This window comes from Gorilla gorilla, chromosome 13, assembly GCF_029281585.2.
Source record: "Gorilla gorilla gorilla isolate KB3781 chromosome 13, NHGRI_mGorGor1-v2.1_pri, whole genome shotgun sequence".
Taxonomy (NCBI): domain Eukaryota; kingdom Metazoa; phylum Chordata; class Mammalia; order Primates; family Hominidae; genus Gorilla; species Gorilla gorilla.
This window is the reverse complement of record NC_073237.2, coordinates 130,604,353-130,844,667: the sequence shown is the minus strand read 5'-3', so window position 1 is coordinate 130,844,667 and position 240,315 is coordinate 130,604,353. Positions and strand designations below refer to the sequence as shown.

The following is a 240,315-nucleotide window of genomic DNA, read 5'->3' as shown; positions in this document are numbered from 1 at the left end:
GGTCTCAGCAAAGGCAGCTGTGGCTGACGCTGCCCGTTCCCCGGCACTCCCTGACCTGCAGCCTCTAATTTAGAGTTTCTCTGGTCTCCGTCTGTGGCGAGGGACAGGAGTGGGGAGAAATGCCCCAGCTTCCTCTCCCTCAGACAGAACACTCAGGGGGGTTCACCACTGTCATCCAGAGGTCCCCTGGGGACTGCACCCAAATTTCTCACAGTGGCCAGCTTGATCACGTACCTCACTTCCGTATCAGAGCTTCTTGGGATCACCCCCACAAATAAACTACTCACACTCAAGTATCTTCTCAGAGGCTGCTTCCAAGGGACCCTGACCTAAGGCAGCCATGCCAGACACAGAAAGCCTTCTCCTAAAGCACCAGGTAGTCAGTGTTTTAAGCCATATGCGCCACGGGGCAAATTGAAACTATGATGCAGGCATGTAGGTGCCCAGTGGAAAGGTACACCTTGAAAGATGCAAGACCTTAGGGCCGCACGAAGCAGGCAGCAGGCCACATGTGGCCTGGGTCACAGTTTGCTGACTCCTGCTGTCACATATGGATCCCAGATCTCAGTGGTTTAAGGAAATAAAGGCCAGGCACAGTGCTTCACGCCTATAATTCCAGCACTTTGGGAGGCTGAGGCGGGTGGATCATTTGATCCCAGGAGTTCGAGACCAGCCTGGGCAATGTGGCAAAATCCTATCTCTACAAAAAACAGAAAAATTAGCCAGGCATGATGGCATATGCCTGTAGTCCTGAATACTCAGCAGACTGAGGCAGGAGGATTACCTGAGCCTGCGGAGGTCCAAGCTGCAGTGACCTGTGATCCCACCACTGCAATCAAGCCTGGGTGACAGAGTCATATGCTGTCTCAAGAAAGAATAGAAAAGAAAAGAAGAAAAGAAAAGAGGAAAGAGAGAGAAGGAAGGAAAAAAGAAAGAAAAGAAAGAGAGAAAGAAATAAGAAGAAAGAGAAAGAACATAGAGGGGAGGAAGCTGGCTGGGCTCAGTAGCTCACACCTGTAATCCCAGCACTTTGGGAGGCCAAGGTGAGTGGATCACCTCAGGTCAGGAGTTCGAGACCAGCCTGGCCAACATGGTGAAACCCTGTCTCTACTAAAAATCCAAAAATTAGCCGGGCTTGGTGGTGCACGCCTGTAATCCCAGCTACTCAGGAGGCCGAGGCAGGAGAATCACTTGAACCCAGGAGGTGGAGGTTGCAGTAAGCTGAGATCGCACCAGTGCACTCCAGCTTGGGCGACAGAGTGAGACTCTGTTTCAAAAAAAAAAAAAAAAAGTAGGACAACTCCCTTGCTGTGAAGACAAGCAAGGGAGTTGTTAGCACACAGCCAAGTGGGGAGGTGGTGCCAACTGCCAGTCTGTGTCCTGACTACCAACACCCTTGCCCCTGGGTAGGATGGTAAAGGTGGAAGGCGTCCCTCCGGCACCGACCACCCGTGAGATTGTGATGTCTCTCTTGCTGAGGACCGCCTGGCTGGATTTGCTGCCACACACAGCCAAGCTGGGGTGGCCTGCGGCACTGGACTGAGGACAGCCTCCAGCTAATACCCAGCTAGGAGCTGAGATGACCTCCGGCCAACAGCCTGCAAGAGATGGAGGCCCTCAGCCCCACAACCACAAGGAAGCAGATTCTGCCAATGACCACGAGCACTGGGGAGGGATCCCTCCCAGACAGGTCTGCAGATGAGACCGAAGATGCAGCCGACACCCCTGATGGCTGCCTCTGAGACCCTGAAGATGAAGACCCTGCTAAGCTGTGCCTGACCCCAGAAAACTGAGATAATAAACGTGTGTTCTTTTAAGCCAATCACTTTGCGGTAATGTTGTCATACGGCACTAAGTAACTTATAGGTAATTTAGTACCTGGAAGTTGGGGGCTGCCATAAGGAATACCTAGAAGTGTTGGGGCAGCTTTGGAACTGGACAGGGGCAGAAGGTGATTTGGGAGACTGTGGTAGAGAAAGCCTAATTTGCTTTGAGCAAACTGTTGTTGGAAATCTGAGCTTTCAGATGACTGCCAGAGGCCGGGCATAGTGGCTCACAGCTGTAATCCCAGTATTTTGGGAGGCCGAGGCAGGCGAATCACCTGAGGTGGGGAGTTCAAGACTAGCCTGGACGACATGGCGAAACCGCTACTAAAAATACAAAAATTAGCCAGGCGTGGTGGTGCACACCTGTAATCCCAGCTGACGGGGAGGCTGAGGCAGAAGAATCACTTGAACCCAGGAGGCAGCCAGGCGTGGTGGCGCACACCTGTAATCCCAGCTGATGGGGAGGCTGAGGCAGGAGAATCACTTGAACCCAGGAGGCAGCCAGGCGTGGTGGCGCACACCTGTAATCCCAGCTGACGGGGAGGCTGAGGCAGGAGAATCACTTGAACCCAGGAGGCAGCCAGGCATGGTGGCACACACCTGTAATCCCAGCTGACAGGGAGGCTGAGGCAGGAGAATCACTTGAACCCAGGAGGCAGAGGTTGCAGTGAGCTGAGATCACGCCACTGCACTCCAGCCGGGGCAACAGAATGAGACTTCATCTCAAAAATAATAATAATAATAATTTTGAAAAAGATCACTGCCAGAGAGGACTCGGAAGCAAGCAAGGACAACGTCACTGAAAACCGGAGGAAGGAAGATGCTTGCAAAGTCGTTAAGAGCAAGTTCAGCAAAATCGTCACCTGCAGGTATGCGGCAAGGAGGATGGGTTGAGACTGGGCTGGGTTACTGAGCTAAAGAGGCTTCCCTGAAAAGTATGGGAGGTACTGTTTGGTTTCTTTTTGCTGCTTACAGTACAAAGCAAGAAGAAAGAGATATATTGAGGACAGAACTGTTAAAAAAAAAAAAAAAGGAACAAGGACTTGATGATTTTGAAAATTCTCAGCCCCTCTCAGTGGTAAATGGTGCTGAAATTAAGAAATGCAGAAGCACAGGTGGGGCCACGGGGTGTCTGCTGCGCTCCTGGCTCCTTCTGCCAGTGCTCCTGGCTCTGCCGCCACACACAGTGGCTCCTCCACTCTCCTGGGCTTCCCCCTTTCCTGCTTTCTCATGGGCATGCCCCAGACTGTTCCGGGCCACACTTTTTTCTCTGCTTACATGTTAATGACCAAGGGATGACCTTCAAATTCATGGTATCTAATACTGTCAGCTTCAGGTAGCAATACACACCTAAACAAAATCTCATGGTCACAATCACTAGTTTATTTTTCTTACCCAGCAGTCCTGAGATAAGTGGCTGCTGGTGATGATTCTCACCTCGGTGTCACCGCAGCTGCGTGTCTGTGACTCTGGTGGTCTTTTGTCCCTGCTTGTTACCCACACTTACGAGTTGGCTGCTGAGTTCCCAGCCATGACATCCACATTCAAGATGGGGAAGAGCAGGGGAGACAGAGAAATGTCTTCTGAGCAGCCAGGAAGGTATGGCCTGGTGGAAAAGCTGAGATTGTGACTGCAGAAACTTCTGCTAAAATTCAGAAAAACCAGATGCTAAAAGTACCAGGTCACACAAACAGTCCTGTAAGGAGATAAAGACTGGCCTCATGGATGCTCTCAATGGAACCAAAGAACCTCTAGGGAGCTTGAAGGCATGCTAGGAGACACTCTCGCTCATGGGCTGTGATGAAGACAGTGCCATGAGGGAGAGGCCTAGGGGCAGCCTTCAGCCTCCAGCCAGCAAGAAACTGGAGCCCTCGGTGTGACAGCCCACAAGGACCTCAGACCTCCTGACAGCCACGGGAGCTTGAAAGCAGACTCTTCCCCAGCTGAGCCTCCAGATGAGACCCCGGCTGTGGCCAACACCTTGGCTGCAGCCTTGCAGAGGCCCCAGTCAAGTCATGCCCAGGCTCTTGCCCCACAGAAACTATGGGGTAATAACTGTGTGTTGCTCTCAGCTGCTCAGTTTGGGCCACAGTCATGCAGCACTAGGTACTAGACCCACTGCAGGGCGGCCACGCACTTGGTAGCAATAGTGGAGAGATGATTTATATACTGAAGCATTTTAGATAAAATAATTTCTGCAATTTAAAGGACTGCACTGTAAAGTACAAAACACTAGTCAAATATTGGAGAGCACCATGGCTCCCAAGACCCATTAGCAAGAGAGAGGGGCCCAAACCCCAAAACACACTCAGGCCCCCGGATTTCTGAGCCATTTGTGATTTGGGAACCTACCTTGGCTCAAGTGGGATACGTTGCCCCTTTCTTTTTCCAAGTTTCCAGACCACCAAAAGATTCTTAAGCTCAGCTCTCCAATGGCTATGAGTCAATGGGGCCGTTACATTTGCTTAGCCAGGGTCACGAATCAGAAAGCTTTAGCATCGTTCCTGGCTCTCTGAAACCATTTGGTAGAGACCTAGTTAGAGAAGCATTAAGGCATTTGGACCTGTCTTCTTCTGCTCAGGTGCTCATAACAAATACCACAGACTGGAGGGCTTAAGCAACAGACATCTATTCCTAGGAAGTACAAGATCAGGGTAGGGTGCTGGCCAATTGGTTTCCGATGAGGGCCCTCTCCCTGCCTCATGTCCACACATAGTGGGGAGAGAGAGAAAGAAGAGGGAGTCCTCTCATCTCTTCCTATAAGGACATTGATCCTATAGGATCAGGGCCCCATCCTTATGCCCTCTTTTAATCACCTCCAGAAAGCCCTCATCTCCAAGCACAGTGACACCAGGAGCTGGGACTTCAACATATGAAGGCGAGGGGAGTACACAGTTCAGTCCGTAACAGACCCCCTGGCCATCTGCAGAGGAGGTTAGAGGCCTCTCCCTCGGCCACAGACAAACATATGGGTCCTGGGCTTTCTCTTATTTCCCTCAACTATAGAGAGAGTGGCCAAAACACTGCCCAGAATGTTTTCCATCACACACGAGCATACACACAAGAGCAATGGATATTTGAGAACAAAGGAGTCCACCAGGAAACAGATTCGGAGTAACTGGGTCCAAGGAAGAAGGACAGGTCTCCCCAGGGATGGACCACGTGAGCGTCGTGTCCTAGAGAGGCCACCAGACTCAGCCAGGACAGACCTCATTGGACAGACGGGGTGAGGATGGTGCCTCCAGCCCAGACACCACGTGGCCGCTCATCCTTCTCAGTCCAGCCACTGCACTGCTCGGTCATGCCGTTGCCAAGGTGAGTCAGAGCCTAGCAAGGAGGCCCACCTAGCCCGGCAGACAGATCTCCCCCATGGGAGCCCCGTGCAGGTCGGCGCGGGTGTCTCCCACCCAGTAGTTCCTCCCGAAATCACATTTTATTGCTGCTTTATACAATGACTAAAAGGTCACTACTCCTGCCAACCCATGAGCAAACTAAAACAAGAAGCTTTTCCTTCCTTCACATGTCTGAAAGGGCATCCAAGGTCTCGTCAGCTGTGCCCGGCTCCCTCCGGGTCTCAGCATTGCAAGCAGCCCTGCACATGGGCACACCCGAAGAAGGACCTTCCACCCCACCTCACACCGCCAGGGACAGCAGGACCTCGCAGAGGGGTGGTTCTGCTCATCCATCTGCCCCTCAGCAGCTCATCTGGCAAGCCCTGGCCTCTGGAGGCTTAGAGAATCCCAGCTGGAGTTCCTGTGGGTGCAGGAGCCTGCGGAAGGCACCGGCTGCAAGCGCCAGGTGTTTCCTTGGTGGCAGAGCTGGCAGGAGCTTGGTGAGAATGACCAGGCTGTGCATGCATCCAGCCCCCCTCTGGGAAAATCATCAGCCTGGCACACAGTTGGTGCTCAAAATAGAAACGGCTAAGCCATTCCCAGACATGGCTACAGTGGCAAACAAAACAGACGTCACAACCTGCTGCATTGAGCAGCTGCCCATGGGAGGACAGACCAGAAACAGTGCTCCAGCCCCACTGAGTTCCATCCCCTTCCACCACATGGCTGCTGGCCGGTCCCTGGAAAAGCCCCTTTCACATCGTCTGACCTCAGTTTCAATACCTATAAAATGAGAGTGTGGGGTCTGCCTTCCCAAGAGTGATCGGGCCGGCCTCTCCATAGGACCTGCTGTGGTTGGCACAGGGACCACTGCCCTGGTTTCCCTTCAGGAGGGACCTGCTACCCAGCCCCGGGGAGTGGTTAGCACACAGCCTCCAGCTGGCAGCTCCTCCGCACCCTAGGTCATGCCCCTTCCCACGCTCTGTAGGTGAGCCACGGCCGTGTGCTGCAGGACACCAACAGGCAGGGCGCAGTGAGGTGCAGGACGCTTTTCTGGGGATCCCCAGAGGGCTGGACTAGGCCTTATGAGGCCTGCACCACTATGCAGCCACCTTTTCCACCCCGTCTGGCTTCTTCCTTCCCTTCTGTCTTAGTCCATTTGAGCCACGATAAAAGAAAACTACCCCCAGACCGGGCAATTTATAAAGAACAGAAATGTATTTATCACCATCTGGAGGCTGGGAGGGCTGAGCTCAAGGCTCCATGAAGTCCCCTGGCCAGCAGTCTCTAGAACACCCTTGGTGCCTGGTGAGGACTGCACTCTGCCTCTGGGATGGCGTCGTGGCACTGCGTCCCCACCCGGCAGAGGCCAAGAGGGGCCCAGGGGCGAGTTTCCTCCAGCCATCTCGCGAGGCCCGAATTGTTCATGAGTGTGGCAACCTCACGGCTCAGTAACTCCCCAAAAGGCCCCACCTCTGAATGCCACCACAAAGGGGGGGAGGTTTCAACAGGAATTTGGGTGGGGACACACTCAGACCCCAACACCTTCACCGTGTGGACATGATAATCCCTCACACACACGCAGCTTCCTGAGCTCACCTCAGCATCTGCTTCCAGAGCTCGGAGCCTGAGACCGTGGGCCCAAGAGGCCCGGGAGGTCCACCGGGCCTTTGGGAGCCACTCACAGCCCCATCACTGCTGGGGTGTGAGGCGTAAACGGCCCCCGCGGAAGCTGGGAGTCCAGCTGTGACAGCTTTGGCTGGGGAAGAACTGGAGCGCGTACCCCGGGAGGGACAAGGGCAAATCTGGGTGGGTAAGGGGGCGGGCCGGCAGTGGGCAGCACATCCATGCACCACAGGAAAGCCAGGAGCCCAAGGGCCTGGAGCAGGAGGCAGGACCCAGGTGTGGGGGGTGGCAGGAAGGGCCAGGAGCCCAAGGGCCTGGAGCAGGGGGCAGGACCCAGGTGTGGGGGCCAGGAGCCCAAGGGCCTGGAGCAGGAGGTGGGGTTGGGGGTAGGGGGTGGCAGGAAGGGCCAGGAGCCAAAGGGACTGGAGCAGGAAGCGGGACCCAGGTGTGGGGGGGCCAGGGAGCCTGCAGGGCTGGGGGATCCAGGAGGACCAAGCCCAAGACTCAGCGGCCACAGCGGCCGGACGTCAAAGACAATCGATCGTCCCACAAGACGGATCTGGTCAGGAAACCTTGGAGCCACACACACGGGCTGGAGACGTGTGAAAAGCTTGGCTCCCCAGTCCCCTGGGAGGCCGTGGAGCCTGTAGACGTGGCCGCCCATCGCTGTAAGAGGCAGACCATCAGGGCCCCCAGTCCCACTGCAGAGGCTTCTCCCAGACAAAGAACATGGGCCCTGCGGTCCCCGCCTATAACTAGGGTTAAGTCACAACACAGCCTCAGCAGGGAAAAGGTGACTGCGCCTCAGAGCACTGGGGAACCCAGGTGGCAGACAGACCAGGCGCAGCTGGGGGCACATGTGGGATTCGGCTCCCAGGTGCTGGAGCAAGGGGCCGGCTCATAAAATCAGACAGGGACCAGTTCCACCTGGCACACTTGCCCAGAAGCAGAATTTGTCCCCTGGCTAGGAAGACACACAGGAACCCGTGGGAGAGATACAGTGAGGAGACCTCCCCCAAGGTCCCGGGGCCCTCTTCAGGGGAGGGGTGCAGTCCTCCGGGGAAGCAGCCTGGCAAAGACTGCAGACCAGGTTACGGGACCCCAGACCTCCTCATCACGGACTCAGGCGTGCCCGGCACCCAGCCTTTCTAAGAGGCAGCAAGCCTTCTCAGATCCCACGTGGGCAGGGCCAGAGGACACGAGCAAATTGCAGGTGCCCGGCCCCCAGCCCCCTCCACGGTGGACAACACCCACCCTCGGCTCCCTCCCTGGGCCATACAGGGGGTCCCACACCCGAGCTGGGTGCCAAGTGGGTTGGCTCAGTTTGTGGGTACAGGTGAAGCTGGAATAGCACACTCACTGCAGCCTCACCGAGGCAGGCCTTGGACCACAGTGTGCAAGACCCTCCCATCCCCTCCACACCCGGAGCCCCTGTGGAGGCTGATCTCACCCCCCGAAATGGCTCCTTCCTTTTAGTAAGAAAAAAAAGCTCCCTGACAGCCACATCCTTGGGACCTGCCTTGAATTTTCCTCAAATACTGAGCACACACACAAAAATATATACTTCCATTTCCTTTGAAAGGAGTATCAAAAACTGCATCCGAAAGCATTTTTTAATACATGCTGCAACTGTTGCAAAACCTAAAAGCTAATTTTGTCTACCTGGCTTCTGTATTTCCTAAATAAAACTTCACAAAGACCTAGAATTTTTTCCCATTCCAAAGTGTGCTCTGGCACATTTATAAGGGCAGCCCGAGTGGTCCGTGCCAGGGTGTGAAGAGGAGAGGAAGGGAGGGAGATGGAGAACTCTGGGAGGCAGGAACAGTCCGCGACTCTAATCCCAGTCCACGAGCTTTGCCTGCCTCAGGTTCCTGGCTCCAGCCCAGGCTCCATCAGGAGTGGGGCACGTCGGTCCTTCCAGACGTGGACTGGGGAAATTAGCTCAGCCCTGCCATCCCCCATCCTCCTGAACTCCCAGGCTCCCTGTGAGTTGAGTCAGTTGGTGGGGGAGGCGAATGGTGGCGTCCAGGCCACAGCTCAATCTAGACTGCTGATGGCAGGGCTGGAGAGCACAGGCTGTCTCCAGGTTGACACCCGAGAAGCTGGGGCATGGAGGCGGCGGGATGTGGCTGGAAGACATCCCTGTCCTTCCCTCCTCCTCCCAGGGGCTCGGGGCTCTAGCCCACAGAGCAGGAGCTCACAGGTTCATGCTGGCACCAGCTCCAGTGGAGGGGCCAAGGCCACTGGAGTCCCCACGAAGTCCCCTGGCCAGCAGTCTCTAGAACACCCCAGAGAAGGCAACTCGGGAGCTCTGAGTGGGCGAAGTGGCTACAGCAGCCCTTCCCAGTGGTGCCAGGCTCCGTGTGGCCTCTCATCCACCTATTGATAGGCAGGGAAACAGGCTCAGGCTGACTTGGCCACACTGGAACCCAGACCCTCAGCCGTCCAACACTAAAGCCTGTATCTTAACCCACACAGCTTGTGGATACCCGTCTCAGGGCCACCTTGCTCTTCACGAAGATGGGCAAACTGAGGCCTAGAGTGATGAACTGAGCCTTAGAGCGAGGAACTGGGGCCTAGAGCGAGGAACTGGGGCCTAGAGAGAGGAACTGGGACCTAGAGCGAGGAACTGGGGCCTAGAGCGAGGAACTGGGGCCTAGAGCGAGGAACTGGGGCCTAGAGCGAGGAGCTGGCGCCTAGAGCGAGGAGCTGGGACCTAGAGCGAGGAGCTGGGGCCTAGAGCGAGGAGCTGGGGCCTAGAGCGAGGAGCTGGGACCTAGAGCGAGGAGCTGGGACCTAGAGCGAGGAGCTGGGGCCTAGAGCGAGGAGCTGGGGCCTAGAGCGAGGAGCTGGGACCTAGAGAGAGGAACTGGGGCCTAGAGCGAGGAGCTGGGACCTAGAGCGAGGAACTGGGGCCTAGAGCGAGGAACTGGCGCCTAGAGCGAGGAACTGGGGCCTAGAGCGAGGAACTGGGGCCTAGAGCGAGGAACTGGCGCCTAGAGCGAGGAACTGGGGCCTAGAGCGAGGAACTGGGGCCTAGAGCGAGGAACTGGCGCCTAGAGCGAGGAGCTGGGGCCTAGAGCGAGGAGCTGGGGCCTAGAGCGAGGAGCTGGGGCCTAGAGCGAGGAACTGGCGCCTAGAGCGAGGAACTGGGGCCTAGAGTGAGGAACTGGCGCCTAGAGCGAGGAGCTGGGGCCTAGAGCGAGGAGCTGGGGCCTAGAGCGAGGAACTGGCGCCTAGAGCGAGGAACTGGGACCTAGAGTGAGGAACTGGCGCCTAGAGCGAGGAGCTGGGGCCTAGAGCGAGGAGCTGGGGCCTAGAGCGAGGAACTGGGGCCTAGAGTGAGGATGCGACAAGCAAGCCCTGGTGCCAGTCGCGGGTCCGGGGCCTCCAGCTCTGAGGGCAGAATGCACTAATGCTCAGTGTCAGAGAAGCTCTGGGGGCTCTAGGGATTTCCAGGGAACCCTCTTGGAATGTGTCGAGGCTGGAATGGTGGCTGTCCTGGCTGCAGCCCCAAACCCAGGCTCTCTGCAAACCCACACAGGCTCTGGGCTTTGGGACGAGCAGAGTGGGGAGCGGCTTGTGCAGGCTGAAGTTGGAGCCAAGCAGAGAGGACAGTGGGAGTGGGACCGCACCAGGGCCCCAGCACAGCCCCCACCCCATCCTGGCTGGGGGCTCACTGAGGAGCGACTGCCAGGCCAGAGCTGCCTTCCCTCCTAAAGCCTGGGACCCCGCCTCCCGGGACACGGCCCAGAAAAGGAGGAGGAAAAGTTCATTTCCTGAACACGCCTGGAGAAAGAAGTGTGCAGCCTGTCCACGTGGCAGAGTTTGCAGATGTCACCGGCCTCCCGCAGGCTCAGGGTGGAGAGACATCCTGCGTGGAGTGCAGCACCCCTCCTCGTCCGGGCCCCTCCTCCTTCCCCGGGGATCTGCTCCTTCCCCGAGCCCCTCCTGCTTCCCCGGGAATCTGCTCCTCGTTCTCTCAAGACAGCAGGGCAGCGGGGTCCTGAGGTGCCGAACAGAGTCAGGGGATGCCCACCAGGCCTCTCCAGGCAGCAGGAACCCACCCAGCCCCCTGAGGCCCAGGCAAGGCTTTCTGGCGGCAGTCAAACCCACACCTTGTCAGCTTCCTCCACCTGCTCAGTGAGCCCAGGCCCCAGGGAAACAGCTGAGAACAAAATACATAACGTCTCTGCAAAGGGACATCCCCCAGCACCCGGAGGAAGGATGCAGCGAGCAGAAGCCAGATCGGTGTAGAGCCATGGGTGGACACCATCCCCTCGAGCCCTCTGAGAAGGACCTGGCCAGAGGCGGGTGCAAGGGCAAAGCCAAGTGCCACGAGGCCCAGGCAGTTGCACCTGGACAGAGGGGCTCCTGGGGTGTGGGAGGGAGTGAGGCAGGGGCTAGGGATGGAGCAGGGGCTGGCTTGGGGCCTCCTCTTATCCCGTTGGTGGCAAGACACACTCCACGGCTCCGCCTCGGGGACACCTGACTGCTGCGGGGAGAGCGGGCATGCCATCCACTCAGCAAACACACACTGAGCCCCAGCTGTGCACCTCACCCTGGGGCTGGGGGCTCATCTTCAGCAGGCCCAGGTCTCAGCGGGGGCAAGTACATCAGCCAACAGCCCCCTCCAGGGAGGTTCCATCGGGGCCAGGGCCAGGTCCTGGAGGGTCACCAAGCTCATTCTCGAAGAGTCTCAGAGAGAGAGTGGCAGACAAGCCCTCTGCCTCCAGGTTCCGCTGTCAGGACACAGGAAGATGCTCATGGGCCAGCATGGCCTCAGATGCCAGCTCTGCACAGCACGGGCGTTTTTCTGCCCCATTTTGGCCTTCATTCAGCAAGTGCCCTCCTCGCCCCCAAACGTAAGGCACTCTCTGGGGAAGCCCACCACAATGGAGCACCCAGGAGGCTGCTCTCGGAAGATTCCGGGGCAACCCCAGAGCCCCCACATCCCGTGGGATCCGCAAGCCTGCACGGTTTGGGCTGCTCCAGCCAGGGGAGGCTATGGGAATCAAGCCTTTTGGAGGAGTCATGGGACTCCACAGGGGTCAGCAGAGGAGCTAGACTTCACCCTAGGGACAGTGAGGGAGGCCTGGTGGCCATGCTCAGGACACACTATCTTACAGGAAGAGGCAAGTCCTCACCCGGCCCTTTCTGCTCTCTGCCCTCCCAGCCCACTCTGCTGCAGTCACCCTGGCCCCCCTGGTGATTGTCCAAAATAAATACAAAAGTCCTAACAGCTGCGTTGACCGGGGCTGGCTCACACACCCGTGCACCGTGTGTGTGACTCACATCAACCCAAAGTGGGGAGATAGCCACCCCTACAAGCCCCCCAAGTCACCAGCTCCAGGGGCCCCCCAGGCGCCAGCCCAGGTCAGCTGACGGCAGGGCGAGCCTCCAGCCTCCACACCACACTCCAGCACACAGACTGGGCCACCCGGAGCCTAATGTTTTCAGGATGAACGCAAGTCAGCCAGAGGACCTGAGCTTCTCTGCAAAAGCCAGAGAGGTTCCAGCATGGAACGACCTCACCAGAACAGGCACGGAGACGTCGGAGACTCCGGATGGAGGGCAGTCCAGGCAGGCTTCCTGGAACAGGTGTGGGACAGGCCTGTGGGCTGGGAAGAGGAGGTGGAAGTGAGAAAGGAAAGGAGGCAGAGCCATCCACATCAGCAGGAGCACCTCCCAGCCTGCCTTGCCTCCGAACCTCCAGGCCAGGACTTCTTCCAGCACACGTGAGGCTGCCCATCCAGCGGCTTCTCCCGTCAGGGCAGTGGCAGGGGTAGCCCGAGGGCCAAGCCAGGTGAGGGAGCCCACAGCCCTGTGCTAGGGCGGTTCCAAGAAGCCAAAGTGAGTGATCACGGTCTCTGCAGCCAGCGCCACTGAGGCTCGTCTGTGCAGGATTCCCAGAGAACATCATTCAATTCCAGACTTAATTGGCATTAGATTGGACATTCTAGTAGAATAGGTTGAGTTCCAAATCGTCATTATGCAAAACATCCACTGCAGCTGATGGGACCGTATGAGCCAACAGAAGTCCATTTGAATAAGAAGACAGCAACTTAGGGCTGGGCATCTTCCGGGGGGGGGGGACTGGGCCTCCCAGGGGACACGGAAAATGGGACACTGTGCACCTTGGCCGGGGCTGTGGCGCTGTGAGGGTCAGCTTCCTCCGTAGGCCCCCTCTGAACCTCTGGTTGGAAGCTGGAGCCCTAGCTCTGTGTCCCTCCTGCCTGGGGAGGGGTGTACTTATCCACTCGCCAGCCCCCTGGAGATGGGGGTGAAGTCGAGAGTCCAAGCCGGAGTCCCACCGTGCTGTGACCCGGGGTGTGAGACTCAACACTGGGGCCTCACCTGGGAGAGGGTGGACCTGCCACCTCCTCCACGCCCAAGGGAGAAGGAGCCAGGAGCCCAGGGCCATGCATACACAGGAGGCACTCAGGGAACGTGGAAGTGGCATCTGTAGTGAGCCCGGCCCTGGCTATGATCAGGGACTCTTCGGACCCTCAAAGGGGGAAGGCCAGGCCTCAGACCACCCAGGCTTTCCTTGGGAAAAACTGAGAGTGGAGGGGCCCTGGGAGTGGGGTGGGCCAGGGCCCCCAGGGCTCCAAATTGCCAGCAGGGAACTGGGGCTCCCAGAGGCACAGAGCGACCTGCCCCGGGCGAGTAGCTCCAAAGGGGCAGGGCCAGGCCACCCCTGCCCCACCAAGGCAGGCACTGAGACTCAGATGGCTCCTCCAAGCCCAAGGCCTGCAACACCACCAAGGAAGGCGTCTCCGCCCCAGCCAGCCTCCCGCCTCTGACTGACCTCTGGGGCTGCAGGGGCCAGGTCCCCGCCCAGAAAGCCTCTCCTGCCCACTACTATCAGCAACTCCAGGGCTGGGGCAGCCACCCACAGGGCTCATGCCCAGCCTGGCTCCCACCCCTCAGGGGCAGCCAGGCAGGAGGCTAGAGGATTCTGCCAAAGCTCCCTGCAGCCAGCCGGAGGGCCAAGCACAGCCAAGACCTCTGCACCGCCCCACCACTAATGAAGAGCGGGTCTGAGCAGTCATCGGGGTGAGCAAGGCTACAGACCAACAGGCTGTGTCCCCACTGTCCCAAAGAGACCACACTCAGGAGGGGCTGAGCTCAACAAGACCTGAATCACAGAAGGACAAGTTCAGGAGGACCCAGGCTCAGGAGGACCCCAACTTCAGGAGGAGCCAGGCTCAGGAAGGTCCCAGGCTCAGGAGGACCAAGGCTCAGGAGCACCCCAGCTCAGGAGGACCTTGACTCAGAAGGACCCAGGCTCAGGAGGACCCTGACTCAGGAGGACCCCAGGCTCAGGAGGACTCAGGCTCAGGAGGACCCAGACTCAGGAGGGCCCCAGGCTCAGGAGGACCCCAGGCTCAGGAGGACCCCAGGCTCAGGAGTTACCAGGCTCAGGACGACCCAGGTTTAGGAGTTCCCAGGTTCAGGAGGACCCAGGGTCAGGAGGACCCCAGCTCAGGAGGACCCTGATTCAGGAGGGCCCAGCTTCAGGAGGACCCAGGCTCAGGAGGACCGAGTTCAGGAGGACCCTGACACAGAAGGACCCAGGCTCAGGAGGACCCAGGCTCAGGAGGACCCAGGCTCAGGAGTATCCCAGGCTCAGGAGAACCCAGGCTCAGGAGGATCCAGGCTCAGGAGGACCCTGACTTAGGAGGGCCCCAGGCTCAGGAGGACCTAGGCTCAGGAGGATCCCAGGCTTAGGAGGACCCAGGCTCAGGAGGACCCCGGCTCTTGAGCACCCAGGCTCAGGAGGGTCTTGTGGTTGGTTTAATGCTTTGTTGTTGCCCTCTTAAAATTCTTAGTTATTTCCATCTGGAATGTGGGACCTCTATTTTCTCTTTGCAGAGGCTCTACACATCTGTAGCCGATCCAGCTCCCAGCCCCAACAATGGGTGGGTCAGAATCCTCATTTCCTACCCCAGCACTGTGGCTGCCCATCTGTGAAATGGGTTTAGTGCCCACTTCCCAGGGTGGTCTGGGGTGGCGAGAGAAACAGAGACAGAGTTTTGACTTCCTGGGGTGGGTGGTGAGGGGTGGGGGACAGGGAGAGAAGAGACAGGGACGGCAGGCAGGGCAGGGACAGGCCCCTGCCTCAGTCTAAAGTCCCTCACTCTTTTTCATGTGGCCGCCCTCTTCACTCCCTCCTGGCCAGTCCTCAACCCTCCCCAACAAGCCAGGAAGACTCGGCATGAATCCCGTGGAAAAGAAGTGGCTGCACATTTTCCGAGATGTTTTAAACATTGTTTTGGCAAGACGGCGGCTCCTCCACGGCCCAAGTCACCCTGACATAAAACAAGCCTGACCAAAGCCAGGGCCCCAGCCTGCCGGCCTCCTCCAGCCAGCCAAGGTCTGGCTGCCATGCACTCATCACCTTCCCAGCCCTGCCCCTCCCAGATGCCGGGCACACTGGGGCGGGGAGGCCGGCCTGCCTCTTCAAACGGCCTCTTTTTAAAGCCAAGGAATGCCTCTTGATGAGTTTGTTTCTGTGGTTGCTAACCAGCAGCATCGCATGGTCTGGGAGGCCAGCAGGACACCTGGGTCACTGGTTTCATGCTCTGCACAAACTCTGTGGGCCAAGAAGGGGCTCCAGTCAACTAGCGTAGCCCCCCATGGTGCAGGGGGAGAAACTGAGGCCCAGAGATGGGGGAGGAGGTTGCCAGGGTCCCAGATCAAGTGGCCATACTATGGGTGCATTCTGGGTCTTGCCTCTGAGAGGCAGGTCCCCATGCTAGCCTGGCAAGGCTGCACAGGCATCGGATTCCTGAGGGAGCATGCGTGTTGGGGGGAACGCAGGCAGCCTGTCTCCCCCACCTTATTTCTTGCCCCTTTGCATCAACCCTGTGCAGCGAGGGATAACATTGCCTCTACTTCACAGACACAAAACCAAGGCTTGGAGAGGTGAGGTGACCTGCTCATCACAGGCTGCCCCAGGTGGAACTGGGATTCCATGGGGTTGGTGTCTGGAGCTGGATCAGGCCCAGCCTCGTGGGCAGTCCCACCCTGCAAATGGACAGGCCTTTGAGGTGGGTGCAGAGGTCCCAGCCTCTGCCTGCAGGGCCCTAGGGTCCTGGGGTGGATGTATAGCAGCCTGGCCTCATATCCTGCTGGGGCACTCGGGGGGAAGTCACGCCATCCCTCTAAACCCTCAGCTCCCCCACCTGTGAAGGAGGGCATGGGGCCATAAACATTAAGGACCTCATTGCTCCTAAACTACCTGGCCCAGGACCTGATTCAGGAAGAGCAACAAAAGGCAACAGCCCCTTCTGGAAAGGAGGTAATACCTGCAAAGGGCTCGGACGTGGGAATAGGAGTCGATCATGCTGGCCAGGCTGAGACAGGACCCAGGCTGCCTGATGTGCATGGAGACAGGTCAGCCCAGTCCCACCCTGACATAAGCAGACCTCCCTCCTCCCCAAGTCTCAGGTCCCCGCAAGGGGCCAGGGGCTCCAAGAGCAGTTCCCATGGGGTGAAAGAGCTCTGCCATCTCTGATGATGCCACTGTGTCCTGCAAATTAAACTGACAAGAGGAAGATTAGGAAGAGGAAAAAAATGTTTTCATGTAGAAATGTACATGGGAGACCACAGGAAAATGGGATTCAGAGGAGTGGTTAGAATCTGGGGCTTACGTATCCTCTTAGGGGTACACAAAAATCAGGGGAGAAGGAGAAGGGCACACACAGGAAAATGAATGCCTTTTTGGAAAGGTAAATGGGCCCTGAGGTGGACAGATGGGGGGTAGCGTGGCTCTGGGACCACGCCTGTATCCGTGTGCTATGGAGGTTTCTCGTCACTGATTATGATAAGAGTCCATCTTCCCTGGCCACTCCAGGGAGGGATGTACAGCAATTGAGTTCTTTCTAGTTCTTTTGGGGGACTCTGCTTTTATGCAGATAAGGGGTTTCTGAAACTCAAATGCCTTCTGCACAAAATAATTTTATGCCCCAGCGGCGTGTTCTGAAGTCCCTCCCCCTCCCCCAGACCTTCCATCTGGCAGGTAAGCATCTCTGCTTTGTACCTAAAGAAACAAGGGCTCAGAAAGATTCAGACCTGCTCAGAGTCCCTGAGGGGGCACCATCAGCCACCCAAAGTCACCTTGCCCCGAGGCTGCACGCCCCAGAGTTTGGGAGCACGGCTGCTTGGTGCTGATAGGACAGTGCCCCAGGGGCCTTCAGGATGGCAGAGCCACCTGGGAGCTGCTCAGGGACAGGGTCCTTCTCTGCTGATGCACCCTGGAGCGTCTGGTTGTCCCAGTGTAACTCCAGGCTGCTGGTACTGGAGTCTTCTCACTTTCCTCCCTCCCTTCTCACGGGTCCCCTCTGGGCTCTCGGCTCATGTCCCTGCATGCAGGTGGGTGTAGCAGGGTGGAGGGGTCCCTGGAATGGGGCTGGGGGAAGTAGAAAATCAAAGGCCACCCCGGAGCTCTGCTTTGCTTCCCGCCTCCCCAAGCTGGACACTTCTGCAGGGCCCAGGTCATCGGCACACTTCAGAGGCCCAGCACCAGGTGACCCCATCTCACAAGTGCAGACCTGGAGTGGACAAGGGATCCGAGGCCAGTATGCCCATTGGAACTGAAGCAAGGGACATGGGCAGTGGCACATGTGGCAGAGAGTGGGCTCTAATGGGGGGCGGCTGGGTGAGCGGCGCACAGGCGCGTGTGGTGCAGAGTGGGCACTAATGGGGGGGCAGCTGGGTGAGCAGGGCAGAGGCACGTGTGGTGCAGAGTGGGCACTAACGAGGGGGGTGGCTGGGTGAGCGGGGCAGAGGTGTGGGGAAGAGCTGAGGCATGACACCGGGGCCTCCAGGAGAGGCAGAGGCTGCCGGCTCTACCCCCAAGAGGCCGGCGGGACTCCCTTCCTATCCAGGAAGCCCCATGATGTCCCATCAGAGCTCATGACACCGATGTCATCCACAAGAGCTGACCCCGGTGAGTGTCAGGTCCTCACAAGTGAGAGACATGGCCAGGACCCCCACAATGCCTCAGCTCCTACCCCATGTGCTCACCAGCCCTGGCGTCCCCTTGCCCAGGAGGGGCACAGAGCATCATAAACCATCCTCTGTCTCCCCACTGTGTCCTCCACAAAGGACTCAAATTTCCAGCACAGAACAGGAGCTCTGCCTACAGTGGGGTCTCCAGGAGCCGAGGCTGCAAACCCAGAACTAACTGGCCACCTAGGTCCCAGACTGGCTTCCCCAAGGCCCAGGAAGGAGCCCACCTATTGGTGTTGACTCTGGAATTGGGGCCACAACTGAGGACAAGGGCCTTGTGTATTTTCTGTGGCCATGGGGCTGTCAGCTTGTGTGCTCACGGGGGTTCCTCCTCCCTGGCCCCAACACCACCATCACAATCTCCAAAAATGCATCTAAGCTGTCATCATGGCGTCCACCCTGATGCCCACTGGACATCTACACTGGGCCAAGCCCTGGGAACAGGGAGGGGAGGCCGGGGCCCTCAGGGACATCACAGCCCAGTGAGGAAAGTGGACACCTGCATTGCAGCTCCAAGGGGGCAGGGGGATGGGGGGCGTGCAGAGGGGCCCGCGACCCAGCCAGGGTCTCTGGGGTCTCAGCCCTGCTCTGAGGGATGAGGAAGAGAGGACCAGGTGGAAGGGAGTCAGGAAAGGTTTGAATTGGAAACTCTGGGGACAAAACACACAAAGGGGAGGCGGCCCTGCTGAGGCGGGCATCCAGGGACAGAGGAGTGGCCCGGCTTGCCCAGGGCTGGAAGGCAGGCTTTAGGCCCCAACTCTGTGCTTCACCTGGAGGGTTTCCAGCTGAGGAGTGACTGGGTCAGACTGGCAACCCGCTGTGGGGGGAAGGGCAGATCTCAGAGGGAACCTGGGAAGAAGTGGGCAGACCAGGGACACTGCAGCAGCTGCAGGCTTCCAGGGCATTGATGGCCTCATAGGAAGGTGGCCGGGGGACAGGCAGGAGGCAGAGGCAGCCCCCCGACCCCACTTCTTCATAGCCAGCAGAGACCTCCGAGCACTGGTGCCCTCTAAAGCCGAGGTCAGGGGCCAATGGACCTAAAGTGGGAATCCCCCTTTCTCCTTTTCAAACTTTTTATTCTTTTCTACTTAAAAGGAATTTTGAGTGACAGGGAATGAAAACCATTACCGTGGAGACGTTGGGGACAGACTCTAGACCTGCAACCTACACAGATGTGGAATCTTCCAGAGGTGGGGCAGGGCCGGGCAACCCACCCACGGACTGATGCCAGGTGGCCCAGCTGACCAGAGGCCCCCATCCCACCACAACAGCAGCCCGTTTCCCACAGTGCAAACCTCCTGCCTGTCTGGGCTTTTATGGTTGAGTAGTTGTAAAGGATTATGTTTTCCCTTCTTCCAGCATGATTGTCACCTTTGCTCTTCAAGCTGTCCTCTGTCTTCAGGCAGAAAAAAAAGGCACCAAGGGGCTCGATAACTGACATGTCCGTAAGAGGAGGAGGCAGAGTTCAGCTGCGACAAAGAGACAGAAAACGCATCGGAAACCAACCAGCCCACAAGGACTCCCGTGTGCCCCCCAACCACGAAGCCTGGGGCACGAGGTGCTGGCGGGAGTCCCAGGTGGGGCTGAAGCCCTCGCCCTACCCTCCTACCTCCGAGCGGACGCCACCCCATGCTCTCCCACCCCCACATCTCTGCACTGGCTTCGCTCCACAGCCAAGCAGATTGCGTGGCCTGAGCCTCATGACAATGGGCCTACCTCCTGGATTTTCCTGTCACAGCCACTGACCACAGCCTACAGTTGGGAGGTGCGTGCCCTCCCCCACCTCTGTCCTCCCTCTCGGTCCTCTCCAGCTCCTCCCACAGCCAGCATGGCGGACACACCTCTCCCATGGTGGGGGTCAGGGCACAGACAGGCCACACAGCCGGCTGTTGGTGTGGTTATGACAGCCCCCATTGCCACGGCTTCAGCCCCGCCCAGCTGCTGTGCTTCAACCTCCAGGAGAAAGTTCCATCAATATTCTCATTTTACAGATGAGGAAACCAAGGGCGGGGAGCTTTGTGATGAGTGCGAGGCCACACGGTGGGAATTAGAACGCATGTCCTTCTCACTGTGCACTCCGCCCAAGCTACAAAATGGCCCACGCAGGCCCTTCAGAGTTCAATGAGCTCTGTAACCCTGAGTCGAAGGCAAGCTGGGAGGCCTGGGGGCTCAGTTCAACTCAAGCACTGACCAAACTCCTCCTGCAAATCAGCCTCAGGGGTCCCATTGAGAGGAGCCAGGCATGTGAGAAAATGGGCCATAGGGCAGTGCTGCAAGAGCCATCTTGGAGAAGGGCCACATTGGGACCTGGCTGGGCCACAGCTGGCAATCTGAGGGGTCAGGTGACCACAAGAACACTGTGGACATAACAATGCATGACTCTCAAGTCTGGCTCCTTAATGGCATGGCAGCTTCTGCCTTGGCCTGCTGGATCACTTGCACTGGGGGAAGCCAGCCTCCATGTTGAGAGGATGCTCAAGCAGCACTGTGGAGGCAAGCAGCGTGCCAGCCTTGTGGTGTGCCACCTTGGAAGTGGCTCCTCCAGCCCTGGCCGACATTCAGATGACGCAGCTCTGGCCAACATCTGGCCGCAGCCTCATGGGAAACCCCAAGGCAGAACCACCCATTGACTAAGCCATTTCCAAAGTCCTGATCCACAGAAACTGTGAGTGATGATGAATGATTACTGCTATTTTAAGCCACTAAGTTGTGGGGTGGTTTGTTACATAGTAACAGAGAACTAAGAGGCAGACCCTGCACAGCCCTTCCTGGCCTAAAGAAAGAAGGTGGAAGATTTTCACCAGGACGCAAACCTCGGGCATGTGTGGCACCTTTCACTCATGTGTCTTTTCCCATTCAGCCCCCCATGGGCACATGGCTGGAGCCCCCTCCCAATGTGGGGCTCTTGGAGTAAGAGTGGGGTCTTGCTGTCCTCTCAGGAACTCCGAGGACCCTGTGACAGGATGATGTACACAAAGGATGAAGTAGCAGGTCCACAGCCCTCTAGAGAGGCTCAGAGCAGCCAGGTCAGGAGACAGCACCAGCAGAGGGAGGGGGAGAAGGCCCCCAACCATGGAGCCACAGGCCTTCCTTACCGCCCTGCCCAGCCCACAGCACCCCACCTCCCCACAGGGAGAGGGATAGGCAATGAAGTGTGGGCAGACTGTCTCATAAAAGTCACCTACCTGCTGACAGCCACACCCATCCAGGACTAGGCTGAACAGCCCTCTAACGAGCAGGACAGGGCTTCTCTGAGCTCAGGGAGCTGCTCTGTCCAGCTAAGGAGTTCCAGAGCCTGTGTTCCCGTCTCCTGCAACCACCCGTCATGCCCTGGTCACCTATTGTCTCAGCTTCTCCAGGGAGGGCCTGAGGCAGTCGTTTGTTTGGCAAAAGTGCCTGACACCTTCCAGAAGGGGGCAGAGACCCCAACACAGCTCCCCACATAGGTGACTCCTGCTGAGTGAAGGCTTCCAACAGGCCCCAGGGTGCCCTTCACACTTCCTCTTCAGAGAACCAAAGCCCCACTGAGGTCCCATAGAATTTTAGAATGTAAAAGGGGCACGCCCCTTGGACCCAGCACTGTCGCTTCTGAACTCCATCCAGGAGAGCACCTGCCGAATGCTGGACAGAAGTGTTCATGACAGCACCAGCTGGTGACAGCCCCACAGGGAAAACAAGCAAAATGCCCAGCAAAGCGGCATCCAGCAGGGCCCAGGAGCACCATTAGAAAGAACAGCAGCTCCATGCACAGCCTCCAGGAAGGAGGGCCCGATGCTTGCACGTGAAGGAGAGCCATGGGCAGAAGCGCATACTGGAGTGTTGGAAACCGAGTGTATCGTGGGAGGGGTAGGTGCTGGAACATTCCAGAAGAATGAGCCCCAACAGCAGAAAGGCCAGCTGAGCGAGGGCATCATCAGCTTTAACCGAGCCCTCCTCCGGAAGTTTCCTTCTCGTGCACACGCTTCTCAGTGCAGATACCAAGAACAGAGTTCATCCTGGCTGATAATCAGGGCGCTGGGTTTGAGTCTGGACTCTGCCCCAACCTGCTGCATGACCCTCAGCTGACATCTTCCCTTTTCTGAGCCTCAGTGTCCCATCTGTCACCCAGAAAGTCTCCTGGAGACAGGACCCCAGAGGATTCAGTGAGCATCACGCTCCATCCTAGGGAGTGGGTGGTGGAGTCCCTTCCGAGGCACTCACGCCTGCGTGGAGGCCACACAGGAGGGGCAGAGAGGCATGTGGCATCGGGCCTCCCCATCCCCAAGGGCCGCAGTTAGGCCACAGCTTCAGACTCAGGCTCGATTTTGGTCACAGGGGCCTAGAGGTCAAGCATCCTCCAGCATCTGGGAAATGTCCTCCGTGGGTAACGGCAGAGGTGCACAGGGGCTGACCCCGAATGACCACCAGGGCCAGTGAAGTGCTGTGAGAGCCCCGCTAGGCCCACGGTGCACACAGGGCAGAGCCTCGAGGGGCAAGGCCTCCAGTGATGAGGGCCACAGAGCCAGCAGGAGGGAGGCCCAGGCACGACAGGCCCAAGAGATAAGACTTGTGTTCCCTGAAAGCCTAGAGGACATGGCAGTCAGGTGTGGACGACAGGCAGGATCCACAGAGGTAGGAGCTCAGACTGGCAGGGCTGGCTCAGACGGGCTTCCTGGAGGAGGGGTTGGGGTTGGGATGGTCACAAAGCCGCCCCTGTGAGTCCCCAGGTCCCTTTCATAAAGCTCTCTTGGAGAAAATTCACCTTGGGTCCTTCCTAGCTGCACCCATACCCAGCCTCATGACTCATGACCCATGAGGTTGTCCTATCTGCCATTCTCCCTGACCTCACCCTGCTCCTGCCGCATGCTGCAGGGAGAAGAGGGAAGGGAGGTCCCCAGCTTGGCCGCAGACTTCTGCTTTCCCAGTTGACACTGACCCACGTTTGACCATGGCAGATCCTGCCCCACAGCCCAGGCCCACCTCCAGTGCACGGCCTTGAGCTCCAGAGCCGCCATCCTGGTCTCCCATGGGGAGGGATGAGGCCTTCGAGGGGTTCAGGGCAGGCTTCTGACTGACCTGTTTATGGCCAGTGTCACCCAGCGAAGAACTAGCTGGGGGTCACACAGGCCAGGTGGGTGCCTCCCCCACCAGCTGTTGGGTCAGAGACCAGGGCAACCCCTGGAGGAATTTTTCAGGGTGGCTGCTCCTAAATTCAGCAGCACCTGCAAATTCCCAAAAGATCTGCCAATTTCGCCTCGATTTCTGCAGGCTCCAGGAGGATGATGCGCGCCACTCCCTCCATATCCCGCCCCACCTTTCCCTTAAAGAGTTAACAGAGACCTGGAGCCCAGCGTCCCATCACAGCCCAGTCCTTGCCATTCAGCGTCTAGCCTCACCCAGAGCCCTCACCCTGGCAGAAGGCAAAACTCAGGCTCAGAGGACAGGCACTTGCAGGCTGGGACTGGGTCCAGAGTCTGGCTGTCCGGTCCCTGCCTGGAGCTCTCGGCCCATCCAGGCCAGTGGAAAGTCCAGCAAAGAAGTGAAGCAGCCCCCACCAAACCCTCAGCAGGCAGTGGGAGGGGACAGAGAGCTCCCCGGTAAGCAGAGAGCCAGCAGCTACTTTCCATGGAAAAAATGTCTTAAGGTCCCCCCAGAGGCCAGGAGGCCCCAGCCATGACTCAAGTCTCTGCTGCTGAAGAATCGCTCCCGACCAGACAGCCCCTCGGCCCAGGCAGGCTCCACCCCACCCCCAGCTCCCATCACACCAAGGCCCCATTCCAGGCAGGGCCCCAATGTCAAACCCCAGGGCCTCACTGCAGGCTCCATGGCCCTCTGCATCTCACCCTGGCCATGGCGGGAGCCATGGGGCCTCGACAAGCACAGGCCCTGCTGCTCAGGCCCGTCTGCAGAGGCCTCAGCGGCCCACCTGCAGAGTGGGAAGGGGGTCTGTTGGGGGGTTCCCCGTGGGCCTTAAAAGTCCACCAGAGGCTTGACCAAGGCGAGCCCAGAGGGAGGGTGCAGGCCTTGGCCCCGGTAGACTGAGTGCCAGAGGGCAGGGCCTGGGTCTCAGGGCACAGCACCAGTCAGCTGTCAATAAACATTGGTGGATGCGACTCGGAGGCCTCCGGCAGACACGCTCGTCCACACCATGGAACTGGGCTTCCCCTTCAGGCTTCATTTCAAGGCGTTTCTGAGACTACACCTGGAGATGACAGGACACTACACCACAGTCCAGAGACCCTGTCTGTGACGGCCTCAAGGCAGAAGTACTTGCCACATGGCAGGCAAACCCTTCCTGCCCTGGGGGTCCCCTGGCTCTAAAAAGCCTCAGGGGTCTGGGGCAGGTCTGGGAGAGGCTGTGTCCTTCGCCCAGAGGCCTGGGCTCCATCAGGGTGCGGCACTGTCCCTGGGAAGCCCTTGGACTCTTGGGCAGAGAAGCAGCAAAGAGAACCACCCCAGCTCCTGAGATTTCAGGGCAGGCAGGACCCAGCTCAGGATGACCCCAGGGCAGGAGGGACAGAGATAGTGACCAGAAGCTGGGAACACTGTGAGAGACATAGACCCCAGCCCACCCCACAGGACACAGAGGGACACAGACCCCAGCCCCACCTGACAGGACACAGGGGGACACAGACCCCGGCCCCACCACACAGGACACAGAGGGACACAGACCCCAGCCATACCCCACAGGACACAGGGGGACACAGACCCCAGCCCCACCCAACAGGACACAGGGGGACACAGACCCCAGCCCCACCACACAGGACACAGAGGGACACAGACCCCTGCCCCACCACACAGGACACAGAGGGACACAGACCCCAGCCCCAGCCAACAGGACACAGGGGGACACAGACCACGGCCCCACCCCACAGGACACAGGGGGACACAGACACTGGCCCCACCACACAGGACACAGAGGGACACAGACCCCAGCTCCACCCTACAGGACACAGGGGGACACAGACCCTGGCCCCACCACATAGGACAAAGAGGGACACAGACCCCAGCCCCAGCCAACAGGACACAGGGGGACACAGACCACGGCCCCACCCCACAAGACACAGGGGGACACAGACACTGGCCCCACCACACAGGACACAGAGGGACACAGACCCCAGCTCCACCCTACAGGACACAGGGGGACACAGACCCTGGTCCCACCCCACAGGACACAGGGGGACACAGACCCCGGCCCCACCACACAGGACAAAGAGGGACACAGACCCCAGCCCCAGCCAACAGGACACAGGGGGACACAGACCACGGCCCCACCCCACAGGACATAGAGGGACACAGACCCCAGCTCCACCTGACAGGACTCAGAGGTACTCAGACCCCAGCCATACCCTACAGGACACAGGGGGACACAGACCCGGGGTCCACCCCATGGGACATAGAGGGACACAGACCCTCAGCCCACCCCACAGGATGCTGGGACAATGGAGACACCCAGCCGCATGCTACAGGACAGTGTGGAAACCGCTGATCCTGGGGCCATTGGAAAGCAGGGAGCCCTGAGGGCCTGGCCATGGCCCCCCTGCCAGCCCAGACCCCCATAGCTCTGCCTTGGAGTGGAAGCTTAGCTCTAGGCAAGGCGGGGCCATTTCTGTCCAGGAGCCTGTGGGGTCAGATGGGGTAGATGCAGGCTGAGCAGGAGAAGGCACAGCTGGAGCTCGGAGGGTGATTGGGGACAACCCAGCATGTCCAAAGTGAGGGACCCCCTCTCCCAGCTAAAGCTTCCCTCCTTCTGGGAGAGAGACCCCTGTTGGTGGGCTGTCAGGCTGGAGCATGGCCGGCAGCTGGCCCGAGCTGTGTTTCGTGAGGTGTGTGTCACCACGCAGTCCGCGAGCTTCATAGTTTCCCACTGACGTCACCGCATGGCTAGAATGTGAAGTGACTGCGAACCCTCAGAGGCATAATTGCAGTTGTCTTTGCAAAGTGAAATCAGATGGCTTTTCCAAACCTCCCCCAGCCCTGCCTTCTCCCCGCGGCTCTCCCTTTTTTTTTTATTATGTTCCTTGGGCCACATCCAGATGTTTCCTGCAACTACAACCCTCCAAAAGTTACACAAAGAGAGCGAGAGCGTGCAGCTTCCTGCCTGCAGGGTGGAAGTGGCGACGTGGCAGGGTGGGGGCGGCCACGTCTACAGGGTGGGCGGGGGCGACCACGTCAGCAGCTGGGGCAGCAGGCTCCAGGCAGGTCCCAGCCCCCTGCCTCCTTGTGCCTGGGGTCTGGGTGCTGAGAGACAAGGCCGGAGGGCCACGGTGCATGAGGGACAGCCCCTTCCGGCCGCTGCAGCCCTGGCCCAGCTGTGGGCCGAGTGGAGACCATGGCCGGGAAGGAGCAGGGCACCGCGGTCAAGATCAGCCTTTGGGTTCAGGCTGCTCCGGGCACCACTCCCAGCTGCGCTACTTACACGTGTGGCCTGGGAGCCACGTCTCCACCAGAACCTCTGTTTCCACGGCGATAGGGGTGGTTGCTGGGAGCTTTAATTAAAACCAGCCTCTGTCCACTGCTGGTAGCAGGGAGCGCCTCACCTGGACCCAGGCACCTAGGACAGGTGTGGTCTCGGAAGACACAGCAGAGCCCGACACAGCACAGCACAGCAGGCTTACAGGGGAAGGGCCTTGAAGGAGGCCCAGGGTTTCCTGAGGCACAGGCAGGGAAGGGGGGCTGAAGCGAGGAAGCGGCTTTATCAGAGGCCTGGCAGCTGGGCACAAACGCCGTGGGGGCCCAAGGCATCCCTGAGAGAGACGCACGTGAGGGTCTCTGGAGAAGGAGGTCCACCATTTCCAGGGAAAGGGGGCACCTGTAGGTTTCCCCTGCGGCATCCCTCTGTCCTGTCTGCCTCCCTCGCCCAGAGGATTCCCAACTGTAGGGGGCGGGCAGGGCTGGCTCACGCCTGACCTCAGTCCACAGCCTGTCCCTCTCTGACCTAGGCCAGCCCTGGGTTTAGGCATAGTCCCTGGTGGGCAGACCTGGGAACGTGGACAGGTGGAGACAGGTGTCAAGGCCAGGCAAAGGCTCAGCAAAATGTCTAGAGGGGGTAAAATGGCCCCCGAACCTTCCAAGGGCTGTTTCAGAAATAGGACTTGAAAGTTCGTAGTCAACCCAGGCTGACACCTCCTCATCACTTGCCTTCAGAACCCATCAATGGAAATGCTGACGCTGCAGTTCAGGGTCCCCAAACCACCCTCAGGCTCAGGGACGTGCTGGACTGGCTCACAGAACTCAGCCGGGCAGCGATACCCGAGGTCAGGGTTTTGCGCCGTGAAAGGACATAGCCTCGAACCAGCAAACTGGGCATCTCTAGAGGGCAGGGTTTAGGGGAGACCAGACTCCAGCACCCAGGGGTCCTCTCTCAGTAGAGTCGGGCAGACGATGCTCAATTCTCCCAGAATGGTGTGCACCAGCCAGGGGGGCCCAGCCACGCCTCGGGGCTCAGGGTTCCTACTGGGGGTCCATCGCAAAGACATGCCTCACTGCCCGTGTGCTTGGCCTTGGTCTCATCCCCAGGATGATGAGCTGATACAGCACAGCCCAAGGTCCCACTGTAAATGACATCATTAGCGTGGTCGCTAGGGTGGCCCAAGACCCCCAAGAAAACACAGACACTTATCACGCAGTATATTCCAAGTGGCTAGAGGTCAGAGGTCACCTCCCAGGAGCTAGGCCAGAGCCAGACCTTTCTTTGGAATGTGCAGGGTGTGGACAACTCAGGCCTGCTGAGTTAACCCTTTCCTGCACAGTGACCAGAACCCACCAGCACCCCACTGGGAGGTGATCAGCTTGAATGAGTCCCGACTGAGGCAGGAGAGGGCAGGAGGCGGAGAAAACCACAGACAAAATTACAGTCCAGTGGGAGCCAGGGCAGCTGGCGTCACCTCCATTTTACAGGTGATGGGATGGAGGCAGGAAGAGGGGTTATGACGTGACCAGGTCACAGAGCCAGCCTGGGATGGTGCCAGAACCCCACCCTGATCTCATGCAGCTTGCTCCTGTCACCCCTGGCTCCGCCTCTTCAGCAGTGGAGAAGCCAAATGGGGCCTGGCCCATGCCTTGACGGGGGCCCTAGAACTGGGGGCCTGGCGGTGGCTGCCTCCTGGGAAGTATTGGCGTCTCTCTTGAACTAAGGGGGAGCTTGGGTTTTGAGAGCAAGCGCTCTTTGCAGTGGCCACGCGCCGGGCCCTGCTCAAACCTCTTCGGACTCCCAGAAAGAATGAGGTCGGGCCCTTTCCACCCTGAAATGTGCAGCAAGCATCTGAGAAAGGGGAGGGCGGTGCTAAACCCTCAGGACGGAGCCCAGCGGCTGTGATCCCGGGCAGCAGGGAGGCAGTGTTACAGGAGGGGGAGGCCTCCTTGCTGCCCCCACCAAATCACACGGACCATAGGGTGTGGATTCCAGAACAACTCCCTCTTTCCACAAAAGGGAAAGCCGAGACCTCGAGTGAGCAGAAAGGATGAACCTGTGGTCACACGGAGCTTGTCCCAGGCCGGCCGCTCCCATGCTGCTGCTCCCATGCCGCCGCTCCCAGGCTGCTCATCCAGCTAAGGATGTCCCTGACACGGGTTCCTTTGGATTCTTCATAGGAACATTTTGGAAGATTCATGTCTAAGGGTTTTAATGAAAATGGCAGCTTTCCAGGCTGGTCTTGGATAGCAATCGTGAGCAGCCCTGCCGGCCAGTGCTCACCTGGGGCCCCAACCACTCAGGAGGGGGAGGGGACGGGGGCATGTTGAGTCAGCAGCAAGAGAGATTGCAGTTAGACCTAAGAAATACCACCCAAGTGAGAGCCAGATGGCCGTGCCTAGTTATAGACAAGCTTCAGGAGCCCCTCCACAGCCCCCCACCCCAGCACTTCCTCCTATAACATGCAGGTACAGGGCCTGGAAGTTCACAGGCACACACACAGTAGCCTAAAAGCCTCAGTGATCTCAGGAAGTCCTCATAAACAGTGGTTGGACCAGGTGATACCGTCCAATGGTCTGGCCAGCATAGCTCAACGTTTATGGACTCTTCGGCAGGCAGGCACCATTCTGCCCTCCCAGGCCGATAACCAGAAAGGCAGGCCATGATTCTTCCAATTAGCTTAATTGGGAAATTGGTTCCATGTGGTCTCAAGGGCCACCATCTATGGGAGAAGGCAGGTCAGTGGGACAGCGAGTCTCCCAGCACCAACCCACAGAGCCCGCACCCAGAGGGAGCTTACGGGCTCAGAGCAAGGAGCTTTATTCCACACCTCCTCCTCTCCTTGTACTTCCAACCCCACCATCTGGGGTGGAGCTCTAGCTCATGGTAGATGCTCTGAAAACCGTGGCTGTAAGCAGCTGGACCTCCAGGCCCCAGTGTTTGTCACTACAAGATGGGGAAATGTCAACACTGGCCCAGGGGGCAGGAATAAGATGATTTGAACCATGGGTCTATAAGGAGCACCTGGTGGGGAGGTCATTAAAGGCCCTTGGTTTCTTCAAGCTGACCTAGACCTTCATGAGCCCTACTTGGGGCACCAGGGAATTGGGAGATTTTCTTTTCCCTATTTTGCACCTGTAGAACTCCTGTTCATCCGTCAGTGCCCTGCTCCAGTGCTGCCTCCTCTGGGAAGCCATTCAGCCTCCTCCACCCATGGTTGCCCCTCCTCCATATTCCCATAGCACCTTGATTATGGCCTCCTCATGGCACAGATCAGCCCACATTTGCTGCCCACATGCAACACCATGAGAATATTCTAGACCTGCACTGTCCAATGCACAAGCCACTTGACACATGTGGTTTCGAGAGCCTGAAATGTGACCTGTACAAATTGAGATGTGCTGTAAGGCTAAGATAAACATCAAATCTCAAAGACTTGCCACCAAAATATGAATGTAAAATATCTCAATAATTGTTATATTGATTGCATGTGGAAATTATAATATTGTTTATGTGTCGGGTTAAATAAAATATTACACTTATTTCACCTGGTTTTAGTGTGGCTACTAGGAAATTTTAAATTAATTACATATATGGCTCACATTGGATTTCTGTTGAACAGACTCTGCAAACTCTGCTCTCTCCTGGAGCCAAGTACAGGACCTAATCCATGCAATTTCCAGCCTGTATTTGCTGAATGAATAGGTGGATGGATGAATTCTGGGTGGGTGGGTGGATGAGTGGATGGATGGGAGGGTGGATGGATGGATGAATAGATGGGTGGGTTGGCTGGGTGGAAGATAGGTGACTGGGTGAATGGATAAGTAGACGGATGGGTGACTGGGTGGGTGGGTGGATGGATGGATGGATGGATGGATGGATGACTGGGTGAGTGAATGGGTGGTTGGGTGGATTGATGGGTGTGTGGATGGATGGATGGATGGACGACTGGGTGAGTGAATGGGTGGATGGGTGGATGGGGGTATGTGGATGGATGGACGGATGGATGGATGGATGGATGGATGGATGGACGGATGGATGGGTGGATGGATTGGTGGGTGGGTAGGTGGATGGGTGGGTGGACGGATGGATGGGTGGATGGGTGGATGGGTAGATGGATGGGTGGGTAGATGGAAGAGTGGATGGATGGATGGATGGATGGATTGGTGGGTGGGTAGATGGATGGATGGGTGGATGGATGGGTGGATGGGTGAATAGATGGGTAGATGGACGGATGGATGAATGGATGGATGGATGAATTGGTAAGCGGGTAGATGGATGGATGGATGGATGAATGGATGGGTGGGTGGGTAGGTAGATGGGTAGGTGGACGGATGGATGGGTGGATGGGTGAATAGATGGGTAGGTAGATGGAGGGGTGTATGCACAGGGCTAAACACCATGAGCCTTGCCTTGGAGCCTCTGATTCATCATGGTACACCTGTGCACTTGTGAAATGCAGACAACTTGTGAAATTTACAAAACCACAGTTCCCACCTCTTGGAACTACACCCAATTTATTCATGTGATCAGCCCCAATGGGTGCCTGCCTTGGAGTCTCAGGGGACCTGGTTAAGAAGATGGGAAGCTCTAGCCAGCAAGGGGTGAAGAGGTTTGCAAACACACTCTTGACCAAGCCTAAAGACTAAATCCAGACTGTGCTCAGGCTGGATTGGGCCTGAGGGAGGGGAAGACGGGAAGACTGGGAGCTGGCCTTCTTCTCAGGGAGGAGTCTATAAGGCAGAGGACGGGATGGAGGGAGAGAGGGAAGGGAAGGAGGGGGCAAAGACACAGGCCAGGCAAGCCTCCTGAGCAGGAGGAAACGTTTGTGAAAGGTGAAAGAGGCATTCGAAGGGGGATTGAGAAGAAGCACTGGAATTGCTGGATGTCTGGGCGATACATCCAGCAATTCCAGCACATGTCTGCCTGGGCAACATGGAGAACCCTCAGCCCCAGTGGTCCCCATCTCATCACCAGCCTCTCTCCCCATGTGTCTCTGTGTTACTCTTTGCACACCTCAGTTGTCTCCTGCCTCTGAGCCTTCGTATATGCTGTTCCCCCAGCCTGGGATGCCTTTCCCTGTATTGCTGTGTAGTTGTGCTATAGACAGAATATCTGTGTCTCAACAAAAGTCATGCATTGAAATCCTAACCTCCAAGATGATGATGTTGGGAGGTGGGACCTCTGGGAGGCTCTGCCCTCATGAGTGGGATGAGCGCTCTTATAAAAGAAGTCTCTGAGAACTGCCTTGCTCACTTCTGCCATGTGAGGATGCAGACAGAAGCAGCCATCTCTGAACCAGCAATGGGCCCTTGCCAGATACCAAATCCGCAGGTGCCTTGATCTTGGACTTCCAGCCTCCAGGACCATGAGCAATAAGCTGCTGTCTGTGAGCCGCCCAGCCCAAGTGGACTAGGACAGGTCGGCTTCCTGTGGAGGCCCCACCTGCCATGCTGTCCAAATCGGCACCCCCACCACCACCTCCCACACTCACTGCCTTCCCATGACTTGATTCCTCACATGCTTATCTGGGACCAAGGGCTCCAGCTCCAGATGCAGGCATCCACCAGCCTCAAGGCCAGGCACCACAAGCAGGCCCCAGGCATGCCACTTTCTCCCCTCTGTCTTCCTTTGACCTCAGAAGGCACCCTCCTGAGGCTTCCTGCAGTCTCTGGGGACAACTTAGTTGTGTCCCAGTGGGGTTCAAGTCATTAGAATTCATAGTCGCTTTGTAGTTGACAAGGTCTGCTCCAGAAGGACCACCACAAATCTCCCCTGGGACTAATCAGGGCAGATGTCCCAGGCACCACACTTCCATGCTTCTGAACCACAGTGTTCTGCATCCCCTCCCTCCCCTCAGCAGCAGGCAGGGGCAGGGCGCTCTCCCCAGCCCATGAGATGGGCAGCAGGCAGGGAGGGGTGCAGGGGCTCTGCCTGGGGAATTGCAGAAGCATCACACAGTTCTCTGCCTTCACTCCTGGCCCTGAAAGCCCCTTCTCTGTATTTTGCTCTTCATTGCCAGAGCAGGATGTGGGAAACACAAGCACTGGAGGAAAAGGAGGACCCTTCAGCTAAGACGGAATCAGGGATGTTCATATGCGGGTCCGTCCCTGCTTCTACAGCCCGCCACGGTCCATTCTGGGGGAGCATCTTGGCCCCTAAGCATGGGGACAGAGGGCAAAAAGGCAGCATCTGCAAATCAAACTAAGCAGCATGTTCCAGGGCTGGGCAAATGGGAGAGGGAGGAGCCGGGAGGTGGTTGCCAGGGAAACATCAGAGCTTAGCCAGTCAGCAGGGGCCACCAGTTTGGTTGCCGGGTGCACTCTGCAGGGTGACACTGCCCTCAGGTGGTGGATAGGGATGCTGACAGCCACAGCACCAGGGACCGCTATGTGCTGAGCCGATGGAGGCACCTTAGGATGTTTTCCCCTCGCTCTGTGGATACTAAAGATACCCAAGTAGGGCTGACCCTGCATACAGCTCCCATGGCCTCTCTGGGGGAGCAAGCTGAGGATCTTCCGTTGTGATGAGGCTTCATAAACAACCTGACCTCTGGGGAAGTTGCTTTTGCCACAGTTCCCATCAAGTGTTGCCCTGCATGCCAAGGAAACAGAGCCCCTTGCAGGGAAGACAAAGGGTCCATGAAATGCCTCCTTCCTTGAACATGACAAAATTCAGTGCTGTCATCTACAGAATTCAGTGGCAAAGATAGGTTTTACTGAATTTCTTCAATAAGGTATTTTGGTTTTCTAAATCCTAAAACTTGGAATAATTAGAGGGTGCCACCCAGTGGGGACTCAGAAAATTGCAACCCAGCTTTATCAGCTGTTGTAACTCTCCAAACAAAACCAAGGTCTCTGCCTATGTGTCGGGGGTGGGGTGGGGCGGGGTGGGGTGGGGCAGGGTGGGTGTTCAGGGACTGGTGGAGTTTCTAGAGCCCCAAGAGGGGTGACATGTCCAACAGAAAGAAACCACCAAATTCCAAATTCAGGAGGACAGTGGAACAAAGTCTGCTGGCCTTGGACCTTTAAGCTGTCTGCCTTCCCACACCCTCGCTTTCCAACTCACCCAATGAAGAACACAGCTGCACAGTGACAGTCCCATCAAGCCTGTGTCTGCTGCACCCAGACAAAGCCTCAGAGTCCTTCTCATCACAGTGCTGTGGGCAGCCCCTGCTACCAACTAGAATGGTCAAATGGCTGTATGGCCCCCTCAATCCATGTTCCATTTGCTCCTAGTTCACTTGGGGTTTTTTGGCAAATTGTTTGCTTTTCTCTAAAGTATATTGTTTGTAACTCAAGTAGCTTGTTTGTTGCACCCAAAGTTCACTAGGTTTGTACTTACTGGAAAATTCCTGGGTCCTGCCCTTTTGACGTGTCCCCACCCAGGGCCCCCTGCCACCTCATGCCCTCCAGTGACACTGACACCTTGGCCCTCTATGCCCTGGACAGTCTGCAGTTTGCCGGCCCCAGGCACCTGCAGTCCAGGTGACCCCACCTTCCACTCTCACTACCAGCCCTGTGACATTCTGCCCCACAGCTGGGTTAGACTCCCTGAGCACATGCACCTCCGGTTCTCCCAGGCCCTTCACTGCAGCTGGGTCCTCAGTAGACCCACACACTTGTCATGGCTTCTGTGCAAACCACCCACCTCTCTGGGCACCCAGAGAAAGGACCTTAGTAGAAAAGGCCAATGAGGCTGCAAAGCCCAGCACCTGGAAGGTCTCTCGCTCTCAGTCTCGCCCAGCTGCCCCTCACTGAGCGTTGAAGTGATGCCAGAGGGGAGCCACTGCAGGTCTTGGCTCAGGCAGCACCACAAGCAAGGTGCTAGGATTAGCCCCATTCCACAGGGGCAGAAACTGAGGCTCTGGGTGAGCGAGCAGGGCGCTGACGTGAGTGACTCCAGAGCCCACGCTTACATCTCGCAGGGGCAGAGCAGAAGAGACCGAGGACTGGATTCCAGGCCAGCACCACCAGCAGGGCCCTTGGCTCCTGGCCACTACCTGAGATACAGAGGGTCTGCAGAACCCATGTCCTCCTGCTCCCCTCCCCCACCCCATCCAACCCCCAACAAAGGAAAAATCTTCCCTAAACCCTGCCTGTCTGTTAGGAAAGCTCCCCCACTTCAGTCCCCTGGCCCTGGGGCCACTAACCCAGGTCTTACTGACCAAGAATTTAGGGGATTTTTATGCAAGAGCAAGAGTCTGAACCAGAGAAGGATGAGATACTCCCCGGGTGTCAAGCTGAGGCCCCGGTCCAACCACAACTCCTGGCGTGTTCACTGGCACTGGGCCTGGAAGCCAGGCCATGGCTTCTCCAGGTGGGCAGTGTCTGGGAGCTGGGACCCCGCTTCTGCTTCCCCCTACCCCAATGAACACACGCTGCTCCCAAACAGGCTGAGCCTGGGAGACCTTTCAGACTGAAATGCAAGAGCTGAACTGTGGAGGCAGACTTGCCACAAGCAGCCCTGTGATGGTTTCATGCCCATCCCACAGACAGTGGGCACACCAAACAGGGGAAACCGAGTCACAGGCACACGCAACAGTGATCACCAGCTCAGCAGGTCCAGGGCCAGGACTCCAGAGAAACCCCTGCCCACTGCCACCCCACTCAGCCTGGAGGAAGCCCCACAGCTGGGCCCAAGCACGGTGGTGCCCCACCAGCTGCATCCTCCTCCCTCTGGGTGATAGGGCACTGAGTCTCCGCACCTGAGTCCCTCAGGATGCTACTCCAGATTCTACGTGTTCCTGCTCCTCCCAGGTGAGAGCAGCACTCCTGATCACTGCTGGTCATGCACCAGCCTCAACTTCCCCGGCTGTGACAGCTACCAGGGAACAGGCCTGCGGTGGCAAATGTGCCATGTGTGCTGGAAGGTGGACATGCTGCTTCCGACAGCTGCACCCCAGTGAGTGCCGGGCGAGAGGAGCCCAGCGAGAAGCTTCCCAAAAGCGCCTCCCTCCTTCCAGGACTGGCAGCAGGAGAGCAGGGAAGTGCTGCAGGCCCACCTGGCTTCCCTTTGAAGTCCTTAAGGAAAGCCCCTCTCTGATCACTCTGTGGGAACAAGGCCACCGCTGACCAGCAAAGACAACCTTCCTGAGAGTCCTGACACTGTTGTGTGGGTTGTGAGACCCGTCTCTCTCCAGCCCGCAGTTTCCTTTGTGAACCTGGGCTTGTCACCCCTGCCCCTCCTCCTTCACGGAGCTGCTGGGAGGACAACATGAAGCCCCTGGAGATTAAGGACGTTGCTACACCGGTAAGGGCCAGGCAGATGTGAGAAGGGCATGAGGGCCGCGTTCAGCAGCCGTGCAGTGGTGCAAAGAAGATGCTGCTGGGCAGGTGGGTGTTGGGCCTGCTCAGGTGGAATCCAGCAGCCCCCCAGCCCCCCAGGAAGAACCTGGGCTACGGTTCTTCCACAGTTACCTGCCATGAGCCAGCACTGTGGGAAGCAGCGTCCCCCTCCACACCTGGGCCAGGATCCTCAAGTGACTCTCACCCCAGCCTTAGAAGTATAGGAGGGGGCGAGGGGGAAGGAGTTGGGGGGCAGTCAGCCTCAAAAGTCACTTCACTGGGCCGGGCGTGGTGGCTCACGCCTGTAATCCCAGCACTTTGGGAGGCCAAGTCTGGCAGATCATTTGAGGTCAGGAGTTCAAGACCAGCCTAACCAACATGGTGAAATCCTGTCTATATTAACAATACAAAAAAAAAAAAAAAAAGCTGGGCATGGTGGCATGTGCCTGTAATCCCAGCTACTCAGGAGACTGAGACAGGAGAATCACTTGAACCCTGGAAGTGGAGGTTACAGTAAGCCAAGATCGTGCCACTGCACTCCAGCCTGGGTGGCAGAGCAAAACTCTTGTTTAAAAAAAAAAAAAAGTCACCCCATTGGCCTCCTCCCATCACCAACCCCGTTCCCTCATTCTGTGTCTCCTCCACTAGCCCATCTGACTGTGGGCATTAGCAAAGGCGTGGAATCGCTCTGGAAAAGCTAGGTCCTTATTTCCAACTGCTGGAATGTCTCACGATAGGTCTTCAGTAAGCAGGTTGGTTTCCATAAGGACTTAGGCAACAGTCTGTGACTTTTTTATTTTTGAGACAGTGTCTTGCTCTGTTGCCCAGGCTGGAGTACATCAGGGCGACCACAGCTCACTGCTGCCTTGACCTCCCAGGCTCAAGTGATCTTCCTGTCTCAGCCTTGAGTAGCTGGGACTACAGGCATGTTCCACTGTGCCCCCACTAATTTTTGTGGGGGTTTTTGGTGGAGATGGGGTTTCTCCGTGGAGACGGGGTTTCTCCACATTGCCCAGGCTGATCTCAAACTCCTGGGCTCAAGCAATCTGCCCACCTCGGCTTCTCAAAGTGCAGGGATTACAGGCACCTCAGCCAACTTTTTCATATATATAAATGCTGCTTTCAGTTTTTAAAATTAGCTTTTTAAATTTTAGAATAGCTTTTAGATGTACTGAAGAGTCGCAAAGATACTACAGTTCCCATATGCCCCACGCCTAGCTCTGCTCACATTAACATCTCACGTTAGTCTAGCACCTTTGTTGCAATCATGAGCCAGCACTGATACACCTTTATCTATGTCCCGACACGACATTCAGTCATCGTGTCTCCTGAGGCTCCTTTTGGCTGTCACAGTTTCTCAGACTTTCCTTGTCTTTGATGACCTTGACTGTCCTAAGGGCTGATCAGGTGCTGTTTCAGTCCGTTCTCACTCTGCTACAAAGAACAGTCTGAGACTGGGTAATTTATAAAGAAAAGAGGTTTAACTGGCTCACGGTTCTGCAGGCTGTCCAGGAGGCATGGCTGGGGAGGCCTCAGGAAACTTAGAATCGTGGTGGAAGACGAAGGGAAAGCAGGCACGTCCTACATGGCAGCAGGAGAGAGAGAGAGTGAACAGCCAGATCTCGTGAGAACTCACTCACTATCACGAGAACAGCAAGGGGCAAGTCACTCCCATGATCCAGTCCCCTCCCATCAGGCCCCTCCTCCAACATTGAAGATCATAATTCAACATGAGTTTTGGGTGGGGACACAGAGCCAAACCCTGGCCCCTCCCAAATTTCATGTCCTTCTCACATTTTTGTTTGTTTGTTTGTGGTTTTTGTTTTTGTTTTGTTTTGTTTTGTTTTTTGAGATGGAGTGTCACTCTGTCTCCCTGGCTAGAGTGCAGTGGCAAGATCTTGGCTCACTGCAACCTCTGCTTCCCAGGTTCAAGAGATTCTCGTGCCTCAGCCTCCTGAGTAGCTAGAATTACAGGCACCTGCCACCAGAGGGAAGGAGGGAGAAAGGAGGGAGGGAGGGGGAAGGAGAGAGGGGGGAAGGAAGGAGAAAAGAAGGAGGGAGGTAGGAAAGAAGGAAGGAGAAGGGGGAAGGAAGGAGGGAGGGGAAGGAGGGAGCAAGTAGGTAGAGAGGAGGGAAGGAAGGAGGTAGGGAGGAAAGGAAAGAGAAGGGGGAAGGAAGGAGGGAGGGGGGAAGGAGGGAGGGGGAAAGGGTGGAGGGGGGAAGGAGGAAGGGAGGGGGAAGGAAGGAGGGGGAAGGAGGCAGGGACGGGGAAGGAGGGAAGGAGGGGGAAGGAAGGAGAGAGGAAGAGGGAAAGAGGGAGGGAGGGGAAGGAAGGAGGGGGGAAGGAAGGAGAAAGGAGGGAAGGAGGAGGGGAAAGAAGGAGGAAGGAGGGAAGGAGGGAGGAAGGAGGAGGGAGGGGAAGGAAGGAGGGAGGGGGAAGGGAGGAGGGAGGGGGAAGGAGGGAGAGGGAAGGAAGGAGGGAGAAGGAAGGAGGGAGGGGGAAGGAGGGAGAGGGAAGGAAGGAGTGAGGGGGAAGGAGGGAGAGGGAAGAAAGGAGGGAGGGGGAAAGCAGGAGGGAAGGGGAAGGAGGGAGGGAGGGGGGAAGGAGTGAGAAAGAAGGAAGACCACTGGGCCTCCTCTCTGTGCTTCCCAAATGCCCCCACTGACCCACACAGGGGTCTCTGCCCTGCCCTTGGACCTCAAAGGCTCCGTTGCTCACCTTGGAGGGCACCATGGTACCTGACCTTCCCCATCCCCCATAATGGGCAAAAGCCATGATGCCACCTCCTGGATCCCAGGCCCTGGAACCTGGGCCTACAGTCCTGTGCTTGTCCAGAGGTGGACCCCGGGTCAAATCTCCAAGGATTCCTGCTCACCACCCTTTGCTCAGGGAGCAAAGTCGGCCTGGCCTCCTCCACCCATGCCCTGCATTACAGCCTCTTCACACCAAAAGAAAGGAGGAAGTGGCTGCTTCCTCCTAAAGCATTTTCTGGGTGACCAAGGCCCTGGTCACAACAGCCCTGGAAAGTGGGGAGTTTGTCCTCACTTTGGAGGTGGGGAGATGGGGAAACTGAGGCTCAGAGAGGGCAGGACCCGCCCCCCTCCCTCCTTGGCGCTCTGTCCTCACCTTCCCTGACCCTGCTCCTGCTGCAGGCCAAGCCCACCTGGTACCCAGTAGGGCTGTGTGCCCAGCTTCCCGAACAGCTGACTGCTGAGGCATCTTGGTGAAACTGGGATGAAGCCAGCTCCTGACTGGACCGCTTGCTGCAGTGAGCAGGGATATGGCTGGGTGGCGGAGCGCCCAGGTGATTCTGATTCACAGCAATCAACCCCACTGCCAGAAGCCACTGTGGCACCCACAGGCCTGGAGGAGCAAGAAGGGACTGGAGGACCCGCGCTGTCCCAGCGTCGCCAGCAGGGGGCAGGGCTGCTTCACGCCGCAGCGGGCGCCGGGGCATCTGTCCTTGGGGACACTTGGGTTCCTAATCAGCTCCATAACCGAGGTGGTGGGATGGGACCTGGTCCTGCCTTGGCCTCCCTTTGGGCAAACTCCTTCCTCTCAGGGCCTCTGCGAAGTGTGGGGACACAGCTCTGCAGGGGCTGCGGGTTCCCTCCGGGCATCTTTGCAGAGGGGGCTCGCTGCAGAAAGGCAGGTAGAAAATGCCAGACTCAATGGCCTGCCCGCCCCGATGCTGTCTGAGTCCCTGCCAGGGGGCGGCTGTGCTCATCTGAGAATCCAGGGGACTGGGCTGAAGGCTCTATGTGGCCCTTCCTGATGTCTCCACGCCCCAGCCCCTTCCTCCTGAGGCCCCTGAGACTTCCCTGGCCTCCTCTGGTCACCCAGGTGCAGCTGTCCTTGGGCACAGCGATGACCCCTCCTCCACCCTGAGTGTGCACTGCCTGCACAAAGTGCAGGGGCTGCCCCGTTCTCTCAGGATGTGCTCTTAGGATGCGCCCCATTCCCCACGTGTGCCCTTCCTCCCATCACGCTGTCTGCTGGCTGATGGCAGGGACAGAAGCACAGGGAGCTCAGCGGTGTCCATCCAGGAGCCATGTGTCCCTGCCCCCACCGCAGGTGCCTGAGCCCCTGCCCCCTCCCTTGCCTCTCAGTTCACAAACCTCCAGCCCACGCTGGCTGTCGTTGCCTGAGAGTGATGGTGAAGAACTTATCAAGCCCAGCATCTCTGGTCCAGAGGGACTGCCCTGGGCAGGAGTCACCGTGGCAACCAAATGCCAAAGGGAGGCCCAAAGCTGGGTTGTCCTGCGATGCCACGCCAGCCAGCAGCCTGGAGTTTCTGCCTGGCTGGTGGGAGCACGGGGTGGTGTTCGTGTCCCTGGAGGGGCACCAAACTCCCCCCACGCTCACCCCAGGAAGTCCCATAGTAACACCCTGCCCCATTATTAAAACAAGCACCAAGGCCCTGGGAACCTATGGGAAGCTTCCCCTTCCTGGGCTTCTCCCAGAGCCCCGAGGGGTCCGTGTCCTGCAACCACAGACCTCAGCTTTCCCCTTTTGCCCCTGCGCTCTGGCCTGAGAACTCCGAGGGCTCACTCTCACCCCAAGGACGGGTGTCTGTGGAGGCTGTGCCCAGAGTCCAGGGGGCCACCAAGGCACAGAGCCAGCTTCCAACCGCTGGTGTCTCACACAGCAGCACTCAGCCATGTGCGCACATGTGCAGCAGGATGGGAGGCCTCTCAGCAGGGAGGCCACATCCCAGCTCCCGAAGCCCCAGGGCCGACCCCTTTTCCAGACCACGGAAGGGGCCCACGTGCTTCATGTGTGCAAGATTATATGCAGAGAACATGGGTGGGCCAGACTCAGCAAGCCAGGTCAGCAGAGGGCTGTGCCGACACAGAGGAAGCGGGTGGCCACTTCAAGGACTCTGCCCTCCCTCAGGGTCCATTCACACTTGGACCCCTCTGGAGAAGCCCAGGTTGGTCTCGGTGGGCAGAGCCAAGGCCCTGGCAGGGGAGGGTGTGAAGCCCAGGGAGGATCCTTTGGATGTGCAGCTGGGACCCAGGGGGGCTCCTAAGATGGCAAAGTGAGTCGAGACTCCTGTGGCACCCACCATTCGGCTATGGTTGGGGGCCCAGGGAGTGGCCCAGAGTTTCAGAGCACAGCCACACAGCCGCCGTTCCCAGGAAGAGGGAGAATGTTGGTGTGGGGTCCTGACTCCACCAAGGGAGGCTGGCTCAGCCCCGCACCCACGACCCCCACTGTTCTGTCGATCCTTCCAGGGCTGAGTCCAAGTGTGTATGTTCATGAGTGTGTGTGTGCATGGGAGCATGTATGGGTGTGTGTGCATGGGAGTGTGTATGGGTGTGTGTGCATGGGAATATGGATGTATGTGCATATGAAAGCGTGTATGGGTGTGTGCACGGGAGCGTGTATGGGTGTGCAGCTGAGCCTGTATGGGTGTGTGTGCATGGGAGCATGTATGGGTGTGTGCAAGGGCAGCGATGGGTGTGTGCATGGGAGCAGTTCTGCATGGGTGTGCATGCCAAAGCATCTGTGTGAGCACGTGGTGTGTGCATGCGTATGAATGGGTGTGAGGGTCCATGTGAGCGTGTCCGTGCCTGTGTTTGACTATGCACGTGTGTGAATGTGTGTGTGCTCATGAGGGGAGTGCCATCAGGAAGCCCCTGCCTTTCAGGTGGCAGGCTGTTCCATTTTAAGTCTCACCCGGGAGCCACCCTAGCTCTGGGCACAGACCACACTGTCCTCTGCCCACCACCACAGGGCAGGACCTGGACCTTCAGAGCCCCACTCCCCATCTTCAGTGTGTCTGCTGCCTCTCGGGGAGGGTGCCTGGCTGGACACAGGTGCATGAGAGGGCTCCGGGTACCAAGACCAAACTTCAGGCCGGGAGCAGCACAGCCCCAGACAGCATGGAGACAGAGGGCGTTTATCACAGGAGACAATGCAGATGGGGCATCATTAACTTGTTGTTATTGGGGCAGCTGGGTGACATCGTGTGTTCCTTGGCCCTCTGGGTGCACCTCCTGCCCACCTGGGCCAGCGTGGCTGCAGAGGCGTGGATGCTTAGGCAGCCTGGGGAGGGACAGGTGGGAACACTCGTGCTCCGCAGGCGCCCACAGGCCCAGTGCCCACGGCTGCTGAGAGGCGCCCTCGTGGAGGCCCCAGCCCCCTGCCCCTTGGAGAAGCAGCAGAGCCCAGTGGACAGGGAGAGAACTCTCAAGAGTATGGCCCACAGAGGATGCCAGCCTCGCCACACAGGACCGGCAGGTAGGGTGGAGAGGAGGGCAGGCTGGTGGGGGCTGATCGCAGGCCCTCCCACTCCAAACAAAAAAGTCCCCAGACGGAACAAACGAACTGAATGGCGATGTATTTTAAACGCTCATATTTTGTTTCTCCTCTCACACTTCTCCCTTTGCATGTTCCTTTTCCACAATTCTAATGCTACTGTCCATCAAACCCTGGCACCTGCGGCCACGATGTTTCAGAGACAATCGTACGGAGAAGCCACTTCACGGTCAGTCACAGGAAGGCCAGAGCCGGCAACAGGACACAACAGAGCAAGGCTTTAAAAATTACTCGAAAGGGGAAGAAAACCCTTGAAAGCCTCAGGCCCACCCTCCTGCCCCGAGGGAAGACACCCCCATTGCGGCGGTTTCCTCCCAAGCCTCGCCGCCATCACAGGAGCCCTCTCCTCTGCCATCGTCTGTCCTGGCGTTTCTCGGACGAAGCTTTCACCTCAATCTCTAGAAGCAGAAACGAAACAGTCCCAGCCCTCCCCCCGCCATATCCAAGTATACATGAGGGATAAAATTACATTTGTACAAAAATAGATTTTTTTTTTACCTTTCCAGATGCTTTAGACATTTTCTCTTATCTTTACTCTCTTTATGGATCTGTCATCCTCTCTAAAGTATTAGCTATGCGTCCCAGCTAAGGCATTGCTAAGGATTGGGAACGGCTAAAGCTGTCTGCTCCAAAGCATCTTAAAATAGATGCATCTCCTGCCTTGAGATATTCATTCGAACCCGGATTTCACCAAAGGAGGGTCCTTATGTACTTGCTTACACGAAGCAAATTTATAGGAAAACGGGAAATGTCTCGATTAAAAATAAACACAAAACACTGGTAACCGCTCCGCCTCTCCTGCGTGGCGCTGGTGTGCGGCTCTCTCCACACGCGTCTCTCTGTACAGCACATACATGTTTACACCACACACCTGCGTGGACAAGCACCAGATCACGCACCCCAGCGCCACGACAGGGACACCAGCCGACTACCCACAGGCTGCACATTCCGGCAGGGCCCTCCTGGGTGCCCCACGGGGAGGGGCTCGGGGTCATCTCCAGCACTGCCACCAGGCCGCCAGCCCAGAATTCTTGGGAAACACCCTGCTCGGAAAACCGAAGGTCAGGGCTGTCCTTCCCAGAGGCCGTGTGCTTCCAGGGTGCGGAGGGCCGGCGGCTGACACAGGCCCCAGGGTGGAAGGTCCTGGCAGGCCAGCTTCCAAGCATGCCCGACGCAGCCTAGGGGAGCCCGGCTCTGTGGCATCTTCACTCCTGAGCCTCAGGAGCCCCATCTGAACGGCAAAGCCGGGAGGTGACCAGCTGAGGAGCGTGCCTGAAGGTGCCGGGGTGCCCTGGGTCCCCAGGAAGCAGCCACTGGGAAGGGGGGGCCCTGCGGGGAAGCCGCTTCATCCAGCCGGGCCAAGGCGGGGACAGGCACAGGTGGCTAATGAGCTGATGTTAGTGCTATCTTTAGAAAATTAAAGATTGTCCCACCAAAATAATAATAATTACAAAAAATCACCTTAATTGAACTGGATTGGTAATACTACTACAGGTCTGGTTAAATAGAAATTCTACCTCTCTACTCAGTGATGAGCTGCACTCCCCACACATCACCTTTTCAAACCAACAGCACTGTACAACTACAAGGCCGATGAGAAAGGGACGGGAAGGCTGCAGGAAGTGCCCGGGACACGTGGAGCGGTGGGTAAGGCTGCTGTGGCCAGGGAGGCCAGGTTCTGCTTTCAGGGGTTGGCGGCCCGGGGGGCTTCAGTGCTTTACAGCCAGCCAGCCAGCCAGCGCCGGAAACGACAAAGTTCCCAAGAAGCAGCCGACCCCCGCAACGGAGGCCCCGTCCCTGGGCTTTTTCCTCTGGAGCCACGGGCATTCCCAAGGGTCCGGGCACGGATGGGCGGGCGCTGGCTGCAAAAGGCACCAGGTGTTGGCGTTGGGTCTTTCGCACTCCCACCGCTGGGGCCCCAAGAGTACCTGCACCCTCCTGCCATTTCCACCACACCCCCCAGGGGCAGCTGGGGCTTCCTGGCAGTGCCTGGGAGGGGCCCAGCTGGCCGGAGACCTGGTACAGGTGTGAGGCTCAACACTCTGCCTCAGGACGGGGGATAGGGCAGGGCGCCACCTCTAGGGATCCACAACGCTGAAAGGCAGGGGTGGAGGGGGGCGGGAAGGAGAGGCTTCTGGAATCTCTGACTGCCTGTCTCGGGCACAGACTCAGCTGCAGGCTCCACTCGGGTGCCTAAGCTCAGCTCTGGCTGGGAGCTCCAGGAAGGCAAAGAATGGACACTTTCTTCCCCACCAAGGCTGGAAAGCTGCCTCTCCAAGCCACTGCCTCCCGGTCCAACCTGTAGGCAGCTCCCCTCGCCACTGAGGAAGCCCCTGCTCCAGGTGGGGAAAGACTATGGAGAAGGCGCCCACTCCCCCGCATCATTCCTAGACTGCGGCTGGGAAGACAAGACCCCCTCCTGTATCCCCCCCATCCATCCTCTGTTCAGACACCTGCCACTGACAAAGGCTGGGTCCACGGGACTGAGGTGCGAACAGGAAAAGTACTCAGGCCAAAGGGAGGGCCTTCCAGTGCAAAAGAGGCGAGTTCAACCTGAGAGGGCCCCGCACCACCGGAGCCCGGGGGCAGAGCCTGCAGGAGGAGCGCCGGGCCGCACTGGGCTGAGCCAGGGAGGCTCCAAGCCCCCCCCGCCCCCACCTTCAACCAGAGCAGGCGTTCAGTGAGGCTCCCAAGTAAGGCTCTGGGTGAACAACGCTGTCCGTGGACAATACCAGGCTGGGTGGTCCCACCAGGGCCTGCGTGTGGCCCAGGCCCGAGGGCGCTGAGACTCCGGGTTCTCAGATTCCAAGAGTCTTTTAGACACAACTGGCAGCCAGAGAGAAGGCCTGAGCAGGGGTCCCACCAATGCCCCCGCAGAGCCACTCCAGGCCGCGGAGCATCTGCCCCACCCAGGAGGCTCCCAGTTCCTGAGCCCTCTCTCTCCAGGCCGCCTGCCCCCTCTGAGGGAAATCAACAGGCCACCCTCCTCCCCTCCCATCCCCGCGGGCCTCACAGATGGCTGCAGGTCCACAGAGCCCTGTGCCTCCAGCAAGGCCAGTGAGGTGGTGACGCCCCACCCTGCCCGAGCCAGGGCCAGCCCTGCAGGAACCAAGGACAAGCCTCAGCCCATCCCGCAGAGCAAGGAGAAGACTCAGGCTGGGGAGGGGCCGGGGCACTCTGGTCTGAACGGGGAGTCAGGAGTCTGAAACCAGAACACCAAGGCAGAGAGAAAACTGAGGGGGGTGAGTGACCCGCCCCTGCAGCCTGGAGGTGGCCCCGAAACCTTGCACAGAGGGCAGCTCATGTTCTCATTGGCTCGAGGGCAAAACTGTGAGTTATCTTTGGAAAAAGGGGCTACTTTCCCCCTCACTCAGAGCACAGGGCAGCCTGCTTGCCCCACGAGTCCCCTCTCATCCCCGAGGCGGCTGAGGTCTTTGCTGATGACACACCAGCTTGCGCCCCCAGCTGTCCCCTCCTCCTGATTAGGGGGAAGCTGTCACGGGCTGGCTGGGCACCAGTATTCAGAGCAGATGAAGATGTCACTCCAGACAGGAGGGCCACACAGGAATTCTGAAAACCAGCATCGATAAACAGCAACGGAAACAAAAGCCCCGTTCCCAACTCCTGCAGCTCCAGGGCTGGGGCCCGAAGACCCTGTAGTCGCCCAAGCCCCGTGGGGTGTGGCAGGGTGTCCTGAGAGCCCGGTGGGGAGGCGCCTGGCTGGGCTCACGCTAGTTCTTGCCACGAAGGCTGCTGCCTCAGGAAAGCCACTGCCCTGGGCCACAGACAAGTAGTAACAGAAATAAGGAGGGTGACAACACATCTCTTAGGCAGAGCAGTGACAGGCTGTGCCCTAAAGTCCAAACAGGCCAGGCAGAGAAGGGCAGGGACAGGGCTCAGGCTGAGAAGAACAGCTGGCGTCCAGGCAGGGTGGCCAGAACGGGTGGGCACAAAGGATGGGCCCGCAGGCCTAAGTCATTTGGTGCGGCGCCTCCAGCATCTCCATGAGGAAGGTGTCAATGGGTGTGTCCCCGATGAGCTTGAAGAAGAAGAGATGTTCCAGGCATTTGAGCCCGATGGAGCGCAGAGCCGGCAGGCGGAGCAAGAGCTTGGCGAACCTGCAGGGAACGGGTCTGGTGAGGGCCGGGCAAGGGGCATGGGCAGTTCTGCCCTGGCACTGGAGGCCTCCCTGGGGATAGGGCTGTGTCTGATACCCCAAACCCTCTGAGGCTGGTCTGTAGCCCTGAATCTGCCTGTGCCAAGCCTCCAGAAGGAAGGAGGGGAGGCTAGAAGGAAACAGAGGCAGTGGCAACCCAGAGCCAGGAGAGAGTGAAGGGAGATCCCTGGGTCTGAGGACGGAGATGAAGGGCCAGGGGCCAGACAGCAGCTGGCTAGGGCAGACTGAATAGCTCTTTGTGAAGAAGTTAAAAATTGCAGGCAGTTGGGCATGATGGCTCACACTTGTAATCTCAGCACTGAGAGGCCAAGGTGGGAGGATGGCTTGAGGCCAGGAGTTCGAGACCAGCCTGGGCAACGCAGTGAGACCCTGTCTCTACAAAAGAAAAAGAGAAAAACAGTAGCAAGGCGTGGTGGTGCATGCCTGCAGGGAGGACCGCTTGAGCCCGGGAGGTTGAGGCTGCAGTGAGCTACGATCGCAGCACTGCACTCCAGCCTGGGCAACACAGCCAGACTGTCTCTTAAAAAATGAAAAAATGTGGGCCATGACAGCCGGGAGCGGGTGTGAGTATCAGTAATGCATCTGGCTGCAGCAGCCATCACAGCAAGAGACTGCGGGGCTTGTAAGGGAAAGGGCTGCTGAGCACACTGGTGAGTCGCAGGGAACAGGCCCGGCACATGGTGGGCAACCAAGAAGTCAAAGGGCATCAGGCGGGGGAGGGGGAGTCAGGCTGCACCCCCACTGCAGGTGGAGCCAGGCCTGACTTGGGAGCTGTGTACCGGGGCAAGACCCTTTCCATAAAGCATCACCACCCCATGAGTGCCTCCCACGGCACCTTGTGCAGGGCTGTGGGCCCCAGACCAGGGCCACCCCTTCCTCAGAAATAGCTCTGCTGGCGTTGGGCACAGCATGGTCAGAGAAGGCTGGCCGGGGAGGGAGGGAGCACGGGTTGGTCCTCAGGGCCTGGCCCAGCCCTGGGGAGTTTCCTGGGGCAGGGGCCAGTAGGGGGGCAGGAGGGAGGGGGGAAGTCTGGGGCTCTGGGAAGAGGGATGGCAGGGCCGGGCATGAGGGCAGCAGCTGCCGCTGAGGACAGGGTGTTATGGGGACGGGACCAGGTGTCCCTTCCGGCTGGCCGTGTCTGCCCAGGGCCCCTGTGCACGGCCTGAGTCTCTCCACACGGCCCCTCCAGGGACTGCAGGACCTCATTAATTATTAACGAAGTCTTTCTTTCAGGGAAAAGCTCTGTGGTTGGCTGCCTCACAGGCCTTGTTTTAAAGGCAAAAACAGCGCAGAGGCTGGAGTTGGGCCAGAGAACAAGCTGTTTTCTGCTGAGCTGGCGAGATGGGCCAGGGCAGAAAGCCAGGAAAAACAAGCTGCCTGCCACCCCCTCCTGTCCTCGTCCTCCGGGAAGTTTCACTTTAAACCAAGCCAGATGAGGGCTGGGCAGGCAGCGGGGACACGGTTAACTGTGTATGTGCTGGTGGCGGGAGGGCCTGGGTGTCCTATGAGGTCTGCTGGGCCCCACCTCCGCCGACCCCCCCCCCCCCCCCCCCCACAGTCTGAGGATCAAGAGGCCAGGAGATGCCCCTTTAGAGAGAAGAGGCAGAATCTGGAGCGCTGACTTTGAATCCCAGGCAGGGATCCACAAACGTTTCTCTTCCTGGACACCTACTGTGCACCCAGCACTGTGGACTCAGAAAAGAGAGAACCCCAGCCCTTCCAGGGCCCACAGCCGGGCAGGGGAGAAACATGAGCTCTGCGCTCAGGCCGTGGCCGCCTATTCTGTACACACTTGTAGAGAGTGTTTAGTATGTGTGGGCATCTGGCCATCCATTCTACACAGGCTTGTGAAGTACCTACTATGTGCTGGTGTCGCCTGGCCTCTGGTGGTTCTGCTTGGCAGGGGAGCGCAGTGGGGGGTGAAGCACAGCCTTCATCTATCTACTGAACAAAGAGAAGCACCTACTATGCGCCAGGTGCAAGGTAATCCTTCTGGTGGGGATACGGCGTGGGCCTGTGGGGTGTGCCCGCCACAGCCCACTGGCCTGGAGGACCTCCTGCTGCCTGCTCAGGACCTGCTGGCATAGGCTGGACCTGGGGAGGGTGCCACCTTCTCATTCACATAAAATGGCCTTGCAGGGGGTGGGGGCTCTGGAGACAAGAGCCCAGGTCTGGGGTGTGTGTGGGACGGGGCGGGACCCACCTTCCCGGCTGCTCTGGGTACTTGTGCTTGCAGTAGGCCTCCAGGGACGCATAGACCTTCTCCCTCAGCGTCTCCACCTCGGCCGGGTTCGAGAGCCCCTTGGAGTCTGAAAGGAAGAGGCCACAGGTCAGAACCCTCAGCTGGGGCGTGTCTCGGGCACCTGCCCCCAGGACCCAGGCCTGTGTGGGGTCTCCCAGGCTGCCCCACCATGGGCAGAGCAGGTGGTGGAGGGATGCCGCTGGACACGCCTCCGCCCGCTCCCCCAGAGCCTGGTGACAGAGGGACGACTGTGGAACCCACGGCCAGGCCAGGCTGCTCTGGGTCCAGGCTCGGCTCTGCCACTTGCCAGCCATGTGACCTTGGGTCAACTATTTGACCTCCAGAGACTCGGTTTCCCCATCGATAAAGTGTCAGGGATCTGCTGCCTTCCTTCCAGCTGCCCTGGGAACTGGGAGAGACAATGGATGCTGCTGCTGCCCTTGGGTCCCAGCCCCATAACATGGATGGGAGCTACCGCCACTGCTCCCAGGAGCACCCAGACCCTGTGGAGACCCATCCTCGGTGTGCTTGCGGAGTACTGAGCTCAGGACCCGGGCTCAAGAGCCTAGAGTGGACAGAGAGGCTAAGATTGCAGCCACCAAAACCTCCAAGGCCCAGGGACCCCCTGTGAATGCCACCTTGGCCCCCAAGGCCCAGGGACCCCTGTGAATGCCACCTTGGCCCCCAAGGCCCAGGGACCCCTGTGAATGCCACCTTGGCCCCCAAGGCCCAGGGACCCCCTGTGAATGCCACCTTGGCCCCCAAGGCCCAGGGACCCCTGTGAATGCCACCTTGACCGTGTCCTGGGGCTCCCTGGCAACGTGTCTGGCTCACCCAGCTGCCTCCGCTCCAGCCAGTCTCCTCGCCCTCCCTGCATGCCTGTGCCCTGGTCTCTTCGCTTTCCCTGCAAGCCTGTGCCTGGACCCTGCTTGTGCCAGACAATCTCACCCTCCCTGCAAGCCGGTGCCCAGGTCCCGCGGGTGCCCCAGCTCTAGCAACCAGACCACACAGGACCTGAATGGGGATTCCTCGGGCCGGGCCGGGCCGTGGCATGACTCAGCCTCCGAGCTGGCAGGATTACGGCCCGGATGCACAGCCTGGGTGATAAAATGTCCCTGGAAACAAGATCTCCCCACAAGAAGATGCCCATCTCCATCCCGGCCCGGTCCCTCAGAGCCAGGTCTGACAAAGGGCAAGGTCAGAAGGTCAGGGCCAGGAGTCGAGAGGGCTCCACCCGCTCCAAGGTCAGGGCCAGGAGCCGAGAGGGCTCCACTCCCTCCACCATAGCCCAGGTGAGCTCCCCACGGCAGCCCCAAACCTCTCCCTCCACACCCCAGCCACCCGCCCCGATCACGCAGTGAGCTGAGTTTCCAAACACAGAAACCCATAGCTGCCTCCCGGCTGGAACCCCTCAGGACTTGGCTCCCTGTGGCCCCAAGAAAAAACCCAAACTTAGCAAGACTTTCAAGGCCCTGCCTGGGCTGCCTCCACCAGCCCACCCCACCTCCGTGCCTCCCACTCCCCTGGCCCCTAACTTGCAGCTCCCGGAGGAAGTGGCCCGCACCCTCGACCAACCGTGCTCCTGCCCTCACGTGCCAGGGGTGCCTGCTGGTGGGCGTGACCCTCTAAACCCCAAGCTCTAGGCAGGCAAGCCCTATCCAGCAGCTTGAAGGGGCCCTCCCATGCCAGCAGGGCGCCGAGCAAACAGGCACATGTCAGCACTTGTTGGGCGAAGGAGTAGCACCTAGGAGGCTTTTCAAGCCGAGAACCCAGAGGCTGGAGAAGGACCGCACTGTCGGCCAGGAGGCCTGTGCCCAGCCCCAGCCCCACAGCCCCAAGCCCTGCTCTCCTCAACCACAGGGGCCCAGCCCCAGAAACACCCCGGACCCGAGGCTTGGGGATGAGGTTGGTCCCCTCTGGAACACCCGGCAGGCCTGACCCATCCCCAGCCTGCAGGGCTCGGGACTCCTGAACTTCAGCACCGGAAGTTCACAACCACAGCCGGCCACTTTCGGAGTCTGGATTCCGACGCACAATGGTGAACGCTGTGAACCGCGGAGCCCAGACGGCATCACCAAGCCCCTCATGACAACTGCCTTGCTGGGTCCCCCTGTGCCCAGGGACTATTCCCCCTTGGCTGGCCCTCAAGGTGAGCAGAAGGCAGCATGGCCAAACTTTCACTGGGAGGGGAGCACACTGAGCTCAAGGAGGGTGGGAGTTGGCCCCACACGTAGCCAGAGGCAAGAAGTACAGCCAGGCGGAGGCCCAGGCACCTCTGCCCCACCAGAGAATGGGGCCAGGAGCCTCAAGGCAGGAAGGCCATACCAGGGTTAAAGAGGACGATGGCGCGCAGGCAGCCCAGCTCCGTCTTGTCCATCTGCATGTCCCGCATCTTGGACACAAGCTCCGTCAGCACCCTGCAGAGGAGGGCAGACACCCCATCCCAGTTAGGTCGCAGCCCTCACCAGGGCCACACCCCAGATACCCAAGGCCTCTGGAGAGCCCGGCGTGGCCCGCGGGCCGCTGAGATGGGCCAAGCCAAGGCAAGGACTCCCAGACACCCCGAGAGGGAGTGGGCTGGAACCTGGGCCCAGGTGCCGCCCCTGCCAGGCCTGCCTGGCCCTGCCCAGAGGGTAGGCTCCTCTCCTCTCCCTCTAGGGTCTGCCTGTGGGGCTTTATTCTGGGAACCTAGGTGCTAAGAAGGGGCCTCGTGACAGCTAAACCGAGGTGAGCCGGAGCTGCACAGAGGGCACAGAGTCCACCCCTCCCGAACCCAGTGAGACACACCACTGTCCCTCCTCAGCTGTGGACCCAGCACCACCTGAGGCAAAGCCCCTTCCCATGCCACAGCCCCAGCCGTTTCCTTCAGTCCAGGAAGATACCTTTCCCCAGGGCCTGGTATCCCTGGGTGGGGGCTGCCAGAGGGAGGCATGTCTACTTGTCACCAGAGAAAAAAAATCCACCAGCCTCAACACGGGGAAAGCCCGCCAGCTCCCTCCATGGAGACGCTGGGGGCGTTCTTGGATTCAGACTCAGCTGCCCCAGCCCTGCAGCTGGATTCTGAATCACACCGGCCTCTGCAGTGTACTGGGCCCCCTAGCCTCAGCAGCCTGCCCACCAACCCCAAAGCTCAACTGCTGTGTCCAGGAAGTGAGGGTGGGCCACAGCGGGGGAAAGGAGGTGACCAGGTGGGGATGGTTGCCTAAGGAGCCTGGGCTCTCCCCTGTGGGCCAAGGGCTGCCCTGAGGGTCTGCAGAATGAGGAGTGCCCTGGTTGATTCCTGGAAGAAGATCTGAAGGAGGCTGGAGAACAGGGTGGGACAGAACAGGAGCTGGGAGGGACCCCCGATGTCTGCTCTGAGGCAGGAGCACACAGCTGCAGAGGGATGGGGCAGCGGGCATGGAAAAGGCCTGGGCCACTGAGGGCAGACTTTGCATTCCACTCGCAAAAAAGGCGAGTAAACGCCGGGGCCTCTGTAGTCACTGCTGCGGGACCCCAGAGAATGTAACCCTGAAACCTCTGTCATCGCCATCTCTCTACCAGCCAGACAAAGGATCTGTCAGCTGGGCAAGTGGCGGGGCTTCGCTTCCCAAAGCCATATCCCCCAGTACCCCTCTAAAGAAGCTTCTGTGGGCAATACACACTGCACACTGCACCCTGCAGCCCCCGTGGGGACCCTCCTATACACTAACTTCTTAAAGGCCCTGACAAGTCCTGCAGCAAAGACCCTCAAGGACACTGTTTGAACTAGCGTTTGCCCACCATCTGCGGCCACAAACCCTTTTGCACTTGGCACATCCCATGGAGGTCAAGTTCCAGGATCACCCTTGGGACTCTGGGACCTGAACCACCCCCTGGGGCATTGCTGCTGGGGCATTAATCCCCCTGTAAGTGCCGGTGCATGGCCTCTACTCACCTCTAACGTTAGGGCTCTCGTGTTCAGGGGCCACCTTCTCCAGGTGGCCTGCTCCTCCCCACCCACGGCTCCTGTGTTGCAGACCCCTGCCCAAGGGACCCTGCAGTGCCCCTCCCCAGCCTTCCTGCTCCAGCTGAAGCTGACATCCGGTCCCCAGAAGGCCCAGTCTGGTGTGTGTGGGCTCTCTGGACTCGTGGAGAAAGACTGTGCAGAGAGGCCGGGCACAGTGGCTCACACCTGTAATCCCAGCACTTTGGGAGGCCGAGGCGGGCGGATCACGAGGTCAGGAGATCGAGACCATCCTGGCTAACACAGTGAAACCCCATCTCTACTAAAAATACAAAAAAATAGCCAGGCGTGGTGGTGGGTGCCTGTAGTTCCAGCTACTCGGGAGGCTGAGGCAGGAGAATGGTGTGAACCTGGGAGGCGGAGGTTGCAGTGAGCGAAGATTGCACCACTGCAATCTAGCCTGGGCAACAGAGCGAGACTCCATCTCAAAAAAAAAAGGCTGTGCAGAGACAGGGACAAGGAAGCTACTGTCCGCCTCGCCTGGCAGAGCGGAGTTGGCCAGCACTCCAGGAGGGCAACATGAACGGACACGGACCACCCACGCCCGGACGAGGGTGGGCCCTCCAGCCAGTGCTGCTCCTCCAGTGTGTCCCCTGAGAAGCGGCTGAGGTGCAGCCCTTTGCTCCACTGGGAGGTGTGAAGCACTGCGGTCCCGACACCCCTGCCTGCACGGGGACAGGCGTTAGGCCGCACCACGCCCCAGGCCACCACGGCATTACCGTGCCAGCCTCAAACAGCCTGTGACATGCCAACTGGAATTGACACTTTTACAAAACTGCATCTACGGTATAATCACTTTAAAAAGAAATGAAGCTTTCCTTCCCATGGATAAATACACGGGATCGTGAAAAAAGAAGAGATGGAGGGAGATAGGCCAAGTGCTCCCTGTGGTTACAGATGCCCCAGAGGCAGGGCTGGCACAGGGCTCTGAGTCTCCTCCTCATGCTTTTCTCTTTTTCCATGTGTGTACCCTTCATGCACTGAAATAATACTAGGCAGGACGTGCACGGGGGCCAAGGTGGCTGAACTCAGCTGGCCTGGCGGTGGAGGTGACGGAAGCGCCCTTGCCCCTCCCAGGACCACCCCCACCTGTCAAAGATGGCGCCCACCCCTGCGCTGTGGGCGCTGTTCCGGTGGACGTGCAGCCCGGTGGCCAGGAGGATCCCGTCCTTCACGGCGATGGAGCGGTGGGAGAAGGAGGCGATGAGCAGCTCATTCCAGCCTGGGGAGGAGGCACACGGTCACTCAGCTGTCTCCAGGCCCCAGGGGGCTCACCCTTTCCCCAGCCCCTGGTGGGACCCTACAGAGGCAGCATGTCACAGACCCATCCTGACAGGCTCTGGAACCCCAATCCCATGAAGTGTTCCACAGAAAAGAGGTTCCTGAGAACGCCCCTTCTACAGTACACACCGGCACACGAAAGGCCCCGAGAAGTCCCACACAAAATCCCTTGAGCTTTGTGGAACCCAGGAGCTCACAAACTCATGTGCCCCAGAAGCTTCCTCCCGCATGTGCAGGACACTCCTGCCACGGAGCACACAGGAGAGCACCCAGGGATGTTCCCAGGGTGGCCCCAGAACCACTGCTGCCAGCAGGGTCCCAGGAGCAAACTCTCGGGGATCTGTGTGCCCTTCGTGGAATGCCACCAAACAGCAGGTTATCCAACTGAAGGCAGGTGCGTGAGAGCCGCAGCCTCTTTCAGGGGGGTTCCCAGGGGGGAAGGTTAGAAAACAGCAGCCCCTCAAGATAGCGGGGGTTCCCTGGGGGGCAGGTGGTTAGGTAACAGCAGCCCCTCAACATAGTGGGGGTTCCCTGGGGGGCGGGTGGTTAGGTAACAGCAGCCCCTCAACATCGGGGGGTTCCCTGGGGTGGGTGGTTAGGTAACAGCAGCCCCTCAACATAATGGGGGTTCCCTGGGGGTCAGGTGGTTAGGTAACAGCAGCCCCTCAACATAATGGGGGTTCCCTGGGGGTCAGGTGGTTAGGTAACAGCAGCCCCTCAACATAGTGGGGGTTCCCTGGGGCGGGTGGTTAGGTAACAGCAGCCACTCAACATAATGGGGGTTCCCTGGGGGGCAGGTGGTTAGGTAACAGCAGCCCCTCAACACAATGGGGGTTCCCTGGGGGGCAGGTGGTTAGGTAACAGCAGCCCCTCAACATAGTGGGGGTTCCCTGGGGCGGGTGGGTAACAGCAGCCCCTCAACATAGTGGGGATTCCCTGGGGCGGGTGGTTAGGTAACAGCAGCCTCTCAACATAGTGGGGGTTCCCTGGGGGGCAGACAGTTAGGTAACAGCAGCCCCTCAACATCAGGGGGTTCCCTGGGGGACAGACAGTTAGGTAACAGCATCCCCTCAACATTAGGGGGTTCCCTGGGGGACAGACAGTTAGGTAACAGCAGCCCCTCAACATGAGGTTCCAGTGCAGATGAAGCAGAGCAGGCATCGGGGAGGAAGAAACAGGGACCCTCGCGTGCACACGCACTGCTGTTTTAAGGGCTCCTGGAGACCGGGTGACGTGGAATCACCTGCAGTCACACAGCCAGGGACCCTCGCGCACACACGCACTGCTGTTTTAACAGTTCTTATAGACAGGGTGACGTGGAGTCACCTGCAGTCACACAGTCACCTTCAGCACCTTCCACACTCCCCGAGCGCTCTAGAGGCTCCAGCCTCTATGGCCGACACTGTCATTAATTTCCCACTTAATCCCAACTGTAATCCTGGAAAACTGGCACTAACCTTGTTTTACAGAGGGGGAAACTGAGGCATGAGGCAGTAAGTGATCAGCAAGAAGTTGGTGGGGACCACCGTGCCAGCTCCGGCTCGGCCCTCCACACCCTCCCAGCACATACCCACCCTGTCATGGGGACCCCGGGGGCAGGTGTCACCGTCCCCATTCTCCCCATTTCACAACTGAGTAATCCCAGGGCCCCAGGAGGGAGTTCCCACCCCCGAGGCCGCCCCGCCCAGGTGTGCTGACAGACCAGGCAGGGATGGCACCCAACTGGCCCCAGGCTGTGCAACCAAAATGAGGGAGGAACGGTGGGGTCTGTGCCCCATCACCGTGGGAGCATGCAGACGGCACCACGGGCGGTCTGATGGAAAAGCCAGGGCTGGAAATACCATCACAGACGCGGGACTGGCACCTCCCCGCCTGTCACGCATCCCCTCTCCCTGCCAGGTGGCAGCAGGCAGCCCGTTGCGATGGGGAGTAAGAAGAGTGGGGTCCCCTGGGGCGGGGGTTTAGGAAACACAACCAAGGCCGCAGCTTGCAGTGGCGTCCCAGGGCTCAGCCGAGCCAGCCGCGAAAACAGCTTCCACGCTGCCCAGCCAGATTTTCTCTGACCACAGAACTTTTTTTTTTTTTTTTTTTTTTGCCCAGTGAAACATCTGTAGCATCACATTTGGGAGAAGTCTAATCTAGAAGAGCCCCCCTCAATCTGACATGTGGGTAATCTGTGGCCCAGGGAGGGGAAGGGTTTGCCCCAAATCACACAGAGACTTGGACAGGAGCCCCGGGCCCACTCCCACTCCTGCCCCTCCTACGGCTCAGCCCGTCAGGTTTTCCCAGGCTGAGAGGTACTGGGTCTGACATCCAGTGAGAGTAAATGCTCTCCCTCCCTTCCCACACCAGGCCCAGTGTGGACAGACTTCCTGTGGCCAAGGGCAGGGACCCAGGGGGCCGAGGACAAGATCTGGGCTGGGGCACAACTGGCCCCAAACCCACCATCCCTGGCCAGTCCTGGCCTCTCGGGCCTGCCTCTCTCCCTCACATCCTGCAGGCCTGGGGGTTTACCTGAGCGGTGGCCACCTCCCCTCCCACTGCCCCGAGAGCCCCTGAGGCCACCCAGCAGGCACCAGGGTAGAATCGCCTCTGAAACTCTGGTGTGCCCAGCAGAGGGGCCTGGTGCACGGCTGGGGTCAGAAGGCGCTGCTAAGCCGAGGTGCGGCCCTCAGCACGGGATACAGGTCAGGACCCCAGACACACGGACAGAACAGTGTGGAGTCTCTCTCTGCACCCTCCGGCACGCCGGCTGCATCTCAGCTCCCCTGTCCCCAGTCCCTCCACCCCGATGTCCTCACTCGGTTATTTCTCCTCTCCTGCCCCACACACCTTTGTAAGCTGCCCTCCTCCTTCTCGGATGTAAGAGAAAAATGGGAGAGGAACCCACTTTACAGTAACCTTTGGGGTGTCTTCACCTTCCTAAGTGCTCCATCGCTGCAGGAAGGAGGGCTCCTGGCCCTGTGATGTGGGGGCCCGGCACGGACACAGCTTTAAACGGCTCAGGGTGCGCTGGCCTTTCAGAAGGAGGACCTCAGTGATGCAGGGTATACCAGGTCTTACTCCAGGCTCCAAGCGCAGGACAAAGAGTCTTGCCTGGGGCTGCTCCCCCGGTCACTATGTCCTCCAACTCAAGAGGCTGGCCCTTCCCAAGGAACTTACTCCTGCAGATCCCTCGTGGCCCTGCCCAAACGCTCAGGGCCTCTGCTGGGGTTGCAGGACCCCTGGACAGCACTTCCGGAAGGAACAGCACAGAGTCAAGGGTCAGGTGGGGAAGCCGGGGCCTCGGGCTCCAACCTGGCTCAGCCACGTTCCTGTCTCACCTCTGAGCCACCACTTCCGCAGCACAAGGGACAGTAATAACACCGACTCCTGGTGGTCTGGAGAGTTAAATGAGTTCACACTCACGAGGCAGGACAGGGCCCCCCCAGAGTCACGGCTGCTGTCCCCATGGGGCTTGTGATGGGGATCCCGTCCCAGGGCCGCAGTGACAAGAGCCCAGCCTGGCTTACCCTGTGTTCTGGGGCCGGAGATGTGGGCAGGATTAACAAGACCAGGGGAGTAAAGTGGTGTGCTGTCCCCACAGGGGGACCTCGGGCCTGCTACCTAAGCCTGGCCCCTCCCTCCCTCCCTCACAGCCCAGCAAGGCCCGCCCACTTCCATCCCCCCCTTCCGCCCCCCACCGCCACCACGCAGGAGGTGCCTGTGCAACCCAGGCCCTCAGACGACCCCGCTGGAGCAGCTAACGCGGCCTCGGAACGCAACAGCCTGGGATGAAGGGGGCAGGTGGGAAGGAGGTTGGACGGAGAAACCTGAAAGCTGTGAGCGACCCGGCCCTGTCTCAGTTTACTCATCTGACAAACACAAGGGTCAGGGTGTGACCCAGAGCTTCCATGGAACAAGCCAAAACTCTTCATTTTAATGCTTTATTTCTGAAGGCCTCCTGGACGGGTGGGGCAGCAGCCCACCCCAAGGAAGGGGCCCTACCCCACAGGAGTAGACACGTGTGACATCAACCTCCCACAGCCTGGCTGGAATCCTCCACCAGTTTCTGGGCCCCTGCAGGGCTGTGGCCACTGCACCCCCACTCAGTGTCACTGCGAGCCACAGGTGGACACTCCCCAGGGTGAGCAGAGACCTTGGGCCTTGAACCTGCATGGCCAATGGCTCTCACAATGGTGGGAATCGCAGGTCTGGGCACCCATTCCCATCGTTGCTGTCGCCCAGCGGAAGTGACTTCCCCCACCAGCACTGGGAACACAGTGGGAGGGCCTAGCACAGGGACATAATGGGGGAGCACTCAGTGCCCCCCGCACCTGCCGGGGCTGGGCGGGGCCTCACCTCCACCACTGCCTCCTGACAGAAGAAAACCCAGCAGGATCACCCCTGGTCCCCAGTCAGGCTACAGCCACGGATCCTGACCTGAGCCCCCTGGAGGGGGACAGAGTCCTTCAGCCAGCACCAGTCAGGCACAGTGTATCCTTGGGGTTAACCCAGGTCCTCTGCAGCCACTTGGCCAGTGCAGGCTTCAAACTCCAGTGTTCCACATCTGAATTGGACGTGTGCTTCAGTGGACCTTACTGGGGCTTGGGGAGACCACCTGATGGGTGAGCTGCTGGCCCCGGCAGACAGAACACACAAGGACACTGAGGCACAGAGAGTAAGTGACTCAGCCAAGGTCAGCCGCTCGTGGGCAGTGGGGCTGGGACTCATGCCGGAAATGCAGCTTCAGACCTCACCATGCGGCCCTTGAAGCCAGCAGCATGCATGAGCAGGGCCCACTGGAGACAGGGCAGCAAGGACCTCAGTGGGGGCCCAGGGGGAGGTCAGGCTGGGGGTCCCACTCAGAGACATGCAGCAGCAGAGATCTCCCGGAAAGAGCCGCTGGGCAGGAGCAGAGGCCACCCTCGCAGAGATGCCACGGGACGGCTTTCCAGGCATCCTAGAAGGGACTGGGGACTCACGGCACCAGGGCTCTGGGCTAAGAGAAGGGCCTTGCGGGGAGCCCCCACCCCAGCTGCAGGGAGACCACAGGCAGGTGCCCACCTAAGAGGGACAGCCACAGAAGCCCTCTAACCTCAGCACCGCACTCCGCCACGAACACCCCATGCAGGCCCTCAGCACCGCACTCCGCCACGACCACCCCACGCAGGCCCTCAGCACCGCACTCCGCCACGATCACCCCACGCAGGCCCTCAGCACCGCACTCCGCCACGACCACCCCACACAGGCTGAGGCTGGAGCCAGAAGCTGCCAGAACATGGGACCGCAGGGCCAGGCACCACACAAACATGGCGACGGACACAACCATCCAACCCGACTCGGACCTCCGCCAGGCCCCCAGTGTACAACCATCTGGGGTCCCCAGGAAAAGAGCTGCGTGCGGCCGGCTGTTCTCTGGATCAGCCTGGTGGGTTGGGGCGGGGTGGGGGCACCGTCCTCTCTCAGCAAAAGCCTTGGCTATCTCTCCAAGGACCACTGGGGTCAGGCAGGCCTGCAGCTGGCAAAGCCAGGGGCTCTGAACCGAGGGTTCTGGGGGAGCCCCTGCAAACAAGGGCAGGGTTCCCTTGGCAGGCGGAATACTCACCACACCCTGAAAGAAGTCTGAGCCCGCAACGGCAGACGGCCACATGCCTCAGGCCCAGAGGGGCAAGGACCCACCAGACACGAGGCCAGCGGGATTAAGTCAAGGACTTTGAGATGGGAGATTATCCTGGCTCCTCCGGCGGGGCCCAGTATGGCCAGAAGAGTCCTTCCAGGAGGGTGGCGACGGCACCAGGCCCTATACACACAGCCTGTGTGGTCACAGCCCTGACCCAAGCAACTTCCAGAACATTCCCTGCTTCACAGGGAGCCCGTCTCTGTTTGGCTGTGTCTTCTCCACTTGTCACTTACGAGCCGCCTTGTATGGGCTGAGGCTCCCCAGTCGGGCTGAGGCGGCGGAGCCCACAGTGCGGTAGCGGGCCACTAGGCAGCTGGGACACCCGGCCCTAAGGGAGCTTGGCTTCTTGGGCCCAGGGGGACATGGGACAGTGACCAGCACCATCGTCGGGCAGTGAGGGCAGACCTGGGCACCCAACGTGTTGCTTCACCAGCAGGAAACTCCACTAACAGCCTGGCCTCACAGCTACCCCGGCTGACTCGGCAAGAACCAGCCCCAGTCAGCACGCCCCTCACACCCCCTTTCCAGGTGGGGGACCAGCTTTGGGGGGGCCTGCCCCATCCAGGCTTCCACTGCCAACCTGACCCCAAAACCCCAAAGCTGAGCTCCCAGCCACCGTCCTGGCCGCCGCATGGCATCACGGGGAGTGTGATGCGCGTTGAGCAGGCATTTCTGTGCAGTGGCTCCGTGCATCACCATTACCGCACGGAAAGACAGCTGCGGCCTTGGAGTGGGAGGAGAAGGGCAGAGAGCACATGGCTCTCCTGGGCAGCCCCTTGAACACACCCAGCCTCCCTCTCCAGAGCCCCCAAACCTCCACCGACAGCCCATTACCTCTCTGAAGGCCACTGAGAGACCCTGCATGGTACACCTCCTTATGAGAGATGGAGGGAAACTGAGGCCCCAGGCCCTTCCCCTAACAGTCCCATAGAGTCCACAGGAGGTCCCAGGACGGGGGAGTGTCCCGGGAGTGGGGAGTGTCCCGGGAGTGGGGAGTGTCCCGGGAGTGGGGAGTGTCCCGGGAGGGGGGAGTGTCCCGGGAGTGGGGAGTGTCCCGGGAGAGGGGAGTGTCCCGGGAGTGGGGAGTGTCCTGGGAGGGGGGAGTGTCCTGGGAGAGGGGAGTGTCCTGGGAGTGGGGACTGTCCTGGGAGAGGGGAGTGTCCCGGGAGTGGGGAGTGTCCCGGGAGTGGGGAGTGTCCTGGGAGAGGGGAGTGTCCTGGGAGGGGGGAGTGTCCAGGGAGAGTGGAATGTCATGGGACGGGGGAGTGTCCCAGGAGGGGGGAGTGTCCCGGGAGGGGGGAGTGTCCTGGGAGAGGGGAGTGTCCTGGGAGAGGGGAGTGTCCTGGGAGGGGGGAGTGTCCCGGGAGTGGGGAGTGTCCCGGGAGTGGGGAGTGTCCTGGGAGAGGGGAGTGTCCTGGGAGGGGGGAGTGTCCCGGTAGCAGAGAGTGTGTCCCGGGAGTGGGGAGTGTCCGGGGAGAGGGGAGCGTCCAGGGAGAGTGGAATGTCACGGGACGGGGGAGTGTCCCGGGAGGGGGGAGTGTCCCTGGAGGGGTGAGTGTCCGGGGAGGGGGGAGTGTCCCGGTAGCGGGGAGTGTGTTCCGGGAGGGGGTAGTGTCCCAGGAGTGGGGAGTGTCCCGGGAAAGGGGAGCGTCCCAGGAAGTAAGAGTGTGTCCTGGGAGCGCGGAGCGTCCCAGGAGATGGGAGCATCCCAGGAGTGGGGAGTATTGTCCCAGGAGGGGGAAGTGTGTCCCAGGAGAGGGGAGTGTCCCGGGAGGTAGAAGTGTGTCCCAGGAGTCGGGAGTGTCCTGGGAGAGGGGAGCGCCCTGGGAGATGGGAGCATCCAGGGAGGGGGGAGTGTGTTCCGGAAAGGGGGAGTGTCCCGGGAGGTAGGAGTGGGTCCTGGGAGGGGGGAGTGTCCCAGGACGGGGGAGTGTCCCGGGAGTGGGGTGTATTCCGGGAGGGGGGAGTGTCCTGGTACGTGTCCCATCTGCATGGCATCCCCATCCCCACCTAGGCCTCGCCACTCACCTGCCCGCAGCAGGATGACCTGGTCGTCCAGGGGCAGCTCTGAGAAGTGTGGGATCCGCTTGGCCCACTCCACCAGGGTGAAGAGCTGCTTGTCGGCTGCTTGGCAAATGTTGGTGACAGGGTCGTTCGGCTGCAGTGGAGGAAGAAGAGCAGGACATTCAGTCCCAGAAGCCAGTGTACTGACCGAACACAGCCCAGACCAGGCCCTGCCCGACACGCTGGGCCCATGCAGGACGCTGAATACGGCCCCCAAAGATGCCCAGGCCCCAATCCCCGGAACCTGGGACTACGCGACCTTGCACGGCATATGGGGCTTGGCAGAGGTGACTGGGTGTGGCCTGACATTGGGGGGTAAGCCTGCACCACTGGGGGGACCCAGGGTCATTGCAAGGGGTCTATGAGAGGGAGGCAGGAGGGTCAGAGGAAGAGATGAGATCACAGACGCTGGGGCCCAAGGGGAGAGAGACACTGCTGGGTTTGAAGGTGGAAGAAGAGGCCACAAGCCAAGGAATGTGGCAGCCCCAGAAGCAGAGGCCGGGGCAGACTCCCCAGCAGAGCCTCCAGGAGCCAGCCGGCAGGCACCTTGATGTCAGCCCGGCAAGACTGGCTCTCTGGCCACAGAACAGTCAGATAATAAAATGTGTGTTGTTTCCAGCCACTGGGTTACAGCAGGATGCGTGAGTCTCTCCCACAGCTCTGGAAGGCAGGTGCGGCGAGCTGACGAAACTGGATATGGGCAGCACTGGAGCAGGGTGGGACCAACCGCCTTCATCTCTGATGGCCACGGTGGCCCACGCTGGGAACAGGGCTGGCCTCTCACGTTCCATCAGGCATGGATGTGGGAGCTCAGGAGGGCAGGAGCCTCGGCTGAGACACCAGGCCCCAGGCACAGAGACAGCGGCATTCACGGCTCCTTTGGAAAGTCCTAGCCGGAAGGGGGCCATTCAGTCTCACAGATGAGGGGACCCAGGCAGCCTTGAACAGGGCAGGAGGGGAGGCCCCTCCTCAGCTCCTGGCAGGTGGGGCTTGGGTCACAGACCTTCTGTGTCCTGAGCAATGGGAACTCAGAAGACGGCCCCCTCAGTGGTGCCGCTGCAGGAATAACGACTGTGAATAGGATTCGGGGATCCCTCACTTCAGGGCATCTGCCAAGCAGAAAAATGCCTCCCTTTGAAGAGCTTCCACCAACAGAAACCATCTGCTCGTCAGAGACATGCAGCCTAAACGCAGTGCCCGGCGGGAAAGGCCTCTGAGGGCGGAGTGAGAAGGCCCCTGAGGAATGGCACAGAGACTCGCCAGGACCCTCGGAAGAGGGCAGGGCAGCCCTTGGGGGCCTGAGCCAGAAGGGGTATACACAGGGGTGGGATCCCTCGGCTGAGTGGGGTTGACCACAGTCTACACAGACTCACTTATTCCTCCACAAACCTTCCATCAGCAGCATCCACAGCCCCCAGCACTCACAGGGCTCCCGGCTCTGTGCCCAGCGCCCCCCAGGCCTGCCACAGCCAGGCTGGCTTCTCAGCCTCAGCCTCTCCTCCTGTCACGCTGGGGGCTGAAAGGGGCCCGTCCTTCTCGCCTGCCCATCGGCTGCAGGGCATCCCTGAGAAAGGATGAAGCAGGCCTGGCAGGGGCGGGGGGATATGGGAACCAGCCCTGAGCACCGTGTCTGCAGCAGTGGCTCTGCTGGGGATCCTTGTACCCAGGAACTTCCCAGCCACTAGCCAGCCACTCTCGGAAGCCAAGACGGGGCCCAGAGCAGGCCCAGGTGACAGGCTGGTGCCATGGGTAGGAAGGAGAGCCTCAAGCCCTCCTGGGCTGGCTGGGACCTCTGCAGGAGTGGGCACACGGGTCACCATTTGTCATGTGCCTGCAGTGTGCACAGCTGGCCACAGGGAGCAGAATGTGGCAGGCTGAGAGCCAGGAGGCCGGAGCGGAGGAGGAGGCACACTCCCGGCAGGTGTGAGGCTCTCGCTCCAGTACCAGCAGGGCTAGGCCTAGAGGGGTCCCCTAGGTAGGGAGGGACAGTGCAGGATCCTGGCTCCACCTCCCTGTGTGGCCTGGGGAAAGGATTAACCTCTGTGAGCCTCCCACTCTCGCCTGGAGATCCAACATGCCTCATGTAACAGAAGGCACGTGATGGGCTCTACTCCTGCCTAGAAGTGTCCACAGGACCCACCCAGGCCCTGCCCCACGCTGGGGAGAAACCAGGCACCAGGACTGTGATGCTGGGCAGGTCGCCCCCTCTCTGGACCTCAGTTTGCCCATCTGAGAGAAGGGGCCCAGTGAGCGGTTCTGGAAGTTGGACCCAGGCCAGTCCACAGAGGAGCGTTCAGTGTGAGATGAGACAGAGCAGGGAGCGAGCGGGCACAGAAGAGACCCCCTCCCCATGGAAGACGTGTCCTTTATCCCCAGCGAGCCCTGCCTGCCTCCGTGGTTCTAAACTCCCTGAACTTTCAGGCAGTGGTGGAGAGAGCAGATGGCAGATTCCCCCCCAGATAATGTCCTTCACGAAATAAAAACTTGGCAGCCCTCTGTGCATCCGCCAAACTTGCTTCTGGATTTTCTGCTGGATCATGAAACCCTCACAGCCACCCTCCCTCCCCTGCCCTCCACGGGGCTGGTGAGGCGGGAGCAGGGCAGGGCATGCGTGCAGACCAGCCAGGGCTGGGGGTGGGTCTGTGCCTGTCACTCACGGGGAGGGTTTCTCCGGAAAGAACGGTGCCTGCTGTCGGGGTCCCATTCATCTTCCCCCAAGCTGGGCAGCCCCAGCCCCCAGCCAGAGTAGAGGTCTGAGCAGAGCCGGGGACGTGGGGGCACCGGGTTGTCCTATCCAGAAAGGGCAGGGAAGCAGGGTGGCCCTGACCCAGCCACGGGGCCTCAGACAAGAGCAGACCCCCACCCTCAGACAGGCAGAGGCAGTGGGGGTGCCGGCCTTGTGTGAGTGCCAACGAGCAGGGTGGGGTCGCTGTCCTTGACAGAAGCTGGTGGTGAGGAGCAGCACAGCCATCACCAGCAGCCTCGTGGGGGCAGAAATTAACCCACCACACACCTTACCCTGTGAACACACCTCACCCTGTGGTGGCCAGTGCCAGGGGCCACAGAGAAAAGATCAGGTGCTCTCAGCCCACATCACAGGGGCAGTCCCCACCCTGGCAGGGGCACAGATGAAGGCCGGAGGTACCTCAGCTGAGACCAAAGCCTGGGGAAGAGCCACAGGGCCCAGTTCCAGGCCACGTGAGCTGCAAGCACGAAGGCCCTGGCGGGTGGGGAGACAGTGACCTGCAGGGCGCACCCCGCACGGAGGGCAGGCTGGTGTGCCTGGGCCCACAGAGGGACAGAAGTTGGGGCAACCTCATGGTCGGCCTGTACAAGGTCTTCGGTGGCCACAGGGCTCTGGTCCCAGCCCCAAACCCACACGGAGACACAGATGAAGACTGGACACCATGGTGACCACGGCGAAAGACACATGGGCCCTGAGGGCCAGCTGGACCCAGGTCCCCGGCAGCAGGAAGCTTACTGCACAGTCCTGAACCTTCACACGGGCGGCCAGGAGCTCACCTGCCCAACCCCAGGCACAGCTGGAGCCACCCCCTCAGTGGGGCCTGGGACAGGTGGGGTCTCCCAGCCAGACAAGCTCACCAGGGAGCAATGGTTCCCAAGCAGCACAGGTTCCTAGGCCTTAGGGTAGGGTAGGAGGGGCTCAGAATGCCCCTGTGCTGCCCTCCCTGGCAAGGCCACAGCCAGAAGCAAAGATGCCACAGGGAGCGAGCCAGTAACAGGGAGGGTCCAAGGAGAGGAGGGCGAGGCCAGGGGGTCTTGAATCCAACACCTCCAGGACCAGCTGGAGCCAGCCCAGGAGAAGAGCCCGGGACCAGGGCTGCGGCCCACCCAATCCTCCTCCCCTTGAGGCTGTTGGGGTGGGAGGGGGCAGGAGGGTCAGCATGGGGGTGACCAGCTGGGGGGCTGCAGAGCTGCTTCCTGTATCAACAGCAGCCACCGCGACTGCCGGGCACCTGCCCAGGGCCACACAGCTGCTGGCAGAGCCAGCCCTGGAACCAACCTGCAGAGCCTCTTGCTGGGGGCTTGGCCTCCTCCCATACCTTTTCCAAGTGGCACCGGGGAGCAGGGACAGCCTCTGCACCGAGACAGGCCAAACTCCGAGGGGACACGGCGGCTGAGGCCCCAGCAGAGATGGCCGAGGAGGATGATGTGGCTGCAGGGCCCCGGGCCCCTGGCCCCTGGCCCCTGCCCCGTGGGCTACTCGTGCATGGGCCAGGAGAGGAGAGTGCCGCCCAGCTGGGGTGAGGGGCCCACGGGGTCACCTCAGGTAAGAGGCCGAGCTGAGGCAGCCACAGGGCCCAGGGCAGCCCCCAGGACCTCTCTGGCTCATCAGCTGCTCAGGTGGGAGGGTGAGTGAGTGAGGGAAACTGAGGCATGTGAGGCTGCCCACCCCTGCACAGGCTGCAACTCACCGAGCTGGGGTTCAGCCCCATGTTTGCCTCCACATAGGTCTCGGTCTTGGGCTCCACGGCCAGCTCAGCCTCCAGGATCCTCTCCACCGGCATGTCCTCGTTGGCGCTGCTGGTCGACTCCACCTCATTCTCGTTCCGGTCCTTGCCACGCTGCCGCTCCTCCTGCACGGCTACAACCCGGGAGGCGCAGGTGAGCCCCACGCTCAGCCCGGCCAGTGGCTCCCAGGGAAGGCTGTCCTGGCCGGGTGGTGCCAGCTCCCAGCCAAGTCACCCACAACACCAGCATCCCCACCAGCACTGGGTGATGGAGACCCCGTCTCTGCCCCAGGCCTGGCCTCCGTGTGGCTGTGTGCTCTGAGAACAGAGACCAACTCTCATTAATTCCAATTAATGTTCACACCAGGAGCCTGCCTGGGGCCTGGAAGGAGACAGTGCAGCAGAGACCCCAACATGGGGCGAGAAAGGTCCTGACGGTCTATGGACTCAGGGAGAACCAGGAAGCCTTCCTGGAAGAGGTGTCGATGTGACTGGAAGAGGAGGTTGCAGAGGAATCATGGCTCAGGCTGGAGACACGATCCCTGCAAAGGCCCAGAAGCAGAGCAGAGCATGCTCATGAGGCAGCACAGGGGCACCCGTGCTGGCTGAGGGCCTGGGCAAGGGGAACATCCGGGGGGGCGGGGGGGACAGGCTCAGAGACACCTGGGCAAGCAGGAAACCGTGCACCTGCAGACCCCACGCCCCTCCCAAGGACACTGAGCCCTGCCAGAAATGGAGGGCAGGCGCCCGGCCCCACCCTGGCCACACAGAGACGGCCCACCCAGCTCCACCGACCATGCCCCATGCAGGGCACCGAGATGCCTTTCAATCTGCCCCAGGAAGCAGCCACGCGGGGGGAACCAGAGGCCGAGCATTATGACAAAATAGAGCGATGCTTGCAGGCAGCAGGATCTGCACCAGGCATGGGCTCCGGTCAGCTGACTCTCATCAGCCCTGGGGGTGGGCACTCAGCGAAGGGGCCTGAGGCATGAGCCCTGGCTGCCCAGGCGCATGAGGCTCCTCCCGCCCCCAGCTTACCTCCACCTGGATTTGCCTTCCTCGAGTGTCCACTTTGAACACTGAGGAAGCCACCTCAGCCCCTCTGTCAGCCTATCTGGGGATCCCAAGTGCCGGGGGACAGGCTAGGACCCAGATGGAATTTGGATAGAAGAGTCCACTTGGCTTATGGGCGGTTCCCCCGAGACACGTCCCCTTCCCTGAAAGTCCTGAGCTGGGGCTCTGGTCCCCAACCCCACCACCTCCTTCTATTCCATCCACCACCCAACAACCCCAACACCGCCCCACAGGGCGGGCACTCACATTACCCCATTGTACCGGTGAGAAAACTACGGCTGAGAGAGAAAATGACTGGTCTAAGTGAGTAAACCACAGAGCCAGAAAAGCAACAGCGACCATGGGGTCCTGCGGCCACCTCTGTCCAGCACAGCTCCACGCCCCTACTCCAGTCAAGGCCTCTCCACTCTCACCCTGGAAATGCCCCTCCCACCGTATCTCCTCCGAGCTCAGACACGGACCTGGGGTCAGTTCCTCCCTCCCTTGTGCCCTCCTGCCAGTGTGCTGGGCTGGGTAGTCCCTGACCCAGGCCCCTTCTCCTCCTGGTCTGAGGCCTAGGATGGTGCCCTCCTAAGGGCCCAAGGGTATGGCCTGGCAGAGGGGTTCCTGAAGCTGCCACCTCTCTGGGCCTATGGCGGGGCTCATCCCAGCCCCTCTAGGATGTCTCGATGGTGGGCAGAACACCTGGGGTACTCACAGGCACCAGCCACCCATGGACTGACCATGTCCCATCCCACCCTCTGGCTTCCAGATGGGTTTGGCAAACGGTGGGAGAACATATCTGCGCCTGTGGCACCCTCCCTGCCCCTACCCGCCACGGTGTCAGCCGCCACTTTCTCCTGAAGCTACAGCTCCCACTGAGCAGCCGTCTCGGGGCTCTGCAAGCCCCTCCCTTCACACACCCAGGCCCAGGGTCCCCAGTCCTGCCTGATTCCCTTCATGCCGCCACAGCTCTGTAACAGCCCCACGTGGATGCCGCTCAGCCACCCTGTGCCAACAGTTTCCTGCATGGCCCACTGGCTTGAGCGAGGGACTTCCACCCACACAGGGAGACTCAGGCGGGGAGGCCCATCCCCAGCTTCAGGATACACCAACCAGGCCCAGGAGCCAGCCAGGGACCCCGCAGTCGGCATGCACAGGCCTGGCCCTACTGGAAACCTGATGGTGGGTGGGGGCAGGATGGGGAGCAGGGCTGGTGGGCAAACGGCAAGGGTCTGGCAGGGGCTGCAGAAGGCTCCGGTCAGCCCCCACATGTGACTTCCATGAGCCCTCCAGAGGGCGGTGCTCATCCGGGGCGGGGTCCCTACTGACACGACCCTCCGTACAGGGTCCTGAGCCTATAGAGCCGACCCCACCCATGCTGAGCAGCCCCCGGGGCAGGAAGCCCCTGCACACGCAGATCTCAGCCAGCATCTGAGCTGAGGGGTACGGCACCTCCACTGGCCCAGGTCCCTGAGACCCTAAGCATGGGAAGCAAGGGCAGAATTCTAAAGTCTCAGTGCCAAGACGTAGCTGGCACTGCTGTCTTCCCAGTGGCGAAGCTGAGGCCCTGAGAGCCAAAGGGGCAGGGCTGAGCGCTCAAAACAGTGAGCAGCCTAAAGCTGCAGGCCCTGGGATCCGACAACCCCAGCCCCACGGAGCCTGCTAGCCTGCCACAGCCCAAGCAGCCGTGTGGCCCCGGCCAAGTCCCCTGACCTCTCTGTGCCTTGGCTCCCTCATCCGTAAGATGAAAATCACAGCGCCCACCCCCAGGATGGCTCCAAGAGGAAGCGCCAGCACACGGGGGGCCTGGAGGTACTCAGAGCTGTCACCGGAGCCTCCCACCCCACGCGCCAGCCCGGCCCGGTGCCAGGGATTTTCTCCTGCTCAGAGGTAGCCCCAGGGCATGGGGAGCCCCAGACAAGGGTGGCCCTGAGCGAGGGGCCTTGCTGCCAGTTCTCCCCAGGTGCCTGGAGCTGGGCTCCTTGGCACCTGCCTCCTCCGCCAGGGCAGCCGAGAATTAATTAGCGAGTGTTTTGTGAAGCACTTTGAAGCTGTGAAGGGCCTGGCAGCTCTGCCCAGCATCATTATAAATATGATCGCTTTATTTATAGGCTGGGGGGCAGGAGGGGCCGGGATTTATGCTTTGCCAGCACAATCACCTTCTAGACGAAGTCATGCTTGACTCATGTTCCGCTGGCGCCGGAGGCCGGGCGGGAGGTGTCTGTAAACACAGAGCCTCTTTACCCTCCAGACCAGAGCGCGGCGGCTGGAGGAGGCGGAGTGGAGGCACGGGGGAGGCTGCTCGGAGGCAGAGGAGACTCACACACCGCAGCCCAGTCCTCCCAGGAAGACCTGAGACTCCTGCCCAGGCGGACCCTCCCCAGCATCACTGGGGTCCCAGGCCCCCAGAGACAAGCTGGCCTAGGACTCAGGGTGCAGCAGCCCCTCAGAAGCAAAGGACATCTCTGACCTGCCACAGCCCCTCAGGGTCAAGCAGGAGGGAGGGGGTCTGGGGAAGGGCAGACAGCTCCGAGGCAGGCATGTCGGAGCCCAGGGGCATCCCCAGGCCCACTGGCTCCTCTGGCTTGGGTAGTGGCAATGGCTGAGTCCTTCCTCCATCCCTTGTGCAGCCCAGGGCTGGGCCCAAGACAGGCAGGACCGAACTCCACCAAACTATTCTGGCCTCCTCTTAAGGGTGGGGAGACAGAGACCCAGAGAGCAGCGCCAGAGGCCACACGGCAAGCTAGAGTCTCTAAAGGGAGTGACTTACCTTCCCTCCAGGGCTTCAACCTAGAGCAAGGCATCAGAACACGAGAACCGTGCACACACACGTGCACACAAACCATGCAGACATACACACACACACAGACACACAGAGACCATACCACACCACACATACCACACCACAGACATATCACACACACACCACACGCACACCCATACACCACACAGACATACCACACCCACTGCTCTCCAACCCCACCACCAGCCACGCACAGCGCTCTCATCCACCCCCAAGCTCGCAGGGGTCTTCCTGATGCCCCCAGCCCATCACAGATGAGGAACCTGAGGACTGGGCGAGGCAAGGTCACTTGCCCAGTGTCACAGGCCAGAAGGCAAGAGGGCCACACTCGAGCCCAGCCGGGGCTCCCTTCCCACAGCAGAGACCTGTGGGTCAGCCACATCCCTGCAGTGCACGCACATGCACACACGTGCACACATAGGTGCACACACGCCAGACCCTGCTGTTTCCACACCCAGTCCTTCAGAGCTGGAGGGTGGGCACAGGAAGCAAAGGCAGGCAGGAAGGAAATGGGAAGCAGCCTTCCTGAGGGAGGAGGAGGAAGCAGAATGGGGGACAGCCACTGCCCCCTCTAGACCAATGTCTCCCCCCACGACCCTGGGTGGAAGCTAGGTCTTTTCCATCGGACTGGGAACCCCCAAGGGTGAGGCCTGTCTTCCCCATCAGAGCACGTGTCCCTGCGGGACCCCCAAGCCCTGCCCCCTCCCCGGCGTCAGCAAACAGGCCCAGGCTCAGCTTGGCAGACGGCCAACACCCCCCACTGCGCGTCCCCCCACCTCTGCCCACCCCTGGTCCCGGGAATGCTGCGGAACGAGTCCCTCCTGGTGGCTGCCTGCGCGTGCAGGCCCCATTGCCCAACCCGAGATGCTATCAGCCTGTGGTATCCTACCGCATAGGGGTGGGAACCCATCTGCCCCAGAGCCAGAGTGGGCCCTTGCCGGGGGCAGAGTCACCGCATGGGGGCACCTGGGCCATCCTGCCTTCAGCCAGCCCTGGGACCAACCCCAGGCGACTCCCTCGCAGCACTGCACTGGGATGCGACGCCTCAGCTCCAGCCTGTTTCTAGGGGTCTGATCACAAACCGGGCTGAGGAACCACTTGACACCAAGGCCAGTGGGCGGAGCTGCCCGCCAGGGGGCCTGACACTTAGGAGGGCTCAGTCCCCAGAGCCGACAGCTCCCATCCTGCATGCTCTGGGCCACATGCACCTAGTGTTGGCCAGCTTGGCCCCATAGCTTTCTCCACGGCTGCTGCAATGCCTCACCCATGCAGCCAACAGCCCTGCCCTCCGCTGTCGGGGAGCCTGCCTTGCAGTGGTTTGCCCGAGAGAGGGGGGTGCTCTGCACTTCAGGACCCATCTGGAGCCAAGGGGTCTTGCCCAGCACCCAGACGCAGGCCGGGGAGGAGGGTGCCTGCCAAGCCCTCCCAGCCACCGTTTCCACGTGGGGTCCCTGCAGGGCGAGTGCCTAGGCTGCACCAGGGGCCCCGTTACTGCCCAAGAGTAAGGAGCTCCACAGGCCTGGTTGTGCAGCCCACACAGCCAGGCTGGGGGAGGCAAGAGACTCCCCCTGTGCACAAGGAGAGGCACTGGCAGCAGGGCACGTTTGGCACGGGGGCCTCACCGCCTCCTCACCGCCCACGCAGAGGTGCCCTCCACGCTGAGGCTGAGTTCTGCAGCAGCGTTTCGGGCGAGAGCGCTCGGCAGCATTCTGACTGCCAGTTCACGCCTCAGAATCCTGCTGGAGGCAAAGGGGAGGAGGTCCCTTGACAGCAGCAGCAGTTTCTCTCACGGCCCTAAGTCTGGTCTCCAGGGCTATGCGCTGCCAAGAGGAAGGACCGGAAGCAGGAAGGACCGGCAAGAAACGGGGGCCACACCTGGTGCTGGCCCTCAGACCTCCCCACGGCTCACCTCTCTATACCCCATTTCTCTGTCTCACAGGTATGGGGCGAGTGAGACCATGTGTGGGGATCAGGAAGGGGGTGTCCAGGGTGGTCCCCCACATGGGCTGCTCCTAACAGGACCCAGTCACCGATGGGCATCAGGGGAGCGGTCTGACCAGGTGACTCCAGGTCCCCCCAGCCCCAACACTGCACGGTTCCACTGGGATGGGATGGGGTGTCGTCCCCAGGCTTTGAGGGGCCCAGGCAGCTGGAGTCTGATGATCCCAGGCACATGGATGACTGGGCTGCAGGGCCTTAGGAAGGAGTCAGTGCAGCCTGGAGGGTCCGGGACGGGGCTCAGAAAGGCCATCACCGACTTCCGAGGGCCGGGTGTGATGACAGCCTCAGACTTCACGGACACTGCTCCCTGCAGCCAGGCCTGTGGTGCCGACACCTTTTCATTCCTCAGGCGTCAACAGACCTCCTGCCTGCCTGCGTCTCACCGGGTGCCCGAGGCAGGGTCAGGTGCCTCCTCTGGGCTCCCACAGTGCTTGAGCTTCCCCTAAGCCTGCGCTGGCTGCCCCCTGGGCCCCCCCTGGTTATCTGATGATCACTTTCAAAGGACAGCAAGCTTACTGCTGCAGGCCCAAGCCGGGCATCAGCCATGCACAGCGCTCTCATCTGCCCCCAAGCTCGCAGGGGTCTCCCTGAAGCCCCCAGGATCTGAGAGTGGTCTCGGCTAAACCAAGCTCTCTGTGCTGTGGCATCCTCACAGAGACTGCCAGGCTAAGGCTGCACACGAGGCCTTACCCCCCAGCTCCGGCCACGCCTCGGGCCTCCACCCCAGAACAGGCCAGTCTCCACGCCTGGGCACAGGGGCCCCGGCCACTGCCTACCATGCCTGCCCCTGTCCCAGTTTCCATCTTCCAGGGACAAGGCTGCACCTGCCACCACAGCAAGCCTCCCTGCCCACACCAGGCACCTGGAAGAACAGGACTGGGCCCACACCTCTCCAGGCTGGACACACACCTCTCCAGGCTGGGCACATGCTCCTCTGCCCTCTGGTGAAAGCAACAAGGTCTGGATGGGGGCCAGGGCCCAGCATGTGACCCTGAGCAAGGCTTGAACCGTCTGCCCGCAGTTTCCCAACCTGCACAGCAAAGGGTGGGCCTGAGCAAACGTCAGCACTCCGTGAAACACGAATCCCCATCAGAAAGGCCTGACTGGCAGCACTGGGCATGGCCACACCAGCTCTGGAAGGCAGCTGTGCTATGCAGGCACAAGGACCTCACACCAGCCCATACACCACACTCAGCCTCGCAGCCCAAGGAGGACACCCTCCAGGAGCACGGTGCCTGGCAGAGGCTCTGATTTCTCAACAGGACCGTTGAGGCTGAGAAGACACACACAAGAGAGATGATGAAATGAAACTGCAGCACCAAGGCGGCCACTCAGGACATCCCTGACGGTGAGACAGTGGTGTGGGTCCCGTTTGGGGACCCCACCAGGGGCTGGCGGGGAGGAAGTAAGACACACCAGCCACACAGGTGTTGGGCCTCAGGAGCAGCACGGCAGAGGACAGAGGAAGGGTGTCCTGCAGAGCGGGGGGACGGGGACAGACCAACAGATCTTCACCCCAGACAGCACCTCCCACCCCCACAAGGCCCAGGGCACGGGACCCGATGGGAGGAATTGAGGCACACCCCCAAACGTGTGTGCAAACCATGACCCAGGGACCCACTAAGAGGCCAGGAATCACCAAACCTGAGAGGGAAAGGGGATGTGACAGATGGGGAAACTGAGGACCACAGCCAGCCAGGACTGGGAAGTCACAGTGCCTGTGGGGCCCGGGACTCCAACCCAAGTCTGGCTGGATGACTTGACAATTTCGGTGACATCGGGGGAGGGACTTCCCTGCAAACCGCCCCGACAGAGATTTGTTAATAAGACGAGCACAAAAATAAAAGGAAAGGAGGAACTGCTCCAAGAGCCTGGGGGCCATCCGGCGGCCCTGCGGGGTGCAGCACAGTTGGCCTCGGGAGGAAGCCGGCCCGGGACCGCCCCTGGCATCCAACAGCTCAGAAGATGCCCCCACTCCACCTCTCCAACCTAAGCAGTGCCACCTGAGGGTCTCCTTGACCATCCCCTCACTGGACAGCCAACGCCAGCCAGAACATGCCGCCCAGGACCCATGTGTGCCCACGCTCTGGGCCGCACGTGTGCCCATGCACTGGGCCCTGCCCCCACTCCTGCCTTGGCCTTGCCATGCTTCTGTCCGGGCCACTCACTCCCTGTTGTCCATCTCGGGCGTCCACGCACAAGCCCGGGCCCCACTGTTTGTCCAACACCTGCCCGCGCCCCCACCCGACGCCGTGGCCTACCTTCCCGCTTCATGCCCATGGCCAGGCACTTCTGGTAGCGGCAGTACTGGCACCGGTTCCGCTGCCGCTTGTCAATCAGGCAGTCCTTGTTGTCGCGGCAGGTGTAGGTCAGGTCCTTGCGCACCGTCCGCTTGAAGAAGCCCTTGCACCCCTCGCAGCTGTACACTCCGTAGTGCTTGCCTGCGGGACAGGGCAGAGCAGGGCTGGGGAGCACCCACTGCCCCGGCAGGGAGCCCACCCCCCCTCCAACACCGCCACTACCAGCTGGCGGGCCAGGCCTCAGAAAGGGACCTGCTGGTCTCCAGACCCCTGCTGGGCTCAGACTGGGCCCCAGCCTCACTCTCTCTGCTCCTCCGAGGACAGCTTGGGAGTGGGGCAGGGACAAATCCCAGCCCACCAGGGACCAGGGCCCCAGGCAAGTCACCTGCTCTGTGTCTGCACTGTGCAGCCCGTTCTTCCCTCTCAGGCTGCTGGGGGTCAGTGGCACAACACGGGCCCCTTGCCCAGACCCAGCCAAGGGAGGAGGCGCAGCACTGGCTGCCCCCATGCTGACCTTGCCATCAGCAGCCACCTCCTCTCCGGAAGCCTCAGGCTGCCCTGTGCCCCACCCCACCCAACACTCACTGTCCCACAGACGTGAGAACCCTGGAATGGCCTCGCGGAGCCCTGGGAGTGGGGCATGGCCCAGGCACCTGCCTCCCTGCACCCTGGCCTTGGGTCCTGCTTGGCCCACAGGAGGGTGATTTGGAGAGGCCTCCAGACCCTGCAGTGGCCTGACAACCCTGTCCCACCAGACCCTGGCCCCCACAGCAGCGATACCTGAGGAGCGGTCCCCGCAGATGGCGCAGATGTGCTTGGTGAAGGAAGCCATGTTTCCTGAGGGGTGGGCGGGGACCTTGAGGACGCCATTGAGGCCCAGGGGGGGCTTGATGTCCTCGCTGCTGCTGACGGGGTTCATGGGTGAGCTGAGCTGGGGGGGCAACCACAGCAGTCAGCGGGGTGCACACCAGGTTTGTCCCTATGTCCCCCACAGCACTGCAGCAAGGATGGCGCAGCTGTACCCCCAACTTCACACATAGACACCGAGGCTAGAGAGGGCCGTGCCCCCTACCCGCCACGCTGCTCCGGAGCAGCGGGGCCACTGTGCTTGCTCAGCAAGGCCAGCAGAGGCTGTGGCAACCTCAGGACTCGCCCGCAGCAGACCCCAGGCCTCTGTGGAAAAGGACCTTCGACACCCCCCCCCCAACACATGGGCGGTCCCTGCTTGCAACCCCCTGCCCGCTGCCCACCTAAATGAGAGCTGCCTCTCATTACTGAGCCCCTGGCAGTGCCCAGCCCCGCTGGGTGCCCCCGGACACTCCATGAGGCAGGCACTCTGGGGGGTCCCAACCCACAGATGAGGATGCCGAAGCCCAGTTCCCAGGACGGAGGAGGGCTGGGGACCCCCCCCAGAACCACACATATACCCCACAACACCGCAGGGCAGGGGCCCTGGTCACGTGACCCAAGAGAGGGGAGTGGACACCCCCGGGCATCGGGTGGCACGGCACCACTGGCCTCTCTGCACACCCCTCCGCCCCACCCGCCGGCCCGCACGCTGCCGCCCGGGCAAGCGTGGGAAACTCACCCGGTCACCCTGGCAACAGCTGCAGCGTGCAGTGACACAGCAGTTTTGGTTCCGCTGCCTCCACCCAGCTCTGCAGTCAGCGCCGAGGACCCACAGGCGCTTCCCGCTGCAGCCTGCCAGCCAGCCCGGCTGCGCAGGGCGGTAAGCGCTTGGCCAGGCAGCCCCCAGCCTCCACTTCTGCAAACCCCTGCCGCCGCTTGTGCGCAGGAAGCTCCCCTCCTTCCTTCCTCAGGCCTCCAAATCCCATCCCCCCTTCTCACGGGACAGGAAGAGTTTGAGGCTCAATGCAAGCAAAGCAGAAACCACCGCAAAGCCTCCTTTCACATGCACCTCGGTGCCTGGAATGAGTCTTCCAGCCCCAGCTTGTTCTGGCTTCTAGGCTCTTCCTCGGTCTGCCCAGGTGGGCTGTGAGGCTTTACGAGGATGCTTGGTCCCTGCAGGACTCAGGTGGGCTGCGAGAGGCCAGGAGGTCCCCCCGTGACAACTCAGCACAGTGGGGTGCCATGAAGCTCCCACTGGAGAACCGGGTGGCCACTGTGTGACTCACCAAATGCCCAGTGTTCATGTCCACAGGCAGCAGGTGCGCTTCTCAGAGAAGGGAGGGAACTGGAGGGGCAAGAGAAAGCCCCAGACGTCTGCCGAGGGGTGCGGTGCCTGGGCTTTGCACCCACACTTGACACTCCCTGCATGGGAAACCCTAGGGGTCCCAGATGCAGAGGCTGCGGCTCAGGGAGGTCAGGGGCTGGCCAAGGTCACACATGATGCCCCACGCTGCAGAAGGCGAAAGTGAAGCCCCTGGAGGGACAGAGCTCGTCCAAACTAAGTGCCCAGCTGGCCCTGCCCCGTGCTGGGCTCCGGGAGGCACCAGGGGACAAGGCCCTGCCCAGCCCTCCAGGGCTTGCTGGTCTAGTGGCTGTCTCGCTTGGAGGCACTGGAGGCCCCAGAGGCGGATCCCTGGCTCCGGATTCTGCCTGCCTCCTACGTTCTCGTGTGACATTCAGAAAATTATTTAATCACCGTAAGCCTGAGTTTCCTCATCGGCAAAACTGGAGCAATGTTAGCGCCTACTTCTTTTCTTTTCTTTTCTTTTCTTTTTTTTCCCCCGAAACAGGGTCTCACTCTGTTGCCCAGGCTGGAGGACAGTGGCACAATCACAGTCACTGCAGCCTCAAACTTCCAGGCCCAATTGATCCTCCTGCTTCAGCCTCCTGAGTAGCTGGGATTACAAGTCCATGCCACTGCACTCAGCTACTTTTTTTTTTTCTAGTGGTGGGGTCTCAACTATGTTGCCCAGGCTTGTCTCCAACTCCTAGGCTCAAGCAATCCTCCCGCCTCGGCCTCCCAAAGTGCTGGGATTACAGGCGTTGAGCCACCATGCCCAGCCAGTGCCTCTAAGAGCTGATTAAGTGTAACTGAGTCGCTCCATGTGCCAGGGCTCAGAGCAGAGCTCGCAGACAACTCACTGTCTTACAGGGAGGCCGGCGGCTGCAGTGAGCACTCAAGCTTCCTGGAGGAGATGGGCCAGGGCCTGGGAGGAAGAAAAGGGTGTCCCAGGCAGAGGGGCCCCCAAGCCAGTGTTCAGAGGTGGGGAAGCAAAGGGCTTGTTTGAAAAAAGGAAAGAAGTAGGTACAGCCAGGGCGGGGATCAGGTCAGAGCAGGGGCAGCAAAGGCATCCACAAGCAGGAAGTGTCGGGCACCCTCGCTTTGTGCCCTAGCACTGGGGAGGCACCGAGGCGTGTGAGCAGGAGCCCCTTGGGCCAGAGGCTGGAGGAGCACAGGCCATGACTCTGCAGGTCCAGGTTGCTCGGAAGCACAAAGGAAAGGAACTCACGCACTTCCTCTTTCTAGGCTGTCCCAAACCACCTCGGGTGGGTAGGGATCCACCTGCCGCCTCCCGGCCCCCCATGTGCAGTCCCTTGGGCCTAGCACCTGCCCTGGGTAAACTGAGGGAGCACCAGAGCAGCCCTGGCCGGGAAAGGGACTCCAGGCAGGACGGAATGGCAGACGGTCCCCCTCCCTCTCAGTGTCAGGGCCAAGCCAGCTCCTGCGCTGAACTCAGCGTGCATCCCTGGCTCCCCCAGACCTCAGTGATATCAGAGGGTCTGGCTAGCCCAGTGAGCCCAGGGCCCGGTGAGCCTCTGCACATGTGAGAAGAGTGGAGCCCGGGCTGAGGTGCCCATCCCGGCTGCAGGCCCTGGGGCCACCCACCTTGCTTCTTTGGGCTCACCTGGAGGACGGTCCAGGCTGCAGAAGCAAGGCTGTGCCAGGATGGGGAGGCCAGGCGGGCGTTCTTCCACCCTTCCAGCCCCAGGCTGCTGGGCCTCGGGTTGGCTCACAGCCCCCGGAGCACAGCACAGGGCCGCCCCCCGGGGTCTGCCTTGGTCTGTCCCTCCCCCAGTGGGCTCCACAGCCCCCCAGCTATCCAGGGTCTCCTCCCACACTCCCTGCTCCCGCTCCCAGGAGAGCCAGGCTGCCACTGTTGCTTCGCTGGAGCCTCAGGACTCCACGCGTGGCCAGGGTGGGGGCCATCGCATTTCCCCTTTCAGATCCTTGGCACTTATTTCAGTTCCCGCCGCCTCAATGCCCCACCCAGGTCTCCTGCCCGTCTCTTGGCTCTCTCCTCACACTCACCACACCCTTCCTTCCTGAGCCCCTGAAGGGTCTCTCCACCAGCCCCGACTTGGGAAAGGCCCACTCTGTGCCAGGAGCAGGCCCCTGGACCTTGCTGGACCTCATCTGTCCATCGAGGCAGGAGCAAACCAGCTCCTCTGCACACTCCCCTCCGACCTCAGTCCCTGGCGGGTAGGCACCTGTGCTGCCCTGCTTCCGACCCCGTGAAGCCCGCTCAGCCTCGCGTCCACACTCCCTGTGCACACATCACAGCCCCACAGGCCCTGGGCAGGCCCTCCCACCAGGAGGCTTTGCTAGAGCTCAGAGGCCTTGACACCAAGTCCAGCTCCATGCCGGGCACTCAGAAGTGCTGTGTGGAAGCTGGCACCAACTCACTCCCAATACCTGCAACGCGCCCAGGTGAGCCGGCTGCAGCCAGGAAGGCTCTGGGACACTGTGGGGAATGTCCCCTGGGGCCTGCTCTGGAAGTACAGCCTGCAGACCAGGGAAGAGATTTGGGACAGCTCAGGGGCCACGCAGCTGCGGCCTGGCCTGGGTCTACCCAAGCCCCCCAGACTCCTATTCCCCCACCAGGAGGGGTCGAGTGGCCTGGACGCCGCCACATGGAAGGCCCTTCCTGGCCATGGACTTGAGAAGGCAGAAGGCAGCATTTGGCAGAGTGCCTGGCCCTCCCCAACAGCAGCAGAAGTCAGAGAATCTCTCTGGCTCCAGCGACTCTGACTTTGCGGTTGTGGTTTTGGGGCTAGCAGTGGGGGCACATCCCTCCTGAAACCCTGCTCACACTCCCATGAATGTGAGGAACCCCAGGGTTCCAAGACAAACTGCTGAGGCCTCGAAGCTGGACTCAACCCCCAGGGAAGGAGCTATGGGTTCTGGGGAACCAGGGCCAAGTCAAGCATGGGCCTCAGACCACGGCAAACTAACTGCGGGTGAGACCCACAGCCCAACGGCAGACCGACGCCAACAGCGGCTGGGCAGGGAACGTCTGGGGCAACCCGCGTCTGCTCCTCACCCACACCCACCCCGGGGCCCTCGCCAATGTCAAGGGGACCTGCACCACTCACTCCCAAGCAACTTGGCTTCAACAAGTCCCTACTTTGTGCCAGGAGCCTGGCTGCACAGGAAGCAACAGAGAATGGCCCAGAAGCAGCCCTGAAAACACCAGGCACCCCTGAGGATTCTGGGAGCACCACTGCCACCCGCAGGGGGTAACCTACTGTGCACTAGACCCCTGGGTGTCCAGGGCAGGCGGCAGACCTGGGAGGACCCAGCAAGGGGCATCCTGGGGCCCTGGGACCCAGCAGGTGCCAGCCAGTGAGCCAAGGGACAGGCGGAAGCCGAGTCTTCATCGCCCTCTCGCCACAGGGCACCGTGCCGCCAACAAGAGCAGGGGCAGGGCTGGTGTGCTAAAAATAACATGACCAGGCCTCCCTCGTGCCAGCACCTTGGGCCTGCTGCCTGCTTTCGGAAGGCCAGGTGATATGAGGGGGACACGGAGCAGAGGCCCTAGTTCTTCTGCACACATCCCCCAGAGCAGAGGGGCTTTGATGGGGTTGGCCCAGAAAGCCGGCAAGATTCTCCAGGGAAAAGGAGCTCGGGAGGTCAAGGCCAGCTCTAAACAGGGCCAGGTGGATGGGCAGCAGGCCGGCTCCAGACCCCAACCACAGCCCAGTCCTAGGTCAGGAGCAGTCCTGGACTACCCGGGAGATGGCATGGGGGCTTGGGACTAGGTGTCCACCTGCTGCCTCCTGGCCCCCTCACATGCAATCCCTTGGGCCTAGTGCCTGCCCTAGGTAAACTAAGGCAGGGCAGCAGGGGGCTTGGGAGTCCACAGGACACATCTGGTGCTGTCAGCTGTGTGTGGGCAGAGGAGTTCCTAGGGCGAGTCCCACCCGGGTGGGCTGTCCTGAGATGGCACCGAAACTCTGCCATGGAGGCTTCAGCTACTAGGGACACAGGGTGAAACCCAAACACAGAAATTCAGAGCGGAAGGAGCACCCCTGCTCATGTGAGGAGCCCCTGGAGAGGGAGGGCCTAGTGGGAGTCTGGGAGGTTCCGGCCGGCCAGGTGGAAATCCACAAGCAACCACCAGGAGCCAGGGGACAAGGCCCAGCCTCGCCCTCCACCCTCACAGACCGGACACCCCAGGGCTGGGGACAACTCCACAAGAGACACTCGGGGTGTCTTCTCCAAGGAAGAAGGGGAGCATGGACCAGGTCCCCAAGTTCTCCATGACAAGACCTGGACTGTGCCAGGCTCTGCCAGGCACCAGCCCTTCCTGATCCAGAAACAGCCCAAAGGGCCAGGCTGAGCTGGAGAAGCGACTGAGCAAACCTCAACTGTCGAAAAGGTCCCCACGCCCCACAGACGGCCAGGCGCCCACAGAGCCATGGGGGAGCCGAGACCACAGAGCACCGCTGCCACACCTGGCCACTGCAGGTCCCAGGGCCGGCATCCCTGAGAGGGGACGCAGCTGCCCTGAGCCCGAACACGCCTTCCCTGGGGGCCCTTTGGCCTGGGTGTAAGCAGAGACTTCAGGGGAGGACCCAGGCTGTGTGGGCATAAGCTTTTGGGGAAGTAGGCTTAGGCCTGAGGGAGGCCACAGCCTCTCTCTGCTGAGCCCCCCAGTCATGGGAACAGGGAGTCCCGAGCCCTCCAGCATGGGGAGGGGCCACGTGGGCAGATAACCAGCTGCAAGGCACCTCGGCTGATGATCCAAAGGCCCAGGCTCAGCAGTCAGCCCCACCTGGGCTCAAACCCCCACGGCACGCTGCTCCCCGAGGCTCTGTATACTCTGCGTCAAGCGGGGAGACCACAGCACCTACCTCCCAGAGGCCTCAAGATGAGGCGGTCGTCCTGCAGTTGAAGCCACAGTCCCACCCCAGGCCCTACCCCCTCCCCTTGCCCCAGCCCCGCACTCACCTGGGGGCTGCCAGTGCTGAAGCCCAGAGTGGGTGTGGTGGGCACCGACATGGAGTGGGGGCCCATGGGGGAGCTGATGACCGAGAAAGGCGGGCCCATGCCGTTGATGGGGGAGCTCAGGGTGCTGATGGGAGAATGCAGCTGTCCCGGGGAGCCAATGCCAGGCCCCAGGGACGGGTGCAGTGAGGGGGCAGCCATGGAGCCTCGCCCCGTCGGGGAGGTGAGGGAGGAGTTCACCTGGGTGGAGAAATCTGCAAGACAAGAAGCCGCAGGAGAGTGGTCAGTGCAGGTGACGCCAGGCCCCACCAAATGCCTGCTCCCCCCAGCTACAGATGCACGCACCTGCGGGAAGACCCCGGCACCCTCAAGGTGGCCCCGTGGGTCTCAACAGCTCTCTGACGCAAATTCACACCCACTACGGGCCAGGTGTGCCCAGAGCTCCCCTCCAAGGTACTGTTCTGCGCCTGACCCCGGCTTTAGGCTGGGCCTGCGGCAGACGCAGGAAGAACCCACTGTGAATGAGCCCCAGGATGCCCGCCTGGGTCGCTCCAACCCTCAGCACTCCAGGCCCGTCCACCTGGGAAAGCAGTGGGAGGAGTGGCTGGTGGCCGGGACTAGTCAGCCCCTCTGCCCATCTCCACAGGGACTCAAGGTAAAGGTCTGGGAATAATCATGAAAGGCAGAAAGGCTGGTGTCGCCGAGCACCTGCCGTGTACCAGGACCTGGTCAGTTCTGAGCGTGGGTAAATTCATGGATTTGGGAGGTCTGCAGTGAGCACCATGATTCTCCCATTTTACAGATGTGGGAAGCCAGGCCCTGAGTACTCAGAGCCGCCTGTGGCCAAGCCAGGACTGGCGGCGCCTGCTGACCCACTCCCATGTCTGTGGCCCTAACCAGCAGGCCACACTGCCTGGGCCTGCTCAGGTGCCATAGCAGTGGTCGCCCGGGCACCAGACGCTCAGGCCCCTAGCTCCATGCTCTGAGGTCTGTTTGAGGGGACCAGATGGGTGGAATGGGGCACCTCTCACATGGGCGGTGGGCTGGACGCTGCTGGGTGGCTTTGTGTAAGGCCTTGGTGTGTGCCAGGAACAAGAGGGCAGCCCACAGGGCCACAGGAGAGGCTGGGACCTCCCACACTCCCGCCTTTGAAATCAGAGATTTCAAAGCCCCAACCACACTTCAGGAGGCGCCCCCCTGCCCCGCACCCTGGAGGCTGGCACTGCGGAAGGGAGGCTCCCAGGTGGCAAATCCACTGCCCATGGGTCTGAGCAGACCACTGGGAAATGTCGGAGCCCACCCAAGGCAGCACAGACAGCAGCACGTGCCGGGAGCTGGAGGCACTGCCTGCCTGCCCCCACCCTATCTCCGACGGGCTGGGCACACGGGGCAAGCCACTCTCCCTCTCTGGGCCTCAGCCTTCCCATCTGCAGAATGGCTCTCAGGCCCTCCGTGCCTTGACCTGTGGCAATCACAGGCACTTCTGGGGAGTCGAGCAGGACCATGAACACATAGGGTGGCTATGACTGAGCCCACATGCCCCAGGTCAGGGGACACCCCTGGCTCCACCCCTCCACAGCCCTAGGAAGACTTCACCTCCCCAAGCCTCAGAGCAGCTGTGTCCAGGGCACTGGCTCACTCGCTGGGTGCCAGGCTAGAGCGGGAGGAAGCCCTGGGCCAGGCCTCTCATGGGCATCTGCCTCCTGTGCACCCTGCATCTCAGGAAGACATGGCATGAGCTTTAGGATGCCACCACCACTCGGCAACGTGGAGACTCGGGCCAGTCCTGACCCCGTCCAAAGCCGGCACTCTTCTTATCTCACACAGCTCTGCTGCCCCGAGCAGCTGGCCAAGGCCAGCTCAGAGGCAGCAGAACACAGAGGTTCTGCCACCCTGTGCCCACCTCTGCTCAGGAGCATTTGCCCATTCTTGTCCAGCAGCCTCAGGCCTGCTCCACACACCCCTTCTCGCTTCCTCTCCCAGGGAGGAAGGTGCAGAAAGGAGGCCTGGAAGCCAGCACTGCCCTGATTCAGCCAGCACTGCCCAGATTCAGCCAGCACTGCAGGGGCCTGGCTGCCACTAGTGCCCCATCGCAGTCGGGGTACAGACCCCACCAGCAAACGAGCCTTGTCTGACCCACTGGAAACCTTCATCATTCACAATATTGGGAATAAGCCATTTCACTGAAATAAAAATGCAGACTTAAGGAATTCCAGAACCAGATGTTGGTGGCACCTACTGGCTAAGACAGGTACTGCAAACCAGCCCTATTGGTCATTAAACTCCTGGGAGGAGGACAGGCAGGACCCACATGTAGATATCAAACACATGCAGCCCAGAGGTCTCCACATCCAGAATCCCCAGGTGCAGAAGGCCAGGGAGAGAACAGCTAGCGGCTGACAAGAAAAAGCAGGCAAAAGAGTGTGTCCAAGACAGACAAACACAAAATCAGGCTGCTCACAAGTCTATGAAATACCTGCATAAGCTGATGTTACTGATTCCTGCAACTCTTGGAGAAGCTACCACCACCAGCCTGTGACAGACAGGGAAACTGAGGCATAGAGAAGGTGTGTGATGAGAACTGCCCCAAAGGTACACTCCCAGAAACCTGCAGCTGCCCCTAGGCCAGGCAACCATGCCCACCAGGGCACTGCGGGGACCCTGGGAATGCCACATGGCTGCCTCATCACAGCCCCACCTCACCCACCTTCAGCTGACCCCTGCCAGAGGAAACCTGAGCCAGCTTCTTCCTTTACCAAGCCTCAGTTTCCTCATCTGTGAAATGCAGACAGGCACGCGTACTCAGCAGCAAGTTCTGCTCAGCCCCAAATCCACACAGGCTGAGCCTGGACCAGGGCTGGGCCCTCCTTATCCAAGCCAATCCAGGGAAGCACTGTGCTGACTTCAAGGCATAAGGGACAAGAAAGCACGACTGTGCACAAATCGGCTTTGCAGCCATCTCCACCAGGTAGCCCTGGGAGCACCTGGCAGGAGGCCGAGCCATGCAGGGAGCCCAAACCTCAGCACTGCACTCAGAAGCCGGGCCTTGGAATGGCCTGATCTGAGGCCCCAGGCACCCCTGGGAAGGCCGCCCACCTTTCTTCCTGGCCTCTGGGAAGAAGATGGGAATTTTAAGGCCATGGGAGAAGACACTCCTGGATTCTTTCAGCTTCTCCACCCACCCCCTGCTCCAGATGTAATCTGGGAAGACTGGGGAGTCAGGGGGACACTGAGTTGGAGGAGGGGACTGGAGGGTTTCTGGGACAGCCTTCCAGGCCACCTCAGGAGCTGAATTATTTAAGCCAGTTGCCCCTGGGCCCCGCTCCCAGCCCTTCCTGTTTACGCAGACTCTGTCCATAGCAGACACCTTCCCAGAGCCTGGGTGACAATAGGCTGGGTGTGTTTTCTGGAATCCTCTAGAGAGAGATGCTTTTTGGCCAGGAAGAGGATATTAAAAAAGAAGAGGCAAAAAAATCCCTCGACATCCTCTACTCACAGCAAAGGGCCCCGTCCACGTGCGTGTGGGCTCTGTCTCTTCCAGGCCATTTATCCGTCCCCACCCCTGATAAGTGGTGGCTCCCATAGGCGTTTTTCTTAAAACATCCTACTTTGGGGCCGGGCGGGGTGGCTCACACCTGTAATCCCACAACTTTGGGAGGCTGAGGTGGGTGGATCACCTGAGGTCAGGAATTCAAGACCAGCCTGGCCAACATGGCAAAACCCCATCTCTACTAAAAATACAAAAATTAGCTGGGCATGGTGGTGCACGCCTGTAATTCCAGCTACTTGGGAGGCTGAGACAGGAGAATCGCTTGAACCTGGGAGGCGGAGGTTGCAGTAAGCAGAGATCGCGCCATCGCACTCCAGCCTGGGTGACAAAAGCGAAACTCTGCCTCAAAAAAAAATAAAAAATAAAAAAATCCTACTTTGGACTTGCAGGGGCACTTGTTACCAGCTGGTCTTCACTGACTTCCGTGGCCCTCCAGGTTCACCCCCAAACCACAGGGACAGCCTCAGACACTCAGACCCAACCCGGGAGCCAGCAGACACACAGCCCTCCCCACACAAGGGAGCGGCAGAGGGGCCTGAGTGGCAAAACTGAATGGCGGGATCTGGGAACCTCAGAACCTGAGCCATACAGGGCCCCACAATCCCAGACCCTCACACCCCTTACACCCACAGTGCCCACTTAGGGACCACAGGCAATCAGTGTGACTCCGAACCCCAGGCGAGGAGGAGCTCAAGAAGCACTCAGGGACCTCCAGGGCTAAACGGAAGAGCAGAAAGCAGGCCCTGATCCCGGCAGGGGCAGTGCCCAGTAGCCCCAAGGCGCCTCTCACAGCTACCAGATTTCTATCCAGGAAGACTGCACAGAAGAAGTGGTGGAGTGATCGCTCCCTTGGCACAAAACTGACTCTAAAGTGCAGATACCTGGAGGCCGGGAGCAAAAGCCTTGTACCAGAGATGAATGCCCCGGAATGCCAGCACCCAGGGCAGGCACAGAGCAGCTCCCTGGGCCCCCAAATGGCAGATCCTGAGTGTCGGGGGCTAAGCGGCAGGTTTAGTAACATTGAACTAAGGAATGTTCTTGTCCTGACTGCCGCCCAGTGATGGCACAGGCTGCTCCGCGAGACGGTGAATTCCCACCACAGGTGTATGCAGGCACCACTCAGGACCCCAGGGACACTCACACCCCAGAGGGTCTGCTGGAAGAGGGAAGGGACACCCTGTTGACCAAAGTTCCTGAGCTGCACAGTTCCCTCCAGAACGCTCACCAGCGCCAGGATGCTTCTGCTGCCTGGACCCCAGAGCAGCAAGCCTGGGGAACCCCCACCAACTCCCTTCCGGCCTCTGCCTGGCAGGCGGGGGAGGCAGAGAAGGTGGCAGGAAATGCCAGTCTGACTGTGGTTGGGGCGGGGGCGAGCCCTCAGGACTCCAGCCCCCTCCTGGGCAGCCAGGGAACCCCCGGCTCTTGGAGAGGGGAACTCAAAGTCCCCACATCCCTTTGGAATCTGCAGGGCCAATCGCGGCAGGGTCTGAGCAGGCCACAGGCTGGGGCCAAGGAATCAGGTCACGTGTCTAGATGAAAAACAGAGGACACCCGGACCATCCAATCTGGGGCCCCAGGAAGCCCAGCGGAGGGAAGGACGGCGTTCTAAATGGGGGAGCGTGGGGTAGGGTCCCGTGGGCTCCACGGTGGGGAATCCAGGATGGTGCAAAGGAAAGGCAGGGTGCCCGGGAGGAGGGAGGAGCTCGGCCTGTGGTGAGGAAGCCCACTGGGTAAACCAGCACCCAGATGAGAGCTGGTCCTAAGCCTGCCTGCTCCTGGTCCCTGCAACGTCCCTGCAACCCTGCGCCACCTGCCTGGGGACCCCCCCCCTCTGGAACTGAAACCCGTTGCAAGCAGCTAGCAGGCCCTCAGAGCTTCCTGGATCACCCACCTCCAGCCCCCACCTCCGGAAGTACTGCTTCCCCTGGCCTCCCAGGCGAGGGAGAAGGGCAGCGCTGGCGGGGACAGGGATGAGGACGTGGCAGGGACCACGGCGCGTCAAGGTTTGGGGGAAGCTGAAGGTGGTTAGTGTAGGAGGAAGAGGAAGGAAGTGGCCACAAGCCCCAGAGGGTGAGGGGCCCTGAGGAACCAGGGTGGGGCGGGCAGCCATGCCCAACATAGGAGGTGCCGGCCATGGTGAGAACGGGCTTCTGCTCACCCTTGGGCCCACAAGACCCACCATTCCCTGATGGAGAGACCCTAGGCAACCCCTTAACCTAGATGAGCCTCAGTTTCCCCTTCTGTAAAATGGGCATGCCAACAGCAGAGGTTGTTGAAGATGGGCCCTATGGGCCCTCGGCGGGGTGGGCTCTCCGTACCTGCTGCACGTCTGTTTCCCGCCTCCCCGCAGGGGCAGGCAAAGACTCGGGCCTGTCACCTGCAGCCCCAGGAGCATGGCCCGCTAGCGGCCTCCAGGCCAAGTGTCAGCTTACAGCTCAGGTGGCCCAGGCTGGAATTTCACCTCTTCTGAGATTACCCTGCCCTTTCCCCAACCAACACCCTGGCCCTAAATCTCAGCCCCATCTGAGGACAGGCCAGATTGGCCCTCCTGAATAGTTAGGAGAGACCCAGGCCTGCCTCCACAGAAGCCTGAGGGCCCCAAAGCAGGGTCTGATGACGGAGCTCCCTGAAGGCAATGCCAAGGGGCCCCACGGGGAGGTCCAGCCCCCCACCTCGGCCAGGCCTATGAAGTCACCCACCTGCAGGAACCTGGACACTCAGGCCCCTGCTCTGAGCCAGGGGTGCCCCAGAACCACCCAGACTCTGGAGGAGAAAGGAGGATGGGGCCTGGCACCTCCTTCACTGCAGCCCGCAACTGCTCACAAGACCCCCAGGAAGTGGCCCTAAGGACTGCCTGCCCTACACAGAGCCCTGACCAGCCTGCTCCCTAGCCCTGCCCTACCCAACCTTCCGTGACACACGCAGAGATGCCCCAAGGGCCCAGTGAGACGGGCCCTTCCATGATCAGCCCCCCATGGCCGGCCAGTGGGCCAGGAGGGAAAGGGTGAGAAGGAAGCAGCGGTGGACACAGGAAGCCACGGTGAGGCCAGGCGGGACTCCGCCAAGGGAGGGACAGAGATCTGGGTCTGCACCAGACACAACGCCACAGTCCTGCCAGCCCCATGGACATGTGGGAGTTGGGAGTGACCGGGGTTGCAGAGCCAGCACAGACAGGCTCCTGCCAGGACTGAGAGGGGACTGATGCTTCCCTGAGAGCCCACGGTGTCCCAGCCTCAGGACAGAGCCCAGCCAGGCCAGGTCGGTCAGGCTCTGGACTCCCGTCCGGCCTCTGCCTCTGTGAGTTTGGTCCCCCAGGTTCCACGTGACCAAGAGACCCTCAAGGACTCTGAATGCCAAACCCACTTTTATTATCACCAACCCCTGCACAAATGCAGAGAAAGCGGGATCTTGACTCCCTATCCGCTCACCCAGGAGGAGCCAAACACTGGCCTCTCCCTCCTTGAGCTCCATGGGGCCCCCTGACATTGCCTCTCACCCCTCTGCCCTCCTAGCCCAAGAGGCCCCCATGGTGGGGACCTTGTCCAGTTTCCCCAGTGCAAGATCAGGGGCTGGCACAAGGGGAGACTGGGAGATGCAGGGTAGTGAGGGGGCGTGATGTCATGATGAGGGGCCCAGGGGTGCTGCCTGAGGCCTCTGGCCCCTGAGGCACGTAGCGTGCAAGTGCAGCTGGCCAGGCAGCTCAGTCCGCAGGGGAGACAGATCCAAAGGCAGGGGTAGATCTGCAACCCAGACCTATGAGACCCTGCCCGGGCCTCCCCCAGAGACCTCCACGAGCTGCCAGGGCATGAGAATGAGGAAGAGTGACCCACACACCTTGACCTTCTCCAAGCCTCAGTCAGGAGACACCAACCTAACACCCTTCAGTCTTGACTGACCTCAAACTCCCAGGGCACAGGCAGTGGCCCCTCATGGAGACAGGCTCCATCAAGACCCAAAGGGCCTCGGCAGGAAAACCACTCTTGATTATAAAACTCAGCTTAAAGCAATGTCTGTGAAGGCATCCAGCAAGCGTGCAATCACACATCTGCACTGTGACTGCCATCAACATCACCATCATCACCACCGTCATCACCACCACCATCACTATGATCACCATCACCACCATTAACATCACCATCATCACCATCATCACCACCATCATCACCACCATCACTACCATCATCAACATTAACATCACCATCACCAGGATCAACATCAACACCATCATCATCACCATCAACATCACTGTCATCAACATCACCACCATTACCACCACCACCACTATCACTACGATCACCATCACCATCATCACCACCATCATCACTACCATCACTACCTTCACCACTACCATCATCACCAACATTAACAACACCATCATCACCAGCATCAACATCAACACCATCAACATCACTGTCATCAACATCACTACCATTACCATCACCACCATCACTACGATCACCATCATCACCACCATCATCACCATCAACACCACCATCACCACTACCATCATCACCAACATTAACATCACCATCATCACCAGCATCATCACTACCATCATCACCAGCATTATCACTACCATCATCACCAACATTAACAACACCATCATCACCAGCATCAACATCAACACCATAAACATCACTGCCATCAACATCACTACCATTACCATCACCACCATCACTATGATCACCATCATCACCATCATCACCACCATCATCATCATCACTACCATCACCACTACCATCATCACCAACATTAACATCACCATCATCACTACCATCACTACCATTACCACTACCATCATCACCAACACTAACAACACCATCATCACCAGCATCAACATCAACACCATAAACATCACTGTCATCAACATCACTACCATTACCATCACCACCATCACTATGATCACCATCATCACCATTGTCACCACCATCATCACCACTAGGATCACCATAATCACCACCATCAACATCAACACCATCACCAACATTAATGTCATCACCGTCACCACCACCATGTACATCACCACCATCACCACTACCATCAATACCATGATCACCATCAACATTAACATCACCATCACCACCAACATCACCATCATCACTGCCATGACTACCACCATCAACATCAACATCACCACCACCATCACCATCACCACCACCATCACCAACACCATCACCAACATCATCAACACCATCATTACATCATCATCACCACCACCACCACCATCACCATCACTACCAGCTGAGCAAACCCTTGCCCTGCTCCACTGTGCAGATGGCAGGCTGAAGCCTAGACAGAGAGGTTGACAAGTTTTGTCATAAATAGCAAGGGGATGGTGTTTTGGGTCCTCTTGGCCATACTGAGCAAGTTGAGGACTGGCCAGCGGCAGAAGGAAGAATAGGAAGTGGTGCCCAGGCTGATGGCCACCCTTGCACAGCCCACTCATACAGCCCAGGGGCGCTGGGGTTAGACCCAGTGGTGGCAGGTACAGCTGCAGCCAAGCCACAGTGAGGGAAGTGGGAAGCACACACAGGAGGAAGACGGTGCTCAGGAGGGGGCTCCCCATGAGCAGTCAGTGCCTGCACCCAGGAAGCATTCAAGACAGAGCTGAGAGGTGAAGACACTCACTAACTCGGGCATGAGGGCTAGGGTTTTTGCAGGAACCCCACCCTGCCATGCCTACTCCCCTGAGAAGCCCACCACGGGAGCTGCGGCCACAGGCCTCACACCAGGCCCAGCTACATTCAACCAGATATGCACGCACCACCTTCCCCGAGTCTTGCAGCCGTTGCTATGATCACCCACCAAGGCTGGCGGGGCTGCCAGATGCCCATGGCGGCCACTGTCCAGGGATGCCCCAGGCGCTAAGGGGCACACTTAACCTGGGACCAGGCTGCCTGAACCACCATGGTTCAGAAGAGGAAACAGCCCCAGAGCAGCATCCACTCCCAAATTCTTCACAGCTTAGAGGCAGATGGGGACAGGGGGGCACACCTGGGCCAGGCAGCTGGGAGGTGCAGGCCAAACTCTCGACAGACCCCTGATCCTCTGTGACCCAGCCTCCTGGTCGTGTCATGCCCCCTTCACCACCCTGTGTGTGCCCCAGTGCTACGGGGAGAAGAGCGCCCAGGTCGCTCATGGCTTTAGGCTGACGGCAGAGCCGGCTGCACCCCTCCCTGCCCAGCTCGCCCTGCACTTGGTCCGATGCCCCAGACGCTGGCTCAGGAAATGCCAATTCCCTACTGTCATTTCCCGCTTCCCCATGATTCCTGGGTTTCCCAGGGCAGGATGGGTTTTTTTAAGAAGAAGCCAAGTAACCACCTGCAGAACTGGCCCCTAACAGGGACGAGCAGGCAGGGTCTGTCCCTAGAGGGCTGAGGGGCTGGCAATGACCGGCCAGTGGCTGTGGGACTCGGAACCCCATCCCAGAGTGCCTGCCCAGGGACGGGTTCCCAATGCAGCTGCTACTCCTCCACTCCCACGACTGGCACATACCTCAAGGGACACCCATCCCCAAGGTGCAACCCGCACGGCCAAAATGAAGTCCCGAACCCAGGGGCCAGGACCAGGGACCGCAAATCTGAGGCTGGCCCTTTTAGGAGAGCTACAGGGCATCTGATTTTACCAGGAAGCACCCACATCCCCCCAGCCTAAAGATGGCTGGGGTAAGCGAGAATTCAGGTAGCCCCATGGACAGAGTCACCCACCCATCCCAGGGACCCAGAAGTCAGGAGGGCTTGGCCCAGCCAGCACCAAGGAGGAAGCCAGAGGAGAGCCGTGATGGAAATTGCGCAGCTCCGGGGCCAGGCCTGTCCAGCCACGCTCGCTCCACTGGTTCCCAAAAAGGAGCTCCTGCCATGGGGGTACAGGGAGGAGGTGGGCTGAGGGCCACCCACCTAGAAAGATGCCAAGGGGCCCCGGAGAGTCCTGAGAGCTGCTCTCCAGCCACAAGGCCGGAGACACTCGGCAAGCTGACCTGCGCCCCTGTACGGCCATTTCCCCCGGGGCATGGTGAGCAGACCACCCATCTGCTGCCCGGGGCAGAGGCTAGGAGGGTGGGAGGGCGGGAGTCAAGCCCCAGTCCTGGCAGAGTCCCCGGGGAAAGAAGCGGAGTCACGGAAAGGGTGTGACCAAAGGCGTGGGGCCACCAGGAAGCTGGGAGCCCCAATCGCCTGCATGTGACGTCCTTCCCACCCTCCCCCTCTGCAAAATGGAGGCTCTGACACCGGGGCTTGCCCTGCACACTGCACCAAGCCAGGTGACTGTCACGGCCCCCTGCAAACACACAGACTCCATCATGTGGTAGAAGAGCTGCTGTAGGCCGCAGCTACCACAGCTCAAACACCTACTGCAGGTGCATGCCAGGCCAACATTTCATTACATGAGCTCACAGAAGTGTGGTGACAAGGGGGAGCCACTCCTCCTGGCCCCGTCCTGCAGGGGAGGAACCAGGGCTCAAGGAGGCGAGATGCTTCCAAGCCCGGAACAAGAGCTGCCGGGCCAACGCCTGGAGGCCTGGCTTTCTGAAGCCTCGGTCCACCCCTTGGCCACCCCTCGACCACCAGGGTGGCCAGACACAGCAGACGCCCATGAGCCCTGAGAGTTCCAGCAATGACGCCCACCTTGGAGGACGGGTACCAGCCCGGGGACTTGGCAGGATGCTCACCTCTCCAGGGCCAGGCAGGGGCTCCTGGGCACCGCAGCCTCCCTTCCAGGCCGTACCCCTGAACTGTGTCTAGCACCACCACAGGGCCAGACCTTCGAGGAGGGTGAGTGGGAAGCAGGGGAATTCCTGGAGAAACCCCGCCTGCCCCACAGCCCGCCTGTGTGGCGAGGGGGCCCCCAGCCTGTGGGCTCCTGGGGGTAGTTTCCCTTCAACAGGAAAAGAAATGATTCTTGTTTCATTTTGAGCCATGTTGCTCTTGGTGGCTCAGAGGCCCTGCCACCGCTGCCAGCAGCTCTGTCGTGGAACGGCCAGGCTTTCCACCCTCAGGGCGGCTCTCCTCTCCACCTTCATGTGCACGGCCACCTGGCTCAGGAACATCCCTGCAGTTCCTCAGGTCCCACCTGTGGTGGAGCGTGGCCAGCTCCACGCCAGAGGCCAACACGATGGTTCAGTCGGGGACTCTGAAATGATCAGGGCAGAGGATGCTCCCCCAGGCAGGTCCTGGGGCCTGCCATGGGGCCGGCCTCTCTGGGGGACATCCCCAGTCTTCCCACGGCCCGCTGAGCAGCACCATTTGCAGATGGGGGCACCGGTGCTTAGAATAGGTAGGGCATGGCCACCGGGGCCACGCGGTGGACAGAGTCCAGGCAGGGAACCCCTGAAGGACAGAGCACCTGCTCAGCACCCAAGGCTGGCAGTGGGGACCCTCTCCAGCCGGTGCCGGCTTTCCAAGAATCCCCTCCACACCCGCGCCATAAGCCCAGGCCCACCCTAGCACGCAGCATCCCCCCCACAGAAGAGGCTCACCACCCACGCACCTGAGCCGGGTGCCTGTCATGTGCAGGGGCCTGACTGGCGGGGCATCTGCAGACGGGGGACAGGGCCTCACCCATGAGACAGACCGAGAACGGGACGTCAGCCCACTGAGCAGGACTTCCCCCATCACAACCCCGACATGGGCGCCCTCCCTGCCTCTGCCACTCCCAGGGCCAGGGCTGCGGCGGAGCTCAACGACACCAGCCCAGAGGCTCAACTGCACCCAGAGTTGCCTCTTCCGAGCTCAGCCTCAGCACATCCCTCCTGCTCCGCAGAAACTTGCTGAGGGCCTGGGTCAGGTTCGTCACCACTCTGAGCGAGACAAACCACCCCGTGGCCACAGGTGCCACAGGCCCCACAGGCTGAGCCTCAGAAACCACCCTCCTGGCTGCCGTGCCTGCTGTGTAGGGCCTGGCCCCCCACCCACTGTCCCAGGCTGGGGGCTTTGGACTTTGGGAGTGTAATGGGGAGCCCTGGGAACTTCTGGCAGTGACAGAGTGGACCTCCTGCCAAGTGACCCGTGGAAGGGACGGCAATGGAGAGGACGGTGTGCTGAGCTGGCTTTAGCCTGGCCTGGGCTAGGTCTGAACTTGGCCAGTTCTAGAGGCACCCGGGCCCCTACCCACTGTGTGTCAGACTCCCCCTCCCCTTCCCTTAAGCCCAGGGAGAGGGGAGCGGACTCCACCCTGCACCAAGGAGATGCCGACCCAGGAGGCCAAGAGAAAAATCCTGCCGGGGAATCCAGGCAAGCGCAGGCTCCGGCCTGCTGCCCCCAGGACAGCCACCCCCATCCTCATCAAGGCTCTGACCCAAGGCCTCGCTGTGTCCCCTCCCAATCCCACCAATCGGCACATATCAGGGTACTGTGGCAGCAGGAGGGGACGAGCCGCTGGCCTGCAGACACGAGGGTGAACAGGTGGCAGGCAGCTTCTCTCCTCCTCGGCGCCCGGCCCCAAGAACCCGAGACGGGGCTGCAGCTAGCACGCACGGCAACTCCCAGCCTAGCCGGCAGCCCCCAGGGGCCTTGGAGGAAGAGGAGAGATGGACAGGCCGGCTGCAGCTATGGAGTCTCTCTCCAGCCTCTGGGTGACCCCATCCACAGAGTGCCTCCCGCAGGAATGTCTGCCAGCCCCCTCTGTACAGGCAGAGCCAGACGTGGCCAAGTCCAGACCTTGCCCAGGCCAGGCTAAGGCCAGCTCAGCACACCCTCTCCACCACTGTCCCCTCCACTGGTCACTTGGCAGAATGTCCACTCTGTCACCACCAGAACTTCCCAGGGCTCCCTATTACACCCCCAAAATCCAAAGCCCCAGGCCTAGGATAGAGATGCCCAAGCCCTGGCCCCCCTAGCCCTCTGGGGCTAGCCCTCTGCTGTCCCAGGGCTCCCCATTATATCCCCAAAGTCCAAAGCCCCCGGCCTGGGACAGAGGCGCCCAAGCCCTGGCCCCCTAACCCCCTGGGGCCAAGCCTCTGCTGTCCCTGTCCAGCACCCTTCCCAGCCTGCTTGGCCTCACCAACATCCACTTCTCTGGATCCCACGAGCAACTCCCCGGGGGTGACCAAAGCCAGTGCCCACGTGTGCAGGGAACCCAGCAAAACTGCATTTCCACCATTTTCTCCCCTCCTGACAAATCCGGGAAAACGGGTTCCGTGAAATGGCAACAACGTGCAGTCTGTGCCATCCAGAGGGGCAGGGGACGGGAGTGAGCTGAGGGCGCCCACAACAGGACTGGCCAGGTGGCAGACGTGACTCTCTGAGGAGGACCCAGGAGACCAAACCCCTCCTTGGAGGACCAGAGCTTGGCAGGGAGGTGAGTGGACACAGGCCTGAGGCCACCCTGGAGGAGGCAGGTCACCGGGTCTCAGCCCTCTGGGGCATCCAGCACGAAGGAGAGGAGCCAGAAATGTGTCTTCCAGGGCTTCTGACCCACACCCAGTCCGTCAAGCAGCAGCCCCCACCAAGCAGGGAGGGGGCTCCGTCCCTCCAGAGAACTCACAGCCTCCAGACACCTGGAGACCCTCAGCATCTGCCCCAGGGCACCCGGCTGTCACCTGGCTCATGAGGAGGAGGAGGCAGAGGAAGGACATCGAAGGATGACTCCCCTCCCCATCCAGGTGCAGGAAGACCAGGGAAAGGGGCCGGGAGAGCCCGACGCGCCCAGAATGGCGGCCACCAACTCCACAAGCTAAAACCCCCATGCGCCTGACTCACAGGAGAGGCTCCTGCTCAGGGTCTTTGACTCAGCTTCACACACAACACTAACCCGATGCTTCAGATGACTCCCCAGAGGATAAGCAGTCAGACAGAGGTAACCGTGGGAGAAAGGACCGTCACCAGGAGGCCATGGGGAAAGGTGCACAAATCAAAGTCCAGCAGCCAAAAATACAACAGACCCTGGGCCCCACTCCTGCGCGAGAGCAGAACAACATCCCAAGTCATTCCCAGAAGAGACAGTAAGTGCGCTTCAGGAGACGCTCAGAGTGCCTGGCCCAGCACCAGATGCCCGTAGTGACCCCAACACGTGTGCCTGTGCACGCAAATGCACATACACACTCACACACACACACACACACACACACACACAGCTTCTAGCTGAGAACACCAAAGACATCCCCCAACCCTGACGAAGAGCACAGTCTAACAGCCTAGGACCCCTGACAGAAGTGCACAGTCTAACAGCCTAGGATATTTTCTGCATAAAAGTAACTTAATACAAACTCAAACCTCCTGTCACATCAAGAAAGCTGACCTGGAAAACTTTCTGCGCCCACTTTACAGATGAGTAAACCAAAGCCAAGAGCTGAAGAGGCCTCTCTGTGGTCACCATGGGGTGCAGATAAGCGCCCTATAAGCGCTTCCTGCCCTCCAGGAAGAGCTGCCAAAGGGATCTGAATTCAAACCCCCCAATGTCAGCTCCGAAACAGAAATCAGAGTTCTTCGCTGCAAGAGGCTGGGGCTTTTAAAAAACCTTGGGCTCACAGAGTCAGGCTGGGAACGGGCCTTCATGATCACTCCAGACAGCCCAAGCAAGGCACGGGCTTGGGGAAAAGGGGAGAAGCTGAGCCCAGAGACACCCAGGACAGGCTCATGGTCACCAGCTAGTCAGGGCTGGCGCCGGGACGAGTGTGCGAGGCAGGCACGCCACACGCCTGCTGCTTACTGACAGTACAAAACGCGGGAAACGCTCATGGACGGCTCTGTGAGGCAGGTGACCCTGGTCAAGGACTGCGTGGTCCCCAGGTGCACTGTTCTATTTCAGGTGTCAGCTCCAAAACCAAGTGGCTCCCAGAGACTGCCCGGCACAGCCTCGCCTGGCATCCATCAATGCCCACGCAGTGCTGAGGAAGGCTGGGCTAAATACTTACAAATTGCGAAAGGACTTTTAAAAGGCCTTGGAAAATCGAGATGGTCCAGGCTTGCACCCTGGCCAGACCGATCTGGTTTGAGTCCCTCCCTGAGGCTCCCCGTGGTCTTGGGAAAGTTACTCCACGGCACTGAGCCTGTCTTCCTGTACCGTGGGCGCCGAGAGCGCATCCTTCTAGGGACGTCTGTGAAGACACATGAGCACTCTCCACATGGGCCCTGGCACTCTGTGCATGCCAATTAACAGACGTCCTTGCCATGAAAAAGAAACGGGACGTGAGCCAGGGCCGGGCAGGGCCAAGCGGCCGGGAGCCGGCTCTGGCCTCCACCAGCAGGATGGGTGTGGGGACCCTCCGACTCAGCCCCCTCACTCCCTGCAGAGAAGGGCTGCCCCTATGTCTCCCCTCTCACCTACCCCACACCGCAGCCACAGCAGCGGCCCAGGGCAGGCGGAGGCTGAGCAGTCTGGCCGCTTAAGCCCCCTGCTGCTCTCTGGCACAGTGTCCCAACGCTGGGCCCAGGAGGACGGGGTCAGGTCCACTGCGCCCCTCCGGCTACACAAGTCCCTGCCACAACCCAGCCTCAGTTTCCTCATCTTTAAAATGGGAGTGGGGCAGACCCCAAGGGGTCCTCCATAGAGCCTCAAGGTAAGGAGAGGGAGGAGAACCACCCACGCTCCCACCCTTGCCCAGAGCCCAGAGCCCAGGTCTTTCTTCTGGAACAAAGTGGCCTGAAAGGAGCCCTCAGGCCCAGACACCCGGGGGACACGAGAGACCCCAGTGGTCCTGGCCTCGGGCTGCAGGGTCTGGCAGACCCAGGGCCAGCCTCAGTTTGCTGTTGCTGACAGTGGCAGCCTGGGAGAATCAGAATGCTCCCATGACACCCTCAGCACGGCCACATACGGAGCAGCCGTGACCAGACCACAGGCATGCTCCACGGAGCGGGGTGTCCCAGACCTGGCTCCCATACCTCCCCAGCCTCTCCCGACCTGGGGTCCCCAGATCCTCTCCCCCACAGCCCCAGCAGACATGCCATGAGTCCCACACCCCATAGGCAAGACACAGGCACCCACCCAGGCCACACGGAGTGGCCACCAGACCTGGCCCTCACCTGCCAGCCACCTGCGGTCCCCCGCCCGCCAGGCCAGTCCACCGCCCGACAGAGAGGCAAGGAGGTGCAGCCTCATGGCGAGGGCAGGCGAGAGGTCCCACCGCAGGGGCGGCCCCATCGGCCGCTGGCCGGCGGGCTCAGGGTCCCACAGCCTCGGGCGATGCAGCGCGGCGGCTGAGCGGGCAGGAAGGGGCCTGAGGGAGGGGCCTGAGCAGAGCTGGAGTCTCTTCCAGGCAGCCTGGAGCTGGTCGCAAGCAAGTGGTGCTCATGCTGGCCCGGCGGCCCAGTTCCCCTTTCCCAGAGCCGCCCGGTCCCCCACCCTTAACCAGACACCTGTGACCACAGGCGGCCGCCATTGGCCAAAGCCAAGAGCTTCTTGGAAGAGGACAAGGACCCCGGCCTCATTTCCTCAATCCGAGACGCGACCGTCACGCCCGCAGCTGGTGCAGCAGATGGTCTGCCACCCAGCAGGGGCCTGGGCAGAGGACAAGGGCAAGGCCCGGACGTTGGGCAGCCCCAAGTTCAAATCCGGCGCCACCACAGCCAGCTGCCCACTGTAGGCAAATCAGGTGACCTGGCTGGGCCCATTCCCCATCTGCGTGCTGGGGGGCGATGGCAACAGCCGCCCCAACATGGTGCCAGCCGGCACGCAGGAGTGCTGGATAACCGGATGCAGGGTGCCTGTCCTTGTCCTGGCCTGGAGTGGTGGCCCGGAAGAAGCCCAGGCATTGTTCGGGGGCCACCACCGCTCGCCCAGGCCCTCACATCCCCACCGTGCCATCCCCACCTGCTCCCAGCAAGGGCCTCACTGAGCAGGGAGCCCTAGAGAGGCCAGCATTACGGATCCTGGGGGGCGTCCTGTGGGGGTGTGGGGGACGCAGAGGCCCGAGTGGAGGAAACAAGCAGGGAGTCACCAGGCCTGGCAAGGCAGGGGCCGGAATGGAGCAGAGCCTCGGATACTGGTGAGGCAGAGCCTGAGCAGCTCTGGATGGAACCCGCCTCGAGAGGCTTGAGGAAGCACGAGGGGGAAGGGGCCTTCATGGCTCCCAGCCTCCCTCCAGCCACACAACGAGGGCTTTCTTCCAAGGCACAGAATGCCTTTTGTGGCCCATCAGCCAATGGCCAAGCCCAGGGCCAGTAGTGAGTGTGGGGGTGTGGACGTGCAGCTTTCAGCCCTGCCAGCCCCTGGCATGCTAGTGGGGGTCCTAAGTCCCCACCCACCCAGGAGGCCTGAGAGCCAACCAGCTCTGTCCACAACAGGCTGCCCTGCCCAGGCTGCAGAAGCCATGGCCCGGGAACCAGGCCTCAAGGAAGGCTGCGCAGGGGTAGCTCTGAGCAGCAGCGACTCACGGCCCACACCCTGTCTGTGCCCATCCCAGGCCAGGAGCTTCCTGCCTGCCCAACCAGTGCTGGGGACTGGCCGCCAAGATGTCACACAGGGCTGGAGGGGAACCAGAAGTCTCCCGTGATGGCACCCCCACATGCTCACACCCGTCTGAAAACCCTTCTGCAGGCGGTGCTCAGGACTGGAGGCCAGGCTGGCCCTGAACCACAGGAGAGCACTGCCCCGCCTGAGCACAGGGAAACCCACTGCCCACAAAAGCCCAGGGCACCAGCGTCAAGGCGGCAGGTGGGACACAGAGGGCTCCTTTCCTCCTGGAAGACAGAAAAGGGCCAGAGAACCCTCGCCCCCAGGCTGACCGGGTGACGGCCCAGTACAGCCCCACCTCGGCCTCTTCCTCCAGCTCTGGCCCCTGCCCCCCAGCACGCCCTGCATGGGTCCACACGCTGCTCACCCTGCACCCACAGCTCCGCCGGCTGAGGGGCCCAGGGCAGGTCCCTTCCCTCCTGGGTCTCACCCACCACAAAAGCCCATGCTCTGCAGAACCCACTAAATTCCCAAGTCTCCCCCAGCTTCGGGCTGTCCCTAGCTTGCTGGTGTCTCCACTGCTGCCATATCCCGACTCCATCCTCAGTCGCTGGCGACCCCAGCACGGTTCACTTTCCTCTGCAACACCGGCCCAGCCATGTGGAGCAGGTAACCATGAATGTCTGCCCAGTTTGGGGTTCAAAGATGATGAGGGAGGTCCCTGGGGTGACAGTGAGGAGGGTCCAGGACTCCTCCCCAGGGGTGACACTGAGGAGGGTTGAGGACTCCCCGCCAGGGTGACAGTGTGGAGGGTCCAGGACTCCCCCCCAACCAGGGTGACACTGAGGAGGGTCCAGGACTCCCCCCGTGGGTGACAGTGTGGAGAGTCCAGGACTCCCCACCTGAGTGACAGTGTGAAGGGTCTGGGACTCCCCCCCAGGGTGACAGTGTGGAGGGTCCGGGACTCCCAGCTCTAGTGAGGAGAAGATAGGCTTTTGTTGAGCTGGGGTCTGTACCACAGGCACATGCTAGTCTCATAATAACAACACAAACAACCCCCGACGCCTGGTTTCATCAAGACTCAGGCCAGACGGTCCCTTGGCCTCCTGGGTGTTAGCCAGGATCCCTTGTTCCCTCCTCTGAACTTTCCAGCTCCCTGCTCATCGGGTTCAGGGCCTGGAACCACACCTGGATAAGCTCATCCTATGGACAAGGGCATGGGACAGTTCTGCCTGGAGTGAGGATCACAGCCCACCTACCCGTCCTCATGCAGCCCAGGTCGAAGCTTTATTCCCAAGAAGCACGCCATGCCACCATGCTAACTGCCAACTCAGCTGTGGCTGGTGGTCAGCTGTGACCCCCAGATCCTCACCAGCTGCCTGAGGGCCTGGTTCCCAGAGTGGGGCAGGGAGTGGGGGGTGCGAAGCCTCTGTGGGTTCTTCCGGCCCTCACCCTATCAATGTGCTTCATTTATGCCCAACAAGCCTCACTGACAGCTAAGTGGTGCGGTCTCATGAGACTCGGAATGAGGGTCCGTGTCCCCATCCTACCCATGCCCCAGGGTTGACCTCAGCCCCAGAGGGGACAGGCAAGGTCCAAGACTGCAGGGCCCCTCACAGAGCCAGCAGACTGACCTCCCACCTCAGCAGGTCTGGTGCTGGCCCCTGGACACATCCTGACCTGCAACAGGCTCCCAGCCCGCCACACCCACTCAGGCCACACAAGACAGCCCCACCTCCATCCTGCCTCACCCTGACATGGCTCATCAGTGAGACAAAGACCCCCAGAGCAAGTCCAGCTGACCAGCTGCTCAGCCCTCCGGGGTGAGGCGGCCTGGGCTCTCGGCCCCTCATGGCCCCCCTGTGTGTGCTGACACTGGGGAAGCCTCTGGCAGGACATGGCTCAGATGGGCCCACCCTGTCTGTCCCCGAAGTGTGCACACACACAGCCACATCTGCCCAGTCACCCACAGCATGTGATCCCAGCAGCCCAGGGCCTGCCCCTGGGGCATGGCCAGGTGGCTCCAGTCCCACTGCAGCCCCTTCTGGGCCCTTCAGCCAGGGTCTCGCTAACCAGGTCCTGTCCAGACAGCCTGAAGCTACGCCTGCATTCGGCACGCTCCAAGAACTTGATAGGTGCTGCGCCCAGCACCGGGGCAGAGTCCACACTCGCCGAACGCTGCTCTCAGGTGGGCAGGGCCTCCCCAGCCAAAGCCAGAGGCCACCCCGGACCAGCTCTCAGGCGCATGTCTTCCCAGCTCAGACGGCAACACCACAGACCAGGGCCTCCCAGAGACCCGGCTGTTACATAGTTAGCAGCCCACCCTCATGTTGCCCACTCAGGCCTCAGCACCCCACCCTGGATAACTGGAGGGGCTGATTCGTAACCCAAAAGGCCCCTCCCTCGTGAATCCACACCCCAGCACCCCATGAATCCCACACACCTACTGCTCCATCAGTGCACAGAGGCCCATGGTGTCCAGTCCCCAGCCTCTGGTCCACCTTGCCAGTCCAGCAAAGCCAAGACAGCAGCCAGGGGCTTTCTCGCAGGACCGGCTGCAAGGGCAGGACTTCCTACCACCTGCCCTGGCCCCGCCCCAGCCCCCAGCTCTGGTCTCCTCAGCACCCAGCTCCTGGCCCCCACTGTCTCCCCAGGCCTCACTCCTCCCAGCCAAGGTGCTGAAGGCCTGAGCTTGGGTCCCAGCCAGAGCCCTCCGAGCCCAGTCAAAAGCGCACACACACACACACACCACCCAAACCTCTTCCTTCCTCCCCACATGCGGCCGGCCGCAGGGGCAGCAGCAGGCGGGGAGGCAGACGCCAGCCCAGGGGGCGGGTAACCTTACCTCCCAGCATCTACACCTTGGCTCAGCCCGCTGCCCTGCCCCCCCACATCCTGGCAGGGCATGTGTGCATCTTGGTGGGGGTGGGAGGGTCCTCATTACAGAGACCAAAGTGCCCAGCTTGCCCACTGGCCTCTCCCAAACTCCTGGGTCCAGGGACAGAAGGAGAGGAGGGGACGTGGGGAGGGCACGCTGACTGCTACACCGAGGGAGCGGTGGCTTCACCTGCCCACAGGTACGGTTTTCATCACCACCTGAGCAGCCCCCACCAGGAGGCTGCATCCAACTCATCCTGTGAGCCCCGCACACCAAAGGCACCTTGTGGCCACTTCACGACGGAGCACCTATGGTGCGGTGCGCCCCTGCTGGGCACCCCAGGGAGGTCGGGGCTAATTTGCAGTGAAGCCCCTTCAAAGCCCTAACCAGGGCCGCTGAAAACAGGCAGAACCAGGAGGCCCCACCCCCAAATCCACCTGAGGGGCTCTGTCATTCACTTGCCTACCTGCCGGCCAGATCCCTCAAGGCCAGCACCACCCTCTGTACCAGAGGGGCCTTGTGGCCATGGAGGAGGGAGAAGGGCGGGCGCCACATAGACCATGGTGTCCTGCCCCACCCAGCCCCCACCATCTCCACCAGCCCCTCTCAGCCCCGGGCCTGGCCCTTACAGCACACACAATCATTCCCTCTGCGTCTTCCTACCAGGGACACCTCCTCCAGGAAGCCTTCCCTCTCCCGCTCAGACAGTTAGAAGATCCAACAGGGCCCAGCCCTGAGAGACGGCCCTGAGAGAGCCCCTCTCAGCACTCTGCCCCAGCGCGGTCAGCACTAGCTAAGGTCTGAGCTCAACTCCTCCAGACAGGGCTCTACCAGCAGGTGAGGCCAGCCGCATCCCTGGACCCAGCCCCCAGCCCAGGCCGGGCACCCTGGCCACGCACTCCCATACCCCTGCCTCTTCAAAGCCTCTGCAGCTGCAAGATCTCCCTCCCCAGGGTCCCCCTCTCCAGGGCCTCCCTCAACCCTCCCAGCCCATGTCTGTCCTTCCTCAAATCAGTGCCCACCGCAGGCTCTGACAGCAGCAACTGGGGCTCAGAGAAGGAAAACCCCTTGTCCGGGTCACAGAGCTGGCCTGAGGCCCCACCGGGTTCAGACTCAGTCTCTGACTGGGCCCTGCACCTCCTGCCCGCTGGGGCCACATTTCCCCGGTAGAGTGAGGGGCACCCCCTGAACCCTCAGCTGCTGGGAGGGGTTCCCGGGGGCTCTGCTGTCTCTACTGCAGATTGGCAGTGGGGGATCCGGCCATGGGTGGAAGGTGCCATCTGCCTGCAGCTCAAAGCCCCTTACCTCAGGGCGGGCAGCCCTGGATTCTGGAGGAGGCCTTTCCTCTGGCCTCAGACCTCAGCCAGACCCAGGTGCCGGGGAACTGCAAAGGTGCTCCATGAGGCTCGGTGGCCAGCTGCACTCCCCACCTGGCCCAGGAGCTGGGACAAGCCACAGCCAGGTGTCGTGGGGCAGCAATAGGAGGGCCAAGGCCTGGCCACAGAGGCAGCCACAGAGAGCAGGGACCCCATGGCACTAGGTCACCAACCGTTCCCAAGTCCAGTCCCTGGACACCCCAACCATCCCACCGAGGGGCCCGTCCTGTCTACCTCCCAACCTGTAGCCTCCTCCCAGGGGGGCCGCCCACCTGACAGGCGGCATCTGCTCCTTGCAACCACTGGGTCATGGGAGGCTCCTCACTTCTCATGGCCACCCCAGCCCCTATCCGACCCCAAGCGAAGTCCCCAGCCCTGATCTGGCCCCTGGCTCCTGACCCAGGTTCTCCAGGAGAACCCGGGCAGGACCCCACCCTACCCCTGCCCCCAGGCCAAGCCACGGGCAGGCCAGCCTCAGCACGCCAGCTCACAGTGCCCCGGCCACCCCCACTCCCATCCTGGGATCGGCGTGACTCACGGGGCCGGCACGCCACCTCCGGCCTACACCGCGGGGGGCCACCCCCAACACACGCACCTGCCCTGACTTGCCGCTGGTGGACGGTGGCAGTGCCAAGGCCACACTTGGCCCTCAGGCGGCACGACTGACCAAGACAACAGAGGGGCTGCAGGGGAGAGGGCAGGAAGATTGTGCTCAGGCAGGGGGCACAGAAAAGGGAGCCCCTGCTGGGCTTCAGTCCCTAATCCTGAAGCTCCAACAGCCCCGAGGCCTCCACCACCACCCCAGGGGAGCAGGCTGGGAGGCCAGAGTCTCAGACCCAGAGACCAGCATGCCTCCAGGCTCTGCCATACTGGAGAGGGGGCTGGAGCCGCCAAGGCCAGATCCCAGGGCCACTGCCCCTCCCACACAAGGCCCCAGGGTTGGAGCTGGGGAAGACTGAACTCCATCCTTAGGGGCAGCTGGGCCCAGGTCCCTACAGACCACAGGCACAGAGGGGCTGAGCTGGACCCACGAACCCGCCCAGGCTGGGCCTCAGGTTTTCTCATCTGCATACTGGGGCTGTCCTGCTGCCTCCCAGGACCACAGGGTGGGGTCAGAGAGGGGCTGGAGCAGGAGGGTGAGACCCTGCGGCCATCAGGGAGCACAGGAGCATCACCTAAGGCCTGGAGCAAGCCCCTGATGAGGCAGAGCCGCCAAGACCCTGGGCCACGGCCACTGGCAGTGCCTGCCACAGACGGTCAGTGATGGGCAGCGACCCAGTCCTGGGGGCCCTCCTCAACTTCCCAGACACAGACACAGATGCCTGGATGGCCAGGAAGTGAAGGCAGGCCCCATCTCAGAGTGCCCCAGAAGCAGCTCACCACAGGACAGCCAGCCTCCCCTCCCACTGTCTGTCACGGAGCCCCCAGCCCTCCTTCATCCCCACCCCATGCACAGGGCATCTGTGCCCTCGGCAACAGCTGTTGCTGATGGGGCAGGCCCGAGCCCCGCCCTCAGGGAGCCCACAGGGATCAGGAAAGGCCCAGTTAAGCACGGACAAGCAGGTCCAACCGAGAACAGCGTAATTCCAGGTCCTGCTGTGCAGAGGAGGTGTGGTGGGGAGGAGCTATAAGGCTGGAGGAGCCGGGTGGCCCCACAGGCTGGGCTGCATCCCAGGAGCTCAGCTGGCAGGCAAATGACCCAGCAGGAGCTGCATTTGCTGACTGACAGAAACGGGTGGCGGCTGAGGTCCACCCCCACCCTCAAGGAGGGAAGGCAAGAGACATGTGTTCCCACCCGAGGACAGCAGCAGGACCTCTCTTCCGGGCACAGGATGAAGCAGGACAATCTGACTTGAGGAAACAAAACAAAGTCAAAGCCAAGGATGGTCTGGCTCCTGCCCTCCAGGCTCCAGAGGCCGCTCCTGAAGCTGCCTGGACTCCTGCAGGCACCCCTACAAGACGGGGGTGCTTCACAGCCTGGGGTCTGCGGGGGCAGCCTCCCTCGGCAAACCCCAACTCCAGGCTGCCTTTGGGAGCAACCGGATGGCACGCGCTGCCCGGGGTCAGAGCTCCCTACCCACCCCTCCTGTGACTCTGAGCGACCTACCCAGCCTAATGGCCACAGTCCTGAGGCTGGCAGGGGCAGGGAGGACCACCACTACGGTACCTTCCCCAGGTACTGCTCCTTGGGGACAGGTGACAGGGGCCACAGCCTATTCCCTTGGCACCCAGGAGCCTGCCTCTAAGCAAATAAACCAACAAGCATCCACATTTGCCTCCAGGCCACAGGACCCTTCGGGACCAGGCCAGCTCTGTTCACCAGCTGCGTTCTGGAGGCAGATGGCCACAGCCCTCTTGGGTGGCAAGGGTTAAACCACACAGTGGTAAGGACCCCGCACACAGGCGCTGGCCGGCACACACGCCTTCAGGTGGCGGCAGCAAGGCAGCAACACCAGCACCGGCCTGGCTCCCCAACGCCGACCCAGCAGACAGAGAACTCGCCTCTCTGCCTAGGATGACAGCATCCAGCCAGGAACTCATCTCCCAGGAAGCCGCAGGGGTGGCCTGGCACTTCCAGAGCTCTGTGCCTTGCCTGTGCCCTCTGCCCCGGCCCTGCCCAGAACCCTGGGTGGCTGCCAGCTTCCTGCCGAGCTAGCTCTTCGTCCCCAGCCACAGTCATCGTGAAACCTGCTCACCACCCACGGCACCACTGTGCCCCCACGGCCACCACTCCAGGAGGACAGCACAGGGGCCAGGCCTGGGTGTGGCCGACGCTGAGCTGCACATAACCTGCCCCAGCTCGGCCCTTCCGCACACACCTGGATTGTCACAGCCCCTCCAAGGGTGGCAGAGCAGGAGGGTCCCCGCTCAGCACCCCATCAGTTCACGCAACGTCCCCCATACTGGTTCTGACGGAGGTGGGTGGGGAGGGGGGCGGCGAGATGGCTTCCTGGGGACAGAAGCTGGTCTGCAGAGCACGAGGGTGTGACAGATCAAAACGCACACGCAGACGGTGGAAATCGGGCAGAAGCTGGAAGTCAGAATAAAAATGTTACATCTCTGCAAGCGTAGAGTGCTCCTGCCTGACCCCCACATCCAAACTGACCTCTGTTTTCACAAAGGCCAACAAGAGACAGAAGTGGTCCCGGAGAGGGAAGTTGGGAAAACGGACATCTCCGAGGGGTCGCGGGAGCTGGGGGTGTGGGTGTGCTGGCTGCAGGGCACACACACACACGGAGAATTCACCCAGCTGTGCAGGAAGGACACGCATGCCTTCCCGAGCGGTGATGCCAGCACACGCAGGGCTGAGTTCTAAGGAGGGCCCAGCCCCACAACTGTGCTGGACACTGGGGACCCCTCCCATGCTCCGGGCCTCCCATGCTCCAGGCCTCCCATGCTCTGGGCCACCTGCCCTTGGTCAGGCAGTGATGGGGACAACGCCATCGCCTTCCATGTGGGACAGCATGTGGCCCAGGGAGGGCAGCCAGCTCGCCATCAAGGACCCAACACCCCTGGGGCTGGCGGAGATCAGTAACCCCAACACTGCCAGAGGCCCCCAGAAATGAAAGCAGAGCACAGAGAGGGTGAGAATGGGTACTGTCAGTGCCCAGCACGGATGCAGCGAGCTTGGGGCTCCGTCCCCAAAGGCTGAGCAAGACTGGCCAGGTCCCCATTCCCAGTGCCAGCCCCTCACGGGGCCGGCCCCTAGGCCAGCAGTCACAGGGCTGCCAGGAAAACCCGGCTGATGGGTCAGGGACAGTGGGCGTGGCACAGGGCCAGGGCACACAATCGCACACTCAGCCGGTGAACACATGGCCCAGAGGTCAGCCCACCGACTGCCTGCCACAGGTAAGGAAATGCTTCCTGCACCCCCTCAGAGACTCGACGCCCAAGGTGCCCTCACCATGCCCCTTCCCTCCCTCCTGAGACCCTGCAGCCTGCAGGCCCAGCCAGATCCCTAGGGCTGCGCCCCTGGCTGGTCTCAGCTGCAAGGAGCCAGGAGGTCCCTCTCTACCACGCTTTCATTTCCATGCCCAGTGCCCAGCTTCCCCCATGAGCACAGCCAGGGAGGGTGCTGCCTGCACACTGAGCACCCGAGATGCACCAGCCAGCACAGGTCTCACTGGTTCTCTGAGCGCTCCCTAAGCATCACCTTCTATAGACAGAGGACGCAGCACAGGTCTCACTGGTTCTCTGAGAGCTCCCTAAGCATCACCTTCTATAGACAGAGGACGCGGCAAGGCTCCAACACACAAAGGTCGCCCTGGCCGAGGCCACGCAGCTGGCCAGGCTGTCAAGTCATGAGCCCAGGGCTGCCTGAGCAGAGTGTGGCGAGCGGCAGGGGAGGAGAGAGAAGAAACGGTAGGACAGGGCAGCAGTGGGGGCTGTGGTTGGGCCAGTGGAGGGATCTCTGCCCCTGCAGAGGAATGGAGACAGCATAGACGGGAGCGGTGTGGATGGGGCACATAGGCACATGCACAGGTCAGAGCACGAGGCACACACACATGCATAAACACGCACCCTGACAGGCACCGAAGCTCCTAGACCCCCACAACCCTGGGCACCGCGAGGTGCGACAGCTGGCATGGGCAGGCCCGGCGGCTGAGGGCGCCCCTCTGGGCCTCCACGAGAAGGCCTGGCTGCGCCTGCAGAGGAGCCGCCTTCTTCCGCCCCAACCAGCGGGGCCGGTGGGAGGGTGCCTTCCTTCCTAAGGAAGATCCCAACTTTGATAGGAAACACAAATCTGAATTCCATTTTTGTTTTAAAAAATTAATAAATAGCAAGGCTTGCCATGATCTGCCCGCATGCGGAGAAGGGAGGCCAGCAGGCTGCGAGCCTGGCGGGGTGGGGTAGGGGGGAAGCAGAGAGAGGGAGGGAGGGAGGGAGGGCGGGCGGCCGGCAGCTTGTTTTCTCTACGTGGCCTCTGCCATCGAGTCGCAGGGCACGTGGTGTTTGTTGTTTGTTTTGGGGAGTGTTTTACAGAATCTCAGCACCCCCCAGCCACTAACACAAACTCTCACACCGAGAATGCTCTCCCGCCAGAAGCCGGCCCTCCTACTCCGCACCAGGGAGTGGCTGCTTCTAAATCGCCCTCACCCCAGCCCTCAGGCTTCTCCTCCAGCCCTGACAACCCACACAGGGCCCAGAGCTGCCGGCCCCGGGCCCACCTGCTGGCCACCCCAGGCTGCCCGTTGGCCCTGGCCCGTGTTCCCAGCTGTAAAACTAGACGGCCGACCCAGCGTCACTCCCAGCTCTCCCGCCAGGCCGATCATCCACACACGGTCTCCGGGCTGACCCTCAGATGAACCAGGGTTTATTCCGGGCCACGACCTGCCTGGAATCCCCTGCCCACTGCCTGGAGCAACTGTTCAGTGTCCACAGCCCACCCGGGAGCCCTCGGCTGCCCTCCATGAAGAGCACCCCCCTCCCAGACCCCAGAAGCCACTGCAATTCTGGAGGCAGGAAGGTTTCCTGGGTGCCCAGCCAGCCACAGCCATCAGCACCAGGCCAGGAAGACAGCAGGCAGCTCCCACCTCCCCACAGTGACCCGCGCTCTGGCCCAGCCTGCTCTCCACCCCCAGCCTTGGGTCATTCCAGGAACATGTCAGGCTCTCTCGCCTCTAGCCTTGAACATGCTGTTCCCTGGGCCTGAAACTCCTCCACCTGTTTCCTGGCTCACTCCAGCCTGGCTCCGTTTTATATAACACCTTCTCCAGGAAGCCTTCCCAGAGTCTCTCAGTTGGGGTAGGGGTCTCATCTCCTACACACCCCCTCAAGAGCACTCCCTGCAGTGCAGGGCACAGTCAGCCCCTCACCCTGGGTGCCAGGGCTGAGGGCTACCGAGGATAAAGCCATGGCCACTCCACTGTGACACCCTGGGCCCTGGCCAGTGCCTGGCACATAGCAGGTGCCAAGTACAGACCTACAGGATAGCGGGACCAGGTCGGCGCCGGCTGCAGGAGTCCTTAAGAACTAGCCAGGCAGGCACCGAGTTCCAAGGAGACCCAAGCAGTAACACGAGGCACTGCCAAGCTGTGCTTCCTCAAATAGGTTAGACAATCTCTCTGAGCCTCTATCTCCTCTTCTGTAGAAATGAAACTGAAGAAGGAAGTCGCCAAGAGGCAAAAGGTCTAAATTTTACCACCCACTTGCTGTGCCTCCCCAGGCAGCCGCTGGCCTGGCCGTTCTCTGGGTAGGCAGAGGGAACGGCATTTGCTCGGGGCTCAACATGTGGAGGTTGTGGGGGTTTGGTCTGGGAGGAAGACCGGAGGCGGGGGGTGCCCCGGGGGCCTCCCTCAAGCCAGAACCCATTGAAACAGTGGCCCTGACCCTGGGCCGAGAGCCGGGATCCCTGTGACCAGCGACCAGTGACCAGCGCAGCCCACACCAGGAGGGTAGCCTGCGATTCACCCCCTCACCCCTCAGGACAGCTGGGGACCAGAGCCACCCTCAGGCCGGGCGCAGCCCACACTGCGGAAGTGGCAGTGACCACCAGGTTGGCCTTTCCTCATCCATCCCACAGGTGGTGAGTGCCAACCACCACCCAGGCTCAAGCTCCACTGAGGCACAGTGGCCGCAACCTGCGGATCTGGGTTTGAGTCCTGGCTGCATCGCTCTCGGCTGGGCAGAGCCTTGGGCATCTGACTCAACCTCGCTGGGTCTAAACGTCCTTGTCCCCAGAAAGGGGATGGCACCCTCACCTTTAACTCCCGGAAGCCGTGACGATTAACCGACACCACAGACAGCCACGTGGACAGCCACCTTCATGCACCACTCAGAGAGCACTTGCCCGTCAGGCGACTGCTTCCCCCGTCGAACCCAGGGCTACGAACAGGCAGAGAAAAACCAGGCTGGGAGGCCAGGTGAGGTGGCGCACTCCTGAAGTCCCCATTACCCGAGAGGCCGGGGCGGGAGGATCACTTGAGCCCAGGAGTTCACGTCTAGCCTGGGCAACAAAGCAAGACCCTGTCTCTAATTTTTAAAATTTTAATTAAAATAAATTAGAAAACAAAGATGGGCCCTGCCCAGGGGCACCCAGTCCAGAGTCAGAAAGACAGCCTTTTCCAGGAACCTGGCTATTGGCTGGTAATGTGGCAAGGCGGAGGAGACATCAAGGGGGGCTTCCTGTGGGAGGTGCCACTCACCTCCCTCCAGCTACAACCCAGTAGGCTCCGACACCTCCCCATGCCAAACCCTGGCCTCTCTGTGGATAGCTGGGGGATGGGACAGACCTGCACATGTGTCTACCATGAGGAAGGTAGGCCCAGGCAGGGTGATAGACAGGAAGATCTGGGTCAAAAAAAGCCACACCACCTCGTGGCCAAGGACCGCAGCACACAATGCTGCTTCTCTGGGCCGCAGTATTCTCATCTGGAAAATGGGCCAACGGCCTGGGAACACGCAGGGTTGGAGACCACACGCGAGAAGGGCTGAGCGCAGGGCCCGGCACACAGCAGCGGGCACAGAGCTGTTAAAGACAGTCGGGCGTGGACCACAGTTCCTGGCAGGCGGCAGGTGCCCTAACTGAGCGCGTCTCGGTGGCCATGCCCTTCCTGTTACTGCCATTCCCAGCCCAAGAACAGCACCAAAGGCTGGTCTCTGGGACCTGAGTCCTTCATCCCACCCTGGCCCCAGACACTTCCGCCTTACCAGAAAGCATGGCTCCTGACCGCCCCCAGCTCTGTGGCCACTTGGCTGTGTGGCCCAGCCCAGCTCCTCACCCTCTCTGGGCACCCGCTTCCTCATCCATAACGGACTGGTCTCCAGGGCCCCTCCCCTGCTGACGAACCCGGGGCAGACACCACAGCCCAGGCCAGGCTTGACCACAGGTTCCTGGAATGCCAGGCCCCACCCAGCAGGCAGGAGGGTCTGGCCTACCGCAGCTCTGCAACCAGGAAGGCTGGGTCTCAGCCCCTCTCCTGCTGCCCCTTCACCAGAAAGCCAGATTCCAGATCTCAAGCAGCTCCGCGCCCAGTCCAGACCAGAGAGCCTGAGCTACCGCCTGGGGTCACACAGCCTACAAGGGCAGAGCCAGGACTTGCCTGCCCCACAGGAGCACACGCCCTGCTGGGCCCTGTGCTGCCACCCTCTGAGGTGGTAGAGTCCCAGGAAGAGCAGGGTCTCACAGTCCAGCACCTGGACACAGTTCCTCTGCCTGCTGGTGGCCCCCAGGCGGGTCAGTGGGCCTCTCTGATCCTCCGTCTCCTCTAAACTAAGCCTAATAACACCCACCCCATAAGATGATGGGGAGGCCTCCGTGATGCCCTCTAAGGTGACGGGGAGGCCTCCGTGATGCCCTCTAAGCCGTGTGCCTGGAACCCAGTGATAACGAATCAATTCTGCAATGGGTCCAACCACTGTCTCCCCTCACGGGACAGTCCCAGGGCCAGGCCTCCTCCAGCCAAAGGAAGAGGGACCCTCGCCTGCGGCCCCCACTCCACACCATCTCCCATAATCGGCCCAGGACGGGTCCATGCTCCAGCCCCAAGCAGCAAAGCCAGCATCCAGGAGGCCCTCAGCTGGGGCCGTGGCTCCGGCCCTCCACCTCCCCAGTGGGCACATGTCCTGCCACACTGCCAGGCGCCTTCGGCCTACCTGGCTCTCCCTCTCCCTCCCTACGCCCTTCCGCCTCCACGAGCAGCACTGAGACTGGATGGCCTGGCTTCAAACCCATCCTCACCCCTCTCCACACCTCAGTTTCCCCTCCATAAATGGGGAAGTAGCAAGGATCCCGTGGGTCCAGACTAATGTCACCCTGCCTTGACGTCACTCCCTCGAGGTGGCCTCTCCTCCCCTCCCCAGGGAGGGAAGTGGGGCCTGAGCACCCCACAAGGGAGGCCCAGGCTGGGCCTGGCACCCAGTCCTGCACCAGGCTGGCAGGATGTTGGGAAATGCACAGGCACTTATTTCAACACCGCTGGCCACGTCACAGACGGGTTTCAACACGCAGCAGCGCCCAGGAAGGGCTGCAGCCATCTTGGCCCAGCCACCTGCCACGCCACCCGGAGGAGACAGGCCCGGCCCTGCACTCGCGCACCCATGGCTGCCCTGTGGCCCCGACTCAGTTGATGACCCTCATCCTCAGGACAGGCAGAGACAAGGGCAGACCACTTCAAGGGGGCGCACGCCACCCCCAGGCCCGTCCTCCATACCCCAAGGGCCAGGCCACAGGCCCAGTGAACCAGAGGCACCGGCCCAAGAGCTGGCCGCCAGGCCCTGCCCCAAGCCACCAGTGCCATGGCCATGAAATGGGGCAAGAGTTCTCTGCCAGCTTGTTAGGGGCGAGGCCTAGGGGAGATCATGTTATGGAAAGAGACGGTGCCCCCAGAAGTCTGGCCCCCATCAGCATTTGAGGAGAAGCTCAGCCCAGCTGGCTCTCGCTGGACACACGGCAGCCCCGCCAAGCCCCATACCCACCTGGGCTCACAGCCAGGGCTGCCCTGGCCCTGCCTGAATGTGAAGCAAAAACACCAGGGGGGCCAGAGACAGTGGCGGCTGCCCAAGAGCACCCTGGCTCTAGACGACTGGTTCCCTGAGACCTCACGGCAAAGGACACAGAGGCCTGGGGGGTCAAGGGACTTTTCCAAAGCCACACGTCAGACGAGACAGGCAGCAAGGACCCCACTCGGCCCCGAGCCCCAGCAGCCCCCACTGGGCCGGTGGGAGGGAAGACTTTTGTAACTGGGTGGGAATGTGATGGGGAAGCAGGATCAGCTTCGGATGCAAACCCCTCTCCAGGGCGCTCTCTTGAGCGTGTCCCAGAGCGGGGGGTGACCCACCTGCCAGCCCAGGGCCCCCCACACTGTCTTCAGCACTCAGCCCTCAAGTGAGGCTGATGCGGCCTCTTCCCCAGGCCCTCCGGCTCCTGCCACTCCCTCAGGTGGAACCCAGTGGACGAAGGGACACTGTACTCTCTGCTGACCACCCACCTTCCGCGATGGCCCCTCAGCAGCCACCCGCCGGGCCAGCCACCCTTCTCTTGGCAGCGTTCTCTCCCGGAGTGAGAGCACTCATCATGTCCACGCCACCTCCAACCCCAGACCCTCCGTGGTCTGAGCTGGGCTGTGCACAAGGCCCACTGGGCGCCGCCACACAGCGAGCTGCATGAGGGGGACGCTGCTGTCCAGATCTCCCTGGCCCCAGTCTGCAGCCCAGGGCCCAGCCAGCACACGGGGACAGCTTGCAGGTGGCGAGGAAGGACGACCAGGGAGGTCACGTAGCAGGCAGCACTCTGAAACCCTGAAAGGCCCTGGCATGACCAGGCTGCCCCAACAGAGCTACAGAATCCCAAATGAGGGGCTCACCATGAGCTCTTCGTCTACGGGGCAAAGGCCTGGTCCTGTCCTGTAGAGGTGATGCCCCACGGGGAGAGACAAAGTAAACCAGCGCACAAATAAGAAAGTAATGTGGGGTCCCGAGGTGAGGGGCCTCGTCTGCACACAGGGACCAGAAAGGCCTTGGAACCAGCCGGGCAGGGAGGCCTGACGTGCTCCCAGCAGTGGACACGGCGAGGGCTGAGAGCCCTGCCAAGCTCAGTGCAGCACTGCCCGAGGTCACACTGCCCAGCGGCGGCGGAGCCAGTGCTCAAGCTCAGAGCATGTGCTCCCCCACGTCCCATGCAGATGGGCACCACCCCACAGGGCCTCCGGGGCTCCTCAAAGCCATAGCCATGGGACAGACAGTCATCCTTCCGACCCGGGACATCAGAAGACCAAGGACCAGATCCCAGCTGGGTCCCAGGGAGTCAGGCAGTGGGCCCCCGTTCCCACCTGTCTGGGAGCCCCCAGTACCCCACTGTGACTTCCAGTCCAGCAAAGGGAAACGGGCTGTGCTTTCCTCGGTGCACCGAGGCTCTGAGCACACCCTGCTCATCCCACTGGGCAGGAGGCAGACTCCGTGGCGAGCTCCCACGTGTGCAAACACAGTACACATGCTGGGCTCATGCACCAGTACACATGCTGGGCTCATGCACCCGCACACACGGGACTGTGTAAATGGAGTCTGTAAAGTTTCAGGTTACAGTGAGCCTTGAACTAGGAGGAGGGGACCTCTGGACTCAGCCTCTCCTCCCACACCTCTGCCTCCGAATGTGAGGCTGTGGGAGGGTGCACCAAAGCAGCTCTGAGACAGGATACCCGAGAGGCCTCAACACGCCAAGGCCACCGAGCAGGTCAGACCTCAAACCCAGGCCCATGACTCCCAAGCCCACAGGGAGGAGGCCCTGGGTGGGGCTGGAGGGGACACAAAGGTGGGGGTGTAGAGAGCTCACAGGGAATGGGTGACGGTATCCAAGAAGCCCCCGGAGGCACAACAGCTGCGATCTCCAACACACATAATCTCCCCCCACACACGCACACAACCCCCCGCACTCTCACACAAACCCACACACACAAAACCCCTACACTCACAACCCCCCCACATACACACATAACCCCTGCACTCACACAAATATAACCCACACACACACATAACCCACACACACACATAACCCCCACACACACACAACCCCCGCACACACATAACCCACACACACACACACAACCCCCCCCACACACATAACCCCCACACACACACAACCCCTGCACTCACACACAACCCCCCCGACACACATAACCACCCCACACAAACACCCCCCCACATATAACCCCCCACACATAACCCCCCATACACACATAACCCCACACACACACATAACCCCACACACACACACGCACAAGCCCCGCACTCACACACACATAACCCCACACACACAACCCCCGCACTCACACACACATAACCCCGGCACTCACACACACACACAACCCCGGCACTCACACACTTTCACACACACATATGCACAGCACACACACATCTCACATGCACAGTCACACGCACACATCCAAACACACAGTCACACACACATCCACCCTCACCCAGTCACATCCACACATAGCATGAAGTCACACATACATCCACACACATTCACATATACTCACACATACATCCTCAGTCACACACACACCCTCACACACACACCACACAGCCACACACATACATCCACATGCATGTACACTCAGTCACCTACAGTCACACATACCTATACATACAAAATACATACACAGTCACACACACACACTCATACACACACACCCTAACAGAACGGCACACATGACTTTTTGCTCAAAGCCAGCCAGCTCTCTGCAGCCTTCTGCTGCCTGAGCCTCTCATGCTGGAGGGCGCATCTCCGAACACCACAGTGCGGGAAGGCCCCGGTGGCCCCCATGGCAGGGGCTATCCAGCCCCAGGGCAGTGGGCAGCAAGGGCAGAGTGAGCAGCTGCCCTACTTCCCAAGGGGGCCTCAAGCCCACGGGACGGAACAGCACCTCGCAGGCACCTGGCTGCACCTGTCAAGGCCAGCTGACCATCAGCAGAGCCCTGGGGACACGGGGCACTGTGGGAGCCACAGCCAGGCACTGACCATCCATCGGGGAGCAGCCTGGCCTCCCTCCCCCCCAGAGGGCTCTCCAGGGACACAGGTGCATGGCAGGGAGTCCCGGGGGGAGGGGGTTGAGGAGACCCTAGCCCCAGGCCCGCTGCCGCAGGCTCCTGGCCCTGCAAGCTGGCACCTCCAGAGCGGAGAGCATGCGCGAGCTGTGGTGTTTAATAACAAATTACTCCGAGCAGGCAGGGAGCGGCTTATCGGCCGAGCATCTCCGGCAAGGCCGATACCATCAGCTGCTGTCAGGCAGCTCTGGGAACTATTAGCTTAATTAGCAGTTCCTGCAGGGTCAGCACAAAACTGCCGGCTGAGCCGGGGCCCAGGAACCAGTTTCGGCTGCCAGAGACAGGCTGGGCAGGCCCTCAGGTGTGGGAGAGGAACCCCAAGGACCCAGAAGGGGCCACAAGACACCCCGGCACCCCCCACCCGAGGGGGAGCTGCAGGTGCTAAGGAGGCTCTGTGCCCCTTGGGGGACCATGGTGCCCCACACACCCCCTGCACAGGCAGGCAAGTTGAGGCCCCCACAAAGGGAAGCCCACCCCACCCTCCCCAGCCGGCCAGGGTCACCGCACTGCACCGACAGCTTGGCCGAGGGGCCAGGAGCCGGGGGTTTCACATCCTGTCTCCAAGTGCTGGCTCCTCGACCACTGAACCTCAGTTTCCCATCTGTAAAGTGGGATCTCCACGGTAAGGGCACACAGCGGGCCCTGGCACGTCGTCCCTGCATGTGGGGACGCAGGAGAAACCCAAGGCAGACTCAGTGTCCTTCTCTTCCCACAGAGAGTGGAAGGGTGGGCTCCGGGGAGCAAGGCTGGGTCTCCCCGGACAGGGTCACCGCCCTCCCCCAACTGCAGACTCAGATCCTGCCCAGCGCAGCACCTAGACTGCTCTGAAGACGGAGGAAGATCACAAACGCCGGACCAGGCAGATCCACAAAGCAGGCAGGCAGGGGAGTGGCTGGTGGGGTCAGGCGGGGCACTGCAGCAGCTCCAGCGGGCACGGGGCTTCTTTTGGGGGGTTGGTGGAAATGCTTCGAAATTCTAAAGCTGGCTGTGGTGGTGGCTGTGCAAGTGTGTGGATGAAAACCCACTGAACTGCATACCTTAAAAAGATGACTGTTACGGGAGGTGACCCGTATCTCAACCAGTTAACCAATCGGATAGTAAGCCTGGTGCTGGGCAAAGGCTGAGAGTGGCACGGAGGGCAGGGGTGGGGACGCGCAGGCCCGGGAACCACCAGCCCCTTCTCCCAGCAGGAGCCTGAGGGACATCTCCGACTGAGCCTGCCTGGCGCCTTTCCACCACGTTCCGACTGGGATGTGTCCCCGACTCCTGTGTCTTTGCTCACACTAATCCTTGTCCCCAGGCATCTGTGGACCTTAGGGTGGCCTACATGGAACGTGGGGGGTGCCAGGCTTCCTTTTCCGTGGAGAGTCTATGGCTTTTCTGACCAACACTGTCCCCGGGGTTCAGCTTCTGAGGCAGGAAGATCAGGCTGGCGGGAGCTGATTTCTCCAGCCCCACCCAGCTCCTCACGAGGAGGCCAAAGCCCGCTAGTGGAGGGGCCCTTCCTCCCTGCCCCAGCCCTGGCTGGGCCCTGTGGTGCTGTCCCCAGGCCAGCACCCGGGGGACCTGGAGGCCCATGGCACGGGGTGGCTGCTGGGGAGGAGGACTCCCGCCAGGAGCTCGCCGTGGCCAGGCCACTCTGCCACCGACACCGCTGTGTAATGAGTTGCAGATGCGCTGGTGTAAGAGACTGGAGCAGCCCCGCCCTGCAGAGGAAGCTGGGAACCGTCTGAGATCACGTGCAATTCTGGAGCCTGTGCCAAGGCCTGCTGGACCTGCTGGCAGGGCAGGCATGGGGGGGTGGGCAGAGGGAGAGGCTGTGGCACTCCTCCTGGGCACACATGGGAGACCACCCAGCAGGCACCTGTGCTGAAGACACCCTCCCTGGCCCCACACACAGCCCAGAACATGCCACACAGAGCCACCAGAGGCTCTGCTGCCTCCCACTGGGGCCCTGGTGCCTCTGAGCCTTAGCTTCTCATCTGTACCCAGGGACAGCACCTCTCCCAGGTTGTTACTGAGGCACGAGAGATGCTGAAGATGCCAAGCCCCACCTCCCAAAAAGGGAGGGGTGGAGGCAGGGGTGGAGGCAGCCGCCAGATGATCCCCGCGGCTCCTGCAAAGACAGGCGGCTCCTAGGGGTCGCATAGCGGACGCATGACTGGAGGCAGCCACAACTGTGCTGAGCGTCTGTGTGCACCTCCCCCACGGCCAATCCCAGCCCAGGAACCCTCCCCAAGACAGGCCTGAGCCTAGCAGTAGGAATGGTGGGGTGGGCAAGCCACCAGAGGGTAACGGGAGGGTCCTTCTGGGCTGGCCCTCCCTTCCCCTGGGGCACCTCACCCACCGACAGCTGGCCCCACCGAGACCCACCGAGACTCTGCCGGGCCCCTCAGGGCTACATCTGGCCTAGAGTTAACAGCCACCAAGAACAGACCTGAAACTCATCCCCACTGTCCCCGCCCAGTCCCAGACCGGCTGAGGGACAGCCCAGGACCCCAGAAAAGCCACAGAAGCCACTGGACAAGCAGATCACCCCCTACCACCCAGGCCCCAGTGCAGCCCCAGCCTGGTCCACACAGCCATGGCCACAGCCAGAGAGAGGAGGCAGGGGCAGCGGCCTGGTCCACCCCATGAGCAAACCCACACATCAGCCAAGAACACCGGGTCTCACACCAGGACACACCACGAGCGTTACCGGCCAAATCCCACCTGGGCCAGGCAACGTGGACCCCGCTCCCTGAGCTCACCAGAGACCCAAGGCTGCCTGGTCACTCACCCAGGGACACGCTGCCCCACCACGAGGGGCGAGGGCTTTCAGCTCGAGCGCCTGCAGGCTGGGGCTGTGATCCTCAACCTCTATCTCCTCATCCGTAAGACAGGGGCCCTCAAGAGAACTCTGGGAGATGGCCCACGAGGGGCTTTCCCGGGCCCAGCGTGCCATCAGCCCTCCAGCAACAGCCGCCTCTGTGGTGGCCCCGGAGCCATTGGCTCACCCCGCCCCCTCCTGCCAGCACCAGACCCCACCTTGGGAAACGCTCTCCCCAGAAGCTGTGGGCCTGCCCCGTCCCCCAGCTGGGCAACCGGGACAGGGCACACCCCTCTCTAGCATCAGCCTCCTCATAAGTAAGAGGGCAGGTAAGCAGAAGGGGAGGGACCCACATGAGGCCTCATCTATGTAACATTCAAAGCCAGGGCCATGAGCTAGGGGCCGAGAGGCCAGCCCCAGCCTGGGATGCCAAAGTCCACGCTCCTGGCTCCTCTCCCCCAGCCACCAACACTAGGGACCCAGCTGAGTCCCAGGCAGCCCTAACGTCAGCAGGGGCAGGCTGGGCAAAGCATGGACCCCCCAGGGGGTCTCCAATCTCCCAGAACACCCCAGGGTTACCGCCCCAGCCTTGCCCGGAAGAGCCCAGCTTAGGGGATGTGGGGAGCTGGGAGCCACAGAGCACCCAGGGCTGCTCCGCTGTATCCACACCCCTGGCAGGAAGTGGCCCAGAGGGTCTGCAGGGGCCAAGGCCAGAAGGGCAGCTGAGGCCCCACCAGAACCATGCCCCGGCCTGTCTGGGCCTCAGTTTCCCACAGATGCAAGCTGCCCTCTGGTGGCTGCTGGGAGCATCCAAACACAGAGCCCATGACAGCCGGACCCCCACACAAAGGCTGCTGTTGACATTGTTCCCAAAGACACCGACCCTAGGCCCTTCCTGGAGTCGGCGTCTGAGGGTCAGCTGCCCATCAACGCTGGGGTGGAGGCCATTTAATATGCCAGGGCTTGGAGCCCCCTGAAGCCACCAGTGCCCTGGTGCCCACACAGTGGGCGTTTGCCAGACCTCCCTCCCGCCCAGCACAAGCTGCCACTGCACGGCTTTTGCACCTTATCCCTGATGCCTGGACCTTACACGTGACGCTGTGGACCTCACCCCGCTGAGTGGGAAGTGTCTTCAGGCGGCTGGAGATTTGGGGGGAAAAGAGATGGGCAACATCACTGTTGTGGAGGAGTCTGGAAACATGGGCTGAAGGAGGGGCAGCTGGGAGAGGAGAAACCCGGCACGGACCCAGTATGCCCACCACGAGGCTCTTGGCACAACCCTTTCTCTTCTTCTTTTTTCTGGCTGTATAGTTTTTAGGGGAGGCTTTTCCCCAAAAAATGCTAAACCCGGGGGAGATGGTGACATGTCTGGAGCTGAGGTCAGGATGAGGAGACCCACGTCACACCTCCGGCCCCGGGATCCCCATGCTCAGGGCGGCCTGGGCCTCCCACAAGGCTGTCCCAAGGACTGGGAGACGCACTGGCCAGCACAGGCAGTGCTCAGGCAGACAGCAGCCGAACCGTGCCAGCCACACCCGGTGCCGCACAGGTGCGGCACAGTGCCCGTCCTGCCCAAAGCTGCCGTTGCCAACCCTGCTCACCTGCACCCCTTGGGGCCTCCCTGGAGGGCAGTGTAGGCCCATCCCAGAAACAGGACAGAAGCAAACTGCCCCACAGACACACTGCCCTGCAGAGGAGGGGCACGGTACCCAGCAGCCTGTGCTCGTGGTGCCACACCAGGCCCATGAGGGCTGGGCTTTAGATGAGAAACCAGAGAGGTATGAAATTAGCTGACTCCCTAAACAGATGCCTTCCCACCTCCCGCTGCTCAGGAAAATGGGGTGGGTGGACAGGGCCCACCGCCAGGCTCCCTGAGTGAGGGGACACCTCTGAGGCCCGACAGCCCTGCCACATGCTGGGCTGGGAGAGGACAGAGCAACGAGGCCCCCACCCCCTCGCCCGTGGCCATGACTTGGGTTACCTCCATCACTAATGATGACTCCCAAAAGGTCCCCATGGGGAGAACGTGGCATCCAACAGGCACAGGGCACATGGCACAGGGAGAACATGGCACCCAATAGCCCCCGGGGAAAGTGAACTTACTGAACTTGGTGCCCAAGGCTCACTTCCTAGCTTCTGTCTGGGAGAAGGGGCAAGAGAAAGGGGTCCTGTTTTGCAACCGTCCACACTCTCCCCAAATTAACAAGAGCAAGGATTTGCCCAGACCCAGAGCTCAGGTCTCCAAATGGAGCCGAGGTGGCTGCTGACAGCGGGCACATCAGGCTGGGGACAACGCTGTGGGAGTGAGGCTGGTGCAGACCCGGGCATGGGGGCACACACAGGCAGGATCCCCGTCCAAGTGGGCCCCCTCCTCTAAGCACCACCAGCCAAGTGTTCACTCCAGCTGGGAGCCGACCGGGACCACATGAGGGGCCGACAGAAAGTGGGGCGGGCAGAGCTGGGTACACTCGTGGGGGCCTTGCTGGGCCTCACTAGCTAAGACGGCAGCGTGTGTTTGTAGGTGTGAAGGAATCCACGACTTAACCGTCAGCCCCGTGCCCAGCCCATGCCCAGCTCCCAGGAGGAGGCTCTGCTCCCTGGAACACCATCATTTATTCACTCCATGAAACCCATGAAGGCCTGTGCCATGCCAGCACCATGCTGTGACCACGAGGCGGACTCGGCTCCTGCCCCCTTGAAGCTCACGGTCTGGCGGGGGCTGGGGAAGCCAAACCTTGGACAAGCCGCTGGAAACACAGTTTGTGGCATGAACAGAGAAACGCGGGCTGCAGAGTGTCTGCAGGGGCACCCAGCCCGGCGGGCCTAAGAGATGCCCCTGCCACCCCAGGGAGAGATGGGACTTGGGGGATGAGCAAGAGTCTTCGAAGGAGGGGCGACCAGGCAGGGAGGGGGTTCAGGGTCAAGGCTTGGTGGGAGCTACCCCAGGGGCACAGGGGAGCCACTGAGGGCTCTAGGCAGAGGCTGCCATGAGCAGCGGCCACGCACTGGGCCCTGGACAAGTGCCGCTCACTCCTCTGAGCCCATCCCCTCCCAACCCGCACAGAAGGCCCAGGGCGGGCAGAGCCAGCAGGCAGTCCAGGGAGAGCACAGAGGCACAGAAGGCGGTGCCAAGCCAGGGGGCAGCTCCAGGCTGGGAGACAGATTGGGGCTCCTCCCACCAATGGCAGCCCTGCCAAGCCCAGCAGGAGGGGAGGACCGGAGCCCGGCGGCATCAGAAACCCAGCGCAGCCGGAGCTATGCGCACACCCTGGCCCCCCAGGGCATGAACACACTGCTGTCCCCATTCTACAGATGGGGACCCTGAGGACAAGCACTGAAACCCCTACCTGGGTCAGACCAGAAGGAGACCCACCATGCTCAGGCCCTGAGCCCCTGTTCCGGAACATTCTGCCTCCCCCAGTCACACAGGCAGGTGGCAGGCAGTCCTGGAAGCCACAGGCCTGCTCCCAAACACGGAAGCTCAGAGTCCCTCCGATGTTAATCAGAGCCATTAGGTGCTTGTTCGGCAATTAGGAGACACAAATTACAGTATGAAAAAGCTCATTACCAGCAAATGACGGGCGACGGCCACTGACGGTGTGGAAGGCCCTGATGAATCACGCACGTTGGAGGCATTTAGTCTCAGGAGACGCAACACCTCAGTGCCCATGGCCTCATCTGTCACCCGCACCTTCCCACCACCACCATCCCTGTCCCAGCCATCCAGCCGGGAGACAAAGAGAAACGACAGGGTCGGCACCAGGTAGGCAAGGCAGACCCTTGGAAGGGGCCTCCCCACAGGAGATGCCCAGGGGCCGGGCACACAGCAGGCCCTCAGTACAGAACGGCTTGGGGGCTCAGGGGAGGGCCTGGGAGGAGGCAGGGCAGGCAGGGCTGTGCTTCCTGGGAGGCCTCAGTTTACCCCTCAGTGAAATGAGGACATTGAAAAGGGTCTCCAGGTTCCCTCCCAGCTCCGAGACCCAGTGCCCAACCGGAAAAGGTTCCAGAATCAGTTAGCTGAGGGAATTAGCAAAATGATCACGGCATTAATTGGATGAGTCAGATGGCAGGGCACGTGCGCCAGTCCAGTCTGACAGCGAAGGGCCAGCTCCTGCCCATCAGATAAGATGCCTGGCAGGGCCGGGGTGAGGCAGCAGTCGCCACATCCGGGCTCTGAGGTGGGCAGCACACCAAAAGCTCTCCAGGCCTCCTGGGTTACTGAACCCCAGGCCAGGGGAAAAGAGGGGAGTCACCCGGAATTCTGAGGGCCAACGGAACCCTCGCCCTGCATCAGGCTCAGGGCCCCTGCAGGGAGCCCAGGGCTCTAGCCTCCCCCCAGCAGGCTTCCCCACTACCCACTGGCAGGCCTCGGGGTCCCCAGCTTTGGCCTGCCTGGGGGCAGTCCCTCAATCCAATGAGTCCCAGGAATTGGAAGGGGGCTCTTTATTCCAGGAGATTCTAGCCAGAACTCCTCTCTCTGTGGTCCCAGGTGGTGGATTCACCCCCAATACACGAAGGCCCTGTGGCCACCATGTCCCCCATGCAACACCAGGCTGAGCAGCCAAAGGGCGCCGCTTTCAAAAGAGCCTCCCGCAGACCAGCGAGCGGTGGGTAACCGCGAGCGACCTGCACACAAGTGTGCTGGCACGGTGGGCACTGGCTGCCCACACTGTCTCCTGATACCAGTCCTTCAGAAAGGGAAACTGAGGCTGCAGGCGGCGGGACCAGGGGAAGGATGGGCCTCGCCTGCAGCCACAACGGAGCGAGAGCTCGAACCCAGAATTCCAGGCGTCGGCAAGCCCAGGCCTGGGCACAGCAGGCTCCCGTGACCAGCGGGGTGGAAATGGAGAAGGAACCAGCGCTTCCTGCTCGCTCTGCCCTGCCGCCCGACAGGCCAGTCCACAGCCTGTCACCGGCTCAGGCAGTGCAGCCTCCAGGGAAGGCAGACACCCAGCCCAGTGCCCCCCACCGAGGCTACTGAGGACAGGTGGCAGCTTCCAGGCCCTGCACAGGGATCCTGGCCCACCCCAGGCAGGACAGAGCAATCGCAGGGGCCTTAGGTAAAGCCCTGGGGCCCCTCAGCGGCCTCGAAAGCATGGTGGCATCTGTGCCGGGTGGGCCCACCGGGCATGCCACACCTCCACCCTCCGGTTACTGCTCCATTCCCCGCCCAGTCCCACACACCCCTAGCCCAGGGACCCGGGCGGCTCCAGAAGCTTCCCTGTTCCTAGGTGGGGCAAGGAAAGGCCTCTGCTGCCAGGGCCCCATCCCCTCACAGGCCAGGCCCACCCAGAGCCACCAGGCTGCCCAGCATGGCAGGACAATCTCGGGAGCAAAGCCCCTGGGGGAAACGGGCTGGGACCAGGGCCCAGAGCCTACCCAGGACCTTCCAGGACAGACAGGCCACATCCTTGCTGGGAGGGGCGGGGCTGGGTGTCACCTCCCCACCCCGCCAGGGCCACACGTGGCTCCAGGGCCACGCTTCCCCTGCCCTCAGCCTGTGTGTGCTATTTATCCAGCAGAGGGAGGGAGGGAGGGAAAACAATGCAGGTGGCAGATCCGCAGGGGGTAGGTCACACCCCTCCCCGGAGGTCAAGGTAGCCCCTTCCAGCCCTCCCCAGGCGGGCACCCTCACCCTCCAAGCAGGCAAAGCCACAGTGCCCCAGGAATAATGCGATGACTTATGGAATTGATGTTCACACCGAGGTGAGGGTGCACCCGGTGGAGAGGATGAGGAAGGGTGGGAGGCACGAGGCTGAATGGAGCCTGGGAAGGGAGGGGAGGTGGGCTGGGGCACACCTGCAGCCATTAATTAGCTTGTTATTGCCAGATAATTATCTCCGGGGCCTCCAAAGCTTTCGAAGCCCACTTCAGAGCCGCCAGCGGCAGCAGCACACCCATCTCACAGCCAACGCCTGAGGACCCCAAAGGCAGGTGGCCCTGGCTCTGCCTCAGTTTCCCCAGCTATTCAGTGGAATGAGTGTTCTTTATATCTCACTCTCCATGCCCTCAGATGTGAGCAGGGGACCCCGAAAGCAGGAAGAACACCTCTGCCTTCCTCAATTTTATAGGCAGCAGGTCTGGAAGCTTCTTCCGCCCCTGGCTACACCCTGGCCTTCCTCTCGGCCTCTCCCACATGGCAGCCCCCAGCAGCTGTTCCATGAATGCTCCCTGGACCCTGTTGAGCCTTCCAGAACTGGGCATGGGGTAGGAGTGGGCGCAAGGCTTAATGAAAATCCCCTGCCACGTGGGGCTGTTGGCCCCAGGGCTCCGCCTGCCCTTCCCCTGAGCCCAGCAGCAGGCCCCGGGGACTCCTGGCCCTCTGCCCGCAGCCCTCACCATCCACGTGAGCAAGCAGCACTCACATAGGCCAGGCTCAGACCTGCCAACGTTCCCAAAGCCAGCACACCCCATTGAGACCCCAGCCGGGGCCCAGGCCTGCCCTGGAAACTGCTTGTCTCGGGCAGGGTCCAGGGGCTCTGCCCAGTCCTGCAGACGACCAGGGAGGGGCGGGGAGGGGAGGGCAGTGCTGCTGGGCTGGAACAGCATCCAAACAGGAGCCTGGAAAGCAGGTCCCAGACCTCTGGGGAAGTCTCTGGAACAAGACCTTGTCAGTTCCTGGGTGGCACCCACAGGGCCAAGTCCAGACCGTGCACAAGGCCTCTGAGGACTGCACAGGCTCAGCTACTGACCTCCCCATTACAGGCCCCGGAACTCTCCCAGCTCTGGGCCTTTGCATATGCTGTTCCCCATATGTTCCCTGTTACCTCCCCCAGGAAGCCCTCCCTCCAGCTCCACCCCACCCAGGCTGAGGGAGGCCTGTTGGCCCTGAGCTGTGGCTTCTGCCTGCCTGCCTGCTGCTGGAGGAAAATGGATGGTGGCGGCCCAACAGGCCTGGTGCCCATCTCCTGGCTCGTGAGCCAGAGCCCTCCAGCAAGGGCCCAAGGACTGTGCAGGCAGAACTCGGTGTTTCCACTCTGTCCTGCACGGGCTCACGCCTGGCTCCGTCCTCGGCAGGTGGCCAGGGCCTGGGCGGCACACCCGGCAGCAGCCCTCTTGGAAGCGGCCCACGGCCTCCCGTGGAGATGGTGCTGCAGGAGCCAGCCCTCGGGCCAGCGAGCAGCTGGGATGTCGGGGAGCACAGTGGGTACGCCTCTCATCCCATGTCCCCGTGTTCTGTGGGGGCACCCCAGGCCCCAGGCGGGATGCTGCCCTCCTCCTCCTCCTCCTCCTCTGCTGTGGCTCCTCCCCTTGCCCACAGGGTCCGCTGTAAACTGCCCCCATGGTCTCACCCTAGGATCAGACAGTGTGAAGGTTGCCAGGGAAAAACCAATAAACAAACTCATGAAGAAACCGTGATTTACACATAATTTTCTAAGAACACGTAATTTCCCGGGTGCTCTGCCCCGAGGGTGGCCAATTCTGCTTACCTCTGGTGCATGTTTGTGTTCTGGAAGGTTCTGGGTAACATATCTGACTGGTTAAGCAGGGCATTCCCTAGCAAACACCTCGCCTTTCTGCTTGGGACTGCACAAACCACAGCCGAACCCTTGGCCTCGAACCCAGGGCCAAGGCTCTCTGAGGGGCTGACTCAGGTCTGGGGGTCTCCCACCCTCCACCCACGACTCCCCCACTGTGCTCGTGGTGTGGACAGTCCTCGTAGACATACGGACCTCACCAACTCCACGTCCCCCAACCCCCTGCACAGGCGAGAAATCTGAGGCCCACAAAGCGCCTGACTTCACGCGGCTACAGCAGAGGGGCCAAGGCGCGAATCAGCTCTGTGCAATCCCCTGCCCCTGGCCCTGAAAGTCCCCTTTTCCCAGTAACCTGCAGGGAGCCAAGGTGAGGATGCGGGAGGCTGCAGCCCGCTCAGCAGCGAACTCTGGCCAGGTTTCTGCTCCGGGTTCTGGAGAAGGGCCCTCCACCCGGGGCAGGAACCAAACCTGTCTGACCGCCCTAGACGCCTCAGTGCCTGGGCAACTATCTGCTCCATCGAATTTCTCAACCCACTCAGAGCAGGCAATTGCAACAGGCTGCAGAGACACAGATAAGGAGATTCAGGGTGTGGGCTGGGTGGGTTTGGGGGTGGATTTTTTTCTTTTGTTCTGCTTCCGCCCTGGCTATGCCTTCACGCCTCCCCGGCTCTGCCTGGGGACCTCTGAGCTTCCTGGGGGTGCCCAGCACCGGGCATGGGCATGGGCCTTGGGCCACCTCCAGGGCTGCTGAGGCTGGGAGAAAGGCAGGGTGCGGAGGTGTCGGGAGACACTTTCTACCAGGGCCATCGAGGGTGGTGGCTGAGCAGGGCCTCAGGCAGGGTGAGGCTGGGGCGGGGCAGGGGCCCCCACCTGGGAAAACCACCCTTTCCCAACACTTTGAGGCACAGGTGCCACCAGAGAAGCTTGTCACCTTCCCCTCCATAGCAGGACAATGGTGAGAACACTCGTCCTCCCCTGCAGGCAGCCAAGGATGGCTAATCCAAGAGCCGCTGAGCAGGACGGCCACCGCAGTGCTAGCATACAGTAGATGCTCAGTGCACCGGGCCATCTCTTGGTGATAAGACACACTTTTGGGCAAGGCACGGACCTTCCCCAGCCTCCTGTGTCAGCAGGAAGGGCCTCCATCCCGCAGACTGTGCTGCCCTATCTATATACCCCGAAAGCCCTGGTGGGCACTGAAGAAGCACAGGCAGCAACTCCTGGCTCCCCGGCCCGGCCAGCATACAATCCCCAGCCCAAGGCCATCCCAGGTGTGTTCCCCGTGGGAGCTAAACAATGGTTCCCCCTTACCAAAATCCAAGGTAGAAACTCTTCCCCGCTTTTTACCGATGAGGAGAGCAAGGCTGAGGTTGATGAGGTGACCTACCCAAGGCCCCAGAGCTCCCCCAGGGAGAGTCACCTACGAGAGCCCGACACAGTTCCCCTCCCTTGCAGGGCTGGGGCAAGGAAGCCAGGTGAGGGTGAGGCAGCTTCCCCAAAGGCCCCACCCTGCTCCACCTGGCAGGGGCAGGAGGGAAGGACATGCCAGCAGAGTCCATGCTTTTCCAGGTCACCAGGAAAAGGAGGCCTGGCCTGAGATGGGCCCGAGCCAGATCCCACAGTGAGGGTGTCGTGGAAGCACCTCCCTGCCGCTACTCTTGGCAGTCTGGGCCCAGCGGCCATCCCGAGGGCAGGGAGCTGCCCCCAACCCCTCAGCTGCCCTCCCCCAGGGCTTGTCTGACACCTGGGCGCAGACCCTGACCTCCTCAAAGCCTCTGACCCGCTGAGAGGGTACCTGCGGAGCTTTCCGAAAAATGCAGACTCCAGGGCAGGGTGAGCCCAGGGCCCTGGGAGGAATTCTGCACAGCTGCAGGTTGCACAACGGGCCAGGTCCCTACCTGCCTCCAACGTGTGGCAAGGCTGCGTTCCAAGCTGAACACTCCAGAGGAGCAGGCCCAGGACCTCCCCCACCCAGCGGGGGTGCACATAGCTCCCCGGCCTCTGGGTCCTCAGCCTGGCTGCAGAGGGCAGCTTCGAAAACCTGTCTGTGGACAGCGGTGCCTCTCCCTGCCGGACTCTACTGCCCCACCCCTCCACTGTAATTCTGGGCCACTGCCTCTCCCTCCCAACCCACCCTGAGAAGTGAAGCCCAGGCAAGGAAAAATTAACCAAAAATAACAACTAGCAGTTCCTGGCGCTGACTGAGCTGCAGGTGAGCTCTGTCGGATTCATCTCTGTTCACCCTCCCAGCTTTTCGGAAACCAGCACATCAGGAAACTGAAGCTGGGAAGGAGTTGGGGGATCTGTCCAAGGGTCAGGCTGCTTTTTACTGTTTGCTGTTCAGTTAACAGTGCCTGGCCTGGCCGGGGAGCGCAAAGAGACGCAGAGATGCCCATGCCGGGCCCAGGCACACTAGGCACTGCTCATACACCTGGCACCCACAGCACAGCTTCTGACAACTGGGCCTGCATTTCCCACAGGTGAGGACAAACGCCAGCAGGGATGTGCCTGCAGAGATGGGGTGGCCCAGCCCCAGCCCCACCTTGAACCCCAAAAGCCAACGTGGGCAGAATTGGAGCTGAGCCACCCCATCCCTGCAGGAGATGGGATGTATATGCCTCCTGGGATCATGGTCCTGACCACTTCTAGACCAGAGGCCCTGCTCATGCAGTCTCCCGGAGCCCCTCTGCTCCAGACACCCCAGAACTCCAGGACAGGCTCCCTGACTCCCAACCATGGCTTCCCAGTGGCTTCTCAGTCCCTCCATCCCTAAGCCAGCTCCACTGGCTCTTAGGGGACTGGGAGTGCACAGGCCTATGGGAAGGGGAGAGGCAAATCCAGGACGAGGACAATTGCAGCCTGGGGAGCCTGGAGGGCCCAAGACAGCGGAGGCAGGTTTGGCCCAGATCTGAGACTTCGAGCAACAACACGGCCTCTGAACATTTCAGTCTTACAGCGAAGGCCAGTGCACAGCACAGCTGCAGGAGGAACCCTGGGAATGCCCGGCCCAGGCCATCTCCACCAGCAGGGCTCACCCTGGGGCACAACAGAATCACCAGGGAGCCCTGGTGCCCAGGCACCACCCCCATGGCTGCCGATCTGATTGGTCTGGGGTGTGGCCTGGGTACCAGGAATCTTAAAAGCTCCTCATCTTCAAAAGTGCCTGATGGGCAGCCCAGGTGAGACCCACTAAGCCACCGCAGCGTGAGGCTGGTTCCAACCCGGGTGAGATTCATTCATTCCACCACCACACACGCACCGACCACCTCCTCACGCCAACACTGTCCAAGGAGGGGGACCCAGAAAAGCCAGCAGTATGGGCAGAAAATTCTGCAGAAGTCACAGTGAAAACACACACAGCTGCAGTACTAAGCTCCCGGTAGAAAGGTGACATTAGATTAGCCGCAGAGACCGCAGGGCCAGGATGGGAGCACTCGGCACGCAGAAGTGCCCCACAGCCCTCCTTGCAGACATCACCAATCCACCAACCCACCTTCCCTGCTGGGCCCCAGGCACCCCATCCCATCCGTCAGAAGAGACACAAAGGCTGGAATGTACCTCTAGGCTTTCCCAGGCATGGACCTAAGTGTTATTTTATGGTGGCAACAGTGAAGTCTAGGCTCCGTCTTTGCCTCTGCCCCCTTTCCCCAGGAGCTTGTGGCCCCCTCCATCCCCAGTGAACAGCTACCAGGCACCCTTAGCTCCCATCCACCCACAGTCCCATCCCCACCAGCCTTGGGGACACGTTCCCCAAATGCAGCCAGGCTGTCCAAGCTCATCGCCAGCAGGGCTCGTGGATGAGTACGGCTGCTGGAGTCCCACCAGATTCTCAGCCTGAAGTCAGGTACACACCCCACAGGCACGGCCCCAACAGGACATCCCAGGCCTGGAGGCCAACCAGGCCCATGGGCAGCATGAGGAGACAGCAGTTCCCTCTCCTGCCTGCCAGGGCCTGGCACCCCCACCCCGAGGGCACCTCTGTCCTGCCACCCTGGGGAAAGCGGGAGGAGGCAGAAAAGTTGCCAACGTCCTCCCCGCTAGCTGTGGGGAGAAGCAGTGTTGGATGTACAGGGGCTCGTGGACTCGTGGGGCCGTGGAAGCTGCTGGGGCACCACTGGGCACTGAACACGCCTTTGAAAGTAAGTGAGGGTTTGCTCAACGTGAAGGATGCCTGCGGCCGGGCCACATGACGGGACACCAGCTTAACGTGCATACACGTGCGGTGTACATGCATGGGACCGTGCACACACATGCACACATGTGCACTCATCACCTGCCCAGACCACCTGCCTTCCCACGCTCCAGTATGCTGGCCCAAGGCCTCCTACAACCATGGGCCATCAGAGATCCCACCTCTGCACACCAGGGATACCCCTGAGAAGGACTCCAGGAAATCCACTGAAGAAAACAAGCCCACCTCCTCCACAGCCGGGAGAGCTCAGTTTGCTGTTTGCTCTTGTTTCAAAAGTAAAAGTTGGGATTCTTCCTCAAGCCCCAGAACCTCCCAGTTATGGGCCTGCCCCTCCCAGCCACGCCAGCAGACCCAGCCCCTCCTCCCCCTTCCAGAAGGGGACCCTGTACCTGGGGCGGCTCATCCCCCCAGCCCGCACCCCTAGAGGCCAGCCCAGAGAGCACAGGTGGTGGGAGGGTGTCAACAAACGTCACAGCCCCCAGCTGGCTTTCCAAGTGGGCACCAAAAGGCAGGGCCAAGTGTCCCCAAGGAGAGAAGAGCAGGCTGAGGACGTACTTCCTCACACCAAGGAAGCAGGAGAGAACTCCCATGTCTCCAGGGCTCCTGATTCCCTGCCAGAGAGAGACCCAAGAGCCCTGGATGTCCCCAAAGGGAGACCGCTCCAACCTCAAGCGAGACCCAACACAGCCCAGACAGGCATGCGAGCCGTCAGCTGTGGAGCCCGCCCCATGCTGGCCCCCACACTGCCCACCCCAGATAGTCCCAGGCAAGCCCTGACCTCGTTTCCTTGGGGCAGCTGACCCTCTGTGTCAAGCCAGCACCCCGGGAGCTGCAGGGCTCAGCCAGGGTGCATCTTCAGTCCCACCAAAGGAAAGCGGGGCCAGCAGGAGGCTGGGTGGTCCGGACAGACGCCGGTTCCCACACAGTCTGCACACTGCCAGGTGACCACTGCTGCCCACTGCTGGGCAGGGGCGAGGCAGGGAGGGCAGGACAGCCCCACCAGGTCCTGTGCTGCCCACCTGGGGCCTAGAGCAGGGCCCCTGCTCAGAAGCAGGGAAGGACTGTGGCCCCTTCGGCTTCCTCATGCCCCGGACTCATCCAGGGTCCCCGAGGCAGCCCCTTCCCGTACTCACCCTTCAGACACCTGAGGGGATGGCCAGACACCACCTCCCTGCTCCCCTCCCCTCGCCCCCCACGCACCTCCACAGGGTTTTCCAGGCACCCCAGGAGGCGCAGAGTCAGTCTGCCCCTTTCCTCATCTCATCAGGCACCATCGAACCCACAGGGGCTCCTGGGCCGCGCTGTCGTCCTCATCCCATGCCCAGAACCCTCCCCTTGCTGCACCCCAGCCCGACTCCACCTTTGACAGCCTCTGACTCCCACAGCCTACGCAGCCTCGCTCCCTCCCCGGGCTGCCCCGAGCCGCCCTCCGGCTCCAGCACCATGACCCATGCAGGCAAACTTGGTAGGACTCTCAACCTCAGCCCCCAGGCCCTTCTGGTCCCAACACACATATGCCACATGCACGCACACGTGCACACGGAACAGAGCACCCATCTGACCCAACACACACTGGCACACCCCACGCCCCGCCAGAGCCGCAGCTGCTGCGTGGCCTCCATAAATCTCTCCGAGGCCCCGCACACCCCCCTCTGATCAACCCAACTCCATGTCATTCACCTCGCGTTCTGATGGTTAAAAACAAGTTCGCAGCAGCGGATTGGTTATTACATCTCGGCCTTAATTAAAGAGGGCCGCAGAACGGCATTTTAACCAGCAGTGTCATTTTCTAATTGACGCAGCTCCATTATCAAGAAAAATACTCAAACCGGCCTGAAACGGAGCCGGCGCCCTCCTCCACCCTCCCGGGGGAGCAGGGAGGTTCAGCTTCAATTTTTAATCTGCTGATGAAATATTCACAGGCCAGGGAAGGGATTGCGTTTCCTGAGGTGAAGGATCCCTGCCCTGTTGGGGCTCCCCACATGGGAAGTCGCAGAGTTTGGGGTGCTGGGGTCAGGACTGTCTGGAGGAACAGAGCCATGCAGGCGGGGACTGGAGAGCAGCCTGCCTCACAACCAGCCTGCCGGGCCTGGGACCACCACTTTGCCCTCCCCTCTGCCCGCTGCTGGCATAGGGCCCCTTTCGAGTGACCTCCCGACTGCCCCTTCTCTGAGGAGGACGCTGCGGCCCACAGGGCCAGGCACTTGCCCAAGGCCTCCTGTGATTTCCCACCGGGCCTCCTAGCCCCAGACCTGCCACCTCTTCAGACTCTGTGGGCTCCAAGCCTGGCCTGTGCGGGAGAAGGGGGCCCCAACATTCTGATTTCCTAAGTAAAGCATTCAGAGGGCTCAGCCCCCTGCAGCCAGCGCTTCCTCACAATGCGGTGTTTGTACCTTGAGGCCACACGCACTTCCCATGAAGTCTGAGGACGGCGCTCCATGTTATAGGAAAGGACACTTAGGCAGGTGAGGGATGCTCGGCCCCCACCTTGCTGAGGCACAAGGCCTCTTGTGGGTGCTGGACAGGTGGCCTCCACACCATCACACGGCCGAGGTGCTGACGTTGGCCCTGGGTACAGATGAGGACAAGGCGGCAGGGGAGGCACCACCCAGGCCAGGCCAGGCCCCAGGCTCAGCCGCTCAGCCCCTCTAATGCATCTCCTCGTGCAGTGGGGACAGGCGGGGAGGAAAGCGGAGCCACTGGCCCAACCCCCACCCCCACCCACCTCGGCAGAAGGCATGAAAATGCCCCAGATGCAGCTGCTCCTGGGGGGAGGCTGGCTTCTCCGTGGGGAAGGGCAGGGTGGAGCTGGGCCAGGGAGGCCCCACTGGGCAGTGCCTCAGGCTCCCCGTGTGGGTGAGCACAGCACAGGCCACAGCACAGAGGCCCACACAGTCCTCATGTAGCATCGTCTGGGGCCTGCTGTGCCCGAAGGAAGACACTAGCCGGAAACCACAGGCCTCCGAATGGAGCTGGCCGCCCACGGGCAGCCCCTGGGGACCCCAGCCACCAGCACGCCACCCATGTGGCTACTACACAGCATGTCCAGCTCTGAGCCACCACCCGGGGGGCGAGGACAGCCATGCCCCCTTACAGAAAAGGAAACTGAGGCTTGGAGGGGCAAAGGGCCTTCCAAGGCTGCAGCTGGCGAGGCGGGGGCCAGAGAGCGATGCCAGCACTGTGTTCAGGCCACTCCGCGGCCCCAGCCCCACTGGCTCTCTGGGGCCAGTTCCTCCCTCCCCCGGTGGTTTCCATACATCCTGCCCTGGGAGCCTGACACTGACCAGCTGCCCACTCGGCCCCAGACAGGCTGTTTAATCAAAGCATGCAATCGGCATGACATCTCCTGGTATCTCTGGGCAGCTGTACCCCCACCTTCCACCCCCCCTACACACACACACACAGCCATCTGGCGGGTCTGCTCTTCCTGACCATAGGCCAGCAAGTGCTCTGGAAAGAGGCATGAATCAGGGGTCCTGGGCTTGGGGAAGGGGTCCCAGCAGTGCCTGGGGACCTCCAGACACCAGCTGCAGCCAGGAGCTGACCCAAACAAGAGGAGAGGAAGGTGTCACAGGCAGGACGAGATCGTGCAAACTGTCCACCCCACTCCTACCACAGGAGAGCCTGCGGCACCCACCCGCCCACCCGAGCTAGCTCTGCCCCTCCTCCAAGCAGCCTTCCCGGGTGGACACCGCCAGGCTGGCCCAGCCCTGGGGAATCCTGTGCACAGCCCTGTGCCTCCAGGGAGACAGGCATTCAGCTTGAACTAAAGTCCCCAAACCTCATGAGACAAGTCAGCAGGCACACAGGTAACCTCGCCTGATGCGGGGTCTCCTGATGTCACCCACTCATGGGGCCACCTGAGAACCCTGCCCCTGTCTGGCCCATGCTCGCCAAGTTGCTGGGTCCCTGTCCATGCACACTCCTGCCCGCCACAAGCTTCAGGGGCGAGCCACCCCCGCAGCACCACTGCCAGGTGTGGCAGCTGAAGACCCCAGCCCACCTGAGCCAGCCTCTTCTCTTCCCCCACCCACCAGCCTGTCCCTCTCCTCCCTCCGGCTCCCCGTGGAGCGGCCTTCCCTCCCTGCCACCAAGCTCGGCCAAGCCCTCCACCAGGCCGAGGCGCCCCTGACCAACAGGCCCACCAACGACACCCGGCTGTCCAGGTGCAGAATAGGGGTCAGCAGGGCTCCTCGTGTGCCCAGCATGAGGAAGTGGGAGCTTGGGGCCAGGCTGGTGCAGGGAGTTGGGGTCTGCAGGCCCAGCCAGACCCCTCTTCTGCAAGACCCTCTGTGCAGGCCCTCATGAGGCAGGGCAGTGTTCGGGACCCCTCCTGGCCCTCGGTGAGTTCAGGGACAGCACAGGTCCCCTCCTGGGAAGCAGCGTACCCACCATGCATCACCAGCCTTCTCAGCGGGGATCAGCCCTTCACTGCAAGTGACAGAACTGGGTCTCGGATATGCCAGCCCCTCCCGAGTCTCAAGGCCCAGCTGGCGCAACGCCACGGTTGGCACTCAGGTGGTACAGAGCTGGTGTCCAAAGTAAGGTCCTGCCAAGGTCTGGGGGTCGTGGGTGTTTCAAAGCCACACACACCAAATTCAGCTCTACCTCAGGGACTGCAACCCCAGGCCCGGTTTCACCCACCTCGACGTCCAGAGTCAGGGGGAGGCACATGAAGTCTTCTGACCACCGAATCCTGCATTGTGCCTGAGGCAGCACATGGCGGACACGTGATGCCTCTGACAGCGGATGGATGGGCAGGTGCCATGCAGCCTAGGACCCCGAGGACAGGGCGTACGTAGGCCGGGAAGCACTGGGCAGGAGCCAGCCCTCCATCGCAGTGCCACAGCAGGGTGGCTGTTCAAGCCTGGATGAACTCAGCCAAGACTCAACCCACGTGTTGGCCACCTGCGTCCCCCGGGATCAGATCAACATTCTGCCCGTGACTGGCCTCCATCTGCAGCAGGGGACAAGCAGCCACATGGGCCCTGGGGGACCTCGGGACAAAACTGGGCTACAGGGACCCTCTCAGCCAGCCTGAGCTCAGAGGAGCTGCACCTGGCTCTCGCTGCCCTGCATCCTGAAGACCATCACACCACGATGCCCGCTGCACCAGCAAATGCTGCTCTGTCCTCCCTTCTCAAAACCCTGGCTGGTCCTGCCGCCAAAATGTTCCAAGCTCCAACCACAGATCCTGGGGTTTCACCTCCTGGGAGGCTTCCAGGTCTCCCCCAGAGCTCTGGCATTCAATGCACACTGCTCTTGTAACCTGCCAGGGGTCCTGCATGACCTCAATCGCAACTGCCGCGCCTGGCACCCTCGACTCCCCTTGGTGCCTCATGTCCCTAGAAACAGCACCACTGTGCAGGCCCAAACCACATGGTCACCCCAAGCCCCCACTCCGGGCCTGTTGGCCACGGCTGTAACTGCAACCAGACCCACCGGCTCCTCCATCCCCACAGCCATGGCCATGACCGCCTCTGCTTCCGCCTCCTAAGTGGCCACGGACTCCCCTCCTGCCCCTGGGGTCCGTCCTCACCGGCAGCCAGGACCCTCACTCAGCACTCACGGCCTCTGAAGGATGTTCACCACTGTCAGGACAGGCCCAGCACCTCTGGCCATGTCCTGCCTGGCTCTGTCACCCACCAGCCCCCTCCTGGCCACCAGACCTCAATGTCCAGCTCTGAACTGACCACCCCAGCCCCTGCCAGTGAGCCCCACCCTGGGCCCTTTGCACACACCGTTCCCCTGGCCTGAGTGGTCCTCCTCCACCTCCCCACCGGCTGCTCCTTCCCATGCACAAGCCCACCCGCAGCATCCCCCTGGAGGGCTTTCCCTAACCACGCTGGCCAGTGACCCTCCGCATACCTGGAACCTGCCCATCAACGCAGGCCCCTGGCCGTCCTCCCCCAGCCCTGTGCTCCTCCGGACAGGGGTGTGGGGTCACAGCAGGGGCTGGCTCTGACTGACCAGGCCCCCCTCCTGCTCGGCAGAAGCCCGGACACTGCGGCCCCCATCAGGGTGGACGGCACGGTGTCTGCCTCCCAGGCAGACGGAGGAGCCGGGCTGCACTCAGGGCGCAGAGACAAAGGCAGGCTGACCACAAGCGCCCGCAATTCATCTCGGTCAACACCGCGGCAGGGCGCGTCATCCGCCCAGCAATTTACATTTTTATTAAATTACACAGGAAAATTAGAAACATTATTACTTCCCTTGGCCCTTTAACCCTTTCTCTACCTGCTCTCCTTATGGCTGCCCCATCCTGCCCACAGATGACCGTGAGGTCCCCACCCCAACCCCACCCGCCTGCCACCCCCATAGTGATGGCAAGGCCTCCATCCCACCCTTGCCCGTCACCTCCACAGTGACAGAGAGGCCACCACCCCACTCCCACCCGCCTGTCACCTCCACAGTGATGGAAAGGCCACCACCCCACTCCCACCTGCCTGCCACCTCCACAGTGACAGCTGGGCCCTCCCCGCAAGGGCCAGGTCCAGGATGTGGTGCCTGGAGGCAGTGCCTCTCAAGCTGCCCCCCACCAGCCTTGCCCTCCCCCTCCGTAAGATGGGAGCAGTGAAGCGCTGGTGGGGTCCCAGCCAGTCCCACCTGTGACTCCTCCAACCCACACTGTCCCGACAAGGGTTCCTCAAGCCCCTGGGCCTCCAGGAGGACCCTCCCTCAGAGGCAGCTCCTTGTCCCACCCTGGGCTTCAGACTCCAGCAGCTCACAAGTGCGAGCAGACAGTGGGGTGAAGGTACATCACATCCCCAAAATGGGGGCTCCACCCTTGGGGGCATCCACCCACGGCACCCAGACACACGCTGCTTTCCCCCACTAATGTGAAGCTGGGCAGTGCCAGGACCTAGGGCAGGTCCTGCAGTCCCTGGGCACCCCTAGTCCCCAGAGCCCAGGTCCTGGTCAAGAAGATTAACGAGAGCCCCCAACATGCCCGGGAACGGCCAGCCACTGGCAGGACCTGGCGAGTGCTCAGAAGGAACAAGCAGAACCGGCTGCAAGGACCAGTGGGGGTGAGGCCACGGCAGCTGGGGGTCTGGGGAGGCTCCTGGATGAGCCGACAGCCGAGGGAGACCTGAAGGGGCAACGGCAGAAGGGCATTTGGGGGAGGGGACGGCAAGTGCAAAGCTGTGATGCTTGAAGACATCACATTAGTCAGCACAGCTGGTCCCCAGCAAGCCGCGGGAGGGCAGGGAGGGCAGGGCAAGGATGAACGCCAGGTCCCGGGCTGGAACTCCACCCCTAGAACCACAGCGGAACAGGAGGAACTAAAGAGGAGGGCGGCATGGTCCTGATCAGGTGCTTAGATTGAGCCAGCAGTGGTAGAGCCGAGGGACCCTGCGTGGCCCCCAATACCACACCACTCTGGGCTGTCAGCCATACCCCGCCTGGACCCCACCCCCTAGAAATGGCCTAGGCTGCTGCCCCGACTCTCAACTGTCCCTATATGAACACCGTAAGACGCACATGTATCAGGAAACACAGGTATAGGAGAGGACCTCCTGAATGGGGAAATCAAGGAGGGCTTCCTGGAGGAGGGGACATCTGGACACAGGAGCAGCCACAGTCCCACCCGGGGGTACCCATTCCATGTTCATCTGTGCCGGGAACTGACACGTGTTTAGTCATGAATGAACCGGGCCAGAGAGTCAAGACTTTGATTATTTTCACCTTCCCCGTCATGCATTTTGCACTGACAGTGGCAGGGCTGGAGCTGGGGAGATATAACAGCAGTTAATTTCAACATCAATTGCTCCCTCCTGCCTTGGCTCTTTTTCGGTTCCAGGTTTCACAAGTTCCTATGGAGAATGGAGGCAGGCAGCTGGTGGGACAGCTTTGCCGGGGCTACCAGCAGCTCCTGGATGAACACCTAGTGGGTGCAGCCAGGCCAGACATGTGATGTCGGCTCCCGCCAGAGCCCCCGTCCTGCCTGTGGCCTTGGTCTCTACTTGATGGAGGCCACCAAGGCCAGGGCTGAGGCTTCTCCAACCCCAAACTCCAGATCCCTCCACGAGGATCCATGCCAGTCCCAGGGTAGGGCCTGAAGTGCAATGAACCAACCAGGTACCCCCACTGCTGACCACCCAAGGGCACACGAAAACCCATCAGGGCTTTGGCCCAAACTTTCCACCTCCTTCCCAGCAGCTACACTTCATGAGCACCTGACAACTGGCCCTCCACAGAGCCAGCACAGCCGTGGGCGATGCAAATACCAGCTAGAGGGGGATACGTTATCCTCGCTAACCCGGTGGGGACCCTGAAGCCCATAACCTCCAGGGCACGTCCACTTTCATTTTCTCAGCCACTGGCAGTGGTCCCAGCAGACCAGGGGCTGCCACACTTGCTGAGCTGGAGAGAGCTGGAGTCTGGGGTAGAGAAGCCACCCGTCCACACTGCAGCTCGAGCACTGGGCCTCGTGATTCTGGCCGCTGTCCCCAGGCACACGGCCCAGGGGTGCAGGAGGCAGAGCCCACTCCGAATGGTTGTCACTGCTCCCCTCCCCAACTCCACATCCGCTGCCCAACTCTGCTGGGTCCACACCAGGCACAGGGCCCACACAGAGGCTGCGTCCCATCACTACCACCAGTGTGTTGGGACAGGAAGTCCAGTGCCCATAGAGCGTCGAGAGAACCTAAGCTCAGAAAGTCTCCTACGGAAGGCAGCACACAGACAGACACCGGTCAGAGTGGGAAGCTGGTTGCTAAGGGGTATGGTGGTGGGGCCTGCCTGGCTCCTGAGGATGAAGGGGCGTCCGTGGCCAGGCAGCAGTGAGAACTCCACCCTGGGGAGCCACAGAGGGCGCTACGCAGCAGAGAAGCACAGTTCTCAGAGGCCCGGGAGGTGGGGAGGAGAGGGCTCCAGGGCCCAGGGCCTGGGATCCAGCCCCGTCCCAACCTCCTGTTGGGAGCCCCCAGAGAAAGGAACCAAGGACTCCACTTCCACCTTTGTAAGAGGAATCTAAGCCTTGGGCGGGTGCCCAGGGTTGGGGGTTTTGTCAAGAAACCTCCAGTTTCCCCCACCCTGCAGCTGCTGAGTCAGGAGCAAAGGGGCGGGACCCCAATCTCAGCCCCTTCCGGCGGCAAGGGCAGGAAGCTGCACCCCACAAGTCTCTCCAGACACCAGGCTAGATAGACCCCAAGCTGCAAAGCCAGCCCCCTACCCACTCCTCCACCCAGGGAGGAGACACACCACAGCCTCCGCACATGCCGGTGCCAGAGGAGGCTGGGAAAAAGGGAGGCCCAGGGAAGGGTGGGGGCAGACCTGTCCACATTTGTACTGCATGGGCCCTGGCCTGCCAGGTCCCTGGGGCCAGCTTCAAGCGCAGGGAATGCTGGACTCAGGCCTACAAGGATGGAAAAAGAAGGGCAGAGCAGGCACACACGCCAGGCAGAGGGAACGGCTTGAGAGGTGGCACAGAGGTGGGGCCGCACGGGGCACGGCCCCCGGGAACCTCAGCAGGGCCAGGCCCCATGAGGAAGGGCTGCATCCTGTGGGGAGGGCCTATGGGGAGATGCCCACCCCACTGTGGTAGGGCCACGAGGGCCAATGACCGGCCAGAAGGTGAGAAGACGCCAGAGGAGCCCATCTGCTGACCCAGCCAGCCGGCCCCGCCTTCCGAGAGGAAACACTCTTCCCCACAGTTGCAGAAGAACCTCTGCTTGAAGGAAGAACGCAGGCTCCCTCAGCTCAGTGCCGCGCCCGGCTGGGGACGGGCGGATGGAGAGTTGGTCCCGAGGCCCCCAGGCCCGTGGCAGTCCACCAAGTGCACATGCGTCTCTCCTCTGGCCACTGAGCAAGATGGGGACAGGGCAGGGGACGTGACCCCTGAAGCCTATGTCAAGGTTGCACCCAGTGACTGGTCTCGCTTCCTGGCCCCGAGCAATTTCTAGGTCCTAGGATGGTTCCAGAACTAGCTGCCCCTGCAACCACTCCTCCCAAGAAAATGCTTCTTCCCATGAGATACAATACTCATGCCCTCCTCAGGTTCCTTTGCCCTACACTGAGCGCCCCCTATTCCAGGGGCTGCAGGATGCTGACAGGCAATCCTGCATGAGCCCCCAGAACCCAGAAGAAGAAACTCCTCCTCCCAGCCCTCAAAGACACTGAGGTTCAGAGGCGACCCCAGCCAGGGCTTTCCCTGCTCCCAGGCAAGAACTGAAGGACAGGCCTTACTTCAGTCAACCCTCACAACCACCTGGGCAGCAAGTGCCCTCACCCCACTTCACAGATGAGAAAGTCGAGACTCAGAGAGAGAGACACGCTGCCCCAGGTCACACAGCATGTAAAAGTTCTGCGTGGGGCCCTGAACTGTGGGCCGCAGACAGCTTCCCTGGCTCCAGGGCAGGAACCCCCTCCCCACCTCCCAAGGCCAAATGCTCTGGGTCCAAGACACCTCCCAGGGCTGGGCAGGTGAAAATCCCATAATCTGCTGGGGCCTCTCTAGAAGGAGGTCCCCCCACCGCCTAGGCCGCGATATTGGGTTTCCTGGCGTCTAATCAAAGGATTACCAGACAATCCCCGGCACCCACACGTGCCTGCATCCGCAGTCATGCCACCCACATCACTCACATACAAAGGGAAGGTCACTGCGGTGGTGGCAGGGCCACAGCCACCACCTGCGCTCAACCCGCTGAGCCAGCCAGAGCAGGAAGAGCCAGGAAGGCAGGTAGGCAGCCTCCTCCACGGCGCTGTCCACTCTCCTATGGGGCCAGGTTCCCCAAAACCCACCAGGTCAGGGCGGCCCACACCAGCCATCTCAGCCCTGGAGACCACACATGGCCCTGTGGGAACCACAGGGGCCTCCTCCCGCAGCCCCGCAGCCCCGCAGCCCCACCACCCGCCTGGGCTCACAGCAGCTCGCAAGCAGTCCCTTGCCCACAGCTTGCTGGTACCACTCTGCCTGCACCAACCCACTGCCCCCTGCTGACGGCAGGAAGAGGCCGCACAGCACGCCATCCCGAGTGCAAGCCTCTGGGGCCTGACCACCTGGGGGACCCCTGCTCTCTGTGCCTCAGTTTCCTGGCAAGGAAAGGGCAAGGATCGGCCCCTCCATGCCCACAAGCTGTGTGGCCTTGAAGATCGGCTCAGCGTCTCTGAGCCCAGGCCCCCTCTGTAAATGAGGGCAACTCCCTCCCCCAGGGTTCTGGGAGGGCAATGGGCTTGGCACAAGCTGGTACCGGGGCATCTGGTGTACTGTGGCTTGCTAGTCCTCGACCCGGACCCCCGCCCCTGCCCTCACTCTGGCCTGGGATCCACAGTGGGTCCGGGGCTTTCTCCAGCCTGATCTCACAGTTCAGAACCCACTACCCACCAAATGCCAGCACGAGAGCCCCCACCCCGGGCCCAGCAGAGTGCCTTCAGGGAGACGCCTCCTCATTCGGGGTCTTCATGTCCCCCAGCCAGCAACACCCACCACAGGCAGGCTCCAGCTAGCCGGATGCTCTGACAGCCCCTACCCCCAGGATTGGGCTTCACAGACACTGGAGCACAGCGGACCCTCAGCAAGTGGGGCCAGGCCAGTAGTGGGCAGAGCCTCAACAAACCCAAGCCCAGCCCTACCCAGCCAGGCCCCAGGCAGTGACGCTGCCAGTCACGCACCCAGCTCCAAGACCACACCGCCCAGTGCCTCTACCTCCCAAACTCCAACCTCAGGCCAAGACCCAGAGGAGGGGTGGCAACAAACAGTCACACACCAAGACGTTCCCCTGCCACCACGCATGCCCCATGGTGCTCCCCATGGAGGGCAGGAAGAGGCCAGCCGCCCTGGAGCTCCCAGAAAGAGAGGAGCTCTGCCACCAGGTGTGTGCCGGCCAAGCTGCGAGCCAGCCCAACCCTGGGCCACCCATGCCCACGCCTCCTCCAAGGTCCTGGCCTGGGCCAGGAAGCCGGGTGGAGACTGGAGGGCGGGGGCCTATCTCACCCAGAGTTGCTAAAAAGAGCCAACGGGGAAGTAAAAATAGGAAATAAAAATAAAATGGCTCCAGCCAGGCCTGGTTGTTTGTGTAGGAAGCAAGGCCCCTCCCCAGCCAGCAGGGAGGGCTCGGCTCCAGGTTCCTCCCAGAGGAGGAATGTCCCTCGACCCTAGCAGCCCCCAGGACTCCAACTACACGCCAGAACCCCAGGCTGGAAGTGGCTCAAAGAAGAGTCCCAAGAATCTGGGTTCAAATCCCGACTCTGCCGTTAACTGGCCACGTGATATTCGGCACGCAGCTGAGCCCCTATCTGTAGCTCGGCCTCCTCATCAGCACTGGGGTGCAGGGAACGAGGGAGTGTGCCATGCTGTGCTGGGCACACACTCCAGGTACCACCACCCACGGCGGGGCCTGCGGTCACAGCTCCAGCCACCCACCTCTCCCTGTCCCCACCAGGACCCTCCCATCTGTGCTCTCACTCCGCCCCAAGGTGGGCCGTCAAGAGGTGAGGGCACGAGGCCAGGGTCAGGAGACAGCCTGGCTGTCAGCTCGCCCCGCTTGCCAGCCGTGCCGCTCTCAGACCTCAATTTCCTCATCCACACAATTAGAGGAAGCCTTCCTTCCTCTCCTTTCCTGCGAGGCCTTTCCAGGGTTCACATGAGGCTCATTCGCACTAAAGTGTGCGTGACTGACCCTGGCTTCAGGATTGGCTCAGCTCATTCTCCCAGGGCACAGAATTCCACAGAAGACAGGCTCCTTGCTCCCGGAGCTGAGACACCCCAGCTAGAGGGCCAGGGAGGACCGCTTGGGCCACAGCTCACACATCCAATCCACCTGCCCAGCCTGGAAGGCATGTGGCTTAGGCACTGCTGGCATTGCTCTATAAGGCAGCTGCGGGCCAAGGCGTGCGTCGAGGCTCATGCACCGAGACCGTCTGCTTGGGTGCCTGCGGAAAGGGATCTGAGTGCTTCGGGTGGTCGGTGAGACCTGCCACGCTGTAGGCCAGAGGGCAGGCAGTGAGCCGGTGCCACGTGAGCCCCACTTAGACCAAAACATACTGCTTCAGAGTGCTCCCTGGCACTTCCTAAAGCCCCTCGGCCCTCGCTCCTGGCTTGACAATTATCACCCCTGTGACACTTCCTGGGAACTGGCTGAAAGGTCAGGGGGTGGCATCACTGGTCTGCCCCAAACCACCATCCCCACAATGGCCAAAGTCTTTCTAGAACACATATCTGCCTGCAGCCCTCCACAGCCTCCTACAGCTTCTCATTCTGCTGTCCTGGACCCCCAGCCCTCAGGACCCTTAGCTAAGGAGGGAGCCGGACAGCACGGGCAGCGGCCAATCTCAAACCTGGACCCGCAGGCGCAAGCCATCAGAAGGTGTGGGGCACAAGACACAGAGAAGCACACACAGGCACACATGCCGACACAGCACGGGCACAGGGAGACACGAGGACACAAGTGCACACGGATACACGCTCACACAGGCACAGGGACAGAGGGACACAGACATGGGTGCACACAGATACAGGCTCAGACATGGACACAGATGTGCACAGAGGAACACACATGCACGGGTGCACACAGACAGGCTCACACAAGAGCATAGGCGTGCACACTCACATACACACAGGTTCACACACAGACACACAGGCTCACACAAGGGCATGGATGTTCACAGACACACACACATGGGCTCACACACAGACACACACACACAGAGGCTTACACACAGACTCATACACACAGGCTCACACAAGGGCATGGGTGTGCACAGACACACACATGGGATCTCACACATAGACACACACACACACAGGCTCACACACACAGAGACTCACACAGAAACACACGCACAGGCTCACACACACAGGCTCACAAAAGGCCATGGGTATGCAGAGACACACACACACGGGCTCTCACACACACACACAGACTCACACACACTCACACAAGGGCGTGGGCATGCACACCCACACACAGGCTCACACACAAGCACACACTCACACAGGCATGGCACCCACACACTCTCACACACAGGCTCACGGGCTCACATGCAGACAGAGGCTCACGCGCACAAACCCTGCTGGAACCCCAGACACACACGTAAGCCCACACAGGCTCACGGGCTCACACGCAGACAGAGGAGGGTCTGGGGAGGACGACGAGCCCCTGAAGGCCAGGCAGGGAGGAAGGAACAGCGCAGAAGGCGCCATGCCAGCCACCTCAGTCCTGGCCTTTCTGCCAAGAGCTCTCCAGGCTGGCCAGAGGGCATGAGAGGGTCCCTACGGACAGGGCACAGGGAGGCAGGGCCCTGAGCCCATGGGGCCAACCCCAGGGGGGGTGACCACCAGCCCTGCCCCGACACCAGGCACACGGCCGGAGACCTAGGTCCGGCTCCGAGTCCCCACGTCCCTGCCGATGTGGGCACTGCCAGCGCCAAGCAAGGCATCCACAGCAGGAGGCAGACAGCAGTGGTGACAACAATCAGCTCCTTGTTCTCAGAAAGGCGGCCAGGCAGACCTGAGGGAGGGCAGAGGGGTCAGCAGGGAGGGCAGAACGGCGGCTGTCTCCAGAGTCCTGGAGGGAGGATCTCTGGGCTCTGGGGGACCCTGGAGACTCCCAAGTCCCAACAGAGGCCTGCTCGCTCCCCCAGTCTCACCCGCAAGGCTGGGCACAGTGCAGGGGTCTGGCCCCAGGGCAAGGCTGGGGTGCTGGCTGCAGGGAGAGGGGCACCAGCTGCCCCCTCCGATAACGAGTTCACAGCTTATCAGCCACGTCCAGGCTGCGTGGGATCCGGCAGCCAGTCCCTCCCCTGCCCCCACCAGCAGCCGGCGAGCATCACTGCTTCCTAGGCAGGAGGCCTAACTGTCCACACGCAGGCAGGTCCTGGCCGCTGACTGCGGCCAGACGCACGTGGGGACACGCCTCTCCCAGCCAGCAAGAGTGGCAGTGACCTCCCCTGTGACCCCATGGCCTGGGGGATGCCAGCCCAGGTCAGAGGGACCCAGGTGCCACTTGGGCTGGAGGCCCGTCAATCTGGGACCAGAAGTGGCCTGTGTCCTGCAGCCAGGGGCACCCTGACATGACGAGGCCCTTTCAGTGCCACAGCTGGCATTTGTTCTTTAGAAACCATGTCCCACGGCAGCCACAGGGAGCCAGGAATGAGCCAGCAGGGGTCGAATGCCTGGCGATGGCCGTGCCCCACACACCTGCCCGTGCTGCCAGCCGGAGGGAGGCCCAGGGAGGTCCCGGGACAGTGCAGCAGAACCACACACCTGTCTTCTGTCAGGGCTCCTGACACCTCTGTCCCTCCCTGTGGTCACTGCCCAGCGTTTCCCTCCATGCCCTTCCTGAGCCCTACGTCGTCTGTGGCTGCCGCTGACCGCCCATCTCCCCCGCTGGCCTGGCAGCCCACGAGGGCAAGGACCTGCCTGTCACATCCTCAGAGCGGCTCTGGACAGAGGGGCCTTCCGTGAGCACTGGTGGCGCAGTCACCCATCTCTCCCCCGCCACCTCTCAGGGCTGGCACGCGGCCACCTGAACTGAACGAAACCCGCCTGTCTCGTTTCTTTTTGGAGAGGTTCAAGTTTTGCATTCTACGTCTGCTCCAAGGACATCCAAGAGTCTCTGGGCGACCCCCCAGCGGGAGGCGCACTGCTGTCTGATGCAAGGGAAGGCAGAGTCAGCGAGCTCTGCCCTGGAAACCTTCGATGACGCAAAGTGAAGACAAAGGTGTGAGGACGAGACATTGGCTTTTCCCAGGCCAACTCCTACGCATCCTTCATGACCCAATTCAAAAACCCCAACTCTCTGCATGCCAGGGTGAGCCGCTAATGCCTCCTCCGTGTCCCTTCTGTCGCCAGTACCTCCTCCCACCACCACGCTCACACACCATCTCCACCCCAGACTGGGGTCAGGGATACCTTACAGGTAAGAGAACTAAGGCCCAAAGAGGGTTAAAACATCTAGTCCAAGGTCATATACCATCAAGTGGCAGCACTGGGGTCCATCCCAGGCCATCTGACCCCAGAGACCACTGCCGCCCGCTTGAGGGCTAAGCCTGGCTCTACTGGACCTTCCTGGTGGCCAGGAGGAGCCTGATGGATGTGGATGGACGAACGGACAGACAGATGAGCGGACGGACAGACAGCAGGCAGGTGGGAGGCACTTACTTCCCTCGTGGCTGGCCTTGACCCCCACACTGCTACAAGTTTCAACAAGACATGCTTACCAGCAGAGGAAGGACCCAGGTCCCCAACAAGGGCAGGCATTGGGGCTGAGCACCCCTCCCTCTCTCAATCTGGGAATCTGAGTTCAAGGACTCCCAGGCTCTGTCCAGCAGCCGGTGGCAGCCACATCTCCAACACGCTGAGCACTGGTGGGGCCTCTCCACAGGCAGGGGCACCCCCCAGGCTTAAGCCTCAGCCTCAGCTCCCACCCAGAGCCCCCAGGGATTCCAGCTGGCCCACGGAGTCCTCGAGGACAGTCCCAGACCCTCCATCTACTCCCACTCCCAGAAACCGACACCAAGCTAGACACACAGCAGGACTTCCCTTCCCTGGAAACTGGACCAGCCTCCAGAACGAAGGGGATTCAAGTCATGGTCACGATTTGAGAAATCAACTTTGCAAGGAACGGGCTCACCCGTCACATTTCTGAACCTGAGGGGCGGAGGGGATCAGTCGGCTGACCACATGAATTCGTGCCACAAACTTCATGAGGCTTATACGGCACCTGGCACTGTGGGCTCCGCAGCCACAAAGATCCAGAGCCAGCTCCGAGCCATGAGAGGGGGTGCCTGGAGCCAGCCCTGTCTTGAAAAAGACTCTGAGGTCTGAGGGCCCCACAGGAAGAGGAGCAGGGCTCATTCAGTGACGTCCACCGAGGCTCCGGCCGGCCACAGGGGCACAGCGGCACACTTCCGGCCGTGGACTCTGCCTGGCATCCTTCCTTCTATTTTCCAAATGAGGAAATCAAGACGAAGAGGGAAGAAGGAACGTGCTCCAAGTCACAAAGTCCATGTGGCAGACAAGACCCGGGCTGTGAGCATGCCACTGCCCAGGCCCACTGTCTGCAGGGGCATGGAGACCAGCTCTACGTTGCCGCTAAGGGGTGACGCCCCCTGTGATCCCAGCCTCGGGAGAAGGTGGGTCACACAGGACAGAGGGGTGGATGGCTCTGACCTTGTGCCCAGGAGACTGAGGGGAGGGAAGAGGAAGGCCCCGCTGCCCTTCCAGTCCTCACCCCTCCACTGGGCCCGGGATGGTGCGGTGGTGCTGCCTGCCAGGCCCGCCTTGCCACTGTCTGTGCCCAGAGTGACCTGGCACCCCTGACGAAGGCCCCGCCTCCCTGCCCTACACCTCGACCTTGATCCTGGGCAGAAAGTCCATGAAGGGGTGGGGTAGGGGCAGCTCCACCGCCTCCCGTGGACTCTGCTCACGGTCAGAGCTGTTCTCCTCCCTCCGGGTGGGGAGAGGGCGAGAAGCCATCCAATAGCCTTGCACTCACACAGGGGGCTCCCGGGCAAATGGCGCCTAAGCTGCCCACAGGGAGAGGCAGGGACCAAGGCAGGACCACAGGGCACTACAGGGACAGACCAAGGGGTATAGGAATAGGCGGTAGGGAAGGGCCCCAGCCGTTCCTCCCAGTAGTGGACACACCCTGGGAGCCAGGGCCCCGAGGTGGGGTACCGCACATGGGCGCCGGTAGGAGTCACACTCCAGACCTGGGCAGGAAGGAGAGGTGACATCAGGCCAGCTGGGGGCGGCCAGGCTGCAGCGAGGCCCACCCCAAGCCTGAGCTCCTCCCAGGGTTAATTATTCCCAGGCCAGCTGACCATAGCCCCATGCTCACAGGGGTCGCCACCAGCACAGACCTGGAAGCCAGCCAGCAAGGGGCAGGCCAGAGGAGCCTGGTCACGCAGTCAGACCCTTCAGAAACCCTCCAGGGAGGCCCCTACTTATGCCCGCTCGGGCATCCCTTCCCCATACCCTTGGCTGGAACCAGATCCCCCTGGAAAGAATCCATCCATTCTCTCTGCCTTGATTCCTTCCCCACTTCCCACCCAACAAACTCCTACTCATCCCTCAAAACCCAACTACATCACCTCCTCTGTGAAGCTTCCCTGACCTCCCCCAGGCAGTTTATGGGTGAGACAACTGAGGCCTAGTGAGGTGAATTTGCTAGCCCAGGGCCATACAGCCTGTGACTCAGAGGGGCATTCACTCATCGCATGGGGCAGCCTACCTCACCAGTTAGTTTTAGACATGAGAAAATCAGTGAGAGGTGCCTAATGAGGTGGGAGAGGCTACAGAGCCACATGACACTAGGTGGAGGCCTGGCCTCCATCCTGGGGACAGTGGGGTACCATGAAAGGTTCCAGGCAAGGAAGGTCAGTGCCCAAAGAGAGAAGGACTAGCCTGGCCTTGAGTGATAACCGTCATGGGGACTGACCCCACTCATCTGTGGCCCCTACTGCCTCTGCTCTGCCATGCCCCCAGGCCACCGCTTCCCCATTATAAGCTGCACATCCCGAAAGTGCTTCACCGCAACATGCCCAGTCCACATCCAGACCCAGACCCACCCTGGCCAGCTCAGAGCCCACGGCTTCCTGGACCCCAGCAACCCAGGCCCTACCCCAGCCCAAGTCCTGTCCCCTCAGCTGGGGAGGGCATAGAGCCATTTCCCAGGGAGCTGGTCCCCAGGGTGCCACCCTGACCAATGGCCAACAGCATATCAGAACAAAGCCAGGGTGCCAATAAGGCAAGGCAGAGGCTTTGACAGCCAGAGGGCCCCAGGGAAACTGAAGCCCACAGAGGGGAAGGGACCTGCCCAGGGCTACACAGCAGCCTGGTCAGAGAGCAGCCCCACCATGTAGAGAGCTGAGTTCGAGGGACGGCTCAGCACACACTGCAACCGCCACAGCCCATGCTATCACTGTGGCAGTCAATGACACTGCTGCCCAATGCCCAGTCCTATTTCTGAGGAGCAAATTGTCACCAAGGTGGTCCTCTGGACACCAGGCCTGGGTTGACAGGAAACCAGGAGCTGGATGCGGCCTGCCAGCCTCTCTCCAAGGTACCAGATACATCCTCCCCAAGCACAGGCACCGAAGCCACTGCTGACAGGCAGGAGAGGTGCTTCTGATCCCACTCTCTAAGTCAAGCGAGTCCTTCCTGCACACCTGTACTGGGTGCTGCAGGGATGCCCTCGCCTCAGAAGGGCCCTGCCCTCAGGAAGCCTGGGAAAAAAGAGGCTGGATGGGTGGCTGGCACGTGGAGAGCTCCCATCCGCCAGGCACCTGCACCAGCAGCGGCCTCAACGCCTAACACAGGCGTGGGATCACTCCACGGCCCTCAGGCGGGAGGAAACTGGGCAATAGTCAGGCACAGACCCAGCAGGCTTGCCAGCGGGAGCTGAATGTAGGCTCTGGGCACCAAGTCCAAAGCTGCAGCCCCACCCCAAGCCCTGTACCAAGAGGGCTGCTGGGCACCAAGGATGGCAGGTGGGCTCTCGCTGGGAAGGAAGGCTGAGCCTGCACAGGTGGAGAGGGAAGAGCAGGCAGAGGGAGTCCCGGCAGAGGCACAGGGCGGCCCAGGCCCGAGAGTGCCCGATTCAGAGGGGCTCGGACACAGCAGCTGTTGGGAGCCCACCCCAGCGACTCCAGCCACCTGTGCTGTCACTGCCTGACCTCTGCCCAGGGCCAGTGTGGACATTTAAGCTAAATTGGTCAATTACAGGATACTTAGATCCCTCCCCGGGGCTTCCCAGCCTCACTGCATTCTGGGCTGCAGCACCAGGAAGCCTGTTGAATCAGTAACCTCATTACAGCCGGCGGCCGCACCCGGGGTTGTCTTTGAACTCCGAGGGTTTATCCATGGCGGCTGGAGGATTTACACACGGCCTGGCCCAGGCCCAACTCACTCTCCCCTCCCCTCAGCGCCAGAGGCTCCAGACCCCGCACGCACGGCAGCAGTCTGCGCCGACACCCATCACCCCCAGCCCTGGCCCCGGGTACAGCTGGGGAAACCGAGGCCCAGCTGGAAATTACTATGGCTTAGACGGCCAACAGAGGTGCAGGGAGGCCAGGCACGGCCTCTGGGTCACCCCAGAGGTAGGACTGTGACCAAGGGCTTCCCGGCATCCCTCACCCCAGCAGTCAGTGCCTGGAAGAAGAGCTGGGGCTGAAGCCAATCATCAAAGACAGATGTGGGCTGTGCAGGACAGACCCCGTGGCAACTTCTCACACAGAGACCCTGAGAGGCTCTGATCCCCTGAAGGACCCCTCAATGTCCCACTCCCCAGCCCCAAAGTCTGGTCCCCTCCATGGTCTCAGCATCCCTGACCCGCCCCAAGAGGCCCGGCTGCTCTGCTCCCCCTGGACAGCCTGCCCCCCCACTTCATCCAGTGCCCGGGGAGTGCAGGGGGAGCTGGAGCCAGGGCCAGGGAAAAGGTGCCTCACCCATACCCATGCCCGGGAAAGACGACCCCCAGGCCAGCCCAGGGACCTGGCCTAAGCCTCCAGGAAGACGCTAGGAATCCTCCCCCCTTCCCAGGCTGCCATGCTGAGGAGCCCAGCCAGGGCAAGGGTGCAAGGCCATTCATAGGGGCCCCAAGGCCCACCTGAAACCAGTGAGCCACCTGGAGAGAGTCACTTCCTCCTTCCAGGCCTTGCCTGGCTGCCTCCAGACCACCCTCTGCACAGTACTGGTGGCCTCATTCCAGCCATGAGCACCACGCTGGGATCCCCCAGTCTCTGGGCACCCATGCACCTACGCCCGGCACACAGGCCCTACCCAGCCTCACCTCACACGTGAACCCCCTCCTGGTTCCAGCCCTGCAACCCCACCCTTGCGTCCTCACCCCCTTCACCCCCTCCAGGCCAGACCTTGCTGTCCCTACCTCTGGGCACCCCTCCCCCACCCCTCCTCCACAGGCAGCAGGACCAGGCCAGCACCCAGCGGGCGCTCCCTAAGCCACATGTGGACAAGCCCACCAGCAATCCCCGCCTCCCCAGCCAGGGTTGTCAAGGCTGTGCCAGGTCACCCTGGGAAGGCTGCAGCGGACGCCTGCATGCATGGGGTGGGCCACGTGTGCTGGGTTAGGACCTCAGAAAGAACTGTGCCCCTACCCTGCCCTGCCCTGGGAACCGGGGGTCCAATCTCACTCCGTCCACTCCCCCAGGTACCTCAGGAATTTGCTGCAGACAGTGCTGCCCTGGTGGCGTGAGGAGGTGGGCAAGCCACAGTTCCAGGCTGGGCCTCTGCTGCTCACCCAACTACAGCTTTCCACCTGGGAGTGGGGACTTCTCCTAGCCACCACCCCAAGCCAAGGACAACCCTGGAGTGAGGATCAAGGGGTCGCCACTCCTTAGAGGGCCTTCAACCAGCACAAGAGGCCAAGATGCCCAGTCCCAGGGCACAGAGCTGGCATGGTGAGACCTCAGCCCTCCACCAGGGTCCCCACTGAACAAAAACCTCACTCACTCGGGCCAAGACCAGCAATGGGGCTCCTGGGAACCAGCATGGGGCACAGACCCAGCCTGGCCGGTGAGCAGCCTCTGAGGATGCTGAGAGGAAGGAGGACCTGGGGCAGCAGAGCCCCCACCCTGGGGACAGGTCCTCCCAGCTGGAGCTCAAGGCGGCCCCCGCTAGTCAAGTGCCGGAGAAAAAGCAGGCCCCACAGCGGGACACAAAGGCTGGCCCACAGACCTCACCCAGGGTTCAGCGTCCCCATCCACTAAGTGGGCTTGTCTCTGTGACACCTCCACAAGGTCCCAAAAATAAAGTCCCTGGCACGCAGCAGACGCCCGCTGCAGCCATCGGCACCTTCGTGGGGGCAGGGTGAGTCCTGGACAAGTTGGGGAGATTTAGAAAAAAAGGAGGCCAACAAACCCAGCAGGGAGCACCGTGCTCCTTGGGGGACCCCATGAGGCCTGGCTCACTCACGGGCATGCCAGGACACGGGCCAGCGGCCAGCAGCGCCAGGTGAGAGCCTGTGACTCTGTGTGTGTGCAACAGTGAGCGTGCACACACCCAAGCCCTGCACGCGGTCCGCACCCGCTCTCCCCACAGCGGCCGGGCCAATTTTCCTTAGCTGCTTTCTGCTCCATTTCACGCTCATTCAGCTGCTGAGCTAGACAATTGCTTTGTAATTCTAGGGCGCAATTTCCCTGTCTGTGAGGCGCTGGGGCACAACTGCTCAGAACATCTCGCACCAGGCTCGGGTGGGTGTGCAAACCGTGGTCCCTCGCCCCACCTGTCTTCTTGGGACCCTGAGGAGGGTCCCTGGAGCGGCATAGGGGCTGGTCCCAAGGACCCAGCAGCAGCAAGCGCTCTCCTGTGGCAGGCCTATATCCACAGAAAGGGCTACCTCAGTGTCCCCGATGTCCTCTATTCCTGAGTCTGTTCCTCCACACCTGACAGCCCCCAGCGACCATCATGGCCTGTTCTGGTCCAGCGCTGGAAACCTGGCCCCACCTGACCCAGGCAGGAGGCACAGAGAGGACCTAGCCACAGGCTAGGGGAAACACCCCACAAACAGACTCCCCGAACTCCCAGCCAGCCTACAACACACCAGGCTGCCTTCTCCAGTGTTTGGAAGAGCCAATGAGTATGTCCATTTTTCAGATGGACAGCCAAAGCCCCAAGAGGCCAAAGAGCAGACCAGGCAGGCAGCGAGGACAGAAGGCCCAACCCCAGGTGGCCTGACCACCCGCCCAGCAATGGGACACCACCTGTCAGAACCTCTTCCTGGGAAGGTGCTGATCCCTGCAAAACCACCACCACCTCCATCCTGCAGGTAACAAAGGCCCTGAATGGGAGGGGGCAGAGGAGAGGAAGGAAGGATGAAAGACAGAGCTGCATCCTATAAAATGGAAACATACAGGCAGGTGGGCAAGGTGCAGGGGGAGGAGGGTGACCCCTCTACCCACACCACAGCACCCCGAAACTGATCAGCTTAAGAATCTCAGGACAAAGGTCTGGAAGGTGACCCCCAAATGGACACCAGCCCCCAACAGCCACAAGCCAGCCCCCCAGGCCCTTGTGGCCCTAGACCCCAGCCTCATCCCTAGCCCAGCAAATGGCCAATTCCTATGAAAACACACCAGTTAACGGGCCAATCCAAGGCCCTGGCCACCAAAGCCAGCTAAAAAATACAAACTCAAGCCTGGCAGAGAAGGGAAAGAGGGGCAGGTCTTGGCTTGCAAAGCCCGGGTCCCAGGGACAGTGTCCCAGCCCTGAGCCAGCTGGGGGTTGGGGAGGGCCTCTGCCCTGTGTCTGCTGGGACAGCTGTGCCCTCTTCTCCAGAGGACAGGCATTGCTCACCACTCGAGGTCCCAGCCCTGAAACATTTGACCCATGGCAAAACCAAACGTCACCCAAGAAAGGAAACTCCCCAGGCAGCCTCCACTGGCACTGGGTGGACCTGTAAGGCTTTCACCCCCCCACCCCACACCACCTTCCATGCAGCTGAGGTCTGTCCCACCCTCTCCTGATGCCAGAGCCCCCTGCCACATGCACGACCAGCCCCCAGGGGCAGAGGGGGCACACCCCTGAGTACCGCCTGTTCCCACAGTAATTCCACAGCAAATCCTGCAGGCACCCTTTCCCAGGGGAGGAAACAAAAACCAGTGACAGCGACCTCCTGCACAGCCACGGGGGAAATGGGGCAGGGGCCAAGAGAGGGCAGTCAGAGGGGCCTCCTGGTGGAGGCGAGCCCCCCACAGGCCCTGAAGGACAGGCACAGCTGGAAGAACCACCAGGTGCTGGCAGAGCCGGGAGCCAGTCACAGCAGCTGCCCGTGTGACCAGGGCTGCCGGCTCAACCTGCACCCCACACCCCAAGGGACTCAGAGCACCCGCCCCCCACCAGCCCTTCCTAGGGGCCCAGCTCGTCCCATCCACATCTGGGCAGAGGGTCACAGCTGCATGCTCGGGTCCAGGCCCAGCAGCCAGCCCTAGGCAAGGTTGGAGGCTAGCAAGCCAGGGCCACCATCGGACTGGGCCATTTTTCTCTCCCTGACACCTCCCCAGTCAACAAACAGGGCCCCTCCAGAGTTTACCAAAACAAACACCCTGCCGTCGGGCAGCGCCCGCGCTAAAAGACGCCCTCGTCAGGCCCGAGCGGGACTCCAAGCCCAGCCTCCTGAGAGTCACATGACCCTGTTATTTCGGGAGGCCCCGGAATGTGCTCTATTTTGGGTCCCAAGGGCTCTGATGTTACCAGAAGCCCCTCACACAGGCTGCAAGCTCACCCAGGCCCCCAAGTGCCCCAACTCCAAGAGTGGTCAGCGGGCCTACAGCTTTGCCACCGAGTCTCTCCACAGGCGCATGGGGTCTGGTGTGGTCTGAGACCTTTGGACTCTGTAGACTCCGCCTGAGTCCCACCATTCAGGATAAGGTCAGCCGGGGCCTTCTCCCCGGCAGGCGTGGGAGCGCGGCCAGCCCCGGGCAGCAGGGCCAGGAAGCTGGGGCTGCCTCTGGCGAGTCCCTCGGCCTTGCTTTCCTTCCAGGTCTGGACGCTGGACTCATCCCTGCCCTCACTGAGCGGCTCGGTGGACACCGACTGGGACAGTCCACCAAGCCCACCAAGCCCAGCGGCAGTGAATGCTGGGAGGAGGAAGCCCTCTCTACCCCAGACCCCAAAAGCGGCTGGGCAGCTGTAAGGGGTGGCCGAGTCTCCCCAGCAGCTCCAGGTCTGACCGGTCGGCCAGCCGGGCCAAGACAAGCCAGGCCCTCCACCACTCACCCCGAGGAGGGATTAGGCTGTGTTGACAAAAGGGCTTAGACAAGTAGCCGCTTAAATGGACCTTCGACTGCTCTGGACTTCAGAGCTGGTCACAAGCTTAGAAAAAAAATAAAATGTAATCAGAGCCCAGGGCTCTCTGCTCAGCCCTGGGGCGTGGGCTGCCTGGGAGGCCATGGGCCGGTCGGGAGAGCTGCTGCTCGAGAACAGAAGACTCCTAGCTTCCTTGTGGCAGGGGAGTGCCCAGGGAGATCCCTGGGGCAGTGGCTCGGAGGCACGACCTCTCCTCCTCACAGGGACTCCAGCAAGCCACCACGGCTACTGGGCACCCCTTGCTCCCTCGCCCTACATCCACCAACTCCGTGGACTATCCCTGTCCCACCCAGAGCATTAGAAACAGGGACCTGTTCGGTTCTCAGTACTCAGCTGAAGTGCAACCAGCCAGGCCCCTGCCACATCCAGGGGCCAGACACTGAGCTGAGCATTCTTGTTCCAGAGGAATCGTCTGGGAGAGCCTAGCTCTGTGTGTGTGGATGTGTGTGTGCACATGTGTGAGTGCAAAGCTTTAATAGGGAAAGGCAGCCCCAGCCCACTCCACACTGCAGTCGGTCACAGACAGCGCAGCATTCCCTCCTGCCTCACACTCGGCAGTACCACGAGCTGGGGGTGCCAATCCCAAATCCACCACCTTGTATCCTGGGGGCTCAGCCTCTCCCAGCCAGTTTTCTCATCTGCAAAATGGGCATGAGCGCCCACCCCTGGAGGCTGAGCCCTGGAGCTCATTCAAGGCCTCGAGCCCACCACTCCATCATGACAGAGGCAGGGAGTAAGCGTTAGGTCTGACAAACCTGGAACCCACCGCCTGCCCCGCTCACGGGGCAGCACACCTGCCTGTGAGTAGCAGAGGTACTCAGACTCTCACCCTCACATCCAGGAGGGGCTAGGTCCATGCTGGCTCCCCTTGATGCCCCATCTCACTAAACATCCCTGCAGCTACATTGGCTTCTGAGCACCTCCTGGGGTGGCCAAGCTGCACCCCAGGCTGCAGGGAGGGTGGGCAGGAGGGGCTACGGATGGCGGGGGCTTCATTCATAATCAGCTGTTTCGATTTCCATTCAGCACAAATCCTTCACCCGGCCTGACAGCCTGGCTGCCGTCCCACCACCAAATTAATATCCTTCCCGGAGCTAATTTATAAAGTCTCCCCCTTCTCACTAGCTTCCAAACCCTTGGGAGGGCAATGGGTGGGGGCCCCAGCCATGCCCTCTCCCCCTTCTCGGTAGGTCTGGGCCTGGAGTTGGCGGGCAGTCTGGGATAGGAAACTACCGGGCGGGATGGCAGGAGGAGGAGGGAAACTGACCCTACGCGCCTCTGCGCTGTCCTGCTCACAAATGGAGAGCCAGCCTGGTAGAACACCCGGGGGTGCCAGAGTGAGGGGCCCCATTTCTGGGATGGGGCCTTCCCAGGTCTGACGTTCTGTTCATACAGCCCCGGGGGACCCTGCCCACCCGGGCGTGGGCTGCTTTGGGGATAACAGGGTCCCAGTCTGTTTCCTGGGCGGACACACACCCAAGGGCCAGCGGCCTGCTGGAAGCCGCAGCCCGACGGGCGGGCGGCGCAGAGGCCGCTCGGGGCCCAGCGCGCCGTCCCGGTCCCCAGGCCGGGGAGGCCGGAGCCGCGGAGCGCAGAAGTCGCTCCTCCCGCTCCGGCCGGGTTCCTGTGCGGCGCGGCTGCAGCTGGGCGCCGGGGCGCAGGCGGCCGCCGGTGACCGGGAGACCCCTCCTCGTCCCGGGCGAACCTGCCACCCGCCCCCCGGCCCCGCCGACCGCCCGCTGCCCAGCCCCGCCCGGGCCCCGCGAAAAGTTGCCCCGGGTCGACCCCCGCCCTGGGCCCGGCGCGCGAACTCACGCGAAGGTCGGCGAGGGGTCCGAGCGGGGCCCGGGCCGGCGACCCCCGCGCGCGCCGCCAACGCGCCCCCGGCCCCCTCCCGCCCGCCGGCCCCCGGCCCCCGGCCCCCGGCCCCGTCCCCGCCCGGCCCGGCGAGCACTCACCGAGCGGCAGGAAATGTTTGGTGTCCATGTCTGCGACTAACTCATGCCCGGCCGGCGGCGCAGGCAGCGGGCGGCGGGCGCGGCGGCCCCCGGCGCGGCCGGCCCGGGCCCGGGCGGCGGGGAGCCGGCGGCGGCGGTGGCGGCGGCGGCGCGCGGAGGCCGCGGCGCGGCGAGTTGTTGCAAAAGTCGCCCAACAATGTAAACTACTTGTGTCTGCGCGCCGCCGCCGCGCGCGCCCGGCCCGCGCCCCCGCCGCCGCGCGCCCGCGCCCCGCTCCGACCGCGGCGCTGCGGCGCCGGCGGGGGGGTGGCGGGGGGCCCGCGACGGGCGCTGACTCGGCGCAGCGCCGCCGCCACCGCTCGGCCCGCGCCCCGCCCGCCCAGCCCCGCCCGGAGCGCGCCCCCCTCCGCCGCCGCCGCCCCGCGATCGCCGCCCGCCCGGCCGCCGAGTTGAGAGCGCCGTGCAAACTTGCGAGTTCGCCTCCGCCAGGGGTTCCCGGGAGCCGGGAGGAGGCGGCGTGGGAGGGGGCGGGGCGCAGAGGGAGCGGGGCGGGGGCGGGGGCGGGAGCAGAACTCCCTCCCCGGGCCCGCCACACACTCGCGCACACACTCGCGCACACACACACGTGCACGCAAGGGCCCGGAGGAGGCGGAGAGCCGGGCCGGGAGCCCAGCGGCCGGGCCATTGTCTGCGCGGCCACACAAAGCGGCCGGGCGGTGGCCGCGAGGGGACCCCGGCCCGGGCCAGGCAAGCGCAGAGCCGGGGGGGATGGCCGCGGCACCCATACCTCGCACCCCGCCGCGGCGGACACGTGGGGAAACTGAGGCCCGGGAGTGGCGATGTGCCCCAACGGCAGAGGACGAGCTCCTCGTCCGGGGAAGGTTTCGTCTTCCGGACGCTACCCCCGGTCCACCCCACACTTTCACGCCCTACCCCCACGGAGAGACCCACGAGCCCACCGGGAACGAGGAGGGGTGCGCGCTTCGCCTCCTCATCGACCCGCACTCCTGGGACCCCTCTTCAAAGGCACCAGGCTGGGCAGGCGCTGCCCGGAGTTGGACACAGACTTTGTGGCCGGTGGCTATTTTTATACCCTGGGTAGTTCTCTGCCTGACTTTTAAATTCACAATTTGTTTGAAAACGAAAGGAAGCACTCCTGCCCCGGGACAGCTCGGGCCGCCTCCACCGCGCGCCGCCCGCCGCCCGCCGTCTCGGGCGGCTGGAATTCGGATTTGGGTGTGAGCTACCTGCGCGCCGCCAAGCCCAGCCTTCCTGAGCAGGCGCCGAGGCGCCCCGCCGCGCCCTCCCTCCGCACCCCCACCGCAAGCTTGCTGACCACCTAGACCTAAGGGCCCGGGCTGCGAGGCACAGGGACTGACCATTCACGCAGGCTGCGCGTGGTGGCCCGGGTCAGGGGACGCTAATGGGGAGGGAGGTGAGGAGGTGATGACCGCGTGTGGACAGCCATGACAGGGCCCAAAGATAACAGCCCCAGACCAGAGAGGTGTCCTGCTGCCTGGGTGCCCCTCAAGTCGGGCCACCCGGAGCTGGGTTCCACGAGGGCTCCGGTGGCCTGTTCCGGTGGGAGGTCTTGGTTCCACTTGGGACAGAAGTGCCCTGGTTGGGCAGCCCACCCCCAGCACAGCCAGAGCCCAAGGCAGCCCTCTCCCCCTCCCCCTCTTCACTGACCCCTCGGCCCCTACCAAAGGCCACCCCGTCCCCCTATTCACACACCCTGTCCAACAGGCAGCCTGCCCCACTCCCTCCGGGATGAGGGCCACTGTTGACACCTGGTCCTCACCCACTGTGGTTACAGCCACAACAGACCCACTTCCCCACTGCACATGGTATGCCGGCCCAACCCACTGCCCTTCTAAAACTGAGTTCCTCCTGCCAGGGAGGGGGGCGGCAAACACAGGATAGGACTGAGAAAGAGCCTCGGTAAGCGCCATACACTGCACAAGTGCCATGTGCCCACCGCGTTCCAGGCCTGTCTCTGTGACTGCTTGGGCCCCTCCTGACTGTACTTAGGTGGGGGGGTTGGCGGGGGGGTCCCAGATAGACAAGGCCTGGGCCAGATTGCAGGTCCACCTCCTACCAACCATGTGGCCTGGCTGGGTCACTTCCCTCCTTGTATCTCAGTTTTCTCATCTGTAAAGTGGGAACAACCACTCCCTCCTCACTGAGTCACTGAGATGACTAAGTGAGATAATATGGAGAGTCTGCGCTCGGGAGGACGAGCTCAGTGTGACAGTTATTGATGATGATGATGAAATGACGCTGAATTAGGCAGGCCCTTCGCCTATGCTCAGTGCAGGGAGAGCAAGGCTCTGTCCAGCCAAAGGGCTCAGGCAGCTTTTGGGATCACTTGTTCTTGAGTCAGGTTTTGGAGCAGGGAGGTTCCGTCAGGCAGTGGCCGCCCAGGCAGCAGGGCCAGCTGAGCAGTGGCCTGCAGAGAGAAGGAGCAGCAGGCCGCGGACGGCAGGTCAGGACACGCCAGGCAATGGTGGGAAGGCTGGGCTGAGGTGTCTGAGGTCACCTCCCAACAGTGGGCGGTGTGGCATGCTGGACTCTCCACCCCACCCCCATCTCACTCCTTGTCCGTGAAAACTCAAGACTCAGGAGCTGTTGGTGCCTGGAGTCGGGGAGGCACATGCAGACAGATTTCCATGTGGGTTCCTCTTGGGAAGGCTGAAGGTTCCAGAAGGGCCCTCTGTTCCTAAGAAACACCGGAAGACGTCATCCCCTGCTCTAGAGACCACGTGGAGAGCGCACGGAGTCCGGAGTCCTGCAGATCTGGGCTCACATCCAGCCTCTGTGCCCACAGACGGTGAATGGCTCTCAGCCCCGCCTTTCTCTTCCATGGGGCAGGGGCCTGGGTGCTCGGCCGCCGAAAACACACCAGGTCCTTGATGGAAAATGATGATGCCGCTTGTTATTTCTGTGGCCACTATTTGTTATCCTCCCCCTCAGTTTGGAGCTTTTTGGTGCAAATGATTCTACACCAAACCTCCTGGGATAGAGGCTGCCCCATATGAAATGGCCAGGTCTGAGCCAGCCATGGAAAAAAACACCCCAGCCTTCCCACCATGTGCTGCTACAGCCAAAAATATTTTTATAGTAATATCCATTTATTCACAACCTGCGATCTAAGAAGGTTTTGTTTTTTTGTTTTTTTGTTTGGGTCTTTTTTTTTTTTTTTTTAATTTCCCTGAGGGACGCTTTTTAAGGTACTTTGGCCTATTTCATATGCCTGTCTCGGCTCAGTCTTGTAAACAGTCCCGGGAATTGCTTGTTGAATAATATTTTTAAAGGCCGGTCTCTGTGCTGGCTGAGCATGAGGAAGCTGGCGTCTGGGTGGACTGCTCCCAGAAGTTCCCAGGACACCAACGGGGCTCTAAGCTGCTTCCAGAGGTTCCCTGTGGTCCTGAGCTGGTCACTAGCAGGACCTCACAGGGGTTTGGGGAGCTCGGCCTCCAACAAGGGAGGCCAAGGGCTTGGGTACTGCTGGGCAAGGTGGCCCGATCTGTCCCCAAGCACCTCAGCCTAAGGGGACTCTCTCTCACATCCGTTGTGGCTCCTTTGGGGACAACACCTTTTGTCTGTGGTGACCGATGATGACTCGAGCTGGGAAGCAGAGCCGAAAGCTCAGAGAGGCAAGGGGCCACCCGGCAGGGCCACATGGAACTGGGACTAGGCCCAGGGGTCCCAGCCCGAACCCCCTTTCTCAGTCATAGCTTGTCTCTCCATCAGTCTAGAGGGAAACACTCAAGCCACTTGTCCACACCTGGGCTCCAGTCTGTTCTGCTGAGTGGAGAGGAAGAGAAAGGATAGGAGGGAGGGGAGAGGAGATGACAGGAGGGGAGGAGGAGGAAGAGAAGAGGACCCCTCTGCTCCCGGGTCTGGCCCTCTGGTAAAATGTTTGCAGGCCTGCAGGGCAGTCACCATTGACAGCATCTGCCCTGGTAGCAGTCAGCTGGCTGGCCCTGCACACCCCAAACCCAAAGCAGTGCAGGGGAAGAGAAAGGCGAGGTCCTCCGAAGGCCAGCCGCTGCCTCCGTCATCAGCTGGGGTCTTGCTTCCAGAACTCTGGGGAGCTGAATGGTGGCGTGAGCCAAAGAGTCCAGGTGAGTGAGGCTTAAGGGGACAGGAGCTGGTTTGTAAAGAAGAGCCAGGATTTCAGGGCAGCTCCAGGCAAGAGACAGTGGGTTCCCTCCAGGGGCCACCAAAGAGCCCCACCGAATCCCAGCGCCAGCCTCAAGGGGTCACAGATGCTCAAAGAAGGGCAGGAGCAGTTCTGAGAGTCCAGAGAGGAGGAACCTGAGCTTTCCAAGCTGCCTCCGAGGTGCCAGTCTGCTACACACTGCCAGGCACCATCCCCTCTAACCCCACCCCGGCTGACCAAGACTCCGGTTTCCCCGTTTCCCAGATGGAAACACTGAGGCCAAGAGCAGCAGTGACTGACTCCAAACCGTGTGGTGACTCCGGCACCGCAGTCCCCAGACCCAGGGCTGAGGTCAGTGGTCAGAACCCCCAGGAAAGCCCCCAGACAACCACCGACCTCCGCCCCCAGCCTCCAATGAGCCACACCACCTCCCCGCTTCTCATGGCACAGGTCGGCCAGCCAAAGCAGCCGGTGCCAGGTGAGACCAAAGTCCAGAGGGAAGGGACATAGGTAACAGACTTGGAAAACAAGGTGCTGGGGAAGGTACCAGGAGGAAGAGGCCATAGCCTGGCTCTGCCACCAACTCTTACATGGCCCTTGGACAAGGGTGCTCTCTGGACATCATTCTCTTCTATAAAATAGAGAAAAGAACCAGCTAATCACAGAAACAAGAATATGACTACAGGGAAATAGAATGACAGCCTGTCTCCCAGGAGCTAAGGAGACAGGCTGAGGCCGACGCTCCCAGCCTGGGGCCCAGCCCAGCCCCCCTGGCTCTGAAGGTGGCACGCCCCTCCCTGACACCTCTCCACCGTGCACCCCCAGACGCCCATCAGGCGAGGAGATTATGTGTTTTATCAGGGGCATTTATTATCGACACTTTCTGCATACATCTCCCCCTGCACATATGTGTACATACGAGGGGGATGGATGTGCAGGGGAAGGCCCCGAGCCCAGTCCCCCTGATGTAGTCAAGCGGCCCCCATAAAGTTAACGGGAAATGATTCATAATATTTATTTGACAGACATGATATGAACCGTAATAGTCTGTTGGGATTAAAAATATCCGTACGTCTCTGTCATCCACCAATGTGGTTTAAATATGATCTATGTGGCCTCTGCGGCGGCGAGGAGATGGCAGCGGTTATTGACGGGCCGTAAAGAAGAGTCGTTTTGCATTGAAGGATGGGGAACTGAGCCCAGGAGTTTGCCTAACGCCCCTCGGTGCTTGCATCAAAATAAACTGTACTTTAAAATGCGGCTCCCTCCACCCCCACACTGCCAGCAAGTGGGGGTGCAGACGCAGCCCGGCACACATTGTTCCGCTCATTGGCTTGTGGAGGGCCTGGCGTGGCTCCAGGCTGCAGCTCAGGGTCCGATGAGGCTGTCATCCTCCCCGAGGAGGCCTCAGGACAGCCACGTGTGGCTAGGTCCCCAAAGGCCCTGGCCCCACCCCCTCTCCGTCAGCCTGTTCCCAACCTTGCCTGGCCTAAGCAGGCAGCACCCCCTGCCCCCAACCCTGACACTCTCAGCTTAAAAACTCTTTCATGCTGCCCACTGCCCTTGGGATAAAGTCCAAACTCCTGAGCAAAACTCACCAGGCCCTCCCTCCCTCCCTTCCCTTCATCATCTCCCTCCTGCCCGCACCGAGCTCTTCCCACAAGAGCCCCCCAGGCTAGCACAGGAGAGACTGCTGTTGCAGGCCATCCACACCTTGCTACTCCGCATTCCTTGCTGCCGAAGCTCCAATGTGGCCCTCAGCAGCTCGCCCATCTCCACCCCAGTGCCCAACACACACACACGCACACGCACACATGCACGCATGCACACACTGCCTGGGCTGGCTTCTCTGCACCCTACAGCAACCTGCATGTGCCTCTAGCCCTGGGCTGGCCGTGTCTTCCCACGGTCGGAGCTTGCTGAGGGCAGGAACTGGGAGCTCCAGTCTCCGCCTTCCCCACTGGGCACAGCCGTGGGATCAGAATGCTCACAGACGCTATTTTCAAGGGGCCCAGCTAGGCCACCAGGTCAGCGGCTTCTCTCCAAGACCTAGTGGGCAACCAGGATACTTGTTTACATCTCAGTCCTTCTATACTTAGAAAAAATTATCTTCCCTCCCAGGGCCTCGGTTTACCTATCAGTAAATGAATCCGCGGCCCCGGGGACAAAGGCCCCTTGAAGGCTCAGGGGCATCTACCCACAAGGGAGCCTGGTAGGGTTTGCTGTGGGAAGCACCAAAGACAACACAGAAAAATCTCTGCTGGACGGAGGGTGGGGGGGCAGCACTTTTAAAACATTTTTTCTTCCCCCCGAAGATTAGAATGGGGGGACGCTTTTCACCCCACCCACATCACTGCCCCACCAGATCCTGCCCTGCCAGCCCCCAGCTCTGAGCCCCCAGCAGACAGCCACCACACTCCCTGAGGGGGAGCCCAGGCCGGAGGCTGATGAATCGCCAGCTCCTGGTGACAACTGGCCTTTGTTTCTCCCACTAACGAGGGTCCCCAAGGAAGGAGCCGCTTGAGCTGAGATGCAGGGAGGGGAGGGGCTGCCCTGGAAATGAGATCACCCAGGAGGAGGCCGGGCCAGCCGCCTGCAGCCCTCCAGCTCCAGGGGTCTGCAGCCTGGCCCCAGCACCACTCCTTGGGGCAGAGGCACAACCGTCGTAGGCAGGTCGTTGGCTGGACCAAAAGAGCATCTCTGAGGAGCCAAAAGACGCATCCATGCCTGCTTTTTAAGCTGCAGGCCTGGCCCCATCCTCCCGGGCCCCTGCCTGCCCTGTTCCCAGCCTCCTGCTTCATTTGCAGGGCTGGACACTGGAGCATCTATGTGTGGGGCTCTCACCAGGCCCTCCGCCTCCTACCCAAGACTCCAGGGCCTTGCTGTCACCCTGCTGGGGCCTCCCTTGGGCAGCAGACCCCTGGGTTTCAGGCTCCCCTGCCTCCCCTGCGAAGCCTGCCGGACCCCTGCATGCAGTAGGCGCTATCAGAGTGGGCTGGCTGACCTCACCCTGTCCTCACCTCCTTCCCATCATCACTGTCTCCTCGTGCCCGGGAGTGACAGAGACCTAGGAAAGGCAAAGGGAGATAGGACCAGGAGGCCTTGGGTCCCACGCCCTGGACAACTGCCCAGGACCAGTGGGCTTTAAAAGGGTTTAATTACCAGGCCCTTTCCCAAAATCCCCTGAACATGGAAAGGGGGTGTCAGATAGAGGTGCCATGCCCTGCTGGAAGCCACTTGGGGGCACCGGAGCCTGTCCACTAGGCCCCCGCCCTGAGGCACCCACTAGATTCCACAGAGTCACAGACCACCCAACCCTGGAAGTAACCCCAGGGCCCCAGCCCCATGTCTCTGCCCTGCGATGCTGAAGCTCAGGGCTGTAGGAACAGCTGAGGGCTGTACACGCTCAGGAAAGGAAGCCAGCATCCCCCAGGTTCCCCCTGCCCTGCCAGCAGCCAAGGGAGGGACTGGACTCCGTCTGATTTCCTCACCCCAGGGGTCAGCTGACTTCATTTGCTTCTGTGGCACGGTTGCTGTTTGAAGTTCTGCTGTTGTGATTGGGGATATTTAGTGTTTGAGAAAATAATGTGGTGTGTTCCAGGTTAATCGTACCTGTGTATCCATGGTAGACCCTGGCCAGGTGGTGGGAGAGGGCATCCTGGACTTTGAGGGGCCCAGGGGTTGGAGCTATCTGATCCCGAGTCCCCCCCGGGCGAGACCCCAGGCCTCAGTTTCTCCCTCTGCAGCACCCTCGTGTGACTTGAATGAGATGTCTATACAGCCACCAGCCCAGGCCAGCCCTGCGCGGGCACTCAATAAACATCCTAGTGAATGGGATCATCAGACTGGCCAGGGCGAGGCTCTCCAAGGCATATTCCATCAGGGAACATCTCAGCCCCATGGCCCGTGGTCATGCTCAGCAGGGAGTCCAGCAGTTGTGCGAAAGGCAAGCTTGCCCGTGGCCAGGCCCCAGCCTTAACTAATTTAAGCATGGCCAAAAACTTCCAGACTGTCCTGGTACTGATAGACTTGTCCCTGATCTTCTGGGTGGGTCCAGGGCCGTTTTAGAGAAGTCCATCCCTGGATGGGATGATGGGTTGCTATCCTGAGCCCATGGGCACGGAGCTGCCTGAAGGGTTCCTCCCCATGAGCTGCACCAGCTGGGTTGGCCCCCTGGATCTTAGCTCTTAAGAAGTTCTACACTCAGAAAGGCAGGAGGGGAACAGAAGTGCCACCCTGCAGGGACCCAGGGCTGTTCTGAGCTGGCTGGTGGGGGTATGGATTCCTGCTGTGAGCTGGCTGTGGGGGGTATGAATTCCTGCTGTGAGCTGGCTGGGGGGGGTGTGGATTCCTTCTGTGAGCTGGCTGGGGTGGGGGGGTATGGATTCCTGCTGTGAGCTGGCTGGGTGGGGGGTATGGATTCCTGCTGTGAGCTGGCTGGGTGGGGGGTATGGATTCCTGCTGTGAGCTGGCTGGGGGGGGGTTATGGATTCCTGCTGTGAGCTGGCTGGGGTGGGGGGGTATGGATTCCTGCTGTGAGCTGGCTGGGGTGGGGGGTACGGATTCCTGCTGTGAGCTGGCTGGCGGGGGGTATGGATTCCTGCTGTGAGCTGGCTGGGGGGGTATGGATTCCTGCTGTGAGCTGGCTGGGGTGGGGGAGTATGGATTCCTGCTGTGAGCTGGCTGGGTGGGGTATGGATTCCTACTGTCACAGAGTGGCCACATGGACACTGGCAGAGAGGGGAGCTCTCGCTTCGCCAAGCCCATACCTTGTCACAACTCGGCAGAGAGGAAGAGCCAAGAGACCCTGGGGGAAGTGGGCTGTCCCTCACAAGGTGGTTAGCCCCTGCAACTGGCAGTGCCAAGGAGCTGGCCACCAGGCTGGCCTCAAGAGCCCCCAACACACAGCAGCCCAGCCACGGGTCCTCTCTGCTCTCTGGGTTCAGAGAGACATTAGCCAAGCAGGCACGCGAGAGACATTAGCCAAGCAGGCACGCGAGAGACATTAGCCAAGCAGGCACGCTCTTACTCTGACATCCTGGGTGGGGTCACTTCACGGGTTTTGGAGCCAGCGAGGTGCCTGGATCCGTGCAGCCTGTCTGCGGGCTGACCATGGTGCAGGCTGTCTACTCCCCCAAAATGGGTGCTCAACATAATACATACATAATACATTGCTTAGTGAAAACAAAAGGCGGTTAACATTGCACACAAAAGGATGCCAGTTATAAATGTATACACAGAAATCTGAAGGAAAACACCTCCCACCCCCCAACTGGTGAACATTAATGGACTGATGGGGGCTTCACACTCTTCTTTGTATTTTGCCTCCTTCTCTACAAGGAGTCTTTATTACTTTTATAATCAGAAAAAAAGTAGGGTTAGCAAGAAAGTCCCATCTGAAATCCATCTGGAACCTAACCCCTGGAGCCTGCAGCCAACCCCAGCTGGCCCTATCGCACTATCTCAGAAGCCCCCCTGCAGAAACGCCCTGCCACGTCACCCCATGTGACATCCTGGAAGCCAGCAACCGTGTCTCTGGAGCCCTCGCTTCTCCTCCCTAAGCAAGCCCTGTGCCCATGCCCTCCTCATCACCGGGGGTTCCCAGCCACCCCTCCCCCAGGCAGGCTGCACTCCATCAGTGTCATTCTGGAAACACCCCGTGTCAGCTTTGCACCGATAAGAACATGCTCACCCTTCCCCATCCCGCTGCAAGGATCCTTGTCTGATCTGCCCACTCTGTCATTGGGCTGGAAGAGATTAATAATACACCTAATTTCAGAGGCACAGAAGGTTGCATCTAAATGGCCAAAATATTTGGACCACAGCATGACAAGTGAGCTCCTTTCGGTGGTTTTAAAAGCTGACGCAGAAGCCGCTTGGCTCTTGTTCAGGCCCGTCTCTTGCCAACACAGCCGACTGGCTGGGCTCCTCCAGACCCCAGCACCCCGCCAGCGCCACGCAGGCTTTGCAGCACCTCTTGTGGGTGAGGGGTGGAGGGCAGAGGGGGGGAACACGGGCCAGGTGCTTCCCCTTCCCGGGAAGCACCAGGTGACGCACCGGTGTCCAACACAGATTCTGGGTGCCACCCTATGGCTGCCACAGTGACCAGGCACTCACAGAGCAGGGAGGGGACAGGACACAAGGGCCTGAACCACAAGGCCAAGGAGAGAAGGAGATGAGGGACCAGAGCCGGCTTCTGTCCAGGTGTCGGGGCGGCAGGTCCACGGGTAGAAGGGCGGGCATGGGGCTGCGTGGGTGGGGGGAGGGCACCAGCAGGGTATGGGGTCACAGGTGCTTTGGGTGCTCAGTGGGGAGCCTCTCCGAGGTTGGGGTGGCCCAGGTTTGGAAGGGCCTTGATCCCTAGGCTGAGAGGCTGCTGAAAGGGGGTTCTGAGCCCAGAGGGACCTGCACTAGGGTGGCGCGTCCCAGTGTGGCCCCTGAGGCGCTTCATTCTCCAGCAGAGATGGTACAATTATTGGCTCTGTTTTGCTGAGAGGGAGATGACTTGCTTCGCGCTGCTATGTCACTGGGGCCTGGGAAGCCGCCAGGCCTGGCTCCAAGAGGGCAAAGTTGCCCTGACCTCCTCAGGGGAGGAGCTGGGGAGCTGCCACACACACCCACCCCAGCACCCTCCAGGCCAGTTCAGCTGCTGGGGCCATGGTGCCCTGCACCCCAAGAAGAACCAAGGGCCTCGCTCTGCCCCGACCGCCTTCCAGAGGACCAAGAGCAATGCAGAGCCCTTGCCCTGGGCAAGACTCGGATGCCCAAGACCACCCTAACCGCCTTGGAGGTCTTCTCTTCCCCCGACCCCGCTCTTCCCCCCAATTTTGCACATGGGAACTCTGAGTCCCCAGAAGAAGGGAGGAGCTTGCCCATGCTACCCCGTGTGCTGGGCCTCGTGCCCTTCCAAGCCTCAGAAGCTTCCAGCAGTCTCTGGAGCCCGGGGAGGCTGCCGCCCAGCCCTCGACTCTGCTTTGGAGCAAGGATTAGTGTCTGTGGGGGGTCCGCACCGCCTGCCTCCAGCCTGCTGTCCTCAGGAAGCCCTAGAGCTGCTTTGTCAGGGAGCCACTCGATGGGAGCCCTGGGGGGCAAAGGACTAACAGGATTTCTCGGCCCTGCCACGCCTGCGATTACCCCCTTTGGTGTCTGAAGAGGAATTAGCACAAGTCTCCTCCCAGGGCCCGGACAACCAGCCTGAGCTGCTCTGAATGGCTTTTCCTTTTACAGTCAGCCTTGCTCCTAGCTCAGCTGGATTTCAGTCCAGCAGGCAAAGGTGCTGGACAGACGGCCCGGCCAGACAGCCAGCTCTCGGGGCCAGGCAGCCCTCCCCACACTGCTGGGGGCCGTGCTGAGGTGCACAACCAGTGGGGCCTGCTAAGCACTTAGGGTTAAATCCGCGTCCATGAGGCCCAAAGTGAGCACCGTGGCAGCACCCTTCTTCCTTTCACTCCAGATCCAGTAGCAGGGCTTTCTGTGAAGGCTGCTGTCAGCGTCAGGAGGCAGGTCGGGTGTCCCGTGTACCTGCCAAACGTCCTTGCTATGTTGGGTGAACGAAGCCCTCAGTGGATGCTGCCGACTTGGAACGAGCCTGAATATCCCTTTCAGGTGGACACTCTCATCGATGTGCTGGGTCTGCTGGGTCCTGACAGGCGGTGCCCACAGCGCTGGGACTGCCCCCCAGCGTGTTCTCAGGCCTTTGTCTGGAACTGCCAGTGTGTTCTGGGGAGAGATTCACACTGTGGCTACCTCCAAGGGGACTGAGACTGGCCCCCACCGGCCTCAGTTAACTTTTGGCTTCTCCCCTCTGAAATGGAACTTAGAGGGCAAGGCCTCCATGCCTCAGTTACCAGCACTCTCCAGGGTATGCCAAGACAGGTTGGAGCCCCATGGAGGCCTCAGTTCCCAGCAGTCTCCAGGGTATGCTGAGACGGGTTGGAGTCCCATGTGATGAGAGAATTGTGGTTTGGCCAGTGGGAGTGGGCAGATCTGGGCTTCACTACCTCCTGGCTGTGTCCTGGGACAAGTCGCGGCCCTGAGCCTCAGCTTCCTCACCTGTAAAATGGGCACCAGTAATGGCACCTCCTGGGGAGTTGTAGGGCCAAAAAGCAGGGCGCAGCGCACATCTGCGGCAAATCATGTACTTTTGCTTCAAGAAAATTAGAATTTGACTGTGGGAAGAGAGGAGGAGGACTCCCAGGCATGCCCCAGATTTCATCTGTGTGGCAGAGAAAGGAGGTCGACTGTTCTCCTTCAAGGCGTGTGTCCCAGACCTCTGAGCCGGCCTCCCCGGCCTGTGCCTTTGCCAGGGCCTCTTTAGGAGAAGGCACTCCTGACAGCAGAGGGCCCAGCCCTGCGCCCAGCCAGCAGCTCCAGCGAGAACAAGCAGACACCAGTACCACTTCCACGTTAGCCTCGAGCCAGCTGTCTAGATGCTTACCAAGAGCTGTCCCGGCCACAGTGGCAGGTTCCCGGCCACTGGGAAGCCACAGCTCTTGGCAGCAGTGAGACCTGTCCTGCGCTTTCCACGCTTCAGTAGATGAATCATGTGCCCACGAGCCTGGGCAAGGTTCTCAGCACCTTCAAACCCCCTTTCCTCATCTGTATAATGGGGCAATAAAGTCTCTGCAAGGACAAGAGTGAGGAGGAGACCAAAGCACTGTGGGTTGTGCTACCACTGTGATTACCAAGTGCCAGCCTAGAGGAGGAGGGGACAAAGATTCCCAAGTGAGGAGAAGGACGGGACTCATGTCAGCCATGAGGACGAAGACTGCTAGTTCATGCAGGAAGAAACGGAGGTCCAGAGAGAGGAATGGACTCTGGCACCATATGGGTTGGACCAGCGGCCTGGAGCAATGGCACAATGGGTGTGACAAGACAGGGCTAGCTAGTCATGCCACAGCAGCAGAGAATGAATGGACAGAGAGGGTCAGGCTGCAAGCAGGCTTGGGGCAGGCAGTGTAGATTCCCCACAGGCACTAATCCCTGCTCCAAAGAGGAGTCAGAAGCTGTTGGAAGCTTCTGAGGCTGGGAAGGGCTGCTGAGAGGAGGCTGGTGAGGTCTGAGATGTTGGGGCAGAAGGAGCCCAAGGGAAATGGGGCTTGTACAGGAATCCATGGTATTACCCAGCGCTCCCATAGCAGGCCAGCACTGCAAGAATTCACCCAATCACGGGCCTATTTCTGCCCTAGTGCCTGGAAATGGTATCATATCTGTGGCCTCTGGATCCAGCCTGCCCTCTCCAAAAATAGGGAATAAAATTGCAATTGAAAAATGACCCTGCATGTCAACATGTGTGGGATGCAGCTAAAGCAGTGTTTAGAGGGAACGTTATAGCATTAAATGCTTATATTAGAAAGGAAGAAAGATCTAAAATCAGTGACCTGAGGTTTCACCTTAAGATGACTTAAAAAAAAAAAAAGAGGCTGGGTAAAGTGGCTCATTCCCACAATCCTAACACTTTGGGAGGCAGAGGAGGGAAAATCACTTGAGCCCAGGATTTCGAGACCAGCCTGGGTAACATAGTGAGACCCTGTCTCTAAAAAACCTTTTAAAAATTAACCAGGCATGGTAGTATGCACCTCAACTCCCAGCTACTTGGGAGGCTGAGGTGGGAGGATCATTTGAGCTTGGGAGTTAAAGGTTGCAGTAAGCTATCATCGTGCCACTGCACTCCAGCCTGGGTGACAAGAGTGAAACCTTGTCTCAAAAAAACAAACAAACAAACAAAAAAAAGGAGTAAACTAAGTCAGAAGTAAGTAGAAGGAAGGAAATAATAAATATAAGAGCAAAAAATCAATAAGTAGACCTTTGAGAAAGTTGACAAAGGCAAAAACTGTTTCTTTGGAAATAACAAAATTGATTAACCCTTAGAATGGTCAAGGAAAAAAGAAAGAGTACGAAAATCATCACTTTCAGGAATGAGAAAGTGATTGTCATCACAGACCCTATAAACATCAATAAGATATATGGGAATACTAAAAACAACTTGTGCCAAAAATATGTCAACGTAGAGGAAATTGTATTATTTCTTGAAAAAGACAACTTACCAAAATCAACACAGAAGGGAACAGAAGATATGATCAGCCCTACAGCAATTAAAGAAATTGAATTTGTTATCAGAAACCTTTCCAGAAGAAAACTCCAGGCCCAGATGGTTTCACTGGTGAATTCTATCAACATTCGAGTCTTTTATTAAACATTTAAGAAAAATAAATTTTAAAAGTGTAATAAGATCTTTATCAAAATGTTAACAAATTAAATCCAACATTAAGTTAAAAAGGTGATACCTCATGACCAATGGGATGCAATGTTGATTTAACATTCGAAGAACAGTCAATAGACTTCACCATATTGACAGATGAAAGGAGAAAAATTATATGAAAATATGATTATTTTAAAAGATTCAGAAACACCATGGACAAAATTCCACATCCACTTATACTAAACACATTTAGAAAACTAAACATAGTAGGAAACTTCCTCAAACTGACAAAAATAATCTACAAAATAAAAGCAGAACAACCTTACAGCAAACATCATATTTAACAGTAAAAAACTGACTTGTTTTCCCCGAGATTGGGAACGAGCAAGGATGTTCTCTTGCCACTCCTATTCGACATTGTACCGGGGATCCTAGACATTGCTATAAGCCAAGAAAATGAAATAAAATATGTAGAGCCTGGAAGAGAAGTAAAACTGTCTCTATTTGCAGATGATATAATTAGTTATTTATGTAGAACATCCCAGGGAATGCACAAAACAACAATCAAAACCAGTAAATGAATTTAGCAAGGTCACAAGACACAAGGATAATATTTTTAAAATATATTTTATTTCTATCTGTTAGGAGTAAACAATTAGAAAATAAAATCTTAAAAATTCCACTTAAATAGCACAAAAAAAGTAAAATGCTTAGGTGCAAATCTAACAAAGATTTATATATTTATATCTAATATATAAATATATTTATATCAAATATATGTATATCAAATATATAAATTTATATATTTATATGAATAAATTTATATATTTATATGAATATATTTATATATTTATATATTATATATTTATATATAATATATAAAATATATATAAATATATAAATATATAAAAATTATATATATATAAAATATATAAATATATAAATATATATATTTATATATAAAATATATAAATATATAAATATATATATATTTAATATATAAAATATATAAATATATAAATATATATATATTTAATATATAAAATATAAATATATATATATTTATATATTTATATGAATATATAAATTTATATATTTACGTAGAATATATAAATGTATATATTTATATAAATATATATTTAAATGAATATATAAATTTATATATTTATATAAATATATATATTTACATAGAATATATAAATTTATATATTTATATAAATATATATATTTACATAGAATATATATATTTATATATTTATATAAATATATATATTTACATAGAATATATAAATTTATATATTTATATAAATATATATATTTACATAGAATATATAAATTTATATATTTATATAAATATATATATTTACATAGAATATATATTTATATATGTATATATATAAATATATATATTTACATAGAATATATAAATTTATATATTTATATAAATATATATATTTACATAGAATATATAAATTTATATATTTATATAAATATATATATTTACATACATATATAAATTTATATATTTATATAAATATATAAATTTACATACATATATAAATTTATATATTTATATAAATGTATAAAGAACTTTTAAAGCACAATTGTAGGAAGACCAACCAATTTTTAAACAGTCAAGAGATTTGAACATACATTTCACAGAGGAAGATATATGAACGGCCAATAAGCACACAGAAAACACTCAACATTATTACTCATTATGGAAATGCAAATTAAAACCACCATGAGATATCACCACCCACCCACTGAAATGGCTAAAATCAAAGGCTGACTATTCCACGTGGTGGGGAGGATATAGAGCAACTGGAACTCTTCTACACTGGTCATAAGACTATACAATGGTATTATCACTCTGGGGAAAAAATGGTATTTTTTTTTAAAGTTAAATACCCATCTTCTATATGACCCAACCATCCACTGCTAGGACACATGTTCTCAGAAAGACTTGCATGTGAGTGTTCATAGCAGATGCCCTCAGAGTGGAGCTTTCCTCCCCTATTCCTGCAACATGTCACCAAAGGAAGCAAGATGGGAGGCTCTGTGGGCCCTGGAGATTCCAGCTTTGGTTTTGCTACTTGTTAGCTGTGTGTCTTCCCCTCTCCAATTCTTCACTTCCTTGGCTGTAAAATGGGGAGGATATAAGAGCCCATCTGGTCGGCTTTGATGTATCATAGAGGGAGATCAATGGCTCAGTGAGCATCAGCTCCCAAGATTGGGAGTGGGGAGCCACATTGGACACCACTGGTGTGGGTGCTCATGGTCTCTGCTCCCATTGTGTCTGCTCCGGTGGTATCTGCTCCCTTGGTGTCTGCTCCTGTGGTGTGGGTTCCCAGGACGGTGTCTGCTCCCATGGTGTCTGCTGCCGTGGTGTCTGCTCACGTAGTGTCTGCTCACATGGTGTCTGCTCCCGTGGTGTCTGCTCACGTGGTGTCTGCTCCCGTGGTGTCTGCTCACGTGGTGTCTGCTCCCATGGTGTCTGCTCCCGTGGTGTCTGCTCACGTGGTCTCTGCTCCTGTGGTGTCTGCTCATGTGGTGTCTGCTCACATGGTGTCTGCTCCCGTGGTGTGGGTTCCCATGGTGTCTGTCCCGTGGTGTCTGCTCCCATGGTGTGGGTTCCCATGGCGTCTGCTCCCGTGGTGTCTGTTCCTGTGGTGTCTGCTCCCATGGTGTCTGTCCCATGGTGTCTGCTCCCATGGTGTGGGTTCCCATGGCGTCTGCTCCTGTGGTGTCTGTTCCCATGGTGTCTGCTCCCATGGTGTGGGTTCTCATGGTCTCTGCTCCCGTGGTGTCTGCTCCCGTGGTGTCTGCTCCCATGGTGTGGGTTCCCATGGTGTCTGCTCCCGTGGTGTCTGCTCACGTGGTGTCTGCTCCCATGGTGTCTGCTCCCGTGGTGTCTGCTCCCGTGGTGTCTGCTCCCATGGTGTGGGTTCCCATGGTGTCTGCTCCCATGGTGTCTGCTCATGTGGTCTCTGCTCCCGTGGTGTCTGTTCCCGTGGTGTCTGCTCCAATGGTGTGGGTTCCCATGGTCTCTGCTCCCGTGGTGTCTGCTCCCGTGGTGTCTGCTCCCATGGTGTGGGTTCCCATGGTGTCTGCTCCCATGGTGTCTGCTCCAATGGTGTGGGTTCCCATGGTGTCTGCTCCCGTGGTGTCTGCTCCCATGGTGTCTATTCCCGTGGTGTCTGCTCCCATGGTGTGGGTTCCCATGGTGTCTGCTCCCGTGGTGTCTGCTCCCATGGTGTGGGTTCCCATGGTGTGGGCTCCCACAATGGCGTCTGCTCCCGTGGTGTCTGCTCCTGTGGTGTCTGCTCCCGTGGTGTCTGCTCCCATGGTGTGGGTTCCCATGGGGTCTGCTCCCGTGGTGTCTGCTCCCGTGGCATTGGCTCCCGTGGTGTCTGTTCCATGGCATGGGCTCCCGTGGTGTCTGCTCCTTGGTGTGGGCTCCCGTGGTGTCTGCTCCCGTGGCATTGGCTCCCGTGGTGTCTGTTCCATGGTGTCTGCTCCTGTGGTGTCTGGTCCCATGGCATTGGCTCCAGTGGTGTCTGCTCCCATGATGTGGGTTCCAGCAGTATCTGTTCCCATGGTGTGGGTTCCCGTGGTGTCTGCTCCCGTGGTGTATGCTCCCATGGCATTGGCTCCCGTGGTGTCTGTTCCATGGTGTGGGCTCCCGTGGTGTCTGCTCCCATGGTGTGGGCTCCCGTGGTGTCTGCTCCCGTGGCATTGGCTCCTGTGGTGTCTGTTCCATGGTGTGGGCTCCAGTGGTGTCTGCTCCCATGGTGTGGGCTCCCGTGGTGTCTGCTCCCATGGCATTGGCTCCAGTGGTGTCTGTTCCATGGTGTGGGCTCCTGTGGTGTCTGTTCCATGGTGTGGGCTCCTGTGGTGTCTGTTCCATGGTGTGGGTTCCCACGGTATCTGCTCCCATGGTGTGGGTTCCCATGGTGTCTGCTCCTGTGGTGTCTGCTCCTGTGGCATGTGTCCCTGTGGTGCAGGTGCTGTGGTGCAGGCGTCCGTGGTGCAGGTGCCGGGTGAAGGCAGGAAGAGAGTGCATTAGCAGAGCAAAGGAGCAGGGCAACCATACAGACTTGGACAGCTTTGGGGTGCCTAAGAAGAGAGTCTATGGTCCGGGAGGGACTGGCTGTGTGGTCCAGGGCTCAGAACCAGAACCCTGGAGGGAATTCTGGTAGAAGCTCGAGCTGTCAGTGCTAGGTACAGCTGGAGTGAGAGGCAAGAGCACCCATACCTAAGAGTATGTGAGTTGGGGGCCTGGGGGCAGTCAAAAATCAAAATCACTGGGATCCCAGGTCCCAGCATCGACGTACTCTCCACGGTCCTCACCTGCTCAAGGTCTGGCTCTGTATCCGGGCCACGGGCAGCTCCTGTAAGTCGTTAAAAGATGTTCCTGTCCCCCAGGAAACAGCAAGCAGTGGGCTGTGCTGGGCTCCCTGGCCCCGCATCTCAGCCTTCCCGCATTTGGCTGCATTTTCTTTCCAAGACCGCTCCCCCTGCCACCCCAACATCTAAAATACAATCAGCTATTTGTACTGGGTGTGTCTGATCAGAGAAGACTTTGAACTTCACCCGATGTGGGTGGGGGAGTTAATCACTGAAAGGAGCGGGATTCAGTTAGCTCAAGATCAATGGGCTGTGCTCCATGCCATAACCAAACTGAGCCCTCTGAGGAGGAAAAGAGCTTCAGAAAGCACCCTGCCTTGTAACCATAAACCCCTCAATTTCTTATGGGGTGATCTTGGGAAGAGGCAGGGGGCATGGGCTTGCGGATCAGGCAGACCTAGGTTCAAGTTCCGGCCTCAGGAGTATGATTTCAGTCCAGTCCCCAAAGCTCCAAACCCCCAAATTCTCATCTGTAAATGAAATGTGTGGGAGAGGAAGTCCTCCTCCCCCAGGCCAGTTCTGGGGCAGGCAGGCTGCCCTGTTCCCACTCCGACCCCTCTCCACTGCCTGTGCCCTTTTTCCTCTCAGGGCAGCCCCGGGCAGCCAGAGCCCTGTGGTGACTCCCCATTGGCAGACCTGGCAGAAGAAAGTCCCCAGCTGTGGGTAGCATGGGGACCCCTGGGGCTGCTGGGTGGCACCCTCCAGCCTGCCTCATCTTCTGGGGCTGCCCTGCTCTGGAGTGACCATGCCCCACCAGGGCCCCGGGGCAACTCTTGGCTCACTTTGTGCTGGGGCCACACACGGCCTTCACGGCCTTTCTTCTGTGGCTTGGTACAGCTCTGCTAGTGCCAGCCTCACAACACGCCTGCCTCCCCCATGCTGAGAAGTCAGAGGTCTGGATGGCTCTTTGTTTAAAGAAACAACCGCAGTTTCCAGCAGACCCCATAGCAGGACAAGGCCCAGGTCGGAGCTCAAGCCTGTAATGCTCAACCAGGCGGCCACGGCACTTGTCCAGGAGGTGGCTGAGGCCAGAACCATCAGACCCACTGTTCTGGTGCCGACTGTCATGGAACACATTGCCCCCAAATTTAGTAGCTCCTGGCAGCCATTTCATTACATTTCACAATTGCGTAGGTCAGGAATCCCATGGGGTCCACCCAGCTGCTTCTGCTTCATGAGGTGTAAACGAGGCTCACTGGGTGGTATTTGCTGGCAGCCAGCTGGTCTGGAGGCTCTAACAGGGTTGTCTGCACAAGTCTGGCTCCTTGGCAGCATGACTGGAAGGCTGGGCTCAGCTGGGACTGTCACCCAGAATTCCTGCACGTGGCCTATCCAGCATGGTGTTCTCGGAGTAAGCCTTCTGTGTCACAGTTCAGGGCTCCCAGAATGTCCCAGAGGCTCAGAGGGGGAGCTGCAAGGCTTCTTCTGGCCAGGCTTAAAAACCATGTGACATCATTTCCACTGTATCCTATTGGTTATGCAGGCTGCAGAGCCAGCCCAGATTCACAGGGAGAGGAATTAGATCCCACCTCTCAATAGGAGAGGGATTGCTCTGGAAGGGCTCTCTGACAAGTCTATTTCCTTGGCTGGCTGTATAGTGAACCCATGAGAAAGGGGTTTTATCATAACCATAAACATTTTCATCATCACCACCATCAACATCCTTACCACCATCATCATCACCATCAACATCATCATCATCACCACCACCATTAACATCATCACCATCAACATCATCATCACCACTACCATTAACATCATCACCATCATCACCATCATTATCACCACCACCACTAACATCACCATCATCATCATCATCACCACCATTAACAACATCACCATCAACATCATCATCACCACCACCATTAACATCATCACCATCATCATCACCACCACCATTAACATCATCACCATCAACATCATCATCATCACCACCACTAACATCACCACCATCATCACCATCATTATCACCACCACCATTAACATCACCATCAACATCATCATCACCACCATTAACATCATCACCACCGCCATCAACATCATCACCACCACCATTATTACCACCATCATCACCATCATCACTACCATCAACATCATCACCATCACCACCACCATCAACATCATTACCACCATCATCACTACCATCAACATCATCACCACCATCACATCATCACCATCACCATCAACATCATCACTACGATCAATCATCACCACCACCATCATCACCATCACCACCATCAATATCATTACCACCATCATCACCATCATCACCACCATCACCATCATCACCATCACCGTCAACATCATCACTACCATCAATCATCACCACCACCATCATCACCATCACCACCACCAACATCATTACCACCATCATCACCATCATCACTACCATCAACATCATCACCATCACCACCACCAACATCAACATCATTACCACCATCATCACTACCATCAACATCATCACCACCATCACCATCATCACCATCACCGTCAACATCATCACTACCATCAACATCACCACCACCATCATCACCATCACCACCATCAATATCATTACCACCATCACCATCACCACTACCATCTATTATCATCACCATCACCATCACCACCATCACCACCATCAACATCATTACCACCACCATCACCACCACCAACATCATTACCACCACCATCACCACCATCAACATCATAACCACCATCATCACCACCACCATCAATATCATTACTACCATTATCACCATCATCACTACCATCAACATCATCACCACTATCATCACCATCAACATCATCATCACCACCAACATGGTGATCACCACCATCAACATCATTACCACCATCTTCCTTACCAGCACCATCATCACCACCATCATCGCCACCATGGTCATCATCACCATCATCATCACCCTCATGGCAATCACCCTCACTGTGGGGCACCAACCCTGTGCCTATGCATCTCTAAGGCCAGTGCTGTTAGAATCCCTCTGGAACCAATGAAGAAACCGGGTCACAATGTGGCTTGCCCACGCTGACCCTGAGAGAAGCATTGGGCCCTGAGTATAAATTGGCCTATACCACACCACTGGCCAAGTGGTTACCATTAAAGCACTTGCTCCCCTTGTCTCCCAGAGGCTGCGCTGAGGCCAGCTCATGAATCCTCACCACAGACTGTGAGGAAGGCTTTATTATTCCCAAACGAGAAATGGAGAAATCAGGGCCCAGAGAGGGCGAGCCCGGGTGTGCCTGGAGCCCAGCTTCTGGAGTCCAGTACTCAGGTCCTACACTGCACAGCTGTCTGAGCTCGGGAGACGGACAGGATGGGCTGTGCAGAGCAGCGGCTGGCGGTGCTTTCTACGCTAATCAAGCTAATTGGATAATTGCCACTTCATGGTATTTGGTGTTGACACAACCTTGAGCTGGGCTTTCTAACAGAGGCTTTTAACCAAACCTCTCCAGGAGGCTCCTCTGGCTGGTGAACGGGGCCTCCTGCTCTCCCAGCCAGGGGCACCAGGGTCTCCTTTACTAGCTGGGGGTGGGGAGACACGGCAGAGAAGAGAGGCCAAACGACCATCGGAGGTCACAAAGCGACCCGTGGATGAGGTGACAAGAGCAGCCCTCATCTGCCCACTGCCTCCGGCTCTGACAACTAAATCACCCCAAAGAGACGTGGGTGATTTCATTTCTATTCCATCTGCAGGAGGGGGAAAAAATCAATGTTTGCTAAATGAAAAGGAAAGAGATCGGCAGGAGGAAAATGTATTTTCAACTTTTAATAGGGTATTATCGACAATGAGGAGTCAGAAGTGAAGCAGCAGGGCCCGCCTGACTGTGGGGCTCAGCTGCAATGGGGGGCGTGATCGCAGGGGCCCGGGGGTCAGGGACAGTAGGGGACAGGGAGGAGAGGGCACACACTGAGGACAACAGATGCCCCTTCTGCCAAGCCCAGGGTGCCCGGCGGCCTGAGTGAGTCCCAGCTCAGTGCCCCCAAGTGGGCAGAGACAGGGGTCCAGCTGGGAGACCAGGGGAACAGGAAAAAGAAGCCAGACATGGGCTTCTGGAAGAGCCCACGCCCTGCTCAGGGTATGAAGTGCAGGTGGAGGAGGGCTGGGTGGATCAGAGATGGGGCATCCGTAGCAAGAGGCACACGGCCTTCCAGGCATCCTAGGGGCTTAGGAGACTTGCACAAGGCATCAAATCCCTGTTTGGGCCATGTGGATTGGGAAGGGTCTGGTTTTACCCATTCCTTTGCCCTGCTGTCTATTTAGGAAAAATGTTGAGCATCCCTCATGTGCCAGGGGTAGTGCCAGACGCAGAGGACACAATAGTGACTGAGGCAGCGGCTGTCCCTGCCCTGGGGCTGACGGTTTGACAATTAATTACAGGGATAGGTGGTGAATGTTAGGCTGGGGGAAGAGGTGTGACAGCAGAGGGGATGCCTAATTCAGGCTGAGAAGGGAGGAGGCCTTCTGAAGAAGGGGCATGGCATAAGTCTCAGAGCAGCCAAGCAAAAAGAAGGGAAGCATGTTTCCAGCTGAAGGAGCCGCATGGTTGAAGGCCCAGATCCAGAAGGGGAGAGGAACGGACCAGGCTTTAGGAGGTCCTGCCATGGGGAGGGGGGCTGAGGCTGAGGTGAGCAGGGACAGGGGTGCTGGCGGAGACGGTGCCCGGGACCTGCCTCACCTAAGCCAGGGATTCTGCACCAGAAGCTCAGATGTGTTTATGTCAGGGCAGGTCTAGATTTGGGAGAGACAGAAAGCCTGTTCAGTCTGCAGGCCTCTTTAAGAAAATGAATACTGGCCAGGCGCCGTGGCTCACGCCTGTAATCCCAACACTTTGGGAGGCCAAGGCAGGCAGATTGCCTGAGGTCAGGAGTTCAAGACCAGCCTGGCTAACATGGCGAAATCTCATTTCTACTAAAAATACAAAAATTAGCCAGGCGTGGTGGCAGACCCCTGTAATCCCAGCTACTCGGGAGGCTGAGTCAAGAGATTTACTTGAACCTGGAGGTGGAGGTTGCAGTGAGCCGAGATCTTGCCACTGGACTCCAGTCTGGGGCGACAAGAGTGAAACCCCGTCTCAAAAAAAAAAAAAAAGAAAAAAAGGCCAGGCACAGTGGCTCACACCTGTAATCCCAGCACTTTGGGAGGCCAAGGTGGGTGGATCACGAGGTCAGGAGATGGAGACCATCCTGGCTAACATGGTGAAACCCCATCTCTACTAAAAATACAAAAAAATTAGCCAGGCATGGTGGCGGGCACCTGTAGTCCCAGCTACTCGGGAGGCTGAGGCAGGAGAATGGCGTGAACCCAGGAGGCGGAGCTTGCAGTGAGCCGAGATCACACCACTGCACTCCAGCCTGGGAGACAGAGTGAGACTCTGTCTCAACAAAAAAGAATACTAACTTGGGAATCTAATATTAGGTCTACGGCCTTGCAGGAAGGCCCTGCGACAAATGAGGTTGCAGAAGTTCCAGCTGTGCCACCTTCACAGCAAACCCCCATCCATCCACACTCCTTCATTTCCTGCCATCTCCCCTAAAGCCATTCTTCGTTTATGGTCCATGTGGTCACCCTCTTGACCATGCTTACAGGGCTTTATCTGCCCAGAGCTAACCTAAGCCTGCCCCATCCATCCCTCGTGGTCCAGCCCTGCTTCCTTAGTTTTGATTCAGCTCTTGGTTACCTGTCACCGCCTCTCTGGAGCCTCTGTCAGAGTCTTTCCTTGGGACTCTGCCGGGCAAGGCATTGGTAAACTAGGGTACACGGCACAGGTGCAAGAGGTATTATCTTCATCACGTTAGGTCATCTGTCTGAAGTGGGCCTTTTTATGTATGTTGTCCCAGGAGGCATGAATTTTAAAGTCCTTTCCCCTTTAAATGAAAAAAGAAATTCATTTGAGAAAGCTTAGAAATTTTTTAAAAGTAAAGGATAAGAAACACACACGCAAAAAAAACAAAAATAAATAAAGGATAAGAGACAAAAGAAGAATACCAGTGATCTCACCATGAAGAAATAACCATTATTTGTGCTTTGTTTCATTTCCTGTTAGCCTTTTTTATCATGAATAAATTCATAAATTTTTTTACATAATTCAGATCATACTATATTTACCACTTTCTACCCTGTTTTTCAATTAAATTATTAATTTAATTTGATTATTTAATTATTAATTATGATTGTACATTTTCCATCAAATTATTAACTTAATAAGTATTTTTCAATTAATTTTCAATTAGGCACATTTTACTGTCTCATTAAATACCCGTAAGCTCTCATTGGTAATGGTTGCAACGGGGTCTGGCAGACAGATTTATAGCAATTAACCCGGCTCTTCCCTAAGATAACTCCTCTGACGAATACCCTTGTCCATACACCTCTGTGGGTTCTGGGCTGTTGTCTTAGCATGACTCCCCGGCCAGGGAACTATAGGTCACAGGTGTGTTCACTGCGTCCCTGCAGCCTGGTGAGCTCAGGAAGGGCCTGGCTGCCACCTGTGTGGTATTCTTGAGAGCTATTTGTTGGTGTTTTCTTGAGGATTGGTTTTCAGTTCTTTTATGACTCAGGCCTGTGAACCTTTTTTCATATTCTCACCATCCACAAAACCGATCATAACCAGGCATCCCCCTGCAGACAGACAGAATTTATCTGAGCAGGGTCCATTTGTCAACTGCCCCGTGCCCATTTTTCCCCCCGAGATGCGGTCAGGGTCCCCAACCTCTGGCACCCTCACAGAGAGGAACTGGAGGTGAGCTGGTGAAGGGAGCGTTGGTGATGGGTGCGGGTAAACTGCAAGGCCTGGGCCCTGCCCAAGGCTGTGATAGAGAAGAGGGACTGTTCTCCGCAGGCTTGCCGGGGGAGTGGGAGGAGGCAGTGACCTGAGCCCAGAGACACAGGGCAGGGAGGGGACACTGGCAGGGGGTATGACGCAGCTCACCCAAGGTGACCTCTCAGAGAGGGAGCTGGGGAAATCAATACCCTGACCATACCTGACACGCCTCTCCGAGGCTGGAGGGCTGAGCTCTTCGTTCAGTCCCTGAGGGTCAGCCTCCAAGGCCACAGAGCCACATGGAGGTCAGGGAGGAGGCTCCCAAGAGGCCAAGGATGACCTGTGGCTCAGTCAGCTTTCTTTCTTTCTTTTTCATTTCATTCTCTTTCTTTCTCTCTCCCTCTTTCCTGCCTTTTCTCTCTTTCTCTCTCCTTCCTTTTCTCTTTCCCTCTCCTTCCTTCCTTTCTCCCCTCCCTTCCCTTCCCCTCCTCTCCCTTTCTCCCTCCCTCCCTTCCCTCCCTCCCTCCTTCTCTCTCTCTTTCTTTCTCTCTTTTTCCTTCCTTCCTTTCCCTCCCTCCCTCTCTCCCTTTTTTCTTCCTTTCTTTCTCTCTCTCTTTCTTTCCTTCCTTTTCTCTCTTTCTCTCTCCTTCCTTCCTTTCTCCCCTCCCTTCCCTTCCCCTCCTCTCCATTTCTCCCTCCCTCCCTTCCTTCCTCCCTTCCTTCTTTCCTTCCTTCCCTCCCTCCCCCCTCCCTCCCACCCTCTCTAGCTCTCTTTCTTTCTCTCTCTCTTTTTTCCTTCCTTCCTTTCCCTCCCTCCCTCTCTCCCTTCCTTTCTTTCTTTCTGTTTCTCTCTCTTTCCTTCCTTCCTTTTCTTTCTCCTTCCTTCCTTTCTCCCCTCCCTTCCCCTCCCCTCTCCTCCCTTTCTCCCTCCCTCCCTTCTTCCTACCTTCCTTCCTTTTCTCTCTTTCTCTCTCCTTCCTTTCCCCCCTCCCTTCCCCTCCCTTCCCCTCCCCTCCCCTCCCCTCCCCTCCCATCCCTGTTCTCCCTTTCTCCCTCCCTCCCTTCTTCCTTCCTTCCTTCCGCTCTTTCTTTCTTTCTTTCTTTCTTATTCTTTCTTTCCTTCTTTCTTTCTTTTCTTCCTTTCTTCCTCTCTTCCTTTCTTTCTTTTGGTCTCTGTTGCCCGGGTTGGAGGGCAGTGATGCAATCACAGCTCACTGCAACTTGGACCTCCTGGGCTCAGGGGATCCTCCAGCATCAGCCTCCCAAGTAGCTGAAACTACAGGTACACACCACCACGTCTGGCTAATTTTTTGTAGAGACAGGTCCTCACGTTGTTACCCAGGCTGGTCTTGAACTCCTGACCTCAAGCTGTCCTCCCACTTCAGCCTCCCAAAGCACTGGGATTCTAGGTGTGAACCACTGCATCTGGCCTTTCTTATTGATTTATGAGCACTGTTGATTATGATGGCATTGACCATCCCACGAGCACCAGTGCCACAATCTGCTTCCATCTTTATTGTCCTGTGTGAGCCGTTGTGGGAGGGACAGGATGTGCGTGGGGACATTTTTGCCTTCAGTACCCAGGTTTGTCAGCTTCCCCGCCTGCTAAAGAGACAGTGTTAGGCAGCTTTTAAAATACTGCCTTGGGCAGACAGATGCCCACAAGATTTGGTGCAGTGTGGGCAATCACCGGGAATTATCATCAATTTATTTGGAAGAACTAAAAACAGCAACAGCAAAGGCTTGAGAGGTTGCACTCACCGACTCCAGAAAGAGTTTGTCTTTAAATGTAAACTTAATAAGTTCATGCTTGTAGTAGGCAGACGCCGAGATGGCCCCCAGTGATCCCCACCTCCTGGTGTTCGTGCCCATGGATGGCCCCGCAACCTGTGTAACCAATAGCACACTGTGGAAATGCCTTGTGTGTCTTCTGAAGCTAGGTCATAAAAGACTTCAAGGCTTCTGCCTTGCCCTCTCTCAGGTCATGTGACCTGGGGGAAGCTGGCTGCCATGTAAGGACACTCAAGCAGCTCTGTGGAGAGGTCCACACGGGGAGGAACTGGTGACTCCTGCCAACAGCCAGCACCAGTCTGCCAGAGATGCGGGTGAGCCCCTTGGAACTGGATCTTCCAGTTCCATCAAGTCCTGTTAGCCCAGCCAATATGTTGACTGCAGCCTCTCGAGAAACTCCAAGCTAGATCTGCCCAGCTAAGCTGCTCCCCAATTCCTGACCTATAGAAACTGTGGAAGATTATAAATGGTTATTGTTGGTTTTATTACAGCTACTACGTGTTGGGGGATAACTTCTTATTCATCGATCGATAACTTGTATATACTCGAATGCAAACCTATGGCACATTTGAGATCAAGGATTGGAATCCACATTCGAGGAATTCAGATGAACCGGTTAGAACACCCATCAACACCGCTTCCACCACAATCTTTGGGAAAAGAGCTCAGGACCCAGGGGTGGGAATTCAAAACTCCATGGAGCCGCCATCCCTTTCTGGGCCTCAGTCTTCCATCTGCAAAATTAAGGAGTTGAGCTTAGAAGGCCTGTTCCAGCTGTGAGCTTCTGAGATTCCAAGACCATCATCCAAGAGTCCTGCCCCACTCCTGACACAAGCTCCCTTCCAGGGGCTGAGCCAGGGCTGCATCTGCACCCCACTTTCAAAAGCGCCAGAGAACAGAATGTTGCCCTGGCTGACCACAGCTCCCCTGTATCAGTCAGAGTTCTCCGAAGGAAAAAAAAAAAACAGGGTAGAGGTTTAGAGATGTAGAAAGAGGTTTATGATGGGACTCGGCTCACACTATAACGGAAGCTGAGAAGTCACGTGATCAGCCATCTGTAAACTGGAGGTCCCTGAAGCTGGTGGTGTAGTCCCAGTCTCAGCCCAAATTTCAGAGAACCAGGAACGCCAATGGTGTAGGACCCAGTCTGAGTCCAAAGGCCCAAGAACCAGGAGATCTGATGTCCAAGGGTAGGAAGAGATGGATGTCCCAGCTCGAGACCAGAGAAAAAGAACCCACCTTTCCTCCACCCTCGGTTCTATTCAGGTCCTCAGTGGACTGGACGATGCCACACTGGTGAGGGTGGATTTCCTTTCCTCAGCTTACTGATTCAAACCCTAATCTCTTCCAGAAGCACCCTCACAGACACGCCCAGAAATAATATTTTGCCAGCTGGGCATCCCTTAGCCTCGTTGAGTTGGCATAAAATTAACCATCACATCCCCCTTAGGGCTTTCTAAAAACATTGAGCTATAACTTCCATACCATAAAATCCACCATTTTAAAGTGATCAAGCAGGTGGCTTTTAGGGTGTAGTCAGAGAGTTGTGCAGCCGCCACCACTATCAAACTCCAGAAAGTTTTCATCATCCATCCCCCCAAAAAATTCCATGGCACTGACCGGGCATGGTGGCTCACACCTGTAATCCCAGCACTTTGGGAGGCCGAGGCAGGCAGATCACCTGAAATCAGGAGTTCGAGACCAGCCTGGCCGACATGGTGTGAAACCTCGTCTCTACTAAAAATACAAAAATTAGCCGGACGTGGTGACAGGCACCTCTAATCCCAGCTACTTGGGAGGCTGAGGCACGAGAATCGCTTGAACCCGGGAGGTGGAGGTTGCAGTGAACCAAGATCACACCATTGCACTCCAGCCTGGGGGACAAGAGCGAGACTTCGTCTCAAAAAAAAAAAAAAAAGAAAAAGAAAAAGAAATTCCATGCCCTTAGCCTTCTCCCCCGTCTCTAGTCCCTGGCAACTGTTCATCTCCTTTCTGTCTTCATAGATTTGCCGGTTCTGAACACTTCATATTAATAGAGTCATATAGTATGCTGGCTGTTGTGTCTGGCTTCTCTTATGGAACAGTTTACAGAGTCCATCCACATGATAGCTTTTCATGGCTGGGTAATATTCCACTTGCCACGCATCCTTGATCCATTCATTGGTGGTGGACATTGGGGCTGCTCCCGTCTTTTAGCTCCTGTGAGCAGAGCTACCCCCACACGCCAGGAAGGGAAAACTTGAGGAACAAGTCTCTTGTTAAGGGAAACATCAATCCCTGTGTTTCCATTTGGATTTGGTTTCATGCCTGACTTGACCCCTTTGCGGACAGCCCTTTGGATTTTCAAAAGTAGTTTCTTTCCTGGAGCAAGAGGCAGGGTCGGCCCAGAAACGTGAGCCGCCATTTCAAGCCCCATTTTCCTGATACTCAAAGGTGTGGTGGGCAGGTCCCCGGTCCTTCCCAGCCTCAGCCTCCCCTTGAGGGATGGGGTTACATGACACTGCCAAAGACTCCAAGAAGCCAAGGGTCAGGGAGGCCCACTTGCCCCTAGCACTGCACAGCAGAGGCCCTCGGGCCTGGGAGGCTGAAGGCCCTGGACTTGAAGAGTGCGGTGAATCCTTCTTGCTGCCCCTCTGAGGGGTTGGGGGCTGGGATGCTGCCTCGGCCTTTCACCGGCTGTTCAATCCTTGCTCCTCAGTTTCTTTATCTGTGAAATGGGGATAATGACATCTGTGTCATTAACATAGATGTGAATAATTGAGTTGATGGGGAAGGAACACGAGGAGTGGATGAGGAGCCCACTACAGCTTAAACAAGAGATCACGTGCATCCTGAAAAGAACAAAGACTCGTGTGGGTGTGCTGTGTGTCCGTCCACCTCTTAGCCAGGGAAAGTGGTGGGCTTGGGGGTCCCCTCTGTGGCTCCCACAGTAAGGCTGGGCATGGGGCCCCATATATGGCCTTCTTGACTGCTGGGGGGCCCTACTGGGGCAGGCAGGAGCAGGGGGCAGTTTGGAATTAGGGTCCAGCACCCCAGGAAGCCACAGACTAGGTCCTCAAGGAGACCCCAGGGCAGGGAGCAGGCGCCCTGCCTCCAGCCCCCGCGCGCCCCTCCCCCTGCTGGCTTTGTCCGTCCTGGCTCCAGGCACACAGTGCCAGGCTCAGGGGCCAGGGCGGGTGGGGACAGGCACCGCCCATCCCAGTGCGGGGCCATCCATCTTGGTCGACCCTATTAAAATACATTATAAAAGGAAGAAAAGGGTGGGCCAGAGGGTGAATGGGGAGAAAAATGATACCGCCGACGCCTTTGTTTGTCCTTTTTCCCCGAGCCCTGGAACAGGGAAGATGAAAGGGACTTGGGGGCTATGGCTCCTGGGCCGGGGAAGGCAGAGCTCAGTGGGGGGACTGTGGGAAGAAGACGCACCCGCGGACACCGCACCTTCCCTGGGCCTGCCCCCACCGCCACCGGCCTTTGCACCCTCAAATACCACAGCAGCCTCAGCACCAGAGGAGTGCCTGCCTCCCAGCTCCTTACAGAGGCGGTGTCCAGCGCCAAGCCAGGTCTGCCCTGCAGACCCAGGGCAGGGCTGCAGACTCCAGCTGCACCTCGGGGGACGGGTGCAAGGCACCGTCCTGCTGGTTTTGCAAAGATGGAGCGTCGGAGATGGGTCCCAGCAGCTGGTAGGGAGTGGCGCATGGGCAGCCGGGGTCTGCGTCCTGGTGCTGGGGAAAGGGCAGAGCTGCCTGGAGGTGGGTGCTCCCCAGGAGTCTCCCAGTGCCATCCCCAGGAGATGAAGCCACGTGGCCCATCAAGAAGCGGAACCACATGGTGACACCCCCAGCTCCCCTCCCAGGTCTAGAACCAGGTCAGGGCAATGCTTTTGTGAACATTTGCACTTTCACCCTCAAAACCACCTGTTATGGGGGTGCCTTTGCTCCCTGGCAAAAGATACGTTGCAGCCGCTACCCCCAGCACCTCAGACTGTGCTCTTATTTGGGAATAGGGTCATGGCAGGTGTGATTCATTAAAATAAGGTCATGCTGGTGTTGGGGGGGCCTAATTTGATATGACCCGTGTCCTTGTAAGTGGATGTGATGTGTCAGGGGCAACAAGAGTTCCGAGCAAGGCCCCTACCAGGCCTGGGAGGTCAGAAGCAGTAACAGCCTAAAGGATGACTGGGGTCAGGAGAGCAGGGAGGGTATCCCAGGCAGAGGGAATGGCTGGTGCAAGGGCTGGAAAGGACGCTGCCCATTGCTGCCCATCCTAAGCAGCAGGTGGCTTTGTCTGGCTGGTGGGCAGAGTTGGAGTGGGTGCAGGAGGGGCACAGTCGAATCCCACAGGGTCTGGTCAGTCACATTGAGTCTGGGTTTTATCCAGGGCAATGTGGAGCCACGGAAGGACTGGGAGGCAGGCCATGGTCGGGTGTGAAGAAGCCCTGGAGGCTGGTGGAGATAGAGGGGAGCTGGAGGCCGGTGGAGATAGAGGGGAGCTGGAGGCCGGTGGAGTCCTGGGTGTGGGCACTCGGACTGGGCAGCGGCGGGGGCGTGGCGAGAAGGGGAGCAGAGCAGAGAGGACACCTGACTGTGTCTGCCAGACCCGTTCCCCAGAGGACGCTGCCCTCCCGAGGAACCTCCCTCCTCTCTCCACCCACGGGGGCAGGCGCATTCCTGGCTGGCACCTCGGGGGATTTAGGATTTCTTCCTAACGCGCTCTCAGTCAGTCACCTGGGCTGTGCGTGAGTTCACGTCTTCAGGAGCTGGGGACTACGAGGCATCACAAAAGTGGCCACAAGAGGCAGGTAAAGGCCCCCAAAGTCTTCACCATCGTCCGCCTCAGAAAATCACTTGTCTGATGGTAAGGGATGGGATGTGGGGCGGCGTCGGCATTGGTGAGGGCCTCGGGCGGGGAGAGGGTTTGTGTCATCCAATCACAAAGCTAAGTGTGTTGCTTCACTTTAGGCGTCAACCAGCCTGTCCAGGCCACACAGCGCACAGATACTGGGTCAGATATTACCCTGGTTGTTTCTTCAAGGTGTTTTTGGAAGAGACTGACATTTCAGTAGGCAGAGTAAAGCAGATTGCCTTCCCTAATGTGGACCGCCAGCCTGTGCACCAGGCAAGGCCCTGTCCCCTGCCACCCCCACCTGCAGGGGAGCTTCATCTGTGTGCTCCACGTTTGGGGCTGCCTGAAAGATTCCCTGGGAGAATCCCTCTCCGCTTGGAACCACTGACTTGGAGAGTGGTCTCAGTTACCTCTGGGCACACCAAGGCCGGGGAGCGAGCCCGTCTCACGCCGTGTGACCACCCCCTCCTAACGGTGGAAACCGGCCCTCTCTACCCAGGGCTCCCGCCTCCACCTGGAGGGGTCAGGTCCTCAGGGATCAGGTGTCTGTGAAAACAATCCCGAGAGTCATCCGGAAGCTCCATTTCCAGCCAGGGTTAGGGTTCCAGAGGTCGCCCTGAGCGTGTTATGCACACGACCTATCAAATACACTCTTTTCCTCGCGGCACCCCCAGGAGGTCGGGGTGTTTGCTGGGTTCCACCCGTGCCCTCAGCTCGTTTTCACTGTGGTCCGATCAGCTCAGGCGGAGCCCAGCGAACACCCTGACCCCCTGGAGGTGCCACGAGGAAAGGAGTGTCCTCAGAGAGCTTCCGGCAGAGCCAGCCCTATGAAGCCCTCCACGTTCACCAGGAGTTCATCGCAGCTGCGGCCAGGCTGGGAAGGAGAGGTGGCCGCAGGCAGGCAGCGTGTCTGTTCCGGATGCAAACCGCAGCCCCAGCCCTGCCCCCTGGAGCCCTCTCTGACGCTGGGTGGACAAAGCTGCAGTGCACAGGCCAGGGAAGGCCGAGGAGCCGCCCAGGTGAGGCCCGAGCTGCCTGGTGGCATCTGTGTGGACCCCAGGCCATGTAACTGCCTCAGCACACCCGACCTCCAACTCACATTCCTCACAGGCCGCCCGGGAAAGGGGACCACCCACTCGGCAGGAGCTCCCTGAGCCAGCTCAGTGGATGGAGCAAACTGACTTGGAAATCAAAGTGATGCCCAGACGGAGCAAGAGACAGCCCCGGACCAGCCCCCGGGCCACACCCGCGCACCAGCCGGGACCAGGCCCCGCGGAGGCTCGCTGGGAAGCTGGAGCTGTGTTGTTTCCCCCGCCAGCTGCTTGCTTCCTCCCGGGCTCACTGGAGTGCAAACTGCTTTCGCTTGTTTGAAATGGAAATTTTTTCGTCTCTTTATACTTATTGTCACTTGTATTTTTCTCCCCAGAAATGGGGATTTGGACGTGAAGGCGGCTTGTGTGTGCGTTTCTGTGTGCGTGAACAGACACATCTGTTTCCACTTTGGGTTGGGGGGGGGGGGTTGGTGCAGGGCGAGGGCTGCAGTCTGAGCCAACAGAGTCTATAGAAGCAGAGACAGAAGCCTGTGGAGGGGGCAGGGCGTGGGCAGAAGCAGCCCCTGCGGGTGGGGCTGAGACCAGGGTTCCTCTCCACCAGCCCCTTACGGCTGCGTCAGGTGTGGGAGTCCTGGGGACATCTGCTCCTTCCCATGGCTTTGGAGGCTGCCAGGGCCTGCCCCAGCCACCCCCCAGGTCCTGGCTGTCACTGAGCCCTCCGTCTCCCTGCCTTTGCACCCAAGTTCCCCCAACCCCTTTATCTGTGTCCCTAGGAATGCCCTTATCTTTCCAGGCCCAACTCCAGTTGCCTTCACCCCTCCAGAAGCCACCCTGCCAGTCTTTGCTCTAGCTTGGGTGCCTCGGGGTTTGCTGCAGACCTGGCCGTGTGTTTGGGGTGAGCACAGACTTCAGAGTCCAGCAGCGTCAGGCCGCCTCGTGCCCTGCCCTTCTCCCCGCGTGCTACCTCCGAGGCCTGGCTCACACAGGTGCTTTGTGGGGGGAGTGGAGATGAAGACAAAGGTAACCACAAGGATAGTCCCCCCTCCAGGAGCCCCAGCCTGCACTGCAAGGACAAGGCGGTGGAACGACCTGCAGCAGAGACCAGGGCCTGGGACTGCCGGGGTGGTGAGGGTGTGCTTCCCGGAGGTGGCTGGGCCTGAGCCGCAGGGGTGAGTGGTGACCGCATGGAGACCCGGAGCTGCTGCTCTGCTGAAGGTGAAGATCAGGCCCCAGAGGGAACTGAGAGACAGCACAGGAGAGCCAAGCTCCAGACTCAGACATGCCCATTAATCCTTCCTTCCTTCATTCATTCATTTAGCCAGTTTTTGGCAGACACCTGCAGTGGCTGGGGACCCACAGTGAACCACACAGACGAGATCCCTGCCCTTGTAACCTACATGGAGTAGGCAAGAGAGAGGGACCCAGATGGTGACAAGGACAGGGGCTGAAATGGAGAGGGGCCGCAAGGACCGGGGAGGGCGGGGGTGCTGAGGGGCTGAGGCCTGTACTGTCAGAAAGGCCCAGTCCCAGACGCTGGCCTCAGGCTTAGGCACCTGGAGCCAGGCCCCTCAACCCTCTGGGCATCCCCAGGTCCCACTGGGATGGCCCTGGGTCCTGCAGGGGAGGGCTGGGTACGGAGCACACACCACAGCCAAGATCCACCATGCCGTGGCCACAGATGTCTCTTCCAGGCCTTGAAGGCAGGGGTGGGGAAACCAAGGTGCCCAAAGCCCCCATCGGGGACGGGGTGTCCACCAAAGCTCCATCCACAGCGTGAGCTTGGAGCTCAGCATCGCAGGAAGGGAGGGAGGCGCCCCATCGGATGCCACCTTGCCCGGAGGAATCCGGGCGGTCCACACTGGCTGGTCCACACTCAGAAGGCAAGGACAGCCCTGTGGGTTTGGCCACACTCCACCTGCACATGTGTCCTGGGCAGTGTTGCATTTCAGGAACGGTTCACGGTGGGTGTGGGGAGGGGCACTCCAGATGTAACTATTGGAGTCCTGGTGGCCGGAATGAGGCAGCCTACAGACGGAGACGTGGAGCCTGGGTCCCGAGGACGACAGCAGCCAGCCTGTCACAGGTGCCCGGTGAGCCTGAGCTCACGCATTCACGCAACGTGCGGTTGTCCACTGCGCATTTATCTGGTGGCCACGCCGTCTCACTGACTCCTCCCCAGCCCTGGCGGAGGAACCTCAGGCCCAGAGTGGAAGGGACTCCCAGGCTGCCCTCCTGCCCTTCTCCAGGAGCAACTTGGAGGCACCCAAGCCCCAGCAGCCTCAGCCTGGGCCGCTCATACAGAGCACACACCATGGCCAAGCTCCGCCACGCCGTGGACACGGGTGCCTGTCCTCAAGCCTCCAAGGCAGGGGTGGGGAAACTGAGGCACCAAGAGGTGAAGCAAGCTGCCCAAAGCCCCCATCCTGGATTTCAGCACAGCCCTGTCTGATGCTAGAGGCTCCAAAAGGCTGCGGCTGCCTCTGCCGCCCCTCAGAAAAGAACCGGAGCAGCCGCGTGCAGGCCTCGGCCCAGTGGGGTGATGGCTGTCTCTGGTCTTTCTGTGGGGGAGGAGAGGCTTGGGTGCCAGCCCCACCCCGTGGCTGTGGCACTGGCTGGGAGGAGCTCCAGGTGCAGGCTCTTGGCCTTTGATGAGACTGAGCGTCCTTGTACACCAGGGACAAATTTAGCACCATGGGCGGGAAGTAAACACGTTGGTGCCATCCCGGCAGGGCCTTTATTGACTCCTCCATGAAGGGCAGCAGTGGGTGGAGGAGGCCACCGTGGGCTGCCAGCCCTCCCTTGAGGGCTAGGGATAGGGCTCCAAGGCCCCGGGACACCCCAATTCTATTCATGTCTGTACTCAGTCTGTGATGAGGTCTCAGGCAGAGAGGGCACTTCCCTGGTAGCCCCTTGGCCATCCCAAAGTTCATCACACCCCTTACCCCAGCCGAGCCTTCCTGTCTGAGGCTGCGATCCCCATTCCCAGTGGCACCTTGAGGCCCAGCAAGACCCCAGGGGAGGCCAGGACCTCAATGTCCACACAGTGTCTCCTGCATAGAGAAGTCTGGGCCACTGGTGAACCTTCTGGGGCTGAGAGGGAAGGACCCACACCAATGGCCGGTGGTCCCTAGAGATGCTGTACTGGGCCCTCACAAACATGCCTGTGTGCACACACCCCTGCATGCACAGGTGTGGTGTACAAGCCCAGAAGTGTGCAAACACACCACCCAGAGCAGTACTCATGAGTACGCGCACACTCCTGGTCACACTGCAGTGGAGACAGGTATGCACACACGTGTAGAACTGCATGTAGGAGGACACGCGTCCATCTCCAGGAAACTTGAGGGGCTCTCACACACCTATACACACACACCCAAGCCCACACAAGCAGGGACAAGTGGCCACATGTTTGTGTCCCAACCCACCTGGGGTGGTTAATTTTACGTATCAACTTGACTGGGCCACGGGGTGCCCAGATGTTTGGTTGAAGTGATTTCTGGGTATGTCCTTGCTGGTGTTTCTGGAGATGAGCATTTGAATGCTGGACCGAGGAAAGCAGGTGTCCCGCATTGTGGGTGGGCTCACCCGACTTGGCAAAGACCTGAATAGAATGCAGAGGCCGAGGAGAGGAGAATGGGCTTTCTCGTCCTGCCTACTTGAGATGGGACATGGGTCATCTCCTGCCCAGGGACTTAGACTTACACCACTGGTGGTCCCAGCTCTTGGGCCATCAGGATCTGATCGAAGGCCACCAGCAGGCTTCCTGGGTCTCCAGCGTGCAGACAGAGAGTGGGGCCTTCTCAGCCTCCATCATTGTGTGAGCCAATTCCTTACAATAAGCCTCGTCACGTCCTATTGCTTCGTTTCTCCGAAGAGCCCTGAGTAATGTGCCACCCCAGCACACGCTCCTAAGCAAAGCTACGGTGGACGAAGCTGAACGAGGGTCATGCTCCATGCACTGACGACGGTGCCTGTGAGCCTATGCAATGGGCTGGACTCTCTGCACTGGTCCTCACAGAAGGCGAAGGTGACAGTGACAGCAGCTCTGCCATGTCCACTATCTTCAGGTGAGAGGCTGTGTGTGACAGACCTAGGGTTCCCTGTCCAGCTTAGTTGTTCCCCAAACTCCCTCAAGTCCATGGCCCTTGTGCAAATCCTCCAGCACACATGTCAAGTATGTTTCTGGGCACACATTTGCACAGGCCTGTGGGTGGCCTCAGACGCACCAGGGCACGTAACACACCAGTGTCTAGGACTCAAAGTGCACCCCACAGGCTGTGTACACCCCCATATTCCCTCACATCTGCAGATCCGTGTGCACCCACAAACACACATGTGCCCCACACATGCTCACACAAATGATGCTTCATCCCGTCCCCACCCCACTCTCTTCTAGAGACTGTCCACCCCTTACTGGGAACTGGGTGGGAGACAGAGGCCCACCCTGCTCCCTCCCTGTCCCCAAAGCAATAACATCATTCTCCTCTCTGCCATTAGCAGCTGGGCTGTTGGATCGCCTTTCAGATGATGCAGCAGCCGTCCACCAGTCTGTGAAACAGTGTTCACACTGCCAGGCTGCCCCACATCCAGAAGACAGACCCACGTGGCCCCCCTTGGGACCCTTGGGAGGACAGTGCATGGGGACGCCCAACCCAGACCCCATGGCCAAGAGCTGGGAGGCAGAGTACCTGGACAGTCCCCCCTGTGATGAACTCCCAAGCTCCATATTCTCTAATGGGGGGCAAAAGAGTCCCAGAGCACCCCCACCGCAAGAGGGGGCCCTCAGAGGGTCAGGGGAGTCCCCGGGGCCATGGGCACCCGGGTGTCTTCAATCCATGCCCTGGGCCCTGCATGAGAACCCTGTTCTCCCTCCCCAAGATGCACCCCTTTCCATACGGATCCTCTGTGCTGCCTAGTACAGCAAAGGTACCTATAGTTTGATGAATGAACCATCATTGTATAAATGACAACGATTCTAATACTGTCTGCACGGGGGGCGCTTGCATTTAGCTAGATACAGAAGGCAAGACAGCTGCCCCCAAGAGCAGACATCTGGGCTGGATGCCCTGGGCCTGAATCCTGGCTCTGCCTCTTTGCCACTGTGTGGCCTTGGGGAGGCGACACCACCAGCCTGTGCCTGTTTCCACCTTAGTAAAGTGGGCCCAGATGTCAGACCAGCCTGGCAGGGCCTTCACAAGGGCTCAGCGAGTTAATTTTGTAAATCACCCAGAGCTGTGCCCAGCTTGGATGAGGGCGCTCCGTGGCTCACCACAGAACTGAAAACGCATCTCATGTAGCCCCTAGCCAGACCTGGAGGCTCGGGGTCTTCACCCCATTCTCCAGATGAGGAGACCAAGACCCAAGAGGGCAACCCCCAGCCAGGGCCTCACCACTCATGAAAGACCCAGACGAGGTGCCCTGCAAAGACCTCTGGTGAACTCACATTCCAGGAGGCGAATCCCCCGCTGCTGGACAACGTGGCCGCAGGAGTGCTATGGGAACTCCAGACGATTGAATTTCATTGGGTCTGCGGTCAAAATGTCTAAAATCAAAGCCATTTCCAAAAAATCCATAGATACATCTGTCCTCAAAAAGAGGTGGCTATTAGCAGGATTTTGCTTTCTGAACATGGCATGTTCATAGTTGGGGCTTCCAGAAGGCCCAGCTGGCCCTCTCCAACCTTTCCAGAGCCAGCTTAGCCCCTTTCCTGTCCTGCCCCATTCTGGGGTGCCACAAAGCCATGCAAGTCCCCATCCTGGACCTGGAACATCACACCATCCATCCAAGATGGCCAATAGGTATGTGCTGATGACCGGGTCGCCCGTGGTGGCCTCTCTCTCCGGAGTCTGGCCCCGGCTTGCTTGCCCTGCCTGGGTTTACTTGGGCAGGACTGGCCACACCCCCTGGGCCATCCCACCCCCACCATCATCTCTGCCAAGACCCTGTGATCCCAATCCTCCTGCAGGAACAGCCCCCTTGGTGGCTCCCCCACCCCAGCAGAAGGGGAGGGTTGCAGTTCGCGGCTTCCTCTGGAGCAGGGGCAGGGGAGGATTCCGCTTCATTAATCCCCTGGGGCCAAGGCCTCCCTACCCAGCCGCAGCCTGGCCCCAGCTCCAACAGCCAGGGCCTCGAGCCCAGGTGCGTGACTGTCACCAAGATAAAAGAGACGTAATTAAATTCCAATCAGCCGAGTGATTTGCTATCATAATGTAATATTTCCCTCCAGCCCCTTAATCCCACAGATCTGTCTCCGTCAGCCTGCCCGGATGGGGGTCCCTGCCTGCCCGGGCTTCAGGCCTTCCTGCCACCCTGGGCCCAGCTGCAGGAGGAGTGATGGGAGGGGACGTCCACCCCACCTGCCCCTCTCAGCCACACACATCCCTCCCCCAACACTAGGCCGTTGAAGGTGATAATGAAGTCATTTTTCTAAGGAATGTTCACCTGGAAGACAGCCGTGTCCGCCGGCTGATCGGGCCGCAAAGGCAGGCCCAGGGGAGAAGTGGAGGGCGGGGGCGGGCGGGAAGGTGGGGGTGAGGTGCGGCGGGCCCTGAAGGCCTGCTGCTCTGAGCCTGCTGCCACGTCGGGGTGATTTATGTGGGAGCTCCTCGGAGCCCAGGCCCTGCCTCTGCCCCAGCCGGATGCAGCAACCGGCTGCCGTTGCAGCAGGAGGGAGAAAACCTGGGGACCCGGCCTCGGTGAGTAGGGGTGCTGGGGTGGGGGCGGGGGGGCGGTGATGGCGAGCTCCAGCGAGGCAGCAGAAGACGCGTTTTCAGTTCCAGAAGGAGCCACGGCGTGCCCTCGCCTGACCTGGGCACAGCTCTGGGTGATTTTCAGCAGAACTGATTGATAGGGCCCTCCTGAGGGCCCGGCCAGGTAGGTCTGACGACCAGCCCCACCTTACTAATGTGGAAACTGAGGCACAAGTGACACTGAGCTGCTCCCTGTGGTCTCACATATCTGAAACTCACCCTGGCATCTCCTGCCATCCCAGGGTACGCGAGGGACTCTGAAACGCTCCAGCCTGAACCACAGCCTGGTCCTGGGGCCCTGGGACCTTCTCGGGAGACCCAGATGTCTCCTGTGCTCTCCTCTCTCTCATCTCTCCCAAGTGTTTCCTCCCACTGTGGCTACAAGCCCCACAGGTAGCTGGGCTCAGGGTACCAGGGTCCACACAGAGCCACAGCTCCCTAGCTGTTCCCTGTCCCCTGCCCCGGGGCCACTGTGCAATTGTCCTGGCGCTTCAGTTTCCTCGTCTGTGAAATGAGCGTCTTCATTAAGACCCAGTTCATAAGTTGTCCTGAGAATAGAGAGGCCTGGGGCATGGCCCTGGTTCGGAGGAAGGGTTGGGTGCTTTTATCAGGACTGTGTGTAAAAGCGAATGCAGAAAAGGACAGTCCAGAGGGTGGCGGAGCTGGGGCAGAGCAGGGAACGGGCAGTTTGTTGACATCTTTCTGCTTTTCTGTGGCTTCCACGTTTGCTAAAACTGGTCTGTTGACTTTCAGGGGGAGCCAACGGCCGTGTGTGGTGGACTTGGCAGGCAGAGGCGGCCTGCGGGCAGCCACAGCGGACAGCACAGCGGCCCCCACCTGGGAGGCGGCTCCCAGGACAGAATGCCTCACTTGCCCGGGGCTGCAGGAAGCCTGGGGGGCAGCCGTTCTGCCAGGCCAAGTCCCAAGTGCAAGCTTCACTGACAGCACTGTTTGGGGGACTGACGGCACCGTTTGGGGTATGGACGGCACCGTCTGGGCAATGGAAGGCACCATCTGGGGTGCAGATGGCACCGTCTGGGGGACGGACGGCACTGTCTGGGGGGCAGACGGCACTGTTTGGGGGTGGGGGATGGGTGCAGGGGCCAAGTGATGCTGAGGAGCGAATAATGAAAAGACCATGTGTTTGGTTATATTTCAATATGACATTTTTAAAACAATAAACAAAAGGTATATCCCAGTGTTTTGGGGGGCCAAGGTAGGAAGATCTGTTGAGGCCAGGAGTTCAAGACCAGCCTGGACAACATAGTAAGACCCCCCAACCTACAAAAAAAAAAAATGAGAATTAGCAGGTATGGTGCCGCGTGCCTGTAGTCTCAGCTACTTAGTAGGCGAGGAAGGAGGATGGCTTGAGCCCAGGAGGTCAAGGCTACAGTGAGCTACGATCATACCACTGCACTCCAGCCTGGGCGACAGAGCTAGACCCTGTCTCTAAAGAAAAATTAAAAATAAATAAATAAAAGGCATAAAATGAAAACAATGAAGGGGCTGAATTACCAGTGGTTCAAAATTGGGGTAGACTTCAGAATTTTTGTTTTTTTTTGAGGCAGAGTTTCGCTCTTGTTGCCCAGGCTGGAGTGCAGTGGCATGATCTCAGCTCACTGCAACCTCCGCCTCCCAGGTTCAAGTGATTCTCCCGCCTCAGGCCTCCGGAGTAGCCAGGATTACAGGTGCCCGCCACCACGCCTGGCTAATTTTTTGTACTTTTAGTAGAGACGGGATTTCATCATGTTGGCCAGGTTGGTCTTGAACTCCTGACGTCAGGTGATCTGTCCGCCTCAGCCTCCCAAAGTGCAGGGATTACAGGCATGAGCCACCACGCCCAGCTGACTTCAGAATTTTCAAATATGCATACCTGGGTTCTACCTTGTGAGAGTTCTGAGATGAGTCATGACACTTCACACACACACACACACACCACAGACACACACCACACACACAGACACACACACACCACACAGACACACACCACACACACAGACACACACACACCACACAGACACACACCAAACACACAGACACATACACACCACACAGACACACACACACCACACAGACACACACCAAACACACAGACACATACACACCACACAGACACACACCACACACACAGACGCATGCACACCACACACACCATATACACAGACACATACACACCACACACAATACACATACCATACACACACACCACACACAGACACACACACACACAGACACACACCACACATACCATACACACACAGCACACATACCATATATACACACACAGACACATACACACCACACACACACACACCACACACAGACACATACACACCACACAGACACACACCACACATACCATACACACACACCACACAGACACGCACCACACACACAAACACACACACACCACACAGACACACACCACGCACACAGACACATACACACCACACAGACACACACCACAACCACACATACCATACACACACACCACACACACACCATATACACAGATGCACACCACACACAGACACACATCACACACACAGACACACACCACACACTCCACACACTCACCATACATGCAGACACACACACAGACACACACCACACACTCCACACACTCACCATACATGCAGACACACACACAGACACACACACACCACAAACACACGCACACAGACACAGGTCCAGTGAGGTTCACCGATCCCACAGCAGGCAGAGTGTTGGGCAGGTGCAGCTCACCCAGAGGAACGGACACGGCCCCGGGCCCAGCAGCAGTGCCGGTTCCCTCCTCAGGAACACACCTTGAGAAGCACTTGGTGGAGGGGTCTTTGCAGGACTCTGAGGTCCGTGAAGCTCAAGCTATGACTCTGTAGTAGGACACGCCCACCCCAGGCTGGAGGGTCCTGGGGACACGCAGAGGTGAGGGGAGCTTTCCGGGGGGCACGTCCATGGCCGGCTCGCTCCTCCAGGAGTTGGCACCTTACATGAGGGGAGAGCAGCACCTTGTCCTGGGGCCCCAGGGAGCAGACCACCCAGGGCTGTGCTTTTGTGGGGGTGGTCCCCAGAGCCCCTGCCCCTGCTTGTGAAAAATGCAGGTTTCCAGGCCCCGCCCCAGACCCACCGGCACAAACACACAGGGACCAAAGCACCCCTGCTTGTGCCCAGAGCCCCCACGATGCCCTCAGGTGGTCGGACAGTGCTCAGAGCCCCCCAAGATGCCCTCGCGTGGTCAGACAGTGCACAGAGCCCCCCACAATGCCCTCGCGTGGTCGGACAGTGCACAGAGCCCCCCACAATGCCCTCGCGTGGCTGGGGGGTGCCCAGAGCCCCCCACAATGCCCTCGAGTGGTCGGACAGTGCACAGAGCCCCCCAACAATGCCCTCGCGTAGCTGGGCCTCTACCTGTGGCCCTGGACATTTTAGGGTGAGCACTGATTCCCAGTCTTTGTGGAAAGTGAAGTGAAGGAGACAGGGAGGGTGGGGTCAACCAGAGAATGAATTTGGGCCCCACCCCACCAGGGGTCTTGTGCGCTCTCCAGGCTGGTGGCACCAGGTACACTTGCATTTCAGCCCCTGGGTTTTCAGTAGAAACTCAGAGGTGGGGTGGCGGAGCTCAGCCTCTGCCGCCAGGGTACAGAGCTGCACTGGAGCTGCTCCCTCTGGTCTCACATGTCTGAAACTCACCCTGGCATCTCCTGCCATCCCAGGATACATGAGAGACTCTGAGGGACTCGGCGTGCCAGGAAGGGCTGGGAGCCAGGCTCAGCGGGAGGGCGAGCCCTGAGTGATTGGTCATGTCTGCCACAGTACAGGAGCGGGCCTGGCTGCAAGTTGGGAGGTCTGGGCTTACCACGTCCAGTTGAGGGCTGAGATTCCATCACCAGGAAGCCCTCCAACCTGCCAGAGCATGGGGTCCAGGGGGGCGCTCCCCTCCTGGCAGACGCAGCCTCTCAGGGCATCTGTGGCGCTTTCCAAGGCTTCTATGGCACATCCTACCACCTCTCAGCCTATCCTCTCACCGCCCATCCATTGGTCCACCCACCCATCTGTCCACCCATCCACCTATCTGCCCGTCCGACTAGCTCTTGCCAATGTTGGGGGTGGTGGGAGGCAGAGGCGCTGGAGTGGGAGCCGTGGGCTTCCCAACATGGCTCCTCACAGTGCTGCCCTGTAGCCCACCATGGAGCTCAGGTCCCCGCCCACATAGACCGCCCTGGAGCAGGTGTGATGGGTGGCTCACAGGAGGCACCTCCAGATGACCCAGCCAGGGGGCTTGCTGCCGGCCCCGGGAAGGAGTTTAGGGTGGGAGCGGGGAGAGGCTCAGGCTGGCATGGATGACCCCTGTGTTTCCCGGGGGTCCTGCCTCCTGGGACAGGGAAGTAAGGGGACTGGGGTGAACCCAGGGCAGTGGGCACAAGGACAGGTGGGTGTAGACGGGGCTCCCAAGGACAGGGTCTCGGCACTGAGCCTGGCCTCTGCTTAGACTGGCCTGGGTCAAGTCTGGCTGCTCCTACATCCTCTGTGTCATTGCTGAACCTCTCAGAGCCTCAGTGTCCTCATGTGTGAAATGGGGACGCTGGCTCTCGCCTCACTGAACCAATGTGCATGTAAAGCAATGGGCGCCATGCTGGGCACACTCACTCGCCAAGGAGGCAGGAGCCCCACGCTCCCAGGACAGGCTCATCCGCAGCAAGAGGCAGAGACTGAGGCCTCCTGGTCGGCCGCCAACTTCTCCTGGGAGGCGTCCCGCCAGCTCCTGGCTGCGTAAGAGAATGAACGTGTCAGGGAAAGTGCCCAAACCCTTGCAAGAGGGAAAGAACGTGAACGGGAGGGGAAAGAGGCAGCTTGTGCCAAGATGGTTGAAACAACGCTATTCATACAGCAAAGAACTGGAAACCTCCCAGGCGCCCAACAACGGGGCTCGGGGAAGCCAGCGGCCAGGAAGGCAGCTGTACGGGCCCGGTCGGCACACGGCGCTGGGAGGGTTGGCAGCAGAGGCGGGGAGGGGCAGGATGGTGGCACGGGTGCGCCAGCCACAGCAACACAGCCGATCACGCTTAGTGGGCCAGAGGGCAAGGCGGGGGGGGAGGGGGGATACACATGGGAACAGTGGCTTGGCGTCTTCTGTGTCCTAGTCCCCAGCTCTGTGGGGAGCCCCAAGTCTTGCTGCCCTCCTGACGGCACAGCAAAGGGGCTTTGGAGTCAGACAGTTGGGGCCTGAACCCAGACCTGTCATTACCAATGGTGCCATTGCTGGCCAGTGGTTCCACGTTGCTGGGCCTCAGTTTCCCCACCTCCAAATGGGGAAGGCGTAGTTCCATTAGGCAGAGAACAGGGGTCCATTAGGCTGGGGCAGGGGCAGCCTTCCTCACTGGACAGTGGGGTGGCCAGTGGAAGGGGTTCTGGGGACCCTGGAAATGCAGACTGCCTCCAACCTCTGACTCTTCCAGAATTGGAGCCCCCGTACTGTCCCTACCCTCACAATGAGCCACCCCTCGATGTGAGCTGATCTCCTGAGCCTGTCAGGCAACAGCTGCCCACAGACCTCTGGCTTCTGCAGAGGGGAGCCCAGAGGAGCAGAGGGGATGCGCAGGTGTAGGGAGGAGGCCCCAACTGTGTCTCCACCACAGCCTAGGCCAGAGCTCAGGAGGTGGCGACGCAGCCAGTGGGGAGAGCCCAGAGTCTGGGGGTTGGAGAAGAGACTGGAGCCCTCAGTGTCGGCATGACCAGGGCCGGGGCCGGGAGCTGTGTCTGTGGATCCCTCCGATTCCTGTACTCAGGGCCCTGCTGGAGGCAGCCTCAAGGCAGGAGCCCTAGGCAGGGTGAGGGCAGAACCTGCTGGCTCAGGGTGGCCGTGAGCCATCGGGAGGCACTCAGGAGCAGCAGGGAGCCAGGCCCCGGCTAAGCCAAGCAGCGGCTCAAATGTGGGACTCTCCCGGGATCCTTCGAGATGCCTCCTGCCACGTCCCTCTGAGACCGGCATGTTAGAAAGCCCTTTCTTGGTCATCCCTTTATTGGGTTCACAGCCATCAGCACCATTTTACAAATGTTTTTACAGACAAGCAAACCAAGTCTTGGCAGGTCCTCGCAGATGACAGTGGCAGAACCAGTATTCAAACTCAGGTCTTGAGTGAGCCCTTGTCCTCTTTCTGCTGAACCACACTGCCTCCCCGCAATGGCCTCACGAGGGATGGGGTGGTACCGCCTGCGGCTTCTGCATCTGAGCCCACTCACTGCCTGGCCACCAGATAGATTGCAGCATCCACCTGCCCTTGTCCCCCGTGTCCCTCACCCCAGGGACCATGCCAGCTCTTCCCTTCCTCCTCTGGGTGGACGGCACTGGGCCCAGGCTCTGCCGGACCTGGGGGTGGCTCCACCGGAACCCGCGAGAAGAGCTGAGCACGTACAAGCCATTTTCTCGGATGAGTTATAATTTTCCTTCATTTCCCCTTCAAAACACACTAATTAAACGGACATTGTTGAGGCGGTCAATTGAAATGCAAAAAAGCATCCTCTTTCTAAAGAACATCCCCATTTCTTTGGAGGCAATCGTGTGCATTGTGTAAACTGGGCAGGGACACGAAGCACACACACGTGGACACAGGCACACACGAGCAGACGTGCACACACACACACGCATGACTGCATATGTGCATCCATAAGCACAAACGTGCATGCGTGTGCGCGCCCACACACACGAACCCGGCAGAGACACTCAGTCTCACCTGAGCACGCTTTCGTGCCCAGCACCAGGACTGTTCCGATGTCAGCCACGGTCACCAGGGCACCGATAGACTCAAGGAGTTCTTTTCTCCCGCAGCTGCCGGGACACTGTCTCAGGAGCGTGCGCTGGAGGCCCCATCCCGCCATTCCAGGGGTCTCCTCCCTGGCCAGCCATTCCCACAAGGTATTGTCTCTTCTGTGCCCCCATCTCCGTCCTCACCTCCGTCCTCACCTCTGCCCCCACAGACGTTTCTGGACCCAGCCTGGAGACGGGGGAGGCAGATAGCCTTGACAGACCTGGCCAGACCCGGACCCGTGTCTTAGGGCAGAGAGGACGGCTCCAGCTTGGAGCCCAAACACCAGGGAGGCAGCTGGGACTTGCAGGTCACCAAGGGCTTGCCTGGGGCCCACCCTCCTTTTGAAGTGTAACGCTTTATTTTTTTCATCAAGATATGGAAAACACACAGGGAAGTATACAGAGAATAAGTAAATTGTCACAAAGCCGTGGTCTGTGTAAGCACCACTCAGGCAAGGGCAGGTACTCCCACCCCCTGCAAGACCCGAAGCCCCCCGGGCCCTTCCCAATCACATCCGCACACCCCTCTCCTGACTCCCAGTATCTGAGGCTGCCTTTGCCTGTGTCCAGATTTAGGCAAACAAGCTCGTTTCTTATTTTGTGTCTGGCTTCCTTCACCCAGCTCTGTGTGAGGCCCCGTACTGTGTGTAGGTGGCCACATGCTCGTGTGTCTGCCTGGCCCACGGCGGAGGGACACCTCGGACCCTCCAGGCCCCTCCCTTGCTCCTGCTGCCCAAAGATCCTGCCAGCCCTACCCTTGCCAGGGCCAGGTACCTTGATGCAGATGGAGGGCCAGAGGCCTCCGTGGGGAGGTGAGGGACCTGCGGGCCCCCTGAGAGTCCACCGTCCTGAGGCCACCATACGGCCAGAGGTCCCTCAGGACGTGGGTCATGAGACTGTCCTTCTGCAACCCACACCTAGCCATGGAACCCTTGGGCCATGGCTGCCTCTGTGACCGCTGATGGTGGCAAAGTGCAGCTTGGCCTAAAGATATTCTGATTCCATTTATTTGTCACCTGTGTCTGGATCTTGGTGGGGACAAATCTTCTAGACTGTGTCTGTACCTAGGGAGAAAGGAGGAGTCAGATGCATTGGTGGGGGGCACAGGGAGCTGGTGGGGAGCAGAGACCCTGAGGATAAACACACAGGAGCAGCCCCTCGGCCTGCATGAGGCCCAGAACACCGGGGTCTGGGAGATCCCTTCCAAAGGAGACCACTCCCCACTCCTGGGGGCTGCTGGGACCCAAGCCGTCCTCCCAGCAATGCTCTGTGGTGAACAGTGACTCACCCACGTTGAGGGGTTCCTGCTATGTCCTGGGCATGGGCTCCTGTCACCATGAAGGGAAGGCATGGGTGTCTGCTGAGACGCAGGATGTACGTGCAGGGTGTGGGGGCTGCTGCCAGGGAAGGCTTCCAGGAGGAGGTGACCAGCCAAGCTCAGGTGAAGGAGCAGGGCCAGGGAGGACGCCTGGCAGAGGAAGTGTGGCCACAAAGGCCAGGAGGAGGGGTGAGCCCAGGTGTTCCAGGAGCCAAGAGCTCGGCCTGGCTGGAGCTGGGTTGAGTGTGTGAGGGTGTAGGGGGAATATGAGAAGTGTGTGTGTGAATCAGTGTGTGTGAGTGTGTGGATCTGAGTGTGTGACAGTGGGTGAGGATGGAGTGTGTGAATGAGCGTGTGTGTGTGAATCTGAGTGATGTGAGTGGGTGGGGATGTGGCAGTGTGTGAATGAGTGTGTGCGAGTGTGTGTGTGTGAGTGTGTGATGTGGCAGTGTGTGAATGAGTGTGTGTGAGTGTGTGTGAATCTGAGTGTGTGATGTGAGTGGGTGAGGATGTGGCAGTGTGTGAATGAGTGTGTGTGAGTGTGTGATGTGGCAGTGTGTGAATGAGTGTGTGTGAGTGTGTGTGAATCTGAGCGTGTGATGTGAGTGGGTGGGGATGTGGCAGTGTGTGAATGAGCGTGTGTGAGTGTGTGTGAATCTGAGTGTGTAATGTGAGTGGGTGAGGATGGAGTATGTGAATGAGCATGTGTGAGTGTGAATATGTGAATGAGCGTGTGTGTGAGTGTGTGAGCGTGTGATGTGAGTGAGGATGTGGGAGTGTGTGAATGAGTGTGTGTGAGTGTGTGTGAATCTGAGTGTGTGATGTGAGTGGGCGAGGATGTAGGAGTGTGTGAATGAGCGTGTGTGAGTGTGTGTGTGAGCGTGTGATGTGAGTGGGTGGGGATGTGGCAGTGTGTGAATGAGCATGTGTGAGTGTCAGTGTGTGTGAGTGTGTGATGTGGCAGTGTGTGAATGAGCGTGTGTGAGTGTCAGTGTGTGTGTGTGTGATGTGGCAGTGTGTGAATGAGTGTGTGTGAGTGTGTGTGAATCTGAGTGTGTAATGTGAGTGGGTGAGGATGGAGTATGTGAATGAGCATGTGTGAGTGTGAATATGTGAATGAGCGTGTGTGTGAGTGTGTGAGTGTGTGATGTGAGTGAGGATGTGGGAGTGTGTGAATGAGTGTGTGTGAGTGTGTGTGAATCTGAGTGTGTGATGTGAGTGGGCGAGGATGTAGGAGTGTGTGAATGAGCGTGTGTGAGTGTGTGTGTGAGCGTGTGATGTGAGTGGGTGAGGATGTGGCAGTGTGTGAATGAGTGTGTGTGAGTGTGTGGCTATGCATGTGTGTGAGTGTGTGAGCGAGGTCTGATGTGCAAGCTGCAGGTTGCAGAGCCTTGTGGACCACAATAAGATGCCAGGGGCCAGGACTGGATCCTGCAGTGCCAGGAAGCCACAGAGTGTGGTAGGGTGAGATTGACGCTGTCAGCAGGTCCCTAGGTGCTGGTGGAGGCTGGACTGGAGGCAGGACACGGCCGAGGTCCAGCTGGGGGCCACCATGGTGTTGAAGGACAAAGTGAAGCCATCCTGGTCGGGGCAATAGGAGAGGCATTTGGCAGATACATGTATCTGGTCTTGATGTCTGCCCGGAAACCTTCAAATCCAGAGACAGATTTTGAAGGTTTGTCCAAAGGCCCGGTGAGCTGGGCAGGCTTCTACCTGGAAGGGGGAGTTGCAGGTTGAGTGATAGTTGAGAGGTGGGACTGCCTGAGCTTGACTCTCAGTCTGCCACTTGAGAACTGGGTGGCCTTGGCAGAGTGACTTGGCCTCTCTGAGCCTGTTTCTTCATTGGTGGCATTGGATGATGATAATAGGACCCACGTGTATTAGTCAGTTTTTGCTGCGTAACAAAATACCCCAAAACTAAGTGGCTTCTGACAGCAAATGGTGGTTTCCTTGCTTGTGGGCCTGTGGGTGGGCGGTGGCCCTGGCAGGCTCAGTGGTGCTCGGCTGGACCCCCGCCAAGGCTGCAGGTTGGGTTCAGGTCTGCTCCCTGTATATCCTCATCATCCTTGGACCAGTGGCTCCGTGGAACATGCTCAGCTGGGACAGCTCACCAGGGCATAAAACAGTGAGATGCTGCAGAAGCGTGCACGGGTCGGCCTCACCACTCACCCAACTGGCTGTCCCCGAGCCCAGGCTAGTCCCAAGCCCAGGCCCAACACGGCTAGGTGGGGAAGTTCCTCACCCATAGTGGGAGGCAGGGAGTGGCCTATTAGAGGAGTGAGGACCTGGGCACCATACACAAGGCCCTGCCTTCATCATGAGGCACTGGAGAGCAGTGTGCAGAGCTGTGTTCAGGACACATGAGCTGTCACTGCTCAGCAGAGGAGCAAACCCAGTCCTCTGCCCTGCCACAGCAAAGGACCAAGCCGGCTCTCCTAAGAGCCTTGGGAGCTGCAAGGGGTCAGGATGTCCTCTGGGGGTCTCCCTGCCCCTACTGGTTGTGCAGGAGCCTCTGAGACTCCACCATGCCTGGAGGAAACCCTGTACTCAGCCTGCCTCTGCACCCACCGGCCACTCAACACCAAGGAAACCAGGTTGGCACCTGGCACTATTACATCTTTACCATCTGGGGTCCATGTGGCCCCCTAGTGCCACCTGCCCCATCCAGGCACACAGTCCAGGGGCATGGCGTTGAACACAGCTTGCCTCAGGGAGGAGGCGGCCCCTGACCCCGCCCTGGGGTCTGCCCAGCAACCTCCATCACCAGTGAACCCAAGTGCTCCAGACCCGGCCACCAGGTATCGTAGTCCACATGGAGGCTGGGCAGAGAAGACAGCCCAGGAAGCCTCTAGGGCAAGGGGGGGCATGGGAAGTGCCAGAGTGATTGGCATTGAATTGTCTGATGAATGAACAAGGGGAGAAGACAGGGGCATGGCAACTGCCTAGGAGAGCCCAGCAGAGGCTCTGAGACCCAGAACAAACCCCAGTAAGTCTGGCTCTGCCTCACCCTGGTGCGGAAGCCCTGCCTCTTGCCTCCATGCCAGAGGTTGTTTGACTTTGCTTACATGCCTCTGGAGACAGGTGTCTCACTTCCACTGAGGCAGCAGTTAGAAAGCTCTTCCTTATTTGACCTGAGCAGCACCCCAAGGTCCCACTTCTGTTCCCACAGGACAGATCTTCAGCCAGCCAAGGCACAACCAGGGTGTGCATGTGTTGAGCACCTGCTGAATGCAGCATCCTACTGGTGGCACATAACAGCATGGGCACCACTCCCTGGGCCTGGAGGCTTGAGAAGCGCAGACACTGCAGGGCAGCCTACTGAGAGGTCAGAGCCCTGCCCTACTCCGGCCAGGATTGCCACCGCCCTCTCACCCCATCCCCTACAGGCCCCCAGCCACGGCACCCGGAGCCCAAGGCATGCAGAGACCTGGATGCCAGAAGCTGCCTGTGCCTCCCCAGCCCCAGCAGAGAGAGACTCAGAGAGAGAGAAAGGGAAGGGGAGGAAGGGAAAGAGGAGAGAGAGAAAGGGGAGGTAGGGAGGGAGGGAGAGACAGAGGCAGAGGGAGCACTTGCTGCCACCAAGCCATTGTTGTCCTTCTTAGCACCACTTAGCCCAACTGTTAAAAAGATTCTGAGGCAATTAGACTCAGGGGAAGCCATAAATCTCAATAGCTATCAGCCTAAGTTTTCTTCCCTCCTTGAAACAGCAGCGATAATGTCACTGGTTGTGGGCCCCAGACTCCCAGAGGGCTTTCTGATAAAAAGCCACTTCTTCAAAACATCAAACCCAAGTTCCTCTCTTCTTTCAAGTAGCCCAAGGGTCAGGTTTCCCAAGAGGGGAAGGGAGGGGACAACGCCTGAGTCTGGGGCCGGCAGGGGTGGATGGCCAGAGAGGGCCTCCTCAGGCATCCACTGGGCAGTGGGGTCTTCGGGCGTGAGGTCAATGCCGAGCTGCGGGTTCCGAGGTCACTTTGTGGCCTTGAATCTGACATGAGACCTCTGAGAGATGTTTCTCTAACCTCTGCTTGGTTACCACTAGCGGCGGGAGGCTCACTTCCTTCCACAGCCAGTGGGCACCTCCTGGGGTGACTTTTCTGAAGGAAAATGCTTCAGATACCCATTTCCAATCTGCCTTCTAAAATACCTGCAGGGTCCCAGCACCATCCTCAGTGAGACTGGGAGTGGGTATCGTGACCCCTGGAAGCTTGGGCCCCCCAGGGTATGGAGCAGGGACCCTCAGCAGCAGGGTGGGTGGGGAGGGGAGGCCCAAGCGCTGCACTATTGATTTCATCCTGGGTGTGCCTATTCTTAGATATGAAGGGGCATAAGGAAAGCTGCCCTGAGATGTGGAGGGCTGGGAATGCCCTGAGGCCCCCCCACCCCCCCAGTCTGGCTCACTCACTCCAAGCAGGGTTCTCTTTAGCCCTGGGGACGCGGGGGGGCTTCTCTCCCCCCACCCCCAAGTTGCCTCCCTCTCTTGGTCCTGCCTGCCGGTCACTGCACTGATGAGGCAGCCCCTCCCCTCCCCATCTTTTCTGCTTCTGCCTCACAGAGAGGAGCCGGAAGGGAGGGCCTCAGGTGTCCACTTCTGTCTGTCCCCATCCTGCCGCAGGAGTGAGAGCTGAGCCATAGTTAGGCTCCTCCTGGGTGCCCGGCCCTTGGTCCTGCTTTTCAGGCCTGACCTCACTGACTCCTTGCAATAGCCTGTGGTTGGGGAGTGGGGACTCTATGCTGCCCCCACTCTACAGAGGGGCACACCGCATGGCGCCCTCTTCAGGGAACCTCCTTGATTTGTCCCCCTAGCTGGAAGTGGGGCTACACCTCGAAACCCGGGCTCCTCCCCTGCGGGGAGGGAGGGATGGGACTCAGCTCATGGTTCATTAGGTCGCTGATGAGATAGTATTCTTGCCGTTTTCCCCCTGCCAGACGGGGAGCTCCCTGAAGGCAGACCCTGAGCAGGGTAGGAGTTCTCTCCTCCCCTCAAACCCTGGGTACCCTCTTTCCTTCTCAGAAGACCCCTCCATCAAATGGGGGTTACTTGAAGATCCAGTGTGGAAATGTGGGGGAAGGCTAGCTGTCCTCATTTCCTGGGACCTTCTCTAATTCCTCTGTGCATTGCTGCACTGGGCGCCCAGAGGTCTCCGTAGCTCGGTCCCGAACATGCAAACAGCAAATAGCTGTGTCTCCTCAGAGGCCACCAGGACACCTTCCCTGCATCTTCTGCTCCGTGCTGGCTTGGAGCAGGCTTGGCTTATTTTCATGATGAGTGAGTTTGCTCCTCACTAGCACGGAGCCAGGTCCAGACCCCAGCCACCCAGTCCAACCCGGGACCCCGCAAAAAGAATACAGTGATGTCTGGAATGAGGGTGCCAAGATGGCCCCTGAGGGATGGAGAAGCCAGTCTGCCACGCCTCCTGCAGAGGGGCCTGGTCTTCCTCAACTTCCGGGGTCCCTCTTGCTCCTTCAAAGGGTCTTGGGCTGTTGTCGAGAGGCTGCAGCAGCCAGAAACAAGCACAACTGCTCTCTGACCTGGAAACCTCCTTCGCCCAGGCCCTTACACCCACCATGCCTCCTCCCCTCAGGCACAGTCAGAAATAAACAGGTGCAGAGAGGCTCAGCCACCTGCCCTGAGTCACACAGCAAGAATGAAGTCGAGGTAGGATTTGAACCCAGGTCCACCTGGGTCCTGAGTCTGGATTTGTGGCTCACACAGGACAGCCTTCCTCTAAGGAAGTTGAGAAAGCTTAGGGAGCCCTCACTTCACAGATGGAGAGACTGAGGCCCTACAGGGACTTGCCCAAGGCCACACAGTGAGCTGGAACCTTCCAGACTCCAGTCCCTGGGCCAAGCTCCACAGCCCTCCCTAGGACACGTGTCAGGAGGTCCCTGGTGAGAATCTTGAGGGACACCAGGCCTGGGGGAATGCCCCCCAACCCTGTCCCTGAAGTGCCATCTGGACCCCACAGGTGCAGACAGCCTGGCCTTCAGGATGGGCACCAGCGATGTCCCCCAAACTCATGCCATCTGTGACGGGGACCAGGGACCCAGTGAGACAAGCAGGAGGCCGCACACTCCACTTGGTCAACTGTGAGTGCCCTCGCCCTCCCCAGCAGGGAGGCTTGGGCATCACCCTGTTCCTCCGAGTAGCCTTCTTCCCTCCCTAGCTCATGGGCCTCAGGTGCATCCGGGCAGCCCCTTCTGGCCCATGGCATCCAAAAGGAAGCTCTTGTCCACTCCTGGGCAGCTTTTTTCATTCCCTCATTCATTCATTTTCCCTTGAGTATTTGGTGAAGGCCTGTGCTGGGCTCAAGGGAAGCAGCGGTGACTGATTGGGTCCTGGTCCCTGAGGACTTTAGTCCTGGAGGGTCTGGGGGAAGGCAGGGCAACCAATAGGTAGCTTTGATGTGTGGCTGGGCCTGGGCTGGGCCGAGCTCAGAGTGCACATGTTGAGTGCCTAATCCAGACTGAAGGGATCAGGCAGGGCTACCTGGAAGAAGTTGCATCCAAAAAGAGACACCAAGGATGGGAGGAGCTATGCAGATGACAAGAAGGAGGAGGAGGAGGAGGAGGAAGAGAGGAAAAGCAGGCAGGTGGATGAAGAGAGCCAGGCCCTTCCAAAGGGGCAGAGAACAGAGTGGTCAGGGTGGGCAGAGGAGGAACTGGGGCTCTGTCCTCAGGGCAGTGACATCTCTGTGTGCCAGGCCTGGGTGGAGCTCTGGAGACGTCACGCAGACCCCTACAGCCTGCAGTGAGTGGGGGCCTGAACCTGGTACTGCATGGTCCAAGGAGAGAATGAGCAAATGAAGGGGCCAGGGGGTGCGCGAGTGAGTGAATGAAATAGAACAAAATGTAATCCAGCGTCAGGGTGGGACTCACTCCAGACCACCCTGAGAGCAGGATGCCCAGAGTGCCAGCAAAGCCACCAGGCCCCAAGTGCACAGCCAGCAGGAACAGGGACCCTGGCCCACGGGGCTGTGGTGAGGAAGGCAGATAGCCTCTGTCCCAGAGCCACAGGGGGTCAGGGTCAGGACGCTTCTGTCTGGGGCAAGGCTGGATCACACCAAAGCTCAGGCTTCCTGGGGGCCTGCAGGCCGGGCAGGGTTTCCAAGGCTGTGCCCAGGTGCTGTGTGGGGGCTGCACGAAGAGTGTGGGGCCATTGCTGCTTCTTTCTGGCTGGAGGCCCCTGGCAGGCAGTGGCGCAGGTATGTCTGGCACTGTCCGGGAGCTCAGGAGATGACCCAGCCTCCCGGATGCCTTTGTCGCATCACCCATTCTGGGCAGAGCCTGGGGCTGAGCAGGCTCAGGACATCCCTCCAGCCCTCCCATGCAGAGTGGGGGTGAATGCCCCTCTACAGATGCCTGCACACAGGTGCCCATAGTTGGACAGGACCCCCCAGGACCGGCCTCCCTGCCAGAGCTGGAGTGGGGAGGCAAAGAATTCCCAGAGGAGGTTGTGGCAGTCAGGACAGCAGGCAGTCAGGGTCTGGGCAGCCAGGGTCTGGGCAGTGGCAGGCAGGAGACAGCCGCAGTGGCCAGGGCTGGGGAGTGTTTAACACAGGGACGAACAGAGGACTTCAAGCAGCTGGCAGGGACTGCGCTGACCTGGGCCCTGCAGGGGGAAACGAGCAGCTGGGCTTGGTCACAAGATCTGTACCAGCCTGGGGCAGGGCCCTGGGAGGCTGGGGTACCCCAGTTCTCTGCACAAATTGAAGGGTCACATGGACTTAGATTCCACCCGAAATTTACAGCTGAGCAGCTGAGTGGCCTTGAGCGAGTCACCGAGGCAGGCTGGGTTCAGCTCTTCGTCTGTAAACGGCTTCAGGATTCTGCACCTGTGAGGACCGGGAGCAAATGAGAACGTGCCTGCCACTCACCTCACAGCCCACCTGGGAAGGGCCCCTTTTGTAGCTCCACCCCTTTGCTTCAGGTGCAGGTGTTCCTCTCCCGGAAGTCCCCTTCCCCCCTTATGTTCTGCACTTCTCAAAGCCCCCATCCCTCCTTTAGGGCCAGAGCATAGCACCTGCCCTTCCTGGGGCCGCCCGCTGGCCCCGGAACCTTGTCCCCTCATTTCTGGCCGCTTCACAGTGCCGGACGCAGTGCTTTGCTTGGTCTTGGTCAGGGGTACAGACCAGGGCCATCTTCCAGCAGCTCTGAAGAGCCAGTGCCACTGCCCAGAGCCTGGTGTTGAAGAGGATGCTGAAGTGCACTCCAGCTCTGCAGGCGGCACCTCTGAGAGACACGGCCACGGTGGGAGTGTGGAGTGGACACAGCAGAGCATGCGACTCCGGTCCACGGGCAGGGGTTTGAACATGAACAGCGGGTTGCCGGCATGCATAACTTAATTGCAATAATTAATGCATGGATGCCTGCTGGATGACAGGGGTGAGGCGATCCCAGGCAGCAGCAGGAACCGCCTCCTTCTGTTTGGGTGCAGTGTGCACTCCCCAGAGAGGCAGCGGTTGGAAGAGCAAGAATGCTTACACTTTGTATCTGTTTTCTGTTGCTGTTCTACCACACACGCAGCAGCTTGGAACATGCATTTCTGACCTCACCATTGCTGTAGGTCGGAAGTCCAAGCAAGGCTGAGCCGCGTGCCCTGCTCAGGGTCTCACGGGGCTGAAATCTCAGCGGCAGTTCAAATAGGCCAGCACCCTTTCCACAGTCCCTCAAGGGGTTGGCAGAACACGTTTCCTTGGGGCTGTGGAATTCATAGACGCTTCTGTCTTCAAAGCAGCAGGGAGGTCGGGGAGGGAATCTGCTCCCGCAAACCTCTGCCTCTGGGCTCGCTTCTAAGGTGCTCCCCTGATTAAGCCAGGCCCACCCAGCATCATCTCCCTTCTGATTAACTTAAGTCCTGCAGAGTAGGGGATTTATCTGCACAATCCCTTTGCCTCTGCCGTTTTCTACTAGCTGGAAGCAAGTCACAGGATTTACCCACACCTAGGGGAGAAGGTCACACAGGATGGGGGTCACTTCAGAATTCTGTCCTCATCAAGCACCTGTGGAGTGCCAGCCTGTATGCTGGCACCTGATGTGCTTATATAATTTCATTCCATTTCTTTTTGAGACCGAGTCTTGCCGTGTTGCCCAGGCTGGAGTGGAGTGGTGCGATCACAGCTCACGGCAGCCTCAACCTCCCGGGCTCAGGTGTTTCTCTCACTTCAGCCTCTCGAGTAGTTGGGACTACAGGGGTGCTCCACCACGCCTGGCTGATTTTTTAAATTATTTTTTGTAAAGACGGGGTCTCACCATGTTACCCAGGCTGGTCTCAAACTCCTGGGCTCAAGCGATCTGCCTGTCTTGCCCTCCCAAAGTGCTGAGATTATAGGCGTGAGCCACCATGGCTGGCCCTTAATTCCGTTCTTTCAAGATAAAGCTGGTGGGTATTCCCTCCCCCACTCACTGTTGGCCCTGAGGGTCCTGCGTGGCTGCTTCTGCCAGTCCCTGGAGGCTCCCATCCCCTCCTCTGCCCCCAGCTCACCCCTTTCAGCCACACTTGACCTTCCCTCTGTTCCTCAGATGCACACAGTTCTCCCTGCCTTGGGGCCTTTGCACAGGCTGTTTGGTGCTCTCGTCACTTGGAACACTCCCCTCCCTCATCCCCACTCCAGCACCTTCCCATCCTCCAAGACTAAGTTTCAATGTTACTCTTAGCTGGGCATGGTGGCTCACACCTGTAATCCCAGCACTTTGGGAGGCCGAGGCGGGCGGATAACTTGAGGTCAGGAGTTGGAGACCAGCCTGGCCAACATGGTGAAACCCCGTCTCTACTTAAAAATACAAAAATTAGCTGGGCATGGTGGTGTGTGCCTGTAACCCCAGCTACTCAGGAGGCTGAGGCAGGAGAATCGCTTGAACCTTGGAGGCGGAGGTTGCAGTGAGCCGAGATCGCGCCACAGCACTCCAGCCTGGGCGACAGAGCGAGACTCCATCTCAAGAAAACAAAAAGTTACTCTCCCAGAGATGCTGACCCTGACCATGCTGCATCATCCTCTCTCAGGACCTCTGCTCTTCACCTTCACAGCCACTTAGGCTTAGGCCTCGTAGAATCTCATCTGTGCATACCTTCTGTTTGTCTCTACAACTGGACAGCGAGATCTTGGTGACCAGGAACTTGCTGTTTGGTCACCATGTGAACAAACAAGGTTGGTGCCCGTGGTGGTGGGCAGGATTCTAGATGCCAGCAGGACCCCCTCAAGTGTGGGAGGAACAAGTGAGTGTGATAGGAAGGACTCCGTGAAGACACTCCATGAAGGGTAAAGGGTGAAGACACTTCGTGAAGGGTGAAGGATGAAGGCACTCCGTGAAGATACTCCATGAAGGGTGCTTCCCATCACACTTGCTTGTTCCTCCCACACTTGAGGGACTTTGCAGATGTAATTAGGCTTCTAATTGGAATTTTGAGATAATCAAAGGGGAGATGAGCCCTTTAAATCTGGGTCTGGAGGTCAGAGGCAAAGGATGTCAGAGTGTCTTAGACAATGGCAGACCTCTCCTGCTGGCCTGAGCGAGCAAAATGCCCTGTTTTGGAGAGGACCATAGGCAAGGAGCTGGGGGTGCTTGAGTTGCTGGGAGCAGTCTTCAGCAGGCAGCCAGCGAACAAAGGGACCTCAGACATGCAGATGCAAGGAAACAACTCTGCCAGTCCCACAGGGCAGCCTGAACTCAGCTCTTCCCCAGTCAGGGCTCCAGGTGAGAACACAGCCCAGGACACACCTGAACACAGCTCTTCCCCAATCGAGCTCCAGGTGAGAACATAGCCCAGGATACACCTTTATTTCAGCCTGTGAGACCCTGAGCAGAGTATCCAGACAAAATGTGCCAGACTGCGACCCACAGGGCCGTGTTCAGCCATGAGCTGCTGGAAGCCCTAAGCTGGTGGGAATTTGTTTTGCAGCGATGGCAGCCCAGTACGCCACCCACACCCTTTCCACCCACCATTGCCTTGTCACTCCCAGGGCAAGGGTGGACACTTATCCCAGCTCTCACCCTTCACTGGGTAACGCTGTGATGCAAATTCTGCACTGGTTCACATGGTCCCAGGTGGCCTTGAGCTCTGGTAGCCCACAGTGGTGACCTAAACACACACACACACACACACACACACACAGTCTTGAATCCTGCTCTCGGGGTCCGTCCCAGGCACTGTCCCCTGGCCCCCAGCCTGGCACCTGCATTATAAATTCCCAATTCACATAGAAGGAGACATGTTGGTAACCCGCCTAGGGTCACACAGCTTGCGAACGGGGAAGCTGAGATTCCCACCAGGACCGCCTCCTCACTGTTCAGCTCCACCACTCAGGTCACAGCCCACGTGGCAAGTGAACGTTACTGCTGTGGCCCTGGGTCCTCACTGCAGCCTCTCCCAGACTGAAGAAGGAAGCAGTCAGCAGACCACCCTCCCATAACCCGGCCCCTTGCCTGTCAACCCAACATAAAAGCTCATCTAGAAATAGATAAATTTACTAGGAGGAACCGGAGCTTTAACAAAGAAAATTGAGATGCCCGAAGGGGGATGTCTAATTTTTATCCCATTTCACAATTGAATTGTAAATCGTGTTGGAGCTAAGCTCCCAGGCCCAGGTCTGACTGTGCTGAGACATGACTCGGAGGAGCGGTTGAGGGCTGCAGCCACTTCCCCATCCCCCTGGGCTTTCCCCTCCGGCCCCGCCAGCTCCCAGACCAACGCAAACCACAGAGGATGCAGGTGACCCTGGGCCCTCGGGCTGCAGCTGAGCTCCTGAGACCAGCCCATGGGGCACTGCTCAGGTTCACTTGTGGTGAGCAACACCAGGGGCTCGTGTTGGCAACTCATTGCAGACTCAAACGGCAGGATGTCTGTGAGGTTTAGACACTGTAAGAAGTGAGGTTAGCTTTGGAGATCGGGTTTCCATTTATTTACGAACAGTCTGATGGCCGCCTCCGTGTCCTGGGCCTTCTCATTCACGGGCGCCCACAGCACTCTCTCCTGGATCCTTCCATGACCTGCAGAAGGAAGCTCCACTGTCCCAGCGTCCAGGCGAGGAAGCAGAAGCATGACCCAGCCCAAGACTCAGAGCTGGGCCGTGGCAGGGACAGACTGCCCACCAGGATGTGCTTGGTGGGGACACTGGTGCCTTTCACAATGACAGGCCCTTCCTCGTGTGCTCCAGCACTGGCTCCTGATAAGAGTGACACTTGGAGAGCAGCAGTTCCATGAGGCAGACATGCATGACAATCGGTTGCCAAGGTCAGGGTAAGTGGGCGACCTTAGCCCTCACCTGGTGAGGTGCCTTGCCTGTAGCGTGCTGCTGGCTGCAGCTCCGGCCCTGAACCCTCCATCCTGACCCCAGTCCTGGCGGGTAGGAGGCCTCGCCGGCTGGACAGCAACAAGCACAGGGTTTAGACCCAGAGCAGCAGGAGCCTTTGCTCCCTGCCCTTCCGACCTCCTCCCCGCTCATTCCAGAAACTGTTCCCATTTTAGGCCATAGTCACTTGTATGCCACCTAGGAAGACAGCTGGGGCCCCACTAACAAGCACACCATCCTGTTCTTCCAAAGCAACCAAAGTCTCACCTTCCTGGCCACTCTGCAGCCCCCTCAGCGACCCCAGGCCTCGCCTGCTGACACCATGTCCAGCCAACAGATGCGGATGTGAGCCCGAATTTGTCCACAGCCTGGCACATGTGTGAGAGAGCAGAACCAGGGGTTCTGAAGACAGCCGGTGAGGAGGAGCAACCCCCCTGGGCCGGGCGGGGATTCTTCTGTGAAGACGGAGCCTTGCGCCCCTCCAGCCACGCCGGCCCACGCACCTGCTGGCTCCCTCTTCTGGCTGCAAGCTCTTCTCCTTCTGGGAGGGAAGCTTGGGGCTGGGCTCTCTACTTCCTGAAGGCTGCCCTGTCCTGACTCTCCAGAAGGTTCCACTGACAAGAGCATGGATGCTTCTCTAAGTACTGATGGGCAGGTACTCAGGGAACCCTCAGGTCCCGAAAGCTTGGCGATTACAATCCCATTCGCCAAGCCTCCGGTCAGACTGTGGTGGGTGGAGAGTGGGTATGGGGAGTTCACCTTCTGCTGAACTACTCTGAGGAGAACCCTCACCCCCAAGAGCCCACCTCCACCTGATTTCAGCAACTGCACCCCAGGGAGAGGGCTCCACTTCCACCATGAAGGGGACCAGGGGGACCTGCAAGCATCACCCTCCTCAGTAGCTGGAGACACTGCCTCAGGGGGCTGCACTTAAAGTCAAGAGAATATTTGCTAACAAACCAAGCAGTCCATTTCCACCCCACAGAGGGGGCTCAAGCAGTATGTTTTTACAGCTCTCTATGGAAGCCTGCAGTTTCTAATCTAGACTGAAATGGTACATGAAAGGGATCCATCCATTCATCCATCCAGCCATCCATTTATGTATCTACCCTACCATCCATCCACCCATTTGTATATCTACCCTACCAACCATCCATCCACCCATCCATCTAGCCATCTACTTTACCATTCATCCGTCAAGCCACCCATCTATCTACCTACCCATCCATCTATCCATCTACTTTTCTATCCATCATCCACCCATCCTACCACCCACCCATTTATATATCTACCTACCCTTCATTCATCAATCCACCCATCCATCTATCTACATGTTCATCCTTTCCATCCATCTATCCATCCATCCATCCATCCATCCATCCATCCATCCAACCATCCAAACACCCACTCACCCAGGTATCCATTTATCTACCCTTCCATTCATCCATCCATTCATCCATTCATCCATCCATCCATCCATCCATCCAACCATCCAAACACCCACTCACCCAGGTATCCATTTATCTACCCTTCCATTCATCTATCCATCCATCTATTCACCCATCCATCCAACCATCCTAAACCCACTCACCCAGGTATCCATTTATCTACTCTTCCATTCATCCATCCATTCATCCATTCATCCATCCATCCATCCATCCAATTATCCTAACACCCACCCGCCCAGGTATCTATTTATCTACCCTTCCATTCATCTATCCATCCATCTATTCATCCATTTGCCTATTCAGAATTCACTTAGCACCTATCATGTGTCTTACTGTTCAGTCCCAGAGGGTCCAGATGCACCAACCTGGTGTCTGCCCTTAAGACAGACACAGACACATAAACAGATGCTTGTGAAACATCGGGTACAGGCATTCTGTGTGGATGGCACTTAGCCAACAGGACCGTGCGTCGAGGTTGTGCAGTGCACTATCCCTGCACCATCTCATGAAGGGCTTCCTGCTGAGCCCCTTGCCAGCCTTCCCTGCTGCTTCCTATCCCCTTACTTTTGCATGTTCTAGAAGTAACATCCTTCCCTCCAGTCTAAATATCCAAATCCCACCTGTCCTCAAGGTGCAGCCCAAAGCTAATGCTTCCTGTGTGTCCCTGAGAAGCACTTAACACACTGTACCTCAACAGCCTTCTTTGTCTGTTTCCTCTAGACTGGGGGCTCCCTGGAGGGGCAGGGGGCCTGGCCTGTCCTGTCCTGTTCACATCAGCATCCCCACACAGACCCAATGCAAGAGCTGATCTTTTGAGAAGTGTTTGCAGAAGGAAGAAATGAAGGTAGGGAGGGAAGGAGGGGGAATGGTCAGAGCTCCCTTTGGTGACCCACCCACCAGGGATTCTGGGCCCTGGCCGTCTGTCCTTCTGGCCTGGTGAGCTGCCTTCCCTCTCTTCTGTGGACCTGCATGTGACACCTGGCACCTTCTTTGAGGATGAATCCTAGCCCATGGTGAAGGTGCCCTCTTGCTGTCCCCAGCCCCAAGCCACAGGATCCCCACATCTGGATGGGGACTGACCTACCCCTTCCTGGGTAGGAGACTTGCCAGACTCAGCCATAGGAAACTGACAAGTCTTTGGAAAGCCCCTGGCCCTGCCCTGCACAACCAGCCCCCACCCCAGCGATTCTCAGCCCAGTGGGGGCATTTGGGAGTTTCTTCAAGGAACTGGCTCATCTCTGGGGGGCACCCTGGGAGGTAGAGCTCCTGGTTCATCACTTTTCAGTAATGGCCACTTAGAAAACCTGTCTGTTAGAGAACCTCTAAACGAAGACCAAGGGCCACAACCTTGACCCTTGGCCCTGGGCACGAGACCACATTTCCAAGCACACACCATTTAATGTTTAATCTCCTGTGAGGCTTCCAACTGCTAATGACACGACATTAACTTGAACAAATAAGACCATTCAGAGGAGCCGACCTGGAATCTGTGAGGTGTCAGCCAAGCCGTCACAGTCCCTCTGGCCACAAGGGTCTCGGCTTGCCCAGTCTAGGGGCAGGGGGTAAAAAACCATCCTAGTTCCCCAGCTGTCTCGGGGTGGGAATGCAGTGGGGGCCGCAGGAGCTTGGAGCCTCACCTAACTCCCTCCTCCACCCACCATTCCCAGTTTCTCAAAAGGGAACTCCGCCAAGAAGTCTGCCCACAGAGCTGACGCCCCACTCTGCCTGCACCCACCGGAGTCAGCACTCTTGGGGCTGGGCCCTGGCCACTGTCCTGTCTCCTCCGCTCTCTGAGGGTCAGGGTGATGAACCAGCAACCACCTTTCCTAGCCAGCCTTCCCCTGAAAGCAGCCCCCGGGACAAGGATGCAGGTGCAGGTGGAGACCCCCAGAAGTGCCGTGAGGAGCAGCTTGGGAGGGACAGGAACAGGAACGGGCCTTCATGGGGTGGAGGGGGGGGTATCTGCTGCAGGCAAGGTGGCTCCATACCGCAGGCCTCTGTGAGACTGCAGAGCACACCCTGGAATTGTCCCCGGGAGGGACACCTGCCTGTCATCTCCCTGGCTGGAGGGCCATTCAGGGTCATCAACTCCCAGCACCTCTAGCTGACCCCTCCTGTGGCCAGAGAAATGCAGAAAGCCAAGAGGGGGCGCAGTGACCCCCGCCGCCATTCTGCAGATCCCACGAGCCAGGGGCTGTGTGGGTGAACCTTTGCTGTCACTGCCTTCAGCTCCTGGGTTAGCTCTGCTCACTTGGAAAACTGCCAGGAACACTCCACCATCCCCATTTCAGAGATGAGGAGACTGAGGCCCAGCCTGGCCATGTGGCCTCACCAGGTGATGATGGAGCTGGGTGTGGGCTTTGAATTTTCGGGCTGTCTCCCTGAGTCTCCAGGTACCAGCTGCGTCTGCAGGACTCTGAGCTCAGAGGCAGGGAGAGACCCGCAGAGGCTGCCCTTCTCCTGAGTCCAAGGAGGCCACCGTGGGGGACAGGAGGGCAGGATGGGAGACAGGAGCCCCAGGGCCGCCGGACCCAGCTGACACGGAAACCCTCCCTCTTTTCATCCAGAAGTGGAGGGAAAGGGGCCGCTGAATGCAATCACGGCCACATGAAACTCAGAGAACACTCGAGTAGAGATCTGGTCCCTCGGCCATTCCTGGGCCCCAGCCAGGCAGACCAGGGTCTCTGAAGCATCTTCATCAAGAAGGAACTTCAGTGCTTTCCTCATGGAAACACTCCAGCTGATTAGGTGGAAGAAACACTCCAAATAATTGACGGCAAAACCACGAGCCCTGAACCCCCCTTGCAGACCACAGGCCTCCTCCTCCTCTCCTTCCCGCTCTCTTCCCCTCCCCGCCTGCATCAGGTTTCCCGGCTTGGCCCCGATACAGCCCTGGAAAGAAAGCGCTCCCCAGAGCGGACCTTGTTCACCCCTTTGCTGAGCGCCTCAGGGTAGGGGAGGGGCCCAAATGTGCCAAGAGTGAAAATAAGCCCTTTCCTTCCCTCCCAGCTCACGGCCTAGGCCCAGGGTCCCATCCTCCCGTCTCCCAACCCCTCCAGATGGCCTGGTCCTGAGCTTCTGAAGGTCCCTGGGAATAGGTCCGCCAGCAGCGGAGAGGAGAGGCTGTGGAAGGGGCCGTGGGTGGAGCTGGCCTTTAATTCAGAGCTGTGAGCCGGGGGGTGGGAGGGCAGCTGGGGTGGTACAGGGGTGCAGGTGGGTGTGGCTCATGCAGGAACTTGACCGCAGCCCACGGAGCTTGACTGAAGTCTTTTGGTGTCAGCCGAACCAGAGGGGATCCTCGGAGGAACAGACACCGCACACTGCTCTGCATTCCCTCGTGGCCTGGGAGAGGGGCCGACACAGACACAGACCCCCATGCCCAATTCCAGCGAGGGTCTCTGAGATCACCCTCTGACCCTGTTTGGGAAGGGCGCCCTGAGCACCCCCTGGGGCTAGGGCCACCATGGGCCACTGCATTATCTTCCAGACTCTGCTCAGTTAAAAGGGACAGAGGAGGACCACTGTCCACACAGAGGTAGCTGTGTGTCCTCAACGGGTCCAAGCACCCCAAGGCACCCTCCCCAGCCTGGCCGCTCCACCACTGCCCCACAGAACTGCATGCCATGCCCATGTCATGGCAGACAATGCCCAGGGTGTGTGTGTGTGTGTGTTGTGTGAGCATGCACATGTTGGGTGTGTGTGTTGTGTGTAAGCGTGCACATGTTGGGAGGTGTCAGAAGAGTAAACAATCCAGGTGCTGGTGAGACACACAGAAAAGACACCTAAATGGCCTGAGAGGTCGGGGGGACTTCCTGAAGGAGACAATGTCAAACCCCAGGACCAACTTTAGCCAGAGGAGCAGTGCTCCAGGCAGGGGCACAGCATGTCCTGGCTGAGGAAGACAGGAGCTGATGGGCTCAGGCCATGCTAGAAGCAGTGGCCGCAGCGTGGGGGTGGGACACGTGGCAGGTGGGGTGTCTGGAGAGAGTCTGGAGAGGAAGGTGGGGCTAGGCCAGGGCCTTGGGGTGCCTCATGCCGTGTCAGGGCATCCACCTCCTCTCCACCTCCTGACCCTGCCATTTCCCAACACAGGGAGACATCAGCCCTGCCTGGACCCTCAAAGCCTGGGAGGCAAAGCTTCTGCGTCCTCCGGCCCCTTTGTCTCGGGATCCAGACCCACTGAATTGTTTCAGTTGCCCAAATGCACCCAGCTGTCTCATGACCCTGACACAGATCTTGCCTTCCCTGAGCTGGAAACTCTTATGCCCGACCCGGCCTCCCCTTTCAGGTGTCAACGCACCTGTCACTTCTGGGAGAGGCTTCCTGGTCATGTCCCAGGAAAGGGGGCCCCACTGCATGTCCCTCAGCTCCCTGCACTGCCTCTACCCCCAAGATCTCAGCCTGCTCACTTCCCTCCCTGCATCTAGCTGTGGGCTCGGTGGAGGAGGGCCCTCCTGTTTCTATTGTCCCTCTGCCCCCAGTGCCAGCAGAGGGCCCAGCACACAGGAGGGGCCCTAAACATTGGACAAAACCACAAAGGAATGGCCAAGGGACAGGAGCCTCCAGGAGGCAGATGTTCGCTGGCCCTAAGGGAAGCTTTCTGACTTTGCTAGTGGTGAGTTCCCCATCATGGAAGGTATCTGAGCAGAATCTGAGCGGCATTTTGCCAGGGATGGAAAGAGGTGGTCTGTGTCTCAGTGGCAGGAAGGAGCTCTACTTCATGTGGCCCCTGCCCTCATCTCCCACTGGGGTTTGTAGCCCCAGGCAGGGGAGTGGGAGCCCCTTTGCAAGAACGGGGGCCTGGATTCGGGTGAAAGGAGGCAGGAGTTCTTTCGGATCTGTGCTGGACTCGGTTCTGGAGAAGCAAGCCCTGCTTGGCCACCCTCAGCCCACTGGGCAAGCAGGATCACTGTGAAACTACAGCCCTGCTCAGGCCTGGCTGAACCTCTGCCACATCTCTGAAACGCCCCCACCCCTACTCAGGCCTCATCTCCGGCCATATACAGACAGTCACTTGTCGGGTGCCTGCCTCCTTCCCAAAAAGGTCAGGCAGCAACATGCATCAGGAGCAGGCGGGTGAATGCCTGACCCCTGGAGCCCTTCGGGGCACCCTGAGCAGGACCCGGATGGGGTGGCGCCGGGCACTCACTGGTCTTGTAGACCACCGGCGGTGGCTCCTATATGGTGGCAGGGTCGAGGGCGGTGTCTCCGTGGAGTGTGATGAGGGGGGTCCAGGCCTGAGCTCCATTGAGGCTCCCGGAACAGGGGGTTGTGCCATGAAGTATGAGATGCTCTGGGGCAGGGTCTGTCCCTAGCAGGGGCTGGTTCTAGGCTCCGAGCAAGCAGTCAGTGGGTGGCGGGTGGGAATGTGTGTGATGGGAATGGCCCCCAGCGCCCTCGCCAGCACGGAGGGCAGAGATCAGGGCTACTTTTTTTTGTTTTGTTTTGTTTTGTTTTGTTTTGTTTGAGATGGAGTTTCGCTCTTGTCTCCCAGGCTGGAGTGCAGTGGCACAATCTCAGCTCGCTGCAACCTCTGCCTCCCGGGTTCAAGTGATTCTCAGCCTCCCAAGCAGCTGGGATTACAAGCGCCTGCCACCACGCCCGGCTAATTTTTTTGTATTTTTAGTAGAGACAGGTTTCCACCATGTCAGTCAGGCTGGACTCGAACTTCTGGCATCAGGTGATCCGCCCATCTCACCCTCCCAAAGTGCTGGGATTACAGGCGTGAGCCACCGTGCCCAGTCGAGGCTGGGGTTTCTTAACCTCGAAGTATCACTGGGGGTCACAGGACTGACCCCTGCTTATCCTCCCAGCACTCCAGAAACTTCTTCCAGGTGTGGGTTTCCCGTCAACCGTGGCTGATCAGCATCACTCAAAGGAAGGACCCCATGCCCCGGGTCTGTCCCCACTGCTGGCAGTTACTCACCTCTGTCTCTGCAGCCACCCTGAGCAGGCCCCAGATGGGCAGACCCTGGCACAGCAGTTTCAGCAGTTTCTGCTTCTGTTCATTGGGACCCTGGGAAGAGGGTGAAGCAGAAAGTATGGAAAATACCAGGAAGAGGATAAACCGAGGCTCAGTCCCAAAGCCCAGGACGAGCCCAGACGGCCAAGAAGTGATGGCCTTCGCTCTTGGGGGTGTTCAAGGTGTATTTCCTGTGTTTAATGGAAGTTCTGTCCTGCTCTGTGTCTGTGTGATGGGCACGGCGCTCAGTGGGGTCTTTGCTGGGCCTGGCGGAGCTGCTGCCCGCTGCCTGGGCCTGCCAGTGTAAGACCAGCCCCGAGGGCTGCCCAGCCTCACCCACCCCTGCTGGCTGCTGTCCCTGCTCTGTCTTTTCTAGACTTGGAGGCAGAATGGTGCTGTCCTGACGAGCTTGGATTCCAGAATCAGAATGATGGGAATTAAAATCCTGACCCTAACACTTTACTGCACCTGCGCCCCAGGATGGGCGGCTCAGCCTCTCTGAGCCTCAGTTTTTTCATCTGAGAAATGGAGACGCTGACAATTCGAATTTGTCCTGAGACCCGCCTCAGTGGGAGGTAAGCAGTGTGCCCGGGGCCATGCCTGGCGTTAGTGTGCAGGTCAAAGTGAGTGGGGAGCCCCTTCCCTCCTGCTGTTCTCCTTGGGCATCTCCTCAGCAGCTCAGCAGCTCAGCAGCTCACAGGGTTCCTGGAGCCGAGACCTGGGGCCCTTGGAAACACCCTCATGGTTTTGGCCATTGTGTTCCCAGAAGGGCAGGTGACAGTTTGAGGACAGTAAATAAACTGACAGGAGGGGAGCGAGGTGACCCCTTCACCTTTGGTCCCATCAGCCGGGCCTTATCTCCTCTGTCTCGGGCCTGGCCTCAGTCTGTTTGCCCACATCGGGGCAGATGGACAGTGGGTAAACACAGCCCAGAGGGCTAGCGGGGCAAGGGGCAAGGGGCAAGGGGCGGCCCCCACTGGGAGAAGCCAGGGGCAGGGGTGGGGGATGAGGGCCAGGGGCCTGGGCCTGTGGCGAGCACTGGCCAGATGCAGCCAGGGCCAGAGTGGGCACCAGGTCTTGAAGGAGAGGCCCTCCCCAGGGCTGCCCCCTGCCCAGGGACCATGGCCCCCATCCCCCATCCCACAGCAGGAACACCAGGGCCCAGAGACAAGGGCTGGCACCACACGGGCACCCATCAGAAGCAGTGCCAGGGCTGCATGCCAGCTTCCTGCCTGCTCAGTCCTCTAGTATGTGGACAGGGAGCCCCGAGGCATGAGGGCCTGGGGCCTGGGGCCTGGGGATCAGGGGGCCAGGGGAGGTGGGGTGCCCTGCTCTCTGCTGCACTCCCAGTCCCATCTCACCCAGAGCTCCCAAGCCAGGCTGTCGTCCAAACAACTTCAGGGAGAGAACTGGTTCAACTCTTAAGTGTTTTTGCTTTGAATCTTTTCTCCGACAGCCACTGGCCTTCCAGAAACTTCTGAGAAAACCAAGACCTAGGCCAGTCCCTCTGGCCACCATAGTGTCAGGGGGCTGGGGGCTCAGGGGCTCACTAGTGGTTCTCACTGAGAGAAACAGATGTGGTTTGTGGTAGAGGGACAAACACAGTGCCCTAGAGGGCAAGCCTCCCCTCGGCCCGGCCATGCCAGGAGCAGCTGGCCCACGGCCCATCCCGCTCTGCCATCTGCCCAGATGGCTGTGGAATGGGCATTGTGAGCCCTAGCAATGGGACAGCGGGGAGGACGCTTGGACAGCAAAATGGCCAGAGAGTGCACCCCGTGCCCCCTGAGCCGTATTTCCAGAAGGAATCAGAGCTCACAGCCCCTGACACCTGCAGCCCAGACCTGGGCATGGTGCAGCTCGGTCTGGGTGTGGCCACCAAGCACACCCACACTTACCTGTCCAACAGGAGCCCCAGGCAGCCTCAGACCTACCTGGGACCCTGGACCCAGCTCTCATTTCTCTCCCAGTCCCCACCCCAGCAGCACCCCAGTGGGCTCTGCCTCGTTCCCTCACCCCATGATTCCTCCTGCCTCCAAGGGATGACCCAGGTCCTAATGCCAGTCATTCATTGTCCTGGGGGAGGAGGGACAATGGTTAACCCAGCACCTGGTACTCGTGGCCACCAAGCTGGTTCCAAGGATCTAGTGGGGAATGAGGGGGGCTGCAGCCTGTGCCCTGCGGCCCACTCTGCTCTAAGTCCACATGGGACCCCATTGCCAGGAAGCCACAGTGTCTGCTCAGCTACCACCACACCTCAAGGGAACACCTTATCAAATCAGGCCCTGCGTCTATGGAGGACTCAGAAAAAAGCCCCTGAGGCATGGACTCTTCCTCTTTTATGAGGATACATCTGATCATCATTTCTGGACTTCCACACCAGGAAAATTCCTCCTCTAGGGGATCTTGAGTGTATCTTCTTATTGGCAAGAACTGCGAAGCCTACAGTGCTTTCCTTTCTTGCTCTGGCTACTGGGAAGCTCAGACTCACATTAATGACCAATAACAGCAGTAGCTCCTCTTTGGCTTCTGAGGTAATTCTCTCTCCTCTTCCCACTAGACTATTCCCGAACTTTCTCTTCAATGTTCATGTTTCAGTTCTATGTTTCAGTATATATCGTTTTTCAGATTTCCAACTTATACACAGAAAGTGGCTACTCAGCCACCTAACATTGTCTAGGAAAAATTTCCAATTGTGTCCTCAAAATGCCCACGTGTGTGGGCTCGCACATGGACACACACACACACACACACACACACACACACACAGTCTTCAGAGCCTCCCCTGAAAAATAACACCTTCCCTACCTGCCTCGTGAATATTAACTTGTTATTCTCACAGATCCCCCCAAGCTCCAACACCATTTTTAGCAATGCTGCGTCCCCCGGTGCACAGTGCTGGGGGCATCAGGGCACACAGGGCTGCGGCTCTCAATCCTGCTCTGACCCATAAACACCTGGTCTTGGGGAGGCCCACCCAGCTCCCCGCTGTGCACCTGGAAAACAGGAGTTAGTGATTGTGCCTCTCAGTGGGGAAAGCGGAGGCCCCAAGGCCTGAAATCTGGGTACCCCCTTTTCACCCTGGGCTCCTCACTCTGTAGACTCTGACAAAAGTCCCAGACACTCCCAGCAGAGAGAGCCCCACAGTCTGGGATACTCCCAGCAGAAAGAGCTCCACAAAGAGCCGGTGGGAGCCAGGGTGCCAGGCAGGAACCGTGTGACCACTTCCCGGGCAGTGCTGCCCTCCCTGGCTGCCCACTCCAGCCTCGGGGCTCCCTGGAGACAGGGCCTCCCTATGGCATCACTCACATCACCTCATAGGCAGAAGCCGACGCTAGGAGCTCACAGGCCCCAGGGAAATGTCCCAAACCCCTCTTCCCCTTCGCCACACTCCGATCCTAAGCCCCCGAGGTCATGGGCTCCCCTCATCCCACAGGGCTCAAAAAGTCATGCAGCTGGTGAGCCCACTCATTTGAGGACCGTGATGAGGAAGCCGGGTCTTGGAAAAGTTGAACTGAAGGCAGAGGAAGTATCAGGCTGCACAGGTCCCCTGGGCCCACCTTCCTGCCCAGCACCAGGCTCCCGGCTGATCCCGTCCCAGCCGCTCTGCAGAGCCGCCTCTGCTAATCCTTGAAAATAATTCATCCCCCAGCTGCAGAGTGCAGTAAGGAGAGGACCATCAGTATTAATATTAGTTATTGTTATTGATTTCAGCTTTAGAGAATCGATTTTCAGTCCGGGCCCCTTTTATGAGGCTCTTTGCCAAAGACGCATGGATGCCACCCGCCTGCCCTTGAAGCTGGTGCCCTCAACTAGGCCAGGCCTGCAAAACTCACCCCAAAGAGGAGTGAGAGTCTTGGGTGGATGAACCCTGAAGGTGCAGACAGGTGAACGAATCTTCTCTCTTTCTGTCCCCAACAAAGAGCTAACTCCAAGGCCTGGACCAACCGGCATTCACTCGGGCCAAGCACTCCTAAAACGTCCCCACTGCTCTTTCTCTGCCTCCCCAACTCCCACCTGCAGGATCATCCGGAGCATTTGCTGAGGCTCCACAAGACCCTGCTTGACAGGCCTCTCCAGACAGACCCCCTGCTGAGCTCTCCCCTCCCCCAACCAGCAACCCTCACCGCACCCCCCACCCCCACCCCACCCAACCCCTACCTACCGCCGGGCCCCCTTCCTTCTAGAATCCCCTGGGCTCCAAGGCTCCCTTCTGGGCTTCCGCCACAGCCCAGCCTCAGCCACACACTGGGGGCTGGCAGGGGAGGGTGTCAAAGCTTGGTCCTCGTGCTCCTTGCCCGCAGGGATCAGCTCTGAGCCTGCCTTGGGCCTGCACAGCCTTGTTGAAAGAATAGTGACTGCCAGCATTTCTGAGTCCCTACTGCGTGCCCGTCCACAGGACCCTAGGGTGTCAGGGGGCAACCAGACAAATGATGCTGATTTTTTTTCAGAGAGTAAGTCAGTGTGTTTATGTAGCAAGACCAGCAAAGGGGAACCTGCCACCTTCAGTTATTAATCTGTGCTCATGGGCAACTCCGGTGCCTTCAGGAGCTGTTGTGTCCTCTGAGGCGAAGTGACAGTGCCAACCTCGCAAGGACGTTCAAGAAAAGAAATGATATAACCTATCTAAAATGCTGCCCAGGTTCGGTAGTTCATGCCTGTAATCCCAGCACTTTCGGAGGCTGAGGCGGGTGAATCACCTGAGGTCGGGAGTTCGAGACCAGCCTGGCCAATATGGTGAAACCGTATCTCTACTAAAAATACAAAATTAGCTGGGCACGGTGCCTGTAACCCCAGCTACTTGGGAGGCTGAGACAGGAGAATCGCTTGAACCTGAGAGGCAGAGGTTGCAGTGAGCCGAGGTCGTGCCACTGCACTCCAGCCTGGGCAACAAGAGCAAAACTCTATGTCAAGAAAAAATAAAATAAAATGCTTCACATATTTCCTGGCCCTTAGCAAGGTACATAGTAGAAGGTACCAGACATTTTCTTTTTTTCTAAGTCTAGATTTTCATTATTCTGATTTTCCTCCAGTTGAGATTCACCTGCACAAGAATGGCGGTAGGGAACATAACCGCTGCTGTCTTGCTCATACAACTCAGCACGCGAGGACCCACGTGGAAATGCAATACCTTTAAAAACCCCTTGTCATTGCTTTTTTTTTAAATTTTAATAGTTTTCGGGGTACAGGTGGGTTTTGGTTCCATGAATAAGTTCTTCAGTGGTGATTTCTGAGACTTTGGTGCACCCATCACCTGAGCAGTGGACACTGTACCCAATGTGTAGCCTTTATCCCTCACCCCCCCGCCAAAGCCCCTCCGAGTCCCCAAAGCCCGTTGTATCACTCAGATGCCTCTGCATCCTCTTAGCTTCACTCCTACTTATAAGTGAGACCATTCGCTGTTTGGTTTTCCATTCCTGAGTTGCTTCACTGAGAATAGTGGCCTCCAGCTCCATCCAAGCTGCTGCGAAAGACATCATTTCATTCCTTTGTATGGCTGAGTAGGAGTCCACGGTGTGCACATACCACATTTTCGTGGTCAGTGGGCACTTAGCAACCTAGACAATTCACAGACAAGTGAGACGCGATCTCACCCACCCCGTTGAACAGAAGGGGAAACTGAGGCTCAGGAAAGGAAGTGTCCTAGACAATTCACAGAAAAGTGAGACGCGATCTCACCCACCACGTTGAACAGAAGGGGAAACTGAGGCTCAGGAAAGGAAGTGTCCTAGACAATTCACAGACAAGTGAGACGCGATCTCACCCACCCCGTTGAACAGAAGGGGAAACTGAGGCTCAGGAAAGGAAGTGACTTTCCCAAAGGTGGACCACACTGTCCCACCAAGGGCAGGGGAGGAAGGGGACAGTGTCCCGGTCTTCACCCAGAATCTTCTCACCTCCAGGCAAAAGCCTTGCCCTCTGGCCCACAGCACCCACCACCCTACCAGCCTGGCCTCCTGGGGGAGGAAGATGGCATTCTTCCCCTCGCCTTCCTTTCCTCCTCCTCCTCCTCCCTCCCTCCCTACTTCTCCCTCCCTCCTTCTCCCTCCCTCCCTTCACCTCCCCGTCCCCATCCCCCTCCTCCTCCCCCTTCCTCTCCTCCTTCTCCTCCTCCCCCTCACCTTCCTCCTCCTCCTCTTCTTCTCTTGCTCTCTCTCTCTCTCTCCTTCTCTCTTTCTCTCTCTCTCTCTCTTTCTTTCTCTCTCTCCTCTCTTTCTTGCTCTCTCTTTCTTTCTCTCTCCTCTAGCTCTCTCTCTCTCCTCTATCTCTCTCTTTCTCTTTCTCTCTCCTATGTCTCTCTCCTATCTCTCTCTCTGTCTCTCTCTCTTCCTATCTCTCTTTCTCTCTCTCTTTCTCTCTCTCTCTGTCTTTCTCTTTTTCTTTCTCTCTTTCTCTCTCTTTCTCTCTCTCTTTGTCTCTCTCTGTCTTCCTCTGTCTTTCTCTGTTTCTCTCTCTTTCTTTCTCTTGTTCTCTCTCTCTTTCTCTCTCTCTCTTTCTCTCTCTTTCTCTTGTTCTGCCTCTCTTTCTTTCTCTTTGTCTCTCTCTCTTTCTCTCTGTCTTCCTCTCTGTCTTTCTCTCTGTTTCTCTCTCTCTTTCTTTCTCTTGTTCTCTCTCTCTCTTTCTCTCTTTCTCTGTCTTTCTCTCTCTCTCTCTTTCTTTCTCTTTCTCTTTCTCTCTCTTTCTCTCTCTTTCTTTCTCTCATTCTCTCTCTCTGTCTTTCTCTGTGTCTTCCTCTCTTTCTCTCTCTCTCTTTCTCTCTCTCTCTCTCTCTCTCTGTCTTTCTCTCCCTCCCTCCAGCATCTATTGCTTGCAGTGGCTCTCAGACTGAGTCATGGACACAGTCAAGGAAGGCCAAACACTTGGCTTCCGGGTTATCCCCAACAAGAATTTCTTGCCAATGAGGCAATGCCAGGATTTATTAATTCATCCCTTTAACCATTCATGTACTCTTCGAAACATTTACCAAGCAGAGACACCAGAAATATCAAAGGCCAAAACAATGCAAGAGACAAAGCATTTTATAATGACTTTTTTTTTTTTTTTTTTGAGACAGGGTCTCACTCTGTCACATAGGCTGGAGTGCAGTGGTGAAATCCCAGCTTACTGCAGCCTCCACCTCCCAGGTTCAGCCAATTTTTGTGCTTCAGCCTCTCAAGTAGCTGGGATTACAGGCGCCTGCCACCATGCCCGGCTAATTTTTGTATTTTTAGTAGAGACGGGGTTTCACCATGTAGGCGAGGCTGGTCTCGAACTCCTGACCTCAGGCGATCCACCTGCCTCGGCCTCCCAAAGTGCTGGGATTACAGGTGTGAGACACCGCGTCTGGCCTATAATGACTTTCAAAGAATAGAAATGCAGCCCTCAAGAAGTAGCCAGCAGGGCAGGGAGCCTTTATGCTCCAGAAGATGTCACTCTGAACTCTGTGACCCCTGTATTTGCTGCCACGAGGAACACACGTCCACGCAGGTTCAGACTCCAGGAACCACTTGAGGGTGGGGCCCCACACGTCCCCGCCCTCAGTTAACTGCCTGGGGGCTGCCAGGCTCCCCAGCCCACCCCAACCCGGCCTCTCGGCACAAGAGGATGCCCTGACATCCTTCATCAGGAGCAAACCATGAAACCCCTCAGGAGCCCAGGCGGTAGCAGGGATGCAGGGATTCAAGGACTCTGCTGCCCCAAGGCCCTTAAGGGTTCCCGCACAGCACGTTAGAGCCCCACTGTTGTCACCCCCAGCACGGTGCACAGGGTGCCTGAGGTTTCCAAGGTCACCCTGCCATTAAGAAGCAAATCTGGCACCCAGTCTCGGCTCTGCTGGGCCCCGAAGCTCACATCCTTCCTGAGGGTGGCCAGCTGTGGCTGTGGGCCACCTCCCCTGGGCAGTCCCCCGGCCCAGGCATTGGAGGGATGTTCCCCGGATCCAACCCAGGAGTCACCGGACACTCCGGAAGCAGCTGTCACTGAGGCCCCGCTTTCCTCCTCCCAGCGGTGTCCCCATGACACCTCTTCCTGCCAGGGCCACCCCCGACCTGCCCATTTGTCCTGGTTCCCAAGCCCATTCGTTGACCTCTGCCTGTGCTTCAGGGTCACACGCTCTGCGAGGGAAGATGAAGCCTGTGAGCGCTGCCAGGCTGCCCAGGGTTTCGTTCAAGTGCGCGTGCATTTCTCTTCTGGCCACTGCTGTTTCTGGCCATGACTGAGCCACAAAAAGTCTCCTGGGACCAGTGGGCTCACCCTCCACGCCCACCGCCAATGCACCTGTCCCTTCCCACAGACTTAGGGGGGCGGCACAATGTCTTCTCCTGCAACACCAGCCTCAGAGTCCACAGCCTTCCAAGTGGCCAATAAATCCTGCTCTTACTGGTTAATGAGGGGCCAGTGTCCCCGGGCCTCCATCTCTTGGGTGCTCACTTTGACTGGGCTGTGTGTCATCACTGCCAAATGAGGGCTGCTAGGGGCCCTGCACAGCTGACAGCAGGTGCATGGGCCCGGGGTGGGAAGGGTGGGGCTGAAGTAGCTCAGGAACCACGCCAAGGGATCAAATTGGGTCTTTAAGTAATTATCTCAACCCCTCCTTAAAAGCTTCATTGGGTAAAGTGACTTTAAATATTGTTTTAGCCTATTACCAGCCTATAAATTAATCGCTCGCTGCACACAGAGGCGTCGTAACTGCGGCCGGGAGAGAGCAGTGCAGTAATTATGCACAAAGCGGGAGACTCCTGCAGAAGCTGCATATTTTACACTTAAATTATAATTAAACTTAGAGGAATCTCTTCCACCCAGTGCACAAATATAATCTGCACCAACCTCCCGAGAGCTGTGACTCTCGTCAATTTATGTATTTGCTGTTGGAAGACGCCGAGCCTGAAGTCATCGCTGTCTATCCGTGCCTGGGCGAAGTCATCGCTGTCTATCCCTGCCTGGGTTGCAGACACGGGAAGGACCCCAAATGCAGCCTCTGCAGCAGCCCCATCGTGCACAGATCTGTGGTTATCAAACCTAAAAATCCAGAACCTACCCAGCAGCCTGCACAGAAGAGAAGCACAGTGAGCCTCCAGGGGCCCCGGGGCTGGGAGCCAGGGGCCGGGCACTCGGGAGGCTCCTGGAGTCAGGACCTGAGCGGAGGAGGAGCAGAAGCCCTGCAGCCAGGCACGAGTGATGGGGGCTCATAGGAGGCCCCGGGGCAGGCCAGACTTGGTCTGGGAAGGCCTGGAGACAGTGCCCAGTGGAGTCGGGAGACCGAGCACCCTGCCAGGACGGAGTACTCGCTCTTGTACCCCCACCCCCCATGGAATCTTCCTGGTTCTTTAATTGCTAAGCCTAATTAAAAAGTGACAATGCCATAAATGGCCTCTTTTAGAAACTTGGAGAGGGAGGATGGGTCTGCCCTGTGCCTTGCCATGCTCCTAGGGACAGTTTTTGTTTTTGTTTTTGTTTTTGAGACAGAGTCTCACTCTGTCACCCAGGCTGGAGTGCAATGGTGTGATCTCGGCTCACTGCAACCTCCGCCTTCTGGGTTCAAGCGATTCTCCTGCCTCAGCCTCCTGAGTAGCTGGGACTACAGGCATGTGCCACCACGCCAGGCTAATTTTTGTACTTTTAGTAGAGACAGGGTTTCACCATGTTGGCCAGGCTGGTCTCGAACTCCTGACCTCAGGTGATCCACCCACCTCAGCCTCCCAAAGTGCTGGGATTATAGGTGTGAACCATCGCGCCCGGCCTAGGGACAGTTTTGCTGTGTCCCCAAGGATGGGCTTCACGACCACCCTCCTCTCATCTCCACGTGGAAGTCAATAATAGCAAGGGTTATTGAACAGTAAGGGTGTGGTGAGGGACGATCTTCCAGACTCTCAGCGCCTGCCCCTACTCATAGCCCTTCAGGGAAGGGCTTGGACCTGGGGCATAGCCTTCCGGTCATCAGGCAGACACAGCCTGCTGCCACTTAGCAAGTGCTCCCCATTTACTGAGCGCTTCCCTGGGGCAATTCCTCTACCCAGATCCTCAGCAGAAGGTGCTGTAGGTGCCATTGGCCCCTCCGACAGCCAGGAACATTGAGGCCCAGGGAGGCCAAGGAGTAAGGCCAGAAAGTGGAGGAGCCGAGATTCAAGAAGCTTTGGACTCCAAGACCCAAGCTGGTGCCCACAGCAAGCAGTGGTGCCCACCTTGGGTGCAGTGGGAGCAGACAGAGTGGGCCCTGCCCTCCTGGGTCAGGAAACCGCTCCCCCAGCACCGCCCTTAGGTCTGGGGTCTTAGTCTGCGAAGGCTGCATAACAAAACACTGTTGACCGGGTGACTTCAACAACAGAGACTCATTTCCCGCAGTCCTGGAGGCTGACTCCAAGATCACATTGCCAACCTGGTTGGTTTCTGGTGGGGGCTCCTCTTGAAGGCTGCCCTCTCTCCGTGTCCCCACAGGCCCTTTCTTCCGTGTGTACGTGGAGAGAGGGGTCTCTGGTGTCTCTTCCTCTTCTTTTATTTATTTTTATTTATTTATTTATTTTTTTGAAACAGAGAGGCTGGAGTGCAATGGTGTGATCTCAGCTCACTGCAACCTCCACCTCCCAGGTTCAAGCAATTCTCCTGCCTCAGCCTCCCAGGTACCTGGGACTACAGGCATCCACCACCATGCCAGACTAATTTTTGTATTTTTAGTAGAGACGGGAATTTCACCATGTTGGCCAGGCTGGTCTCGAACTCCTGACCTCAAGTGATCCACCCACCTTGGCCTCCAAAGTGCTGGGATTACAGGCATGAGTCACCGCGCCCAGCCCCTCTTCTTTTAAAGACACCAGCCGTATTGGATTAGGGCCCCCAACCCTTATGATGTCATCTAACCTTAACCATAACTCTCTAAAAGTCCCATCTCCACGTATACTCGCCGTATGAGTGTTAGGGCTTCAAGATATGAATTTGGAGGGACACAGTTCAGTCCACAATAGTGAGGAAGATGCTGTCACTAGAACAGGTAGTAGAAGCTATGACTACCATGGTCATTCAGCCCAAGACACTGAGGCCAAGAAACCCCACCAGAAACCAGAAACACTTTGGGCCCAAACTGGCCGGGTCCACGGCTGTGTAGGCAGGAAAGGGTGGGGGGACCAGTTACAGGCCAGTGGACAGTCAGGGGCCTGAGGGAGCTGGGTTGCAGAGTGCCCAAGCGCCCAGATCACCAGCCACTAACAGGTAACTGCTGACCAGCACCTACCACGCAGAACAGCACGCCCCCAAACCGGGCAGATTGATGGGTTTTCACAAAATGCTGATCAGTAAGCCGCGATCAGAACCGGAAGCCATCCTCCAGCCATCAGCTGCCCCCACGAAACCATTGTCCTGATTCCCAAAGCCATAGTTAGACTTGCTGGTTTCAAAATCCATGCACGTGGAATCCTCTCTGATGTCCTTTCATGGCTCCTTCCTATCCGCATGTCATCGGTGTCACTGCATGTAGCTACCATGTCCACCCTCAGGGCTGTGTATACAGCAGTGAATACGCACAATGTATCAATTCTGATAACGGACACATGCGTAGTTCCTGGTTTTGTGCCTAGTTCCAATGGTGTCTGCCTGCTACTGGGTGGTGGGATTGCTGGGCCTTGGGGTCCAAGCGTGTCCAGCTTTGCAGATAACACCAGTTTTCCAGGGGAGCAGAAGCGACCCACACACCCATCAGTGGTGTGAGATCCAGCTGCTGTGCACCCTCACCAGCACTGGGTGTGTCCGTGTTTTTGGTTTGATTCGTTCTAGCAGTACCACAGGGCTTTTACTTACATTTCCCTCATAACTAGTGGGGTTGAGCAACTTTTCATATGCTTAATGGCCACTCGGAAATCCAATTCCATTTTTTTTTTTTTAGACGGAGTTTCGCTCCTATTGCCCAGGCTGGAGTGCAATGGCGCGATCTCAGTTCACCACAACCTCCACCTCCTGGGTTGAAGCGATCCTCCTGCCTCAGCTTCCCGAGTAGCTGGGATTACAGTCATGCGCCACCATGCCCGGCCGGAAATCCAATTCTTAAAACTGCCTGTTCAGACTTGTGCCCCTTTTTCTATTGGTTGTCTTTTGCTTATCAGTCTGTAGGAGTTCTCACACATCTGGATGTGTCTTTTGTCAGATGTCTAGATGGCAACAGCATTCTCTGCCTCCGTGGCACGCCTTTTCATGTCCTGAAGTAGGTATATTCTCCACAGGACTGAGCGCATATACCCACCAGACACAATTCTTCACTTCCTCATTTCTCTTTCAGGGACCTGCCGTTGTGGCTGGTCCCAAGGCCAGACCCATTCTAGATTCTGGAGTCCCCAGTTAAAGCAAGGAACTCTGTGCTCCCATATCATCCAGTTATAGGAAGCAGGCTTAAACCTGGGGGAGGTAGCCCCTTCAGGAGAGGCAATTCCCGGAGAAGTGGTCAGCTTGGCAACATGGCTAGCAGCTGGGAACATGGGCACTTCAGTCTTAGAGTGGACATTTGGGCAGAACATCATAGCATCCACTACAGTGCCTTACGTGATTGATTTTTCTGCCTTTTTTCTTATACATCTATTTTAAGGCTATAAATTTGCCTGTGAGCATAGCTTTAGCCACATCCCATAAGTTTTAATATTGCATTTTTAAAATTATCATATACTTTACAATATTTTCTAACTTAATTTTCATTTCTTCTTTGACCCATTTGAAGTGTTATCACTTAATTTCCAAACATTTGGATATGTTCCAGTTTTATTTTTGTTGTGATCGTTATGAGTTTTCAGCTTAAATATCTTATAGTAAGAAAACCTATTCTGAATGATTTCAATCATTTAAAACTTATTTTAGTTGTTTCTGGCCCAGCTTTGGTCAGTGTTGGCTGATGTTTCATATGCACTTGAAAATAATGTCTATTCTGTTGTTGGACACTGTGTTCTATATTTGTCATTTAGTTCAAGTTTGTTCCTCGTATTTGGATCTCCTTTATTTCTAGTGATTTTTGGATTTGTCCAGTTTTTTTCCTTTTAGCCAAATTTTTCCTTACATATTTTGAAGCTTTATAATTAGGTGCATAAAACTTTGTTACATTTTGCTGGTGGTATAATTCTTTTATTATGAAATGTCCATCTTAGCCGGGCGTGGTGGCTCATGCCTGTAATCCCAGCACTTTGGGAGGCTGAGGTGGGCAGATCACCTGAGGTCAGGAGTTCAAGACCAGCCTGGCCAACATGGTGAAACCCTGTCTCTACTAAAAATACAAAAATTAGCCAGACATAGTGGTGCACGCCTGTAGTCCCAGTTACTCAGGAGGCTGAGGCAGGAGAATCACTCCAACCCTGGAGGTGGAGGTTGCATGAGCCACGATTGTGCCACTGCACTCCAGCCTGGGCAACAGAGCGAGATTCTGTCTCAAAAAACAGTTCATCTTTATTTTTTTGTAATACGTTTTGCCTCCAAGTTTATACTAGCTGGTGTTACAGAGACATCTTTCTTTTGGTCAATGTTTTCATAAAACATCTTTCTACCTTTTTACTCTTTCTAGTTCAAACTTTCTTTCTTTTTTTTTCTTTTTCTTTTTTTTTCTTTTTTTATTTTTATTTATTTATTTTTTTTTTTTGAGACAGAGTCTCGCTCTGTCCCCCAGCCTGGAGTGCAGTGGTGTGATCTTGGCTCACTGCAGCCTCCGCCTCCCGGGTTCAAGCGATTCTCCTGCCTCAGCCTCCTGAGTAGCTGGGACTACAGGTGCCCGCCACCACACCCAGCTAATTTTTGTATTTTTAGTAGAGATGGGATTTTACCATGTTGGCTAGGATAGTCTCGATCTCTTGACCTCAGGTGATCCACCTGCCTCGGCCTCCCAAAGTGCTGGGATGACAGGTGTGAGCCACCATGCCCAGCCTAATTTTTAAATTTTTTGTAGACACAGGGTCTCCCTGTGTGGCCCAGGCTGGTCTTTCACTCCTAGGCTCAAGCAACCCAACTGCCTTGGCCTTTCAAAGTGTTGGGATTACAGGTGTGAGCCACTGCTCCTGGCCAAGAAATCATTATTATTTGAAAAGTCGGTACTTATTTACCTTGACCCAGATCCTTACCTGTTCCGTGGCTCGTCACTGTTTCCTGCATATCCACGTCTCTATCTGGGATGATTTCTCTTCTGCCTGGAGAACCCCTTTAGTATTTCTTGTAGTTTAGGTCTGTTGGAAGTTGATTATCTTGGTTTTTATTTTGCTGGAGAAGTATTTATTTTGCTTTCACTTTTGTTTTGGTGATCATCTAGGGCTAAAGGCCTTAACACGGCCAATCACTAGTATTTATTGAGCAACTACAAACTTCACATGCTGTTGTTCATCAGCTCCTATGAGACAGATGAGATGGGTGTTACTCCTGTCCCCATTTGTCCATGTGGAACCTGAGGCTCAGCGTGGTTCAGTAACTTGCCCAGGGTCACACAGTGTATTAGTGAGTATTCTCCACAGACACAGGGCAAATAGGAGACGTACGTTCACATCACTTTCTATGTATATTCCTACCGATCTATAAAATAAGGAATTGTGCACGTGACCATGGAGGCTGACAAGTCTCAACATCTGCAGCAGGCAAAGTGGAGACCCAGGAGTGCCAATGGTGTAAGCGTCAGTTCAAGGGCAAGGGAAGACGGATGTCCCAGCTCCACAGCCAGGCAGGGCAACTCTTTCCTTCTCAGGATTGGATGAGGCCCCCTCACACTGGGAGGAAAATTGGCTTCACACTGTCCACCAATCAAATGTTAAGCTCATCCAGAATGATGTTTGACCAAATGCCTGGGCACACCGTAACCCATTCAGGTTGTCACGTAAGTTTTTTGTTTTTTTGAGATGGAGTCTCACTCTGTTGTCCAGGCTGGAGTGTGGTGGCATGATCTCGGCCCACTGCAACCTCCGCCTCCTAGGTTCAAGCGATTCTTCTGCCTCAGCCTCCCGAGTAGCTGGACTACAGGCATGCGCCACCACACCCAGCTAATTTTTGTATCTTCAGTAGAGATGGGATTTCACCATATTGGTCAGGCTGGTCTCAAACTCCTGACCTCAGGTGATCCACCCACCTCAGCCTCCCAAAGTGTTGGGATTACAAGCACAAGCCACCGCGCCCGGCCAGGTTGACACATAAGATTAATCATTGCTCACAGTTACTAAGCAGCAGAGCTGGGGTTCAAAGCTGGCATTTCAGGCACTGTGCCCCACACTCAGCTTCATGGCTCACCAGCCTGCCAGGTGGACACCCCCAGTCTCGCTCTTCCTGTCTCCACCCACTGTGTGTGTGCACCTGCCATGCGCCAGGAGGCACGGAGGGGCACAAGTTGTGTTTCCATTGCCTAGATTTCCCCAGCTCATGGTGGAGATGGACACATCCAAAACTCTGATCTGAGATGAGTCTCCTTGGTATCTGAAGGATGTCCTTCCTCTCTGGGTCTAGAACTCTGGAGTGACAGCTCTTTTCTTCCAGCACCGTAAACACATTGCTCCCTTGTCTTCTGGAGCCCATCATTTCTGCTGAAAAATAATCTTATTGTCCCCTTGAAGGTAATTCGTCTATTTGTCTTTACCTCTAGCTACTTTTAAGATTTCTGTATTTGGATTACAGTAGTTTTATCATAATATGCCTAGATGGCTTCTCCCCGGACCTAGCCTGCTTAGCCTGTGGAGAGCTTCTGTCTGGGGT

General features: G+C 59.0%; 1 protein-coding gene and 1 pseudogene across 3 annotated transcripts; both read right to left on the bottom strand.

Moving 5' to 3' along the window:
• Window positions 1-41,810: 41,810 nt before the first annotated feature.
• LOC109028374 (uncharacterized) lies at window positions 41,811-45,111 on the bottom strand (annotated as a pseudogene).
• RXRA (retinoid X receptor alpha) lies at window positions 41,811-157,071 on the bottom strand. Of its 3 annotated transcripts, none has more exons than XM_055349842.2 (10): window positions 156,867-157,071; window positions 80,992-81,242; window positions 74,631-74,781; window positions 73,812-73,991; window positions 65,655-65,824; window positions 61,183-61,312; window positions 53,301-53,433; window positions 50,552-50,643; window positions 48,188-48,293; window positions 41,811-45,925 (listed from the first exon to the last, which is right to left on the bottom strand). In XM_055349842.2, the coding sequence occupies exons 1-10, from the start codon at window positions 156,892-156,894 to the stop codon at window positions 45,778-45,780; spliced, it is 1,389 nt and encodes a 462-aa protein (XP_055205817.2). In that variant the 5' UTR covers window positions 156,895-157,071; the 3' UTR covers window positions 41,811-45,777. The 3 variants fall into 3 exon arrangements, with proteins under 3 accessions (XP_055205817.2, XP_063552925.1, XP_063552926.1); XM_063696855.1 differs by lacking the exon at window positions 156,867-157,071 and adding an exon at window positions 81,334-81,351; XM_063696856.1 differs by lacking the exons at window positions 80,992-81,242; window positions 156,867-157,071 and adding an exon at window positions 75,439-80,836.
• Window positions 157,072-240,315: the final 83,244 nt, after the last annotated feature.

What these genes read in the sequence shown, in the direction of transcription:
- RXRA (XM_055349842.2), bottom strand. Translation starts at nt 156,894, where the DNA reads ATGGACACCAAACATTTCCTGCCGCTCG. An exon ending in CAAACATTTCCTGCCGCTCG is followed by an intron (nt 81,243 to 156,866) that starts GTGAGTGCTCGC and finishes CTTGTCTTGCAG; the next exon opens with ATTTCTCCACCCAGGTGAAC. An exon ending in CATGGGCATGAAGCGGGAAG is followed by an intron (nt 65,825 to 73,811) that starts GTAGGCCACGGC and finishes CCCGGGTTGTAG; the next exon opens with CCGTGCAGGAGGAGCGGCAG.